The sequence below is a fragment of the Salvia hispanica genome, chromosome 6 (genome assembly GCF_029641045.1).
Source record: "Salvia hispanica isolate PSC_SH4W2 chromosome 6, Shi_PSC_v1, whole genome shotgun sequence".
NCBI lineage: Eukaryota > Viridiplantae > Streptophyta > Magnoliopsida > Lamiales > Lamiaceae > Salvia > Salvia hispanica.
The window spans coordinates 35,274,902-35,534,081 of record NC_142697.1 but is presented as its reverse complement, the minus strand read 5'-3'; the positions used below and the strand labels follow the sequence as shown (position 1 = coordinate 35,534,081).

Sequence of the window (259,180 nt, the reverse complement as noted above, 5' to 3'; positions counted from 1 at the left end):
GTAATGATTACATATGATTTTTAATTTCAATTCAATCACCTTCCGTTGACCAAAATTTGAGAGAATCACGTTTTGATTCAATTTGAATCATTCCGGCGTGAATTTGGACTAATCAACGTCCAGTAAATCGAAGCTTCCCATCGCGAGGTGATCTCCGGCAGGCTGGACTCTACAGTTTGGGAAGTCCGATCAGATGGGTTGTTCAGCGATGATGGGTGTCTCCGTGCAGCAGCAGCGACAGCAGGCTGTTGTGACAGCAGCTGCGGTGAACATGCAGCGCCGGCGGAGCAGTGGGAGCTCCGCGCGCAGCGATTTGCTGCGCTGCGAAGGCGACGTCGCAGTAGCGAAGTCGACGCAGCAGCAGCTGGCGCCGGCGGAGAGGATGCTGCAGCGCCGGAGTTCCGGGCAGCAGCGGCTGCGATGCCCAGCAGGCTGTCGGAGGTGACGCAGGAGCAGCGTCGGAAACGAAGCAGCAGCGTCCCTCCGTGAGCAGCCGCGCGACGTCGCGATGTCTTGTCCCGTGACTTCGGTTTCCAAATTTGATTAGGGTTTCCAAATCCTTGGATTCAATTTTGAAAATAAGTCAAGATTAATTGGAAATTAGATTTGAATATATCTTGTGGATTTTATATGTTATATAAGATTTGATTTTGTATTAAATCATGGATTAATTATTGATTTTATCCTTATTTTATGGATTTGTAGGGATTTAATTCCTAGACAAAAATCCTAGTTAAATTTGGATAATGACAATCTAATATTTATCTATATCCTATGGATTAATGTGGATTTATCCCTAGACAAATCCTAGTTGGATTTAGATAAATATAATATTATTTTATTCTTATCCTATGAGTTTATATGAATTTATTCATGGATAAATTCTAGATGGATTTGAATAGTGATAATGTAATATTTTATTCTTATCTTATAGATTTATATGGGTTTGTTCCTAGATAAATCTTGGATAGATTTAAATAATTATAATATAATATTATTTAATTCTATGGATTTATATGGATTTACTCCAAGTTAAATCCTAGATGGATTAGGATTAATATTTATATTGATTTATTTTATCCTATGGATTTGAATAGATTTAATTCTATTAAGACAAATCTTAGATGGATTAAAATAAGTATTAATCCAAGTTATCCTTATCTTTTGGATGTATGTCCTAGATAGATTAGGATGTTAATGATATATAAGAAAATCCTTATTTAATTGGATTTAAATGAATTTATTTATCTAAGAAATCCTAAGAAATGTTTGATATATTCTAGATGTCTATTCTAAATAGAATTAAGATTTGTATAAATCTTGGTTGATAGGATTTTATTTTTATCTTATGGATGATGGTGGAATTGTTTCTGTCTAGTAATATCCTAGTACGATTTAAATAATGATAATCCTAGATCAACGTTATCTTGAATTGTAGGATTTGATTTTATCGAAATAAAATCTAGAATAATCCTAAATAGATTTAGATAGTTAACTCTATCTTGATAAATCCTATCAGTAATTGGATAATTATGATCCAATATAAAACTTAATTATTTAATTGATTCTCCCTTGACTAGATTAAATAATTGTCGATAATTATCCTGTGTTTAAATGCCATGCATTAAATGGATTTATCTGTTTATTTGGTGTTTATCTATTCTAAGTGGATTATCTGTTTTATCTGCTTATGTGATAATTATGCAAAAACCATATAAAAATATCTAAGTGATGATTACAACAAGTGCGTTGTATATGGTCTCCATCGGTTGGACTGCCAAATTTTGTGAAGCTGATTTTCTAATATTATCGCCACCTACAGAGTAGGGACAATAATCCTACGAAAACAGTAAGTTCATAAGGGCGGACTTCTCACATAATAAATAGAATGAACTAGAAAGTGGTTCCCAATATTATTGCCACCAGCAGAGTGGGGACAATAATCCTAAGGAACTGCGAGTTTCAGGGTTCAATCAGAATTTATGAGATAGCTTGATTTTGTTATCAACACATGAACATTGTTATGGGAGTGTGTTGTAGAAATAAAATTCTGTAATGCTAAATCTGATGGTCGTGCTTAGGCAGCATTAGGCGTGTCAACCTCCAGAGGAGGAAGCTATTGATGCGTCGCTGTTGTGACCAGTAAAATTGTCAAAATTTTAATGCGTATTAACCTCCAGAGGAGGATACAATTTATTAATTTTGCAGTTGTAAGATACATAATTATTTTGTGGTTATTTGTGATTATGTATTGAGCATGAGTATGTGATAATAAGTTTATTTGCCAAATCTTCATTATGTCATTTAATATTTGTTGCGATCCTTAAAGAAAGTAAACTCGAATGCCTAAATTATGTAGACAGGAAACGAAAATGGATAATATTCTCATCGCTGAAAGCTTGGAATTTATACTCAAATGATTTATGTCCTCCATTTCCTCGACATAATTCCACGAAGAATGTTCGAGAATGCATTATGCATGTACTTGACAAGCTCTTTGAGGAATAAGGTCAAGCTATTTTCCTTTAAGTAACTCGACAAGTCTTGGTTAATGACGATGAAAGATGGATATCAATAGAATCTATCAAGATGATTCGATTGGAATATCCTAGAGTGACAGAATGTTACAAGAAATGACTATAAGAAGGTTTAACTGAAAATTAGAAAATCTTCAGAATAATAGTCGTTGTGTTACTATTAGAGGAAAGTAACATGGTAGATGACGAATTCATAAAGGCTACATTTTTCTTAAGTCCTAGTTCATTTGAACAAAAGACTAGATATGGAAATGGGAGAGCCTGGATTGTCATCGAAGTTTGTTTAAAGCGAGAAAAGATGCTTTGTGAGTTGGATTGACCTATTTTATAGAAGGACAATGACTTACATGACAATGCAACTTCTAAGTAAGAGATCTTGGTCCAGTTAGGTTTTTGTTGCAGTGGGAGCTATTAATGCTCAACTATTGTTTTATGGTTGATGCTTAAGGCATCATAGTGTTAAAATAATATAAGTGCGACAAGGTTGAGTATTCAACAACACATCAACTTCTTAATCATTGAATGATAAAGTATTTATGGCTCTTAACCTTAAGGCCAAGAAAATACTTAGAAATTGTTCGAACTGATCTAGACTATCAAGATTTTAACATTTCGTTAAATAGCTTGACAGTTGAGAAAGTCTGTCTAATGCACTATGAGTTAGAATCATTTGAGTTTTCAAGAGATTCAGAATACTTATAGAAGTGCAACATAGAAAGACTAGCAAGTCTTAATGGTTTACACCATAAGGAGACGAGCAAAGGGTTATGATCAGTAGTGGGAGTCTAATCTCCATTAACGAATCCAAGCATTCATCTAATGAATGGGATAGTTATGTAAGAAGGAATCTAAGTCTTTCTAAGACAAGTTTGATTAAGTGATGAGTTGTACTCATTAAAATCTTATCATTGATGGGATAAACATTAAAGAAACTACCAACATCAGTACCTTCCACAAAACACGAGTTGTGGACTAGAGTGTCTCTAGTCTAGCACATCTCAAGGTGTAATATTGTTCCAACACCTGTTGGAAAAGTGTCCAAGAAATTGGAGTTGAGTACTGAGGCATGTTTTAAGATTTTGTCCCAAATGATGTAAGGTTATAAGTTCTGTAATCTTCAAAGATATAATTCTTGTATGAAGATCAAGATATGAACTACAAGCCTAACAACGTGATAACTCTCAAAATAAAGAGAGAGATATCAGATTTTCCACATTACCAAGAAGTCATACCAATCAACTTCAGTACCTAAGATTGTAAGAACCATATCGTAGTGGGAGCGTTCCACTGGAACACAACAAGTTCTTGGGTCTAAGAGTGTCGTAAGACTCGGTCTTAGATTAACTTGAACATAATCCCTTTAACTACAATGTAGTATTGGTTAATTTGGATAATCATCTTTGAACAGGTGATAGATTTCATATTACAATCTAAGATAGACAACATGTTTTACAAGACTCGCAAAACTACCTATAGGTTGTGTCAGTCAGTGGGAGCTAGTATATTTGCAAGTGTAAATATGGATCTTAAAAGGCTAGACAATGACAATGGGTTATGCCCAAAGAGAATCATCTTCTCGCTATCGTTGTGCCAGGATTTATTCGATCCTATTGTCTATTAGAACTTACATAAATTAGAATGTATGTATTATGATTGTTAAGACAGCCTTCTATAAATAGAAGTCTTGAGGAAATCATCTACTAGAACATTCTAATGGATATGTAATTAAGGGCAAGAAACGCATGATTGGAAGCTTATATAGACCTTCGTGGTCTTAGGCAAGCATCTAAATCAGAGTATATGTGTTTTATCAAAATTGTCAAATATTTGGTATTTGACTTGTGTCCTTAATAGTGCTATAAGCACAAGGAAGTTGAGAGTGCATTACATATGGTATTATTGGTACTTTACGATGATGAAATCTACAAAAGTTGCAAACAACTAAGATTGACATCTAGCGTAGGAAACTGGTTGTCTACCCAGTTTAAGATAAATGATTTAAGAGAAACTAATTACATTCTTAGCATCTAAGTCCTTTTAAGATGCTAGAAAGAATGTTGACATTCTCTAAGGAATCTTATATCTACACATTGCTTGGAACATTTAAGCATTAGAAATTCCATGAAAAGGTTTTACCTTTCAAGATGGAATTGTCTTGTCTCTAGTCAAGTGTCGTTTGACGCTTAGTGAGATTAAGAATTATGAGACTAGTTTTGGAGATAGATGTCTCATGTATGCTATAATGTGTACTAAGTTTGATATTAGTTGTGCTTATGCATAGCAAGTATATATCATATTAACCATGGCAAAGGATTTTGATTGAGGTAATGAATATATCCTAGTACTTGAGAAAGACTAGTAACTATATTCTAGTTTACCAGTCATTCATGTAATGTCCTTGGGGTTACACTGTCTTAGTTTTATGACTAATCAGTGATCGAGTAAGTCATCCTCTGAATATGTGTTTACCTTAGGAATATCTTCCTAATAGCTTTAATCGTAAGTTTGAGTATGCCTATGAGTATTATTTTTTGATTACTCTAGTGAAGGCTAACTCAAGGGACACACGAGTTTATTAAGCTAAGCAATCACATATGGGGATGAAATTAATTAAAGATCAAGTATGCAGCAAAGACATTATGGTGAAAAAGATATTATCAGAGAACAACCAAGCAGATTTTTCTTTCACATGGTGAAATGAATGGTAGTTCGATATATCTAAAATCAATACCTGCTTTGTGTATAAGTGGGAGAGTTTTTGGCAGTGGGTATACTCGAAAGCATGTTTTGAGTATAAGTGGGAGATTGTTAGGTTTGGTATACTGAAAAGCATGTTTCGAGCAAGTTTCGCGCGAATAGAATCTTGCTTGTATACGTAAAACTCTACAATCCACTTTTAACCCGATTTAGTATTATTCGAGCAGTTCCGCACGAATAGAATCACTATTATTATTACATTGTGTTTGCTTGTGCATTTATAAGATGTTTTACAAACATTTAAATGCATAAGAAGTAAACAAAGTCTAAGTCTTTTGCTTTGTAGACCGGTTGTGGGCGTCGTCCACTTTAAGGTAACACGGTCAGATCTATGCAATGCTTTGCAAAAGAAAAAGAAGAATTTCACAACCTAGATAGGCTTTGGCTACCTATCGTGAAAGGTTGCAATGTCAGTCCGATTATTTCTAAGCCTTACTGAAATAAGATGACATTGGTGTGGTATAGCACTGAACGGATCTAACAGCAAGACGTGTCTTTATGCTATCTACTAAAAGACTAGGTCTTGATAAAATACTACTCCCTCCGTTCCACAGTAGTAGAGTCATTTTTCCATTTTGGTACGTTCCATAGTAGTAGAGTCATTTCCTTTTTTGGTAAAAGTCAACACATTTCTTCTCACCTACTTTACTCTCTCTTACTTTATTCTCTCTACATCTCTCTACCTTTTTCATTTCTTACTTTATCTTCATTTATTTAACTCACCCAACACAACTTTTTCTTAATCTCCGTGCCGAAAAGAAATGCCTCCACTACTATGGAACGGGGGGAGTATTTCTTAATCTACATATGTTAGCATTGAGCATACGGTATTGATCATGCACTACTTTGACTTATCAAATGGTGTGGGTTTTTCGCAACCCAATAATCCTGATATATTGGGTAGTGGTGATTAATATCTAGCAGTGCTAGGATTTCTATTATGTTGAAACGTGCGCGAGGTGAGTCTCGTTTGATAATGTCCTCAAGAGGAGCTCGAACAAGGTTTTATTATTCGGAAAACTGGCCAGTTGGAGTTTTATTACTCTATGAATAATAAATAAATGTTTCTTGCTAAGTCCACTCTTGGAATTAATAAGATATTAATTAATTAAGTCCATAGCAGACATTAATTAATTAATGGACATTTATATCTTAAGCGCGGGAAATAAATAATAAAAGTGGAAACCCGGATTACTTGTAATTTCGGATTTGGATGGGGAGAGTTCAATATTACTTCTGTAGTGGCTGCTCGTAATATTCCAATATAAGCTTGTATTAAATTGTGGGTTCAATTTAATTAGTAAAAACCTAATTGGGCGAGCCCATATCCAAAACCTTCCATAGATCCCTGTCTGGGCCCATAAGGAACTTAATATAAATAGGAGAATAAAGGAGACAGAAGAATCACAATTTCATTATTTGTAATTTTCGAAAATTTCAGCTTCCCCAGCTGTAGGAATTTTCGAATTCCACTCCTTTTCCCAAAAGGATTTCTTCTGTCTTCTTTATTCAAGTCCTAGTATTTTGATGAGATCAGCCCACCCTGATATCGAGATACAGTTCGGGAACCAGAGAGAAGATCCGTGGTCTAGTATTGAAGATCATCACGTGGAGAAGGCGCGAGCAATCGTCGATTCTTTGGAGAATCAAATCGGTAACTCTAAACCGTAGTATTCATGTTTAGGATTTATATTCTTTGAGCATGAATTATTTGCGTTCTAGCATGCATTTATCTGTTTAACATGTGAATTGATTAATCGCATAATCGGTCAAATAGATCCTTGTCTGATTTATTTGTTTTGCACAAGTCTTCCGCTGTGCAAGGGGCACTAAACCCCATCAATCCGTGCACTTGTTCGTGAAGACGGAGCAGAAACTGACAATCTGCGGTAGTTGGCTTCTTCAGTAATTCGGCGGTGAAGGCTGCCCGGACGCCTTTGCAGAAGTTCAACAAACAAAGTCGCCCAATGGATTCTCCGACGTGCAGGTATTCGTCGAACGCATCCGCCGTTTGTGCAGTAGCAAGCTGACGGATCACCGCAGTACATTTCTGGAGCGTCGTGTGGCTAGGACGGCCAACAGCGTCGAACCCTTTTCTGAAGAACTCTTCCCGTGCCGCCAATGTATTCGCGATATGCAAAAATAGCGGGCGTGACATACGGAAACGCGACGGAAGTAGATATCTCCCCACACCGGGTTCGGACTGAAGTAATCACGTTCCAACCTTGCGGCGGCTTCCTCCTCCCTACGTCGATCTTCTTCTAGCGATTCTTCCATTATTTGACGCATTTGCTCAAATGGATCCATAATTGATTAAATTTGGGAGAAGTAAAAATAAAGGAATGATTTTATAGAAGTGATTGGAGAGGAAAGAAAGAGAGATGAGAGAATAGATGTGTGTTTGTGTGTAAAATGGAGAATGGAGAAGAGTATATATAGAATATAAAAAAAATATAAAAATAAAAATATGACCGTTCAACGGTCGTATTACCGTTTTTTATTTTAAATTATTTTTTTTTTTTTTGAAAAATCTGATTTTTTTTTTAAAAAAATTGAATTATGACGTCATAAATCCGACGCCCACTCGCGGTCATGCCAGCAGCCCCCGCGCGCCACGTGGCGCCGAGCGCGTGTCTCGCCAGCTCGAGGCTTGCCTCGCCGGGACGCGTCGGGCGTCGAGACGAGACGGGAGCCGCAACGCTGTCTCGATGCTGTCTCGTCTCGTCGAGACAAGACCGGCCGCAACGAGGCAGCGTTGCGGATGCTCTTCGAAATGAGCCCATATCTGGCTATAACTTGAAAGATGAACATGCTATTTATTACTATTAAACTAATATATAAAAGTACCAGGATTTATTCTTCACTAACTTTTTTATTCATTTTCTTTAAAAAAAATTAAATTCATAACAAGTTAAAACAGTACTTTAAATATGGGCATTTCTAAAATATGGACAGAGGATATATTTAATCTAAAATATGGGCATTTCTATAAGATTTTTGTTGGTTCGAGTATAATTGTGCAGTTGAATTTTGTTTACAATTAACTTTTTGATTGTAAAAGAACTCTTTAAAATAGTTGAACTACCTTTTTAAAAAGTTTTGAAAGAGTGATTAATAGTACGATAATTATTGTCAATTTAACTGTACTTTTATTTAGTTGTTCTTTTTAGAATTTTTTTCATTATTCTCTCGTCCCCAAACTTATTGAAAAGATATGAAATGAAGAAAGAGAGAAAGAGTCCACGTCATTCCGAATCATATTGACTTAATTATTTTTGTTGGAGGCTCATGAAATGCACGATGGCCTAACGATTTTATTGTCCATATTGGCTTAAAATTTTGTTGGAGCCCTACGAAATGCACGATAGTTTGTTGATGATTTTATATAAATACAGAAAAGTTTAGTCTAGGGCTGGCAATTTTTGACACGACACGATAACACGACACGAACCGGCACGAAATTAATGGGTTTGGGTCAGAGGTTATCGTGTTCGTGTCCTTATCGGGTCGACCCATTAAGGACACGGACACGAAAATTTCGTGTCATGTTCGTGTCGGGTTCATGTTATCCGTTAACAATGCATGTTCGTGACGTGTTCGTGTTTTCCGTTAACACATAATATTTTAATATTATTATTCTTATTAACACATAATATTTTAATATTATTATTCTTATAATTTTCATTTTTCAATACTTATTTTCGTGTCATTAATGGGTTCGTGTCGTGTTGACCCGAAACGGTTCGTGTCGTTAATGGGTTCGTGTCGGGTTCGTGTCTGAGGGTAGCGGGTCGTGTTCGTGTTCGGGTTTGCGGTTTTCGTAACGGGTCGTGTTCGTGTTTGTTGTTATCGTGTTCGTGTCGTTATCGTGTCGACACGATAACGACCCGACCCGCACGATTTGCCACCCCTAGTCTAGTCTTCTTGTTAATTATGTTGAAAATTTTGTTAAGAATAATAGACCCGTTACAACAGAAATAAAAAGTTCCCATAAAAGTAGCAATTACAAGATTATAATCTTAAATCATTCATGCTACCACTAGTGGCAAAATGGGTAGCGGGTAATGGGTAATTCTCATCTCGACCTGCTACCCGCCAGATATTGGGTACCCGCTACCCGATGATAACGAGAAACGGGGCGGGATCGGGTAGTGTATTTTAGAGTTTTGCGGGTAGCGAGTATACCCATTACCCGTGCGGATATACCCGTTAGTCGCGTAATACCCGTTATTATTAGTATTAGTCATATTCCATCTTTTAATACTCCCTCTGTTACATATAAATAGAGGTGTTTCAAATAGTTAAAGTGGAGAAAAAAAAAAGTAAATAGTTAAATAATAATAGCCAAATATGCACTCATTTTAAAAAATAAAAAATAAATAGTTAGAATGGAGAAAAAATAAAGTAAGAGATAATAATAATAATAATAATAATAATAATAATAATAATAATAATAATAATAATAATAATAATAATAATATTAATAATAATAATAATAATAATAATAATAATAATAATGTAGAAAAGAGTATTTATATTATTATATTTCTAAAATGATTGAAGAAAATGAAATGTCTCTATAAAGGCAGAACAATGCGAGTACTTTATATAATCTAAGAGATCTTTTAAAACATTTTTATATTCCAATGAACATACAATTGAAAACTCACCGAACTAGCTATGGAGTGTCCCCTTACTTTTATTCTCAATATATTCAACGTTTACCATCGATATGAATTAAGTAAATTAGGGAACATTGACGGTTATTATTATGGTTTTCAAATTTTTTATTAGTATTTCGGGTCGGGTACGGGATACCCGTCACGGGTATCGGTTAATCCCGGTATGTCGCGGGGCGGATATTGGGACAATAAATTTTGCTAAAATCGGGTACGGGTACCCGACTTATCGGGTGCGGGTACCCGCGGATAACCCGTTTCGCCACCCCTACATGCTACAATAAAATATTTGTGGAATGAAATGAACGTAGAAAAAGGAATGACATTAGTCTTGTTTCATTCATTTTTATATGGCTGGTAACAACAAATAAAGTACTTCCTTCGCCTTTCCAATTACGTTTGTCCTACAAAAATATATGTATTTCATTTTAAACAAAGTTATATCAATTTAATAATATAGATCTTATTATACACTAACACTGTTTTAACTACCCTTTCTCTCTTTCTTACTTTACCATACTCTTCTCCTCCTCTCTCTTAATTTACCAATTTTGTTTTAATTCTCGTGCAATACACATTGCCCATATTTTTATGGGACTGAGGGAGTAATATTGTACTCCCTCCGTTCCATAGTAATAGAGTCATTTTGCCATTTTGGTACGTTCCATAGTAATAGAGTCATTTTTCTTTTTAGTAAAAATCAACACATTTTTCCACACCTACTTTACTCTCTCTAACTTTTTTCTCTTTTCATCTCTCTACCTTTCATTTTCCACTTTATTCTCATTTACTTAACTCACCTAACACAATTTTTCTTAATTTTCGTGCCGAAAAGTTTCGCCTCCATTATTATAGAATGGAGAGAGTACTATTTTTGTTTCATAGATATGGGCTATATTTTCTTTTTTATTTATATCATGAAAATTGTATATATTCATTTATGAAAAAATTTCCATATAAAAAAACATTACTAATTATATTGTCAAAACAATTGAATGACACCTTGATGTTTAGCAATACTTTAAAACCGATGGAAATTCCATGAACTAAATACTCCCTCCGTCCCACGTTACTTAAGCCTTTTTTTTCGACACGAGATTTAAGAAAGTTGTATTTAGTGAGTTAAATAAAGTATGTGAGCGAATAAAGTGAGTGAGAGTAAAGTAAAAGAAATAGTAATAAAATAGATGTGATTAGATGTTTTGTTTTTAGCCGAAAAGAGAAATGACTTAAGTAACTTGGGACAACAAAAAATGGAATACGACTCAACTTAGAACGAAGGGAGTATCATGGAGCAGAACAAGATAGTAAATATTTAAATTAATTATTTTTATAAACATATATTTTATTTAAATAAAATATACTTCACTTTCTTCGTCCCACCATAGACGGAACGTTTCTTTTGGATAGAGAATTTAAGACTAGGAAGTTAACTGGAAAAAAGAATAAATTAGCATGTGAGATAATGTATTTTGATTGTGTTTTTTCAAAAGCTAGTTCTTTATTAATCATCTATTATGATTAGATTGTATCTTAGGATTAGATTGTTCTTTCAAAAGCTAGATTGTATCTTATGATTAATCATCTCACATTGATCCTTAAGAGTAGACAGATTTTAGGAAATATTAGTAATTAATAAAAAATAGTTGAATTTGAGTCTTATTTTTACTAACTAGTTTAATTTTAGTTGTACTTTTTAGAATATAATGTGGAGATTTTGGGCTCAACTTTCATTATTCTCTCGTGTCCAAACTTATTGAAAAGATATGTGAATAGAAGAAAGAAAGAGTCCAGTTATTCCGAGGCATACTGGCTTACACTATTTTGTCGGAGGCTAATGTTGCACGATGACTTGTTGATTTTATGGTCATATTGTCTTGAATTTTTTTTGTGGGAGACTCACGAAATGCACGGTAGCTTGTTGGACTAGTATTTATAATTAAGTTGAAAATTTTGTATAAGGAAAATAGACCTGTTGGAACACAAAATAAAGATCCTAGCAATTAGTATAAGATTATTTAATCTTAAATCATTCATGTTATAATAAAAATATTTTGTAGAATGAAATGAATGTAGAAAAGGAATGACATAAGTCTTGATTGATTTTTTTTATATGATTGGTATCAAATATGGACTATATTTTCGTTTCATTTGTACCATAGAAAAAATATTATGGAAATTTATTTTTCATAAATGAACGGTACTAGTTATGTTGCTCCGCTATCAACTAATTAACACTATTTCAATTAGTTTTTTATCTTTTTCTGTTACTCTACCAATGTATAAAATTCATAGTCCTAAAATGACTTAATTCTATAAGACGAGATAATATAAAAATGAAATAAAATTATTTTATTTTAGTACCACTTAGATTTTAATCAATTGAAATAGTATGTTACATCTCTCTCCCTGATTCATACACACGACAATTTACTACTCCCTCCGTCCCCTATTAAAGTCACATTTTTCCATTTCGGTCCGTTCCCAATTAAGAGTCACACTTCATTTTTACCATAAATAGTAAGTAGGTCTCACATTCCACTAACTCAATTCACTCACATTTTATTATAAAACTAATATAAAAAAATGGGTCCCACATTCCACTAACTTTTTCAACTAACGTTTCTTTACATTTTTTAAAACCCGTACCCGGTCAAAGAGTGACTCCTAATAGGGGACGGAGGGAGTATAATACTAATACTCCCTCCGTTCCATATTAATTGAGTCATTTTTTTCATTTTTGAAATTTTCAAAATAATTGAGTCATTTCTATTTTTGACAAAAAGTAAAATCCATATTCCCTTAACTTTTTCTGTCCACTTTTACTAATATAGTCAAACAATTTTTTAAAATTCACATCGATCAAATATGAGTCATAAACAATTTTTTAAAATTCACATCGATCAAATATGAGTCATTTAATTAGAGGAGGGAGTACTATTTTTACAGTAATCTGACGTACTAAGAAAATAATGTGAAAGGCTGATAGACCGTGGACCCAAATACATATCACCATGTCTATTTCACCCATTCTAAAGTAGACTATTGAGCAAAATTAAGTCCATTAAACATGAACACAAGTTTTGGTTTCCGAAAATTGAGTAAACGAATTTTCTATTAAAGGAAGGATGCTAGCAAAAGTATTCTACTACTTGAAGACACCAAAAAACCATGGCAAAATCTTTCATCTCAACTCCCTTCCTTATACTCTACATCCTCTTGACCACCATTCCCTCTTCACATTCAAACAACCACACTGATCTCGAAGCTCTTCTGGCGTTCAAGAATTCCATACACAACGATCCATTGCATGTGCTGAGCTCATGGAACGGAACAACGCATTTCTGCAGATGGAATGGCGTCTAGTGCAGCAAAAGGCATCCAAACAGAGTCGTCTCTCTTTTTCTGTCGTCTCAAGGCCTTGTGGGATCGCTCTCGCCTCACATAGGTAACCTCTCTTTCCTCAGAATCATCGACTTGCAAAACAACACCTTCAGCGGCCCAATCCCTCAGGAGATTGGTCGTCTTAGAAGGCTTCAAGTGATTGAGTTTAGTAATAATTCTTTTGGAGGCGGGATTCCAACAAACCTATCACAATGCACAAATCTTTATTATCTAAATTTTATTGACAATGAGCTCACCGGTGCCATAGTTCCCGAGATAGCTTCTCTTGTCAACCTCCAAGTTTTAGGCTTGAAGAAAAACATGCTTTCAGGGACTATCCCGCCATTCCTAGGAAACCTCACAGATCTATTCCAACTTTCTCTAAAAAAATGCGGCTTGCAAGGAGAGATTCCCGAGTCCCTAGGTCAGCTTCGAAGATTGCAGCGGCTAAATGTGGGTGACAATAATCTAACTGGTACTATACCATTAGGCCTTTATAATGTTTCAAGTATGGAATATTTCATAGTTTCTAACAATCACTTGCAAGGAAACATACATTCTGATATAGGCTCTACACTTCCTAGGTTGAGGTTCCTTTTTTCGCATCACAATCATTTCAGTGGAGCGCTTCCACCTTCTCTATTGAATTGTTCCCTGATTGAATGCATAGAAGTATCTTCGAACAATTTCACTGGCAATATGATCGATTTAACGTTTGGTTGACCAGAACCGTTTGAATGGAGATATAGGTACTATTTTATCATCTCTGACAAACTGCACCAAACTAGAACTGTTGGAGTTGTCTGATAACCATTTCACTGGTTTGTTGCCAGATTCCATTGGCAATCTTTCTAATCACTTGTGGTTCTTAGGACTCCATAATTTTCAGTTAAGTGGAAGCATTCCATCTAGTATAGGAAACCTTGTTGGTCTCAATACTTTATATGCTGATACCAATGGTCTAAAAGGTCCAATTCCTTACTCCATTGGAAAACTTCATAAGTTGCAAGAAATCAATTTCTCTAGAAATAGACTAACAGGTGGGGTGCCATTTTCATTAGGCAACTTGACTTTGTTGAACTATTTATCCTTGGGAAAAAACAATCTTTCTGGGAATATACCTCAAAGTCTTGGCAATTGTACCAACTTGTTATTTTTAGATCTTTCAAATAACAGTCTCAATGGTTCAATACCTCCCGAAATTATGACGCTTTCCTCCATTGCCATTTTACTCGACCTATCTGGCAACGTCTTGACGGGTAGTATTCCATCAGAAGTTGGAACTTTGAGAAATCTTGGGCTCTTGGACTTGTCCGATAATAGGTTGTCTGGAACCATTCCAATTGCCCTGGGCAGCTGTGTGATGCTCTGGGTGCTTTACCTGGATAGAAATTCTCTTCAAGGTAAGGTAACTGATTGTCTGAGGTCTTTGAGAGGTCTAGAATATTTGGATATTTCGCAGAATAATCTTTCGGGGATGATTCCAAGATTTCTAGTCGAGTTTCAATTGTTGTATCTCAACATTTCTTTTAATGAGCTGCAAGGTGAAGTCCCAACTCTTGGAGTTTTCCAGAATGAAAGTGCAATCTCACTTCAAGGAAACCAAGACTTGTGTGGAGGTATTGCAACTCTGAACCTACCTTCTTGTCCATCCTCACTAAAATCCAACAAGAAAAGTTTTGGGAAAATCTTGATCCCAACTATGGTTGGAGCCATATGTCTAGCGCTTGCAGTCTGCTTATGTGTGATCATTATCTACAAGCGACGAACATTGCAAAATATTGGAACTCTAATATTCCAACTGCCAGACATTTTGAGGCTGTCTTATGGAGATCTCTTGAATGCCACAAATGGATTCTCAGAGATGAATCTAGTTAGTGCAGGTGGATTTGGATCTGTGTATAAAGGAACTATCAATGATGATGATGAGCATACAGACGTGGCAGTGAAGGTTCTTAATCTGAACGTAAGAGGAGCATGTAAGAGTTTGGCATCAGAATGCAATGCATTGAGAGGCATACGACACAGAAACTTGCTCAAGATTGTTAGTGTTTGTGACAGCATTGATTTTCAAGGGAATGATTTTTAAGGCATTGGTGTATGAATTTGTGGCCAACGGTAGCCTCGAGAAGTGGCTGCATTCTGAGAATGAAGGGAGGGGAGCTCTCAGTGCTATTCAGAGACTGAATATTGCAATTGATATTGCATTTGCAGTTGAGTACTTGCATTGTGGTACTGACTCCATAGTTATTCATGGAGATTTGAAGCCGAGTAACATTCTCTTGGATCAAGACATGGTCGCCAAAGTTGGTGATTTTGGTTTAGCCAAAATTGTTTCAAGCATTTCTCAGAACTTGTCATCCACAGAAGGAAGCAGTTCATCAGCAATCAAGGGCACTATAGACTACATTGCTCCAGGTTTAGTTCAAACTTCAAACTGTTTAATTGACGTGTTTTTTATATGCATATAGCTAAGTCCGTCGTCCATGTATGTATTTTATTCAGAGTATGGCATGAGCTATGTTGCATCAACTCATGGGGATGTATATAGTTACGGAGTTCTTGTGCTTGAGATGTTCACAAACAGAAGACCAACAAGTGATGCATTCGAAGGGTGCCTAAATCTCCAAGACTTTGTTAGCACAGCCTTGACAGGCCATGTAATGGAAGTAGTGGATCCAATTATGCATCAAGAACTTAATGTGGATGAAAAGTATTGGGATTGCATCGTTTCAATTCTGAGGATTGGAGTGAGATGTTCGAAGGAGCTTCCAAGAGATCGCATGTCGATGGCAGATGTAGTTACTGACTTGAAGAAGATTAGAAATGTGTTTCCAGTTTAAAGAAATGGCAAATTTGTTGCTTCGCAACCAACATTGAAATAGATGTTAGTTTCTATATATGCCAATATTTTCAGTTGCAACTGTTGGGCAGTTTTTCCTTGTTTGTTGTAACGGTAGTTTCTTTATGTTGTGTCCAATTTTTAAATTCTGATTTTATGTCTCATTCATGTATTCTTCAAGATTTGGTTATGATACAAATGGGTATTCATTGAGGTAAATGAGATAAGTAATACTCCCTCCGTCCATCATTAGGAGTCCCATTACTCAATGACACGGGTTTTAAGAAATGTTAAAAAAAGTAGATGGAAAATAGTTAGTGGAATAGGTGTCCCACTTAGTTTTAAATGAAATGTGAGTGGAATGAGTTAGTGGAAGGTGGGACCTTATTACCATTTATGGTAAAAGTGAACCGCGACTCTTATTCGCGGACGGACTAAAATGGAAAAACGGGACTCCTATTCGTGGACGGAGGGAATAGACATGAACACAATAATGTATGAGAATAGTATACCCCCTGAATAATGATGTATGGATCAAACACAAGAATAACTATTCTATAATCTGACATTAGAAATTTGAGTTGAATAAATATATATACATACAGCAACATCATGTGTTGCTTCATGTCTCAATGTAAAATCTCACAATTTCTGCTGTGTTATCTTCTAACAAAAAATGAATAGCCTTCAATACTCACCCAAATGAAGGAATCCTTGTGTTCCCAGGACTCCTCTGTGACGGGAGGAAATACACGACCCGATCCATTCATACACTCGCTTTTCTCTTCCGGAGGGTTGGAAATAATAAAACAGACCCAATAAGGAAGAGCACAGCCAAGGTCTTGTAATCGTATAGATCTTTCACCGACTTTAGATCTCCAAGCGCAAGACCAGCCTAAACAATGAAAACGACGCATGCTTATCTAATCAATTCCAATGGCCATAATAAACTCAGAAAGAGATATGTACTGTATGATTGAGGAAAGTGAAAAGGCTTACACTGACAGTAATATAGGAGGCTGGTATGAGACCGATGACAGTTGCAAGAAAGAAGATATAAAATGGGATATCTACAATTGGTGAAGCCAAATTGATGAAAAGATTGGGCAATGTTGGGGTAACTCTCAGGAAGAGCATGTAGTTGAGCAACTTGTCTCTATGCCTCCCTATCTGATATCAATAAAAGACGAATATCAGCAGCATGTCAAAGTCAAAAGTTCTGGATAGTGGGACTAGCTAACATATCCAGAATCATTGATGCACATACTTAAAAAGTAAGCAAAATCCAAGGTGTCTACATTTAACCTATACATAAGCCATTTTTAACTCACACACACACACATAGTAGACTAACTAGTTTTCTCTGCCGTTCGTCCATTTTAACACGATAGCCAAACAACACAGCACCACACCACATTGATCAAATGAATCGTGGGGATATTACATACAATACTTGCTACTTGAGATTAAAAGGGGAGAGAGAAGCACACCTCTGTCTGAAAGTATCGCAGCTTTTCAGGCCACAACCAGAGAACAATGGGTTTGCCAATTAGTTTAGACAGAAAATAGCAAGACGATGCACCAGCAGTGGCATTAAAGACAACCAAAAATAGGCCTCGGCCAACTCCAAAAAGAGCTCCAGCTAGCAAGGACATGAAAATTGTCCCTGGTATCATAAATGTCTGCATGAATATGTATGTCGAACAGTAACCAAGAATGAACTTTGCTGGGTAGTGTCGGGCATAACTTCCAAGATGATCTCTGGAACACGATATAAATGTCACAATGCTACCATTACAAAAATCCAACCAGAATTGAGTAGAACTAATGATATCTACACAACATAGCTTATGCAAGTTGAGTTTCTTACATTTCTCATTAATGTTAATCTGTTTTTGGCAGGAGATGAACTTGAAATATCATTCTTTAACTTAACATGTTCCGATGTGAAACTCTGAAAAATGATTTAAATCAAAGCTAATCAAAGTGCATTGCCATGATCATAATCTCGAACTCTCAGTGACATATATTGTGTTGCTCTTACATTCTAACTCTATCAAACAATAAACGAAATATCAAGTATGCATTATGCAATTCTTCAAAGCAGAAATAAGAAACGCGTTCCAATGCAAATTGAGCTAAAGCTATCAATCATCGATCTAATTTCCAATGCTAAAAGAGATCAATAAACCCTATATTCTATACATTTTAATCTTAATTTCTCCTTTACTATTCTTGTCACCTTATTCCAAATATGTTGTAGAACTCCAAAAAATGGTTTAAAACAGCACAATCAAGGTGCATTGACATGATCAAACTCGGATTCTTGGCCACTACATTCTGCTAACTATATCTCATCAATAAACCAAATTCCAATTCTGCAAAACAAAATTCTCTTAAAAGCAAATTGAGCAGAGTCTCGGTATTTCGATCACATATAGTCTGTTTCTTTCACTTTTAGCTAACTGTCTAACTCTATCTCATGAATAGACACAGACAATACTGCACAATACAATCCTCAGAATCCAAATCGAAACACATTCAAAAGCAAATTGAGCTAAATCTACCTATCATCGATCAATATTCAGCCTAAAAATATCAATCGAGCAACCAAATTCATGAAATATAACCAATTTAAAACTATAAACCTAGCTCTTACTTGAGCAAGCGAAGATCTGCAAGAGTGCGAGGTAGCTTGAGGATATCGTAATCCGCTGCGGGCATCGTAAGGTAAATAAACAACAAAGCCGACGAAAATGACAGAAATACCCCCAACGCCGCCACGAATTCCCACCTCGAGGGCGGCGATTTCTCCGCCCTGTATTTCTTGTCCGTCGGCGAATCCGCATTCCTCTCCCTGTCCTCATCCAACGCCCTCCCGCTCTCCGCGTACAAGCCCCGCGGCGCCGCCATGGAAATCGAAGGCGCAGACGACGTTGAAAACGACTCGAACAAAGCGTTGGGAGCCGACGAACTGCGCAGGATTTCAGTAGCCTTCATTATGATCAAAACACGAATTCGAAAAATTGCCTTGGGAATCGATCATTCCTGCTGATCCTGCGATTAGCAGATCGAAACCGCCCCCGCACAGAAACGCGCTCAGAAATTGGGGGAGATTCGTTGATGCAATTGGAATTGGGGGAATTTCATCAAATTGAGCTGGAATTGAGGGGCGGATAACGGAATTGCGTGAATGTGTTTATAGATCATCAATATTGAAGCAACAAAAATGAGGGGTTGATATTGTTGATACAAAAAACAAACCCTAGGATCAAAATTGAGAGAGAGGAGTAAACGATTGTTCAATAATTGTTTGAATTTGAAAAAAGAAACGCAAATTTAGGGAGTTGGAGTTGCTGGATCATATCTCCAGCTATTTGAGCTAATCTAATACATGTAGCATATGCCTTTTGGATTCTATTATTCTAATTTATACATGCATTTATAAATAACAAATTTAATATTAATATGGTACTATTTTATTTGCTTTATTATAAATGTGCTTTTATATGACTGTTGACTATTGACATAAAATTATGTAGTGTAGATAAACCATGATAATTGGTTCAAATCGGAAGGGATCAGCTAAGTCATTTTATCAAACATTTGTTGCTATACCAATACTAAATTGACACGTGTACAATCTTTAAAAAATAAAAAATAAATTAATTCTTGCGTGGCATCTCTTCCTCGGTCACTCACGCTTAATTCAACTTTTATTTCATCTTCCCTTGCAACTCTACGCATCTTCCTCACAAATCTCTTGCTAAATTCAACTTCATTTTGACATCTTCCCCACAAATCTCTCTAAACCCGGCGGTGCACCTGCGGCGGGGAGGGAAGTTGCAGTCCAAGCGTCAACTTCTAGAGAGCAGACCAAAACTTAGGGGTTGTGATAGATCGGGGATCGGAGGAAGTCGTCGTTGGTGGAGGCGAGGAGGGCGAGCCTCTCCGGTGATGACGGAGGATTCCACGGGGATTCTCGGTGTGATGAAGGGTGCCGGAGGAAAAATCTGAGCAACCAATCCAGGCGGGCGGTGGGGCGAGCTACTGCTATTTGGTGGAGATCGAATCGGCGAGACGAATTGTAGGTGATTCGAGAGGTGGTGGTGGACTGGAGGAGGTTATCGGCGGGGAGAAGTAGGGGAGAACGTAGTTTGGAAGGGGGGCGAGAGAGAGGCAGAGACGTGGTGGTGCTTTGGCTTTTTACCGGCGGCAATATGATGTTCAAAAGGTGGAGAGTTGTGGGGAAGTTGAAATGAATGTTGAATTCAGCTAAGTGTATGAGAGGAGGAAGAGAAGAATTCAGCGCAATAGTGTGAGAGGAGGAAGAGATTATTTTTTTAAAGATTGTACACATGTCAATTTAATATTGGTGTAGCAGCAAATGTTTGATAAAATGGCTTAGCTGATCCCTTCCGGGTTCCAATGATATCCACGTTTTGTATCTCGAATCATGCAATTTTATGACCTAAATTCGTAAAAATAGTTTAGTTTATCAATAATTATTGAAAAAAATAATAATATTTTCTAGTTCAGAATTAATAATTTTATTTTACTATTTTTGATATTCTACAAATTTAGTCCTTTTCTACTCCATTATTGATGAATTCGGATACTTCTTTACTCCATCCGTCCCCGATTAAGAGTTACATTTTTTTCATTTCGGTTCATCCCCAATTAAGAATCACACTTTATTTTTACCATAAATAGTAAGTAGGTCTCACATTCCACTAACTCAATTCACTCACATTTTATTATAAAACCAATATAGAAAAATGGGTTACACATTTCACTAACTTTTTCAATTCCTAACTTTTTTTTACATTTCTTAAAACTCGTGCCCGGTTAAAGTGTGACTTTTAATCGGGGACGGAGGGAGTATATTTTATCACTTTTGTACTCCTTCCGTCCACCATTAAATATCTCATATTCGATCGGTGCTGGTTTTAAAAAATTATTTGACTTTATAAGTAAAGTGGGAAAAAAAAATTAAGTGGAATGTGGAGCCTATTTTTATATATTAATTCTATAATAAGCTGTTAGTGGGATGTAGGGTCCATTTACCAAATATGATAAAAGTGATATAGTACATTAAATAGCGAAGTGATGAAAAAGGAAAAATTGGACAATTAATAGCGGACGAGGGAGTATTAATAGATAATTTAAAATTTAGTAAAGGACTGTAAAATTAACGTGGAAAAAATTTAATTTGACCCGTATGATTTTTACCCTTGGGCTAGATTGCCCAGCCCGCGTTGGCCCGACCCAGCCCAATTCATTTTCTACTGTAAATGAAAGAAAAACTTTACAGTTTTTTTGGTAGGTAAGATTGTGAAGTTCATAATTTCTTTTAAATGCATATAATCACTAATTTGGTTGATGTTACTTCATCAATTTTGATAGCTAAGAGAAATATATCTCGATATATTGCTATAAAATAAAGTGCACACTTCTCTTACATTTTTTCTCATTTAACATTTACTTTAGTAGAGCTGTGTGAGGAATACAATCAAGCGAAATTAAAATACAATCAAGCGAAATTAAAATACAATCAAGCCAAATTAAATTCTCGTATTTAATATGAACAAGCTATAGCTAATTAAAGTTGTACAAATAATTTCAAGAGCGACCAATTAATTGCCTTAAAAACGGTACAAAATTTAATTTATAATGAGTTTTGCAAGTGTGTATAAATATGCATGAAATAAAAATATTGTATAATATGAGCTTTTGGATTAAAAACGATACAAAATTTAACTTATAAAAATAGTTATTAATACTATAGCACATATTTATTCATGTTTATCTTTGTTTCCCTTTAAATATACTTTTAGCAGATTTTATTTAAATTTAATCTAATTTACTAAATAAGATTAGGAGTCGTCTATAATAAAACAAGTGTGAGACCTCATTCCTTTCTAGGTTAGGGAGTTGTTCCTTTCATTTTTTTTTTTCAATTTATGGTCTTCCTTTTATTTTCCCTCCATAGCTATCTCATTAATATTTCTCTCAAGCAATTCACCAAATAAACTCAGCAAGATATATCATATATAGATCATCACAGCCATCACTGCAAAGCTGGTCTCTCAAAGCTAGCCACCAGTAAACCTATAATGTTGTTAGAAATATCCATTTCACTAAGTATTCCCCATCTTCATCTCTAACATGCAACATCTATGACAGCAGTCGTCGCCCTCGCCCCGTTGAAGGCCACCCCTGGCAAGTCTACAGGCACGGAGATCATCCCATTTGTGATCACCAGTATCATGGGCTACTCAACTATTTATCTATTAGTTTAAGATAATACCCATGGATTTCAATCATGGTATACGAACAGATCCCCGATTATAGGTTGAAACTTTAATCGGGACATATTGTCCCCAGATATGTAGAAAGGCTTTGAAGAAGGATCAATTTGTTGAAACAATAAATTTTTTTAAGGATATATTACTAGTAATTTTTAAAAATATGGGGCACAATATCTCTTTATTAATAAAATCATTTATTTTTAAGGATATAATTTTTTAAGATATGGGGCATAATATTATCTCTTTATTAATAAAACCATTTGTTAAGGATGTACTTAATTTTTTCTTGTTTTATGCTTGTTGATTTCTCTATGTTATATGATACTGAAAATGACCAGATGATCATCAAAAAACAAAAAGAAAACAGTATTCGTAATAAAAAAAATATTCTTGATAAATTAAATTCACATATGAACATGCATATCATAGACTCATAGTTAATTCCAATATTACATAGTTCAAAAAAAGGTACGAAAAGAAGACCAACAAAAACCATGAAAAAAAGATGCACTAATTTTTCACTATGAGGCAATCAATAACAACACATATATAATATTTATATATAATAAAATTCACAATTGCTTACAAACAAAAAAGCAGTCAAGAATCATCAAAATCAACAATAATCAGCCTACGTCGCAAGATCAAAGGCAGAGCTACCTTCGATCAAATTTCCCAACGAAAGTCTTGTTATTTTTTACAACTTCCTCCCTTTCCCTTTCCCTTTCCCTTTCCCTTTCCCTTCCCTCTAAATAAAAACCTAAATAAAATTGCAACCATCTATAAGTCAGGAAAGCATTCAAGTACATGGCTCAAATGGCTTTGATCATCCAGCTCATCACCGTGTGGGACCAACGGCGCCATGTTGGCATAGTCAAACGACGCCGTTCCCATCATTTGATGCTTGTAATCGAAGCTGCTGAAATGGCTTCCAAAGCCGCTCTTGATGTCCTCGTGAGCCTCCTCGTTGGCGAAGCTCGTGGACATGGAGGGGCTGTCGAGCTTTGGTATCTCCACGATCTGGCCGAGAGATTCGGCCGAGAAAGGTGGCTGGTGGTGGAGGTTTAGGTTCGGGTCGAAATTAGGTATGTTAGGATATGATGGAGGTCTGTAGCAATAGTTGTTGTTGTTGTTGTTACTGCTGCTGGCGTTGCTCATGTTTGATCTCATGTAGCTCCAAGCGTCATAGCCTTGCTTGTGGCTCGGGTTTGGCTTCTTGAATGCGCGACAGACGACCCATCCCTCTTCCTGTAAAACGAGATACGATATTTAACATTAAAATGATGCACGAATTGAATTCTCTATTTTAGGGTTTATATGTTCGCTAGAATATGTAGAGAAAACGATGCTCCCTCTATCACAGTAAAATGAAACGTTTTACCTTTTTGGGTTGTCCCATTAAAAATGAAACGTTTCCTAAAATGAAAATAATATCATCTCTTTTACTTTATTCTCTCCTCATTAATTTACAAAACAATACTGTATAAAATCTCGTGCCGAAAAGCAAACGTTCCATTAGGGATGGATGAAGTAATAAATAGATTTTTTTTCATTAGCGTTGCAAAGACGCGAGGTGTAACATTAAAATGTAGCAAAAGTAGAGAATGTGAAAATAATAAAGAGAAATTGAGTTTTTTTGTGCCATTAGTTTTTGAACCTTAGAAAGTGCTCCAAGAAAGAAAGAATGGGAGACTTGAAATCATTACACACCAAAAGAAAGTGGCTCTTCACATGAAATTCAAGTAACATCGCATGCCACTATATTCAAAAGGACCATTTTCAAACTAAAGAAAGTTAAAAAACTACCAAATTCTGAAATTGATCCTATTATATAGGATTAAGTACATGTTTATGAACCCAACTGTAGATAATTTTTAAAATGATTTGATTACAAGAAGTTTTAATTACCTGAGGAGGTCCGTGCTCGGAGGTTTGAAGGCGATACTCGTGCATGATCCAATCCGTTTTCCGGCCATTTGGCGCGCGCCCTTTGTAGAACACAAGCGTCTTCCTCATGCCGATGATCTTGTCCTTAGACAGCACCGCCTTATCCCTTCCAGTCGCCTTCCAGAATCCAGCTGTCGTAGCCCTATTGGTCCGTGTCCCAGTCGGATACTTCCTATCCTTATGGCTGAAGAAGTACCACTCATTTTGCTCTTCATATCCAAATTTGCACCTATCTATTAATCACACACAATAACATCATGTAATGAGGCAATGACAATATATTTATATATAATTTGGAAATCTTTTTTTTTTCTTAGGTATAAAACTGCGCCACAGTGGACTCGAACTTGAAATTAAAATTAAAATTGTTACTTACCATGAATGTCCCATGGCTCAATATTATAGAGATCGACCTCGATGATAACATCAAGGTCGATTTTAAGGTCATCAATCTTCCTCTTGAGGTAGTAGCCAACGAGTTCTTCCTCGGTGGGGTGGAATCGGAAGCCGGGAGGGACGCAAGACTCCATGTCCATCTTCTTCTTCGATCTAGAGAGAGAGAGAGAGATGTTTTTAGATAAGTGTTTGAAGAGTTTCCATTGATTTAGAGATCATGAAAAGCACTAGAATGGTGTGGGGGCGATATATTTGTCAATGTGTGCAAAGGCACTTTAGTGAAATTCACACAACTCTTTGATCCAAGAAATGAAATGATTCATTGCATATCCATTCGTGAGCCAAATGGAATGATGGTCCCAGCAATGTTTGATAACATGTGTTGACACAGTGGTTTATGAGGGAAATTTGGGGGTGGGGGTGGGTGGTGGGGTGGGGTACCCCACCCCCACCTATCTAGTAACATAGGCCAATCACTTAGTTGCATGTATAGTGATTAAGAGAAAGTATATTGAACACAAAAGTATAGATAGTATTGGCCGAAAACATTGACTTTTAGAGAGAGAAAGGAGAGAGAGAGAGACATGAGCATGTTGTTTTCTTTGAGTACATTCCACTCCATGCTTCCTGGTGTAGAAGGTGTTTTCAGTACCCACCCCCCCTCCCCCTATACTCTTTGTTAAATAATTTATGACCTTATACATATAATTAGTAAGCTAGCATATAGTATATGTTTTTTTATGATAATATACTATATTTTCTCCGTTTCACTCTACCCGGGATTTCTTTTGGGCACTGAGATTAAGAAATGTGTATTTACTGAGTGAAGAGAGAATAAATTGACAAATAAAAAGAGAATAAAGTAAAAATAAAAAGAGAATAAAGTAAAAATGAGTGTGACTCAACTATTGTAAAACAAAAGTAGGAGTATTTTCTATGTTTTCTTCAAACACAAATATTGAAGATAAGTATATGCAGAACTTAATCTAAAGAACCCTAATTAAGATGAAATTGTCACATTGATCATATAGTGTGTTTTTTCCCTTTTCTCGAAACGAGCAAGCAATTTGCTCGTTTCGAGCAAAGCTACGAGCACGAGAAAGAAAATTGTATTACTAACCAGGAAGCTTGGGTCTTGAGATCGTTCCGTTCTTGAGAGAGGGAGGGAAACTAAGAGAGAGAGTGGTCTGTCGATATATATTGGTGTATATATAGAGAGAGAAGGTGATGAGTATGCAATGCTAATGAATGATAACAAGTTATCAAATGTAGGTTAATTTGGTGGGGAGAGTGATATGTATGCATATTTATATGATCAGAAATTCATGAGGAGAAGCAAAACCGCACTAACACATTAGTACTAATATTTAAATTTACTTAATACATTACCTCAAAAAAACAAAATATTTATAGATAGAGAGATGTAAAAATAGTTATTGATTGCGCGTGGGGTGGCTGATATTGGCTCAAAGGTTTGTTTGGACGGCGTGACAACAAGAATTCACGCCGCCACCACCACCCCACCACCCGCCGGACCCCACCACCCCACGGTTTATTTTCTTCATTAACAGATGCTTTCAATATCCTATCACAATCCCAAGACAATTATACTTAATTAACCACTAAATATTTGCTATAAATTATTATGGTATAATTGTCACTAAAATTTTGAATTTTGGATTAAATTTCGTTTGTCATAAAATAGTTTTACTAAATTTGAATGAGAATTTATTAAAGTTTCAAATTTTCTAATATTTTCAGTGATAAACAACTATACAGTGAAATCGAAGCTGAGCCAAAAATGTCAATATGGACGAAATGTTCGACAAACTAAATTAAACGATATTGTGGCGTGTGCATTTGGCACCAGAATTTGTACATCTAGGGCACTTAATTACATGTTTGAACCGCCCATCTGATTTTTACACGTCGACAACTCATTCATTATGTCATCAATATTAACACATGTAAGAGTTACCTCAACTTCGATTTAACTAACTAAATCTACGTATCTAGTGCACCGGAACTGGAACTGGAACTCGAATTTGGGCACCTACACACATCAAACTGATACTTGGATATGTGCATTTGATGTAAACACAATTTTTAACATGCTGACAACTCTTTCATAGTCCCTCCATCCAATCCACATGCTCCGTTTTATCTCAAGCTACTTGCATCATTTCATTTTTATTGGCGAAAACGTTATTTTCCTCTCATATTTTATTTTTTCTTTTACTTCTCTTACCTCCTACTTTATTTAAATATTAATTTTCTTAAACCACTACATGCCTAAAATACATGCATCAACTAAAATGGAACAAAAGGAGTATTAATTATCCACATCGTTAATATTGATACTTGTAAAAGTAACTTGATTATTGATTTACCTTGAAATCTTTAATATAGAAAAATCAACATAATAAAACAAATCATATGCAAAATTATTCACAAACATTTTTTTTGGTACAGCAATGTTATGTCTGTTTGGTGCGCCGCCCTTGGACATTTGGCACTAATGGATGCCTGACACGTGGATAGGGCAGAGCTGTCTACTTTGGGAAGGTCATCATTTCTATGGGGTTTGAGCATATGTTCTTATAGGGGATGAGTCTGAGGAAAGATAACTGCGTATATAGAAACCTTTTTTATCTACATTTTTCTTCTATTTTCTTTTGAATTTACTCTAATTTCTTATGTTATTTCATAATACTTGTATAGGATTACATTCATAATGAATGTTATGAGTTATGACTATGCAGAAAAATAGATTGCAAAAACAAATGGCGTAGTATTGTTTTTGCAAAGGTTTTAACTATGGAAGTTAATAATTTGCTCTCTAATAAGCCGTGGACGGAAATAATATCGTTGCTAATAAGTTTGGTGGAAGAAAACTGTCGAAAATCTGGTGTAGAGGCCTTCGGGGAACAATGTATTGAAAAATAATCACCATCCACCGATTAAAGATTGGATAGTACGTAGATTTAGATGCTACTTCTCCTTTGTATTTTATGATGCTTGTTGTGTTTGTTCTTTTGACAGACTTCTAGCTCGCTAGCAATCTGATTTGAGCATTTTCTTATTTAAAAAAAAAGGATTGAATCGATATTTTTATTTTTATTTTTAATTTTTTTAGTAGGAACTAAATTAGAGAAATTTGAATTCTTCACTTACCCTTGTATTTCAAGAATGTGTAAGATCAAAACTTTATCAATTTTATTATGTAAAATGTCAAGTAATTTATGGTTTGGTATAAATAGAGTTCCATCTGTTCTAGATGAGTTCTTTTCATCTTTTGTGATTAGAATAGAAAGATCCCAAATCATTCTTAAATTCTTTTAAGAAAAAAACAAAAGAGAAAAGTAAGTTTTGTACATATATTCTTAGTCCAACCAGACAATATAAAGCCAAAAATACATTTTGGGTTTCAACATTTATACATAATTTTCATCAGGTTGGACTTTTGGTCCCAAACTTCAAGAACTTTCATATCATCATAAGATAGAAAGAAAATGTATAAAATTTGCACTTTTTTGCGTAAGGGAGTACTTTTCGATTATAAAAATGAATTGTCCGATTTTTTTAATTGAACTTTGAGTATTTTGCAAGAGTAGAGCTAAAAAGGAATAATATTTAAATCCATCCTGTCAGTAGAAATTAATTGAAAATTTTGGACCATACACGAAAGACTAGAGACAAAAAGAACATCAATTTAAATATTATCTTAGCTAAACCCCATCCACAACTTTTTTCTCAGGGAAGTAATATTTTAGTAGCCTTACGTTTCTTGTACATCTTTTGATTTGTCACAACACCTAATCAATCGAATATAGTAATGTGCTTGCTTATATATGTAGATGCTTTTTTGGGGTTGAATCCCTTGTTCTAATACTATTTTTTACATTAATAAAATTTAATACAATTATGCCACGTTAATATTTACATTATTTTAATAAAACTTAATACAACCAATTCTAACTATTAATGAAAAAATTAAACTCAAAACCAATGCCTCGACTCTCGAGGGTATTTAGATTAAAAATAAAATTAATGAAATTTATTTATAAATTAACTCAATAAATTATTTTTCATGTATTACAACAAAAAAATTGTGTGAAGGACATCTTTTAATGCATTTAATTAAAAACATTTATTTGTGTTTTCAAATAATCACCAATGCTTCAAAAAGTGTCTTTATTGATGACGTGTCAACTAAAATTAGAAGATGATAATGGAAGCGTCCTAAAAAACAAAAAACTAAGTTAATTTGTCCTTACTTTAGAAAGGATTTCTTTTACATCCTAAATGTTTGTTATTTTTAAAATTTTCTAACACAAGTAATTGCATATTGATTTTTATGTTTTTAAAAATTAAGTTTTTGTAGTGATAGCAAGAATTGGCAGCCGTTCCTACCTTCAGCATGCACCAGGTAAATCTTCGCACTTATTCAATAACTTGCAAACCACATAAAAGATGTAAATAAAATTTGAAAAAAAAACACTAATGTGACGAACCCATAGATTAGACAAAGAATATTTCTTTGATAATGAATATCTAGTATGACATTAATACAATATTATTCCAACATATATTTAATTAAATCGAAACCTTTAATGAAGAGTACTAGTACTAGTTTTTTAAGGGAGTTAATGGAATAGTAAGAGATTGCATTAGTAGATATGACTTCACAAATTCAACTTTGATCATGAATATCTAGTAGGACATTGGTAAAAAATTTCAACAAGTTGGTAATATATAGTTGAGTGTATAACTACACAAATTCTACTTGAAGTATGGACCTTCTCATATATGAACTTAAGCTATACTTAATGTTCGTCAGAACACTATTAAGATTATGTCATAGTATTTCAGAAGTGATCTAATTAATATGCTTAAAATTGCATAAATTTATACCCCTAATATATAAAGGAAAAATGTAACGCGCGTGGAGAAGCACTTTGCGGCTCCTTATATGACAAGGTTGAAGGATTGGAGACATAAAATCCAATGAGGGCTCTGATTATTGATTAGGGCTACATTGGTAATTCTTAACACAAAATATTGGACACAATTGGTGTAATATGTTATGATAATATGGACTATGATAATGGTCAATGATTCAATATTGTTGAACGTCTAAATTAGGAAGAGACCAATTAAGTACTACTACTCTATTCATCTCAAGTTATTTGAGATGATTTTTTTTACACTGAATTTAAGAATACTCTCTCCATTCCTCGGCGGTGGGGGTGTTTCAATTTGACATGCAATTTAACAAAAATTATGTTAAATGGATTATGTAATAAAGTAGGAAATAAAAAAAAATATAAAGATGTAGAAAAAATAATTAAAGTAAGTGAAAAAAAATGTGTTGATTTTTAATAAAAAAAAAAAAAGAAATATTCTACTGCTATGGAACATACCAACATACCAAATTGGCAAAATGACCCTATGACTATGGACGGAGGGAGTAGTATTTAGTGGATTGGAGTTTAAAGAGTTGATTTTTGCTTAAAAAGATGAAATTATTCATTTAATTTAGACAATTTAAAAAAAATATATGAATCAATTATTTTGGAACGGAAATAGAATAGAGATCAATTGATCTTTGTATATATCTATGATTATTACAAAAAATATTTATATATAAATCAACAGTGTTATAAAAAGTTAATTTGTTGTACATATAAACAAGTAATACAATGTTCACATTTTATAATTAAGGTTATTTTATTTACTACATCGCACCAAGTATTTAAAAAATCATATACTCCATAACCATGTGTTGTGAAAATAATAATAAAAAATTACAAAAGGATTTCATGATTGAAATGATTCACGCTACATATTGATATAGAAAGAGTATTTTTCATAATTATCACGAGTAATTGGGGCCGATTCCTCAAGGTTAATTATGTCACACTAATTGTCAAAATGACAATGTAGATATTTTCTTCCTTTTTGTTTTATTTTATTATTTGGCCAAAGTTTGTTGATGTGGAGTTTTGAGATGGTCGGAAAGTTGCTTTTTCTTTAATAATATCTATACTTATGTGGGGAAATTTAAGCTACCACTAACAACATCGATAAATCTAAGAATCTGTACGGATCTATCCATTCTATTACAAATAAATATTGGTGGAAATTGTTTGTTTTATGTAGTTGGACATTATGTAGTTTGGATCGGTAATCAAATTTTACAAATCTTCACAACTCCTAAGTGGATTGATTCGTAAGCTATTTTGGAATACTTCAAGTCCCGAGTGAAAATAAGATGCTATAACATGAGGTCGATTACCAAAATAATTAAAATAAATGAGACATTTAATAATGGAACCTCTAAAAATGAAAAAGTAAGATATATAATTAAAAATTAAGCAAAATGAAAATAAATGAAAATAAAACGTTAGTCTAATGTCAGTTACAACATTTATATTAAAATGTGAGTATGCAAATTTAGTGGAGCCAGTGTATTTTTCAAAATAAAAAAAGTAAATAAAACTTTTAATTGTGAATGTATCGAAATGACAAAATGAGAAATGTTATCTCATTTTATCGTATGCAGTTGGAGCAATATTTTAAAAATTGACATGCTAACGGTTGTTTCATTGTATTATTCTTGAACTTAATGAACTCATAATTCACTTAATCCATACAAAAAATAATCATCATTTGTACTTAAAATTACAATTTGATAATTCACTAATATTCACTAAAAAAATATTTAGTTGTGGACCTATACCATGACTCCAACAGATGAATGCTTTCCCAATCTGAGAAAATGATATCAAATCTTGAGTAAGCTACCGACCTCTCCTTTTCATATCACTAGATTTGATTAGTTAAATTAATTAATTGAGATGGATTAGATATATTATCATTCCATTTGGAATACGACATTTTAACAATAAAAGAAACCAATTCTGAATACCTGTAATTATTGCTTTGCAAGACAAAGAATTAAAAAATGCATAAATTACACTCACAAACACCAACATAATTTCATGCGTGTCGATGGAAGATTCATCGGATCTAGGGCAATTAAATTATTAAAGCATGAGCGATATAGAGTCTCAAACCTAGCTTTAAAAAAAAGTTCCTAACAAAATGTTGGAATACTAGAATTTTACTTTTTTTTGGATTGTGCTTATTTTTATTTATTTTGCCCATAAAACTTTAAAATGTGATGGAGAATAACTAGAAACTGATTCTAAAATTTTTCATACTCCCTCCGTCTAAAAAAAATTGGTCCATTGTTAACATTACAAGTTTCACGGAGAAATTGGTAAAGTAGGAGAAAAAAGAAGAAAAAATTGGATAAAGTATAAATTAAAAGAGATATTAATAAATGTAAAGAGATTTTAATATGAAAAAATGGTTGTATTTTTATTAAAATATAGTAGTAGGAAATATCCTCTTTTGGTCTCTATAGTTTTATTCTTTAGTTTTCTATAAAGTGTAGTACTCCTTCCGTTCCAACTAAGTTGAGTCAAAATTTTTAGACATGGATATTAAGATATTATGTTGAAAAGTAGGAGAGATGAATAAAGAAGGAGAGCTAAAGGGAGAGTGAAGTAGGTTATAGAATAAAGTAAGAGTGATTGGATGAAATAACTCAATTTAGTTGGGACATCCCTAAAAGGAATACAATTCAGTTTAGTTGGAACAAATGGAGTAATTTTTTCCACTCTTGAATTATAATTTGAATCTGCTTAAAAGGAATACGATTCAGTTTAGTTGGAACAAATGAAGTACTCTCTCCGTCCCAGAGAAGTTGACATACTTTGAAAATGGCACGGGATTTTAGGAGGTTTTGTTTTGTGTGTTAAATGGAGAGAGAAAATATAATTTTTATATTCATGTGAGAGAGAACTTTTTCTAAAAAGGGAAATGTGACATCTTTTGTGGGACAAACTAAAAAGGAAAGCATGTCATCTTTGTGGGACGGAGGGAGTAATTTTTTCCACTCTTGAATTATAATTTGAATCTGCTTTAGTTCACAAGCATTTAAACTTTTTAGAACAACTTTCAAAAGGTTTGGAATTCAAATTTCACCTCGACATTCGAGATTCAAAAGGTTAAAGAGTTGCATAACTAAAAGATGATCTTTTTGGGGTGACATTTCACCAATTGCGCATGGCGTCAATGCTCTCTTCTTAGTTACAATTTCTAATGTCAAAGACACCAAAAATAGTTTATAAAAGTATAATTTATATTATTATTTTCACACTTTTTTTTGTAGTTGTACAAATATTAGACCATGTGAAACTCATATTTTACATAGTAATTGTTTTGATAATTCTACAAACCGGAAACTCAGTATTTCAAAAATTGAATGATATGATAAATTCCTTTATGAAGTTATGGTAATATTGTTAATAATAATGATAAATATATGTATTACACTTACAATTTAAAATTTGTTATGTGCATGCATTAATTGCTAAAAAGAATGTGTTCAAATGTGGATCAGTATATAAAATGAAAGCAGCCTAATGAAAAATATTTTGGACATAAATTCACCAACCTTTGTCAAGAATCCACCCTCACCATGAATAACCTTAAAACCTGCTACCTAGAACTATTAATCTGACCCACAAAAATAAATTAAATACTACTAATACATTAAGAAAAACAAATCTGTGGGCCTATTTGTTAATTTATTGTTCAGCAACCTCCATATTGTGCAAGTTTAGCATCTTTTGGCCCTTCTCATTTCCAAAGGCTCTCTTAAACAACACTTCCCTTGCTTCACTAATATTAAAATTTCAACTCTTTCACAGAAAATATGGATCTTGCACCTTAAGATTTTCAACACTATACCTTTTCTTTCTATCTTTTTAAATTATTTTTAAAAAATTAAAAGATTATTGATATTCCTTTTGAAATATTGAGCAAAAACCCCCATCCCCAAATTTGAATTACACAAAAATTTGCTTGATAAAGTCTCAACTCGAAATTTAGTAAATCAAGCCCTAATCACCATTTTTTTGCCTTGAGCTATTAAGTAAGCAACAAAGATAAATATGAGATCTTGTAGAAGATTAGTTATTTGTTATCCCTAAAGTAACTTTTTTATCCGTTCAGTGGTTGCCCTTCCACTTGGTACCATCAGATCACTAAGGCCGACTTTCGTCCCTACTCAAAAGATGGATCTTGCAGTCAAGCTCCCTCATTTTTTCGTACTTGAGCACATGCTATATATAGCATTTGTAATATTTTTAGATTCAAACTAAAATATTCTCTTAATTAAGATCAAATTCGAATTAAAATTTAGGAATAACTAATTACAACATTAGACATAAAAATTCAAGGAAGCTCGTGATGTCTGATTTAGTGCATGAAGCATGCAAAGTTTTGTATGTTTTGGCCAAATGTGTTTAACATGTCAAAAATTCAATCATTTTTCTTGGGAATTGAAATTGATAGAGATCTTTTATGGGACACTGTAGTCCCAACAGCTTAACAAAGCGTGACGAAATTCGAGTATGACCAAAGACAGCATTCATACCTGTAATGTGAACACAGCCGCCAAAACAAAACAAAATCTATGACATGAGTGCAAGTATCATATTTGGTGTAACTATGTTTTCCACACTTCACAAGCCTAGGAATAGCTACTACTCGAGTCGAGTCGACTCGAGCTAGTTGAATTATTAAAAGATGCTGAATTGAATCAAGTCGAATCGTGTTAATTGAGTTGAGTCTAGTCTAGTCTCTAATAAATCAACATTTGAGTATAATTCGACTTGAATTGAGTTGAGTCGAGTCTAATAAATCAACATTTGAGCACTCCCTCCGTCCGCCATTAAATGTCTCATTTTTCCTTTTTCGTCCGCTTGCCATTAAATGCCCTATTTCACTTTTACTCTATTTGGTAAGTGGACCATACATTCCACTAGCTTATTTCACTCACATTTTATTATAAAATCAAAATATAAAAGTAGGAACTACATTTCACTAACTTTTCTACCCGTTTTTCTACATAAAGTCAAACAATTTCTTAAAACTCGTGTTGGTCAAATATGAGACATTTAATCACGGATGGAGAGAGTATATTCCGTGTGAGATTCTCAGCATTTGGCCAAATTGCACTTTTGCAAAGTTCAAAGTTTAAAATATATAGAAATTTTGAATCATAAACTATATAAACTTAACTCATAGTGATAAATTTACAACCCCATTAGCATTTAAGTAAGAGTAACACTTGATATATACATATACATTGTAAACCAAGCAAAAGTGGCTGGTTATATTTTGGGCGGTTTGTGGGACAAAAGGAATGTTGTGCTAAGACAACATTTTCAAGCATGTCATCCACATATCAACATTAAAATAATGTCATGTTGTTGTTGGATAGGGGGGTGTTTTTTAACTAAACTTGAAAATGACTTAACAAAGCTTCTAGAGAAGGGGTGGAGACTATTGGGGCCCTTAACTAAGGATGATAATGACATGTCTCCACACAAAAACAAAAAATATCTCTCCCTTTTCCATTTTTCCTTAGATATCAGACAGAGGGTGGCTTTGTTGATTACTTCATCACAATCTTAATTTATTCTACTTGGGTTTCTTCATGTTCTGTTTTAAACATTATCTTCATTAATTTTTTATCTTGTTAATGTAGCTCTAAGTACTCTTTTAGTTCCTTCAAATACATTTATTGCTATTATTTTAAAAAAAAATTCTAATTATTATTGTTTTTGGTAGGAGTATTATTTTTGCAACCCAAGTTAGCAACTTGAAGTCCAGTCCAATTTTGTGGTTCCCCAGTTACTTTTTCAGTGCAAACATAGGATATAGTAACAGAAATTATGTGTATGATATGATTTTCATTTTTTTCAAGATTTTGAAAAATCAATGGTCTCTCTCTCTCGTCCTTTGTATATACAAGAATTTTGGAAAGCAGTGTTATCTCTCTCATAAGGAATGTGCTGTGGGGGCATTTAAGGGACGTGCGATACTGTTAGAGGTGTAGGACGCACCGAGACGATGAAATGAAAATTCACCCGGGGCGATGGGACGACGTGGCACGCAGGAATTGGGGCACTCTAACGTTATTAGCTATAAATGAGAGAGACGAAGAATAAAAGAAACTAAATTGGTATAAAAGAATAAGTGCAAAGAAATAAATGAGCAAAGAGTGTCCCTATGACACATTACTGGCAAAAACTCTCTTTGTCCAAGAAAAATAGTGTCATTTTTCCATTTCGCGGTGTCCAAAAAAAATAGTCTTATTCTTTCTCTATTTTCCACTCTACTAATTTCTAAACTCACGTCATCCCAAATGAGTAAATTTTTTCACGGACGGAGAGAGTAACAACTTTAATAATGAGCCAAAATGTTGTTGCTAGTGATAAGAGAGAAAGATTAAGAGGATTAAGGAACATGAGAATTAAATGAACTAACGAACGATTGCAAGGATTTTAAAGAGGTGTAAACATACAGCCTCGCCCCACATGCGCCCTAACCGCTCCCCATGCTCGCCCCAAACACCTCGGCTGATGGCAAGCGCGCTAAGGTGCAACTTTAACAACAATATGGGACATGTAACTTAATTAAACAAAATGTTAAAGGTTTTCAAGAAATTTTTTTAGCCGATTTCATCACACATAACAATTTCGCTTATTTTCGATTTATTTTGTTATTTTGTCTTCTTTGCTTTATTTTTTCTTCCAAAAAATATTAAATTTGAATACTTATTAGTGTATGAATTCAAAAATACTAGTATGTGCATACATAGTTAAAAATACTGTGTACTTTGGAAAGGAATACTCTCTCTTACACACACACACACACACACACTATTGGCCATTGCTTGGATTGCAAGTGGGACAATGAAGGCCACTATAATAATATAGCCGAAAAGTTAAATCAATTGATGATTGCTTCACTTCAAGCCCTAATCAATTTGGTTTTGTTTCGGCAATCATTTCTCGAATCTGCAATGGATTAGCTCATAGATTCCCACTCTTTCCACTGGACTGCTTCTCTTACATCACTTCACAAATTTCCTCAAAAATCAACTACATTTACCAGTTCAACAGCCATTTAACTTCACTGAATCTTTCTTTTTTATCGTTTGTAATCTTTACCTTGTGTTTTCTTTTATTAGTGCATGTCAGTTTTCATCATCACTTTCTTTGCTAAACATGTACTGGTGGGAGACATGATAAGGATCCTGTGTTTGGGCAGGCCAGCCAGCTTTGTCTCAGCAGAAAGGAGTATTGGAATAAATTTGTCCCATCATTTTCGTGTTTAACAAAAACAAATCGGTTTTCGGACAGTTGCAAACAATGCAAATTTCCGAAAAAAAATATCCTGCGAAAAATTGGAGATATCTGAAGAGCATGGATCCAATTAGATGTACATGTGATGTAAAATTAGATGTATTTTGGAATGTGGAGATACAACAGATATGAGTGTAATTATGATTATAACACTATCAAGATAGAGAAAGCAACAGATCACAAATCGAGATTCACACGAAACACAGCATATAACGATGCAAGCGAGTGGTTCAAAGAAAGTTTCTTTGGAAGGATCCAGAAGAAAACCTGGAAGTAAGACCCTTAGCCATGTTATCCGCGTCCAAGTTTACGCTCTGCCTTCCAGCAGTCAGATCCTTCTCCCGGTCCCAAGGTTTCCATGGGTGATTCCCTTCCCATTCTTCATTTCTTGGCTCCTGCTTGCCCTGCTTGGTCTTTTTCTTTGAACGACTCTTGGCTGACTCCATGTGCTTTTCTACCAAGGATTTGGATCGTTTGGCTTTGTTGTACTGATCTACCAGTTCTGCATCAGCACTATTTTTTGTGTTTTCTTGTTCATTTGAAGCAAGTGCTGCAGCTTCGTTGTAAGCTTCCAGATAACTGATCACCGGAATCTCATGTCAGAAGGCCGAACGTTAAAAACTTCTTGGGTGTCCTAAACCTGTTAAAAATAAGAGTGACTTACTTCATTTTTGCCTTTTGAGCTCGTTCTGAAGGTGTATCTGTCCAAACACTTGTATCGCCACGTCCTTCTTTGCCGGTCTTGCTAAACCTCGTTGAATGCATGCTCGCGCCGGTGGCATGCTGAATAAGAGTACCAAGTTAAAAACAACAATAAAGTGAACATTGACCATCATGAGGACGCTCTATGATTATTTTTCTCTCTTAATCAAAGAATCACACGTTGGTTCAGACAGGGCTTCAAAATGGAATTACAGATGTAAACATAACATGTTAACTCAGATAACCAAAAACTTCACGTATGTTAATAGGCCATAAACTATTACAGCAGATGCTAGTGGAAACGATGCCATTCTTAATTCACAGCTCACAGTTTCATGAAGATAAGAATTCAGAGACACAGATTTTTTTTAAGGGAAAGAAGGTCATTCTTTTACCTTTCTTTCGGGAGGTAATGTAGTCATCCATTCGTCTCTCTTTGGGGGAGCTTTTGCATCCATCTCTGCCAGAAGTAGGTCATCACCCTCCATTGCTATACCTGCCAGCACATACATACATACAACGTTTTCATATCAAGCATGAAGTAAAATGGATATGCCGCCTAAGAAGCTTGATGCAGACCCTGACCCTCCTTCCCTACTCCTGCCCTTTGTTCCCTTCTAATGGAGTTCTGATATTATAAATGACTTCGAGTTCTTAAAGGAGTGGCAATGACCATGTATAAAGAGGAGAGAGGGAGCTGATGCATTTATAAACTATTGGGTTAAAACGATGAGAGCACAGACCAATGGAACAAATTGCTAAGGAAACAGAAGTTATCAAAGTCGGGTTAAGTCTGCAATAGTAAATTACTTGCCTATTGTTGGTTGCAGTTATTGATTGTTATCTAGAAGCCCACATTACATAGATTAGACAATTATGCTGACTTCAAGAATCACAAACAAAGTTTTACTGAGAAAGAATGAAACACATTGAACGCTTTCTAGCCTTTTGGTTCACATCTAATACTATACTACCCATTGATGCATTTCAGTTTCAATTGCCCGCATGAGATTTGCAAGGAATTTAGCAGAACATGTCATACCTTGCAGACGTCTCCATTGAGCAGCTTCACGCATCGCTTTCAGCTCTATCTGCAAATATAGAACATTTTCTGTATGTAAATCTGCTACATGGTGTCTAACAGACTATATGATCATGGAGATAATGGTACCTGAAATGCTTCTCGTTCCTCCTTTTCCTTTAACTTGTCATCTAGTACTTTTCGCTACAAGAAATGTTAATACATTATTAAATAAAAATAAATAAATAATAATATACTTCAAAATACAAAGAAACATGCAAAGCTGAATAAACATCCACTTTCTACAGAGTTTTAGGCATGTAAAAAAGAATAAGAAGCATTTCATTTCTGAATCAATTTCAATAAATTTCCAGCAGATCACATGTTCCAAACTATTGATAAGCATAGAAAAGGAGCATGATAAAATATTTAAAATGTTATTACAAAGCTATGACGTTTAACAATCCTTACCTTTGCAGGATCCTGTAAATCCTTAAATGCCTTGTTCAACTTAACAAACGCTTGGTGAGCTTGGGGATGAGAAGATTTGTCAGGATGAACCATCAGTGACAACTTCCAATACCTAAACAATAAAATATCAGCAAACAGCTTCATCCAGGGAAAAGATAATGTATACAAGTCAATAGAGTGAGAAAAAGATGCAAGAATGGCAAAAGTGAAGTGAAAGCTGTAATTAAGCAGTTCTGCCTTTAATACCCTGCATAAGAGTTTAAGCCATTCCCAAAACATAAATACATGCACACCTTTTCTTTATGTTTCCAGCTGCCATATCTTTGTTCACCCCAACAATATCATATGGACTATCTGCATCGGCAGCAATTATTCTTGTGATCTAAGCATATAACAAAGCTGTCAGACTATGCAATAATTTACAATAACTTATAACTACATAAAAGACAGCTTAAAGGATAATAGAAAGCAACCTCCTCAAAACGCTCAGCTTCATTTGCAGACTCAGCTTCTTTAACAACAGCAGGAGGTGGAGGTCCTATAAATAGGTCATCGTCTCCATCCAACTCAGCCTCCCTGTTGATCATTCCCATATATTAATACAACATTACAATGGTGGGGACTGATGATTAACCTTTTTTATATATAAACTACGAAAATGAATATACACATTCAACTATATAGCTATGAGGTATGAGCTAGACCTTAGTTCTGCTTCAGCTTCTGTTAGTTTGGCTGCTGCAGCAAGTAAGTCAGCGGATGGCATTTCAGGCCCAATGACCCTGTAGGAACCAGCAGCAAGGTCATCGATCAATACAGATACCAGCAAGCTCGATGTAGAAGGTATAACCAAATACACGAATGATCTTGTTCTGAGCACTTCTCCATTTGATAATTGAAGAAGCAAAAATATGATAACTATTTAAACGGTTTCTACTAAATCTACATGGCCTTAATGTTTGTCTTTAAGACTCTATCCACATTCATAAGAAATTATACATGAGGAAAATTAAATTTAAATGTTAAGCTGCATAATAGAGATCAGCTCAAATAACATAACCAAATTAGATACCTCCTTCTTGGCCCAACATGATCTTCCTTCTTATCATCCACATTGTTAGTCACAGGCTCCATTTCTGGTACTGGTGGCACTGATTTTGCCTCTTTATGTGACTCTAGATGTTCATCCACTTTATGAGGTTGATTATAAGATAGGATAACTGGACCAACAATATCTAGCGTAGGGCTCGCCTTATCTGGCAGTAGAAAAACTTTATCACCATTTTCTTTGAGGTTTAAGGAGATGAACAGCCTCCGAAGATGCTTGACCAATGACTTTTCTGATAATCCCCTTATATCAACGGCTTGTCCTTCGTCAATCATTCGCAAAAGCTAGACAAAAGCACCATGTATAATAAGGAAACTTCACAGAATACTTATATAAACTTTGTTAAAGAAAATATGATTGTGGATACAAAATGAAGTCAAAAGCAGGCGAGAAAAGAAATCATAAAGCAAAAATTCAATCTAACTGACTTTGGCACGAGTAGAATCATAAGTTCAAGGGTTTTTTCTTTAATTTTCAACTTCCCATTACAAGTTCATATAAGAGATTCCCCACAATCATCTTGTAGCTTAATATTATCCCTTAGACTCGAACCAAAAGGATAAAAACTAATTCTAAAACCTCCACAAAGCAAAACCTCTAAAATCCAACAGTGTCGATATCAAAGAAAGTATCTTGATTAAGTTGCAAGACTCAAGGTGGCAAAGATCATAAGGACGACATCTAATACTTAACACTATTACAATTAAAGAGTACAACTGAAGCTAATGATGATCTTTTACCTCTGTCAATCCCAGTTTCGAGGCAATTCACACTACTCTAAGAATGAAAGAAAACTGTCAAACCATTAAGCATCACAAAATTAAACCTAAAATATTATGAAACCTACTTTGATCTAAATTCCAACACTTGCTCAAAACGAATTCAATGCGATGCTGAAAACATTATTCAAAAACCGAATAATTCAATCAACGAATCATAAAACCTAATTAGCAGCACCGAAATGGTAATTTCCTCGTATCAATTTCCAAAATTCGCTCAGAAATACCTGCTCCAAATCCCCAGCAACGCCAGGAAATTCCTTTAGTATAAACCTAACAACGCTCTCCGGACTTTCCAGCTCGGAATCCGACTCGGAGCCGCTCTCATCCTCCGAATCATACCTCCGCTTTCTCCTATCCCTTCGTTTATGCCTCTCTCTATCTCTCCTGCTGTGTTTTTTCCTCTTCTTACTCTTCTCCTCATCTCTTCGCGATTTCTTACTCCTCCGCTTCTCCTCTCGGTGACGGTCCTTGCCACGACGTCGTTTCCGTGATTTCGACGAAGAATCGAGCTCATCCTCGGAAGACGATGCGGCGGATGAGGATGAAGTATCGGCGGAGGAGGTCGACAGCTCCGGGGAGGAATTACGGTGGCGTGATTTTCTTGAACGGCTTCCCATGGAACTTTTTTGTTGCGAAGATTTGTGTTCTTCCCAAATTCGATTGATAGCAGATTAGCAGAAGCTGCAAAATTTGTCGGGTTCGGGTTAGATCCGAAATGAGCAGGTTTGCCCATGAAAGGATCCGGATTATTCTAGGCTATTTGGGTATTGGGCCGATCCGCAAAGTACTGGGCCGAATTATTAATTGCAGCTTAATATGGTTTGTGATAAGATCATAAGATCATGAACCCTATAATTTTGTTTATAATTTAAATTAATAAATACTACTTCCTCCTCCGTCCCATAAAAATGAGGACACCTTTTTTTCGTCTGTCATATAAAACTATTTCATTTCCATTTATATTGATTTATTTACCACTTATACCACTAGAATCCACCATTAAACACTAATAATAATGTAGGTCTCATTAATACTACTCCCTCCGTCCCGCTTAAGATGACACGTTTTCCTTTTTAGTTTGTCCCAACTAAGATGACACATTTCCTTTTTTGATAACTTTCTCTCTCCAATTAATACACTCAACCACTTTTCTCACTCCTATTAAAATATACATCTTTCTTTATCTCTCTACTTTAATACTTACACTCACCTTCTCTCTCTTCAATTAAACACTTTAACCAATAACTCCTAAAACCCCGTGCCGGCTAAGCAATGTGTCATCTTAGCCGGGACGGAGGGAGTACTATTTTAACTACCTTTCTTCTCATCTAATTATGCATTAATTTCTGTGTCATCCTAAATATGCTTTTTTTTAATGGAGGGAGTATATAATAGAATAGGAAGAGGTGAATATGGGATGGAGGAAATACTCCGTCCCACAATAGAAGTCACATTTTGTGTGAGCACGAGTTATAAGAAATGTAAAAAAATAGTGGGTTGAAAAAATTAGTAGAATATGATGTCCACTTTTTTATACTGATTTTACAATAGAATGTGAGTGAAGTGAGTTAGTGAAATTTGAGACTTACTTCCCATTTATGGTAAAAGTAAAATGTGATTCTTATTATGGGACGAACCGAAATGGCAAAATCTGATTCTTATTGTGGGACGGAGAGAGTTAATAAATATGACAGATTAGGATTAGATGGAAGCATATCAAATTAATTTAGTGAAATGTTAATGACCTATATATTTACTCTGTTCAAAAAAAATTATCTCATTATGTTGCTGGGGATTTGGAGCAGGTATTTCTGAGCGAATTTTGGAAATTGATACGAGGAAATTACCATTTCGGTGCTGCTAATTAGGTTTTATGATTCGTTGATTGAATTATTCGGTTTTTGAATAATGTTTTCAGCATCGCATTGAATTCGTTTTGAGCAAGTGTTGGAATTTAGATCAAAGTAGGTTTCATAATATTTTAGGTTTAATTTTGTGATGCTTAATGGTTTGACAGTTTTCTTTCATTCTTAGAGTAGTGTGAATTGCCTCGAAACTGGGATTGACAGAGGTAAAAGATCATCATTAGCTTCAGTTGTACTCTTTAATTGTAATAGTGTTAAGTATTAGATGTCGTCCTTATGATCTTTGCCACCTTGAGTCTTGCAACTTAATCAAGATACTTTCTTTGATATCGACACTGTTGGATTTTAGAGGTTTTGCTTTGTGGAGGTTTTAGAATTAGTTTTTATCCTTTTGGTTCGAGTCTAAGGGATAATATTAAGCTACAAGATGATTGTGGGGAATCTCTTATATGAACTTGTAATGGGAAGTTGAAAATTAAAGAAAAAACCCTTGAACTTATGATTCTACTCGTGCCAAAGTCAGTTAGATTGAATTTTTGCTTTATGATTTCTTTTCTCGCCTGCTTTTGACTTCATTTTGTATCCACAATCATATTTTCTTTAACAAAGTTTATATAAGTATTCTGTGAAGTTTCCTTATTATACATGGTGCTTTTGTCTAGCTTTTGCGAATGATTGACGAAGGACAAGCCGTTGATATAAGGGGATTATCAGAAAAGTCATTGGTCAAGCATCTTCGGAGGCTGTTCATCTCCTTAAACCTCAAAGAAAATGGTGATAAAGTTTTTCTACTGCCAGATAAGGCGAGCCCTACGCTAGATATTGTTGGTCCAGTTATCCTATCTTATAATCAACCTCATAAAGTGGATGAACATCTAGAGTCACATAAAGAGGCAAAATCAGTGCCACCAGTACCAGAAATGGAGCCTGTGACTAACAATGTGGATGATAAGAAGGAAGATCATGTTGGGCCAAGAAGGAGGTATCTAATTTGGTTATGTTATTTGAGCTGATCTCTATTATGCAGCTTAACATTTATTGATTGGTGAATTAGCAACCCGTCTATATGCATACAGATTCTGCACAGGCTGAACTGGTGGTCTCGCGTTCTGCTCATCCAACTGCCTCTGCATGTTCGCCATCTGCTCACGGAGTTGACGAATAACAGGATCCTGGATCCTCATTGTTGTTATTCTCCTCGTTGTCCTCATTGTTGTTTTCAAAATTGTTGTTTTCCTCGTCCGCCATTAGGATTGGAGACCGCGGCTCGTACTGTATGAGAGATGGAAGTGGAGATGGACTAAGTGACGGAGTTCTCTGGATAGGAGAAGGTAGACGCCTATGACCGGATGAAGATACCCGAATCCTTTGGTTTAACCTCCTCTGTGCGTTCCTCTTCCTGTTGGATGTTTCGATCTCAAGATCGATTGGCTCTAAAGGTGGACCTTTAGAACGCGTGTGCATACAACCTGCCAAAGGAAACACAAAGATTAGAGAACTAAAAAAATAAAAATAAAAATAAAGCAAATAAAATCCAGATTAGTAATCTCTATTGTTATCACGATATTAAGCTATATTGACACAAAATTGTCCCCGGCAACGGCGCCAAAAACTTGACTCAACTTATTTTAACACAAATGATACCCGCAAGTGTACGGGGCTAGTGTAGCAATTAGCAAGCAAGAGTATCGTATCCCACAGAAACAAATTTGTATCAACTTAACTACCACGAACAAATGTTGACTACTATCTAGAGAATCAGGAAAAGTTTAGTTTTTTTCTAACACTAATAAAAGCATATAGTAAGCAAATAAACAAGTAAAAGCAAATAAACACGGAATGAAAAGATAATATGGAGAAAATTGTAGAACTCAAAGATCCGATGCACAATTCCAAGCTCTTATCCAATCAAATTGCCTTACCTTTTGGTGTCTCTAGAATTACTAAGTCGACCACAATTATAAATTAAACCCCCTCCCGAGGTGAGAAACCTGTAGATTAAGTGCTAGGATTGAAGTCCCCTTCTAATCCTAAAACCCCTAACTCCCAAAAGCTCGATTAGGTCAAAGACCTCACTCAAAACCTCAACTCTCCCGAGTTTTATTGCATTAAGGTGTGAATTATTCCTATTTCCAGATTAATTATTTCATCTCCCGATAAATTTAATTATTCCTACACAATCAAGTGGTGATCAGACAATTGATAGGAATAAACCCAAGAATAATCAAATAACTACAAGAGCAAGGCAAGAACAAAATTAATTGGATAAAAACTATGAAATTAATGCATCTTCACCAAGAATTCTACAAAAAGGTGTTTAGCTACTCATGTTCATGGAGAAAACTAAGTTTAACACAAAGAATCCGAACAAAAACATGAAAGATAGATACTAAGAACTCATGTGGAACGAATCTATGGAATGAAGTCTTCAATCTTCCGATTTGGAGTCTTCAATCTTCAATTCTCTCTCTAGAAGTGTTCTTGGAGGTGTGTGTGAGTGTTGGAGGCGGTAAGTGTAGAATGATTCTCGTCCCATCCAACCCTATCCTTTTCTTCTCGTTTTTCCACTTCAAAAATCGCGTTTTCAGCTTTCAGACGCGTCAAACAGACGTACCCGGCTGGGTAGAATTTATGAACTGTAAATTCACCCGGCCGGGTGACCATTTCAGACCCCTTTCTGAACTCGACACGCTGTCTTTAGGATACCCGGCCGGGTGGAATATTTGTGCTGTAAATTCACCCTGCCGGGTGTCGTTTTTCGGCTCCTCTCAAGTCCTACCCGGCCGGGTAGAGTTTATAAGAGTAAAACTCACCCGGCCGGGTGTAGCCTTTAAAGGCCCTGCTGCCTCCTATGCACAATCGGCTGGATTTTTGCCTCTTCTTTATCTACTTATCCTAGAACACTCAACAAACACATGAAACTCCAAAAGATAGGTTAATTGCCTGGAAATAGACAATTCAAGCATCAAAACTCAACATTAAGCACCTCAACATACCAATTAAACCGACTAAAACATGAGTTTATCACCGCCCCCGCTTTGGCTCCCTTTGTGCCTCTTCCACCCCCGAACAACACGTTGTGGACCCTCTTGGGTCAACTCTATTTGAACGATACGTCTAAGATGACTCCGGAGCAACTTGCAACACATGAGCAAATGATCCGGGGTCTCAAGAGGCAATCCGGGGTCTTCCACGTGTGTAATTTTTATTTTATAGGATTTTAATTATGTATTTTTATTTTTAGTATTTTAATTATGTAATTTTTAATTTTTTAGGATTTTAATTATGTAATTTTTATTTTTAATGTATTTTTATTATGTAGAAATGTTTTTAATAATTGGAGTATTTAAATTGAATAATAGAATGGTGAGACCCTTGAGCTTGTCTTTAGCTAAGAGCACGAATGTGAGTGTTGTGCTCTTAACTAAGGACAAGGAGTAAAAGTGGATCCGGGCCCACTTCCGTGCTCTTAGCTTTTTCTCTCTACTTTATTAACTCTTTTACTTTATTCACTTTCCGCTTTACTAACAAAACCTCATTTCCTTAAATCCCGTGCCGAAAAGTTTGTGGTAACTTATCTTGGGACGGAGGGAGTAGTACTTTGTTGAATGAGAAATTTACTTATATAATAGTAATAAAGTTTGTTGAATATCAATTTTAGTAATTGCTCCCACCGTTTTATGTTAATAAAGTTATTTTTCTATTTCGAAAAATTCCAATATAACTGAATTATTTCTATTTTTGGCAAAAAATAATCTTCTCTCTCACTTTATTCACCTTTCAGCTCTCTTACTTTATTTCAGTTCCATCTATCTTACTTTATTCACCATACACTTAATATACTATTCTTAATTTCTATGTCCCGAAAAAATATCTCAATTAACAAGGAACGGGGAGGAATTACAATTTACTCCTATCATTTAAAATTATTTTAACTAACAGTGTTATTATAAAGTAATGGGAGTATTTTATTATTTTAAAATTATAATTAGAGCTTATTTGTTGAATAATATATAAATTAATGTAATATTTCAGTTCTAATTATTTTCTACTAAAATTTAACAAATTTGAAAATACATTATACAAATTAGCATGACATGAAACGATAAGTTCATAACGAATAGAACATGATATTATACAATTAAAATTTGATATCAGTATAAAATATGATATCACAATTTAAATCTATATAATACTCCATCCGTCCCCAAAGAATATGCAATTTGGGGTTGGCACGAGTTTTAATGTTAAATTGGTAAAGCAAGAAAAATGTAGAGAGACCAAGTAATTAAAATATTGTTAGTGGAGAATGTGTTCACCTCATTAGAGAGAAAAGCCTTTCCAAAATTAGAAAGTGCATATTCTTGTGGGACGAACTAAAAAGGAAATAGTGCATATTCTTGTGGGACAGAGGGAGTAATATTAATATAATAATTTTTAAAAATTAAATAATTATTTAAATTTTGTTATAACAAGCTTTAACGCTACAATATCAAGTTTTAATCGTATATGCTCAGGTCAATATCAACTTCTCGTGTCATGTCAATCTAATTTGTATAATGTGTTTTCAAATTTGATAAATTTTTCAAAAATAAATTAGAACTGAAACATGATCACATTAATATATAGTCCCTTCGTCTCTTAAAAATAGACCATTTGTCATTTTGGGATGTCTCTAAAAAATAGACCAATTCTATTTGAGGAATTTTTTTTATCCTTATAGAGGCGAGAGGCGAGTCTTCAATCACTTTTTTTATATTATTTTTATAAAATGACTGAATTGTTGTTGACATGGCTTGAAAGTATAGTTGACATTTGGTTATAATTGTTGTTGACATGATTTGTATGTGTTGTTGACATGACTTATAATTGTTGTTTACATGGTTTCAATGTATAGTTGACATGGTTTTATGTGTAGTTGACATGGCTTATAATTGTTGTTGACATGACTCATAATTGTTGTTAACATGGTTCTATGTGTAGTTGACATAGTATGTAACATAGTTGACATGGCTTGTACGTGTAGTTGACACGATATATACCATAGTTGACATGACTTATATGTGCCGTTGACACGATATGCACCATAGTTGACATAATTATATTAGTTGTTGATATGACTAGTATATATAGTTGACATGATTTTTAATTGTAACTAACCTTAAAAACATGAATTATAATTGAGCATAATTAAATTATATGTATAAGTAATCTTAAATTATATGACTACATCTCTATGTGTAAGTAATATTAAATTATATAGTTGGATGGGTTTTAAAACTATTATTGTGGATTCTGAATTTTGAACTTAGCAGTTATATCAAATTTTAATCAGTTCAACAAATTGTATTGAAATGTCAACAACCTATAACCAAATGTCAACAATTTATAACCAAATGTCAACAGCTTGTATAAAGTGTCAACAACTCAGAAAACAAATATTATAATTAATAAAGAAAATTATAAGATAGATGTCATTAGAGAGCAAAATCAAATATCAACAACTAATAAGAAAATGTCAATAACTTTTAGTATATGTTAACAACTAAAAAACAACTCTGATTGTTGTTGACATGGCTTGTACGTGTAGATGACATGACTTATAATTGTTGTTGACATGGTTTCTATGTATAGTTGACATGGCTTGTACGTGTAGTTGACATAGTGTGTAACATAGTTGACATGGTTTGTACGTGTAGTTGACACGATATGTACCGTAGTTGACATGACTTGTATGTAACGTTGACACGATATGCACCATAGTTGACATAATTATATTAATTGTTGACGTGGCTAGTATATATAGTTGATATGATTTTTAATTGTAATTAACCTTAAAAATATGAATTGTAATTGTAATTACCCCTCCAGGCAGGATTGGGGCAGCCTGGATGCCCTCATCAGCGAGTAGCACGAAGGCAAGTCTGACTCCAACTTGTATTGAAATGTCAACAACTTATAACCAAATGTCAACATCTTGTATAAAGTGTGTACAACTCAGAAAACAAATCTTAAAATTAAAAAAAAAATCATACATTAGATGTCAATAGAGAGCAAAATCAAATATCAACGAGTCTTGTTAGGTTGAGATTTTTTAGTTTAATTGAGAATTGAGATGCATTTTCAGCCACTCATTCACAATTTTCGCGCAATGTCAACTACTCAAACATTATGTCAACTAGGGGGTATAATTGTCATTTTCGCGATGTCAACTACAGAGACATTATGTCAACTACGATGTCAACAACGAACATTATTTATGTCAACTACGATATCAACAACAAACGTTATTTATGGCAACCACGATGTCAACAACAACCGTTATTTATGTCAACTATTATGTCAATAATAACATTTTACAAATAATTAATGTCAACAACGAATATTTTCATGTCAACGACCTATATTATTTATGTCAACAACAATGTTATACATATAATTCATGTCGTTGAAGTCGGATTTGACTGCAGAACAATACGACAACGATCCAAGGGCCTTTGCTGCGAAGTCCACTATACGCTCCCTCACAACTGTTTTATACTTGTTAAATGTCACCATCCCATAAAATAGTTCCTGTTTTAATTTCCAATCAATCAATCAATCTCAAGTGCAGTTAGCATGTTATGCAGCATTGCAATCTTCAACTAAGTAATTCGAGCTTTATACTACACAACCGTGCTTGAAAAAAAAGAACCACACACAAGAATTCATGAATTATAAGATCAAGAACTGATGTAGGAGATTCACAATGTACCTGATGGTGGAAAAAAGGCTTCCAATACATGGAATGTTGATAAAGAGTTGATCTTATTAGCTATATGCAGAGCCTTAGAAGTTGCAAATGGATTATCATGGTAACTGCAATCCAATCAGATTCATCTCTCAAATTATGCAAATTGCATAAGCAAGCAATCATAAATTAGAATAACAAATTCTACAACATAATGGGAAAATATGTAAACAAATTGAAACAGATAATGTCAACTAACATAACTTAATTGACCCACACCAGCACCAACATCTCAGACATCATATCATGGACTCTCAACCCTATCCATAACACCTTCATCCACCAACAAACACCAGAGCAGAGGCTGTTCAGATAGGGGAGGTTGCATTTTGCATACAACTATTTTGTATATCAACAAAATGTCAACAAAGGGTATAGCTACATAGAATATTTAACAGGTAACATACATCATGCATCCTATCATGGACTCTCAACACTATCCATAACCCCTTCCTCCACCAACAAACACCACAGCAGGGGCTGTTCAGACAGGGGAGGGTGCATTTTGCATAAAACTATTTTGTATATCAACAAAATGTCAACAAAGAGTATAGCTACATATAATATTTAACAGATAACATACATCATGCCAACAGATTTGCATTTATGTCAACAAAACATCAATTTAAATATCAATAGTGCATTTATGTCAACATAGTATAATTCACCAACATAACACAAAAAAATCATGTTAATGAAACAAAATATCAACAAAGAGTATAGCTACAGAGTATAATTCACCAACATAACACAAAATTTGACAGGTAACATACATCATGTCAACATATTTGCATTTATGTCAATAAAGTATAATTCACCAACACAACACAAAAAAATCATGTTAATGAAAATCAAACCAAATTACCTCCACCATCGTCGACGTCGACTCGGAATAAGATGAAGAATCCATCATATAACACTTAGGTGTTGATTATGAAGTGAAATCGAAGCTAAAGATGAAAAAGCAAAAAAAAATAAAAATTGATTAGGAAGAAATTTGACTGGGCATCAACAAATAAAACATAAAAACAGAATCAAAGTCGATAAAATCGACCTAAAAACTCCATATTCAACACCAAAATCCTTCGATTTGTCTTCTGCTTTTCGAAAATTGATATTCTGAGGAATCGTCGAATCAGATATCGTTCAAATAATTGAAATCGTCTGCATTCTAATTTTTGAGTCAATTGAATCAGAAATCGTTGCAATCAATTGAATCAGAGATCTCACGAAATCGAATTCTCACCAAAATCGCAATTAAAAGCTGAAGAACCCTAAATTAAAACACGAAATGACCATTATACCCTTTCATATTAAATTAATCTAAAAATATTTACTGTGTGGCAAAATCTAGACCACTCATTTAATAAAAATGAGTGGCTGATATTGCATCTCATTTCTCAATTAGCCTAAATAATCTCAATTGATCACAATCCTATATAGTATATCTATAATATCTATAATAATATTCCAATATAAGAGAAAATTGAAATCCCTATTTAAGTTTAATTGGTTATTCCTCTTACAACCAGTTGGTTTTAGAATAGAAACCTATGTATATCTATCATGGTATAGCAGAGTGTCGCCGATAGTCACCCAACTTTAATTGAACCAACAGTATATCCACTAAAACTGAAAAAAAATGACTGAACCAACAATATATCTGAACTTTAAACTAAGGCCAATTTCATAGATGTTTGGTCCAACCAATATAGAAAAACAAGTCCAACCTATCTAGAAAAACAAGTCCAATCCCTTCAAGGTTTAACTTGGAGATTCAAGAATAACTATACCAATATCCACATCAAAGAGAACTAAAATCCCTATATAAGTCTAATGAATCACTCCTCGTATCACCAATCGGTTTTAGAATCGACCACTATGGATTTATACCAATTTATGCATATCTCTCTCTAGCTTCTTCTATATCTATACTAGATTAGCCTGCACCTTCTTTGGCAAAAGTTTCATAACCATATCAAATAGAACACTTTCATTACCTTCCCTTCGCAGAGGTTCACTCAACATCGAAATAGTGGTGGCGCCAAGTGTGCATCCTCCTCTAGCAATCATCTCTTTCAATACAAGAATCGCATCGTCCATCTTGTTCGATTTGGGCAAACAACCATTGGGCAAACAACCATTGTTCACCATTTGCATCATCAAATCCTTAGCCTCTTCTATCCTCCCTTCTTCACAAATTGCACCAACAAGAATTGTACATGTTACAACATGCAAATTTTTGGAAGGAAGCTCGTCAAACACATCCTTTGCCCGTCTGAATTTACCATCGCACGTTCTATACAATGAGCACTGCACAAGCCACATAACAAGATAGCGTAAGTCAATACAGTTGGATACACTTGTAGAGCTTCCATCTCTTCCAGCAACTTCAAGCCCTCTTCACACCGGCCTTCACAAAATAAGGCCTCTAGCATTATGTTATAAGAATCCACATTGCACTCTAACCCTTTCCTGCGAAGCAAGGTAAATAGGCGATAAACTTCATTAACTTGTCCCAGTTTGCAGTACCCGTTCATCAAACTAGTGTAGCTTCTAACATTATGCTTGATGCCCGATTTCACTGTAGTTGGAAAATGTTTCTAGCTTTTGCCATTTTTCCTAGCAAACAATATCCATTCATCAATGCAGTGTATGTTGAAATGTTAGGTTGGACATCAATTTGCTTCATACTAGTTACCAACATATGCTCAGCCTCTTCCATCCTTCCCTCTCGGCATAGAGCATCTATAAAAATAGTACAAATGACCACATCGGGGAAGACCTTATTCGATATCATCTTCCTCAACGAGCCTCATTATCTCTTCTATGATTGCATAACCCCTCAATTACAGTATTATATGTCACAACATCCGGTGAAATCCCCTTATCACCCGAGGAGGAGAAAAGTCGAAGAGCTTCGTCCACCTTACTGTCTTTGCACAAAGCATCAATAACTATGGTGTAAGCATAAACATTCCAATCGATGAAGCAATTCAAGCGCCTCAAGAGTACCACCGGCTTTGCATAACCCGTTAATCATAGTACTTTCACCCAAAAATGTCCTCTAAACAAATACTTTTTTTCTTTTTTGTCATAGAGGATAATTTAGGCATACACAAAATTAGTACCAATAGTGATATTATAATATCTTCTCTCATTCTCCTCACTCTTTATACTATTATTATTAATCAATATTAATATTATTATTTTGATGTTATAAATTAATAATTAATTTATTTTTTAATATCATTCAAATATACTTAATTATAATTATAATCATAATTATATTTAATTATTATAATAATAATATTACTATTATAAATTAATAAATAATTATAGTATGATTACTTAAATTATGAATCATATAATAATAATTATAATTATAATTATTTGTTTTATTATTTTATATTAAATTAATAACTAATCAATATAGTGTTGATAAAAATTTAAAATTGTGAATTATATTCATATGAAATAAAAAGTTGAATATTTTTAGTTAGGTGTTTCAACCCTAGAATGAGTATAAAATAATTTAATAAAAAATTTTCAATTGATTTAATTACTTTATATAATTATTTTAATTAGGTGTTTTATTCTTGATTTATATTATGGTGCAATTAGATGTATGTATAAAACACTAAAAATAAAGAAGAAAAAGAAGAGAAAAGAAAAAAAGAGGAAACATAAATTAAGGAGAAAAAAGAAATAAGAAAGGAAGATAAAATACTAAAAAGAAAGAAGAAAATGAAGAAAAAAGAAAGAAGAAAAAACTAAAGAAGAAAAAAAAGAAATAAGAGGAACATGTTTGGTACCTATTTAATTGAAATTTCCTAAAATATCCGGCATAATATAAATATTACATGTTTGGTACCTAGAGTTATTTTTGTCATAGGGTACCAAAAACGATACTCCTCCGTCCGCGAATAGAAGTCCCGTTTTTCCATTTTAGTCCGTCCGCGAATAAGAGTCCCGGTTCACTTTTACCATAAATGGCAATAGGGTCCCACCTTCCACTAACTCATTCCACTCAAATTTCATTTAAAACTAATATATATAAGTGGGACCATTATTCCACTAACTTTTTTCAACCACTTTTCTTAACATTTCTTAAAACTCGCGCCGTCCATAAATAGGACTCCTAATGGCAGACGGAGGGACTATAAAATAAAGATCAGGTACTATTTATGTGCGAAAGTGAAAGATCAGGTACCATTTATGTAGTTCACTCAATTAAAAATATAGAGATCATTTTTAGATACGGATTAATTCATTTTAAGATTGTTTTAATTCATATGAAAAGTATGAACTCATACGAACTAAAATGATTTAAAAATGACATCTATGTCATGAACTAAATCGATTAAAAATTGACCTGGTTAATATCTGAAAATTATCTTCATTTAGTTATTTGGTTAGTTACTATTTTTTTAACTACCCTATTTAATGTTCTTGAGTTATCTAATGCATCTAAGTATTGAGTAAGTAACATTTTAATAAAACAAATATGGAAATATTTGGAAATAGTAAAACTAAATTTGACTTATACTTCTTATTAGATAAAACATGAAAAAAATACATTTAATTGAAATATCAAAATAGTCATTTAGACTAGCTCTAAATTACGAGTTCGTGAAAATTAAGAGTAAAATTGTTTGAGTGACTATTTTTTTTTAATCTTTACATCTATTTTTTGTAAATAAAACATAAATTTGATTATTTTAAAGTAAATGTCAATTAATGTAGCAATAATGATAGTTCTGTTACAGGATAATATAGTTACTTGCATGTACTACAATATTTTTATCCATATTATATTTTGTAATACTCTTAAAAATAGGCCTAATAATGGGTGATAGTACATGTTTTAATAAAAATATACTTTTTCCATCCCATAAAAATATGTGCACTTTCCATTTTCGTCGGTCCACAAAAATATGTGCATTCTATTTTTGGATAGTTATATCAATTTAATAATATATGTCCCATTATCCACTAACACTACTTTAACAGTACAATTCACCTCCTCCCTCTTACTTTACCATACCATTCTTCTTCTCTCTCTTACTTTACCAATTTTATTATAGTTCTCGTGCCATACCCATTATTCATATTTTTATGTGACGGAGTTATTAGCGTAATATGTGTCGAAACGGTTTAAAATTTTAAAGTAGTTTAATTAATGATAACGATTTTAAAAGGTATTGCTAGTGGAAAGAGTTGTATAGTACTACTCCCTCCGTCTCTCTGTAGTAGAGACATTTCTTTTCGGTACGAGATTTAAGAAAATTTGTTTTAAATGAGTTAAGAGTTAAGTATAAGGTGAATAAAGTAGAAAGGAAAAAGGTAGAGAGATGAAGAGAGAGTAAAGTACTTTTTGTCAAAAAAAGAAATGACTCAGCTACAGTGGGACAACCCAAAAAGAAATACGACTCAGCTATAGAGGGACGGAGAGAGTATTATTTTTAAAACAATAGTAAACTAATTAAATGTTAGAGTTTGTATACTAAAAATCACGTTTCGAGTGATTGAATACTGTAAAACTTTTATTTTATTTTCCAATGAATAAAACATATTATTTTTGTCATAATGTTGTTATGTTTTACATTTAATGGATGTTAATGCATGTTTAAATGTATAAGTTAACTTAACAAAGTCTAAGTCTTTGTTTTAGTAGACCGGTTGTGGGCGTCGTCCACTTTAAGGTAACACGGTCAGTTCTAAACAAAGAAAAAGATGAATTTCACAACCTAGTTGGAATTTGACTATCCATCGAGAAAGGTTGCAATGTCAGTCCGCATATTTTTAAGCCTTACTGAAATAAGATGACATTAGTGTGGTATAGCACTGAACGGATCTAACAGCAAGACTTGTCCTTATGCTATCTACTGAAAGGCGAGGTCTTGATAAATATTTGTTTCTTAATCAATGTAGGTTAGCATTGAGCATACGGTATTGATTATGCATTACTTTAACTTATCAAATGGTGCGGGTTTTTCGTAACCCAATGATCCTGATATATTGGGTAGTGGTGATCAATATCTAGCGGTGCTAGGATTGCTATTATATTGAATCGTGCGTGAGCTGAGTCTCGTTTGTTAATGTCCCCAAGAGGAGCGCGAAATAAGGTTTTATTATTCGGAACCTAGCTAGTTGGAGTTTGATTACTCTATGAATAATAAATAAGCGTTTCATGCTAAGTCCATTCTTGGAATTAATAAGAAGTTAATTAATTAAGTCCATAGCAGACATTAATTAATTAATGGACATTTTTATCTTAAGCGCGGGAAATGAAAGTTAAACGGAAACCCGGATTACGTGTAATTTCGGATTTGGATGGGGAGAGTTCAATATTACTTCTGTAGTGGCTGCTCGTAATATTCCAATTATAACTTATATTAAATTGTGGGTTCAATTTAATTAGTAAAAAGTAAATTGGATGAGCCCATATCCAAAACCTTCCATAGATCTCTGTCTTGGCTCAAAAGGAACTTAATATAAATAGGTGAATAAAGGAGACAGAAACAACACAATTTTTATACTGAAAAATTCAAAATTTTCGTCCCCCCCCCAGCTGAAGGAGATTTCGAAATTCATTCGTATTCCCAAAAGGATTTCTTCTGTCTTCTTTATTTAAGTCCTAGTATTCTGGTGAGATCAGCCCACACTGATCGGAGTACAGTTCGGGAACCAGAGAGAAGATTTGTGGTCTAGTATTCAAAGCGTCACGTGGAGAAGCAGCTAGCCATCTTCAATTCTTTGGAGAATCAAGGAGAAATATAAAACGATTTAAAGGACGTAACCAAATTTCAGGACGAAATTTTTATTAAGGTGGGTAGAATGTAACACCCCAACTTTTGGACATCTTTTAAGCTCTTCTAAAAGGGACGCCGAATGGCTAGACAAATTTTTTTTTTAAGATGATCGTTAAGACGATCAAAGGAGAATTGGACATTTAAGATTGATCAAGAGTATTTTCAAATTTCGTTTAGTACAAGAGAACTTAAGCCCAAAATAAATAATGGATTAAGAACCTAGAACAATCATACAAAAATGTGCACATAGATTTTGGGCCTCTTCTTAGCAAGCTAAAATATCCTTTTCTGCCCACCCTTCTTCAACCTCGGCCCATGTTGAATCCAGCCTTTGGGCCCAATTCAGCCAGCTCAACTTTTTCCCTACAACATCTGCAAAGAGAATACAAAGTCATTTAATACCAAGACCTGCAGCATTCAGTTAAGGAAAAGCAAGTGAGGAGTTATTAAAGATGAGTACACCTACACAAAATGTCAAAAGTAGTTAACAAAGAGCCAAGCAAGACCTAGCTGTCCCTAATCAAAATCTTGACCAAATCCCAATAGGTTGCAGGAGCTGCAACAAGGAAACAATCTCCATTTGAAGCCATGGAGTGCAAGACTCCGTCTTAGCTCAAAGCAATAAATGAAAAGGAGAAACTAGCTACAATGAAACAAATAGGATTATAGGACAAATCTCTTACCTGCCAAAAGCTTTTTCAGCTTGAACCTCAGCCCCTCTTGCACCGAGAGCTCCAGTGTATCCTACACATCAAACAAAATCGGTTAGGGACAGCCACTTAATGTTATGCAGTACTTACCAAAATGAGCTTGATATGCCTAAAGAAGGCTTGAAAAGGGGAGTCAACTCCTAGCTCAAAATAGTTGATCCCCACCTGCACAAAATCTGCTCCCAACAAACTTAGCAAGAAGCCAATAAAGCAGATTTACTCTCTGCACACACCCCTTGACCAAATCCCAACCAACTCCAGATTTTAGTATATATATATATATATAGGTGCACAGCTCTAATCGTTTCCAGAGTTACACAAATCCTTCTCACCACCTTTAAACACCAAGAATTTCGAAGGAGCAAGGAGAGTGAAGGGAGTGGCAGTGAGCCTAGAAGTATCTCAACAAACAAGAGGAATCCACAAGCAAGGTAATCAAAATACTCCCCTCTGCATCATATTAGAACCTCATGCTCAAGAACTTAGAGCTTTAGAATTTCCACATCACACAATTTAGTACAAGAAATATCATAAGCTACTGCCTAAGGAGGATCAAAGCTTTAGCACCCCATAGTCAAGAACTTCTTTACCACAAGCTATTGCCAGAAATGAACTCAACATAATGAACTAGATAATGAGAGTTAGAAAGCTTAGCTTTAGGCAGACAACCGAAGGGCTGTCCGGCGACGAACCGGCGGCGACGGAGGCTGTGGCCGACCGCGAGCAAAGGAGCTCCGGAAATCCGTCAGGACGACGCGAATTCGACGGAGAAGAGGAGGATGGGAGAGGCGGCAGTAGCGCTGGTCTGAGAAGCGGACCGAGCAGCGCCGGCTGCAGTTGGAGACGTCGGCGATGGCGACGGGAGACAGCGACGAGCAGCTTCCAAGCTCTCGGACAGCAGCTACCCCGAGCGCTACACGAGGACGAGCAGCCTGGAGCGATGCGTCGCGGCAAGAAGGAGGGAGGCGATGCCTTTCGGCTCTCCGGTCTAGGAATTTCAGATTGGAAAGGGAGTTCGCCGGAGAAGAGCAGTCGACGGCGGAGAGAAAGGGAAGAGAAGAGGGATGGGATGTTTAGGGATTTTTGTTTTGATTTAGGGGATGAATTTGTGGGGGAAAGGAGACGGCGAGGAGGCACTGCGACTCCGGCGATGGAGCGCCGGCGATTCGAAGAGGCAGACGCAATTCCGGAGAAAGGAGAGAGGAGTTAGGGATTTCAGTGATTTTGGGGGAGGATGACCGATGAAGTGAGTATAAGTGGGTTGCTCATATTGTTGATTTAATTGGGCTAGTTGTTTAATTGAGATTTGGGCCAGGGAGGATTTAATTTAGTTGAGGATTGGGGCAAGAATGGTGAGGGAAATTAAAATGGACCCAAACAAAATTGTAAGTGGGCTGCTCCTTTTAATTTGATTGGAATTTTGGGTCAGATTAAATTATTTATGATTGGGCTGAAATTTATGGAATTTATTTGGGAGCACGGTTAAATGCGCAATTGTTTGCAAGTTTCGAAGACAAAAAATGTTGAAGGGTCTGCTGTTAAGGAAATAGAAAGAAAGAGGGAGACGACGTTCTCAGGTCACAGAAATAATTAAACCTAATAAAGAAGTTCTATTAATTAAATTTCTCAATTTAATTAATATGCAAGTTCTAGAATTTTCCAAGTAGTAAGCAAAGAATAAAAGAAATTAATTAGGGCATGCATTCCTAAGTATGAGATTTTGTCTCGAGTCTAATTAGTATGTTGTTATGTTATGTTTTTCACAAAGGACTATCTCCGCAAGTTAAGATCAGAGCGAGAAATTCAAGTTAAGGAAATTAAGCTAATGAGGTGGGCTTTCTAGTAAAAGTTACAGTTTTTGCGCAAAGTATTTTACGAGCTTCTATTGTGATATTGTGGGCTTTCTACTTACTATACAGATTTTACGAAAAGTATTTTATGAGCTTTCTATAGTGATATATGTTTTGTGGGCTTTCCTATCCTACATATAATTGTGGGCTTTCTATTTACAGTACAGTTCTTTACAAGAAGTATTTTACGTGGGCTTTTTGTTAATGTTACAGTTTTTACGAGAAATATATTTTTAGTGAGCTTTCAGTTTAAAGTATGTTACAGTTTTTATGAGAAGTATTATGTTTAAAGTACAGTTTTTATGAAAAGTGCTATTGTGATATGATATTACGTGAGCCTTATACGAATGTGCTTTCGGTTATTTATGTTCCCAGTATGTTTTGCAGTTTGAATACAGTACAGTTATTTACGTTCCCAGTACGAATTCTTTCAGTTATTTTAGTTATCAGTATGTTTTGTCTTGCCAAGTTTTGTTTTGAACTTTGCCTATCTGTTTGTCTAGCAAGGGCGACGTCCCTACTAGACCAAGAGTTCGTGAATTTCGGTTCACCAGGAATTAGTGAATGCGGGTTTGTAAGTGGGGTCAGCCCATACATACCCGGTTCACTCAGTTTCAGATATGGTATTTGTTCCAGGAAAAATAGACTACAGTCACAGTTTTTATATAGAAATGCTTTTAGTGTCCTCGGGCCTTTTAAGATAAAACCCCGAGCTCACTTAGTAGTGGCTTGACAAAACCAGTTTTCTTTTCAGTAAAATATATTTCGGCACGTGTCCACTGAGTACACCAAGTACTCAGCCCTGCATATGTTTTAAAAATGTGCAGGTTGAGCAGTGATGACGGCGGGCGGTGTTGAGCACAGACAAATGAAGATCCTTCGATAGAATAGCACTTGGATGCGTCGTGTCTCCATACACGATGTCATCTGCTCTTGACTCTTCCGCTGCAGATTAAAAGTCGAGTTCACATTCTCTGTATTATGCACTTTGATACATATTTTTCCAAGTTATTTCAGTTCAAGTTCAGTTGTGCCACCGTTTTCCCCCTTTCTTCCCCGCTTCTTTCATCCTCCCCTAGTCGCGATCAACCGAGCTTTCTATCCTTAGAAAGTGCGGTCGTGACAAGGTTGCTATAATGCGTCAGCCGCCAACCCTGAAAACATGTGGAGTTTCTAAAACTCATATCAACCAAAACTTCAACGATATATTTGCCTGAAAAATATTAGTGGTTTATATAAGCCACAACTCAGTGTATATAAATTTCATCTTTAATTTCACTTCACAGAAATATCAAGCATATTCTTTAACTATTATATGTATAACTAGAAACAATAAATATCATAAATAATTTCATATTCTTATGCATATTCCTTTATGATCCTTTTCAATATTATGTGACTAATCAAGCTTGGTATCTACCCGGTATTTCCATTGTATACGACCCGTACGTCCCTTATATTTATTTGACATTTCCACGAATGCCCCTCTTTGTATTGACCTTTCCACGAATGCTCCTCTTTGCTCTTTGTATTGATCTTTCCACGAAGGTCCCTCTTTGCTCTTTTGCTTTGACCCATAAGTCTATTGCTATTGTATATGACCCGTAAGTCCATTGTCATCGTATATTAGATTCAGAGCAAGACCGTCACATATCCTCTTTAAACCCATGACTCGAATAATTCCAATACCATACATCAAACATGTCCATTGCACCAATTACATATTCATATATTCCATCAATTATCTCCAATACTATAGATAAACATATCCATTGCACAAATCACATACCCAAATCATATTACACCATCAATATCAAATAACACATAACCATTTCAGGTTCACATCATATAATTCAAATATTCACTCTAATGTAACACATCACAATCAATCATATAAAATAGGTAAAATTAAAATTGTGATTCTAATGTAACACATCACATCAAATATTCACTCTAATGTAACACATCACATCAAATATTCACACACCTGATTACGTCGATAATATAACTGCACTTCTGATTCCGTTTCGTAATATATAATTATTGATCCTATTAAATTATTAATTAGAAAATTAAACTTAAGGAAATATATGTTATATAGTACATAAATAGACGTATATTTTGAACTAACACAAACTTTTTCGACCAATTAACTCTTTTTCTTTCTTGACGTTGGTTCCAAAATGATAAAAAAAATTATTCTCTCCGTCAGTACTATAAGTGAAACACTCTATGCACAATATTTAAGAAAATGACAGTACTTTGGTAAGCTAGGTGGAAAAAGAATAAAGGATACAAAGAGTAAATATATTATTTAAAAAAAAAAAAAAAGAAACTCGGTTATATTAGGACACCCTAAAAATAAATGTGACTTACATATAGTGTTACGAGAGAAGTACTTTAAAATAAATGACTAATGGTGTATGATTAATAAATTTTGGGAATATTTTTTGTGACCAACTTAAATATGCTTTCAAGTTTCAAGTATTTCAAACTATTGGATCTCAAAATAGGCCACTTTTATACATTGAGGCCCAATTATGGGCTAATTAAGAAATAAGGTTAAATGTTATTTTCTAAGCGATATTTTATTTTGTTTGTATAATTCTTCATATTATCGATTTTAGTATTTGCATAACCCGATTATATTATCACAACAGTATTGTATATATACATTTACTAGAAATATTTCTTCCGCCTCATAAAAATACATGCATTCCATTTTTGGATAGTTATATTAATTTAATAATGTAGGTCCCACTATCCACTAACACTACGTTAACTATCATTCTCTTCTTCTCTCTTCCTCTCTCTTACTTTACCAATTTTTTTATAATTCACGTGCCATACCCATTGCCCATATTTTTATGGGATGGAGGGAATATGAAAGAAAAACTTTTATTTTTAGCAATGAAACTGTTTTTTATGAACATATCAAAATGACTAAATTGGACTATTTTTTGTGGAGGGAGGGAGTATATTATATTAACTTCATTGCTAATCAACTACTCCATATTCCCTCCATTCCACAAGAATATACACTTTCTAATTTTGGAAAGTCTTTTCTTTCTAATGAGGTGTGACCTATTCTACACTAACAATACTTTAATTACTTTTTCTCTCTACCTCTCTTTTACTTCACTAATCTTACATTAAAACTCATGCTGAACCCAAAATGCATATTCTTTGGGGTCGGAATGAGTATTACACTGTCAATGCAAAGATTGAAATACAATTTGTAGGTTATAAAAAAATAGAATAGAATTGCTACTAAAAATTGCGATAAAATTTCAAAATTTAAGGAAAGATCTTAGTAAATTATTCCACTGTTAACCCTTCAAAAATAATTATAAGAAAATCGATACATATTCAATTAATGAAACCTAATTAACCATCGCCGCCCTTTCCCATCTCAATTGCTCCCATCCCTTATGGTGTAAGTATTAACCCAATTTCATAAAAAATCAACGATGAAAAAAACTCACAAGAATCGATTCCATCTCAACAACGACGTCGTAATAGATATCCTCCTGTGCTCGCCCTTCGCATCCCTCTTGCGACTGCGAAGTGTCTGCAAATCATGGCGCGATCTGATCGATTCCCAACCCTTCAGAAAATCACACATCCACCACCATGCCGCCGCCGCCGCCGCCGCCAACGACGACGAAAAAGGGCTACATGTGCTGTTCAATTTCCAAGAAGAAGGGGTTTCCAAACTGTCGATGTTTTCCTATAAATACGGCATTGTGTACAACAACTTCGCTCCAGCTTCCCAGGAACTGTTAGACAACCACATGAAGCTCGCCCCGGAAAGGCCGGGCGCAGAAGGCGCGCGTCGCCCTTACATCACGGGGCCCGCCAACGGCCTCGTCTGCATCTACGAAAGGGACTCCGCCGTGCCCGCTGCCGTTTGCAACCCTAGTTTAGGTCTCATCACTATCTTGCCAAATCCTTTCGGTCAGGTTGATGCTATTCCAACTTGGTGGCCTGCACCGGAGCAGCATCAGACGCTGTGTCGCGACGTCGGGATTTGGTTCAACAGGGCTGCACAGGACTACGTGGTGGTGCAGTTTTTGTCGTGCTCCTATGAAAATAGCCCTGATAACGTTCATCACTTGCATGCGTCGGTATACGCCAACGCGATGAGCTCGTGGAGGGCGCTGGCCTGCGGTGGTGAGGGAATTAGTATTCTTGATCCGATAAAGTCGTCCGGCAAGAACAACGGCTCGTCCTCGCATTGGCTGGCGCTTGACAAGGAGGGAAAGGCGGTGATCTTGTCATTTGACTTCAGGAACGAGGGTTTTCGTGTCTTGGAGATGGCGGATTCGGGGATTTTGAGGCGTCGTAAATTCGATATGGAGATTTTTGAAGAGGGAGATGACTCTTTTCTTGTGTTTGTTCCGGATGCTAAGGGGAAAGAGTAATGTGGTTCGATTTATGTTGGATGAGAGTTGAAGAGAATAGGTTGGAATGGGGTATTTTGGTGAGTTTTGGACCATTTGATTGTGTCACACCCATGGCTTTATGTGAGAGGGGTTGTGTTGTTTTGCATTCTAAAAATGATTATTTGATTGTTTATGATTATCGTTGCAATGAATATTATACGGAATATTTCGAGATGGGGAGGGATGTCGTAACATCTCGGAATTTAGAACCCTAATTTTAGAGCCCTAAAATTAATTGTTGATGACGTGGAGTCGTGAATGCATTTATTGCATGTGATGCTATGGCCGAGTTGAGTCTAGGGTTTGCGTTGAAAGTTTGAAAAATCAAACTTATTGATTTTATGATGTGGCATGTGATTTATTAAATTATGAGATTATGTGGTAAATTAATTGTCTAAGGATGAGTGAGAATATTAGAGAAAATTTCCATAAATACTTGTCACCCTAATTCTTGAGATTTTCGACCCCTTGAAATTTTGAAGAAGAAATTCTATTTTTTTTCCGGATTTAATTTAATTCTTGGGATATTTATCCAAATTAAATCCAAGACCCAAATATTTCCTTTTAACGAGAGAAAAATCGAGGCCCTTTGTTTCTTGGTGATTTTCGAAAATCACCTATTGTGGGAAGGAAGGAATTATTTTGTTTTAGTTAATCCCTTACTTGATTTCCTTCCATATCTAGAATTTAATTATTCTACCAAATTTTTCCATACTTCAAGAGATCTTGCCTTACCTTATTCTAGGCAATATTAAAAATCCATGCCTTATTTAAATAGGCATGGGGACGCCTATTTCCATTCAAAGTTGGGAGAATCCTTATTTTTATTTTGTTCCGTGATATTTTATTCTACTCCGTAATATATACCAAAACAAAGTCTTGGCAATTTGAGAGGCCTAATTTTCGAAAACTAGGGAGATTTGCCCTAGGATCTATTTTTGTTAACTCTTCTTCCCTACTTCACAATATTTATTTATTTAATTGTGGAAGAATAAGATCTTACCAAATATTCTATTCTAATTACCTAAAGATCTTGTTGAGCACTATAAATAAGAGAAGACCCCAACCCTAGACCCCAAATTTTCGGCCCCCACCATTCCTCACTCTCTCCAATTTTCTTCTTCCACACACCAATATTTTTTCATCCTTTGAAAAGAATTTAGAGTTTGAACGCCAAGATTCTTGAAGAACCAAGTCTCTACTTTGTTTCTACCGATTGTTTTTCTCTAAAAAGGTATTTTGATTATGAGTTCTCCTTATTCTTCTTCTTCTCCTTCTTTTTCTTCTTCTAACCGATTAATCGGTCTTCTTGAACCCTCATGCATCTTGGTTGAGTGAAAGAGGGATAAAAAGGGGATGTGGGAATGTGTATGTGTGTGTGTGTCGTGTATGTGTGTGTGGCATGTGTGTGTGTGTGTGCGACGTGTGTGTGTGTAGTGTTTGTGTGGTGTGTGTTTGATGGCTAAATAATCTTGTGAGATAAACATGATCTTGATTAATTAGTAATGATAAGATAAATCGATGGGAAGAGGGAAAAGTATTGAGACATGCATGGGTAAGAGTAGTATTGAACCTAATTTGTGATATGTGCCTATGTGATTAAAAGGTGAAACTTTGGTTACGAAGTGATACGCCCGGATTTTGCACTGTTTCAAGGCCATTATTTGGTCCGTTTTGTTATAAAAATCACTCTACATGTCCATTATTTGCATATTCTATACATTTTGGTATTTTGACGTGTTTTGTGAGAAATGTGCATATTTGAGCCGAAAAGGGGAGTAAAAACGCATAGTCTGGAAATCTGGAGTCAGACAGCGACCAGCGACCGCTGCGAAGATGTACGGCGACCGCCGGCGCCCGGCGGGCAGAGCTATGTGGCGGCCCGCCTCGGAAATTTACGCTAGGAGAAGAGTCTCGCCCGGCGACTGCCGGAGGACAGGTGGCGGTCCGCCACCGAAGGGTCAAAATCTCTGGACTCCAACGCGGCGACCGCCGGCCAAGGTGCGGCGGCCGCCGGAGAAAGGCGGCGAATCCGACCAACCCTAGATTTGCTCCAAGATTTACCAAATTTTGAAGATCTTTTCCTTCTATGATGAGGAATAATCTTCCCCTATAAATAGGACCTCAAGCTTCATCAAAAAGAGTTTTTTTTCACGCAACAAGAACACATTCATAGAGATCAAAAGCTAGAGTACTTCAATTGTGCAAGGAGTTGAAGAAGGATTTCAAGAACATCAAGAACGACAAGGATTCAACCTACGGGTTTTATTTGCTTTAGTTTTATGTTCAAATTGCTTTCCCTTCAATCTATGTTTTTAGTTTATTCAGTCATGTGTAACTAAACTCATAGGATTCTAGGGATGTGTTAGTAGCAACTTTGGTTATACAATTCCGTTTTCTATTTAATATCCGTTTTGTTTTTACTTTGTTTCTTCCCTAAGTTAATCTTGATGCTTCATAATTGAGTGACACAATTATGTATGATTCAATACAACTTGCTTCATAACTGTGACAGAGTTCTAGCGAGTTAGATCCACTTAGTAGACACTACAGTTAGCTTCCTTTAAAACGGCACTGTTAATTGAGAGTGAGGACTTTTCAAGGGTCTTAGGAGCTTTTTGGAGTTACGTGTTAGGATTGACAACCCTAATGTTAGTAATCAATGTTTGTATCGCATGAGCATAAGCTAGGTGACTCGTCCTTTCAAAGTATTAACTGTGCTAGGGTATTGTAGTTTGGAATTTGTATAACCATAAAAGTGAACGCACATCCATGGAATTCCCCTTATCTCTATACTTTTCTCTCCGTGATTTGCTTGTTTTTAGTTGTTTACTGTTTTTAATATTTACTGTTTTCAAAAAGTTTCCAATAATTCTTGCTTCTCCAAATAGTAATTGAGTTCTAGTAGAAGATAGATACTTTGTGTACATCTTCCCCGTGTTCGATACCCGGTACTAACCTTTTGCTATACTATACCTACTCTGTATACTTGCAGGTATTTATAGTGCAAATAAAAAGTGCATCACGAAGCCGGATAACGGAAAAGCGAAACTACTTGAAAACTAAGCAGTCGAGGTGGGCTTTACTCTAAAAACTCTCTTTTATTTTATCAAAATGTTGTTTGGTGTTATAAGGGTGGTTTAACTGTTATGCCATGCCTATGTTTGTTTTAATGTGATGTTGGATATGCTTATACGAATTCGGGTCTGAGTATGGGCCGCAAGCCCTACCAGGCTGTGTACACGATGGGATCGGGAGCCGTCCTTGCTAGTCGGCCGGTCTCGTGGGCGAAAAGTGTGGCCACACTTTCGTCGCACCATGGAATATTGTGATTGTTATTCTGATGAGAAAATGGGGGATTATTTTGACTGGCCAGTCTATGAAAATATATATTTTGTGATACTCGTGATATTTCTTTTATAACTGCTAAAAACTCGAGTTCACTTGGTAAGGGTGGCATAACTTATAAAACGTTTTGGCAATGAGCTCACTGAGTATTTCAAAATACTCAGCCCTGCATGTGTTTTCCTTATGTGCAGGTTGAACGATGACGAGTGGTGGTGGGTGTTGAGCTTGTTAATTAATTAAGAATGGTGGTTATGAACTTCAAGTATAGTTGTCTCTTCATACATAGCTATTCTTTCTCTTGGTCGTCTTCCGCTGAATTTTGATACACTTTGGAATTTGTTTTGAAACCTTTGCATCTTGCCTTCGGTTTGAGGCCTTAGCCTTTTCCTTGTGATTTCGCCTTGGATATTTCGTTGTACTCTTAAGATATTTTGATCGTCATTTATGATACCTCTCTTTTCTTTAAACTTCTAGGAAGTTATGGTTTTAAATACTCTGATAATTCTTTCGATTCTTTTGGTCAATACTCTTATGTTTACTTCTTTGGAGTCTGTTTGGGTAGCAGCCGCCGCATTTATTGTACCCTAGGAGGGCGGGCTGTTACAGTTCGTATCAGAGCGTCAGTTTCTTTCCGCTCTGAACCCAAGAGTCTTTTCGAAAATCTAAGTTGTCTTTGTAATCTTTTGTTAATAAACCGAATACGGAAGGCTCAACACCGTGACTCGTCTCGTTCAACCACGAAGAAGGAGGTACAAATATTTCTATGATTGAAACTTTATGCTCTTGGAAATTTTGGTTGAAAGTGTCATTTTTGTGAGAAGCATGCCATAAGTGTCGAGAATATTGTTGTGCTTGTGAAGCGATGCTTCTTAAATGATGATCCCTAGGAGCTTGGAGATATTATGAATGTGAAGCGATGCTTCTTGAATTGTTGAATTGTTGAATGTTGTATGAGAACTTGTGAGAATTTTGAAATGCGAATGCGATTACATGAGATTATGTTGAAATGTTGCGATGCTTAGACTTGGACTTTTGAACCTAGCATGCTTTAGCTATACGATCACAGCGCTTGTACCAACAATAGAAACGTGGAATGACTAGTATAAGGCCGTTAGTGTATATGGGGATTTGACGAAACGCGAATGGAGAACGCACGAATAGTTATCTTAAGGACGAGAACCTTGGACGCGGCGTTTTGAACCATCACCTTTTGACTTTTATACACCTTTCGCAGCACTATTTAAGATACACACACTTTCCATTCTTTTCCACCTTTTGTGACGGTGCTGACTTGTTCCTTTTCCCCTTTTTGTAGATGGTTCAATCCTATCACGCTCTTATGCGTCACCGCTACGCCAAGAATAGGAACTTTCCGGTAGAACGCTATAGGGAGCTGGAATGGGACGGAAACCAGTTCCTCTTGAACTTCGTCACCGATTTCTACGGTCTTTGGCTGGACGCTTATGCGTACGGAACTACCCATCACGAGGGAATCATGCGACTTATCCATATACAACCTTCCCCTTGGAGCGAGTGGACCGCTCAAGCCTCAGTATCCTACACTTGGTTTAGCCCGCCCAAATACACGCCTCGAGGAGACTTCGTCGGCCTAATAGGAGTCTTACTTCCGGCCATGTCTGCCGCCGTTGACGGACCTCCACTCCATCCGCCAACACAAAGGTACTCGCCAGGAGCAGCACGTCAGATGAAGTATCGCGATGATGAGGAGCCGCACGTTGCTCGCGTTCCCCGTAGAAGGACCCTTAGGATGCGCGTTTCGCCCCCTCGAAGGATCATAAGAGAGGCCGAAGAGATGCTTACTTCGATTCCTTCGCCCTAAGCGACGAGAAGAAGGACGAGGAGATGAGATCGTTCGAGAGAGGAGAGAGTTCGAACGAGGAGAATGTCGGAGAGTCGGGAGAACCCGAAGAGGACGAGGTCGGAGATGTCTAGTGCCCGTAGAAATTTCGTTTTTCCCCTTTCCCCATGTTTTTGAATTCTAGAATTTCTATTTATGTTGTTATTTTTCTTCCGCGATTGTATCGCTCTTTTTCATTCGTTGTACCAAGACCTTTGGAGATCATTTCTTTTCGGAAATTTAATGGGGAATTCGTACCTTTCATTTTATTATCTGGCAATGAAGCCGTTTTCACTATGTTCCATCCTTATTGCGTGAATATACTTGCTCATTCTATTTTCTCCCAAGAGTTTTCCACCTTATGGTGCAACCATATTATGTTCTCTCTTGCCCAACTGTTTTTCTTTGCAACGCTATTGTGTGGTCTTTCCTTGGACCCTAAGTTCTTGTCGGGACGTTTTGAATAACCGTGAGCCCTTGTCTATTTAAACGCCTTGGTTGACTCACAATTTGCGAGTGATGTTCCTTATTTCTTTTCCTATATCGAGTCATGACTCACTTGGCTTGAAATTTGTGTTTGCCCTCGTAACTTTGGACCTCTTGCTTGAGTAGTATTCTTCAAATTCATAAGAACGATATTTGATTTTATGAGCTTCCGTCATTGAACTTCATTCCTAAAGTTGTTTGTAGTTATGACCTTCAGTATGATCACATCTCCAGACCTGTTTTTCTTCAAAGGATGGAATATTCTTCTTGGAACTTTGGTTCACCCATTTATTTTGTAACCATGTTTGTGGCAAGCTCTTTCTGGCAGAAGTGAAATTCTTTTTAGCTCGGTTTCACTACATATATTGTTTCACACCCAATGATTTTCTTCCTTCAGCACCAAGTTAAGGCTATCATGTTCTCTTCTTCCTTAACGGTTCTGAAAATTTCCAATCACTTTGAGTTGCCCTCAACAAACCCGTTGAACCATTACTAGTGCAACTTTATGACATTTGTCTATATTTCTAAAATCTGACGCGACTGATTGTTTTAGGCCTTGACATGTTTGATCAATAACCGCTGTCTGAATTTTTTGCAAATTTTGATCGGGCAGTCTGGTATGGGATTTGAGATTTAGCTTTTATTCACCTTACCATTTTATTTTCGCATTTGCGTACTCCTTTTCGTTCGTTGTACTGAGACCACCCCTTTGAGACCACATTTTGAGATTTCTATGGGAAATTCACACCTTTTATTTTTTTATCTTGCACTGAGCCACTTCTACTCTTTTCTACCTTATTGCGTGAACCTACTTGTCCGTTCTATTTTCTTCCAAGTACCTTTCATCTTGTTGTGCAACTGCCCTATGTCTTTTCTTGCGCAACTGCCTTCCTCACAATGCACTGTGTGATCGTTCCTCAATACCCCTATTGTTGTTTTGTTTGACACGGGCGCATCTCATTCTTTCGTCTCTGAGTTGTGTGTGCATACCTTAAGCTTGCCTACTAGGAAGTCTGAACATAGGATGATGGTGTCCTCACCAGTAGGAGGGATAGTAGATATTTCCCGTTTTTGCACGAACATAGAAATCACGCTAGGAGAGCTTAAACTAGTTGCCTACGATCTGCGAGTTATAGCAATGAGGGACGTTGACGTAATCTTAGGAATGGATTGGTTAACCGCGAACTTTACAACGATTCACTGTAAGGAGAGGCTAATAACCCTACAAGTCCCGGATATGGAACCCGCCATGTACCACAGAATCTCGATGAACCGACGAATCGCTATAGTCTCCGCGTTACAAGCCACCGCCATGTTAAAGAAAGGACGTCCGGCCTACCTTGTCTATCTCCACGAAGAAGAGAAGGAGGAAGCGAGGCTTGAAGACGTTGCTGTCGTACGAGATTTTTCGGACGTTTTTCCCGAGGAGTTACCTGGACCGCCACCAGATAGGCAGTTAGAGTTTACAATCGATCTCGAACCTGGAGCCGCACCCGTATGGAAGGCACCATACCGCATGGCGACTAAGGAGTTAGAGGAATTAAAGATTCAGCTACAAGAGCTCATGGACTTAGGTTTCGTTAGGCCCAGTGTTTCGCCATGGGGCGCACCGGTGCTCTTCGTTAAGAAGAAAGATGGGTCAATGAGAATGTGTATCGACTATAGAGAGTTGAACAAATTGACCCTTAAGAACAAGTACCCTTTGCCGAGGATAGATGACCTGTTCGACCAACTCCGAGGAGCCGGAGTGTTTTCTAAGATGGATTTGAAGTCCGGATACCACCAGCTGAAAGTGCGAAAGGAGGATATCCCCAAAACCGCATTCCGAACCAGATATGGTCACTATGAGTTCGTTGTGATGCCGTTCGGTCTGACGAATGCCCCAGCCGTGTTTATGGACTTGATGAACCGAGTTTTCCACCCGTACCTAGATACTTTCGTCTTAGTATTCATAGACGATATCTTAGTCTACTCGAAGGACGAGAAGGAGCACGCGGAGCACCTGCGAATCGCGCTGGAGACGTTGAGGAAGGAGAAGCTGTACGCCAAATTCAGCAAGTGTGAATTCTGGCTGAAGGAAGTCAACTTTTTAGGGCACATCGTGTCAGCAGAGGGAATCCGAGTGGACCCCGCCAAGGTCGAGGCGGTGCAACAGTGGAAGTCGCCATCGACGCCGAACGAGATTCGGAGTTTCCTGGGTTTGGCAGGATACTACCGAAGGTTCATAGAAGGGTTCTCTAAGATAGCGAGACCAATGACCCAACAACTCAAGAAAGGAATCAAGGTGAACTGGACGCCGGAGTGTGAAGCGAGCTTTCAACTCTTGAAGGAGAAATTGACCACCGCACCAGTGCTAGCTGTTCCAGAGCTTGGAGTGAATTACGTAGTTTACACCGACGCTTCGAAAGTCGGATTAGGATGCGTGTTGATGCAGAACAACAAGGTGATCGCTTACGCGTCGCGACAGTTGAAACCGCACGAGTTGAACTACCCTACCCACGATTTAGAGTTAGCCGCTGTAGTGCACCCCCTAAAGATTTGGAGACACCATCTCTACGGAGTTAGGTGTGAAATCTTTACGGACCATAAGAGTTTGAAGTACTTTTTCGAGCAGAAAGACCTGAACATGCGACAACGGAGATGGCTCGAGCTAGTGAAGGATTACGATTATGGCATCAACTACCACCCTGGCAAGGCAAACGTAGTAGCAGACGCTCTAAGCCGTAGAGACCATTCGCAACTCGCTGTCTTTCTGACAGCAGAGGAAAGCCTAGTGCGAGAGTTGAGTAAGCTGCGGATAGAAGTAGTTAGAACACCCGATACCGTCGAAGGTCGAATCGCCGCGTTAGTAGTAGAACCTGATCTAAGAATGAGGATCGTTGCAGCACAACGACTAGATGTGAGATTAGAGGAGATTCGAGTCGAAGTGAGAACCGGTGAATCCGAAAACTTTAGCGAGGCTTCCGACAAAGCTCTCACCTTTGAAGGGAGACTGTGCGTGCCGAACGACGAGGGACTTAGGAGCGAGATCATGAGCGAAGCCCACGAAACCCCAAACACTGCTAACCCCGGGAGCACAAAGATGTACCAGGATCTGAAGAAGTCCTTTTGGTGGAACGGCATGAAGAGAGATGTCGCAACTTTCGTGGAGCGCTGCTTAGCCTGCCAACAGGTGAAAGCCTTACACCAACGACCGTACGGGAAGCTACAACCGCTTGCGATATCCGAGTGGAAATGGGAGCACGTCGCTATGGATTTCGTGACGGCATTGCCGAAGACCCTCAAAGGGAACACCGCGATCTGGGTGATCATAGATCGACTTACCAAGAGTGCGCATTTCATACCAATCCCCGTAACCCATGGATCGGATAGGCTAGCTCGGATCTACGTTCAAGAGATCGTGCGATTACATGGAGTCCCGGTAACGATTACGTCTGATCGTGACACGAAGTTTACCTCGAAATTTTGCATTTGTTTACAGCGCGAGCTTGGAACACGCTTAAACTTTAGCACCGCTTTTCACCCCCAGTCCGATGGACAATCCGAAAGAACGATACAAACTCTCGAGGATATGCTAAGAGCCGTGGTGCTCGACCGAGGCGGAAGTTGGGAGACCGCACTCCCTTTGATCGAGTTCGCCGACAACAACAGCTTTCAAGCAACGATCGGCATGGCGCCATATGAAGCACTTTATGGGAGAAAGTGTATATCTCCGCTCTACTGGGATGAAGTTGGCGAACGAAGAGCGCTTGGACTCGATGCAGTCGAAGAGACGGTCGAAATCGTTCGATAAATCCGCGCGCGAATGAAGGAAGCCCAGGACAGACAGAAGTCGTACACCGACGTTCGACAGACGGACTTACAGTTCCACGCTGGTGATAAAGTTTTCCTCAAAGTATCCCCGTCGAAAGGGATAACGCGTTTTGTAGTCAAAGGCAAACTGAAACCGCGTTTTATCGGGCCGTACGAAATTCTAGAAGGAGTAGGACCCGTAGCTTATCGTTTAGCACTGCCGCCCAACCTTGGGAATGTGCACAACGTTTTTCATGTGTCGCAATTGCAAAAATACGTGTTCGATCCGAAGCATGTGATTCGTTACGTGGATATTGCTGTAAGCCCGGATCTGAGCTACGAGGAGCAACCCCAGTTAATCTTAGATCGAAAGGTCCAAACCTTGAGAAATAAAACCACTGCCTTTGTGAAAATTCAATGGAGAAACCACGGGCCTGAGGAAGCCACGTGGGAGCTTGAGGATAAGATGATAGAACTATACCCGGAACTCTTTCCATAAAGGTACCAAATTTCGGGACGAATTTTTTTTCAAGTGTGGTAGGATGTAACATCTCGGAATTTAGAACACTAATTTTAGAGCCCTAGAATTAATTGTTGATGACGTGGAGTCGTGAATGCATTTATTGCATGTGATGCTATGGCCGAGTTGAGTCTAGGGTTTGCGTTGAAAGTTTGAAAAGTCAAACTTATTGATTTTATGATGTGGCATGTGATTTATTAAATTATGAGATTATGTGGTAAATTAATTGTCTAAGGGTGAGTGAGAATATTAGAGAAAATTTCCATAAATACTTGTCACCCTAATTCTTGAGATTTTCGACCCCTTGAAATTTTGAAGAAGAAATTCTATTTTTTTTCCGGATTTAATTTAATTCTTGGGATATTTATCCAAATTAAATCCAAGGCCCAAATATTTCCTTTTGACGAGAGAAAAATTGAGCCCCTTTGTTTCTTGGTGATTTTCGAAAATCACCTATTGTGGGAAGGAAGGAATTATTTTGTTTTAGTTAATCCGTTACTTGATTTCCTTCCATACCTAGAATTTAATTATTCTACCAAATCTTTCCATACTTCAAGAGATCTTGCCTTACCTTATTCTAGGCAATATTAAAAATCCATGCCTTATTTAAATAGGCATGGGGACGCCTATTTCCATTCAAAGTTGGGAGAATCCTTATTTTTATTTTGTTCCGTGATATTTTATTCTACTCCGTAATATATACCAAAACAAAGTCTTGGCAATTTGAGAGGCCTAATTTTCGAAAACTAGGGAGATTTGCCCTAGGATCTATTTTTGTTAACTCTTCTTCCCTACTTCACAATATTTATTTATTTAATTGTGGAAGAATAAGATCTTACCAAATATTCTATTCTAATTACCTAAAGATCTTGTTGAGCACTATAAATAAGAGAAGACCCCAACCCTAGACCCCAAATTTTCGGCCCCCACCATTCCTCACTCTCTCAAATTTTCTTCTTCCACACACCAATATTTTGTCATCCTTTGAGAAGAATTTAGAGTTTGAACGCCAAGATTCTTGAAGAACCAAGTCTCTACTTTGTTTCTACCGATTGTTTTTCTCTAAAAAGGTATTTTGATTATGAGTTCTCCTTATTCTTCTTCTTCTCCTTCTTTTTCTTCTTCTAACCGATTAATCGGTCTTCTTGAACCCTCATGCATCTTGGTTGAGTGAAAGAGGGATAAAAAGGGGATGTGGGAATGTGTATGTGTGTGTGTTTCGTGTATGTGTGTGTGGCATGTGTGTGTGTGTGTGCGACGTGTGTGTGTGTAGTGTTTGTGTGGTGTGTGTTTGATGGCTAAATAATCTTGTGAGATAAACATGATCTTGATTAATTAGTAATGATAAGATAAATCGATGGGAAGAGGGAAAAGTATTGAGACATGCATGGGTAAGAGTAGTATTGAACCTAATTTGTGATATGTGCCTATGTGATTAAAAGGTGAAACTTTGGTTACGAAGTGATACGCCCGGATTTTGCACTGTTTCAAGGCCATTATTTGGTCCGTTTTGTTATAAAAATCACTCTACATGTCCATTATTTGCATATTCTATACATTTTGGTATTTTGACGTGTTTTGTGAGAAATGTGCATATTTGAGCCGAAAAGGGGAGTAAAAACGCATAGTCTGGAAATCTGGAGTCAGACAGCGACTAGCGACCGCTGCGAAGATGTACGGCGACCGCCGGCGCCCGGCGGGCAGAGCTATGTGGCGGCCCGCCTCGGAAATTTACGCTAGGAGAAGAGTCTCGCCCGGCGACCGCCGGAGGACAGGTGGCGGTCCGCCACCGAAGGGTCAGAATCTCTGGACTCCAACGCGGCGACCGCCGGCCAAGGTGCGGCGGCCGCCGGAGAAAGGCGGCGAATCCGACCAACCCTAGATTTGCTCCAAGATTTACCAAATTTTGAAGATCTTTTCCTTCTATGATGAGGAATAATCTTCCCCTATAAATAGGACCTCAAGCTTCATCAAAAAGAGTTTTTTTTCACGCAACAAGAACACATTCATAGAGATCAAAAGCTAGAGTACTTCAATTGTGCAAAGAGTTGAAGAAGGATTTCAAGAACATCAAGAACGACAAGGATTCAACCTACGGGTTTTATTTGCTTTAGTTTTATGTTCAAATTGCTTTCCCTTCAATCTATGTTTTTAGTTTATTCAGTCATGTGTAACTAAACTCATAGGATTCTAGGGATGTGTTAGTAGCAACTTTGGTTATACAATTCCGTTTTCTATTTAATATCCGTTTTGTTTTTACTTTGTTTCTTCCCTAAGTTAATCTTGATGCTTCATAATTGAGTGACACAATTATGTATGATTCAATACAACTTGCTTCATAACTGTGACAGAGTTCTAGCGAGTTAGATCCACTTAGTAGACACTACAGTTAGCTTCCTTTAAAACGGCCCTGTTAATTGAGAGTGAGGACTTTTCAAGGGTCTTAGGAGCTTTTTGGAGTTACGTGTTAGGATTGACAACCCTAATGTTAGTAATCAACGTTTATATCGCATGAGCATAAGCTAGGTGACTCGTCCTTTCAAAGTATTAACTGTGCTAGGGTATTGTAGTTTGGAATTTGTATAACCATAAAAGTGAACGCACATCCCTGGAATTCCCCTTATCTCTATACTTTTCTCTCCGTGATTTGCTTGTTTTTAGTTGTTTACTGTTTTTAATATTTACTGTTTTCAAAAAGTTTCCAATAATTCTTGCTTCTCCAGATAGTAATTGAGTTCTAGTAGAAGATAGATACTTTGTGTACATCTTCCCCGTGTTCGATACCCGGTACTAACCTTTTGCTATACTATACCTACTCTGTATACTTGCAGGTATTTATAGTGCAAATAAAAAGTGCATCACGAAGCCGGATAACGGAAAAGCGAAACTACTTGAAAACTAAGCAGTCGAGGTGGGCTTTACTCTAAAAACTCTCTTTTATTTTATCAAAATGTTGTTTGGTGTTATAAGGGTGGTTTAACTGTTATGCCATGCCTATGTTTGTTTTAATGTGATGTTGGATATGCTTATACGAATTCGGGTCTGAGTATGGGCCGCAAGCCCTACCAGGCTGTGTACACGATGGGATCGGGAGCCGTCCTTGCTAGTCGGCCGGTCTCGTGGGCGAAAAGTGTGGCCACACTTTCGTCGCACCATGGAATATTGTGATTGTTATTCTGATGAGAAAATGGGGGATTATTTTGACTGGCCAGTCTATGAAAATATATATTTTGTGATACTTGTGATATTTCTTTTATAACTGCTTAAAACTCGAGTTCACTTGGTAAGGGTGGCATAACTTATAAAACTTTTTGGCAATGAGCTCACTGAGTATTTCAAAATACTCAGCCCTGCATGTGTTTTCCTTATGTGCAGTTTGAACGATGGCGAGTGGTGGTGGGTGTTGAGCTTGTTAATTAATTAAGAATGGTGGTTATGAACTTCAAGTATAGTTGTGTCTTCATACATATCTATTCTTTCTCTTGGTCGTTTTCCGCTGAATTTCGATACACTTTGGAATTTGTTTTGAAACCTTTGCATCTTGCCTTCGGTTTGAGGCCTTAGCCTTTTCCTTGTGATTTCGCCTTGGATATTTCGTCGTACTCTTAAGATATTTTGATCGTCATTTATGATACCTCTCTTTTCTTTAAACTTTTAGGAAGTTATGGTTTTAAATACTCTGATAATTCTTTCGATTCTTTTGGTCAAGCCTATGTTTACTTCTTTGGAGTCTGTTTGGGTAGCAGCCGCCGTATTTATTGTACCCTAGGAGGGCGGGCTGTTACAGATGTGCTCGAGATTATTGAGTATAGAGGAAGCTTTGTTTTGCCTTAGGAGTAGAGCACTAGTGTTTGATTTTATTTCTTAACTTATGTCAACATTGAATTAGTGGCTCATGTTATATCTTTTGGTTTTGGTTTATGCAATGAATGACTGATGAGATTTTGCGAACTTATATCATAAGCTGATTTCATGCTAAAAAAGAGAGTATAAAATTATTTCTCTAGTGGTTCAAAAGCTGAAAATTCCCGTGTGATTATATTTCCAATCAATCAAGATGTAACACTAAGAAGAACCACAAGTTGTACGATATAAAAAACACGATTGGCACGTGTTCACGCAACAATTGTTACCGATTGCACTAATATGAGTTACTCCCTCCGTCCGCGAATAGGAGTTCTGTATTTCCATTTTGGTCCGTTCGCAAATAAGAGTCATAGTTCATAATTACCATAAATGGTAAAAAGACCCCACATTTCAGTACACTAGGGGTGCTTCAACAGTTCTCAGGTTCTCGGTTCGTCCGGTTCGGAACCGGAACCGACCGGTCCTAACCGGGAACCGGATTGTAATTCAATTTTATTTTTTTATAATTTAATATACTAATAAATCTAGTTTAGTTGAATTAATTTTGAATTAAAGTAAAATAATTTGAAACATTGAGTGATTTTCAGATTTAAACTAATCCATTTTTTATGAACTAACTGCAAAGAGTAGGACGTCATAAGTTTGTTTTTAATTTTCAAAAGAACTTATACAAATACAATATCATTTCATATGATAGAAATTTAAATTTATAACAAACTTATGTAACAATTCATTTAACATACGATTTTAACTTGTTTGTTAATAATTTATTAACTGTTCTGTTATAAATCAAAAAGTCACAACAAGATCAATTAGTATTGGAAATTCCAATGAATATTTGGTTAGCCAAAAAAAGGAAAATGAAATTCAATTTTAAAACTAATTTTTTTTTTAAAAATTGCTAAGTTTAGAACTCCTATTTTTGTATTAGAAAATTGCTAACATAAACTAGTGTGACCTACTACACTTGGCATCACTGTTATCCATATATGAATATTATTGTATTGTCGGTTTGTATTTTTTGTGTATTTATTTTGAATTTTTATGTATTATTTGTTATATTTCTAGATATTGGATTATTATTTTTTTAGTATTGAACTATTTAAAATTATAAATAAATTCGGATTAAAATTACACATCGGTTCAGGTTCGGAACCGGAATCGACCGGTTCTGCGATTCCGAACCAGAACAAATCGGTTCCAGTTCCGGTTCCGATTATAGGATTTATGAAAATTTAAAACCGATTAATCGGTCCGGTTAGAACCGGAACATGCCGAATAAGCATCTAAGTACCACTATTCGCGGATGGAAGGAGTAATAGTTTAAATCTCAGGCATTCTAACCGGAACCGGCCGAATAAGCATGCCTAAGTACCACTGCTCGCGGATGGAAGGAGTAACAGTTCAAAAATCTCAGGCACTTGTGTCGGTGGTAGGATTCAACTGCGGCGTGCTATCATAGGAGGAATCTCTCTCACATAAACAACCATATTTTCTATTAAATGAGTAATTCATTAGTTTGACCTACTAAAGTTTTTAAATGTATTAACTAATTATTCAATAATATGAATCCCAGCTGGCTGGCTGGAAATTTGCAACATTTAAAAATATACCATGATAGCTGTACTTTCTTGAAAACAAACATGGAGATTTGGGCAATTTTAGCATATTTTCTCCCTCTTTTCCTTCTTCTTTTCTCGATCATCTGGAGAAACGCCTCCGATGATCGAAAAAAACTCCCTCCCGGCTCCCAGGGCTGGCCGGTTCTAGGGGAGAACCTCAGGTTCTCCCCCAGCCCAGAGAAATTCGTCGCAGAAAGAATGTCGAAACACTCCCCGGAGATTTTCCAAACCTCGTTGCTCGGAGAGAAAATGGCAACTTTCTGCGGCGCAAAAGGCAACAAGTTCCTCTTCTCGAACGAGAACAAACTCGTAACCTCGTGGCTGCCTCAATCCTTGATGAAAGTGCTGACGTTCGCCGAGACAGCCAAGAGCAACGCGGACGGGCATTCCGCCTTCACGCGCATCCTCCACCGCGACATCTTCTCGCCGGAAACCCTCAAGAAATACGTGCCCGAGATGGACGCGCTGGCGCGTGAGCACATGGCGCGTGACTGGAAGCCTAACTCCGTCGTGACGGTTCTCCCGGCGTCGAAGAAGTACACCTTCGAGCTAGCGTGCCGGATATTCCTGTGCGAGGCCGACCCCGAGCGTGTGAGGAAGCTCTCGGAGCCGTTTGCCGTGGCGATGAAGGGGCTTTTTTCGGTGCCCGTGGATCTGCCCGGGACGGCCTACAGACGCGCGATTCGAGCGGGCGAGGCTTTGAGGGAGGAGCTGATGAGGATGGTCGGGAAGCGTAAGAAGGCGAGGGACGAGGGCGAGGCACGGGACATTCTGTCGAAGATGTTGATGGAGAGGAATGGAGATGGGGAGTTTCTGAGTGAGAAGGAGATTTGTAACCGTGTAGTTGGTATGCTGGTGGCTAGCTATGATACAACAAGCTATGCGGTTACTAGTGTCATGGATCATCTTGCTCAATTTCCCCATATTTACAATGAGGTCTTCAAAGGTAATGTTTACTTTGTAAAATACTCCCTCTACCTCTGTCCATGATTAAATGTCCATATCTGATCGACATAGGTTTTAAGAAATTGCTTAACTTCATAAAGTAAAATAGGTAGGAAAAGTTACTAGATTAATGTGGGCCCTACTTTCGTTGGCAGACAGGACGAAAAAGGAAAAATGGAATAATTAATGGTGGACTTAGGGAGTAGTTGATAGACTAATTTTTGTAGATGGACCAAAATGTTAGTATCTGTTTCAAATGAAACAGAGCAAATGGCTATAGCAGAGACGAAAGGCCCTAGTGAGCTGCTGACATGGGATGATATCGAGAAGATGAAGTACTCATGGAACGTCGTCCGTGAATCCCTCAGGGTTACGCCTCCTGCAGCCGGAGCATTCAGGGAAGCCGCAACTGAATTCACCTATGCAGGTTTCACCATTCCTAAAGGATGGAAGGTATCTACATATTTTATATTTTTCTTCTTTAATTTGTTTGTATATATACTCAAAATTCAGTATTAGAAAAATCATAAATTTGCAGACGTTCTGGACGGTGTACTCAACCCACAAGAATCCTGAATACTTCCCAGAGCCGGAGAGGTTTGATCCATCACGGTTTGAGGGGAGTGGGCCAGCGCCTTTTACATTCGTTCCATTTGGAGGAGGACCAAAAATGTGCGCAGGGAAAGAGTATGCCAGGCTTGAATTGTTGGTTATGATTCATAATGTGGTGACAAGGTTCAAACTGGAGAAGACCATTCCTGATGAGAAGATTGTTTACTATGCTACACCTACACCGGTTCACGGCCTTCCACTTCGTCTTCATCCTCATCAACAGTAGGTCTTTTTTGGAAAGTAAAACACAAACCTAATGTTTAGACTTGTGCAAAGAATCTTATACACTAGTACAACTTACATCAAAATGTAGTTTGATACATTGCATTATTTGTTATATTAAAGTTATACTTCCTCCGTCCAGCAATAGAAGTCCCATTTCTAATGGGCACGGGTTTTAAGAAACTATTTGCATATAATAATAGTTGTGTGATAGTTGAATTTGGAACCAACTTATTTAATTTATATATTCAGCTTTTATACCACAATTTTCTGATTGTAGTATTCTTATTTTTTTTGTATTACTTTAATTACAATTGCATCGCTGAATCAAAGAATTCAACTAAATTGCAGGCATAATAGGGAGAAAAAACCGAGAACAAAACCCATTTCTAATCAAATTCACAAGAAATCCACACTCCAATTCAAATCCGCTGGGAATCAATTTTGAAAGACAAGATTGAATCAAAACGTTACAGAATTCAAATAAAAAAGTAAAACCCGTAGAGAGGCCATAAGAACAGATTTCTCAAGAGAAAATTTTGCAAAATTAACAGCCACTAACAATTACACTCAATGCAACAATTAATTTCACAACGGAAGATTAATGAATCAAAGGGCAGGAAGAAGAGGAAGAGAGTGTGAGGCGGCGGCGGGTGAAGGAGGCGGTGGGGACAACAAGCGAGAAGGAGGCGGTGGTGGCGACGGAGCGAGAAGCAGCGGTGGAGGCGATGGTGGCGACGGAGAGAGAAGGAGGCGGTGGGTGAGAAGGAGCAATGGAGGCGGCGGTGAATTAGGGTTTCGCGTAGGAAGAAGAGGGCGAGAGAGTGAGACCGACAGTGAGAGAGAAAGAGGGGGTTGAGAGAGTGAGAGTGAAATTAGACGGAGGGTGGGGGGTGTTTTTTTATGGCAATTGTGTAAATTAGTGAGAAGGGGGAGGGTAATTAAATTGTCCAAATATGGTAAGTAGAACCGGGACTTCTATTCCGGACGTCCCAAAACGGAAAAACGGGACACCTATTGTTGGACGGAGGGAGTATTATATTACTACAGTTTGGCATTAAAAATATACTTGGCATGTACTATCCAGCTAGAAATATACTGCATTAAAAAAATACACCATGTTAAACAATTATACTTCCTCAGGTCCCCATTAAATATCTCATATTTTATCGGTTTGAGGTTTAAAAAATTGTTTGATTTTGTGAAGGAAGGTGAGTAGAAAAAGTTAATGCAGTGTGAGTCATGCTTTTATAAATTAAGTTTATCATAATTGTGAGTAAAATAAGTTAGTGGATCGTGACATTTAATGGAGACAGGAGGAAATATGTCACGACCACAACTCCCTAGTGCTAGTGAGCGTAGCTATTTCGTGACTAAACAAATCTCAAACATCAAGGGACAACATAAAAAGGATGAAATCACTCAAACCAAAAATATCAAAGGCATATGGGTACATAATCAAAACGTGATCAGAGTATCAAGACTAGGTTCAAAGCTTGCTAGTACATAATTCTAGGTTTTGCAGCGGAAGAGTCTAAGACAAAATAGCACGTATGAAGACATACTACTTTGGGCTACCTAACTACTTATTTAATATGCTTGTCCCAACACCTTCGCCTGCTCGTCCACGTTCAACCTGCACATTTGAAAATAACATGCAGGGCTGAGTATTTGATATACTCAGTGAGCACATTGCCAAAATAGTTTTATCTTTTAATTGTCAATGCCACAGTTGAGTGATCACGGGGTTTTACTTAAAAGACCCGAGTCACTAAAATACTTTTCCTTTAGTAAAGATTTGATTGCGCAATCACGTAACATAGATATACCATATCTGAACCTTGTGTGAACCGGGAATGTGGCCACATTCCACGACGGTCACTGGACCGGCCAACCCCTTTTGTTAGCTCACGGTCCCCTCATGTGTACACTAGTCCGAGTAGGGTTTGCGGCCCTACTGGGACCCGAATTCGATTTAACTAAATTGGCATAGCCAAGCAGATAGGTAATCATAAAAAAAAACATGGCATGACAATATACTTGAGCAAAGATTCACATTTTCATACTGAAATCACATTTTGAAAGAAATGCCCACCTCAAAAGCTAACGCTCCTTCCGGAATTTCCTTAACTCGGTCTTAGATGACGTTCGAAGACGTCCCTTTAGGAAATAAAAGATACTTAATTAGATTTTTGAGGTATCCCTTAAGCTTAGACATGAATGCATCCTAAGTGCGATGATCATTTTATTCTTCCTTTAAAATTTCTAGAAGAGTTCTAGAATTCTTGATTATTAAATAAATCAGCAGATTTAATTAAATTTGAGAAATTTATTCGCTTTACTAGAGGGTGCTACCTCCTAAGCCATTTATTTAAGTACTAAAAATTAGGCTCGAGGTCTATCCATCGTTAGCGTATTATAATTTCTTAAAATTAATCATCCGAGCACTTAAGCTAAGGTCCGGAAAAATTAGACTTGTCTTCGTGGAAATAATTAGCGGACTATTAATTAATCCATAACATATAAAGGCCCATGATTTAAATAAATTCTTAGTCCATACTTTAATTAATTGGTGGCCCAATCTATTACTAGAGAGGCCCAACCAAATAAAAATAAGGGAGGCCCAATTACTCCCTACCCTATCCATCGGCCTCTCTCTCTCTTTCTCCCTCATTTCCCCCAAATCAACAAAAACCCTAAACTCTCCTCCCTCTCCTCTCTCGGCTATGTCGCCGCCTCATCCGTCGCCGCCACCTCGCGGCCGTCCGGCGAGCAGGGCTGTCGCCTGTGGTGACGCTCGGCGCCGCTCCACCCCTCTCTGTTCCTTTCTATCTCTTTTTCTTTCTCCATCGGCGGAAATCGCCGCCTCTCTGCCACCGGGGCTCCTCAGTCGCCGCCGCGACTCCGCCTTCCTCTCTGTCTTTCTCTCTCCGCCCCGCTCATGCCACCGCTGTAGCAGCGAGCGCGGCGGCGCACCGCCGCCATGCCCGACCGATCTCCTTCCTCCCTTGCTCGGTCGCCACTGCCGCGGAATCCACCGGCACTCTTCCCTTTTCGGGTATGTCGCCGCCGCCGCCGTTATTCCGTCAGATAAGGTAGGGCAATTTATTTACAGTATTTAAGTATTCATCATCTTTCCCTCTTTTTGTTTAAAGGTTGGTGCTTTTAACTTGTAGCTTGTAATTGCTAGGTTGTAGTGGCGGTTCGGAGTGTGGGGTTGTCCAACGGAGAGCCGAAGCTTGCTGCCGGAAGTCCGGCAGATTCACCTCCTCCAGATAAGTTCTCCAGTTGGCTCAGTCATTAGAGTGTCTACTTACTTCAGTTACTTCATGAATTCAGTGGTTTTTTGGAGCATTTGTCTTTTTGTTAAGGATGGCTTAGTGGTGGAAGGAGATGTTAATTTGTTGTGTATTTATTGGTGTTACTTGGGCAGATTCTACTAACAATTATATATACACATGCTTGAAAAAAAAACAAAAAGGAAGAAAAGGGAGGTTTGGGGGGGGTTTACTGATCTTACTTATGTTGATTGAGGCTTCTAAGTTATAGAGCTCCTATATGATGACATGAAACTTGATTTGAAGGAGAGAAAAGGGGTGGAGGTGCATTACCTCTGGAGAAGTCGAAGGAGTGGCTGTCTTTGTTGTTACTCTCGGCTATGTGCCACTCTTTACTCTCTATCTTGCTGAAAATTTGAAGTGTGGGTGAAAGGAGGTTGAATGTGTTGTGGAGGGGGTTTTATAGGCAGATTGTGGTGTACTCTTGAGCCTTAAATGGCTGCTGTACCATTTGTTGCTATGCTGCAGAAATCTCACTTTTAGTGATCTCCTTGTCTCTCCTTCATGGCTGCAAAACTTGCATTTTTATGGGTACCTAGTACTAGTTATTAATTGGGGTTGTTTGATTTGTAGAGAGGCAGGGGATGTGGTGCCAAGGGCTGCATTATGAAGGGTGTGCAGGCTGGAATCCCCCCTTTTTTTTGGCAAGTTTTTGGTCTTCAAGGAAAAAGAAGGGTTTGTTTTCTATCCCTTCCTAAGTGTTCTATTAATTGCTCTTGTCTCATGGTCATTAAGGCTTGTTTTTATTTCGCAGGTGAGAGTGAGGTCTCGGCTACTTCCTGACTGCACCGCGAGCGGGCCTGGGTTCATGGCCTGGGCCGACGGGTCTGCTCGAACGGGCCCTAATTTGGGCCTGGAGAAAGAGGCCCGAAGCGCACCCCAAAGTTTTACATTTTCTTTTCCTTGTTTTCTTTCATTGAGGACTTTGATCCATGTAATCTACTTTATTAGTTGTTCATTTTATTGGACACGAAAATACTATTCGAAACACTTTATTTTTCTGAAGTGTATCTTTAGTCTGTTTTTAACTCGCCCACTTACTTCTTTAGCTTTTACTTTGTAACTAAAAAGATTAAGTTCATCCAAGGCTCGAGTTTCCACAAAAAAAAAACTTCACGAAAAGAGAGAACGTTACATATCTAGTTCCATATTAAAATATCGAAAGCAAACTAATGGTGCGAGTATTACATTCTACCCTCCTTAACGAAAATTTCGTCCCGAAATTTGCTTATGTCACTTGAAAAGTTCTGGGTACTTTTCCCTCATCTTGTCTTCCAATTCCCACGTAGCTTCCTCGTAACCGTGATGCTTCCATAAAACTTTCACTGTTACAATAGACTTATTCCTCAATTCCTTGACCTTCCTATCCAAGATTGCCTATGGCTTCTCTTCATAGCTTAAGTCTGGTTCCAAAACCATCTCCTCTCGATGGATTATATGTTTTGGGTCGAACACATATTTCCTCAATTGAGACACGTGAAAAACATTGTGCACGTTCCCGAAACTCGGTGGAAGTGCCAATCTGTACGCCACAGGACCCACTTCTTCTAAAATTTTGTAGGGTCCGATGAAACGTGGTCTTAGCTTGCCCTTGACGTCGAATCTTGTAATCCCTTTAGACGGAGACACTTTTAGAAAAACTTTATCTCCCGCCTCGAACTGCAGGTCGGTTCGGCGAGCATCCGTGTAAGACTTCTGCCTGTCTTGAGCTTCCTTGATTCTCTCACGGATTTGGCGGACGATCTCTATCATTTCCTCCACTGAATCTGGTCCAAGAGTCTTTCTCTCACCGACCTCATCCCAGTAAAGCGGTGATCTACATTTTCTCCCATACAGTGCTTCATATGGGGCCATGTTTATGGTTGCCTGATAATTGTTGTTGTAAGCAAACTCTATAAGTGGCAATACTGGCTCCCATTTTCCTCCGTGGTCGAGCACTACGGCCCTCAACATATCTTCTAAGGTTTGGATTGTCCTCTCAGACTGCCCATCAGTCTGTGGATGGAATGCAGTACTGAAATTCAATCTAGTGCCCAGCTCTTGTTGCAGGCTTATCCAAAATCTGGAAGTAAATTTTGGATCCCTGTCTGATGTGATCGTCACCGGTATTCCATGTAACCGTATGATCTCTTGCACATAGATCTGAGCTAACTTGTCCGATCCGTAAGTGATACGAACTGGTACAAAGTGGGCGCTCTTGGTGAGGCGATCTATAATCACCCAAATAGCAGTATTCCCTCGTTGTGACTTTGGCAATCCTGTCACGAAATCCATTGCGATGTGCTCCCATTTCCACTCGGGAATTTCCAGGGGTTGCAATTTCCCATAGGGTCGTTGATTTAGAGCCTTCACTTGTTGACATGCCAGGCACCTTTCTACAAACGACGCTATGCTCCTCTTCATGCCATCCCACCAAAAATGCTTCTTCATATCTCGATACATTTTCGTACCTCCTGGGTGGGCGTTGTAGGGTGTCTCATGCGCTTCGCTCATGATCTCACTTCTGAGAGCCTCGTCATTGGGCACGCATAATCTCCCTTCAAAAGTGAGGGCGTTATCCGCTTCTTCGCGGTAACTCACCTCTTTTCCCGTCCTCACTTTAAGTCGAATTTTCTCTAATGCTTCATCACTCCTCTGAGCCTCAACAATTCTGGCTCTTAAGTCTGGCTCAATCACTAGAGTGGCGATTCTACTTTCCACCGTCTCTGGTGCTCTCACTACCTCCAATCGCATCTTAGCGAATTCCCGTATGAGTTCCTCACTTTGTGTAAGGAAGGTGGACACTTGGGGTGTAGTTTTCCTGCTCAAGGCATCTGCCACTACATTCGCCTTGCCTGGGTGGTAATTTATACCACAGTCATAATCCTTGACTAATTCGAGCCATCTACGTTGTCGCATATTTAAATCCTTCTGCTCGAAAAAGTACTTAAGGCTCTTGTGGTCCGTGAAGATCTCACATCGAACTCCGTAGAGGTGATGTCTCCAAATCTTCAGGGCATGTACCACTGCTGCTAATTCCAGATCATGAGTGGGGTAGTTTAACTCGTGTGGCCTGAGTTGGCGTGACGCGTATGCGATCACCTTGCCATTCTGCATCAATACGCATCCAAGTCCGACTTTTGAAGCATCGGTGTACACTACATAGCCTGCTTCTGGTGCTGGCACGGCTAGGACTGGTGCGGTGGTCAACTTTTCTTTTAATAGTTGGAAGCTCGCTTCGCACTTCGGCGTCCAATTGACCTTAGCTCCTTTCTTGAGCTGTTGAGTCAGTGGTCGAGCTAATTTTGAAAATCCTTCAATAAACCTCCGATAATAACCAGCCAAACCTAAGAAACTTCGAATCTCATTAGGTGTTGTTGGTGACTGCCAACGTTGTACTGCTTCCACTTTTGCAGGGTCCACTCGGATCCCTTCTGCCGTTACTATGTGCCCGAGGAAATTCACCTCGTTGAGCCAGAACTCACACTTGCTAAACTTAGCATAGAGCTTTTCGGCTCTCAACGTCTCTAAGGTGGTTCTCAGATGTTCCTCATGTTCCTTCTCGTTCTTCGAGTAGATGAGTACATCATCTATAAAGACTAGGACGAACTTATCCAAGTATGGGTGGAACACGCGGTTCATTAAGTCCATGAACACTGCCGGGGCATTTGTGAGCCCGAAAGGCATTACTGTGAATTCGTAATGGCCATATCTGGTGCGGAATGCTGTCTTGGGTACATCGTCATGTCGGACCTTCAGTTGGTGATAGCCTGATCTCAAGTCCATTTTTGAGAATACACCGGCCCCTCGAAGTTGGTCAAACAGGTCGTCAATCCTCGGTAGAGGGTACTTGTTCTTGAGTGTCAGCTTGTTCAACTCTCGGTAGTCGATACACATTCTCAATGTTCCGTCCTTCTTCTTCACGAAGAGCACTGGTGCGCCCCATGGTGACACACTAGGTCGGATGAAACCAAGGTCTAATAATTCCTGTAGCTGTATTTTGAGTTCTTCTAACTCTTTAGGCGCCATTCTGTATGGTGCCTTCGATACTGGGGCCGATCCTGGTTCGAGATCAATTGTGAATTCTAATTGCCTGTCTGGCGGCAATCCAGGTAGTGCGTCTGGGAAGACATCTGGAAATTCTCGTACCACTGCTACATCTTCAATCTTACGGTCCTCTTTCTCCTCTCCATTCAGGTAAACGAGGTATGCAGGGTATCCTTTCCTTATCATAGTGGTTGCTTGTAGTGCAGAAATTATGGACTTTCGTCGCCTCATGGAGATTCCGTGGAAGATTGTGGGTTCCTTTCCTGGGTATTGCAGCGAGATCTGTCTTTCCTTACAAAGAATGGTAGCGTAGTTTTCGGCTAACCAATCCATTCCCAATATGATGTCGACGCTCCACATCAACATCACATGCAAATTGTGAGCCACTAACTTAAGGTTTCCCATAGTGAATTCTACGTTTGAGCAAGTTCGTGTGATGTCTATAAGGCCTCCTACGGGTGAGGACACCCTCATCTTATGTTTTACTTCATCAGTAGGCAGTTCTAAGGTATCCACACAAGGTGCTGATATGAACGAGTGTGATGCACCAGTATCAAACAAAATGGCAATAGGTATGTTGAGGAGAGTTCCCATACCTGCCAGATTGCCCTGCTCCTGGTTCCCTGGCTCCGTCTTAGGCTGCCTCTGTCCCAGTGCAAAAGCCCTGGCCTGAGTGGGAAGCCTCTGCCGTAACTGCCGCTGGTGTTGTGGAGCTTGGGGTAGGGCCGCTTTTCCTTTCGGTTCAGCTTGAAGTGCCCGTAGTTGTGGACGCTGCCCTTGATAGTTCTGTCTCCCTCTGACTCCAGCGTTCCTATCCGGGCATTCCCTGGAGAAATGTCCACCCTTGCCACAGTAGAAGCACCTATCAGTCCCAGCCTTGCACTCCCCATGATGATTCTTCGAGCACTTAGCACAGGGAGGGGTTCTAGGTCGGTACTCCATCATCTGATTTGGAGCAGTTTGCCTTCCACCATTCTGCGGTGGCTTCAGAGCAAGTTGTGGTCTCTTAATTTCATTTGGAGCACGATCTCCATCCCACCTCCTTTTCTCTCGGAAGTTTTGCTGTTGCTGAGGTGGTGCTGCGGCAACAAGTACAGTTGGCTTCTCTTTGGGCATGGCTGCCTCGATGTCCAAGGCTCGACTCAGTGATTCGGGGTACGACAACCCTCCAAGGCTTGCCAAGGCCATCTTTATTTCGTACCTCAGACCGGCACAAAACTTCTCAGCCATCCTCTCATCAGTATCAACTTGATCAGGTGCATAGCGAGACATGTCACAGAACATTCGGTCATACTCAGTAACGGACATCCGCCCTTGTTTCAGATTATAGAATTCCACTTCCATAGCCTTACGGTAACTCTTCGGGATGTACTTGTCATACATTCCAGTTTTGAACTCCTCCCAAGTCATCTGAGCCAGTTGTTCCGGGGTCAAAATTTTCTTTCGTGCCTCCCACCAGAAATCAGCTGATCCTGTCAGTTGGAAGGTCACACAAGTCAAGCGTTCCTGATCGTTGCAGTGCAGGAAGTTGAAGATACGTTCCATGGCGCGTATCCCGTTTTCAGCCACAACTGGGTCCCCTAAACCATTGAAAACCGGGGGGTTCTGTCTTAGGAAGAGTTCTTCCACTCGCCGCTCCTGTGGAGGTGGAGGCGGCGGAGGAGGTGGTGGGGTCATCCCTCTTACTGCTCCATTTCCTCGTGGTACATTTTGTGGCACCTCGTCATTCCTTCTTGGCCGTCCGGCACGTCTCCTTGGTGGCATTCTGTTCTAAAGATAACAAGGTTAACATGGATTTATACTCGTCGAATGTCATGATCGCAAGCATTAGGTTCATTAAATGCACCATTCTTTTGAACATAAGGAGTAAAATAACAAATATCGAATAACATAGCCAAGAATCATCACATGTCATAAGTTAAGGGAAAAATTGCCTCTAGCAAGGACTTAAAATCTGATACATGTGAGGACAATAAGGAAAATAAGGAAGCTCCTAAAAAGGTTCGATACATGGAAAGAGAAAACATGATGCTAAGCTACTACAATAAACACGCCTGAGGCCTGCCCAATCAGTCCTGCTCAGAGTCGCTGCTGATCCACATCCGGTCGCCATGACTAGTCCCCTGATGGGATGTCTCGATCGGAGGCACTGGCTCCTCGGGGTGCTCCGGCACTGCCACAGGCCCTGGTGGCCCTGGGGCTGCCACTGGTGCAAAGGGAATGTCGGTCCCGGCGGCCAACTCCCTGCGCATACGCCATATGCGGTGGTACAGCTCGCTGAAAGAGGTCAAATCTATCGGGTGGTGGGACAGCTGTAGTGTCTCCGGGTGGGGCTCCACTGGAGGTGGAGGTATCTCTGGTGGTGGTCCGGCCGGTGGTGGGGGAATGAACCCCATCCCCAAGACAGCGAGGCCGCCAATCTGTGGCTCCTCCTTAGCGGGACCATCCTCCCTCATCTCGCTCCACTCCAAAACCTCCTCGGGCTCCTCGTCCGTGTCCTCTCCCTCGGAGTCCTCCTCACTAACCTCATCGTCGTCTACGCCCTCCTCCTCTGAGTTCTTGTCGTCATCCTCATCCGCCGCGCTGCTCCCCATAGACCCGGTCTCATCACTCGAGTCGGGCGTAACCTCAACTCGGCCCCTCTCGCGGGCGGGAGCTCGAGACGACTGCCCTTCCTCGAATACTCTGCCTGCACCCCGCATGAGGGCCAAGGGTGGCATCCTGCGGAATCCCTCGCTTCCGGGCGCCTGCGTCTCTGGTGGGGGCTCATCACCGAAGTGGAAGCACCCTGCTGAGACCGCGCTCAGAAAACCGGGCATATCCCCGATAGGCTCATACGTGGGAGGCGGGGACGACGTGTACAACTCGGCAGTGGCCGTCATCCAGCTCTGCCACTCCTCAGGAAACAAACCGACGAGCCTCATGATACCCTCGTAGGGCTTCACCCCATGACAGTTGGCCTCGTCCCATAACTTTGCGTAATGTGCCACGAACTCCGCCAACGTATCCCCATGGCAGCGGCGGTAGGACCGGAAATAGCGAACCACTGCCTCAGAATCCGCGCCAGCTCGGAGCGGCCTACGATGGGTGTAGCGCTGTCGTGCCATCTGTACGAAAGAATGGCTCTCAAGAACGCGAAAAGAGAGAATAAGGTATAGAAGTAATATGCATAGTGAAATATATAGTACTAGCCGTCGTATCGATAAACCGTTAGGGTTTTCCCTGGTAGGGGTAGATCGTATTAGTATTCGTTTTGAGTGACACGTGGGCCCTCATAATTTTGGACGTTCTTCCTCCTTTTTAAACGTAAAGGTCGTAATACAGTACGCCGTAGTTCGCATTTAAAGTTCTATTTTCAAGACAAGTTAGGGGTTCGCCCTATCTTGCATCTTTCCGTTGATTTCATCGCTCTTGGAAGCGGTGTAAGAGTTGTCATTCACGACTATTCGTTCATAGATACTCTAGCCTAATGTACCTCCTTAGGCGCTCTAGGTTTGCATGCATAGTCCCAGATGTGAGTTATCAACACTATCACCATAAGTCCAAGATCACATAGCTGGTCATGCATAGCACATTACACTTAGTGTTCAAAAGCACTCACAATGTTTCATGAAAGACACATTTTCTTCAAAGAGATTGCATAGTTTTTCTATGACTTAAAACATTATTATCCCCTTTTTGAAAAAGACTTTTTTTCAAGAAACAAAAGGTATTTACCTCTTTTGCTGCGGTTGAACGTGACGAGTCGAGGTGTTGGGTCCTTTAACTTTCCATTTAAGTCACATTCTATCCTAGTACTATCATTCTAGACTAAGGCTTGAAAGAAGGTTCTTGGGTCCAAAGCGAAAGAAGTTGCTCTGATACCACTCTGTCACGACCACAACTCCCTAGTGCTAGTGAGCGTAGCTATTTCGTGACTAAACAAATCTCAAACATCAAGGGACAACATAAAAAGGATGAAATCACTCAAACCAAAAGTATCAAAGGCATATGGGTACATAATCAAAACGTGATCAGAGTATCAAGACTAGGTTCAAAGCTTGCTAGTACATAATTCTAGGTTTTGCAGCGGAAGAGTCCAAGACAAAATAGCACGTATGAAGACATACTACTTTGGGCTACCTAACTACTTATTTAATATGCTTGTCCCAACACCTTCGCCTGCTCGTCCACGTTCAACCTGCACATTTGAAAATAACATGCAGGGCTGAGTATTTGATATACTCAGTGGGCACATTGCCAAAATAGTTTTATATTTTAATTGTCAATGCCACAGTTGAGTGATCACGGGGTTTTACTTAAAAGACCCGAGTCACTAAAATACTTTTCCTTTAGTAAAGATTTGATTGCGCAATCACGTAACATAGATATACCATATCTGAATCTGAACCTTGTGTGAACCGGGAATGTGGCCACATTCCACGACGGTCACTGGACCGGCCAACCCCTTTTGTTAGCTCACGGTCCCCTCATGTGTACACTAGTCCGAGTAGGGTTTGCGGCCCTATTGGGACCCGAATTCGATTTAACTAAATTGGCATAGCCAAGCAGATAGGTAATCATAAAACAAAACATGGCATGACAATATACTTGAGCAAAGATTCACATTTTCATACTGAAATCACATTTTGAAAGAAATGCCCACCTCAAAAGCTAACGCTCCTTCCGGAATTTCCTTAACTCGGTCTTAGATGACGTTCGAAGACGTCCCTTTAGGAAATAAAAGATACTTAATTAGATTTTTGAGGTATCCCTTAAGCTTAGACATGAATGCATCCTAAGTGCGATGATCATTTTATTCTTCCTTTAAAATTTCTAGAAGAGTTCTAGAATTCTTGATTATTAATTAAATCAGCAGATTTAATTAAATTTGAGAAATTTATTCGCTTTACTAGAGGGTGCTACCTCCTAAGCCATTTATTTAAGTACTAAAAATTAGGCTCGAGGTCTATTCATCGTTAGCGTATTATAATTTCTTAAAATTAATCATCCGAGCACTTAAGCTAAGGTCCGGAAAAATTAGACTTATCTTCGTGGAAATAATTAGCGGACTATTAATTAATCCATAACATATAAAGGCCCATGATTTAAATAAATTCTTAGTCCATACTTTAATTAATTGGTGGCCCAATCTATTACTAGAGACGCCTAACCAAATAAAAATAAGGGAGGCCCAATTACTCCCTACCCTATCCATCGGCCTCTCTCTCTCTTTCTCCCTCATTTCCCCCAAATCAACAAAAACCCTAAACTCTCCTCCCTCTCCTCTCTCGGCTATGTCGCCGCCTCATCCGTCGCCGCCACCTCGCGGCCGTCCGGCGAGCAGGGCTGTCGCCTGTGGTGACGCTCGGCGCCGCTCCACCCCTCTCTGTTCCTTTCTATCTCTTTTTCTTTCTCCATCGGCGGAAATCGCCGCCTCTCTGCGACCGGGGCTCCTCAGTCGCCGCCGCGACTCCGCCTTCCTCTCTGTCTTTCTCTCTCCGCCCCGCTCATGCCACCGCTGTAGCAGCGAGCGCGGCGGTGCACCGCCGCCATGCCCGACCGATCTCCTTCCTCCCTTCCTCGGTCGCCACTGCCGCGGAATCCACCGGCACTCTTCCCTTTTCGGGTATGTCGCCGCCGCCGCCGTTATTCCGTCAGATAAGGTAGGGCAATTTATTTACAGTATTTAATTATTCATCATCTTTCCCTCTTTTTGTTTAAAGGTTGGTGCTTTTAACTTGTAGCTTGTAATTGCTAGGTTGTAGTGGCGGTTCGGAGTGTGGGGTTGTCCAACGGAGAGCCGAAGCTTGCTGCCGGAAGTCCGGCAGATTCACCTCCTCCAGATAAGTTCTCCAGTTGGCTCAGTCATTAGAGTGTCTACTTACTTCAGTTACTTCATGAATTCAGTGGTTTTTTGGAGCATTTGTCTTTTTGTTAAGGATGGCTTAGTGGTGGAAGGAGATGTTAATTTGTTGTGTATTTATTGGTGTTACTTGGGCAGATTCTACTAACAATTATATATACACATGCTTGAAAAAAAAACAAAAAGGAAGAAAAGGGAGGTTTGGGGGGGGTTTACTGATCTTACTTATGTTGATTGAGGCTTCTAAGTTATAGAGCTCCTATATGATGACATGAAACTTGATTTGAAGGAGAGAAAAGGGGTGGAGGTGCATTACCTCTGGAGAAGTCGAAGGAGTGGCTGTCTTTGTTGTTACTCTCGGCTATGTGCCACTCTTTACTCTCTATCTTGCTGAAAATTTGAAGTGTGGGTGAAAGGAGGTTGAATGTGTTGTGGAGGGGGTTTTATAGGCAGATTGTGGTGTACTCTTGAGCCTTAAATGGCTGCTGTACCATTTGTAGCTATGCTGCAGAAATCTCACTTTTAGTGATCTCCTTGTCTCTCCTTCATGGCTGCAAAACTTGCATTTTTATGGGTACCTAGTACTAGTTATTAATTGGGGTTGTTTGATTTGTAGAGAGGCAGGGGATGTGGTGCCAAGGGCTGCATTATGAAGGGTGTGCAGGCTGGAATCCCCCCTTTTTTTGGCAAGTTTTTGGTCTTCAAGGAAAAAGAAGGGTTTGTTTTCTATCCCTTCCTAAGTGTTCTATTAATTGCTCTTGTCTCATGGTCATTAAGGCTTGTTTTTATTTCGTAGGTGAGAGTGAGGTCTCGGCTACTTCCTGACTGCACCGCGAGCGGGCCTGGGTTCGTGGCCTGGGCCGACGGGTCTGCTCGAACGGGCCCTAATTTGGGCCTGGAGAAAGAGGCCCGAAGCGCACCCCAAAGTTTTACATTTTCTTTTCCTTGTTTTCTTTCATTGAGGACTTTGATCCATGTAATCTACTTTATTAGTTGTTCATTTTATTGGACACGAAAATACTATTCGAAACACTTTATTTTTCTGAAGTGTATCTTTAGTCTATTTTTAACTCGCCCACTTACTTCTTTAGCTTTTACTTTGTAACTAAAAAGATTAAGTTCATCCAAGGCTCGAGTTTCCACAAAAAAAAACTTCACGAAAAGAGAGAACGTTACATATCTAGTTCCATATTAAAATATCGAAAGCAAACTAATGGTGCGGGTATTACATTCTACCCTCCTTAACGAAAATTTCGTCCCGAAATTTGCTTATGTCACTTGAAAAGTTCTGGGTACTTTTCCCTCATCTTGTCTTCCAATTCCCACGTAGCTTCCTCGTAACCGTGATGCTTCCATAAAACTTTCACTGTTACAATAGACTTATTCCTCAATTCCTTGACCTTCCTATCCAAGATTGCCTATGGCTTCTCTTCATAGCGTTAGTCTGGTTCCAAAACCATCTCCTCTCGGTGGATTATATGTTTTGGGTCGAACACATATTTCCTCAATTGAGACACGTGAAAAACATTGTGCACGTTCCCGAAACTCGGTGGAAGTGTCAATCTGTACGCCACAGGACCCACTTCTTCTAAAATTTTGTAGGGTCCGATGAAACGTGGTCTTAGCTTGCCCTTGACGTCGAATCTTGTAATCCCTTTAGACGGAGACACTTTTAGAAAAACTTTATCTCCCGCCTCGAACTGCAGGTCGGTTCGGCGAGCATCCGTGTAAGACTTCTGCCTGTCTTGAGCTTCCTTGATTCTCTCACGGATTTGGCGGACGATCTCTATCATTTCCTCCACTGAATCTGGTCCAAGAGTCTTTCTCTCACCGACCTCATCCCAGTAAAGCGGTGATCTACATTTTCTCCCATACAGTGCTTCATATGGGGCCATGTTTATGGTTGCCTGATAACTGTTGTTGTAAGCAAACTCTATAAGTGGCAATACTGGCTCCCATTTTCCTCCGTGGTCGAGCACTACGGCCCTCAACATATCTTCTAAGGTTTGGATTGTCCTCTCAGACTGCCCATCAGTCTGTGGATGGAATGCAGTACTGAAATTCAATCTAGTGCCCAGCTCTTGCTGCAGGCTTATCCAAAATCTGGAAGTAAATTTTGGATCCCTGTCTGATGTGATCGTCACCGGTATTCCATGTAACCGTATAATCTCTTGCACATAGATCTGAGCTAACTTGTCCGATCCGTAAGTGATACGAACTGGTACAAAGTGGGCGCTCTTGGTGAGGCGATCTATAATCACCCAAATAGCAGTATTCCCTCGTTGTGACTTTGGCAATCCTGTCACGAAATCCATTGCGATGTGCTCCCATTTCCACTCGGGAATTTCCAGGGGTTGCAATTTCCCATAGGGTCGTTGATGTAGAGCCTTCACTTGTTGACATGCCAGGCACCTTTCTACAAACGACGCTATGCTCCTCTTCATGCCATCCCACCAAAAATGCTTCTTCATATCTCGACACATTTTCGTACCTCCTGGGTGGGCGGTGTAGGGTGTCTCATGCGCTTCGCTCATGATCTCACTTCTGAGAGCCTCGTCATTGGGCACGCATAATCTCCCTTCAAAAGTGAGGGCGTTATCCGCTTCTTCGCGGTAACTCACCTCTTTTCCCGTCCTCACTTTAAGTCGAATTTTCTCTAATGCTTCATCACTCCTCTGAGCCTCAACAATTCTGGCTCTTAAGTCTGGCTCAATCACTAGAGTGGCGATTCTACTTTCCACCGTCTCTGGTGCTCTCACTACCTCCAATCGCATCTTAGCGAATTCCCGTATGAGTTCCTCACTTTGTGTAAGGAAGGTGGACACTTGGGGTGTAGTTTTCCTGCTCAAGGCATCTGCCACTACATTCGCCTTGCCTGGGTGGTAATTTATACCACAGTCATAATCCTTGACTAATTCGAGCCATCTACGTTGTCGCATATTTAAATCCTTCTGCTCGAAAAAGTACTTAAGGCTCTTGTGGTCCGTGAAGATCTCACATCGAACTCCGTAGAGGTGATGTCTCCAAATCTTCAGGGCATGTACCACTGCTGCTAATTCCAGATCATGAGTGGGGTAGTTTAACTCGTGTGGCCTGAGTTGGCGTGACGCGTATGCGATCACCTTGCCATTCTGCATCAATACGCATCCAAGTCCGACTTTTGAAGCATCGGTGTACACTACATAGCCTGCTTCTGGTGCTGGCACGGCTAGGACTGGTGCGGTGGTCAACTTTTCTTTTAATAGTTGGAAGCTCGCTTCGCACTTCGGCGTCCAATTGACCTTAGCTCCTTTCTTGAGCTGTTGAGTCAGTGGTCGAGCTATTTTTGAAAATCCTTCAATAAACCTCCGATAATAACCAGCCAAACCTAAGAAACTTCGAATCTCATTAGGTGTTGTTGGTGACTGCCAACGTTGTACTGCTTCCACTTTTGCAGGGTCCACTCGGATCCCTTCTGCCGTTACTATGTGCCCGAGGAAATTCACCTCGTTGAGCCAGAACTCACACTTGCTAAACTTAGCATAGAGCTTTTCGGCTCTCAACGTCTCTAAGGTGGTTCTCAGATGTTCCTCATGTTCCTTCTCGTTCTTCGAGTAGATGAGTACATCATCTATAAAGACTAGGACGAACTTATCCAAGTATGGGTGGAACACGCGGTTCATTAAGTCCATGAACACTGCCGGGGCATTTGTGAGCCCGAAAGGCATTACTGTGAATTCGTAATGGCCATATCTGGTGCGGAATGCTGTCTTGGGTACATCGTCATGTCGGACCTTCAGTTGGTGATAGCCTGATCTCAAGTCCATTTTTGAGAATACACCGGCCCCTCGAAGTTGGTCAAACAGGTCGTCAATCCTCGGTAGAGGGTACTTGTTCTTGAGTGTCAGCTTGTTCAACTCTCGGTAGTCGATACACATTCTCAATGTTCCGTCCTTCTTCTTCACGAAGAGCACTGGTGCGCCCCATGGTGACACACTAGGTCGGATGAAACCAAGGTCTAATAATTCCTGTAGCTGTATTTTGAGTTCTTCTAACTCTTTAGGCGCCATTCTGTATGGTGCCTTCGATACTGGGGCCGATTCTGGTTCGAGATCAATTGTGAATTCTAATTGCCTGTCTGGCGGCAATCCAGGTAGTGCGTCTGGGAAGACATCTGGAAATTCTCGTACCACTGCTACATCTTCAATCTTACGGTCCTCTTTCTCCTCTCCATTCAGGTAAACGAGGTATGCAGGGTATCCTTTCCTTATCATAGTGGTTGCTTGTAGTGCAGAAATTATGGACTTTCGTCGCCTCATGGAGATTCCGTGGAAGATTGTGGGTTCCTTTCCTGGGTATTGCAGCGAGATCTGTCTTTCCTTACAAAGAATGGTAGCGTAGTTTTCGGCTAACCAATCCATTCCCAATATGATGTCGACGCTCCACATCAACATCACATGCAAATTGTGAGCCACTAACTTAAGGTTTCCCATAGTGAATTCTACGTTTGAGCAAGTTCGTGTGATGTCTATAAGGCCTCCTACGGGTGAGGACACCCTCATCTTATGTTTTACTTCATCAGTAGGCAGTTCTAAGGTATCCACACAAGGTGCTGATATGAACGAGTGTGATGCACCTGTATCAAACAAAATGGCAATAGGTATGTTGAGGAGAGTTCCCATACCTGCCAGATTGCCCTGCTCCTGGTTCCCTGGCTCCGTCTTAGGCTGCCTCTGTCCCAGTGCAAAAGCCCTGGCCTGAGTGGGAAGCCTCTGCCGTAACTGCCGCTGGTGTTGTGGAGCTTGGGGTAGGGCCGCTTTTCCTTTCGGTTCAGCTTGAAGTGCCCGTAGTTGTGGACGCTGCCCTTGATAGTTCTGTCTCCCTCTGACTCCAGCGTTCCTATCCGGGCATTCCCTGGAGAAATGTCCACCCTTGCCACAGTAGAAGCACCTATCAGTCCCAGCCTTGCACTCCCCATGATGATTCTTCGAGCACTTAGCACAGGGAGGGGTTCTAGGTCGGTACTCCATCATCTGATTTGGAGCAGTTTGCCTTCCACCATTCTGCGGTGGCTTCAGAGCAAGTTGTGGTCTCTTAATTTCATTTGGAGCACGATCTCCATCCCACCTCCTTTTCTCTCGGAAGTTTTGCTGTTGCTGAGGTGGTGCTGCGGCAACAAGTACAGTTGGCTTCTCTTTGGGCATGGCTGCCTCGATGTCCAAGGCTCGACTCAGTGATTCGGGGTACGACAACCCTCCAAGGCTTGCCAAGGCCATCTTTATTTCGTACCTCAGACCGGCACAAAACTTCTCAGCCATCCTCTCATCAGTATCAACTTGATCAGGTGCATAGCGAGACATGTCACAGAACATTCGGTCATACTCAGTAACGGACATCCGCCCTTGTTTCAGATTATAGAATTCCACTTCCATAGCCTTACGGTAACTCTTCGGGATGTACTTGTCATACATTCCAGTTTTGAACTCCTCCCAAGTCATCTGAGCCAGTTGTTCCGGGGTCAAAATTTTCTTTCGTGCCTCCCACCAGAAATCAGCTGATCCTGTCAGTTGGAAGGTCACACAAGTCAAGCGTTCCTGATCGTTGCAGTGCAGGAAGTTGAAGATACGTTCCATGGCGCGTATCCCGTTTTCAGCCACAACTGGGTCCCCTAAACCATTGAAAACCGGGGGGTTCTGTCTTAGGAAGAGTTCTTCCACTCGCCGCTCCTGTGGAGGTGGAGGCGGCGGAGGAGGTGGTGGGGTCATCCCTCTTACTGCTCCATTTCCTCGTGGTACATTTTGTGGCACCTCGTCATTCCTTCTTGGCCGTCCGGCACGTCTCCTTGGTGGCATTCTGTTCTAAAGATAACAAGGTTAACATGGATTTATACTCGTCGAATGTCATGATCGCAAGCATTAGGTTCATTAAATGCACCATTCTTTTGAACATAAGGAGTAAAATAACAAATATCGAATAACATAGCCAAGAATCATCACATGTCATAAGTTAAGGGAAAAATTGCCTCTAGCAAGGACTTAAAATCTGATACATGTGAGGACAATAAGGAAAATAAGGAAGCTCCTAAAAAGGTTCGATACATGGAAAGAGAAAACATGATGCTAAGCTACTACAATAAACACGCCTGAGGCCTGCCCAATCAGTCCTGCTCAGAGTCGCTGCTGATCCACATCCGGTCGCCATGACTAGTCCCCTGATGGGATGTCTCGATCGGAGGCACTGGCTCCTCGGGGTGCTCCGGCACTGCCACAGGCCCTGGTGGCCCTGGGGCTGCCACTGGTGCAAAGGGAATGTCGGTCCCGGCGGCCAACTCCCTGCGCATACGCCATATGCGGTGGTACAGCTCGCTGAAAGAGGTCAAATCTATCGGGTGGTGGGACAGCTGTAGTGTCTCCGGGTGGGGCTCCACTGGAGGTGGAGGTATCTCTGGTGGTGGTCCGGCCGGTGGTGGGGGAATGAACCCCATCCCCAAGACAGCGAGGCCGCCAATCTGTGGCTCCTCCTTAGCGGGACCATCCTCCCTCATCTCGCTCCACTCCAAAACCTCCTCGGGCTCCTCGTCCGTGTCCTCTCCCTCGGAGTCCTCCTCACTAACCTCATCGTCGTCTACGCCCTCCTCCTCTGAGTTCTTGTCGTCATCCTCATCCGCCGCGCTGCTCCCCATAGACCCGGTCTCATCACTCGAGTCGGGCGTAACCTCAACTCGGCCCCTCTCGCGGGCGGGAGCTCGAGACGACTGCCCTTCCTCGAATACTCTGCCTGCACCCCGCATGAGGGCCAAGGGTGGCATCCTGCGGAATCCCTCGCTTCCGGGCGCCTGCGTCTCTGGTGGGGGCTCATCACCGAAGTGGAAGCACCCTGCTGAGACCGCGCTCAGAAAACCGGGCATATCCCCGATAGGCTCATACGTGGGAGGCGGGGACGACGTGTACAACTCGGCAGTGGCCGTCATCCAGCTCTGCCACTCCTCAGGAAACAAACCGACGAGCCTCATGATACCCTCGTAGGGCTTCACCCCATGACAGTTGGCCTCGTCCCATAACTTTGCGTAATGTGCCACGAACTCCGCCAACGTATCCCCATGGCAGCGGCGGTAGGACCGGAAATAGCGAACCACTGCCTCAGAATCCGCGCCAGCTCGGAGCGGCCTACGATGGGTGTAGCGCTGTCGTGCCATCTGTACGAAAGAATGGCTCTCAAGAACGCGAAAAGAGAGAATAAGGTATAGAAGTAATATGCATAGTGAAATATATAGTACTAGCCGTCGTATCGATAAACCGTTAGGGTTTTCCCTGGTAGGGGTAGATCGTATTAGTATTCGTTTTGAGTGACACGTGGGCCCTCATAATTTTGGACGTTCTTCCTCCTTTTTAAACGTAAAGGTCGTAATACAGTACGCCGTAGTTCGCATTTAAAGTTCTATTTTCAAGACAAGTTAGGGGTTCGCCCTATCTTGCATCTTTCCGTTGATTTCATCGCTCTTGGAAGCGGTGTAAGAGTTGTCATTCACGACTATTCGTTCATAGATACTCTAGCCTAATGTACCTCCTTAGGCGCTCTAGGTTTGCATGCATAGTCCCAGATGTGAGTTATCAACACTATCACCATAAGTCCAAGATCACATAGCTGGTCATGCATAGCACATTACACTTAGTGTTCAAAAGCACTCACAATGTTTCATGAAAGACACATTTTCTTCAAAGAGATTGCATAGTTTTTCTATGACTTAAAACATTATTATCCCCTTTTTGAAAAAGACTTTTTTTCAAGAAACAAAAGGTATTTACCTCTTTTGCTGCGGTTGAACGTGACGAGTCGAGGTGTTGGGTCCTTTAACTTTCCATTTAAGTCACATTCTATCCTAGTACTATCATTCTAGACTAAGGCTTGAAAGAAGGTTCTTGGGTCCAAAGCGAAAGAAGTTGCTCTGATACCACTCTGTCACGACCACAACTCCCTAGTGCTAGTGAGCGTAGCTATTTCGTGACTAAACAAATCTCAAACATCAAGGGACAACATAAAAAGGATGAAATCACTCAAACCAAAAGTATCAAAGGCATATGGGTACATAATCAAAACCTGATCAGAGTATCAAGACTAGGTTCAAAGCTTGCTAGTACATAATTCTAGGTTTTGCAGCGGAAGAGTCCAAGACAAAATAGCACGTATGAAGACATACTACTTTGGGCTACCTAACTACTTATTTAATATGCTTGTCCCAACACCTTCGCCTGCTCGTCCACGTTCAACCTGCACATTTGAAAATAACATGCAGGGCTGAGTATTTGATATACTCAGTGGGCACATTGCCAAAATAGTTTTATATTTTAATTGTCAATGCCACAGTTGAGTGATCACGGGGTTTTACTTAAAAGACCCGAGTCACTAAAATACTTTTCCTTTAGTAAAGATTTGATTGCGCAATCACGTAACATAGATATACCATATCTGAATCTGAACCTTGTGTGAACCGGGAATGTGGCCACATTCCACGACGGTCACTGGACCGGCCAACCCCTTTTGTTAGCTCACGGTCCCCTCATGTGTACACTAGTCCGAGTAGGGTTTGCGGCCCTATTGGGACCCGAATTCGATTTAACTAAATTGGCATAGCCAAGCAGATAGGTAATCATAAAACAAAACATGGCATGACAATATACTTGAGCAAAGATTCACATTTTCATACTGAAATCACATTTTGAAAGAAATGCCCACCTCAAAAGCTAACGCTCCTTCCGGAATTTCCTTAACTCGGTCTTAGATGACGTTCGAAGACGTCCCTTTAGGAAATAAAAGATACTTAATTAGATTTTTGAGGTATCCCTTAAGCTTAGACATGAATGCATCCTAAGTGCGATGATCATTTTATTCTTCCTTTAAAATTTCTAGAAGAGTTCTAGAATTCTTGATTATTAATTAAATCAGCAGATTTAATTAAATTTGAGAAATTTATTCGCTTTACTAGAGGGTGCTACCTCCTAAGCCATTTATTTAAGTACTAAAAATTAGGCTCGAGGTCTATTCATCGTTAGCGTATTATAATTTCTTAAAATTAATCATCCGAGCACTTAAGCTAAGGTCCGGAAAAATTAGACTTATCTTCGTGGAAATAATTAGCGGACTATTAATTAATCCATAACATATAAAGGCCCATGATTTAAATAAATTCTTAGTCCATACTTTAATTAATTGGTGGCCCAATCTATTACTAGAGACGCCTAACCAAATAAAAATAAGGGAGGCCCAATTACTCCCTACCCTATCCATCGGCCTCTCTCTCTCTTTCTCCCTCATTTCCCCCAAATCAACAAAAACCCTAAACTCTCCTCCCTCTCCTCTCTCGGCTATGTCGCCGCCTCATCCGTCGCCGCCACCTCGCGGCCGTCCGGCGAGCAGGGCTGTCGCCTGTGGTGACGCTCGGCGCCGCTCCACCCCTCTCTGTTCCTTTCTATCTCTTTTTCTTTCTCCATCGGCGGAAATCGCCGCCTCTCTGCGACCGGGGCTCCTCAGTCGCCGCCGCGACTCCGCCTTCCTCTCTGTCTTTCTCTCTCCGCCCCGCTCATGCCACCGCTGTAGCAGCGAGCGCGGCGGTGCACCGCCGCCATGCCCGACCGATCTCCTTCCTCCCTTCCTCGGTCGCCACTGCCGCGGAATCCACCGGCACTCTTCCCTTTTCGGGTATGTCGCCGCCGCCGCCGTTATTCCGTCAGATAAGGTAGGGCAATTTATTTACAGTATTTAATTATTCATCATCTTTCCCTCTTTTTGTTTAAAGGTTGGTGCTTTTAACTTGTAGCTTGTAATTGCTAGGTTGTAGTGGCGGTTCGGAGTGTGGGGTTGTCCAACGGAGAGCCGAAGCTTGCTGCCGGAAGTCCGGCAGATTCACCTCCTCCAGATAAGTTCTCCAGTTGGCTCAGTCATTAGAGTGTCTACTTACTTCAGTTACTTCATGAATTCAGTGGTTTTTTGGAGCATTTGTCTTTTTGTTAAGGATGGCTTAGTGGTGGAAGGAGATGTTAATTTGTTGTGTATTTATTGGTGTTACTTGGGCAGATTCTACTAACAATTATATATACACATGCTTGAAAAAAAAACAAAAAGGAAGAAAAGGGAGGTTTGGGGGGGGTTTACTGATCTTACTTATGTTGATTGAGGCTTCTAAGTTATAGAGCTCCTATATGATGACATGAAACTTGATTTGAAGGAGAGAAAAGGGGTGGAGGTGCATTACCTCTGGAGAAGTCGAAGGAGTGGCTGTCTTTGTTGTTACTCTCGGCTATGTGCCACTCTTTACTCTCTATCTTGCTGAAAATTTGAAGTGTGGGTGAAAGGAGGTTGAATGTGTTGTGGAGGGGGTTTTATAGGCAGATTGTGGTGTACTCTTGAGCCTTAAATGGCTGCTGTACCATTTGTAGCTATGCTGCAGAAATCTCACTTTTAGTGATCTCCTTGTCTCTCCTTCATGGCTGCAAAACTTGCATTTTTATGGGTACCTAGTACTAGTTATTAATTGGGGTTGTTTGATTTGTAGAGAGGCAGGGGATGTGGTGCCAAGGGCTGCATTATGAAGGGTGTGCAGGCTGGAATCCCCCCTTTTTTTGGCAAGTTTTTGGTCTTCAAGGAAAAAGAAGGGTTTGTTTTCTATCCCTTCCTAAGTGTTCTATTAATTGCTCTTGTCTCATGGTCATTAAGGCTTGTTTTTATTTCGTAGGTGAGAGTGAGGTCTCGGCTACTTCCTGACTGCACCGCGAGCGGGCCTGGGTTCGTGGCCTGGGCCGACGGGTCTGCTCGAACGGGCCCTAATTTGGGCCTGGAGAAAGAGGCCCGAAGCGCACCCCAAAGTTTTACATTTTCTTTTCCTTGTTTTCTTTCATTGAGGACTTTGATCCATGTAATCTACTTTATTAGTTGTTCATTTTATTGGACACGAAAATACTATTCGAAACACTTTATTTTTCTGAAGTGTATCTTTAGTCTATTTTTAACTCGCCCACTTACTTCTTTAGCTTTTACTTTGTAACTAAAAAGATTAAGTTCATCCAAGGCTCGAGTTTCCACAAAAAAAAACTTCACGAAAAGAGAGAACGTTACATATCTAGTTCCATATTAAAATATCGAAAGCAAACTAATGGTGCGGGTATTACATTCTACCCTCCTTAACGAAAATTTCGTCCCGAAATTTGCTTATGTCACTTGAAAAGTTCTGGGTACTTTTCCCTCATCTTGTCTTCCAATTCCCACGTAGCTTCCTCGTAACCGTGATGCTTCCATAAAACTTTCACTGTTACAATAGACTTATTCCTCAATTCCTTGACCTTCCTATCCAAGATTGCCTATGGCTTCTCTTCATAGCGTTAGTCTGGTTCCAAAACCATCTCCTCTCGGTGGATTATATGTTTTGGGTCGAACACATATTTCCTCAATTGAGACACGTGAAAAACATTGTGCACGTTCCCGAAACTCGGTGGAAGTGTCAATCTGTACGCCACAGGACCCACTTCTTCTAAAATTTTGTAGGGTCCGATGAAACGTGGTCTTAGCTTGCCCTTGACGTCGAATCTTGTAATCCCTTTAGACGGAGACACTTTTAGAAAAACTTTATCTCCCGCCTCGAACTGCAGGTCGGTTCGGCGAGCATCCGTGTAAGACTTCTGCCTGTCTTGAGCTTCCTTGATTCTCTCACGGATTTGGCGGACGATCTCTATCATTTCCTCCACTGAATCTGGTCCAAGAGTCTTTCTCTCACCGACCTCATCCCAGTAAAGCGGTGATCTACATTTTCTCCCATACAGTGCTTCATATGGGGCCATGTTTATGGTTGCCTGATAACTGTTGTTGTAAGCAAACTCTATAAGTGGCAATACTGGCTCCCATTTTCCTCCGTGGTCGAGCACTACGGCCCTCAACATATCTTCTAAGGTTTGGATTGTCCTCTCAGACTGCCCATCAGTCTGTGGATGGAATGCAGTACTGAAATTCAATCTAGTGCCCAGCTCTTGCTGCAGGCTTATCCAAAATCTGGAAGTAAATTTTGGATCCCTGTCTGATGTGATCGTCACCGGTATTCCATGTAACCGTATAATCTCTTGCACATAGATCTGAGCTAACTTGTCCGATCCGTAAGTGATACGAACTGGTACAAAGTGGGCGCTCTTGGTGAGGCGATCTATAATCACCCAAATAGCAGTATTCCCTCGTTGTGACTTTGGCAATCCTGTCACGAAATCCATTGCGATGTGCTCCCATTTCCACTCGGGAATTTCCAGGGGTTGCAATTTCCCATAGGGTCGTTGATGTAGAGCCTTCACTTGTTGACATGCCAGGCACCTTTCTACAAACGACGCTATGCTCCTCTTCATGCCATCCCACCAAAAATGCTTCTTCATATCTCGACACATTTTCGTACCTCCTGGGTGGGCGGTGTAGGGTGTCTCATGCGCTTCGCTCATGATCTCACTTCTGAGAGCCTCGTCATTGGGCACGCATAATCTCCCTTCAAAAGTGAGGGCGTTATCCGCTTCTTCGCGGTAACTCACCTCTTTTCCCGTCCTCACTTTAAGTCGAATTTTCTCTAATGCTTCATCACTCCTCTGAGCCTCAACAATTCTGGCTCTTAAGTCTGGCTCAATCACTAGAGTGGCGATTCTACTTTCCACCGTCTCTGGTGCTCTCACTACCTCCAATCGCATCTTAGCGAATTCCCGTATGAGTTCCTCACTTTGTGTAAGGAAGGTGGACACTTGGGGTGTAGTTTTCCTGCTCAAGGCATCTGCCACTACATTCGCCTTGCCTGGGTGGTAATTTATACCACAGTCATAATCCTTGACTAATTCGAGCCATCTACGTTGTCGCATATTTAAATCCTTCTGCTCGAAAAAGTACTTAAGGCTCTTGTGGTCCGTGAAGATCTCACATCGAACTCCGTAGAGGTGATGTCTCCAAATCTTCAGGGCATGTACCACTGCTGCTAATTCCAGATCATGAGTGGGGTAGTTTAACTCGTGTGGCCTGAGTTGGCGTGACGCGTATGCGATCACCTTGCCATTCTGCATCAATACGCATCCAAGTCCGACTTTTGAAGCATCGGTGTACACTACATAGCCTGCTTCTGGTGCTGGCACGGCTAGGACTGGTGCGGTGGTCAACTTTTCTTTTAATAGTTGGAAGCTCGCTTCGCACTTCGGCGTCCAATTGACCTTAGCTCCTTTCTTGAGCTGTTGAGTCAGTGGTCGAGCTATTTTTGAAAATCCTTCAATAAACCTCCGATAATAACCAGCCAAACCTAAGAAACTTCGAATCTCATTAGGTGTTGTTGGTGACTGCCAACGTTGTACTGCTTCCACTTTTGCAGGGTCCACTCGGATCCCTTCTGCCGTTACTATGTGCCCGAGGAAATTCACCTCGTTGAGCCAGAACTCACACTTGCTAAACTTAGCATAGAGCTTTTCGGCTCTCAACGTCTCTAAGGTGGTTCTCAGATGTTCCTCATGTTCCTTCTCGTTCTTCGAGTAGATGAGTACATCATCTATAAAGACTAGGACGAACTTATCCAAGTATGGGTGGAACACGCGGTTCATTAAGTCCATGAACACTGCCGGGGCATTTGTGAGCCCGAAAGGCATTACTGTGAATTCGTAATGGCCATATCTGGTGCGGAATGCTGTCTTGGGTACATCGTCATGTCGGACCTTCAGTTGGTGATAGCCTGATCTCAAGTCCATTTTTGAGAATACACCGGCCCCTCGAAGTTGGTCAAACAGGTCGTCAATCCTCGGTAGAGGGTACTTGTTCTTGAGTGTCAGCTTGTTCAACTCTCGGTAGTCGATACACATTCTCAATGTTCCGTCCTTCTTCTTCACGAAGAGCACTGGTGCGCCCCATGGTGACACACTAGGTCGGATGAAACCAAGGTCTAATAATTCCTGTAGCTGTATTTTGAGTTCTTCTAACTCTTTAGGCGCCATTCTGTATGGTGCCTTCGATACTGGGGCCGATTCTGGTTCGAGATCAATTGTGAATTCTAATTGCCTGTCTGGCGGCAATCCAGGTAGTGCGTCTGGGAAGACATCTGGAAATTCTCGTACCACTGCTACATCTTCAATCTTACGGTCCTCTTTCTCCTCTCCATTCAGGTAAACGAGGTATGCAGGGTATCCTTTCCTTATCATAGTGGTTGCTTGTAGTGCAGAAATTATGGACTTTCGTCGCCTCATGGAGATTCCGTGGAAGATTGTGGGTTCCTTTCCTGGGTATTGCAGCGAGATCTGTCTTTCCTTACAAAGAATGGTAGCGTAGTTTTCGGCTAACCAATCCATTCCCAATATGATGTCGACGCTCCACATCAACATCACATGCAAATTGTGAGCCACTAACTTAAGGTTTCCCATAGTGAATTCTACGTTTGAGCAAGTTCGTGTGATGTCTATAAGGCCTCCTACGGGTGAGGACACCCTCATCTTATGTTTTACTTCATCAGTAGGCAGTTCTAAGGTATCCACACAAGGTGCTGATATGAACGAGTGTGATGCACCTGTATCAAACAAAATGGCAATAGGTATGTTGAGGAGAGTTCCCATACCTGCCAGATTGCCCTGCTCCTGGTTCCCTGGCTCCGTCTTAGGCTGCCTCTGTCCCAGTGCAAAAGCCCTGGCCTGAGTGGGAAGCCTCTGCCGTAACTGCCGCTGGTGTTGTGGAGCTTGGGGTAGGGCCGCTTTTCCTTTCGGTTCAGCTTGAAGTGCCCGTAGTTGTGGACGCTGCCCTTGATAGTTCTGTCTCCCTCTGACTCCAGCGTTCCTATCCGGGCATTCCCTGGAGAAATGTCCACCCTTGCCACAGTAGAAGCACCTATCAGTCCCAGCCTTGCACTCCCCATGATGATTCTTCGAGCACTTAGCACAGGGAGGGGTTCTAGGTCGGTACTCCATCATCTGATTTGGAGCAGTTTGCCTTCCACCATTCTGCGGTGGCTTCAGAGCAAGTTGTGGTCTCTTAATTTCATTTGGAGCACGATCTCCATCCCACCTCCTTTTCTCTCGGAAGTTTTGCTGTTGCTGAGGTGGTGCTGCGGCAACAAGTACAGTTGGCTTCTCTTTGGGCATGGCTGCCTCGATGTCCAAGGCTCGACTCAGTGATTCGGGGTACGACAACCCTCCAAGGCTTGCCAAGGCCATCTTTATTTCGTACCTCAGACCGGCACAAAACTTCTCAGCCATCCTCTCATCAGTATCAACTTGATCAGGTGCATAGCGAGACATGTCACAGAACATTCGGTCATACTCAGTAACGGACATCCGCCCTTGTTTCAGATTATAGAATTCCACTTCCATAGCCTTACGGTAACTCTTCGGGATGTACTTGTCATACATTCCAGTTTTGAACTCCTCCCAAGTCATCTGAGCCAGTTGTTCCGGGGTCAAAATTTTCTTTCGTGCCTCCCACCAGAAATCAGCTGATCCTGTCAGTTGGAAGGTCACACAAGTCAAGCGTTCCTGATCGTTGCAGTGCAGGAAGTTGAAGATACGTTCCATGGCGCGTATCCCGTTTTCAGCCACAACTGGGTCCCCTAAACCATTGAAAACCGGGGGGTTCTGTCTTAGGAAGAGTTCTTCCACTCGCCGCTCCTGTGGAGGTGGAGGCGGCGGAGGAGGTGGTGGGGTCATCCCTCTTACTGCTCCATTTCCTCGTGGTACATTTTGTGGCACCTCGTCATTCCTTCTTGGCCGTCCGGCACGTCTCCTTGGTGGCATTCTGTTCTAAAGATAACAAGGTTAACATGGATTTATACTCGTCGAATGTCATGATCGCAAGCATTAGGTTCATTAAATGCACCATTCTTTTGAACATAAGGAGTAAAATAACAAATATCGAATAACATAGCCAAGAATCATCACATGTCATAAGTTAAGGGAAAAATTGCCTCTAGCAAGGACTTAAAATCTGATACATGTGAGGACAATAAGGAAAATAAGGAAGCTCCTAAAAAGGTTCGATACATGGAAAGAGAAAACATGATGCTAAGCTACTACAATAAACACGCCTGAGGCCTGCCCAATCAGTCCTGCTCAGAGTCGCTGCTGATCCACATCCGGTCGCCATGACTAGTCCCCTGATGGGATGTCTCGATCGGAGGCACTGGCTCCTCGGGGTGCTCCGGCACTGCCACAGGCCCTGGTGGCCCTGGGGCTGCCACTGGTGCAAAGGGAATGTCGGTCCCGGCGGCCAACTCCCTGCGCATACGCCATATGCGGTGGTACAGCTCGCTGAAAGAGGTCAAATCTATCGGGTGGTGGGACAGCTGTAGTGTCTCCGGGTGGGGCTCCACTGGAGGTGGAGGTATCTCTGGTGGTGGTCCGGCCGGTGGTGGGGGAATGAACCCCATCCCCAAGACAGCGAGGCCGCCAATCTGTGGCTCCTCCTTAGCGGGACCATCCTCCCTCATCTCGCTCCACTCCAAAACCTCCTCGGGCTCCTCGTCCGTGTCCTCTCCCTCGGAGTCCTCCTCACTAACCTCATCGTCGTCTACGCCCTCCTCCTCTGAGTTCTTGTCGTCATCCTCATCCGCCGCGCTGCTCCCCATAGACCCGGTCTCATCACTCGAGTCGGGCGTAACCTCAACTCGGCCCCTCTCGCGGGCGGGAGCTCGAGACGACTGCCCTTCCTCGAATACTCTGCCTGCACCCCGCATGAGGGCCAAGGGTGGCATCCTGCGGAATCCCTCGCTTCCGGGCGCCTGCGTCTCTGGTGGGGGCTCATCACCGAAGTGGAAGCACCCTGCTGAGACCGCGCTCAGAAAACCGGGCATATCCCCGATAGGCTCATACGTGGGAGGCGGGGACGACGTGTACAACTCGGCAGTGGCCGTCATCCAGCTCTGCCACTCCTCAGGAAACAAACCGACGAGCCTCATGATACCCTCGTAGGGCTTCACCCCATGACAGTTGGCCTCGTCCCATAACTTTGCGTAATGTGCCACGAACTCCGCCAACGTATCCCCATGGCAGCGGCGGTAGGACCGGAAATAGCGAACCACTGCCTCAGAATCCGCGCCAGCTCGGAGCGGCCTACGATGGGTGTAGCGCTGTCGTGCCATCTGTACGAAAGAATGGCTCTCAAGAACGCGAAAAGAGAGAATAAGGTATAGAAGTAATATGCATAGTGAAATATATAGTACTAGCCGTCGTATCGATAAACCGTTAGGGTTTTCCCTGGTAGGGGTAGATCGTATTAGTATTCGTTTTGAGTGACACGTGGGCCCTCATAATTTTGGACGTTCTTCCTCCTTTTTAAACGTAAAGGTCGTAATACAGTACGCCGTAGTTCGCATTTAAAGTTCTATTTTCAAGACAAGTTAGGGGTTCGCCCTATCTTGCATCTTTCCGTTGATTTCATCGCTCTTGGAAGCGGTGTAAGAGTTGTCATTCACGACTATTCGTTCATAGATACTCTAGCCTAATGTACCTCCTTAGGCGCTCTAGGTTTGCATGCATAGTCCCAGATGTGAGTTATCAACACTATCACCATAAGTCCAAGATCACATAGCTGGTCATGCATAGCACATTACACTTAGTGTTCAAAAGCACTCACAATGTTTCATGAAAGACACATTTTCTTCAAAGAGATTGCATAGTTTTTCTATGACTTAAAACATTATTATCCCCTTTTTGAAAAAGACTTTTTTTCAAGAAACAAAAGGTATTTACCTCTTTTGCTGCGGTTGAACGTGACGAGTCGAGGTGTTGGGTCCTTTAACTTTCCATTTAAGTCACATTCTATCCTAGTACTATCATTCTAGACTAAGGCTTGAAAGAAGGTTCTTGGGTCCAGAGCGAAAGAAGTTGCTCTGATACCACTCTGTCACGACCACAACTCCCTAGTGCTAGTGAGCGTAGCTATTTCGTGACTAAACAAATCTCAAACATCAAGGGACAACATAAAAAGGATGAAATCACTCACACCAAAAGTATCAAAGGCATATGGGTACATAATCAAAACGTGATCAGAGTATCAAGACTAGGTTCAAAGCTTGCTAGTACATAATTCTAGGTTTTGCAGCGGAAGAGTCCAAGACAAAATAGCATGTATGAAGACATACTACTTTGGGCTACCTAACTACTTATTTAATATGCTTGTCCCAACACCTTCGCCTGCTCGTCCACGTTCAACCTGCACATTTGAAAATAACATGCAGGGCTGAGTATTTGATATACTCAGTGGGCACATTGCCAAAATAGTTTTATATTTTAATTGTCAATGCCACAGTTGAGTGATCACGGGGTTTTACTTAAAAGACCCGAGTCACTAAAATACTTTTCCTTTAGTAAAGATTTGATTGCGCAATCACGTAACATAGATATACCATATCTGAACCTTGTGTGAACCGGGAATGTGGCCACATTCCACGACGGTCACTGGACCGGCCAACCCCTTTTGTTAGCTCACGGTCCCCTCATGTGTACACTAGTCCGAGTAGGGTTTGCGGCCCTATTGGGACCCGAATTCGATTTAACTAAATTGGCATAGCCAAGCAGATAGGTAATCATAAAACAAAACATGGCATGACAATATACTTGAGCAAAGATTCACATTTTCATACTGAAATCACATTTTGAAAGAAATGCCCACCTCAAAAGCTAACGCTCCTTCCGGAATTTCCTTATCTCGGTCTTAGATGACGTTCGAAGACGTCCCTTTAGGAAATAAAAGATACTTAATTAGATTTTTGAGGTATCCCTTAAGCTTAGACATGAATGCATCCTAAGTGCGATGATCATTTTATTCTTCCTTTAAAATTTCTAGAAGAGTTCTAGAATTCTTGATTATTAATTAAATCAGCAGATTTAATTAAATTTGAGAAATTTATTCGCTTTACTAGAGGGTGCTACCTCCTAAGCCATTTATTTAAGTACTAAAAATTAGGCTCGAGGTCTATTCATCGTTAGCGTATTATAATTTCTTAAAATTAATCATCCGAGCACTTAAGCTAAGGTCCGGAAAAATTAGACTTATCTTCGTGGAAATAATTAGCGGACTATTAATTAATCCATAACATATAAAGGCCCATGATTTAAATAAATTCTTAGTCCATACTTTAATTAATTGGTGGCCCAATCTATTACTAGAGAGGCCCAACCAAATAAAAATAAGGGAGGCCCAATTACTCCCTACCCTATCCATCGGCCTCTCTCTCTCTTTCTCCCTCATTTCCCCCAAATCAACAAAAACCCTAAACTCTCCTCCCTCTCCTCTCTCGGCTATGTCGCCGCCTCATCCGTCGCCGCCACCTCGCGGCCGTCCGGCGAGCAGGGCTGTCGCCTGTGGTGACGCTCGGCGCCGCTCCACCCCTCTCTGTTCCTTTCTATCTCTTTTTCTTTCTCCATCGGCGGAAATCGCCGCCTCTCTGCCACCGGGGCTCCTTAGTCGCCGCCGCGACTCCGTCTTCCTCTCTGTCTTTCTCTCTCCGCCCCGCTCATGCCACCGCTGTAGCAGCGAGCGCGGCGGCGCACCGCCGCCATGCCCGACCGATCTCCTTCCTCCCTTGCTCGGTCGCCACTGCCGCGGAATCCACCGGCACTCTTCCCTTTTCGGGTATGTCGCCGCCGCCGCCGTTATTCCGTCAGATAAGGTAGGGCAATTTATTTACAGTATTTAATTATTCATCATCTTTCCCTCTTTTTGTTTAAAGGTTGGTGCTTTTAACTTGTAGCTTGTAATTGCTAGGTTGTAGTGGCGGTTCGGAGTGTGGGGTTGTCCAACGGAGAGCCGAAGCTTGCTGCCTGAAGTCCGGCAGATTCACCTCCTCCAGATAAGTTCTCCAGTTGGCTCAGTCATTAGAGTGTCTACTTACTTCTGTTACTTCATGAATTCAGTGGTTTTTTGGAGCATTTGTCTTTTTGTTAAGGATGGCTTAGTGGTGGAAGGAGATGTTAATTTGTTGTGTATTTATTGGTGTTACTTGGGCAGATTCTACTAACAATTATATATACACATGCTTGAAAAAAAAACAAAAAGGAAGAAAAGGGAGGTTTGGGGGGGGTTTACTGATCTTACTTATGTTGATTGAGGCTTCTAAGTTATAGAGCTCCTATATGATGACATGAAACTTGATTTGAAGGAGAGAAAAGGGGTGGAGGTGCATTACCTCTGGAGAAGTCGAAGGAGTGGCTGTCTTTGTTGTTACTCTCGGCTATGTGCCACTCTTTACTCTCTATCTTGCTGAAAATTTAAAGTGTGGGTGAAAGGAGGTTGAATGTGTTGTGGAGGGGGTTTTATAGGCAGATTGTGGTGTACTCTTGAGCCTTAAATGGCTGCTGTACCATTTGTTGCTATGCTGCAGAAATCTCACTTTTAGTGATCTCCTTGTCTCTCCTTCATGGCTGCAAAACTTGCATTTTTATGGGTACCTAGTACTAGTTATTAATTGGGGTTGTTTGATTTGTAGAGAGGCAGGGGATGTGGTGCCAAGGGCTGCATTATGAAGGGTGTGCAGGCTGGAATCCCCCCTTTTTTTGGCAAGTTTTTGGTCTTCAAGGAAAAAGAAGGGTTTGTTTTCTATCCCTTCCTAAGTGTTCTATTAATTGCTCTTGTCTCATGGTCATTAAGGCTTGTTTTTATTTCGCAGGTGAGAGTGAGGTCTCGGCTACTTCCTGACTGCACCGCGAGCGGGCCTGGGTTCGTGGCCTGGGCCGACGGGTCTGCTCGAATGGGCCCTAATTTGGGCCTGGAGAAAGAGGCCCGAAGCGCACCCCAAAGTTTTACATTTTCTTTTCCTTGTTTTCTTTCATTGAGGACTTTGATCCATGTAATCTACTTTATTAGTTGTTCATTTTATTGGACACGAAAATACTATTCGAAACACTTTATTTTTATCTCGCCCACTTACTTCTTTAGCTTTTACTTTGTAACTAAAAAGATTAAGTTCATCCAAGGCTCGAGTTTCCACAAAAAAAAACTTCACGAAAAGAGAGAACGTTACATATCTAGTTCCATATTAAAATATCGAAAGCAAACTAATGGTGCGGGTATTACAAAATATGTATAACAAACAATATTCTGCAACATATCCTTCATGATAGCTGTAGATTCATGAAAACAAACATGGAGGCCATTGTGGCATATTTTGTCCCTCATTTCCTTCTTCCCTTCCCTATCTGTCTCTTCTCGATCATCTTGAGAAGAAGCTCTGATGATCGAAAAAAACTCCCTCCCGGCTCCCGGGGCTGGCCGGTCCTGGGGGAGAATCTCAAGTTCGCCCACAGCCCGGAGAAATTTGTCTCAGTCGAAACACTCCCCCGAGATCTTCCAAAACTCTTTGCTCGGAGAGAAAATGACAACATTTTGTGGCGCGAAAGGCAACAAGTTCCTCTTCACGAATGAGAACAAACTCCTTGCCTCCTGGTGGCCTCAATCACTCCAGAAAGTCTTGTGGTTTCCCCAAAAAATCGACGATAGCAATTCCACCTACAACCGCACCCTCCACCGCGACGTCCTGTCTCCCGAGGCGCTCAAGAAATTTGTGCCCGTGATGGACGTGTTGGCGTGTGAGCACATGGCGCGTCACTGGAAGCCTAATACCATCGTGAAGGTTCTCCCGTTGTCGAAGATTTACACGTTCGAGCTGGCGTGCAGGCTGTTTATGAGCGTGGTGGATCCGGGGCACGTGAGGAAGATCTACGACCCATTTTCCGAGGTGACCGTGCCCGTGGATCTGCCTGGGACGGCCTACAGACGCGCGATCCGGGCAGGAGAGTTTATTAGGGGGGAGCTGATGAGGATAGTTGAGCAGCGGAGGGAGGAGATGCACGAGGAACGAGACTTTCTTTCGAAGATGGTGGAGCTGAGGGATGAAGATGGGGAGTTTTTGAGCGCGAAGAAGATTTGTAACGAATTAATTGTTATGTTGATTGCTAGCTATGATACAACTAGATCTGCAATTACTGGTGTCATCAATCATCTTGCTCTATTTCCCCATATTTACAGTGAGATCTTCAAAGGTAATGTTCACTTTGTAATGTACTCGCTCCGTCCCGGCTAAGATAGACACATTTCTTAGTCGGTACGGGATTTTTGGAGTTGCTGGTTAATGTGGTTAATTGGAGAGAGAATGAGTGTGTGGAAGTATTTAATTGGAAAAAGAAAAAAAGTACTTTGAGTGTATTATTTGGAGAGAGAAAGTTACCAAAAATAGAAATGTGACATCTTAGGCCTTGACAAACTAAAAAGGAAAGTGTGTTGTTAGTATGCCTTGAATTTGTATAGGATTAGGTTTTCTAATTGGGATAGGATTATGTTTCCTAGGTCCAGTCTGTCTAATGTGTGCCTATATATATGGGAGTAGAGCACATAATCTGTATCTGAAAACCACAGTCATAATACAATTTGTTCTTCGTTCTTGCCTGTGGACGTAGCCAACACAACATTGGTGAACCACGTAAATTCTGTGTCTATTTACGTTCTTTTGTTCCTCGATTCACAATTTCCCTATTTGTCATAACAAACTGGTATCAGAGCCTTGGTTTTCGAACTAGGGTTTTGAATTCCGCTGCGAGGGTTTTGTCTGGTAAATCGAGATGTCTACTCTGAACGTGAAGGTTGACAAATTCACCGGGAGAAATAGTTTTGGTTTATGGTAGATCAAGATGCGATCTCTGCTGAAGCAGCATGGTTTGTGGGAGCCGCTCAAAACAAAGAAGGCTACAGAGGATGATAAGGAGTGGGCAACCTTAGACGAAAAGGCCCACTCGACCATCATATTGAGCCTGTCTGACGATGTTATCATCGAAGTTGCGGATCAGGAGACGGCTGCTACTCTTTGGGAAAAGTTGGAGAGTCTATGCATGACGAAGTCTCTAACAAACAAGTTGCTCTTGAAGCAACGTTTGTTTCGGTTACGCATGCAGGAAGGTACGCCCCTTCGGGATCATCTGCAAAATTTGAATAAAATTTTGCTAGATTTGCGTAATGTTAAAGTTAAAGTAGAAGACGAGGATGCTGCTTTAATTTTGCTTGTGTCTCTGCCTGAATCTTACGATAATTTTGTTGAGTCTTTTATGACTAGCAAAGAAACTCTTTCGTTGGAGGATGTTCGATCCGCTCTCCATATCAGAGAGGATCGTCAACAGGAAACGAGTTCAGCCACAAAAGATCTGCCATCGGGATTATCTGTTACGGGTAAAGGAAAAGAAATTCGGACAGAAGAAGCAGAACTCAAAAGGTTCAAAAGGTCCTAAAGGCCCTAAGCCAGATGATATCTGCAGATATTGTAAAGAACCAGGGCATTGGAAGGCTGATTGTCCAAGGATAAAGAAGAAATTGGGCAAGAAGGAAGATGCTAACGGTTCTGCGACTGTGGCAGAAGCTGATGACACAAATTCGGAAGAAGAATTGGCCTTGGTTGCGGATGAACAACCACACTGTAATGATGTGTGGATTTTGGATTATGGAGCGTCATATCATCTCTGTCCTCACAGGGAGTATTTCCACACTTATGAGTAGATAGATGGAGGCAATGTTACCATGACCAACAGTATTGTCTGCAAGGTGGTTGGCATCGGCTCAAATAGGATTAGGACTCATGATGGGGTCTTCTGCACCTTGAACGATGTTAGGCATGTTACACAGATAACGAAGAATCTGATATCCCTGCGTACTTAAGGGGTTCAGTTTCAAAGGTGAAGGTGGAGTAATGCGTATTTTGAAAGGTTCGAAGATGGTTCTGAAAGCTTTGAAACGGGGTACCTTGTATGTTCTGAGAGGTTCCATCGTAGCAAATTCTGCTGATATTGCATCATCCGAGGGTTGCAACCAAGGATATGACCAAGCTGTGGCATATGAGGCTCGGTCATATGGGAGAACGTGGTATGAGAATCATGTCGAATTGTGATTTTCTTTCGGGCCATAAGGTGCAGAAACTTGATTTCTGCGAACACTGTGTGTTGGGGAAGCTTCATCACAACAAGTTTCCAAAGAAGGGTGTTCATCGAACGAAGGGGTCACTTGACTACATTCATATGGATTGTTGGAGTACCTCACGTGTTGAGTCTATTGGAGGACACAAGTATTTTGTGTCGATGATTGATGACTACTCGAGAATGACTTGGGTGTTTATGATGAAACATAAATGAGAGGCATTCAAGAAGTTCAAAGAGTGGAAGACTCTAATTGAAAACCAGACTGGGAAGAAGATCAAGCGATTGAGAACAGATAACGGTCTGGAATTTTGTTCGTCTGAGTTCGATGAGTTCTGTAGGAGTGAAGGGATCGTTCGCCATCACACCATTAGACATACACCACAGCAGAATGGTGTGGCAGAACGCATGAATCAGACGTTGTTGGAGAGAGCAAGATGCATGCTCTTCCAAGCCGGTTTGACTAGGAAGGTTTGGGCGGAGGCAGTAAACACGGCTTGTTATTTGATCAACTGTGGACCTCACACTGACATTGACTGCAAGACACCGTACGAGGTATGGTCTGATTCACCTGCAGATTACTCTGTGTTGAGAGTTTTTGGGAGTACTGTTTACTATCATGTGAGTGAAGGTAAATTGGAACCAAGAGCTAAGAAGGGAGTATTTGTTGGTTATGGAGATGGAGTTAAGGGGTACAAAATTTGGTCATCTTCAGAGGGTAGAATTATTCTCATTCGGAATGTGGTGTTTGATGAAAATTCTATGCTTAACTCTACGGTGAAGTCTATTGCTACAAAGGATCTGGATAGTGTTGCTGAACAGATGGACCTGCAAGTCACTCACGATGTGAGTGAATCACAACTCCAAGGTGGAGAAGATCAACACACTACTGCTGAAGCCGCTGATACTTCTTGTTCGGATATTCATCCACAAGCTCGTCAGAGAAGCATTGCTATTGACAGAGCTAGGAGGACAAATGTGAAGCCTCCGTTGATGTATGGTTTTGAGGATATGATGGCATATGCATTGCAAGTTGCCAATAAGGTCGAAAATGAGCCTTCAGCAGATGAACCACCTACCTACAAGGAAGCTGTTTCGGACACTGAGCGTGCCAAGTGGCTCGCTGCAATGGAAGAAGAGATAAAATCAATTTTCAAGAACCTGACTTAGGAATTGGTTCCACGGCCTAAGGGGAGAAAGATTGTCATTTGCAAATGGATTTTCAAGAAGAAGGATGACACTACACCAGATGAGGGTATTAGATACAAGGCTCGTTTAGTTGCAAGAGGGTTCACGCAGAAGGAGGGGGTTGACTATAATGAGATTTTCTCACCAGTGGTCAGACACACTTCCATCAGAGTGTTTCTTGCGATAGTTGCACATTATGATTTGGAGCTTGAGCAACTAGATGTGAAGACGACTTTCCTACACGGATTGGTTGAGGAGGATATCTACATGATTCAGCCAGATGGATTTGTGGTTCTGGGCAAGGAGGATTATGTGTGCAAGTTGAAGAAGTCCTTGTATTGGACTAAAGCAGTCTCCGAGGCAGTGGTATAAGAGATTTGACAGTTACATGGTCAAGCTGGGATTCAGCAGGAGTCCGTATGAATGTTGTGTCTATCACAACAAAGCTGATGATGGTTCTATGGTCTATCTTGTTCTATATGTGGATGATATGCTCATAGCTGCAAAGTCGAAGTCTGAAGTACAGAAGTTGAAAGCTCAACTTAGTGCTGAGTTTGATATAAAAGATTTGGGTGTTGCGAAGAAAATTCTGGGTATGGAGATTTCGAGAGATAGAGAAAAGAAGAAGCTTTCTCTGTCACAGAAGAGCTACATTGAGAAGATTTTGTCAAGATTTGACATGTCTGCATCTAAGGCTATTGATACTCCAAGTGCCACAAACATTCATTTGTCATCTGATCTTGCACCGAAATCCGAAGTTGAGGAGGAGTACATGTCTCGAGTCCCGTACTCTAATGCAGTAGGGAGTTTGATGTACGTCATGGTCTGTACTAGGCCAGATAATGCATGTTGTCAGCGTTGTTAGCAGGTTCATGGGAAATCCTGGAAAGGAGCACTGGCAGGCTGTGAAGAGGATCTTTCGTTACTTGAGAGGTACTGTAACGCCCCGCTTTTTCGAACCCTAATTTTTGGGACGTGAAAATTTTTGCATTAAATGCTTTTAATGCTATGATGAGTGAATTAATTGCAATATTCTATGTGAATTAATTGCGATATGGAGTTGAGTTTGAATTGAATAGTCAAACTTGTTGAATATGTGACGTGGCTATTGAATAGTCAATATTGTGGAAAATATGACATGGCCGGGGAATGGTCAAAGTCGTTGGAAAATGTGAAGTGGAGGTGAAATCCGAATATGTGGATATTTTAATGTGGGGAGAAATAATAATTGTGGTGAATTATTTTCCTAAGGGATGAGTGAGAATTAAATAGGAGCATTATTTAATCATGTGGAATTTTCGACCCCCTCCTATTTATTGGAAAGAAATCCTATTTTTCTTGGATTTAATTATTGCTTGGGATAATTATCCGAATTAAATCCAAAGTCCGAATATTCCTTATTTATTGATGATATTTTCGAAACCCTATATTGTCTCAAGGGTGATTTTTTCGAAAATCCCTATTTTATGGGAGAAGGGATTTTAATATTATATTATTTGATCCCTTGTTTATTCTCTTTCATAAATAAATTCAAATATCCTAGCATATCTTGCCATATCTTGTTTAAATAATATTTAATAATTGATTCCTTATGAAGAATCAAATCCAACGCCTTTTCCTTTTTAATTGGAGAGATTTTTATTATTTTCTTGCTCCGTGATATTTTATTCTACTCCGTGAAATATCTAAATTAAATCATAGGCTAATTAATATAGCCTAAATTTCGAATCCCCCTTATTTCTCACTAGAATTAACGCCCCTTCTCCCTAAAATCTCTCCAAATCTTTAATTTATTTAATTAAGATATTATATTTTGCACTCTATAAATAAGAGTGAGAGACCTAACCCTAGCACACCAAAATAACGCCTCCCACTCTTGGAAAAACCGTCTCCCACTCTTGGATAAACCGTCTCCCACTTCTCCAATCTCTCTCATATTTTTCTCCTACTTTCTCCATTAATTCTTCATCTTTTGGAGAAGAATTGAAGCTGAAATTCAAGATTTTGTTGAAAAATCAAGATCCTACTTGTTTCCTACCGATTGTTCTATTGAAAAGGTGATAGTTCGCGTTCCCGGTATGATAACAAGAAGAAGTGCGTTTTTGAACTCGAAGGAAATCGAGGTGGGCTTTATTCTTAAACTCTTCTATGTGCAAATTTATGATGTTGGAGAAATAAGGGTGGATTAAACTGTTATGCCATGCCTATGAATTATTTTGGATATTGTGTGTGCCTGATGCCTAGATTGTGAGTACGCTCCATTAGGCTAAAGGGCTATATAAACGAATTCGGGTCTGAGTAGGGCCGAAAACCCTATCAGGCTAGTGTACACTGCAGATCGGGAGCCGTCCTTGCTAGTCGGCCGGTCTCGTGGGCGAAAGTGTGGCCACACTTCGTCGCACCATATGAAATGATAATTGATGAGAAAATGGGAGGTATTGTTTGACTGGCCAGTCCATGAAATATTTTGTGATACTCGATACTTATCTTTAAATAAATGCAAAACCTCGAGTTCACTATGGTAAGGGTGGCATAACTATTAAAATGTTTTGGCATGAGTCCACTGAGTATGTTTAAAATACTCAGCCCTGCATGTGTTTTCCCTATGTGCAGGTTGAGCGGCGACGGGCGGTCGGTGGTGTTGAGATGGTTGAATCGAATAATATGGATGGTTGGGATTTTGAGTGTAGTCGTGTCTTCATACATGGCTTCGCTTTCTCTTGAAATGCTTCCGCTGAATGTTTTGAAACTTATTATCTTTGGTTGGTTTGAACCTATTGGAATATTGGGAAATTATTGCGTTTTGTTGGAGCTACAATAAACCTTTGATTTTTGAGCTTAACCTATGCTATCTATTAAATCTTGATCTTCGTATTTAAAGCCGTTGACTTGTTGCGTTGATCTTCATTAAACACTTTGTCAAATCTCTTTAAATGAAACCCTAGTCTACATTTCTTGTTGCCTTAAGTTTGCCTAGTTAACAGTCGCCGTATTTATTATACCCTAGAAATCCGGGCTGTTACAAGTACGTCTGATGTTGGTCTCATTTATGGAGGTGATACTCACTGTTTAGTGACTGGTTATTCTGATTCTGACTACGCTAGAGATGTCGATAGTAGAAGATCTATGACCGGTTATGTTTTCACTCTTAGTGGTTCTGTTGTTAGTTGGAAAACAACTTTGTCTACCACTGAAGCAGAGTATATGGCGTTGACAGAAGCTGCTAAAGAGGGAATATGGTTGCAAGGGCTAGTTGGTGATCTTGGTTTACATCAAATCAAGCTGTTGTGTTCTGTGACAGTAAGAGCACTATTTGTTTAGCCAAGGATCAAGTCCATCATGAGAGGACTAAGCATATTGATGTGAGCTATCATTTTCTAAGAGATGAGAAGAGAATTGAGGTGAAGAAAGTAGGTATTGCTGATAATCTTGCAGAGCAAATTCCAACATTGTTTGGACTTGCTTAATGTCATGAGATGTTAGTTGCCCATGGAGAAGTTTGTTTGTCTGGTGTTATGATGATGCGTCTGCAAGAGAGAATTCAAGTCAAGGTGGAGATTTGTTAGTATGCCTTGAATTTGTATAGGATTAGGTTTCCTAATTGGGATAGGATTATGTTTCCTTGGCCAAGTCTGTCTAATGTGTGCCTATATATATGGGAGTAGAGCACATAATCTGTATCTGAAAACCGCAGTCATAATACAATATGTTCTCCGTTTTTTCCCGTGGACGTAGCCAACACAACGTTGGTGAACCACGTAAATTCTGTGTCTTTACATTCTTTTGTTTCTCGATTCACAATTGCCCTATTTGTCATAACATGTGTCATAATAGATAGACTAATTTTTGTGGACGGACCAAAATGGTATTGTCTGTTTTCAAATGAAACAGAACAAATGGCGATAGCAGAGTCAAAAGGCCCCGGTGAGCTGCTGGGATGGGACGAAATCGAGAAGATGAAGTACTCATGGGAGTAGTTAGTTATAGTGTGCTTTGTAAGTTCAGCAAGAGTCTTCTTTTTTCCTTAAACTTGTTTAACTGTTTGATCAATATGTTGCATTAGTTTAAGTAGAATGGATCATGATTTGTCAATAAGATGATAAAGTTGATATAGTATGTTGTTTTTAAGCTTTTTTCTAACACATTTTAGTAGGTCTTGATTTCCCATCATCTAAATGGGCTCTTGATCTTAGTGCCTTCGTCTTCGGGCCATCCCATTCGCCTACTGTTTCTCCAACGAGCTCCCCTGCAATGAGCAACGTGAAGTCTCTGCCACCATTATCAAGTATGGCACCCCCACCTCCTCCTCCAAGAAAGGTACCTGTTTTTCTTGATCAAATCTTCTCTTTCTCGACAAAACAAGCGAAAAAGAGAGTTATACTTGTTATCGATCTTGTAGGATGTGCATCTGTCACGTGCACTGAGCTGCTGACATTCACACCACTCGGAGAAATGTGTGCCTGTGTTTTGGCCTAATCAAGTCAGGCTCCAATTCAGCCTCTCTCTGTATGCATTTTTTGTCAAGACATAATAAAAGGAGAGAAGATTACAGAATTAATGGTGAAGAATATTTGATTGACTAGGATTGATACCATTACATATTTTCCTAGAATAGATTGATTGTATTTACCATAGATAGAAAATTCTCACACCTATATAATAAGGTGATGAAGTCTATTGTAATACAACACAGAAATATACAAAACCGATCTTCTACTCCCAAACGCTTTCTCAATTACCATCTTTGAGATGGTATCAGAGCATGTTAATTCGGGCTTGAGACTCAGAAAATTATCATCATAGTCTCGAGTACCCTTCCCGGCCTTTTTCAAACCTGCAAAACACAGCCAACAAAATGTCAGATTCCGAACCTGAAACACCTCCGAAAAACAACTAGCCAATAACCCTTTCAGCCGAACAATTCGCTGAGTTCATGAGACTAAGTATGTCTCAGAAAAATCCAAACCAACCGCCTTCATCTATTGAATCACTAGGCGAGGTGCGCCTAGCAGAAAAGCTCAACGGGGATAACTACCCCCTATGGGCGAAACTGACGAGGAGGGGGATCCGGGGGAAAGGTCTGGCATCTCACATAACTGGAGTTACAGATCCTCTCCCACCGACAGATCCAAACTACAATCGATGGCAACAGCGGGATGATTGTTGTTTCAACTGGATTATAAACAATATTGATGCCAGCCTAGTCAATGAGGTTTCCCAATACGAAATGACATACGACTTGTGGGATAGTCTAGCCACGACGTATGGAAGCGGCGCCGACCAATTCCAGATTTCAGACCTGCACCGACAAGCATATAGCATCAAACAAGGAAACTTATCACTGGAGGGTTTATGGCAGAAACTCCAAGATCTCTGGATTTCAATCGATACCAGAGATCCAAACCCGATGGACACTCCGTCCAGTATTGAAAAGTACAACCAGAACACCCAGCGACACCGATTGTACCAGTTCTTGTGGGCATTAGACGACCACAGATACGGCAAAGTCAAGAGGGAGATCCTCAATATGGAGCCGATTCCAACAGCAAGGAAGGCTTACGGATTAGTCAGACGGGAGTCCGTCAACGAGAAACTACTCAACCCAGAATCAAAGAAGTTCGAAATCGGAGCGGGCCTCGCCGTATTCGACAGAAATCGGGCGCCCACATCGCAACACCACCAACCACCGAGAAACGCTAACTACCGGAAGGAAGAGGATAGGAGCAAATTGGTATGCAACCACTGTGGTGGAAAGAAACACACCAGGGATACATGTTTCCACATCCACGGATTCCCGGAGTGGTGGGAAGAGATGAAGAAGGCGAGGCAGGCCCGATATGTAAGCCGAAACGGCGGAGGCAACGGAGGCGGAAGAGCATCAGCAGCCGTCGCTCTCGACCACCCCACCTACACCGAGAATCCGGCCGGGCGGCAGCGGCGGCAGCGGCAGCAATAGCGGCGGAGAAGTCAGGACCACGGAGGAGAAGCCCAAAATTGGATCCGTCTCCATAGCACGGACATGGTCAGAAGGTAATTCATCGCCCATTGGCGGCGAAATCACCGGCGAAATCATCGGCGACAGTAGCGGCGAAATCGCCGGCTAATTGGGGGAGAAATTGGGGGAGGCGGCTAGGGCTTCTATCGAGAAATTGGGGGAGGCGGCTAGGTTTACAAAAATTAAACACCCCCAACTTTCGGAAATTGCAATCCCGGCCCCCAGAAACCCCGAAATACCACTTGATACCCCACCCTAAAATATCCTCTCAGAAACCACCCCTAAACTCCCAGAAACCCCATACTAACCCCCACCGCACCAAATTCTCTCATATTGACCCCCACAAAAACTCTAAATCTCAGATTGAACCCCAAATTGCAAAAACCTTGCACATTACACCCCAACAATCAGTCCCAGTTGAATATCAGCCCTCCATACCTTGTTGGAACTCATTTGATGCCTTAGCCTGTTCCTCTACATCCGTGTCGGGCCTGAAGGATCCTCACTGGATCTTTGACTGTGGGGTGACGGATACAATCTCCTTTGAGGCCTCAGATTTTATATCTATCTCCACGGCAAAAAAAACCTTTGTCCAAACCGCCAGTGGGGACCTAGCACGAGTTATGGGGGCTGGCACAATTAATATTTCGCCCACTCTATGCCTCTCTAATTGCCTCTATGTCCCGTCGTTATCACATAAATTGTTGTCTATTAGGCATGTGACAAAAGAACTGAACTGTAAATTACTAATGCAACCTCAATTTTGCATGTTGCGGGATATCAAGACGGGGACGATAGTTGGGCGTGGCACTGAGCGAGGCGGACTGTACTATGTGGACGAGATAGCCCAACAGAGTACTGCAATGATACTGACTCCCGGACCGACAGAAAGACAGGCTTGGCTTTGGCATCGTCGGTTAGGACACCCGTCTTTAGGATATTTACGACTTATTTTTCCTAAATTAGCTACTTCTTTGAACTCCTTTCATTGTGATACTTGTGTACTAGCTAAAAACCATAGACATTCCTTTAAGTTGAACAATACGAGAGTACAATCTCCTTTTGCTTTAGTACATTCTGATGTTTGGGGTCCTGCTCCCGTCACTGGGGGGCACATCTTTCGTTATTGTGTGCTGTTTATTGATGATTACTCCCGTATGACCTGGATCTATTTTTTGAAAAATAAACATGAGGTGTTTGATAAGTTTGTAGAGTTCTATAATCTTATTCAAACTCAGTATAACCACACTATCCAGATCCTTAGATCAGACAATGGGGGGGAATTTGTCAACAATAAAATGCAGGAATTTTTTAAACTAAAGGGATTGGTCCGCCAAACCTCGTGTGCGTACACCCAGAACAGAATGGAGTGGCTGAAAGAAAAAATCGTTACATCCTGGAAATTACCCGAGCCCTCTTAATTGAATCCAAAATTCCAAAATCCTTTTGGCCCGAAGCTATCGCTACCGCTGTCTACCTCATAAATCGTCTACCTACCGGGATTCTTCACTTCAAAACACCCTTAGACATTTTTTCACAACACTTTGAAATCCCATCCTCCTTATCCCAGAGTTTTTGGTTGCTCCGTCTTTGTCCATACCCCTAAGCACGAACGTTCAAAATTTGATCCCTGCGCCCTCAAATGTGTTTTCCTTGGCTATGGAAAAAACCAAAAAGGCTACCGATGTTATGACCCACACACTCGTCGGATGCACACCACCATGAACTGTGACTTTGTAGAGGGGGAATACTTCTACAGCCAATCCAGTAGTCAGGGGGAGACACAACCTTCGGACAATAGTCCAAACAATGACCTCCTAGATTGGCTACCAGATATTGAAAACCACCACTTAGGGGGAGAGCCACATCCAGGGGAACACCAGACAGGGGGAGAGTCACAGCCAAGCCCTGTCACAGACGTTGGTCCACCTGAGGAAGTGAGCAGCACCGCCGGGCCGTCAAGTCCTATAATACAGAACGAAGAACAAAGTGACATTGTCCAGCTGTCAACCCTGCCTTCAATTCCTGAGGTAAACAGTTCAGATTTGAATAATATACCTTCGGAACACACTAATCTTGATAGGGGCAGTACTGAGGAATGTGGAGCTAGTGGAAGAAATGGAGATACAGGAGATCCATATGAACTACCTCGGAGAATTACAAGAGGAATCCCTCCTCGACGGTACTCACCGGACTGGAAGGGGAGAATGCAAAATACACAGTATCCAATATTGCTCAAAGTCACCTATCAGAAATGGCTCGGGCCTTCGAAGCTGCCTTATATGAGGAAGAAGACATTCCACAGTCATTTGTTGAGGCAAACAAACATAAGCATTGGAGAGAAGCCATGAAGAGGGAGATAGATGCCCTAGTAAAGAATGGCACATGGGAGAAATGCACATTGCCAGAGGGAAAGAAGCCAGTTGGATGTCGGTGGATATTCACCATAAAAAGAAGAGCACATGGTTCAATCGAGAGATATAAGGCGAGACTTGTGGCAAAAGGGTACACCCAAGTGTATGGAGTAGATTATGAGGAGACATTCTCCCCAGTCGCAAAGATGGATACTGTGCGAGCACTATTATCTGTAGCAGTGTGCAAAGACTGGTCACTACACCAGTTCGACGTGACTAACGCCTTCCTCCATGGAGAGCTAGAAAAGAACAAGGAAGTTTACATGGAAGTCCCACCAGGATTTTCTGAAGAATTTGGACGAGGAGAAGTCTGCCAACTACGAAAAACCTTGTATGGGTTGAAACAGTCTCCACGGATCTGGTTCGGGAGATTCTGCCAAGTAATGTTCAAACATGGATTCCAGCAAAGTCACTCAGACCACACGCTCTTCACAAAAATGAGAGATAACAAGGTAACATGTCTGATTATTTATGTTGATGACATGATTATTACTGGAGACGATGTAGAAGAAATCCAGAGGTTGAAGGAAAATCTGTTCAGAGAATTCGAGATAAAAGACCTAGGAGCACTCAAATACTTCTTGGGGATTGAAGTGTTACGATCCAGACACGGAATATTCCTAAGGCAAAAGAAGTACGTCCTAGACCTATTGGCAGAAACAGGTCTCCGCGAGTGCAAGCCCGCTGGCACTCCAATGGTTCCCAACCATGGCTTGAAAATAGAGGAAGGAGCAGAGCTGGCAGACAAGGAAAGGTATCAACGACTGGTCGGAAAGCTGATCTATCTCTCACATACTAGACCGGACATCACATACGCTGTGGGTATAGTGAGTCAGTTCATGCACCAACCACAAGCCAATCATATGGAGGCCGCATTGAGGATAGTACGGTACTTAAAAGGTACCGTAGGTTATGGAGTATTCCTAGCAAAGAGAGAAGACTTGGACATTGATGGATACACCGATGCTGATTGGGCAAGCAATCCGGTGGACAGAAAATCTACAGGAGGTTATTTCACCTTCATCGGGGGGAATCTAGTCACTTGGAGAAGCAAAAAACAAAAAGTTGTAGCTCTGTGAAGTGCTGAAGCTGAGTTCCGAGGAATGAAGAGTGGACTCATGGAGATTCTGTGGTTGAGGAGATTATTGACAGAAATTGGTTTTCCACCTACACGGAAAAGTCAATTATTCTGCGATAATAAGGCGGCCATTAGTATCTCAGAAAATCCAGTACAACATGACAGAACGAAGCATGTGGAAGTTGATCGCCACTTTATCAAAGAAAAATTGGAAGGAGGCATCATTGAATTTCCCTTTGTTCGCTCAGAGGAACAGCTTGCGGACATACTCACCAAAGCTGTCCATCCAAAGGTCTTCAACGAAATATTGGGCAAGTTAAGCATCGGAGATACCATTGCTCAACTTGAGGGGGAGTGTCAAGACATAATAAAAGGAGAGAAGATTACAGAATTAATGGTGAAGAATATTTGATTGACTAGGATTGATACCATTACATATTTTCCTAGAATAGATTGATTGTATTTACCATGGATAGAAAATTCTCACACCTATATAATAAGGTGATGAAGTCTATTGTAATACAACACAGAAATATACAAAACCGATCTTCTACTCCCAAACGCTTTCTCAATATGAGTTACCCTAACCTCGCCTCTCTCGATTACCATCTTTGAGATCCCAATAGTGTCCGAGCTTAGTGAGCAAATCGCTGAGGCTGTCGCGTTAAATCAATCCCAAGTTCATATAATGGGAGCAGACGCAGCAGATCCAGAGCTACAGAAAACCACTGTACACATCAATTTAGTACCTCTGTCTGAGGCATTCTGTTAAAGATGAAAAGGCGATGAGTAGGATAGTTAGCCCACTTGGACTGAATGAACAATACTCCTTCAAAGAAGGCCATGGATTTGCTCCCGTAAAAGCCAAAATTCATATATATTGATAATCTGCCCTTTCCTTCCATACCTCAAGTGTTTATATAGGGCCTAACATCAGTTACTGATTAACTAATAATTAAAAGCAATAAAATTGGTAACCACTGAAATAAAATTGTCTATTTTTATACTAGATTAGCCTACACCTTCTTTGGCAAAAGTTTCATAACCATATCAAATAGAACACTTTCATTACCTTCCATTCGCAGAGGTTCACTCAACATCGAAATAGTGGTGGTGCCAAGTGTGCATCCCCCTCTTGCAATCATCTCTTTCAATACAAGAATCACATCGTCCATCTTGTTCCATTTGATAAGACCTTGAACGAAAACATTGTACGTCACACTATTGGGCAAACAACCATTGTTCACCATTTGCATCATCAAATCCTTAGCCTCTTCTATCCGCCCTTCTTCACAAATTGCACCAACAAGAATTGTACATGTTACAACTTCAGGCTGCAAATTTTTGGAAGGAAGCTCGTCAAACACATCCTTTGCCCGTCCGAGTTTACCATCTTTACACAATCCATCAATGAGGATATTATAAGTTACTATGTCTGGGATGACGCCTTTGTTTTCCATGGTGTGCAACATGGAAAATGCTTCATCAATACGATGAGCACTGCACGTAACAAGATAGCGTAGGTCAATATAGTTGGATACACTTGTAGAGCTTCCATCTCTTTCAGCAACTTGAAGCCCTCTTCACATCGGCCTTCACAAATTAAGGCCTCTAGCATTATGTTATAAGAAATTACATTGCACTCTAACCCTTTCCTGCGAATCAAGGGAAATAGGCGATAAACTTCATTAACTTGTCCCAGTTTGCAGTATCCGTTCATCAAACTAGTGTAGCTTCTAACATTATGCTTGATGCCCGATTTTACTGCTAGTTGGAAAATGTTTCTAGCTTTTGCCATTTCTCTTAGCAAACAATATCCATTCATCAATGCAGTGTATGTTGAAATGTTAGGTTGGACATCAATTTGCTTCATACTAGTTACCAACATATGCTCAGCCTCTTCCATCCTTCCCTCTCGGCATAGAGCATTTATAAAAATATTACAAGTGACCACATCGGGGAAGACCTTATTCGATATCATCTTCCTCAAGATGTCTTCAGCCTCATTACCTCTTCTATGATTGCATAACCCCTCAATTACAGTATTATATGTCACAACATCCGGTGAAATCCCCTTATCACCCAAGGAGGAGAAAAGTCGAAGAGCTTCGTCCACCTTACTGCCTTTGCACAGAGCATTAATAACTATGGTGTACGCATAAACATTAAGTTTGCACCTATCCTTTTCCAATCGATGAAGCAATTCAAGCGCTTCAAGAGTACCACCGGCTTTGCATAACCCGTTAATCATAGTACTATATGCAATTGCGGAGCCAATGTAGAACAAGGGGGTACAACTGTACCCCCAAAGATTGGCTCATTGGTACTCATAAATCACATTTTTGGTACCTGGTGCAATTTTCACCCCAAAATGTCCCCTAAACAAATACATTTTCTCATTTTTGTCTTAGAGGATAATTTGGGCATACACAAAATTAGTACCAATAGTGATATTATAATATCTTTTCTCATTCTCCTCACTCTTTATACTATTATTAATAATCAATAGTAATATTATTATTTTAATATTATAAATTAATAATTAATTTAGTTTTTCATATCATTCAAATATACTAATTATAATTATAATCATAATTATATTTAAATATTATAATTATAGTATTACAATTATAAATTACTAAATAATTATAGTATGATTACTTAAATTATGAATCATATAATAATAATTATAATTACAATTATTTTTATTATTATTTTATATTGAATTAATAACTAATCAATATAGTGTTAATAAAAATTTAAAATTGTGAATTATATTCATAATGATATAAAAAGTTGAATATTTTTAGTGAGATGTGTCAACCCTAGTTCTGTTACTGGATAATATAGTTACTTGCATGTACTACAATATTTTTATCCATATTATAGTTTGTAATACTCTTAAAAATATGCCTAATAATGGGTGATAGTACATATTTTAATAAAAATATACTCTTTCCGTCCCATAAAAATATGTGCACTTTCCATTTTCGTCGGTCCCACAAAAATATTTGCATTCCATTTTTGGGTAGTTAAATCAATTTAATTATAATATGTGTCCCATTATCCACTAACACTATTTTAACTACAATTCTCCTCCTCTTTCTTACTTTACCATACCATTCTTCTTGTCTCTCTTACTTTACCAATTTTATTATAGTTCTCGTGTCATCCCATTATCCACATTTTTACGTGACGGAGTTATTAGCGTAATAAGTATCGAAATGGTTTAAAATTTTAAAGTAGTTTAATTAATGATAACGATTTAAAAAGGTATTGCTAGTGGAAAGAGTTGTATAGTACTACTCCCTCCGTCTCTTTGTAGTAGAGACATTTCTTTTCGGTACGAGATTTAAGAAAAATTGTTATAAATGAGTTAAGAGATAAGTATAAGGTGAATAAAGTAGAAAGGAAAAAGGTAGAGAGATGAAGAGAGAGTAAAGGACTTATTGCCAAAAAAAGAAATGACTCAGCTACAGGGGGATAACCCAAAAAGAAATACGACTCAGCTACAGAGGGACGGAGAGAGTATTATTTTTAAAACAATAGTAAACTAATTAAATATTATGGAAAACTTGTTGTAGGATGATATCTATATATGTTATACATGCAAAATGACGAGGAGGAGAAGGTTGCTATAATGCGTCAGCCGCCAACCCTGAAAACACGTGGAGTTTCTAAAACTCATATCAACCGAAACATCAATGATATATTTGCATGAAAAATATTAGTGGTTCATATAAGACACAACTCAGTGTATATAAATTTCACCTTTAATTTCACTTCACAGAAATATCAAGCATATTCTTTAACTATTATATATATAACTAGAAACAATAAATCTCATAAAAATTTCATATTCTTATGCATATGCCTTCAAGATCCTTTTTAATATTATGTGACTAATCAAGCTTGGTATCTTCCCAGGATTTCCATTGTATACGACCCGTATGTCCCTTATATTTATTTGACATTTCCACGAATGCCCCTCTTTGTATTGACCTTTCCACGAATGCTCCTCTTTGCTCTTTGTATTGATCTTTCCACGAAGGTCCCTCTTTGCTCTTTTGCTTTGACCCATAAGTCTATTGCCATTGTATATGACCCGTAAGTCCATTGTCATTGTATATTAGATCCAGAGCAAGACCGTCACATATCCTCTTTAATCCCATGACTCGAATAATTCCAATATCATACATCAAACATGTCCATTGCACCAATTACATATTCATATATTCCATCAATTATCTCCAATACTATAGATAAACATATCCATTGCACAAATCACATACCCACATCATATTACACCATCAATATCAAATAACACATAACCATTTCAGGTTCACATCATATAATTCAAATATTCACTCTAATTTAACGCATCACAATCAATCACATAAAATATGTAAAATTAAAAGTGTGATTTACACACACCTGATTACGTCGATAATATAACTGCACTTCTGATTCCGTTTCGTTATATATAATTATTGATCCTTTTAAATTATTAATTAGAAAACTAAACTTAAGGAAATATATATATATACATATATAAGGGCATGTTAGGGTGCCACTAGCCCTTAAAATAACACCATACCACCATTTCTAGCCAATCATTTGTACACGTGGACGAATAAAAAGCTGTCACGTAGAAAAAAAAAATCTGGAAAAAGACGGGCAACAATATGCTGGTCTTTGTACAACAATTTTTCTTGAACAGCAATATCCGACCACTGTACAGCAATCTATAGATTGCTGTGTAGTGTTTGTAATATTGCTGTGTAGCGTTTATAATATTGTTGTATAAGCATTGTCACGTTGTCATTTTAAGAGGGGTTGACCCCTCTTAAAATGACAACGTGACAATGCTTATACAGCAATATTATAAACGCTACACAACAATATCCAACACGTTAGACAGCAATCTATAGATTGCTGTCTAACGTGTTGGATATTGTTGTTCAAGAAAAATTGTTGTTTAGAGGCTACAAAATTGCTGCCCATCTTTTTTGGGTTTTTTTTTTTTTGCCACGTGGCAGCTTATTGTTCGTCCACGTGTACAAATGATTGGCTAGAAATGGTGGTATGGTGTTATTTTAAGGGGTGGTGGCACCCTAACATGCCCCTATATATATATATATATATAGGGTCTTGTTAGGTTGAGATTATTTAGCTAAATTGAGAAATGAGATGCAATATGGGCCACTAATCCACAAGCTAAACAAAATGTCAACAAATACAACATTATGTCAACAAGGGGGTAAAATTGTAATTTCATAAATAGAAAAAGCGTGAAACATCCAAACTGATTTCAAACTCTAAAATCTCTCGTCAAAAATCTCTCTCGCTGAGCTTCATACACTTCGAATCCTTCAAAATCTGCAACAACTCGGTGATTTTCAAAATTCAAACCAAAAACATTGAAAATCTCGCTGATCTAAATGACGAACGAAGAGGAAAATCGGAAAGAATCGGTTGAAAAATCGATTGAAGCTGAGGAACAGCAGTCAAAATCGGCGACGCATGAAGCTACTTCTTCAGGTTAAGAAATTGATTCATATTTTAAGTATATTGCTTTGATTTTGGTGTTTTAATAAACATCTCGATTTCGTTTTTTATGAATTCGATACTTGCTGAATTTTTTTATTGATTTGCGATTGTAGAATCGGAAAAGATGGCAACGAAAAATGCTGCTGTAAAAAAAGGAAGAGAAGAATCTTCACCTTCCAGTTAAGGATTTGTATAAATTTTTAAGATTATTGACATTTTATATACTAGCTATTGACATAGCTATAATAATATACTGTTTACAGTAATGAAAATAGTGTATGCTTGTTTGAATAGGTATTGACATAATAATATTGACATATTGTATGCTTGTTAGAGTGGCTGTAGAAAACATACAAATGTATAGCTGTAGTAGTATGTCAACAACTATTGACATAGGGTATGCTTGTTTCAATGGCTGTTAGGATGGCTGTAGAAAACATATGTATGGTTGTAGTAGTATGTCAATAGCTATTGACATATTCTAAGCTTGTTTAAATAATAGTTGACATAGTCATATTTATATAAACAGAGTATACTTGCCATAAACTTTATAAGATAATCAACAGGTTATGTCAACTTTAACTGTTGACATAATAGTAATAATATAATTGTTCAAACTATATTTGGAAAATACCTTTTAATGATATAGCATACTTAATGCCTGAAATTCTGTTATTTTTGATTGGTATATCTAATGAAATAATTTTAGTAATATACACACACTTGATGTCAACAGAGTACACTTGTTATTGTCATAATACTTTGTATAATTGATATAGATTTATTATGTTTGATTTTAAACCAGAAAACAGAAGAACATCCAAGCGAAAAAGGAGTACCTCAGTATCTCAGAAAGAGTTAATTATTGTTAAGAAAAAGCAAAAGAAAAGTGTAGAAGATGGAAAATAGATTGTTATTGCTGAAAATCTATCTCAAAGGCTTCTAGTGAAAAGAAAGCCGATGTATTTTGTTGATGCAATAAGCAGACTAAATGAGAACAGATTAATTCTGTGAAGGAGTTGGGTTTCGAGAGTGTCCTACATTTCAAGATTGATTACATTCCTAGCAGATTAGCATTAGTATTATTAAAAAATTTTGAAGAGAATAAGTGCAAGATAAAGCTTAACAATGGTAAACAAATTCATATCACTGAAGAGGATGTGGAGCTTGTATATGGATTCCCAAGAGGTGACATTACTTATTCTAGAGATAAGTGTAAAAGTAATGCAGCTTTCATGAGGAAGATAGCAAAGAAATGTGGTACGAAAAAAGAAAGTGTGAACCATAATGATGTTTTAAAGGTTATGTTGAATGATCTTCAAGGAGGAAGGCAGTTTAAGACAATGTTTTTGTTATTGCTAGAATCAACATTGATTGAGCAATCAACATGTGGAATGGTAAAATCTAAGATTGGAGAGATAATTGATGATCTGGATAACGTGAGAAATGTAAATTGGTGTTCGTATGTAATATCTGTTCTCAAATTTGCAAAACAAAATTGGTCAATCACAGAGAAGAATGCATTTGCTGGACCACTTCCCTTCCTTATGGTATGTTTTACATTTTGCATTGTTGATTATTAACATAATTACATTAGGTTGTGTGTGTAGTTGATATAGCTCGTGCTATAATTAATATAAGCTGTATTAGTTATTTTAAGTGGCTTTTGTACTTAGTTGACACGACACAATAGTAATTGACATGCATTTTTTAACATATTCAGCTCTGCTACTTAGACAGAGTTATACAAGACAAGCGTCCTGTTCCTCGGACATTTCCATTAATGAAAGGATGGAAAAGTGAGCATCTTCAGGCTAGAGAAGATAGAGAGATAAGTGCAGGAGTTTTTGGTTTAGGAAATGTAAAGAAGAGATACATTCGAAATGAAGAGCAGCAGCAAGAGAATGAAGAACAAAGAGTTGATGTAGATGACAGTGGAGTGGGGTCTTCTTTTCAGAACATACTCCCATCAGATATGGTGAAAAATGTTTTAAAATACATCAATCAGATAAATGATGGAAGGACCAATCTTGTTAGAGTCCTCAAAGAAGCTTCTTCACAGATCAAGAATAATGATTTATTTGGATTTGTTTGTGACATTGCTAGAAGCGCAATTGGAAGCCAGAAATCTCCGGTTGTATCTGTGAGTGACACTTTCCTGCATTTGTCCCAGTCATTTCATATAGACGACAATGTTGTTGTTGATAACTAGAAAGCGATATTTGACTCAATATGGAATGCTGAAAAAGAAAACGAAACACTTGAAGATTTGAATGAATTTCCAACTTTCAGATTGGGAGATTTCTTCGATAAAGTAAGCACATAATCAACCTATTTTTAAATTAATACATCATTTTGTTGATACATTGTTGAACTAATTTTTGAACAGGCTGTAGAAGAAAGAAATAGAGAAAATTTACCTACATCACCAGTTGATAATCCTGAAGAGGTCAGACAAACTGTTGAAGGAGATAAACAAAGCAAGGAGAACATGATGTGTGATGGTGATAATGAATCAAACTCTCCTATCTTGACAGCCGTATTAGGATCTCCACACACAGCATCCCCACCTCTCCAACAACAAGAAGCCAATGCTTTAGAGCATGTTAACAAGCAAGCATCAGTTTTAGGATCTGAGAACAGAGGAAGTGAGATGGAAATTCAAGTACAAGTTCAAGCTGATAGGTCATCACCAACTACTGAATATGCTGGACATGTCAATACTCAATAATCAATTATGGAATCTGAGAACAGTGGAACTGAGTTGGAAATGCAAGAAGAAGTTGAAGCTGATAGGGCATCACCAACAACTGAATCTCCTGGACAAGTCAATAATCAATCATCACTTATAGAATTTGAAAACAGGAGTAGTGAGTTGGAAATTCAAGCAGAAGATGAAGCTGATAGGACATAACCAACAAATGAATCTCCTGCACATGTCAATATTGAAGCATCAATTATAGGATTTGAGAACAGGAAAAGTGAGTTTGAAATTCAAGCAGAAGATGAAGCTGATATAGACTTAAGAACACAAAATGCCTTGCATCTATTATCAAAAGTATGTACTGACTTTGAAATCAGCAACAATGAAGAAGCAATCAAGGCAACAGATGTTATTGTTGATATCATAAATGAACAGGTACAGTTTATAATGATTATATTAAACTCTTGAATATTTTTATATAATTTTATGTTAGTTATTGACATTGTGGATATCATAGTTGACATAGATAAAAATATAATTGACATGGTATAGCATGGAGTTTCAGGAAGACAGAGAGGATGCAGCTGCATGCTCAAATTGTTGAGTATATGATGAGAGAGGGTATTGAAACACTGGATGACACTCCTCCTGAATCCAACATACAAATTCAAGAACATAAAGGGAAAGAGAAGATGCATGAGGAAAAAGAAAAAACTCCTGAAAACACGGAAAGAAGAATGATTGTTTACAAGGTAAAAAAATGAATGAATTATTGTTTACATTGCTTGTAATAGTTGTTAAAATATAATTGACACGGTTATTGACACGATATGTAGTGCAGTTGACATGATATGTAGTGTAGTTGACATAATCATATTAGTTATTGAAACAGTTAGTGTAATATAGTTGACAAGATTTGTAATTGCAACTAACATTAAATTCACTGACAACAGCATCTGAACCCTGTTCCGATCTCTGAGATTCCACTGGTTGAAGCTAGAGAGAAACGGACTCGTGCTGAAATACGTCCTAGCCCAGTGCTACGCTCACCATTTGAAATACGAGCCGTGCATATGAAAACAACCCTGAACCCAGACGAAAGAGATATGTACTACTACATAGTAGAAACTGAAGGAACAAAAGAGTATGCATAATTTAATTCTTTGAATAATCTCTACAATCCTTTTATATTTACATACAGTTGACATAATTTATGAATGATATTTAAATGTTGTCTGCACGCTTTCATTTAAGTGATTTATGTGTCTACACTAATGGCTTTGTTTGGGCAAGCAAAGGAGTGTTTTCATCTCTGAAACCCCATTCAGAAATTAGTACAGGTGTAATTGATGTATGGGAAGCACACCTGAACTACAAGGAAAGAGAAAGGGCAAAATCGTCACCTCCGCGCCTGTTTCTGACAACATCCCCATGCGTGAGTAATCTAAATTTTTGTGTCAACTATTTGAATGACAAATTTCACTAACAAAAAAATGTTAAATGCAGTATTTGAATATAACAAATTGGCAGCCTCATTGGGATCCATTACAATCCCAGAACAACTTTGTGTCGCGAATTCAACAGGAGATTAGAACAATAGAAGATTTCGATTGGAGAAAGATTGATTTGGTAACAAATTTATTTTTGTGCAAAGATCTCACAGTTTCACCTACATAGTTTTTTACAGGAGTTGTCAAATTCTTTTCTCTAATTTTATCTGACATACAATACAGGTATTCTTCCCTGTTTTTAAAAGTGGCTTTTACTATCTTGTGGTATTCTGGATGAGGATGAACAAAATTGAGATAATTGATAGTGTTACTAGAGACAATAATCCCTTGGAAAAGTATAGCTTTGATGTTGCAATACTGGTATGCTTTTTTAAATATAGCTAACATTATGTTTAGATTTTTGTTGACATAATTTACGTATCTTGCTAAAATGCTTTGTATGCAAATTTTAATTTAGTTGTTTATATATTTGCAGAAAGATATGTTTGAGGCATACTTTATAGAGAATAACATGACAGATCTATCACAAAATATAAAGAAGTCTCCTTACAAGGTTATTCCTTTAGATTGGGCCACAAGCACCAATAAAGAAGACAGCGGTGTTTATACGATGAGACATATGGATTGGGATATTGTCTTTACTCCACGCGGCTTGAAGATTCTACAGGTACTCAGAGGAAGATATTGCGAAGCAATGCTTACATCAGAGAGCAACAAGAAGTGTATGGATATGATATGTCATGCTAACATCTGGATGAATGCAAACAGGCAAAGATTATCTGCGTTACAGAACAAGTACAAGGAATGGTTTAGCCGTAGAACCAATAAGCAAACAACTGTTTTATTTTGATTTGAACAAAGACTCGTTTGAATATTTGATATTATCATGTTTTTTAGATGGATGTGTAAAACAATTATTATATATCGATTTGAACTACGCAGCCTGTAATAATATATCAACTATGAAATGAGTAAAGCAACTTCAATAGTAATGTCAACAACTTGAATTTTATGTCAACAGCTCAAAAACAATTGTTTTAACTAAAAAAAATGTACAGTTATTTTTCTTCATTTTTTAATTTTAAATATGTACTGGCATCATTATCATAAAAAACATGTTAATAGTTTCCATATAAAAACTCAACAAATGTGAACAGCTTGTCAATAGGCTTCATATAAAATTTCAGATAACTCAATATTTTGAAGATATTGATGAATTATGGTCATACAATACATTTCAGTATAAAGCAAATTAAACGTGAAAAACAAAAAAGAAAATATAAATAAACTCTATGTAATGCCAATAACTAAATAATTGTCATGTCAACTGCCTTTTTTTCAAATATTAACAATGTCAACTGCCTTTTTTTCTAATAAAACGGATGAAAAAAAATATAATTCAAAACCATCTACTCTACAAACTATTCCGCTAAGTCATAAAAAAGCAGAATAATAAATATTTCTCTAACACCTACTCTCCCACACATAGATTACTGCTCAAAGAAATTTCTGCTTCTCTCTAATATTCAAACCCTTCGTCTATCCGATTTCATCTCTTTTCTAGGTTTCTAAATTGATGTAGAGTATTAGGAATGTCAACAGAAGAAAGAAACACAAGTGATTCAGTGTCGTCGATCGTTCCTGGTAAAACGATGTCAGAAATGGAGGTCAACAGCAAATCAACAGATAGTACTGAAATGACTCATTCAGGTTAAAGATTTCTTTGGTTTATTAATTGTATGACTTCAATTTCACTTTTGAAAAACACAGTTTGATTATTCAAAAGATTTTATTTTTTGGTTTCATTATTTAATTATCTGATGAGTTCGAGTTTTGCTTTTTTGAAACAGCAGCAGAATATTTCTGAGGTTAAGTAGTATGTATTTAAATTTTTATGATTATTGACATTAAAAGATTTCTGTTGACATAGTAGTATTGACATTTTATAAAATAAATCTTAACATAATGTATGCTTGTTTGAATTGTTGTTGACATAGTCATATGGTTCCTATAAAATAGATATGTTCTGTAAAAACAAACGTGAATTCATATGTGAAGTGTCAGAGGATAACAAAGTATATCAATAGGTTATGATGGCAATTGTCATATGTATGATTGTAGTTGCTATAAATTTTGAAATGATAATACTGTATTGTTGACATTTTGTTGAAATAGTGATATTGACATTTTATACAATAATTATTGACATAATGTGAGGTTGTTTGAATGGTTGTCAAGATAGTTATATGGTTAACATTATATTACTGTATTTTTAACATTTTTATTATACTTGCTTTTAAACCAGAAAAAAAGAACACAACAAAAAGAAAAAGAAGTACATCAACTGATGGGGATGAGTTGACTAGATCTGAGATTAGAAGTAAAAGAAAAAATGACAAGAGACCATTAATTGCTTCTGAGATTAGAAGTAAAAAACAGAGTAAAATGTATACAGAGGCTAAGGAATAGAAAAAGAAAAGTAATTTCTTTTCTAAAAGGCTTCTAGTCAAAAGGAAGACATGGTATTTTATTGAAACACTGAGAAAATTGAATGAGGCCCAGATTAATGCTGTCAAGGACGTGGGTTTTGGGAATGTTTTTCATTTCAAAATCGATTACATTCCTACCTATTTGGCATTTGAATTGGTGAAATATTTTGATGAAAAAGAGTGCAAGATAAAGCTAAATAATAGGAGGAGTGTTAGTATAACAGAGGACGATGTGGAGCTGGTATACGGATTTCCGAGAGGTAGGATAAATTACTCCAGAGATAACTGTAAAAGTAATGCGTCTTTCATGAGAGATATAGCCAAACATTGTGAAATAAAAGAAGGAGGAAATGTTAGCCATAAAGTTGTGGAAGAACTTATGTTAGAAGATAGTGAAGGAGGGCCATGGTTCAAAAGATTGTTCTTGTTACTATTAGAATCAGGATTGATTGAGCCATCAACATGTGGAACAATAAAGTCTAAGATTGGGGAAATAGTTGACGATCTGGACAATATTCGAAATGTCAACTGGTGTTCGTATACGTTGTCTGTTCTGAAGTTTGCAAAGGAAAATTGGTCAAAGAAAAAGATGAATGCTTTTGCAGGACCACTTCCTTTGTTCATGGTATGTTTTACGTTTCACATTAAAGATTATTAATAGTGAATATAATGCTGACATAATGTTGTATATGTAGTTGATATAGCTTATAATTGTTATTGATATGTATTTTATATGCAGCTCTGCTATATGGATAGAGTTTTACAAGCCAAACGTTCAGTTCCTCGCACATTCCCATTAATGAAAGGCTAGACAAGCACACATCTCCAGGCTAGGGAAGATCGGGAGATAGATGTGGGAATATTTGGTAATGGAGTTATGTTCAGAAGATATATCCATGAACAGGAGCGGGAGCCGGAGCAGGAGCCTCAACAACAGATACCCCATGTAGTTGATAGTGAGGTTGGGTGTTCCCAAAGTGTTGTCCCAAAAGATATCATGCAGAATGTAATGAAATACATTCTACTCATAAATTATGGGAAGACAAATCTAGTAAAAATCCTTGAAGAAGTTCCTACACACGTCCAAACTAATCATCTATTTGGATTAGTATGTGATATTGCTAGATCTGCAATTGGAAGCCCAACAACTTCTGTTCAATCTCTGGAAGACAAGTGTGTAAAATTGGAAGAGTCATTTCTTCAAGACAAAAATGAGGCATTTGACAACTGTAAAACAATCTGTGAAGCACTAGTTACTGTTGAAAAGAAAAAGGAAGCACTTGAAGATTTGACTAAATTTCCAACTTTCAAATGGAGAGATTGCTATAACAAAGTAAGTACATTATTTTGTTTACATACCTTTTCTCTAAGTTGAAATTAATTTAATATTAATTATAAATAACCTTTTCAATAGACTGCTGAAGAAGAAGTACGTGAAAAACAACAAAGTGAAGGACAAGAAGAACAAGAAGGATCAAAAGAGGACAACACATGTGGCATCAATAATGAATCAGCGTCTCCTATATCATCTCCTGTACTAGAGTCTGATAACAAGGAGAGTGAGACAGAAAACCAGAAAGACCTTGAACAGATACAATTTACAATTACTATCTTAAACTATAAAGATATTCTGCATTTTATAGAAAAAAATATAATTAACATAACATAATGTGTTTCAATGAAATAACAGGAAGATAAGGAGAACCAAGATGACACACATGGTGAACCGGACAGAGAAAATCCACTAGATAAAGGAGATAATATTGTTGAGGTAACTAAAACTGAGATTAAACTGTATATTATTTTTATAAAATAAGTGAAGTGTTGTTGACATAACTTGATAGTGTAGTTGATATAAGTTATAATAATTATTGACATGGCTTCTACGTGTAGTTGACATGGACCATTTTATTTACATACATTTCTCAAAGTTGAAATTAATTTAATATTAATTATAAATTACTATTTCAATAGACTACTAATGAAGAAGTACATGAAGAACAAGATAATGAAGAACAAGAAGAAGGAGAAGCATCAAAAGAGGAAACAACATGTGGTGTCAATAATGAATCAGAGTCTCCTATGTCAACACTTGTACTAGAATCTGGTAATAAGAGGAGTGAGATAGAAAATCAGAAAGATCTTGTACAAGTACAATTTACAATAATTATCTTAAACTCTAAAGATATTCTGCATATTATAGATAAAAATATAATTGACATAACGTAATATATTTCAGTTGAAACAACTTGAAGATAAGGAGAATGAAGATGACACACATGTTGAAACGGACAGAGAAAATCAAATGGATAAAGAAGATAATATTGTTAAGGTAAGTATAACTAAAATCCATTATATTATTTTTATAAAATAAAAGAAATGTTGTTGACATGACTTGATAATGTAGTTGATATGATTTATAATAATTATTGACATGGCTTTTACGTGTAGTTGACATAACTTATAAGTGTTGTTGACATAGCCTCTATGAGTAGTTAACATATAATGTACTGTAGTTGACAAGAGAAAGAAACAGAATCCATATCCCTACATTGCCAGTTTCTGATCCTAAAGGGATGAGCCAAATCTCGTCTTTTGTTATTTAGAATTCTTATAAATTACTAATTTAATAGGCTGTTGAAGAAAAAGAAGAAGAAGGAACAAAAGAAGACACAGTGGGTGATAACAATAGTGAATCAGCCTCTACTATTTCACCTCCAGCTGCAAGTTCAATGGATGACGCACATGTTGAAATGAACAAAGCAAAGCAACAGGAGAAAGGAAAAGAGAAAGAAGAGAATATTGTTAAAGTAAAGTAACTGAAACTAAAATTAGATATTGTATTGTTTTTATGAAATGGCTTGCAAGTGTAGTTGACAGTTGGTTATAATTGTTATTGACATGATTTGTATGTGTAGTTGACATGTCTTATAATAGTTGTTGATGTGAATTTTTTTGCTGTTAACATGTATCTGTGTGTAGCAGAGATGGTATGTACTGTAATTTATATAACTCGTATGTGCGGTTGACATAATATGCACCATACTTGACATAATTATACTAGTTGTTGACATGATTTTTAATTGAAACTAACATGAATTTTATTTGCACTGACAGAAGACTGTTGTTCCATGCTCTGAGATTCCACTGACAGAAGCTAGTGTGAAAGAGTCTGATGATAAAACGCATTCCGACCCATTCCTAGGCTCTCCAGTTGACATAAGAGCTGTAGATACAAAAACATATCTGGAATCTTATGAAAGAACAGTCTACTACTACATACTAGAAACAGAAGGAACAGATGAGTATGCATTATTTAATTATTTCATTGAGCCGAAAAGTATTTTTAGTTTTCTATGTAGTAAACATAATTTATAAATATTGTTCATATGTCATTTGTATAACTTCATTTCAGAAATGCATGCGTTTATGAAGATGATTTTACTTGGGCGACCAAGGAATTGTTTTTATTACTGAAATTAATGTTGAAATTAATGTGGGTGTAATAAACGCGTGGGCTTCACACCTAAACAACAGAGAAAATGAAAGGCCAACAACATCACTTTCACGCTTTTTTATGAATACATCTCCATGTGTAAGTAATCTTAAATTATATGTAAACTGTTTGAGTCAGATGTCTCCCTAACCAAATATGTTAATTGCAGAACTTCAATGTAACAAATCGGCAGGAAAATTGGGATGCTTTGACAGCAAAGAGAAATTTTATTTCTCAGATAGATAATGAGGTTGAAAGAAGACCAAATTTCAACTGGAGAAAAATTGATTTGGTAATAAGATCTAAAAATGATATCTAATATGAACAAGTATTCTATGTATATAATTATATATTTCATGTCATACAGGTCTTCTTCCCAGTTTGTGCAGATAACCATTACTACCTTGTAGTACATTGGATGAAGAAAAACATCATTGACATCATAGATAATATAAAGCCACTTAAAGATACAGATCCGTTGAAGAATTATGACATTGATATTGGCTTACTGGTATGCTTTTATCTATGTTATAGACATATTCTCTACATTGTGTTGAAATGCTTTATACATGTAGTTTAATTTAATTATTTATATATTTTGTTGAAAGATATGTTCGAAGGATACTTCATAGAGAAGAAATTGCTAGATCTTTCAGAAAATATAAACAAGTCTTCATTCAACTTTGTGAATTTAGAATGGGCAACAACCACAAACATAAAGGACTGCGGTGTCTATTTGATGAGGCACATGGAGACCTATGTTGGGAAAAAGGGCAGTGATTAGGATATCGGCTTCTCTGCGTAGTCTGAAGATTATCCAAATACTTAGGGGAAGATATTGTTGCACGATGATTGCATCAATTTACAATAACCAGAGATCTACAATGTTACAACTAGCTCGTGATTGGATGGAAGCAAACATGGACAAATTGCATAAGCTAGACAACAAATACAAGAAGTTGTTTAGTTGTAGAAAGAGGAAGTGAACAAAAACAGATTTTAATGTATGATGTTAACTTATTTTCTGGATTGGTTTTAAAATGATTATTATGCATTCTGACTTTTGTTGACATGGCTAGTATTTGTAGTTGACATGACTTAAAATTGTTATCAACATGTTTTCTATGTATTATTCACATGGATACGTAAAACAGTTATCACAATATATTATTTTTATAAAATGAGTGAAGTGTTGTTGACATGACTTGATAGTGTAGTTGATATGAGCTATAATAATTAGTGATATGGCTTCTACGTGTAGTTGACATAATTTATAAGTGTAGTTGACATGGACTCTATGTAGGGCTGGCAATTTTTGATCCGACACGATAATCCAACACGAATCCGCACGAAATTAACCCGACACGAACACGCACGTTTAAGATTTGGGTCCTTATAGGGTCGACCCAATAAGAACCCGGAAATTTTGGGTTGGGTTGGGTCGGATGCGGGTCGGATTGGGTTAATCCGTTAAGAAAAAAAAATTATTTTGATTATTTTTATTAATTTATTAAATTTTAATTTTAATTATTCTTATTAATTTAAAAATATTATAATTTTAATTTTATTAGTAAAAATATGATTAATACTATTATTAATTATTTTTTATTATAAAAAAATACTACTGCATACTTAGTTTTTATTAAAAAATAATTATTTTAATTATTTTAACTCTATTTATTAGATTTAATTTTAATATACTTTAATTTTATTATTTGGATTTGAATATTATTTAAATTAATTATTTTAATTTTGTAATATCTTATTTTATCGTGTAATATCAAATTTTAATTATACAATATCATATGTCGGTCGTTATCGTATAGCGTTAAAAGATGACCAATATTTTTTTGGATGACACGAAATCCGCACGAATACGACACGACCGGTATTTTTTTGGATGACACGAAACCCGCACGAATCCGACACGAATCTGTTTGGGTTGAACCCGATAAGAACACGATGATTTGGGTTGGGTTGGGTTGGGACCCGATAAGATTGGGTCGATATTGGGTTGACCCGATAGCGACCCAATCCGCACGATTTGCCAGCCCTAACTCTATGAGTAGTTGACATAACTTAGAAGTGTAGTTGACATGGCCTCTATGAGTAGTTGACATATTATGTACCGTAGTTGACATTACTTTTATGACAACATATGAACCGTAGTTGACATGGCAAGAATTTGTAGTTGACATGAATTTTATGTCCATTGAAAAAGAAAAGCCAACAACTTCAACATTTGAACAACATTGAAAAAAACCCTATGCAATCTTTAATAATATGTCAACTATGAAATCAGTACAACAACTTAAATAGAAATGTCAACAACTTGAATTGAATATCAACAGCTCAAAAACAATTCTTGTAACTAAAAAATATTTACACCTATTTTTCTTAATTTTTAAATTTTAAATATGTACCGGTAAGATTATCATAAAAAACATGTTAATAGTTTCCATATAAAAATTCAACATTTTGTCCATACCTTAATTATCAAATCTCAATAACTTATAGGAAAAATTTGAACATCTTATCAATAGGCTTCATATAAAATTTCAGAAAACTCAATATTTGGAACAAATTTATAAATTATGGTAAATACAACACATGTCAATATAAAGCAAATTAAATGTCAAAAACAAAAAAGAAAATATAAATCATGTCAACTGCCTTTTTTTAATTCAAAAGTTAACGATGTCATTGTCTTTTTTTCTAATAAAATGCCGGAAAAAAAATTTAATTCATAGTAATAAATGCCAACAAGAGAGAGATAAGCTACACTCTATTCTATCTTCTTCTCTCTCACAAATACATTACCGCTCAAAAAATTTCGACTACTATCTCATATACAAACCCTACATCTACTCGACTTCATCTCTTTTCTAGATTTCTAAATCGATTAAGAGTATTAGGAATGTCAACCGGACAAAAACACACAAGTGATTCAACTGGATCGTCGGGCTTTCCTGTAAAAACGACATCAGAAACGGAGGTCAACACCAAATCAACAAATAGTACTGAAACGACTCATTCAGGTTAAAGATTTCTTTCGTTTATAATTGTATGACTTCAATTTTAGTTTTTTAAAACAAAGTTTTATTATCTAAAATATTTTATTTTTAGGTTTCATTATTTAATAATTTGATGAGTTCGACTTTTGCTTTTTTAAAATAAATGTTAACATGATGTATATCTCTGCAAATAGATATGTTCTGTAGAAACAAACGTGAATTCATATGTGAAGTGTCAGAGGATTACAAAATATATCAACAGGGTATGATGGCAATTGTCATATGTATGATTGCAGTTGCTATAAATTTTGAAATGATAATAATGTATTGTTGACATTTTATACAATAATTATTGACATAATGTGAGCTTGTTTAAATAGCTGTGAAGATAGTTATGTGGTTGATATAAACTAGATTTGTTGTATTTAGAAAGGATTGTTTATGTTAAACAACATATGACTGCACTTGTCATATATAGGGTTGTAGTTTCTATTAATTTTGATATTATATTACTGTATTGTTGACATCATTATTGTACTTGTTTTTTAAACTAGAAAAAAAGAACACAACAAAAAGAAAAAGAAGTACATCAATTGATGAGGATGAGTTGATTACATCAGAGATTAGAAGTAAAAGAAAAAATGACAAGAGAAAATTAATTGCTTTTGAGACTAGTAGCAAAAAACAGAATGAAATGTATACAGAAGCTAAGGAACAGAAAAAGAAAAGTAATTTCTTTTCTAAAAGGCTTCTAGTCAAAAGGAAGACGTGGTATTTTATTGAAACACTGAGAAAATTGAATGAGGCCCAGATTAATGCTGTCAACGATAAGGGTTTTGGGAATGTTTTTCATTTCAACATCGATTACATTCCTACCTATTTGGCATTTGAATTGGTGAAATGTTTTGATGAAAAAGAGTGCAAGATAAAGCTAAATAATAAGAGGAGTGTTAGTATAACAGAGGACGATGTGAAGCTGGTATATGGATTTCCGAGAGGTAGGATAAATTACTCCAGAGATAACTGTAAAAGTAATGCGTCTTTCATGAGAGATATAGCCAAACATTGTGAAATAAAAGAAGGACGAAATGTTAGCCATAAAGCTGTGGAAGAGCTTATGTTAGAAGATAGTGAAGGAGGGCCATGGTTCAAAAGATTGTTCTTGTTACTATTAGAATCAGGATTGATTGAGCCATCAACATGTGGAACAACAAAGTCTAAGATTGGGGAAATAGTTGACGATCTGGACAATATTCGAAATGTCAACTGGTGTTCATATACATTGTCTGTTCTGAAGTTTGCAAAGGAAAATTGGTCAAAGAAAAAGATGAAAGCTTTTGTAGGACCACTTCCTTTGCTCATGGTATGTTTTATGTTTCACATTAAAGATTATTAATAGTGAATATAATGTAAACATATATCAACATATGTCGTAACATATGTCACTGATTTAGCATTTGTTGATATATGTTTCTCTTAATTGACACTGGATTACTCATACAGTTTACAAAGTAAGCGCATAATGTTGTATATGTAGTTCATATAGCTTATAATTGTATGTATCTTATATGCAGCTCTGCTACATGGATAGAGTTTTACAAGCCAAACGTTCAGTTTCTCGCACATTCCCATTAATGAAAGGCTGGACAAGCACACATCTCCAGGCTAGGGAAGATCGGGAGATAGATGTGGGAATATTTGGTAATGGAGTTATGTTCAGAAGATATATCCATGAACAGGAGCAGGAGCCGGAGCAGGAGCCTCAACAACAGATTCCTCATGTAGTTGACAGTGAGGTTGGGTGTTCCCAAAGTGTTGTCCCAAAAGATATCATGCAGAATGTAATGAAATACATTCAAATGATGAACTATGGGAAGACCAATCTAGTAAAAACCCTTGAAGAAGTTCCTACACATGTCAAAACTAATCATCTATTTGGATTAGTGTGTGATATTGCTAGATCTGCAATTGGAAGCCCAACAACTTCTGTTCAATCTGTGGAAGACAAGTGTGTAAAATTGGCAAAGTCATTTGTTCAAGATAAAGATGAGGCATTCGACAACTGTAAAACAATATGTGAATCACTAGTTACTGTCGAAAAGAAAAAGGAAGCACTTGAAGATTTGACAGAATTTCCAACTTTCAAATAGAGAGATTGCTATAACAAAGTAAGTACATTATTTTGATTACATACATTTTCTCTAAGTTGAAATTAATTTAATATTAATTATAAATTACTATTTCAATAGACTACTGAAGAAGAAGTACATGAAGAACAACAAAGTGAAGAACAAGAAAATGAAGAACGACAAGGATCAAAAGAGTACAACACATGTGGCGTCAACAATGAATCAGCGTCTCCTATATCACCACCTGTAATAGAATCTGATAACAAAGGGAGTGAGACAGAAAATCAGAAAGATCTTAAACAGATACAATTTACAATAACTATATTAAACTATAAAGATATTCTGCATATTGTAGGTAAAAATATAATTGACATAACGTAATATGTTTCAATTGAAACAACAGGAAGATAAGGAGAATCAAGATGACACAAACGTTGAAACAGAGAGAGAAAACCCACTGGATAAAGAAGATAGTATTGTTGAGGTAACTAAAACTAAAATTAAACAGTATATTATTTTTATAAAATGAGTGAAGTGTTGTTGACATGACTTGATAGTGTAGTTGATATGAGTTATAATAATTATTGGTATGGCTTCTACGTGTAGTTGACATAACTTATAAGTGTAGTTGACATGGCCTCTATGAGTAGTTGACTTATTATGTACCGTAGTTGACATAATTTATAAGTGTAGTTAACATGGACTCTATGAGAAGTTGAAATATTATGTACCGTAGTTGACATTACTTTTATGACAAGATATGAACCGTAGTTGACATGGCAAGAATTTGTAGTTGACATTGTCCACTGAAAACAAAATATTGCTTCATTATATGAGATTGCACTTCCAGAAGATATGGATAAAGAAGATAATATTGTTTAGGTAACTACAACTAAAATTAAACAGTATATTATTTTTATAAAATGAGTGAAGTGTTGTTGACATGACTTGATAGTGTAGTTGATATGAGTTATAATAATTATTGATATGGCTTCTACGTGTAGTTGACATAACTTATAAGTGTAGTTGACATGGCCTCTATGAGTAGTTGACGTATTATGTACCGTAGTTGACATAACTTATAAGTGTAGTTAACATGCCCTCTATGAGAAGTTGGCATATTATGTACCGTAGTTGACATTGCTTTTATGACAAGATATGAACCGTTGTTGACATGACAAGAATTTATAGTTGACATGAATTTTATGTTCACTGAAAACAGAATATTGCTTCATTATCTAAGATTGCACTTCCAAAAGATAAAAACAAATCAGAACTCAACAAAGCAGAAGTAAATGATGTTGATATACTGCCATACCTCGAAGTTCATGAAAGAGATCTCTACTACTATATAGTAGAAACTGGAAGAATAGATGAGTATGTATAATTTAGTTTTCTAAACAGTTGACAAGATTTATGATTGTTGTTCATATATTATTTTTATAAATTTATTTCAGGAATACATGTGTGTATGATGATGATTTTACTTGGGCATCCAAGGAATTGTTCAACTCACTGAAGCCCCATGAAGAAATCAAATCTGGTGTTATTGACTCATGGGCTTCACATTTGAACAACATTGAAAAAGAAAAGCCAACAACTTCACCTGCACGCTTTTTCATGACAACATCTCCAACCGTGAGTAATCTAAAAATTTATATAAAATATTTGAATTACAAATCTCCTTAACCAAATATGTTAATTGCAGAATTTCAATGTTACAAATCGGCCAGAAAGTTGGAATACTATGATGGCTACGAACAAATTCATTGATGAAATAGAGAATGAGATTAAAAAAAGACTAGAATTTGATTGGAGAAACATTGATTTGGTAATTAGATCTAACAATTAAATTTTTGAGAAAATATTAGGATGTGTTCTTTGAATGTAATTTTATCTTCAATGTCATATAGGTCTTCTTTCCAATCTGGGAACACCGACGTTACTACCTGGTAGTATTTTGGCTGAAACAAAGTAAGATTGAGATCATAGACAACAAAAAAGTTAATGGCATGGAAGCATTAGAGGAGTATGGACATGAAATTGGTTTACTGGTATAATTTTTTTTATATTATTGAAACAGTCTCTACATTCTGTTGATATAATTTATGCACAATGTTACAATGTTTTTTATTTGTAGTTTTATTTATTTATTAATATATTTGCAGAAAGATATGTTGGAGGTATACTACAAAAAGAAGAACTTGTTAGACATATTCGAAAATATTAACAAGTCTTACATCGATATTCTTTCCTTGAAGTGGGCCAGAAGCAGTAACATAAAGGACTGTGGTGTCTATTTAATGAGACACATGGAAATTTATGTTGGAAAAAAAGATAGTGAATGGAATGTTGGCTTCTCTGCACACAACATAAAGATACTCCAGGTACTGCGTGGAAGATATTGCTACAACTTGATTGCATCAAGTTAAAACAACCAGAGAGTGCCTATTTTAGAAGTAGCTGATGCATGGATGGAAGAAAACAAGCACAGATTGAATAGTTTAAACAACAAATACAAAAATTGGTTTGTTAATAGAAAATAGTGAAACAAAATTTGGGATGTATTTAACGTTTAATGTTGTTAGCTTTATTGTTTTGGGATGGATTTCAAAACAGCTACTACTGTGGTTTCTAACTTTTGAACTTATGAAAATGTATATTTTCTGTTAATTTTGTTATAATTCACATGACTTATTATTATTGTTGATATGGCTTATAATTGTTATTGACATGACTCATAATTGTTGTTGACATAATTCTATAGATACTTAAAATAGTAAATAATATAGTTGACACAGCTTTAACGTGTAATTGACATGACATTTATGTATCTTTGACACTATATGCACCATAGTTGATATAATTGTTATTAACATGACTTATAATTGGTGTTGACATGGCTTATACTTATTATTGACACAGTTCTGTGCATAGTTGACATGACTTATAATTGTTGTTAAAATGATTCTGTGCGTAATTGACATAGTATGTAACGTAATTGAAATGGGTCTATACGTAGTTGACATGACTGACATGATTCAATTTATAGTTAAAATACTATGTATGTGTAGTTGACACGGCTCTACGTGTAGTCGACATGAATTTTATGTACGGTTGAAACGATATGCACAAAAGTTGATATAATTGTAAAACTAATATAGTTGACATGGATTGTACGTGTAGTTGACATGGCTTAAAACATAGTTGACATGACTAGTATATGCCGTTAACACGAAGTTCACCATAGTTGACATAATTATATTAGTTGTTGACATGGCTAGTACGTATAGCTAACATGGTTTATAACATAATTGACATTACTTGTACGTGTAGTTGACACGATATGTAGCGTTGTTGACATGACTGGTATGTGTCGTTGACACGATGTGCATCATAGTTGACATAATTATATTACTTGTTGACATGGCCAGTATATATAGTTGACTTAATTTTTAAGTGGTTGACATGTGCACATTAAAAACATGAAGGAGCATGAAAGCAAGGCATGTCCAACTTGTATTGAAATGTCAACAACTTATAACCAAATGTCAACACTTTGTATAAAGGTGTACAACTCAGAAAACAAATCTTATAATTAAAAAAATAGAATCATAAATAGATGTCAATAGAGATTAAAATCAGATATAAACAACAAATGAGAAAATGTCAATAATTTGTAGTCTATGTCAACAAAAAAAAAAAAAAACCCTGACTATTAAAAAAAAAAACAATCATGTCTCCTTTCTGCCACAACTTCTAGCATTATGATCAGTAACTTTGTGACACTTTCCACAATGCCTATGAGGTTTATTTGCTTTTTCAATTGTTTTCTCTATGCTTGACTTAATCCTGCTCTTCTTGTCACTTGCACCTCCTTTTGTACTAACCACATCTGGAGCATGGACAGTTATTTCTTCAGGAACAGCAATACCATATATGTTCATGATTGAATCATTTTTATCAAGAGAAGACGATCCAGCACAGTCATCTTTAAAGATTTGAGGACCAATACCCGCAAGCAAATTATCCAAAGCAATCAAATGATCTTTATTTCTAAAAGCACGCTGATATAGACCAAAGTAACGACCATGACATCTGTTAGCAATCTTTAGTTTGTCATCTTTGTTAGAACCTGCGCACATATAAAATGTCAACAGCATATATAAGATGTCAACTGTCTATATAAGATATGTCAACAGCTTAAACAATACATGCTAAAACTTAAACTGAAATATGTATAGAAAACAGTTTGCATACCTCTGTCAGACGCACTTTCATCAATTGTGAGACCATGAACTGCCTTTAGTAATTCACTTTTAAGCCAACGGTTACCAACATATTTCTCTGGAATATTGTTGACATCTTTGTTTCTGAGGATGAAAAAAGGTGGCTGCATAGATAACCACACCTTAAAAATAGTTTACACTCACATTCATATGACTCAGTCTCTATCTTATGTCTAACTGTAAAGATCTTCTTTCTAGCATCAGAAACTTTGAAGACCTCGATTTTCTCCAATGTGGACATGCTAAATCATCCAACAACTCTTATCAGCCTCAACAATCAAATCTTGTACCACTCTAAACATCTTATCTGTGTAAACAGATCCCAATTGCTTCTCAAATGCTAAATCAGTGACATATTTTGGAGTGATTACAGAATCATAATAGTCAAGCCTTTCAGTTTGATTCCTTTGAGCATCAATGGCATTGTTATACTGAAGAGTGAAGTCAGCAAAATTGAACAACGGTTTCGAGTACCTCTTAAAAAAACTGGTTTCAGATTCTGAAAAAAATGTTGTTCTCATTAAAGAACCCATAGGAACATCTCTAAAGAAGGCTGGGATCCACATCTGTCTGATCAAAAACATATCATTAAACCACTTATGATCTTCTACACTATATTTTTCAACAATACTAGTACATAATATATCAAACTCATCCGGATCTAACAACTCTGACCAAACACAAGACTTAAACTCCTTACTAAACTTTTCTCTATCAGAAATTGATTTAGGTATCTTCTCAAATAACTTGCTCATAATATGTCACATACACAAACGATGCCTTGTACCAGGTAATACCTTCTCAATGGCAAGCCTCATTCCCTAATCTTGGTCAGTGATTATGATTCTTGGAGCAACACCCATGCATTCAACAAATACAGTGAAAAGCCATGAAAATGCATCACAATTCTCACCGGATACGAAACCAGCTCCAAACGCAATAGGACACCCATGATTGTCTTTCCCGGTAAATGGACCAAACACCATACGATACCTATTGAACAAATACATCAACACAAAACATCAATAATGTCAATTATAGGTATATGTTATGTCAACTATTAAATCAGAAATGATGCAAAGTACAAATGTATCATTTGTCAACTACCATATCAACTACTATCTATGTCAATTAATAAGTATAATAAATAAACTACCTGTTTGTTGAATATGTTGTATCAAATACTACAACATCTCCAAACATGTGGTAATGCTTCCGAGACTCAGCATCAGACCAGAATAAGCTCACTAACTTATTATCTTCAGGTGATAATTGATATTTGTAAAAAAAGCCTTCACAAATTCTCTTCTTCTCTTGCATCTGATTTAGGATCATTTGCACATCCACTTCTTTTAATTTCTCTTTAATATCACGTGAACAATTCCTAACATCAGTCAACGTACACCTAACAACATCATAACCACCGAAAAACTCTTTTAATAAGTTAAAAGTAGAGGTAGGACCGATGTTAGCTTTGGTGCAATCTTCAACAAACTTGTGATGAACATCATTCAAACTCCGATTACCTTTCATAAATCTCTTATGATCTTTGTCAACCATAGTATGATTGTGTTCCTCAACAAACTGATGCACAAGGTAATACTTATCACCAAAATCAGAAAAAAACTTAAAACTAATTCTCGCTCCACATCCACACCTTTTCGTGCCACGTCTACGTCTCTTATTTGAAGATACTTCATCATCATCAGACACATTACCATCCTCAGATACATTAACATCAACATCCAATGAATCTACTGTATGAGATCCTTGTCTATTGCAAACAATATACTGAAAAATAATAACACCACCACTAGATCTATTCCCAAATCTTCGACAATCAAAACAACACTGCTGAGCATACTTTTCATAAAATGAAATTCCTTCCTCAAGAAAATAAAATTTTTGACCTTCATAAGGCCTCAACTCAGGCTTGCAAATTGGAATAACAGACCCTACAACATAGAATATTTACCAAGGAACATAAATCATGTCAACAGAGAATGAATCAACAACATAACAGCTTTAGTTATCTCTAAAAAGGTGGCTGCACTCTTGTAAAATTCTTAGACAATTGTTATAAGTTATGTAAGCCAAAATATCAGAATAAGCTTCAAATTACAAGGATCAAAATGTCCAGTTTAATTAGAATACACCGATTAAAACACATGATGTCAATAGAATAATTAACATGTACACATAAATCATGTCAACAGAGCATAAATCACCAACATAACACAACAAAATAATATTAATGAAACAGAAAGTGAACAAAGAGCATGACAACAACACAGAATATTTACCAAGGAACATAAATCATGTCAACGGATTTTCAAGTCATGTCAACAGAGCATAAATCAGCAACATAACACAAAAAAATCATCTTAATGAAAATCAAACCAAACTACCTCCACCATTCATAAATCATGTCATCAGATTTTCAAGTCACGTCAATGCAAATCAAAAGACTTACGTAAATTACCCCTATAGTTATCTCTAAAGAAGTGGCTGCACTCTTGTAAAATTCTTAGACAATTGTTATAAGTTATGTAAGCCAAAATATCAGAACAAGCTTCAAATTACAAGGATCAAAATGTCCAGTTTAATTAGAATACACTTATTGAAACACACGATGTCAACAGAATAATTAACAAATACACATAAATCATGTCAACAGAGCATAAATCACCAACATAACACAACAAAATAATGTTAATGAAACATAGTGTACAAAGAGCATGGCAACAACACAAAATATTTACCAAGGAACATAAATCATGTCAACAGATTTTCAAGTCATGTCAACAGAGCATAAATAAACAACATAACACAACAAAATAATGTTAACGAAACTGAATGTCAACAAAGAGCTCATAACCCATACTTTTCCCTTGAAAGCTCACAACTGATTAAGAAAAAAGGGTTAAACAGTCTACACCTAAAGTATCCATAGATTCCAAACTCAACCATGTTTCTCAACCTTCTAAGTATTTATGGTCTTTTGCTTAGCCAATAACTAACTGATTTTTTTAAGTCAAGTTAAGGACTCTGATTATGGTCATATCATATGTACTTTTACATTCAAGAAAATCCAACAAAACATTGATCCACTAAGACTAACATTTATTTCCTCAGTCAAGAATTATTGAGCTGATTTCTCAAGTAGCTTCAGATAAATCAGAAAATTACCCCTACATTTATATCTAAAGACGTGGCTGCACTCTTGTAAAATTCTTAGACAATTGATATAAGTTATGTAAACCAAAATATCAGAACATGCTTCAAAATACCAGGATCAAAATGTCCAATTTAATTAGAATACACCAATTCAAACACACTATGCCAACAGAATATTTAACAAGTACACATAAACCATGTCAACAGAGCATAAATCACCAACATAACACAACAAAATAATGTTAATGAAACAGAATGTCCACAAAGAGCATAACAACAACACAGAATATTTACCAAGTAACATAAATCATGTCAACAGATTTTCAAATCATGTCAACAGAGGATAAATCACCAACATAACACAAAAAATTCATGTTAATGAAAATCAAACCAAACTACCTCCACCATTCGTCGACGTAGACTCGGAATAAGATGAAGAATCCATCAAATAACACTTAGCTGTTGATTATGAACTGAAATCGAACCTGAAGATGAGAAAATAAAAAAAAAAACTAATTAGGAACAAATTTCAATGGGCATCAACAAATAAAGGATAAAAACAGAATAAAAGTGGGTATAATCAACCGAAAAACGTCAAAATCAACAGAGAAATCCGTCGAAAATCCGTCGAACTGGTCGTCTGTTTTTCGAAATTGAAGTGCAAATCAGATATCGTTGAAATCATCTGAGTCTAATTTTGTGAATCAATTGAATCATAAATCGTTAAAATAGATTCAATCAGTGATAGTATTGAATCGTTAAATTCTCAGCAGAATCGCCACTGTAACTTGAATATGATGAAGAACCCTAAATTAAAACGCGAAAAGACCATTATACCCTTTCATATTAAACTAATCTAATAATATTTATTGTGTGGCAAAATCTGGACCACTCATTTAATAAAAATGAGTGGCTGATATTGCATCTCATTTCTCAATTAGCCTAAATAATCTCAATTGATCATGATCCTATATATATATATATATATGTTTATAAGTACATAAATAGACGTATATATTGAACTAACACAAACTTTTTCGACCAATTACCTCTTTTATTCTTTCTTGACGTTGGTTCCAAAATGATAAAAAGAAATTATTCCATCGTATTATAAGTGAAACACTCTTTTATGCACAATATTTAAGAAAATGATAGTACTTTGGTAAGCTAGGTGAAAAAAGAATAAAGTATACAAGAATAAATATATTATTTTTTTTTTAAAAAAGCAACTCAGTTATATTAAGACAGCCTAAAAATAAATATGACTTACTCGTAGTGTTACGAGAGAAGTACTTTAAAATAAATGACTAATTGTGTATGATTAATAAATTTTGGGAATATTTTTTGTGACCAACTTAAATATGCTTTCAAGTTTCAAGTATTTCAAACTATTGGACCTCAAAATAGGCCACTTTTATACATTGAGGCCTAATTATGGGCTAATTAAGAAATAAGGTTTAATGTTATTTTCTGGGCGATCTATTTTGTTTGTATAATTCTCCATATTATGGATCCATTTTAGTATTCGCATAACCCGATTATATTATCACAACAATATTGTAAATATATTTATATAAAAAACATTTACTAGAAATACTCCTTCCGTCCCATAAAAATATGTGCATTGCATTCTTGGATAGTTATATTAATTTAATAATGTAGTTCCCACTATCCACTAACACTACTTTAACTATCATTCTCTTCTTCTCTCTTACTTTACCATACCATTCTCTTCCTCTCTCTTACTTTACCAATTTTTTTATAATTCACGTGCCATATCCATTGCCCATATTTTTATGGGATGGAGGGAGTATGAAAGAAAAACTTCTATTTTTAGCAATGAAACTATTTTTTATAAACATATCAAAATGACTAAATTGGACTATTTTTTGTGGAAGGAGGGAGTATATTATATTAACTTCATTGCTAATCAACTACTCCATACTCCCTCCATTCCACAAGAATATGCACTTTTTCCTCTTTAGTCCGTCCCACAAGAATATAAACTTCCTAATTTTGGAAAATCTTTTCTCTCTAATGAGGTGTGACCTATTCTCCATTAACAAATCTTTAATTATTTTTTCTCTCTACTCCTCTTTTACTTTACTAGTTTTACATTAAAATTCGTGTCGAACCCAAAGTACATATTCTTTGGGGACGGAATGAGTATTACACGGTCAATGCAAAGATTGAAATACAATTTGTAGGTTATAAAAAAATAGAATAGAATTGCTACTAAAAATTGCGATAAAATTTCAAAATTTAAGGAAAGATCTTAGTAAATTCCACCGTTAACCCTTCAAAAAATAATTATAAGAAAATCGATACATATTCAATTAATGAAACCTAATTAACCCTCGCCGCCCTTTCCCACCATCTCAATTGCTCCCATCCCTTATGGTGTAAGTATTAACCCAATTTCATCAAAAATCAACGATGAAAAAATCTCACAAGAATCGATTCCATCTCAACAACGACGTCGTAACAGAAATCCTCCTGTGCTCGCCCTTCGCATCCCTCTTGCGATTGCGAAGTGTATGCAAATCATGGCTCGATTTGATCGATTCCCAACCCTTCAGAAAATCACACATTCACCACCATGCCTGTAACACCTCGGAATTTAGAACCCTAATTTTGAGCCCTAAAATTTATTTTTGATGACGTGGAGTCGTGAATGCATTTATTGCATGTGATGCTATGGCCGAGTTGAGTCTAGGGTTTTCGTTGAAAGTTTGAAAAGTCAAACTTGTTGACTATGTGATGTGGCATGTGATTTTATTAATTTACTAAGTGAATTATTTGTTAAGGGTGAGTGGGAATATTAGAGAAAATTTTCATAAATACTAGTCACCTAATTGTTGAATTTTTCGAACCCTAGACCCTTTGGTGAGGGAATTCTATTTTTTTCGGATTTAAGTTAATTCTTGGGATATTTATCCAAATTAAATCTAAGACCCAATTATTTCCTTTTGAAGAGAGAAAAATCGAGCTCCTTTGTTTCTTGGTGATTTTCGAAAATCACCTATTGTGGGAAGGAATTATTTTATTTTAGTTAATCCCTTATTTGATTTCCTTCCATACCTAGAATTTAAATATTCTACCAAATCTTTCCATACTTCAAGAGATCTTGCCTTATCTCATTCTAGTCAATATTAAAAATCCATGCCTTATTTAAAAGGCATAGGGGACGCCTCTTTTAACTCCAAGTTAGGAGAATTCTTATTTTTATTTTGCTCCGTGATATTTTATTCTACTCCGTGAAATATTCAAAACGAAATCTTGACTAATTAGTGGCCTAATTTTCGAAACCTAGAGGATTTTTTCCCTAGGATCTATTTTTGTTAATTCTTCTTCCCTACTCCATAATATTGTTTTATTTAATTTTGGAGAATAAAATCTTACCAAATATTCTAAAGATCTTATTGGACTCTATAAATAAGAGCCAAAACCCCTAACCCTAGCCCCCATATTCTCGCCCCCTCACCATACTACACGCCCCCTCCCTCTTCTCTTTACTCTCTCAATTTTCTTCTACTTTACTCCATTAATCCTTCATCCTTTGAGAAGAAATCGAAGTTTGATCCAAGATTTTCGAAGAAACCAAGTCTTTACTTACTTTCTACCAATCGTTTTTCTTAGAAAGATATTCTTATATTAATCTTCTTCTTTCTAACCGATTAAACGGTCTTCTTAAACCCTCATGCATCTTATTTGAGTGAAAGTGGAATAAAAGGGATGGAAAATATGTATGCATGTTGTGTGTGTGTGAGTGCGTGTTGTGCGTGTGTGTGTGTACGTGTCGTGTGTGTGTGTGCATTGTGTCTTGGCAAAATACTCATGTGCGATATATGTTGATGTTAGATCTAGAGTTGAGATGCGAATGGATTATATATTTTGAGAGCATGATTTTGATTGGTCATACTAAGTTAAGTCGATGAGAAAAGGGAAAGCGTCGAGACATGCATGTATTAGGAGTTGAGTTAAGAATCTGATTTGTGATATGTGCCTATGTGATTAAAAAGGTGAAACCTCGGTTGCGAAGCCGGATAACGGAAAAGCGAAACTACTTGAAACCTAAGCAGTCGAGGTGGGCTTTACTCTTAAAACTCTCTTTTATTTTGTCAAAAATATTGATTGGTGTTATAAGGGTGGTTTAACTGTTATGCCATGCCTATGTCTGTTTTATTGTGATATTGTGCGCCTGATGCCTAGTTTGTGAGTTCGCTCCATTGGGCCATCGGGTTATGGTTATGTTTATACGAATTCAGGTCTGAGTATGGGCCGCAAACCCTACCAGGCCGTGTACACGAGGGGATCGGGAGCCGTCCTTGCTAGTCGGCCGGTCTCGTGGGCGAAAAGTGTGGCCACACTTTCGTCGCACCATGGAATGATTGTGATTGTTGATTTTGTTGAGGAAAATGGGGAGTTATTTTGACGGCCAGTCTGCCCGGAGAAATTGATCGCAGAAAGAATGTTTTGCGGAGATCTTCCAAACCTCGTTGGTCGGAGAGAAAATGGCAACGTTCTGCGGCGCAAAGGGCAACAAGTTTATCTTCTCAAACGAGAAAGACCTCTTCGCCTCCTTGTACCCTAAATCACTGAAGAAAGTCCTGTCGTTTCCCGGGAGCAAAGAGGAGGTGAATCCAACCACGAAAAGCATCCTCCACCACGACCTCTTCTCCCCCGCGGCCCTCGAGAAGCACGTGCCGGCCATGGACGCGCTGGTGCGTGAGCACATGGCACGCCACTGGAGGCCTGACTTGGTCGTGAAGGTTCTTCCGTTGGCGAAGAAGTACACGTTCGAGTTGGCGTGCAAGCTGGTTCTGAACGACGTCGACCCTGGGCGCGTGAAGAGGATCCTGGAGGCGTTCACTGTGGCGACCGAGGGGATGTTTACGGTGCCTGTGGATCTGCCCGGAACGGCCTACAGGCGCGCGATCAGGGGAGGCAAGGCGTTGAGGGAGGAGCTGATGAGGATCGTCCGGGAGCGGAAGGAGGAGTTGGAAGGGAGAAACGAGGGCGAGACGAGCGATTTTCTGTAGAATATGGTGATGGCGAGGGATGAAGATGGGAAGTTTATTGGGGAGAAGGAGATTTGTACACAAGTAGTTGCTATACTTCTGGCTAGCTACGAAACAACCAGCTCTGCGCTTACTACTGTCATCAATTATCTTGCTCAACTTCCCCATATTTACAATCAGGTCTTCACGGGTAGGAGTCCGGTTTTCCATTTTCGTGTGTTCAGGTCTGATTCAATTTTGGTCCAAAACATTCACTTTAACAGGTCCATAATAAATGAAAATGTCGACAAAGTAGTCACTTTTTTGACGGAACCATCTTCGACAAGGATTTCATTTGTTATGGACCTGTTTTACAAAAAGTAATGTTTTTGACCAAATTTGTATTTTAGTCATATGTTTAGGACTAAAACTGACCTTTACTTCATATTTTTTGAAATCCGAATGCTCGTCTATGTATATTGTAATGTTTTCGACAGAGCAAATGGCGATAGCAAAGTTGAAAGGCCCTGGTGAGCTGCTGACATGGGACGACATTGAGAAAATGAAGTACTCATGGAACGTTGTGCGTGAAACTTTCAGGCTTATGCCTCCTTCGGTAGGACCTTACAGGGAAGCCGCAAAGGATTTCACCTATGCAGGCTTCACCATTCCCAAAGGATGGAAGGTATCCTATCCACATATATTTCCTTTTTCGTCCGTCTCATAGAAAAGTCAATATCCATTTATGGCATACTTTTTCTCATTCTCTTTTACTTTATCATTTATGTACCTCAGCATCCACTACATAATTTCAACTACTTTTTCTTATTATCTCTTAATACTAATTACACATTAAAACCTTAAATAGCCTATTTATATGAGAAGGGAGTATATAAACTTTTTTTTTTTTGAACTGAAACTCAACATGAGAAAACATAAACTTGCAGTTGTTTTGGACGATGTACACAACGCACAAGAATCCTGACTGCTTCCCAGAGCCGGAGAGGTTTGATCCATCGCGGTTTGAGGGGAGTGGGCCGGCGCCTTACACGTTCGTTCCATTTGGAGGAGGGCCGAAAATGTGCCCCGGGAAAGAGTATGCTAGGCTTGAATTGTTGGTCATGATGCATAATGTGAGAAGATAGTTTACCATGCTACGTCTACACCGGTTCATGGCCTTACACTTCGTCTTCATCCTCATCAAAAATAGATTATTCATCCTGAATTTGATCTTAATATTGTATGAGGGTTTAGTAATTTAATGATCTTATAAAGAAATAAAACAAAATTATAAGGAAGTAAGATAACACGATATAATGATGAAGCCCGAAAATCAATGCTATTACAAATAATTATTGGTTCCACTATCAAATCAAAATAAAAACTAAAGAACGTATTAATTGGAAAAAAAAACAACGCATTAGTTGGAAAGAAACTCCTATTGTCATTACACGATTTAGTATTGCAAAGTGATGAAACAATCATTTTCGCTTTAATTTATAATAAATGACAATAACACTCACTAAAAATCGTTCATTTGAGAATAATGCCAAACACTATCAAATTTACTATAAATATCAATCCCAAAATATCATTCGCTAAAAAGGTGCGGATCTATAAATTCCTAAAGAAAGAAAAGAAATATTTGATCAGATAGAGCAAGCGACGTTGGGTGGCAAAGAGAGCGTTGATTGCTAGAATCAGTTTTTATGTATTTTGAATGGGTTTTAAATGGATTGATGATAAGCCATTTATTGTGATTGGCCTTTTGGGTAACTACAGGTTGAGCCAATTTTGGTTGTAATTATTTTTATTTTTTATTTTTACAATTAATATTGCATCTCGGGTGAATGTGTTTCGTAGGTTTTTATTTTATTTGTCACTTTCTTCTTCTATTTTCCAGTGAAGCTATTTTATTTTGTTGTTTTTAGGCACATTTATATCCAATAGATTTTATTCACCTAAAAATATTAAACCATATCATTAACTAATTGATGGATTAAAAATTACTCTAATTAACCAATCTAATTTCAAGCATTTGAGGACCAAGATGACAATTTCGCTTTCACTATAATATGATCACGAAAATATAATTATATATGATTCTCTAACAAGAAGAACAATTTAAATGTATGGAAAAACATTTTTCCTAAAAAATGAATAATTCACTTTTTATATGCTATTATTATAGCAAAATTTAAATTAACTTCACTGATAAAATATTTCCTTTTATTCAGTTTGTTTTGTGTTTTACCATCGGAAAAAGGGAAACCATTATCGATTTTCCTAAAACAAAAAAATAACATAAAATAAAGTAAATTTAACCAAATTTATTATTATTTTGTTGTATATTAGTGTTGTTGCATATATATTTAATCATTGTGTGGCGTTGTTTACTAATGTAGTTGCCGAATCATTTTTAAGTAGACTTGTCAGTAAGACTAATTTTTAATTTAGCTATTAGTTAATAAAATAGTTTAATATTTTTAAGTGAATAAAACATATTGGATATAAATGTACTTGAAAACAACAAAAAAATAGCTTCACTGGAAAATAGAAGAAGAAAGTTACAAATAAAATAAAAACCTACAAAACACAATACACCCATCCGAGATGCAATATTAATTGTAAAAACACAAATAAAAAATTATTTCTTTTACTTGCAAGGTTCTAACTTTTATATATTTTCTAGAATTGCATTTTATTATTAGATATCCAACAACTTTAAATCAGTACAAATTCTAATAAATAATTTTTTTCTGTATTATTTTATATATTTAAAAATTATTTTTGTGCCGTGCATACCACGGGTAAGATACTCGTTAGGATTAAAACTTAAGTTTGATATATAACTTAACTTTAAATTCCAATTGAAAATGACTTTAAAAAATTCAATCCCTTATGATTACATTTGACACAAATAAAATAATTATAATATATCAAAATTAGTGATAATCGAAAGACACATCTCACCTAAACGCGTGCATCAGTTTAGCTAATTTGTATTGCCTAGCCATTTTAAAATTTTATTCAGAACAGTTGCATCGTACAAGTTTTATTTGTGAAATACTATGAGATAGGAAGAATTAGGGTTTGGATCAGAAAGGAAGGACCTTTGGAAGCTCCCCTAGATGTGTATATTATGAATTATATTATATGGTATATATAGGCTTGAAAAATATTTAAACATAGTAAAATTAAATCCTACAAGGAATAAAAGTGATTTGGCATCACAAGACAAGAGTTTCTTTCCTTCCTGAATTTCCGCCTAATTTTCGTAGAATGATGATAAGATTCATAACATTATTCACAGAACTCCGGTTGAGACATGCAATATACCCACGTGAAGCTCTTTCGAAGAAGAAAATAATGGAATGCATTAAGTATTGATTGAACTTCAATATTTCCTAGAAAGCTGGCTCGAACTAAGGCTTTTGCACATCCTAATAAACTCTGTAGACCGCTGACTTGGCCTCGGCGGGACCGCTGGGCGCTCTCTGGAGTATCTGTGTCAGTCTCGGTGATCGATTTCTCTTCTTCGGCGCCCGCTAATGCGTTCTCTAGATTATCTGTGTCAATCTCGTTGATCGATGTCTCTTCTTCGGCGCCCGCTCATGCGCTTAGTGGCCGCTGACTTGATGTCGGCGGATCGCTGAGATCCTCCGTTGGGTCAAGACTTTAGTTTTGACTATTTTGTAATACCTTTTTCTAAGTTATTTTCAATCATTTTCTAACAACCACGTTAAAATACCAAAATATACTCCCCCGTCTAAGATGACATATTTCTTGGTCGGTACTCGGTACAAGATGTTGGCTATTGTGTTTAATTGGAGAGAAAAAGATGGATGTAGGTATTAAATAGAGAAAGAAAGAGAGTTGAATATTTAATTGTAGAGGGAAAAAGTGGTTTAGTGTATTAATGGAGAGATAAATTTTTAATATATAGAAATGTATCATCTCACAAACTAAAAAGTAAATGGTGTCAAATTAATTTAGACAGAACAAAAATATAAAATATGCAATTTAAGAAATTTAAGAACATAGTTTGCTTGAATGACATTTAAAACAAGCTAAATATAGGCCTTAAACACATGGAAAATCCGTGTTTATCAACGACAGAAACAAAATATAGTAACTCAAGACAATTGACCGAGAAGAAATTGATCTATTTTTTATGAGGATGGAGGCGAAGGGGAAGGCCGTGAGCTGGTGCAGGAGAAACATTGAACACCATCTTCTCATTTGGAATGACCTTTTCAAGTCTAAACCTTGTCACCAAATTGTGGGTGAACACCAATACTACAAGCCTAACATAGCTTCTCCCGGGGCACATACGAGGTCCTCCTCCAAACGGAACGTACGTGTAAGGTTCCGGACCACTCCCCTCAAACCGCAATGGATCAAACTTCTCCGGCTCCGGGAAGTAATCAGGGTTCATGTGGGATGAATGAGGCGTCCACAATACCTACATAGTTCATGTGATTGTTCTTGATAAGTAAAGTACTTGCTTCATCTAATGTAAATGAGATGTGAAGTGGAGGCCGTGAGTTTTAACAAATCATTGGCTATGATTTGAGTGAATAATGCCCAAAGAAAAGGATATTGTGTAATTAGATAATTAGGCGCTAGGTTTTGGGTGAATAATGAGCGTGAATGGAATTTAAAATATTTAATCACTCAAAAAAATTATTCATGAAGGGAGTGTATGGCAATGAGTTTTTGAAATACTCTCTTCGTCCACGAAAAATATGGCAGATTTGTTATTTTTGGTTGTCCACAAAACATTAGGCACGTTCAAAAAAGGAAAATTTTCAATAACTTCTCTCTTACTTTTTTTCCCTTCTCTCTTACTAATAATATTGATCCTACATTCCACTTACACTACTTCTCTTTTACTCTTTTCATTCTCTCTTATATTTTTTCCTTCTTTCTTACTTTATCAATTCTACATTAAAATCCGTGTCATTCACAAAGTGCTCTATTTTTCGTTGACGGATGGAGTATTTTGAAAGTTGGACATATAAGCAAACATAAAAAAGCTATGGTGGTTCATGGTTTAATAAGTCGGACAGATTTGACTATTAATTGATCCGATATGTTGTATACTATAGGGATGTAATCAATTGCTAACTAATTACCAATCCAAAATTGAGACCAATTTTCAACCATTAGATTAGAAGATCTTGTAGTTAATATAATGCCAAGTGTAATATATTTTAAATTTAAATAATTATTAATTAAATTAAAAGGGTATTAATGTCAAATTAAAGATAATTTGATAAGGATTCCAACGAGATCTCAATTGCATATGTTCCGACGATGTTCGGGTGATGAAATTTGATAAATTATATTTCAATTTTCGTACATGTTGATAAGCAGTTTTTATCAACAAATGCAACAAAATATCTCAATATAGTAGGCAAAATCTCAATATTATGCATGTCCAATCTCAATAAAAATGTGTTGATATTTTCTTGTCCTTGTATTGATATTCTAATATCATATTGTTGATATTTGTAATACACAATGTTGATATAAAAAAACACCCACGAAAATTATCATATGATAACATAATGACGATATTACCCTTTTGTTGATATTTTGTCTACTATTTATTGAGATTTGTGAGCTTTAATCTCATCTACTCATTTTAAAATCCAAGGATGGAGATTTAGTCTTGATTTTGGATTAGGGTGCTATAAGCATTAGAATAGGACCCGTATACTATATATGCAATTAATTTTATATCATACAGAAATATTAAATTAAAGAATACTCCTACATAAAACATTGAAATTAATTAATTACCGCATACATAAATTAGATATATATCCTACTCCCTCCGTCCCGGAGTATTAGACTCATTTCTTTTGGGCACATGATTTAAGGAATTGATATTTAAATAGTTAAAGTGGAGAGAGTAAAGTATGAGAGAGGGAAAAAGTAGGAGAGATAAGAGAGAAAAAAGTAGGTGGAGAATAAAATAAGATAAATGCTTTTTGCTAAAAAAGGAAACGAGTCTTATATGTTGGGACATCCCAAAAAGGAAAGTTGGTCTAATACCTTGGGACGGAGGGAGTATTATTTCTATAATTTTTATTAGTATGTAATTTTTAGCATGCTTCGTTTTGTACTTGATTACATATACAATTTTCTCATTATTTACTAATGAAGTTGACCTAAACAAGTACTCCTTTCGTCTTCAAAAAATTGCAAATTTATAAGAAATTATGGCAAAAAGTCAAACTTATCATAGACGAAGGAAATAATACATACTCCACATAAATAAATCTCACCTTCCATCCTTTAGGAATGGTGAAACCTGCATAGGTGAATTCAACAGTGCTCTCACAAATACCTCCTATGGAAGGGGGTGTTACCCTCATACATTCGCGCACGACGTTCCACGTATACTTCATCTTCTCCAAATCCTCCATCGCCAGCAACCCATTAGGGCCTTTCGATTTCGCAATCTCCCTTTGCTCTGTACCAATATTATTTTTCTTCCATTACTACAAAAATTATAGAGGGAACTTTTGTACCATGGTCATCTTTCATCATTGTTTGCTAGTCCAAATCAATATTTTAGGTCACATCTAAAATTGGATATCTACATTTGCTCAAATATGTTAGTTTCTGATCCTATATAGTACGTTTTGTTTTATAATTAACAATTACATTAAATATTGACAGTCAACCATGTTTTGACTCAAATATTAATGAGTTAATTATCATTCTAATTAACCATTTTAAACCACAATTTTATTCATTAGTCAACCTAACTAAAACATACCTTCCAAAACCCGATCGGTAATGTGGGGAAGCTCGGCAAGATAATAAATGACATTAGTGATCAATGAAGAGAGTTCATACTCGGCGCCAATAAGCAAACCAATAAAGACATTAACAATCATGCTATCACTCATATATTCCCCATCTGCATTTGTTGCCGCCACCATCTTCGACAGAAGTTCCTCTCCCTCGCTCTCGGCCGCCCTAATCTCCCTTCTCCTCTCCTGCACGATCCTCAGCAGCTCGTGGCGCACAATTCTTCCTCCCCCCACAGCGCGGTTTAGGGTCGTCCCAGGCAAGTTTACCGGCAAAGACAAGATCCCTTTAGTCAGAAGAGATAAAGATTTCAAGAATTCGCCCGACCCAAACCCCCACGGTTCATAAAATTCATGCACGCCAACGAGAGGGCGTACTTCTTTGTCGATGGAAGAGCCTCCACCACTGAGCTACCTGACGGCAAGTAAAAACGAAAAGTAACATATAACTATCCCACATCAGTGTCAAGAGAAAACTGAAACCACTATATAAGTCTCATAGGCCTCTCTCTCCTCCTATCACCAACTATCCCACGTCAGTGTCAACAAACAGAAAACTGAAAGCACTATATTAGTCTCATAGGCATGTACCTCTCCATTCGGTTTCAAGATGCTCACGAGCTAACGAGTCCATCACTGGCACGTACTTCTTCAAGGCGTCCGGCTTGAGGATGTCGTATTGGAAGTTGTCGAAGGAGGCCTTTGGTTCTTGACACCTGGTTTTTTCGAGATCCGGGTATATAGCCTTTGCCAGTGAAGGAAGCGACCACCGGGTGAAGAGTTCGTTTTGGTTCTTGAAGATGAACTTGTTGCCTTGTGCACCGCATAGCACAGCTATTTTCTCTCCAAACAAGGAGGTTTTGAATGCATCTTGAGAGTATTTCTGCATTCTCTCTTTCACTAGCTTCTCTGAGCCTAAACGGTCGAGCTCCATGTTTTCTCCGAGAAACGGCCAACCCATGGAGCCCGGAGGAGGGTTTTTCAGTTTCCCCGAGGCCCGTTTGCGAATGGAAAAGATGAGGTATATAGAGAGAGGAAGAAGAAGGAGAGCAAGAAGATATGGGCTTAAGGTATCCATTGATATGCAGCTAGCTAGGTTAAGATGAGAGAGGTACGTATGGACGGCCAAGAATGTACATATATATAAACGAAATCCTTCAAGATTTAATGTTAAATTTTATGTCATAGATTATGTAAATGGCCTGAAAATGGTGTTGAGAGAAATTCGAATCTTTTTTTTGGATAGGCAAATGCATAGAAATTTAAATGTTACTCCCTCCTCCGTCCCTTGTTAATTGAGGCGTTTTTTTTCGACATGTAGATTAATAATAGTATATTAAGTGGCTGGTGAATAAGTGAGAGAGAATAAATTAAGAGAGATGTTGAGAGAATAAAGTATGAGATGATTAATTTTTGTCAAAAATTGTAATGACGATCGGTTAATTTGGAATTTTCCAAAATAGTAAAATAACTCTATTAACATAGATCGGAGGGAGTATATCCTGATGGACTCAAACCCGAGATCTGTAGCCTCGAACTTAACCACTCACATCTAACTCACAAGTTGACATTATATAAGGTGCAGTTTTGTTTTATATGCTGCGTATTGATTTGCTAGGTAGCTGGCATATGACATTATCTAACTAGCTAGTTGACATTTTTAAACGTTGTCTTTACTATTTATTTTAATGTAAAGTTGAAGCGAGGTTAACATAAGTGATTCTTGAATAATGGAACACATGGAATTGTTTGTTTCAAGATTTAAACTCCTATATATTGCTGAACCTAATGCCTTAAGCCACGGTTTAATTTTGTCTAATACTTTGCATTGGATAAACTCAACTTGTGAAGAGGACCTAGTTATATACTCCTTCCGTCTGTCATTTATAGTCTCATTTTAATTTGACGTGATTTTTAAGAAATTGTTTGACTTTATTAATAATAATAAGTTTATAGAATGTGGACTCCACTTATATATTTTATAATTTAGTTGAATGATGTGGTCCACTTACCAGAAAATAATAATAATAAATGGAACTTTAAATCACAACATCCTGAATGACAAAATGAAATATTCTTTCACAGACAATAGAAGAAACAATTTGGTACAGTGAACATGGATCAAAGTTAAACATGTAACAGAGGACTTATTAAAATCCTTAATCTACATAATTTGAAATGGTAAGCCCGAAATGAGTGTAATGAGTTAGTCAGGTATGGAGTTTATTTGCAATAAATGGGAAAAAGTTAAACGTGTCTATAAACGGCGGACCACCTGAAACGGCAAAACATGTCTAGTTTTGGCTGACAAAGTACAAATTAGCTAAACTAAGGCTCAAGTACTGCAGTGCGCACGTGAAGGATGTGTCTTTAACTGGCAGATAACTCGAAATTACAAAACATGTCATGTTTTGGCGGATGAAGGAAGTACTCCCTCCGTGTGCGAATAGGAGTTATATTTCTTTCCAGCACGCGTTTTAAGAAATGTTAAGAAAGTGGTTGGAAGAATAGATGAGTTAACCAGCCGGTGGTGTCTCGTCGGCAACGATGAGAGACAAGGATGTTATAAAAATTTAAATTGAATTGTCACGTCCAGTAGAAGTGTCATGTCAAATTCAATTTCATCAGGAATTAATATGTGATAGTGATGCACTATTTATTAGCACTAAAAATACCTGCAAGCATATATGGTAGATCTAGTATAGCTAAAGGTCAGTACCGGGATATCGAACACAGAGAATAAGATTGCAACTGACTACCATATACTAAGCGTCATATACTATCTAGAGACACAGAGATTTTTAGGTTTGGTTTATTAAACTAGACAGAAAATAAACAAACAAATAACAAGAAGCATAAAAACATATGATACAAAGCAGACTAATGATGTAGAATTTTGGGATCCAAAACAAAATCGACCTCCTTGAATTACGGTCTCTAGAGTTATTAAGTCGGTCACTTAACTAGATAAACCCCCTCCCGAGGTGAGAAATCCGTAGATTAGGTGTAATAATTAAAGTCCCCTTCTAATTCTTAAACCTAACTCCTAAAAGATTATAAGACCAATGACCTCACATGAAACCTCAACTCTCCCGAGTTCTATTGAATTAAAGTGTGAATTATCCCTCGTCCAAGTATTCAATAGAAGATGGATGGTTATCAATTGAATATAGAAGGCACAAGGATAAATCAAATAACAGCAAGAGCTAGCACGGAAAATCAATTGAATATCTTCACTAAAAAATTCATAAAAGATGTTCTACTCATAGACAAGTAAAAGCTACAAATAAAGCACGAGACATGAAAGAAATAGATAAAACCCATGGTTGAATCTTCAATCTCCTCTTGCGTGGATCTGCTCTTGCGTGGATCTGCACAGCTCCGCTGCAATGGAAGATGGATGGTTATGTGTGGAATATGGGATGGATGGATGAATGTGTAGAAGGGAAGGATTGGAGGCTCTGAGATGAATTATGAATTAGGTTAAAGAGGTATTTATAGATTGGAAAAAGGTTTAGAATGGTAAATAATATCCTCCAATTAATTGAAAATATGATATTTTCGGATCCTTCAAATAAAAGGAGAGATTTGGGCAATAATATATTCCTTCCTTGAATTTCTGCCTAATTTCCGCCCGCTTTGACTGCACTGCGCAACGTTCGTAGAATAGACATAACTTTCTCCACAGAACTCCGATTGAGACGTGCGAGATATCCAAGCGAAGCTCTTTCGAAGACGAAGAGAATGACATGTAATAAGCACTGATTGGACTTCAAAATCGCTGGCAGAGTGAGCTCGAACAGAGGCTTCTGCACTTTGGCCTTTTTTCACCTTTTTATATCTTTTTCTATCATTTATCAACAAATACGTCAAAAATACCAAATATATAGAATACGCAATTTAAGAACATAATTTACATGATTGACATTTAAAACAAGTCAAATCTGGCCCTTAGAAACATGCAAAATCCGTGTTTGTCAGATAGGTCTTGAGAGCACCGATGCTCACCTACAAAAGAAAAGAAGTGAATCCATAGTTGGAGTGCTAAGGGGATACGTTTTCACATATAAAGTGAACTACAAAAATGGTCCTTAGACTATAGGTTTATCTTGCCCATAGTTCCTGGACTTTAAAAATATCGCCAAACATTCCCGAATTAAGGTTTTATCTCGAAAATGATCATTTTTCACTGTTTTTGGTCGAAAATATCCTTTTGGGGGGTTTTGGGGGGTTTGGGCAATTTGGTCTTTTTACACTTTTAACATTTTAAATCTGATATTATTTCAGTTATGTACTAATCTGATATTATTTCAAAATTACCATTCTTCTTCCCTTTTGTCATCCTTCACTTTGTTTCTTTATTTCAATATTAGATATAATTTTATAACATTAAATTTGAATTTCAATTTTTAAATATCAGTAATTTTTTTTAATGAAAACTATTAATTTATGGCCACTATAAATATTGATTAAAACTATTAATTTTTGTTATTTGATATAATATTCAGCGGAATTGAAGAAGTACAGAAATAATATTAATCATGATGGAAAAATAATAGTTAAATAATTTAGCCTTTGCACGATTGTTATAATTGCTTGTGATTGAATATTACGAAGTTGACTAAAAATTTGATCCTACTAAAAATTTTATATAGGAGTATTTTTGTTGAAATTTTCTAGTAAATTTTGATTGTTTTCAAATTAATAAACGAAAATTATATTAGTCTTATATTAGATGAAACATCTTATAAATGCACAAGCAAACATAATGTAATAATATAATGATACTATTCGTGCGAAACTGCTCGAATAATACTGAATCGGGTTAAAAGTGGATTGTAGAGTTTTTTCGTATACAAGCAAGATTTTATTCGCTCGAAACTGCTCGAAACATGCTTTTCAGTATACCAAACCTAACAATCTCCCACTTATACTAAAAACATGCTTTCGAGTATATACACTGCCTAAAACTCTCCCACTTATACTCAAAGTAGGTCTTTGTACTAGATATATCGAACTACCATTCATTTCACTAAGTGAGAGAAATATTTGCTTGGTTGTTCTCTGATTATATCTTTTCCACCATAATGTCTTTGCTGCGTACTTAATTTTTAATTAATTTCATCTCTCTATGTGATTGCTTAGCTTTATTAGCTCGTGTGTCCCTTGAGTTAGCCTTCACTTGAGTAATCATAACTAAATGTAATACTCATAGGCATACTCAAACTTACGATTAAAGCTATTAGGATGATACTCCTAAGGTACACACTTGTTCAGACGATGACTCACTCGATCACTGATTAGTCATAAAACTAAGACAGTGTAATCCCAAGGACATTACATGAATGACTGGTAAACTATAATATAGTTACTAGCCTTTCTCAAGCACCAGCATATATTATTTACCTCAATCAAAATCCTTTGTCATAGTTAATATGATATATACTTGCTATGCAAAAGAACAACTAATATCAAACTTAATACACACAATAGCATACATGAGACAACTATCTCCAAAACTAGTCTCATAATTCTTGTTCTCACTAAGCGTCAAACGACACCTGACCAGAGACAAGACAATTCCATCTTTAAGGGTAAAAACCTTTGCATGGAAATTTTAATGCTAAAATGTTCCAAACAATGTATAGACATAAGATTCTTAAGAGAAACTCATAATTCTTTCTAGCAATCTTAAAAGGACTTAGATGCTCAGAACGTAATTAGTTTCTCTTTGATCCTTTATCTTAAACTGGGTAGACAACAAGTTTCCTACGCCAGATGTCAATCTTAGTTGTTTGCAACTTTTGTAGATTTCATCATCGTAGAGTACCATTAATGCCGTATTTAATGCACTTTCAATTTCCATGTGCTTAGATGCATGCCTAAGACCACGAAAGTCTTTATAAGCTTCCAATCATGTGTTTCTTGCCCTATATTACATACCCATTAGGATGTTCCATGTAGAGGATTTCTTCAAGACTTCTATTAATAGAAAGCTATCATGACAATCATAATACATTCATTCTAATATATGTAAGTTCTCGCACAACGACAGACGAGAAGATGTTTCTCTTTGGGCATAAACTATTGTCATTGTCTAGCCTTTTGAGATCCAAATATACTAGCTCCCACTGACTGACACAACCTATAGGTAGTTTTGCAAGTCTTGTAAAACATGTTGTCTATCTTAGATTGTAGTTTGGAATCTATCACTTTTTCAAGGATGAATATCCAAATGAACCAATACTATATTGTAGTTAAAGGGATTATGTCCAAGTTAATATAAGACTGAGTCTTACGGAGATTAGACTCCCACTACTGATCATAACCCTTTGCTCGTCTTCTTATGGTGTAAACCATTAAGACTCGCTAGTCTTTCTATGTTGCACTTCTATAATTATTCTGAATCAAACGATTCTAACTCATAGTGCATCAAACAGACATTCTCGACTTTCAAGCTATTTAATTAACAAATTGTTAAAATCTTGATAGTCAAGATCAGTTTGAACAATAGCTAAGTATTTTCTTGGCCTTAAGATTAAGAGCCATAAATACTTTATCATTCATAGTTTAAGAAGTTGATGTGTTGTTTAATACTCAATCTTGTTGCATTTATATTGTTTCAATACTATAATGCCTTAAACATCAACCATAAAATAATAATTTAGCAAAATAGCTCCCACTGCAACAAATGCCTAACTGGATCATGATCTCTTACTTAGGAGATGCATTTTCATGTATGTCATTGTCCTTCTTTAAAAGTGGTTAATCCAACTTACAAAGCATCCCTTTAAACAAACTTTAATGACAATTCAGGCTCTCCTATTTCCATATCTAGTCTTTTGTTCAAATGAACTAGGACTTAGGAAAAATGCAGCCTTTATGAATTCGTCATCGATCATGTTACTTTCCTCTTACAGTAATATAACGACTAATATTCTGAAACTTTTCTACTTTTCAGTTAAACCTTTCTAGTAGTCATTTCTTATTACTTTAGGCGATGACTTGAGTCGGAAAACTATTTGAGTGATTAAAAGATTCCTCAAAACATTCTGTCCCTTTAGGATATTCCAATTGAATCATCTAGACAAATTCTATTGATATCCATCTTTCATCGTCACTAACCAAGACTTGTCGTGCTACTTAAAAGAAAATAGCTTGACCTTATTTCTCAAAGAGCTTGTCAAGTACATGCATAATGCATTCTCGAACATTCTTCGTGGAATTATGTCGAGGAAATGGAGGACATGAATCGGTGAGTATAAACTCTAGGTTTTCAGCGATGAGAATCTTATCCATTTTCGTTTCCGGTCTACATAATTTTGGCATTCGAGTTTACTTTCTTTAAGTATCGCAGACAAAAAATTGAATGACATCATGAAGATTTGGCAAATAAACTTATTATCACATACTTATGCTCAATACATAATCACAAATAACCACAAAACAATTATGTATCTTGCAACTGTAAAATCAAAAACAGGGTACCATAAGAGGTCAATACTCATTCACAACTTTAACATTTTTACTGGTCACAATACCGACGAATAGTCCAGAGACCACATAATGGCATGGCCGCCTAATGTTGCCTAAGCACGACTATCAGATTTCGCATTACAGAATTTTGTTTCTACAACACACTCTCGTAACAATGCTCATGTGTTGATAACAAAATCAAGCTATCTCATAAATTCTGTTTGAACTTCTGAAAAACTATAATTTCTTAGGATTATTGTCCCCACATAATGGGCGGCGATAATATTAGAAACTACTTTCTAGTTCACACTATCTATATTTGAGAAGTTTGCCCATATGAACTTGCTATTTCGTAGGATTATTATCCCCACATAATGAGTGGCGATAATATTAGAAACTAGCTTCATAAAATTTGCAAACCAACCGATGGAGACCGTATACAACGCACTTGTTGTAATCATCACTTAGATATTTTGTATGGTTTTTGTATAATTATCACATAAGCATATAAAGCAGATAATCCACTTAAAATAGATAAACACCAAATAAACAGATAAATCCATTTAACGCATGACATTTAAACACACAGGATAATTATCGAAAATTATTTAATCTAGTCAAAGGAGAAACAATTAAATAATTAAGTTTTATCTTGGATAATAATTATTTAAATTCATTTAGGATTTATCAAGATAGAATTAACTATCTAAATTCACTTAGGATTGTTCTAGATTTTATTTCGATAAATTCAAATCCTACAATTCAAGATACCGTTGATCTAGGATTATCATTATCTACGATAAATCGTACTAGGATATTACTAGATAGAATCAATTCCATCATAATCCATAAGATAAAAATAAAATCCTATCAACCAAGATTCACATAAATCTTAATTCTATTTAGAATAGACATCCAAAATATATCAAACTTTACTTAAGATTTCTTAGATAAATAAATTTATCTAAATCCATTTAAATAAGGATTTTCTTATATATCAATAGCATCCTAATCTATCTAGGGCATAAATCCAAAAGATAAGGATAACTTGGATTAATACTTATTTTAATCTATCAAGGATTTGTCTTAATAGAATTAAATCTACTCAAATCCATCGGATAAAATAAATTAATATAAATGTTTATCCTAATTCATCTAGGATTTATCTTGGAATAAATCCATAGAATAAGATAATATTATATTATAATTATTTAAATCTATCCAAGATTTATCTAGGAAAAAATCCATATAAATCTATAAGATAAGAATAAAATATTATATTATATTATCGCTATCCAAATCCATCTAGAATTTATCAATGAATAAATTCATATAAACTCATAGGATAAGAATAAAATAATATTATCATTATCTAAATCAAACTAGGATTTGTCTAGGAATTAAATCCTTGCAAATCCATAAAATAAGGATAAAATCTACAATTAATCCCTGATTTAATACAAATCAAATCTTATATAATATATAAAATCCACAAGATATATTCAAATGTTAATTCTAAATTAATCTTGAATTATTTCCAAAATTAATTCCAAGAGTTAGGAAACCCTAATTTAATTTTGGAAAACGAAGTCACGGGATGAGGTGTTGCGACGTCACCGCATAGGGAAAACCTAATCTTGCGTCGTCGGACTCCCAACGAAATGCAGCCGCTGCTTTTCGTCTGCTAGCGAGGACGCACTTGGCGCTACGTCGTCTGAACTTTGACAACGTGACTCAACTTTATTTTACCCAAATAATACCCGCAAGTGTATGGGGTTATCGTAGCAAACAGCAAGCAAGAGTATATCGTATCCCACAGAGACAATTAAGTGTAAACCTAAGTACCACGAACAAATTTCAACTACTATCCAGACGATCAAGAGTTTTGGGTTTTTTTTCTAACAACTACGAAAAGCATATAAATTCAGAGATTAAAATAAACACTTAAACAAGAGAATAAAGAAGCAAGTTGTAGAAATGATAGAGAAATATGCAGAATTCAAGGATCCGATGCACAACTCATAGCCTAACCCAATTGAAACCGATTTACCATTTAAAGTCTCCAGAATTGTTGAATCAATCACAAATACAGATTAAACCCCCTCCCGAGGTGAGAAATCGGTAGATTAGGTGTAATAATTGAAGTCCCATTCTAATTCTTAGACCTAACTCCTAATAGTTCGATTAGATTAAAGATCCCACTCAAAACCTCAACTCTCCCGAGTTTTATTGAATTAAGGTGTGAATAATTCTTCTTTCAAGGTTAAATATTTCATCTCCTGATTATTCTAAGAAACCCTACACTCCCAATTGGTGATCAAGCAATTATTAGGAAAAAGCACAAGAATAATTCAAACAATTGCAAGAGCAAGATAAAAACAAATTCAATTGGATTAAAACTATAAATCAATGCATCTTCACCAAGAATTCTACATAAAAGATGTTTAGCTACTCATGTTCATGGTAAAAAACAAATAGAAAAGAGCAAAACAATGGAAATCATGATCCGAATTGCAATTGGTGGAAGAATTGAAGCTTGAATCTTCAATCATCTTCCAAGAGTTCTTCACAAAGAGAGAGATGTGTTTTGTCGCTTGTAGAGAATGAATAGAATTGACCTAATTCTTCCTCTTTATTTTTTTCTTCAAAAAATTGCGTTTCAGCTCTAAAAAACACCAAACTGACGGACCCGGCCGGTTAATCCACTGGAAATTCACCCGACCGGGTGGGACTTCTTTGGTACTCTCTGGAATCTCGCAGGCATAATTACGCCTCCCGGCCGGGTGGAATTATAGGGTAATTACTCACCCGGCCAGGTGGGAATTTCTGGACAGCGCAGTGTTTGTATAACGACCATAACTTCTACTACCGAACTCCGATTGAGGCGTGCGAGATACCCACGCGAAGCTCTTTCGAACCAAGGCTGCTGCACATTAGGGGCTGATTAGACTTCAAAATATCCAGTAAATATTGTCTCAAACCAAGGCTGCTGCACATCCACATATTTTGTACCTTTTTCTACACATTCTTAACAAAATGGTCAACATACCAACATAATAGAGAAGTAGATATAAACATGTCCAATAATAGACTAAATATGATCAAATTCATACATAACCACCCTCTAAAACCATGTAAAATCCAAGTATGTCACAACGCTGTTGTGCCATCGCCCCCGAGCCGGATCACCGCTGCTGCCCGTAACTCCACCGGCATTGCGCTGTGGGATGCGGTCGCTGCTGTCGCAGCGTCGCCGCACCCACCGCTGCCCGCTGCTGCAACGTCGTCTCCACGGCTGCTGCTGGAACACCTTCACCGCAGCCTGCTTGATTCCCGAAACTCCGACGTCGCGAAAAAGAATACATGGAGACCGATTTGTTTATAACATTTAATCATTACATCATGAATTCTTACGGCAATTAAATAATATTTGTATCACCACATTCACGTAAATGAGAATTGATTACATAACTGAGAATTGATTACAGATTCTCCAAATTTCATCAGATTGGGCAGATCGTGCATCTTCCTATCGACGTCGAGACTTGCGCATTCGGTGATGTGCAGCTCTGGTGCAAGCGCCGGCTGCACGTCTGATAAGTCATATTCTAAGCCTTGGTTACTGGTCAGTATGTCGTCAAATGCATGTATTATCTGCAAAACAGTTGCTTAAGTGTGCAGGATTAAAGGATCCAAGTCAGTAGGAGACGATTCAGGTGACGCAAGTGAAAAGGGCGCCAGAAGGGTGCGATACTGACCAGGATGCATGCCAGAGAAATGGCTCGAAATGGAGAAGGAGGATAGCTGGGATGATCATTGACAAGGGCAAAAAGGTCAAAACGCGGGAGAAGTACCCTAAAAGCAAGGTCAAGCCTCCCTATAAAAGAAGCCACTTGGAGAGAGAAAAAGCGGACAATCACACATAGAGTTGGTTCCTTAGAGTTCGGTTAGAAGTTCTCGGTTCTCAACACACTTAGTAGAATTCTCTCTAGAATATCAGTCCTTCAGCATTATCCTACCTCTCATTCCTCGCCACAGCCATGGTCACTTGACATCCAAGAGTTTGCCGGAGAAGTCATCAGTCCGCCGTTCCAGCCAGTTATCGTAGCAGTGTAGTAGTATCATCGCCCGGAGTGGCACAAATAATCTTAATCGCTTTCTTAGTTTAAAGTTTACTTGTTTTCGTCGTTAGTTATTTGCAAACACTCATCGATGTTGCTCTTTTGAAGTACTTTGTTTTTTTCCAATATTTACATTATGAAGTTTCTATTTCGCATGTCACTTTGGTTCGAGTTTGCTTCATTCTGCCTAGGAAAGTTAGATTTAGTTATTGCTTTCAATTTCTAAGTGTTTTCTTATCGGGAGTTTTTGATTCAAAGTGGTAGCTATGTTTAGTCAAGTTTTCGTGCATGAGTTTCTTTTCTGCGCCGTGATTACCACCTTGCATGTCAGTCAGTAGAAGTAAAGTTGCAGTTTCACTGTTTAATTTAAGTTTGAGCATTTAAATCGATGGATCTTGAGTTTGAATTCGTGAATCTGAAGTTCAGTCATGGTGTTTGTGTTTATCTGAATTCTGTTAATACTTGGTGAAGAAGAAAACGTCAAAATCAACTTTAGTTTGAACCACTTTACTTTTAAGTTACTTTTGCTTTTGTTCCCTACTTTTCAGATGTACTGCACAGACCTGTCAGAGAACCACCCAGCCACCAAATATGCCTTGTAGTCTAAATTTCCCCTTTTAGTAACTGTCTACTTTTCATATGCCTCTGAGACACATTGTCCCCTTTTAGTAACTGTCTACTTTTCATATGCCTCTGAGACACATTGTCCCCTATTTTCACGAACACTCCCACATGTCTGTTATTTTCACGCCTACTAGTCAGTAGAGTACCACCTTTATTTCCTGTCTAGCTAACCAAAACACCCAGGAAAGTCACCGCAGTTATCAAAACGTGTCCATCCTCGTGGGAATCGACCCTTACCTCCATTATACTAATCAGTAGAAGTGGGTTGAGGAAACTTGTTTGAAGCCAGGTCCCGGTTATCGTACCAACGACTCAGCTGGGTCGGGAATCTCTTCCTGATCAGTTGGATACACTCCAAATTACATACGAAAACCATCACAGCACTCGAGAGAGTGGGGGAGACCTCCGGGCTGTCAAAATGGCGCCGTTGCCGGGGATGGATGGCGTTCATACCTGTTATTGTGTGTGATCTTTTTGGTGTACATAATGTTTATAATTTTTCTTTTCTTTTTATTTTCAGTTTATGAGAAGTGGCTCAGCTCCTGGCCAGTGGAGACCAAGGATACTTCCCCAAGGAACAATACTCGTTAACACTCGTTCGGGCCTGTCGACAGCACTGTCCGACCTAGGGACGAGTAGCGACGAAGAAAATGAGGAGCTAGAGTACCAACTTCCGGAGCTTCCACCCCAACCAGTAAGAACCCTAGTGAGAATGGCTGACCAGGGTGGGGACGATCCCGAGCTCGCAACACTTACCGCGCACGCCGACGGAGATCCTCCACAAGCCATTGTGGTCACCCCAGGCCAGACCGCCTGTGATGTGAAACCCCACGTTATCGCAATCTTACCGAGGTACTGTGGGAAGAGCTACGAGGGACCATACGAATTCTTAAATGAGTTCTGCAAAATCTGTAAGGCATAGAAGCGGCCAGCAGGAGCGAGCGAGGACGATTACAGACTGAAAGCCCTACCTTTTGTCCTGAAGGGAGAGGCCAACACTTGGTTCATGCGCCTGCCAGCCGACTCTATCAATACATGGGCTGATTTCAAGTCAGTTTTCCTAGCCGAGTTTTTCCCGTCTTCAAAGACAAGTGCATTGAAGAGGAAAATATCGTGCATAAGGCAAGAACATGATGAAACTTTGAGTGAGTACTGGGAGAAGTACATGAGCCTTTTGGAGTCATGCCCCAACCATCGCATGAAGGAGATAGAGGTGCACCACACCTTCTATGAAGGAATGAACAAGGAAACCAAGGATCTGGCGAATTTATCATCTGGAGGCGATTTCACCCAGTTGAGAGTAAGTGAAGCCAAGAAGGTGTTACGTAAGCTGTTGAATGCAAAGAAGACGTACGACAACGCTAGAGATGGGTACAGCAGAGAAAGGGTAGCAAGTGCTTCGGCTACTGACCAGGAGGAACGGATGGATTTGAAGATGGAGGAATTAAAGAAGGAGTTGCTGACTGCAATCAAGCAGAACACTCCACCACCTTCTCCAACTGGAGGCCAAGAAGCCCCAGCACTACCATATGATCAGCCAGACAACTCGCTGGATGTGGAGCAAGCAAATGACGCAGGATACTACAATTCCAACGGCAATTGGATTCCGGGGAAACAAAGAGATGCACCATGGAGGGACCACCAAAATTTCCGATGGGGAGATGGAAATCAGAATCAGAACCATAATCAGGCTCCAAATCAACCCAACCCCCAACCGAACCAATATCCCAACTGTGGCCCAACAAACCCTGACTACTAGTCTAACTTGGTAGGAAGAAACCAGCATCCTCAGAACCAAAACTCTCAAAACCAGAACCCGAACCATACCTATGTGCCACCCCATCGGTGAAACTCTCAAAACCAAATCCAAAACCAAAACCAAAACCAAAACCAAAACCAATTTAACCCAGGGCCTCAACATAACACCCACCACCAAAACCAAAGTCAGTACCAGCACAACCACGACCAGTATAACCCTCCTGCCCAGTATAGCCAGTACCCACAAAACCAAAACCAACAAAATTTCTCAGGCTGCTAGTCAAACCCGCCACCTCAGTATAACCAACACCAGGGCTCGAACCAATTCCATTACCCAAACAGGTCAAGGAGGTCTATGGAGGACATGATGGGGGAGGGAATAGCGTCAGCCATTGTACAGGAGAAGCTACCACCCAAGAGAGCCGACCCAGGTATGTTTACCCTACCCATAACAATTGGAGATGTGAAAATCGAGCATGCAATGTGTGATCTAGGAGCATCTATCAATGTTATGCCATTATCCATTTATAATCGGTTAAAAGGGGTAAAATTGTCGAATACTAGGGTGTTGATCCAACTGGCTGATAGGTCATGTATCAATCCTGAGGGTGTGTTAGAAAATGTATTGGTCAGGATACAGAACTTTACTTATCCAGCTGATTTTTATGTCATTAAAATGAGTGAACCGGAAGCTAGGGAGTCTAGCGGGATAATGTTAGGAAGACCATTTTTAAGAACGGCTAAAACAATTGTGGATATGGCCGAGGGGAAAATATGCATTGACTTTAATGGTGAGAAATTTGTCTTTGACATCAATGAAGCCATGAAAAAACCAATAGATTCTGAAAATCTATGTTATGTTGATGTAATTGACCCCTTAGTCCAATAATTTCTAGAGACCGAATTATTGCAGGAAAAGCTCCAAGCCTTGGATGTGTATGCCCAGGTTGATGTGGAAGCAGCTGCATGGTGTGATCTGATCAGTAGCCGAGGGTTGACTGACGAAGAGATCGAAGAAGCAATTACGGAATTCTGTCAGAAGTCAGAACTAGCAGGATCCGTAGGGGCCGTTGTACCGGCCAGTATGGAGGAAAAATCAGATGCTGAACAAGAGCAAGAGGAGGATTCAAAGAAGAACCCTTTACCTACAGACACACTGCCCCCGCAAGTGGAGTTGAAAAAGTTGCCAGCGAATCTTAAGTATGCCTACCTAGGGGAGGGAGACTCATTCCCTATAATCATCAATAGCGGGCTGACTGAAGAGCAAGAGGCAAGACTACTAACCGTGCTGGGCAAAAACAAGAAGGCTATTGGATGGAGCCTTACGGACCTAGTAGGTATAAGCCCGGATGTCTGCATTCACCACATTAGGCTGGAGGATGGAGCCAAGGCGCATAGAGATTCTCAAAGGAAGGTGAACCCAAACATGCGAGAAGAGATACTGAAGGAAATCTTGAAGTTGCTCTCACTGGGCATTATATATTCAGTACCAGATAGTGAATGGGTTAGCCCAATCCATATGGTCCCCAAGAAGTCAGGGATCCAAGTGATTAAGAATGAGAGAAATGAGCTAGTGCCCACCAGACTAGTTACCGGGTGGCGAATGTGCATATGTTACCGAAAGCTGAACAATGCAACCAGGAAGGACCATTTTCCCTTGCCATTCATCGATCAAATGCTGGAGCGACTGGCTGGGAGGAAGTACTTCTGCTTTTTGGATGGGTACAGTGGTTACTTTCAAATATATGAGGACCCAGAGGACCAGGATAAGACCACGTTCACTTGTTCGTTTGGAACCTATGCGTATAGGCGTATGCCATTTGGTCTATGCAACCCCCCCGGTACTTTCCAACGGTGTATGATGACCATATTCTCGGATTTGATTGAAGATTGTATAGAGATCTTTATGGATGATTTCACTGTCTATGGAGACTCTTTCGACTCGTGCTTGCAACATTTGGATGTGGTACTAGAAAGGTGTCAAGCAAAGAGTCTGGTTTTAAATTTTGAGAAATGCCACTTCATGGTTACAGAAGGAATTGTTTTAGGACACGTGGTGTCAGAAAAGGGGATCCAGGTGGATCAAGCTAAAGTGGATGTCATATCCAAACTACCCTTCCCTACTGATCAGAAAGGAATAAGAGGTTTCCTTGGCCATGCTGGATTTTATCGAAGATTTATCAAGGATTTCGCCAAGATTTCCCAACCTCTTACCAAGCTTCTACAGAACGAGGTGGAGTTCGTCTTCGATGAGCATTGCAAGGCTGCCTTCAACCTCCTTAAGGAAAAATTGATTTCTGCACCGATCATTCAGGCTCCTGACTGGGATCACCCCTTCGAGGTGATGTGCGATGCTAGTGACTATGCAGTGGGGGCCGTACTGGGTCAGAAGATCGATGGGAAAAGGTACGTGATATTCTATGCATCAAAAACCTTGAATCAAGCCCAACGGAATTATGACACCACCGAGAAGGAGATGTTGGCGGTTGTCTATTCATTCGAGAAGTTCAGGCAGTACCTACTGGGATCCAGAGTCATCGTCTATACTGATCATGCGGCGATCAAATATCTCATTGCAAAGAAGGAGTCTAAGCCCCGACTGATCAGATGGGTGCTGCTCTTACAAGAATTCGACTGGGAGGTAGAAGACAAAAAGGGAGTTGAAAACAAGGTAACGGACCACTTGAGCAGAATAATACAAGAAGGGAACAGTGAAGATGTAAGAGATCGATTCCCGGAAGAGAATTTATGTGAAGTGATTTTCTCCGCAAGGAAGATCGATTGGGAAGAAGTGATGAGACTCAATGGTCAGGACGCAACAACCAAGGGCAAGGAGAAAGTGGGACAGGAACCCTGGTATGCGGACTTGGCAAACTACCTAGTAACAGGAGAGCTGCCAATGGTGCCAAACGTGACAAAGGCTCAGAGGATGAAGATCAAGAGCGAAGCAAAGTATTATTTCTGGGACGACCCATACTTGTGGAAGGCAGGAACTGACCAGGTCATTAGAAGATGTGTTCCTGACTGGGAGCAACGGGATGTACTGACGCACTGTCACTCGTTGGCATGTGGAGGACATTTCGGCCAAGAAAGACTGCCAGGAAAGTGCTAGATAGCGGATTCTACTGGCCGACCCCGAATAGAGATGCATACGAGTTCTGCAAGGGCTGTGACCGTTGCCAACTGACCGGTGGGATCTCCGCGAGGGATGAAATGCCGCAAGTTGCAGTAATAGTTTGTGAGGTGTTCGACATATGGGGTATGGACTTCATGGGTCCTTTTCCCTCATCTTATGGGAACTCCTACATCCTGGTGCCAGTTGACTACGTATCAAAATGGATAGAAGCCAAGGCCACAAGCACTTGTGAATCTAAGGAAGTCACCAAGTTCCTCAAGAGTCATATATTCAGCCGATTTGGGATACCAAGGGCAATCATCTCCGATCAAGGGACTCACTTCTGCAACCGAACGGTCGAAGCATTGATGAAGAAGTACGGAGTTCATCACCGCCTATCCAGTCCTTACCACCCTCAAGCCAACGGGCAAGCAGAGATCTCAAACAGGGAAATAAAGAGCATTTTAGAGAAGACCGTCAACCCCTCCAGGAAAGAAGGTTGGAAGATGCTCTGTAGGCATATCGGACAGCCTACAAAACTCCTATAGGGATGTCCCCCTATCGCATCGTCTTTGGGAAGATGTGTCACTTGCCAGTGGGAATTGAACACCGAGCATACTGGGCAGTACAACAGGTTAATGTGGATGCTAAGGCCTGTGAAGAGGAAAGGAAGCTACAACTACAAGAGCTGGAAGAACTCAGATTGGAGTCGTTCGACTCAGCCATGTGGTACAAGGAGAAAACAAAGATGTGGCACGACAAAAATCTGAGAACCAAGGATCTCCAAGTTGGTCAGAAAGTACTACTCTTCCAGTCAAGATTGAAGCTAATGCCTGGGAAGCTCAAGTCCAAATGGGCAGGACCTTACATTATCACTGCACTACGTGCTAATGGAGCGGTCGAGATTTCAGGGAGTATCCCTAACTCTGAACCTTTTGTCGTTAATGGACATAGATTGAAAATATATAGGGAAAATGAAGAGGTGTGTGTAGTGGAAGAAATTCCACTACACTTTAATAGCGTCTAAATGACCAGTAGGAAAGGGAGTTGAAGTTCCACTTGGTCAACGTCATATGATTTGTACTTACTGACCGGGTGAAACTTCAATTACCCTTAGTAATGATGTAAATATTGTAAATATTTAGTAATTTAATTTAAGTTAAGAAGAAAAAAAAAAAAAAAAAACAACAAAAAGATTTTTCGGATCTTAAATATTAATTTGGAGTTCGTACTGACCACGAGGATACCACTTGTGTGAAACTCTGAATTATATTAAAGAGCCATTTATTTGCTTTATTTCTATTTCTAGCTAATTGAGAAGAGGGAGATGAGTAAAGTTTGAATTTTGGGGTGTTGTAGCTTTGCAGGCGAGTGCAGAGACTGGGAGGGCGCGTGGAGCAGGGACGTGACAGGCAACGTCCAATCAGCTGCGAGAACTCGCAACCGCCTTCCACACGAAGCGTCTCGACCGGGCGACCGTTTACCACCTGTCAAAACCCTCAACTACCCACCCCTCAATAAAATACCAAACCGCCTACTCCCCTTCACTTTACAAACCCTTACCTGCATTCTCTCACCCACAACCACCACCCCACTCCGAAAACCACCACCCACTACAGAAACCACCGTGAAACACCACCAGCACAGCCATGGCAAAGAGAAAGGCAACCAACAACCCAGCATCTACCACCGGCGAAGCCCCGTCAGAAGTCCAGCAAACAGCCGAGTCGCGGCCACCAAGCCCACAACGATCACAACCACCGCCGACGACACAAATTCCGGCGATGGTTCCGTTAGACGCACTGGCGGCGTTTCTAAGGCAACAAGACCCCAACAGAGACTGGACAACAACCCTAGCCGGATTTAGCCTAACCGGAGGAATGCCGACGACATCAAACCCTACCGCAACTGCAACAATAGAAAACCCACCCACCACCACCCCACGAACCTCAATTCCGACATCCGAACAGATTTCCACAACACTAAACGCACAATCAGAACCTTCCCACCCTTCTCTCACACACCAACAAACAGAGCCGCTAGACGTCAGTCCTCTTTCCGCCTATCAAGATCCCAACTGGGTAGAAACAGAAGAAAATGAGAGTGGAGGGAGAGCAAGCGAGAGCGAGAAAGGTGAAGCAGAGGAGATAATGGCCACTGAGGCCAAAATCGATGAAGCAGAGAGGGAGGAGATAGATCTGAACGCAATGGCCAGGAAGCAGGGGTTAATGACGGAAGATGAATTCCAAGCGGTTTTGGGCAAGGGGGATAGGATCGTGGTAAGCCCTGAAGGGGTGGCTGAGGTACTGGAACTCGCATCCCAGGCAGTAGGGAAGGGGGAAGCAACAAAGGAAGCAGAAAGGTCGGAAGGGGTAGTCCACCAATCAGTAGAGGAGAAGACAGCCGAACAACTTGAGGAGGAGAGGCAAGAGCCATAAACACATCAAGAGGAAGCCTCCCTGGTAACTAAACCGAAACCAGTAAAGAGGAGGCTAGTGTTGAAAAACGACCCCAAGGCAGAAAGGCAGAAACCCCAAAGAGTGTCACAGCGATGGTTAGGAAAGTGGACGTCCAACAAGGCAGGAGCAAACACAGCAGCAGATGCAGTGGAGGTTTCGAGTGAAGACGAGAAGACTACTCCTACAAAACCTGGGGAGGAGCCCTCGAATGCTAGCCAGGAGGATACCCAAATGGCAACAGGGACAGTATCAGCAACGCCGACTGACCAGGAGGAGAATACTGACAAGGTGGCTGAGGGTCTGGACCTCGCATCAGAGTCAGTAGGTCGGGAGGAGGCAGCAAGAAGTGATACTAGTACCCGCGTGGTGACCAAGCCTACCACCCAGGAGGACGTTTCAACACAAGCCGACGGAGACACAGAGGCAATGGAAACCGAAGACACCAAGTACATTCAAGAAAGAAAGAGAAAGGGGAAGGCCCCTGTCAAGAAGAAACAAGTCATGAAGAAACAGCGCACTGCCAATGCAAGCATAGTGATCAGAGAGCCGGAAGAGAAAGAGAGATCAAGCGACACTGACTACACTTCCAGCGAGGAGTCTGACTCAGAGAGTGATCTCTCTGGAAGGAGAAGACTATCATGAGCAGCAGCTCCCCGACAACCACCTTGAACTAGTCCATCCTCCGGTAGAGAGGATCGTGTACCGGCGGTGGAGGGTAACGCTCACTGATGAGCTTATGGAGGACATGAAGCACTACGACACCAAAAAGCTTCAAGATGCATTTGACCACAAGGATGACAGTAGCAAGCAAGTCAAATGCGGAAAGGTACTCCATATACCCTCTTTGGATGAGTTGTCTGTTCGTGATTCCTTCCTGGCCTGTATGGAAGCATTGGGTTTTGAATGGCTGTTAGAGAATAGGGACCCAGAGATATCTGTGAGATTAGCAAAGGAGTTCTTCACCATGTTTAGGTTCCAACTCACTACGGACCTAGACGAGGTGTCAATTTCCTTTAGGATATTCGGTGGAGAACTGTCCATGAGTCTGATAGAGTGGACTGTGCGACTGGGTATGTGTAGCCTGGAGGAGGCTATAGGACCAGACTGGAGAAGCCGTGAGAGGGGGGTACCGAGGCGACATATAGAATTTGAGCCCCAGGAAGCCTGGGAGGAGCTAACCCACCCGGATGCTGGCCAGTTTGCCTCCACTAAATCCAGATCCACCCACTTCAACAACTCCATGCTAAGATTAGTGCAGCTCTACTTAGGCTATAACCTACTGGGGCAGAGCAACTCCGCTGCAAGAACGTCCATGACCGAATTGTACTTGGTATGGTGCGCTAAGCGTGGAAGGAAACTGCACTTGAGATTTTGGACAGCCTACCAATGCCACCTGATAGCCACCTACCCAGCCAGAAACTTATCGCTCTGCCACATACTAGGAGCCTTCGTGCGCAACAACATCATCATAACAGAGGCAGAATACTTGTCTCTAATGTACATGGTCGACGCTCCTGGCTTGTTTGATATACCCTTCTTCGTCCGCACCAACTTGGTATACTACAGAGAAGGAGTACCCCAATTCTACCAAATGGGAGAAGCCCCTGGATGAAGGGCACAACAAGGCCAGGAGGTGCAGGCTGTCTAGATCGACCAAGCGCAGAGGCTGAGGCAAGAAAATTTGGAGCGGGCAGTGACTGAGCTGGCTGAGGAGAATAGACAATCGCGGGCAGAGATGGCGAAGCTGACAACCCTAATGGAGAGCATCCTAAAGGAGTTGGCAAGAGGGAAAGCAAGCAGTGGAGCTGGAACAAGCGGACGTGGAGGACAGGAGGAAGAACCCACCGGACCTGAGAAAGAAGAAGGCGATGGACAACAGGAGAATGATGACAACCAACCCGGACCTACTGAAGAAGAACCAACGGACCCACCTGCACAGAACCCTGCACCAAGAAGGAGCAGGAGGAACATCTGACCGAACCACCCCCAACTGACCAGTTAGTTTTCTTTTTAATTTTTAAGTTTTTTTTTCTTTTGTTTATGTTTTCGTACTTTTATTAAATAGTTAGAATTATATGTTTTAATTGTGAGTAAACCCCTTTCATAACACTTAGCCTATTTAATAGTCTAAGTGTGAGAAGTAAAGGGTTTGCTCCTTTGGTGCATGTATGTTTATTATGTTTTTCTTTGTGTTTTGTCGTGGGCATGTTACCTCACACTTAGCCTACTGCGTAGTCTAAGTGTGAGGAGTTTATATGTTTATATTTCATGTTTGTAAATATTTTTCTCTGCTTTGTTTATAAATCTAGGTATATATCTGAAACTCTCCCACTTAGCCTATTGCATAGTCTAAGTGTGAGAAGTTTTTAGATATAATATGTGTTTGTTATAAGTGTGTGTCTGTCATACTAGCCATTCCCAATTTTCACTTCACAGCCCGTATCTGGGGCAAACACTTGTGAAGTGAGAGGGGAGAGCAAATGGCCAGTATGACATGTATATATGTGTTATTTGAGTCAGTGCATGTTAGTTTTTTTTTAGGTTTGTTTAGGTCTAGGAATTATGTGTTATGTTTTATGAATGGGCTTAAAACTCAACTGCCTCGAACTGACGGTGAGGGGAATTGAGGGAGATAAGGCATGCCGAAAAACAGAAACCACCCCCTCCAGTAACCCCTAGTCAGTATAGATGATGCAAGTATAAAGGAAAAACCCATCCCTTAGGTCAGACACGAAAGTCCTCTTAAAAGGTGAGTTAGAAACCCCAAAGTGGAACTACTTTCCACTAAATACTGAAAAAAAAAAAGAGAAGAGAGGCTACCACATGATGTCTAGGGCAAGGTGACCGCGTGTAGCAAACCCTGAAGGCAGTAGGAAACCCCCTTGAAAAAAAAAAGAGATAAAAAAGAAAAGAAAAACCTACCCTTAGAACCCCATTTTCTAGCCTAACTTATACCCCGAAATAACCCGTCAGCCACTGGAACTGTGTGCGTGCAAGGCATGAGGCAAGGAAGCAACTGCCTAGGAGGACATACAAAAGGAACCAGCTGAAGAAAAGAAAAACAAAGAAAAAACAAGAAAATCGATCTGAAGTTTCCACAGAAAGCCACAGATAGGAAAATTGAAGAAAATGGTCGCAGATACTTGACCACAAAAAGAGAAAGGAGGAAGAAGGAATAAGGGTGGCGAAGCCACAAAGAAGCTACTGACCAGTTGGAAGCCAATGTCAGAAATTGTCCAGCCGAAGAAGAAGCCCTAGCCAAAAGCCCGAATGCACACAGTTCTCCCTCATCAAATAAGTAGTTAGTTTTTGAACCCTAGAGCCTTAGGGACAACTACCCCAAACACTACAAACCACTAGCCCATTACAAGCCTTAAAGACCTTCAGGAGCTGCATGTGAGATCTGAGTCCGAAACATCTGTCGTTTAGCATTGAAAGAAAACAGTCCTAACATCCCCTGTAAGGAATGAGTGACTGAGTGAACCCAGTGTTTGGCCTAGGATTGGGTGATCCTGACAAGCAGATATACTGACTGGGGAAGAAAAGGGGGGCGGCAGAAGTTCAAGGCTGACTAAGGCCGGATTGCACCTGATCTCGAGGGGAAGGGTGGTTGAAAATATAGCATGTTCTATGTGTTTAAGTTAACTATATGTGTTATGTGTTTGTGTCGTTATTTTGTTTTCTTTTCTTTTTCGTCAGAGTCTTGAGTCTAGCTAGGTAGAGTCGGTCAGGGGAGTAACCAGGCTCGAATTCGACTTATTTCTTTTTGTTTGTCTTCACGCTTGAGGACAAGCATGTGGTAAGTGTGAGCAATTTGATAAGTCGTATTCTAAGCCTTGGTTACTGGTCAGTATGTCATGAAATGCATGTATTATCTGCAAAACAGTTGCTTAAGTGTGCAGGATTAAAGGATCCAAGTCAGTAGGAGACGATTCAGGTGACGCAAGTGAAAAGGGCACCAGAAGGGTGCGATACTGACCAGGATGCATGCCAGAGAAAAGGCTCGAGATGGAGAAGGAGGATAGCTGGGATGATCATTGACAAGGGCAAAAAGGTTAAAACGCGAGAGAAGTATACCCTAAAAGCAAGGGCAAGCCTCCCTATAAAAGAAGCCACTTGGAGAGAGAAAAGGCGGACAATCACACTTAGAGTTGGTTCCTTAGAGTTCGGTTAGAAGTTCTCGGTTCTCAACACACTTAGTAGAATTCTCTCTAGAAGATCAGTCCTTCAGCATTATCCTACCTTTCGTTACTCGCCACAGCCATGGTCACTTGACGTCCAAGAGTTTGCCGGAGAAGTCATCAGTCCGCCGTTCCAGCCAGTTATCGTAGCAGTGTAGTAGTATCATCGCCCGGAGTGGCACAAACAATCTTAATCGCTTTCTTAGTTTAAAGTTTACTTGTTTTCATCGTTAGTTATTTGCAAACACACATCGTTGTTGCTCTTTTGAAGTACTTTGTTTTTTTCCAATTATGAAGTTTCTATTTCGCATGTCACTTTGGTTCGAGTTTGCTTCATTCTGCCTAGGAAAGTTAGATTTAATTATTGCTTTCAATTTCTAAGTGTTTTCTTAGCGGGAGTTGTTGATTCAAAGTGGTAGCTATGTTTAGTCAAGTTTTCGTGCATGAGTTTCTTTTCTTCGCCGTGATTACCACCTTGCATGTCAGTCAGTAGAAGTAAAGTTGCAGTTTCACTGTTTAATTTAAGTTTGAGCATTTAAATCGATGGATCTTGAGTTTGAATTCGTGAATCTGAAGTTCAGCCATGGTGTTTGTGTTTATCTGAATTCTGTTAATACTTGGTGAAGAAGAAAACGTCAAAATCAACTTTAGTTTGAACCACTTTACTTTTAAGTTACTTTTGCTTTTGTTCCCTACTTTTCAGATGTACTGCGCAGACCTGTCAGAGAACCACCCAGCCACCAAATATGCCTTGTAGTCTAAATTTCCCCTTTTAGTAACTGTCTACTTTTCATATGCCTCTGAGACACATTGTCCCCTATTTTCACGAACATTCCCACATGTCTGTTATTTTCACGCCTACTAGTCTGTAGAGTACCACCTTTATTTCCTGTCTAGGTAAAATCTCAACCCAAGCGTGGTAGCTAACCAAAACACCCAGGAAAGTCACCGCAGTTATCAAAACGTGTCCATCCTCGTGGGAATCGACCCTTACCTCCATTATACTAATCAGTAGAAGTGGGTTGAGGAAACTTGTTTGAAGCCAGGTCCCGATTATCGTACCAACGACTCAGCTGGGTCGGGAATCTCTTCCTGATCAGTTGGATACACTCCAAATTACATACGAAAACCATCACAACACTCGAGAGAGTGGGGGGGACCTCCGGGCTGTCAACGTCCTTACCGATGGTGCTCTCGTCGTTGATGATTCACGACTCATGCATTCAAGCAATTCACATGACATGAAATTAATCCACATAATCGCAAAAATTTGGCTCTGATACCAATTGCTAGGGTTTGGTGCCCCTTGCACAACAGAAAACTTGTACAAAACAAATAAATCAGATACGGATCTATTTGACCGATTATGCGATTAATCAATTCACATGTTAAACAAATAATTGCATGCTAGAACGCAAATAATTCATGCTTAGAAAAATATAAATCCTAAACATGATTTCTACAGTTTAGAGTTATCGATTTTGATTCTCCAAAGAATCGACGATTGCTCGCGCCTTCTGCACGATGATGATCTTGAGTACTAGACCACGGATCTTCTCTCTGGTTCCCGAACTGTATTCCGATATCAGTTTGGGCTGATATTATCAAAATACTAGGACTCAAATAAAGAAAACAGAAAATTCCTCATCGCTTAGGAGCTGAAAAACTCACGGAGACGTGATTTTCGTAATGAAAATTATAATATTTATGTCTCATTTATTCCTATTTATATTAAGTTCTTATTTGGGCCCAGACAGGGATATATGGAAGGTTTTGGATATGGGCTCCCACAATTAGCTATTTACTAATTAAATTGAACCCACAATTTAATACAAGCTTATATTGAAATATTACGAGCAGCCACTACAGAAGTAATATTGAACACTCCCCATCCAAATCCGAAATTACAAGTAATCCGGGCTTCCATTTTTGTTTATTATTTATTCTCGCGCTTAAGATATAAATGTCCATTAATTAATTAATTAATGTCTGCTATGGACTTAATTAATAACATCTTATTAATTCCAAGAGTGGACTTAGCAAGAAACACTTATTTATTATTCATAGAGTAATAAAACTCCAACTGGCCAGTTTTCCGAATAATAAAACCTTGTTCGAGCTCCTCTTAAGGACATTATCAAACGAGACTCACCTTGCGAACGATTCAACATAATAGCAATCCTAGAACCGCTAGATATTAATCACCACTACCCAATATATCAGGATTATTGGGTTGCGAAAAACCCGCACTATTTGATAAGTCAAAGTAGTGAATAATCAATACCGTATGCCCAATGCTAACATCTGTAGATTAAGAAATATTCTCTCTACCTTTTCAGAAAGTTTCTTCATAGTTGAGTCATTTCCATATATGGTAACTTTTTTCTCTTTCTTTCTTTACTCTCTCTTACTTTATTCTCTCTACTTTATTGATCACTTTATACTTTATTCTCTCTACCTTTTTCTTCTCTCTTACTTTTTTATCTATTTATTTAACACACCCAACATTCATTTCTAAAAATCCGTGCCCAAAAGTTCCGCCTCAACTATGGCGAAACGGAGGGAGTAGTATTTTATCAATAGTCTTTCAGTAGATAGCATAAAGACATGTCTTGCAGTTTGATCCGTTCAGTGCTATACCACACCAATGTCATCTTATTTCAGTAAGGCTTAGAAATATGTGGACTGACATTGCAACCTTTCACGATAGATAGCCAAAGCCTATATAGGTTGTGAAATTCTTCTTTTTCTTTTGCAAAGCATTGCATAGATCTGACCGTGTTACCTTAAAGTGGACGACGCCCACAACCGGTCTACTAAGCAAAAGACTTAGACTTTGTTTGCTTCTTATACATTTAAATGTTTATAAAACATCTTATAAATGCACAAGCAAATACAATGTAATAATATACTGATTCTATTCGTGCGAAACTGCTCGAATAATACTGAATCGGGTTAAAAGTGGATTGTAGAGTTTTTCGTATACAATCAAGATTCTATTCTCTCGAAACTGCTCGAAAATGAAATGGGACAAATTATGTGGGACGGACCGAAATGAAAAAATGGGACAAATTATCCGGGACGGTGGAAATATTTTTCTTTTTTCGCTCTACAAAGTTAGGAAATAATGGTAGTATAAGAGACAACTAACTGAAATACCAATGTGTATGATATCTTCTCCCGTCTTCTATCTCTCAATCTATACTTCATATGGTATTGGAGCAAGATTTGCTCTAGAATTAAAAAACAAACGAGCTTAGAACAAATTCATCATAGCCATGAAATACCTTTCCCAACCAAGTAGCTAAATTAGATATAGATTGGGTTTACGAATGTTGTTTAATCAAGGATAATTGATTTACGTACGAATCTCTTGATATTCCCTTTGTAACAACATTAATTTTGAGTTATCTCATGTCAATATAATCTAATGCAATCCCAAAACAAGTTAATTTTGAGCAAACAAACAACCCTAGACAAAAAATGTAATTTAATACAATACTTAAAAGAATCTTTAATTAGTATTAATCCAGTTTTTAAATATAGATGAATTGCTAGAAAAATCATGAATTTTGGTGAAATCCTGGTCTATTCCGTTAATGAAAATCAGCTGTAAAAGTGACGACTGACGATTTTAACTTTTTTCTCAATTTCCCCACATGGTCTAATTTGAGATTGTATATAGTACGACATCCGAAAAATTTAACCAGAGCAACACCATTTGTAAACTTTATCATTTTTTTAAACAGACTTATTAAGAAATAAATTTGAAAAATGTGGGCACCAAATCAACATCATGTTACGAATTGAAAATATTGATCATAATGGAAATAGTCTATCTCACGTTCTAGTTGCTCCACTTTATTTAAATAATAATCATTCATTCCCATTATCATTGGAACGTGAAATTAACTATATCTTGATCAGTCAATAATCCCATGCGCGCCATTATGAACCAGTTATGCTAATCTCATAAAAATGTAGATAGGGATGTATTCATATCAATGTGTAAAAAACTGTTAGTAAAATTAATTTCATCTATTGATTAGGTGTGATCTAATGGTCGACATGGAAGTCACTTGGAATTTAAAAAAATAAAATAATTGAAAAGGGTAATAGTAAAGCACAATTATACATGATTTCACTACATGATATAGTTATATTTGTACATCATGTTCTATTAGTACATGATGTTAATATATGAAAATTGTATTTTTATGTACAAGTTGCACGCATTAATGTACGATATACCAATGATAATGTAGCAGCGTATGAATTCATGGATGGAAGCTATACTATATAGTATCCACAAATTCACAAATTCATACACTGACAGAAAGTAATGTACGAAATACCCATGATAATGTAGTAGTGTATGAATTTGTGGATGAAAGCTATATTATATAACATCCACAAATTCACAAATTCATACACTGACGGAAAGTAATGTACGAAATACCCATGATAATATACGATATACCCATGATAATGTAGTATCGTGTTACCCATTGGGCCGAAAGTTAACATCATTCACCAATGATTTAGTAGTCCATGGAGCTAAGGTGTAGTACCATCATATTAACATAACGTTCACTAACAGGAGGAAGTTAGATCCAGTCCCCTAGGGTTAACTTATCCATAGGACTAGGGTGTAGTATCCACAAGATTACCCTAGTGAATGTTGTGTTACTGAGTCGGTACTACACCCTAGCCTCATGGATTGCTAAACCCTTGGGGAATGGATATAACTTTCATCACTTAGTAAAAAAATTATAATCTACATTACGTAGAAGGGGCATATACATTAAAATACATTAATATTACATTATTAATACGTTAATGTATACATAAAGTTAATGTACTAATCCATATAAATAATGTAACATTAGTATATTTAAATTGCCCTTTAATGTACGAAAATTGCATAATAATGTACGGCGATGCTTTTAATCAAAACCATTAGATTAATAAATCCAAGGGATAAGGAGGGTAATGCACCCCTAGGTAGATATTCAGCATATATAAATACACCATGTTAAACATATTGATTGCATATAGGGATTTGATATGATTTAGAATGACATACTAATATGATAAAATACACATGTTAAACATATTATATATATAGTGATTTGATATGATTTGGTATGATATACTAATATTATAAAATAGACCATGTTAAACATATTTTATATATATAGTGATTTGATATGATTTGGTATGATATATTAATATTATAAAATAGACCATGTTAAACATATTTTATATATATAGTGATTTGATATGATTTGGTACGATATACTAATATGATATGCCAACGCTCATTTTGAGCAGCAACGTGAGCGCTTCTCTTTATGTCACCACCCCTATTTACATTTACTTGCTTTGGTCTTCATCAAGAGTCTCGTTTAACCATTTTTAAAAGTAACAACTCTCTCCATACCTGTCTTTTAAAAATAAAAATATTTAAACTTTCTATTTTAGGAAATCTTTAAATCCCTATACACCACTAATAAAGTGGACCAAACAATTCACTAATATTAATTCAATTACTTTTTCTCTTTCGCTCTCTTACTTTATCATTTTTTCTCTTTCTTCTCTATTAAAAATCGTACCATTTCAAAAGTTTATATTTTTGAAATAGGGATGTATTATTAGATTTTAGGTTATGTTAATGTGTATAGTGTTGTTACAACCATGCACATTTGAAGTGACTCATGTACTAAAATAAAAACATCACATAATTTATTGTCTTTTCCCCCTACACTGTAGAAATTATTGTGTCCAAAAGGTGATGGATGTTTCACATTATTTGGGATATAAAGAGCATTATTTACTTATTATTCATAAAATTTAGCTTAGGTTAATGTATTGTACTCGTATTAAAATTTACATTGTAGTATAAAGTATATTTGTTACGATTTTTACGCATAATATGTTCAACTTAGCTCTAATCAACATTTTGTTATACTCCCTCCGTCCCCCAAAGATTGTCCCGTTTTATCATTTTCGTTCGTCCTAAAAAGTTTGTCCCATTTGAGATCTTACCAAAAACAGACATTAAATACATCTTCAATCTCCTCAATGTGGGACCCTTATTCCACTACACACCTTCACTTAATACAAAGTCAAATAATTTGTTAAAATCCGCGCCACGTCAAATTGGGACAAACTTTGGGGAATGGTGGGAGTAATGAAAAAGAAGTGCTCACGTTATCGCTCAAAACCATATCAAATCTCAATATAAAAATATAGCATGTTTACCGGTATATATATAATCAAGGATAGCTATAGTTTCCGAAACAAACATGGAGGCCATTGCATCATATTTTCTGCCTCTTTTCCTTCTTCCTTTCTCTCTCTATCTCTTCTTGATCATCCTTCGAAACGCCTCCAATGATCGTAAAAACCTCCCTCCCGGCTCCCGGGGCTGGCCAATACTGGGGGAGAACCTCAAGTTCTCCCGCAGCCCAGAGAAATTCGTCACAGAAAGAATGTCAAAACACTCCCCCGAGATCTTCCAAACCTCGTTGGTGGGAGCGAAAATGGCGACGTTTTGTGGTGCTAAAGGCAACAAGTTCCTCTTCTCGAACGAGAACAAACTCCTCACCTTCTGGTTCCCTCAATCAATGCGGAGAGTCCTTTCGTTTCCCCACGTCGCCGAGAACAATATGAAGGTGGGCCCCGCCACCAAGAGCATCCTCCACCACGACCTCTTGGCGCCCGGGGCCCTCAAGAGGCACGTGCCCGCGATGGACGTGCTGGCGCGTGAGCACATGGCGCGTCACTGGAGGCCTGACTCGGTCGCGAAGGTTCTTCCGCTGGCGAAGAAGTTCACGTTCGAGCTGGCGTGCAAGCTGGTTTTGAGCGAGGTCGACCCGGGGCGCGTGAAGAGGCTCTCGGATCCGTTCACTGTGGTGACGGAGGGGATGCTCTCTGTGCCCGTGGATTTTCCCGGGACGGCCTACAGGCGCGCAATCAGAGGGGGCGAGGCGATGAGGAAGGAGTTGATGAGGATAGTCCGGGAGCGAATGGAGGAGTTGGAAGGGAGGAACGAGGGCCAGGGCCAGGGCGAGACGGGTGATTTTCTGTCGAAGATGGTGATGGCGAGGGATGAAAATGGGAAGTGTATGGGGGAGAAGGAGATTTGTACACAAGTAATTGGTATGCTTGTGGCTAGCTATGATACAACAAGCTCTGCACTTACTAGTGTCATGAATAATCTTGCTCAACTTCCCCATGTCTACAATGAGGTTTTGAAAGGTAATGTTTTTTTACATCTATTTGCTTCGTGTTTGCTTGTCCAACGAAAATAGGCCTGATTGTTACGGTTCCGAACCGGAACTTTGAGAATTTATCCGAACCAAAACCGTCGATTTTAGAACCGTGGTTCGGTTCAGGTTTGAAAATTTCCGTACCGAGTTTGTGTCGGAACGACGAAAAACCGCCGTAAAACCGTGAAACCGAGTCGGAACTGCAAAAAAATGCTGAAAACTGGCGCTTCGGAACCGTGAAAAACTGTCTGTTAGGAACAGAAACTGAAACTGAAACCGGTAATTTTGGATCCAAAACCGAAACCGCGAAACATCCTCGTGGTTCGGGTCCGCCTCGACAATTTCCAAAATCGGGCACCTCTAGGCCTGATAGGGGAAAGAATGTCTCATTAGTAAAAGCATAGATAGTATTGTGAGTGGAGAAAGAATATCACTCCTTGTTAAAGATAACACTTCCCCCATCTGCTAATTACATATCACAAGTTTTTTTTTTGTCTATCCGCCAATACTTGTTCCATTTTGCCGTTTTCGTTCATCTGCCTATATATGTTTCATTTGTTTTTATACTATTTTTTGTAATGGCCCTTATACTCTACTAACTTTATTTTACTCACATTTCATTATAAAACCAATATATAAAAATAGGACTCACCTTCCACTAATCTTTGTCCACTCAGTTTCTACTACACTTCATAAAACATGTATTATGTCACAAAAATCCGATTTGAAATCCGAATGTTCTCACCTCTTATATAAATATTCTTATGTTCTGAATTCCATCTCTCAACTTTCAAAAACAGAGCAAATGGCGATAGCAAAGTCAAAAGGCCCAGGTGAGCTGCTGACATGGGACGATATCGAGAAGATGAAGTACTCATGGAACGTCGTGCGTGAATCGCTCAGACTTACGCCTCCTTCACTAGGATCATTCAGGGAAGTGGTGACTGAATTCACCTATGCAGGTTTCACCATTCCTAAAGGATGGAAGGTATCTACTATCATTTTACTTTCTCTTCTCACAAGAATATACATTATTTCCTTTTTAGTCACCCTAGAATATGCCCTTTTAAATTTTAGAAACTCTTTTTTTTTCTAATGAAGTGAGCTTCATTCTCCACTTACAATACTTTAATTACTTTTTTCTTTACCTCTCTTACTTACCAATTTTGCATTTTAACTCATGCTGAACCCAAAGTGAATATTCTTTTGGGACGGAAAAAGTGTATTTTTTTTTCTTCATTGTTTTGTGAACTCAAACTCAAAACTCAACAATAAAAAAAAGAAATCATATACTTGCAGACGTTCTGGACAGCACACACAACCCACAAGAGTCCAGATTGCTTCCCAGATCCGGAGAGGTTTGATCCATCGCGGTTTGAGGGGAGTGGGCCAGCGCCTTACACGTTCGTTCCATTTGGAGGAGGGCCAAGAATGTGCCCCGGGAAAGAGTATGCTAGGCTTGAATTGTTGGTTATGATGCATAATGTGGTGACAAGGTTTAGACTTGAGAAGACTATCCCAAATGAGAAGATAGTTTACCATGCTACGCCTACGCCGGTCTATGGCCTCCCGCTTCGTCTTCATCCTCATCAAGAATAGGCCTTTTGGTCCTATTTAAAGTGATTGTATTTTCTTTTTAAGATGTCTCACTATCACGTTTCTTAAAATGTAAACCTCAGTTTTTCTATTTTAATTTTTTTTTATATAACTCACAAAACAATATTGGGCGGAGCGAGTGTATGAAGATCTAGATGTTGTGAGCAAATTCGCAAAATTCAGTAATGTTATGGTTTTTTATACTTGCTTAGTGCTTATAAGTGTTAACATTGTATTTAAACATTTTATTTAATCGGTACTAAATATAGAAACGTTACTGGTCATAAAATAACAAACTTGAGAAAAATTTGCTATTTTTGTTAATTTTACATTGGTGATTAAAATGGACATACAAAAATATTAATGGGAGATATCCGGATTATAAATTAGGTTAAGAGGTATTTATAGGTTGGAAAAATGTATATTTTTTAGAATAGGAGAGATTTAGGAGAGATTTGGGCAACAATTTATTTTCTTCCCGGAATTTCCACCTTCATTTCCGTCAGCTTTGATTGCACTGTTCAATGTTCGTAGAATGGTTATAACTTTCTCTACAAAACTATGATTGAGACGTGCAAGGTACTCACGCGAAGCTCTTTGGAAGACGAAGAGAATAGTATGCAATAATCACTGATAGAACTTTGACAATGCTGGGAATATCAGTTTGAACTGAGGCGGCTGAACCTTGGCCTATTTTGCACCTTTTTATGTCTTTTTCTATCAGTTATCAACAAACACGTCAAAAATACTAAATGTATTACGTATGTAATTTAAGAACATAATTTGCATGATTGACATTTAAAACGTGTCAAATCTAGTCCTTAAAAACATGCAAAATCCATGTCTTGAACTGAGGAGGTTTGAATTGCTGGTTTAGACTTGAGAAGTCTATCCTAAATTAGAAGATAGTTTACCATGCTACGCCTACGCCGGTTTACGGCCTTCCACTTCGTCTTCATCCTCATCAAAAATAGAGTATTTATCCCAAGTTTTCTGTCAGTATTGTCAGAGTGTTAGTAATAAAACGATCTTATTATGATTGTTGAATTTATAAATGATTTGTAATATTCAATAGTGTCAGGCCTTTAGATATTCCATCTTTTATTTCTCCATTCACATCTGTATTGACTCAACACCCAATAAGTTGTGCATGTAATATTTTATTTGCGCATATATAACTAAAAATGTGTTATTAATATCGTTATAAAATTAATTTCATAATCAATCTTCTCAATAAATATGAAACATTTAGTTTTTGGCACGAAATTTTATACTGTATTATTTTGTGAGTTAATAAAAAGACAGTAAAGTAATAGAAAGAGAAAAGTAAAGATAATGTTATTTGTATTTTAGGAAATGTTCCATTTTTAATGGAATAGCTAAAAAATATTTCATTTTTAATAAAATAAAAGGAATATATATATTTTTCGAGAATGAATGTAAAATTAATAAAGTTATATGAAAATAAGTACGAGTATAGTTCTATCCAAATTTCAAACCTCAAATTTTAATCCCAATTGCAAAATGACTGCAAATGATTTCAATTACTTAACTAACAGATTTTTTTACTAGAACAAAATAATTGACACTAATCAAATTAGAAATAATCAAAAGACAAGTCGTTCAGGTAAGTTTTATGTTTCACACATGTTACATGTAATAGCATTATAAATATAATTGGATTTTTAATATAATACATTAACTTAGCACATTTTTCCCTAATTAATTAGCTATCAATTAAATAAATATACATTTAAATGAGATATTTCCAAATTAGTCATTAATTGTTGACTAATATATATGTTTCCTATTAATGTATTGCTATTAAGGAAATTGAGATACTTATTCTCCTTATATATAATAATGTCTTGATTAGCACTAATTTAGTAAGAGTATATATTGTTATGATGGCCATTAATTTATTATTAATCATGTTATTGACTAACAAAATCAAATCAAATTATTATGATCAATTATTTAATTTAATTTTGATATTACTTGATTAAAAGAAAAGTTTTAATTAAATAGACAATTGTAAATAAAGTATGGGATACCATCAAATCACATAAAACGCACAAATGAGGGAAAAGGAGAGAAACAAATCCTTGAGTTGCGCCACTACACCGAAGAAAGTTCAAGGAAATCTTCTACTCCTACAATAAATCGTCAAGGTATGTTTCGATCTTATTAAGTCATTGGATTATTAAGTCATTGGATGATTACGTGAAATACATGGTGTTGAAAGATCTTACTTTATTTATGTTTAATTGTGGATTCTTGAATATACGATTGATAAATAATTGCCAACATCTCCTTCACGTCTTTCTTTGTTGTTGGAGGGGTACACCTTGTAGCAGCTTGCTGGAAATGTGCGACATAGAATCTCACCGTTTGACTTGTATGATTAATGAAATAGTCTCATAATTGAAGTATTAAATTCATATAAAACTAGGGTGACTGGTGAGTGGCCGGATTTCCTTTTAAGGGATTTAATCCTATTTATTTATAATCATGTTTATTACGTATAAGTAACCGACACACAATCAGCCATATCTTTTACTCGGTCCATCCGCTATTAATTGTATTCCCTTCTAGGGATGTCAATAGGGGCCCACCGGCTTTTGGGCCAGCCCTATTCGGATCGCGGATCAATCGGGTGCGGGCTAGTCAAGTTGCGATTTCTTTTGGATTATAAAAACTCAATCTTAACCATAAAAGCTCGGGTTTCGGGATAGTCCAACGGGTTAATCGGATTGCTACCGATAATATTAATATGCAATTAATCCAATAAATAATGATTAAAATTAGTTATATTCATAAAATATAAAATATTTAATTATGATAAATTTGAAATACATGCTTAAACTCAATCATCAACATGATCAAATACTAATATTTGAGATATTTCGTGAAATTTTAATGCATGTTTTTTAAATTTAAATAATTTTTTTACTGAATTTGAAGTTTTTAAAATATTTATCAATTATTATATTAATAAAAATTAAATATATAATTTGTATATTTAACATTAAATTGAAAGTTATTTTTTTAGTTATCTATATTATAACATTAATCAATGAAGTGTCGAATTAGGAGTAAAAAATAGAATAATAGAAATTTTATCGGGTTTTCGAGTTTGGCCCTACGAGTTGCGGGTTAATCGGGTGCGGGCTAGTCGGATTTTAATTTTATCGGGCTATAAATTTCTAACCCTAACCCTATAAATTTGGCGGGCTACACTGACCTTTCCCTTCGTCCTGCTACAAGTGTGGCGCTCCAAATCGGACGTTATTTTGCAAAAATGATACTCCATCGTAGTAGATGTCACACTTTCCTTTTTAGTTTGTCCACAAAAGATATCACATTTTCTTTTTGGAAAAAATTTCCTCTCACATCAATTATAAAATTATTTTTTCTCTCACCACTTAACATACAAAATAACATCTCTTAAAATCTCGTGCCATCTTATGCCATCTTCTTTGGGACGAAGGAAGTAATAAATAGTTAGAATAGAGATAAAGTAAAGTAAGTAAGATAATAATGTGTATACGACTCTCTTCTATATTATTCTCTCTCTTACTTTACTTTCTCTCCACCGTAACTATTTAATATTAGCTTTGCAAAACAACGGCCAAAAATAAACGTCTCACTTGTAGTGGGACCGAGAGAGTACATTTTTCAGCATACTCTTTTAGTCAGTCCATCCGCTATTAATTACTCCCTCTGTGCTCCGTCCCAACATAATTGTCACTCTTTTCCATTTTGGTTCGTAGCTTAATTATCACACTTCATTTTTACCATAAATGGTAAGTAGTTTTCACATTCTACTAACTCACTATACTCACATTTTATTATAAACTAATATAAAAATATGGGTCTCACATTCGACTCACTTTTTCAACCAACTTTTCTTTAAATTTCTTAATACTCGTGCTTAAGTTGGGACGGAGGGAGTATATATTTTAAGAAATGTAAATAAAAAGTGGTTAAAAAATATAGTGAAATATGAGTCCTACTTTTATACTTTAAACATATGCTGTAATAAATTGTGTTTTTTAGAGTGAATAAAAACTCATGTCAATGAATTCGAATGAAACATGTGTTAAATCATTTCAAAACTAGGACATAAGTAAGAACATATTGTAGTTTCATGGTATTACGTACCGGAATGAAGTTATAAGCTTAATACAATGAAGTAAAATGAGCTTGTAATGAAGACCGAAATAATTTACAATCTCATAAAAAACTAAATCTAATAGCCATAATTTTGTCTCTAGTTCGATTCGACATTGATCACAACTCTACCATGATATCTACAGTAAATCAAATAATAATATTATTGTAAAAAGATGCTCCTCTGTCCGTGAATAGGAGTCTCATTTTCTTATTTTTTCATTTTAGTCTGTCAGCGAATAGGAGTCCCGGTTCATTTTACCATAAATGGTAATAAAGTCTCACCTTCCACTAATTCATTTCACTCACATTTTATTTAAAACTAATATACATAAGTGGGGACCTATTCCACTAACTTTTTTTCACTCACTTTTCTTTAATATTTTTTAATGGCGGACGAAGGGAGTATAATACATTTATAAACTATGGAAAAGATATGATAGTTGAATAGTAAATAAATAAAAAGATATTGGGGATATTGATATGCTCGTATCAGTAAAATTCAACGATAATAGTGATTCGATTTTCTTTTGGATTGGATCGGTTTGAACATTAAATTATACCACTTATAGATCGAAGTCTACGTAGTTTGAGAGTTGAAAACTAATTCGAATGTCTCCCATTTTCATCCAATTTAACATTAAATCTTGAAGCATTTCGTTTCTATACATTTTAATTTTGTCAGTCCATACTCATCTTGTCAACATATCAATGGATACCTTAATTCCATTTCTTCTTCCTCTCCTCCTTCTTCCTCTCTCTGTATACCTCATCTTTTCCATCCGGAAAAGGGATAAAAACCCTCCTCCAGGCTCCATGGGTTGGCCGGTTCTCGGAGAAAACATGGAGCTCGCCCGTATAGGCTCACAGAAGCTAGTGAAAGAGAGAATGCAAAAATACTCTCGAGATGCATTCAAAACCTCCTTGTTTGGAGAGAAAATAGCCGTGCTATGCGGCGCACAAGGCAACAAGTTCATCTTCAACAACCACTGCGAGCTCTTCGCTCCATGGTCGCCTCCTTCAATGGTCAAGGCCATGTTCCCGGATCTCGAAAGAACCAGGCATCTAGAGCCAAAGGCCACTTTCTACAACTTCCACTACGACATCCTCAAGCCGGACTCCTTGAAGAAGTATGTCCCCATGATGGACTTATTGTCTTATGAACATTTTGAAACCAAATGGAGAGGTGCCTCAGTGGTGGAGGCTCTTCCGTTGGCGAAGAAGTACGCCCTCTCGTTGGCGTGCAGGATATTCATGAACATGGAGGGTTGGGATCACACGGGCGATTTCTTGAAATCCTTTTCTCTTCTCACAAAAGGAATCCTTTCTTTGCCGATAAACTTGCCTGGGACGGCCCTGAACCGTGCGGTGAAAGGAGGGAGAGTGGTTCGTAATGAGCTGATGAGGATCACGGAGGAGAGGAGGAGGGAGATGAGGGAGGCCGAGAGCAAGGGAGAGGACTTGCTGTCGAAGATGGTGGTGGAAACGAATGAAGATGGGGAATACATGAGTGATAGCGCCATTGCTAATGTCTTTATTGGGTTGCTTGTTGGAGCTGAGTATGAAATCTCTTCATTGATCACTATTGTCATATATTATCTTGCTGAGCTTCCCCACATTTACAATCAGGTTTTGGAAGGTACGTTTTCAGAGTGTTTCGAATCAAATAGTTATACTAAGATAGAGAATTATATTTGAACATTTCAAATTGTTTGATATCATATTTAAGCTTAACTCAAAGCCTAAAATAAGACGAGGGCTCATCTCATCTTGCCAAAATTATAACTTTAACCATGTTTATTTAACTCACCAATTTGTCAAGTTAAGCCATTGTTATTTAATACTACTATACAAATTTAGATAATTTATTTTCTATCAAACAACTGTTGAAAAGTAAAATGCGGAAAATAAAATACTATTGCAGAAAGTAAAAGACGGGGAGAACTTTAAAGACTACATTGTGAATGACTTGGGTTAAATTCTCTCAATGGTTACACAACCTTTTATAGGCACTAATTCTAACTATACATGGAAAATATATTCTAATTATACTAATTTCCTTTTTATTGATTTTCCATAATCTTTAATTGATTTCCTCTTTATTCTAACCATAACTTTCTCTATTGCATTCTTGTTCTCCAATTAATTGATTTTCTTATTCCAACACTCCCCCTCAAGTTGAGTATCGAGTTTTTCGACACTTAACTTGCACGATCTTTAGTTTGATAAATAGTTTATACTCGTATTTAAGAGTTCTTCAATTTCCATTAACAGTTTATGCTCGTATCATAGAGCTTCTTCAATTTTTCTTCATTGAAAGTTTAGGCTCTTATCAAGGAGCTCTTCATTCATCATTAAAAGTTTACACTCGTTTTCAAGGAGTTCTTCAATTTTCTGATGACGGTTTTAACTCGTGTCAAGGAGCTCTTCAATTTTTTGTTGGCAGTTTTAAATCGTGTCAAGGAGTTTGTCTAAACAGTTTTAACTCATGTTCAGGAGTTTGTTTAAATAGTTTTTACTCATATTTAGGAGCTATTTTAGATAGTTTTAGCTCGTATCAAGGAGCCATCTTTGACAGTTTTAACTCATATCAAAGAGCTAACTTAGATAGTTTTAGCTCGTATCTAGGAGCCATCAGACAGTTTTGACTCTTGTCGAGGAGCTATCTTAGACAGTTTTGACTCTTGTCGAGGAGCTAATTCAGACAGTTTTTGCTCATATCTAGGAGCCATCTTAGACAGGGTTCCATTCCCACTAGCTCTTCCCAGCGGCTGTTTGGCGACGCTATCTCTCTCCCCCTCGCCGCGCAGACATTGGCGACGCTATATCCCTCCCCCTCGCCGAGCAGACGTTGGCTGGTCCGCCCTCGTCCTCGGAAATTCTCTCCTTCATTCTGAACCATTTCTATCTGAAGCTATCTTCTCTGGCATAGGCGCTGCTCCAATCATCTCGAATAATTATCCGGCTGGGGCTAACCTCTCCTCCTCGGCCTGATAATTCTTCGACTGCTTTGTCTCCTTACCCAAATGCCCTGCTGTTGGTCATAGCAAGCTTCTCACGGGTCATTCTGGCGGTACTTTCTCAAGCCAGATCTGATTGTTTGGTCGGATACTTTCTCTCTCCCTCGGCCAAACAAACTGTGAACTTCTTCTTATTATCTTCTTATCTTTACTGCTGTTGTTTTCTCTTTGGCTGTAGTCAGCCTTCTTCTCCGGGCGTGGTTGCTCAGGGTTGGCCACTAGCCTTTCATCTTCTCAGCTCGATGAATTTTCCAGCTGGGGTTGTTCACTCCCCCTCAGCCAGAGATTCAGCAGTTGAATTTGTGATGGTTTTTGTTGGATCAGATTTGTAATTGGGGCTGCTATTGCTCTCTCTCTTGCACTTTAGACGACGGCTCCCATTCATGCATCCGGCTCCTATCTCGTAAATGTTCTCTCTTCCTCCGTCACATGGATTTTAGCAGCATCTGTATATGTATTTTCTTTGGATATTTTCTCACTTGATTTTATTATCTCCTCCTTCATAGATGTTTTCATAGATGTTTTCACTTGCTCTGTCATACGAATTTGAGCGGCATATGCATATGTTTCTGCTTGGATATATTCTAAGCTATTCCAATTTCTTCCTCCTCTATAAATATTTTCTCTTCCTCCGTAATAGGACGTTCAGCATCTGTATATGTATTTTCTTTGGATATTTTCTCACTTGATTTTATTATCTCCTCCTTCATAGATGTTTTCACTTGCTCTGTCATACGAATTTGAGCGGCATATGCATATGTTTCTGCTTGGATATTTTCTAAGCTATTCCAATTTCTTCCTCCTCTATAAATATTTTCTACAACAACGAAAAAAATCTTATATCTGCATATCTTGACATGAAACCCGTATTTCTTAGCATGTTTTATATATCTTCTCACATCTCGCCTATTTTATCAAACGATTCCTTAATATGTAGGACTAAATTGTTTTTTTTAACTAATGTATTGGAGTGATTTTGGAGTTTAGTCTTTGTTTTAATGATGAACGCATGTTTGGTAGAGTAGATAACTCATTTTGATCATATAATTCCATCCTTAATGAGTTATCTACCCACCTGTGATTTTTATAGTAATGACCGAAATTTTGCTTTGGACAGAACAAATGGAGATTGCGAAATCGAAAGGCCCAAATGAGCATCTGACGATGAAGGATTTGGAGAAGATGAAGTACACGTGGGACGTGGTGCGCGAGTGCTTGAGGCTAACACCGCCTTCACTAGGAGCATTCAAAGAGAGCACTGCTGAATTCACTTTTGCCGGTTTCACCATTCCTAAAGGATGGAAGGTGAGATTTATTTATTTATTAGTATTTTAACAACACATCGGTCTAATCACTGGTCAAACTTGTCCGACCTATTGAACCATGACCTACAATAGCTCTTTTTGGTTTACTTATCTATCCAATTTTTAAAACATTTCATAAATCTCGTGTCATTGACCCCTTCTCGGACTAGATTTGTTGACTGATTAAATATCTTAAATTCCATTTGCACTCATTATTTAACCAAAACCTAGCGCTAATTACCCAATAAACACAACTACCAAGGATCCATTAAAATTCAATGCCTTCACTTCACATGATTACATCAAATTTATAGTAGATGGAGTACTTTACTTATCAAGAATAATCATGAACTATGTAGGTAATGTGGACGTCTCATTCATCCCACATGAACCCTGACTACTTCCAGGAGCCGGAGAAGTTTGATCCATTACGGTTTGAGGGGAGTGGGCCGGAACCTTACACGTACGTACCGTTTGGAGGAGGAGCGCGTATGTGCCCCGGGAGAAGCTATACTAAGCTTGTAACATTGGTGTTCACCCACAATTTGGTGACAAGGTTTAGACTTGAAAAGGTCATTCCAAATGAAAAGATGTTGTTCAGTGTTTCTCCTACACCAGCTCACGGCCTTCCCCTTCGCCTCCATCCTCATAAAAAATAGATCAATTTCTTCTTGGTCAATTGTCTTGAGTTACTATATCTTGTTTATGTTGTATTGTCTGATAATGATATGTGAACATTAAGAGTTGTCAATGAAATTCCAGTATATGATAATTATACTTCATTTGTCCCATAAAAAATATGGACATGATATCACGGGAATTAAGACAAAAATGGTAAAGGAAAATAGATGAGTGGAGGGTGGTTAAAGTAGTGTTAGTAGATATTGGGACAAACATTAGTTTTGGTGATTAAATGGAGGAATAAGTTGTAAATAAGTTGATGTACATGAGTAATAAACTGGGATAATTTTCCATAAATCGAAATGCCCGTAATTTTATAGGATGGACGAAATAAAAAATAAATATATTTTTATGGGACGGATGAAGTACTAGTTAACTGCTTCTAAAAATATTTTAATCAAATAAACAATTAAACATACTCACATTAAATATATGAATAATGAAAAGAAAGATCGAAAGCTAAATTTGACAACAAAAGGATAAAAAAAAAGAAAAAGAGTAATGATTACAACATTAAGAGTAAGTATATAAGAAAATGAAGTTCTTTTAAAAAAAAATGCTTATACTTAACAATAAGAATAGTATATTTAATACATATAATCGTAATTTTTTTAATTATTATACGGTTGTTAACATTTTAATATCTATTTCATTTTATTTGTTATTCTACACTGATGAGGCCAATTTCATGCATCGGTTATGGGGCTAAATTCAGTGATTTCCAGGGTCTAACACATGTTTTAAGTCAGGTGTGTAGAGAAATCCGCCAGGCCTAGGAAATGAAGGAGAACATCTGCCAGGCGGAGGAAAGAAGCAGAAAAGGGAGCAAAAGAGCATCAATTAACCAGGCGGAGGAAATTTCTAGGAGAAGGGAAAATAGGAGAATTCAAAGAAGAGTCTAGAAGCTAAAGTCCCCGTCTATAAATAGTGGAGCACGAATCTACAATCTGCATCATTCTCACGCTCTAGCTCTTAGCTCACGCTTTTCACACACTATTCTCCACACACTGCACTAGTATGGAGTAATTCAAGGGGGTTTCGTCTGTTTGTTCGTTTGATCGTGACGTAACACCGTCCTCAGGGAGGGCGAAGATACAATTGTTCTTAAAATTTCTGTGTTTGTAGGTTTTGTGCCGAGACTTCGACGTTTGAAGCTCCGCGTCCGTTGAATCTGTGTTGAATCTCTAAATATTTTAGCTATGAAAGTGTAACACCCCAACTTTTGATATCTTTTGTTATTCTCGAAAGAGCGTTAAACTTTAAATCGAACGCTGTCCATGTTATATTTTGAAAACTTATGGGGTTGTTATCCAAGAACTAAGTACTATTTTGTGATTTTGATTTATGAATCAAGGGCTGAAGTATTTTCACGTTTATTTCCATTTACGCGATCAAAGTGAAGAAAACTTCGATCAAACTAGACGATTAAAGGAGAATTGGACATTTAGGATTGGTCAAGAGTATTTTCAAATTTCGTTTAGTACAAGAGAACTTAAGCCCAAAATAAATAATGGATCAAGAACATGTTTCAGATTATACAAAAAAAATGTATATAGATTTCGGGCCTCTTCTTATCCAGCCAAATGTCTTTTCTTCGGCCCACTCAAAACTCGGCCCAATAGCTTGAAGATCAGCCACATAGGGCCTCAACCGATTGTCACCTGTTTAGCTAACAACACTCCTATGCCTGCATGATAAATCCAAATTCAGTTAAGGAAAAGCAAGTGAGGAGTTATTGAAGATGAGTACACCTACACAAAATGTCAAAAGTAGTTAACAAAGAGCCAAGGAAGAGCTGGGTTGTCCCTAATCAAAATCTGGGTTGTCCCTAATCAAAATATTGACCAAATCCCAAAAGGTCGCAGGAGCTGCAACAAGAAGACAAACTCCATTAAGGTCTAAGCAAGAAGAAGCCAAGAGAGCAGATTTCTCTCTGCACACATCCCTCTGCCAAAATCCCAACAACCAAGCAGATTTTCAGCCTATATATATACATGTATACATAGCCAGTTCCATCCTCTCCCCACCATTTTCGACCCCCAAAAATCCACAAGTGACGGAGGAGTAACGAGGGAGGAAGGCAGTGGCTGTGCGAGAGGGCAGCCCGGTAAACCAAGAGGAATCACCAAGCCAAGGTAATCTCCCAACACCACCCTTTGCATCACGTTAGAAATCCCACATCTTTAAAACTTAGAACCATAGATGCTCAAGAACACATAAATTTTAGAGTTCAATACCATAGCTTTCAAATGAAACAGAAAACCAAATAGTGCACCACTGTGAACTAGCCAAACCACCAAGTAATAACATCCCAAACATCGAACATAATTATGTTAAGTAGCAAACTGGATAGAAGGCTTAGCTTAGCATATGGGGCTATCCGGCGAGGGTCGAGTGACGACGGAGCTCCGGAGAGCCGACAGGGGCAGCAGCCGCAGCTGTTGCCGGCGCTCCGAGTGAAGATAGAGAAAAGGGCGATGACGACCCCCGAGTTCCACGCACGACGGAGAAAGAGACGGAGGGAGAAAGGCGATGCCTTTCCCCTCAATTGATGACTCTGCCGGAGCAGCAACGCGAACCGTCGGCGGCGATCGCCGGAGAGGAAAGGCGGCGATGGCTGGTCCACTGGAGCCGTCGCCGAGCGACGCAGCAGGCGGCAGCCCTGCTCGTCGAGCAGCCGAGGACTCCTCCGAACTCGACGGAGGGAGAGAACCCGATGGAGGAGGGAGTATCCGCTGACGGGACTCCGAGATCCCGTCGAGGTAGCGGCGATTTTCGCCGGAGAAGAGAGGCACTGCTGCTGTTCTGAAATTTAGGGATTTTGACTAAAATTGAGAAGAGAGAAGTCACGTTGGAAGGGAGTATATGTTTGGGTTGACTCCAATTTTAATTAATTGGTTTGGGCCGGAAGTGATAAATTAAGGAGTTTGGGCCATCATTTAATTAGTTAGTGACCTGGGCCAGAGGGCTAATTAATTTAAAGGGGCCAAGGAGGACTTAAATATTGAGCCAAGGTTGTTTAAGAAATGGGCTGACTTTTAATCGGTAGAAAATTTAGAGACGCCAGAAAAGGGAAACGACGTTCTCAAGTCATGAAAATAATCATGTTTATGAAAGAAATGCTATTAATTAAATTTCCCGATTTAATTAATATGCAAGTTTAGTGAACAAAGAATAAAAGAAATTAATTAGGGCATGCATTCCTATAAGTATGAGATTTTGTCTCGAGTCTAATTAGTATGTCGTTATGTTATGTTTTTCACAAAGGACTATCTCCGCGAGTTAAGATCAGAGCGAGAAATTCAAGTAAAGAACAAGGTGGGCTTTCGAACTAAAGTGTTTTTTTACGTGGGCTTTTCTAACCTACACTATGATTGTAGGCTTTCTATTTAAGATACGACGATGCCTTTATATTTAAAGTACAGTTTTTATGAAAAGTGCTATTGTGAAATGATATTACGTGAGCCTTATACGAATGTGCTTTCAGTTATTTACATTTTCAGTACGAATGCTTTCAGTTATTTTAGTTATCAGTATGTTTTGTCTTGCCAAGTTTTGTTTTGAACTTTGCCTATCTGTTTGTCTAGCAAGGGCGACGTCCCTACTAGACCAAGAGTTCGTGAATTTCGGTTCACCAGGAATTAGTGAATGCGGGTTTGTAAGTGGGGTCAGCCCATACATACCCGGTTCACTCAGTTTCAGATATGGTATTTGTTCCAGGAAAAATAGACTACAGTCACAGTTTTTATATAGAAATGCTTTTAGTGTCCTCGGGCCTTTTAAGATAAAACCCCGAGCTCACTCAGTAGTGGCTTGACAAAACCAGTTTTCTTTTCAGTAAAATATACTTCGGCACGTGTCCACTGAGTACACCAAGTACTCAGCCCTGCATATGTTTTAAAAATGTGCAGGTTGAGCAGTGATGACGGCGGGCGGTGTTGAGCACAGACAAATGAAGATCCTTCGATAGAATAGTACTTGGATGCGTCGTGTCTCCATACACGATGCCATCTGCTCTTGACTCTTCCGCTGCAATGTAAAAGTCGAGTTTACACTCCTTGTATTATGCATTCTGATATATATTATTCCAAGTTATTTCAGTTCAAGTTCAGTTGTGCCACCGTTTTCCCCCTTTCTTCCCCGCTTCTTTCATCCTCCCCTAGTCGCGATCAACCGAGCTTTCTATCCTTAGGAAGTGCGGTCGTGACAGAGTGGTATCAGAGCAATTTCTTCCTGCTCTGGACCCAAGAGTCTTATTTCAGTCTTAGTCTAGAATCGTACCTCTAGACTAATATGTTAAACGTCGAAGGCTCAACACCCCGACTCGTCACTCTCAACCAGGAAAGGAGGTAACTTTACATTTTCAAAAAGAAAAGAGAGATATGAAAATGTTTTATGCAGTATAGGAAGTAAATTCCCATTGTGGAACAGTTTTCAGTTTTCAGTTTAAAATGGAAAATAGTGAGTTTGAATTTTGAGAAATTATGATCAGTTTCTCCGGTTAAAATTTTTGAAATTTAAAGTGATAAAAATAGATTTGGTTTTCAAAGTGAAAGTAAATGGAAAATAGTGAGTTTGAATTTTGAGAAATTATGATTAGTTTCTCCGGTTAAATTTTTTGAAATTTAAAGTGATAAAAATAGATTTGGTTTTCAAAGTGAAAGTTAGAAAGTTTTTGTACAGTGATGTTTACTTTGCGTCAGAGAGTTTAAAAAGAACACGATATCTTTTATGAGTCGAGTTCTCAAAACAGCGAGACCTATAGAGTAGAGAACCTAGACGTTTCTCGCAGAACATAGAGTGCTTTACGATGCATGCCTTCCGGCTAAAACATAGTTCAACCTTGAACTTAAAGAAAATTTGACTAGTTTGAGCGAGAACCCTTTTTGGGACGCCATATAATGACAAATAGTATTTCACTCACCTATGCACGAAAGAAATTCGAATATTATACATTAATAATGTAGTAGCGAATGAGGAATGAAATACTGAACTAACTTTTCCAATAAATTAGAATGCCGCCCAGAAGAGTAGGACGAGCTAGGCGAAATGAGGGAATACCTGGAAATGTAACACGAGGAAATGGAGTAGAAGGAGGAATGCCTCCACCTCCACAAGAGCGGCGCGTTGAGGAGCTGTTTTTGAAGCAGAATCCTCCTACGTTTAATGGTTTTGGCGACCCTGCTATGGCCGAGACCTGGGTACGCGCCATGGAGCGCATCTTCAACTTTCTTCAATGCAATGACAGAGAGCGTCTTACCTGCGTGACCTTCCAGTTGGTGAAATCTGCCGACTTCTGGTGGGAGGCACGAAGGAAGACCATGACCCCCGAGCAGCTGGCTCGTATGACTTGGGAAGAGTTCAAGACTGGACTATATGACAAGTACATTCCGAAAAGTTACAGAAAGGCAAAGGAAGTGGAATTCTACAATCTGAAGCAAGGTCAAATGTCAGTGACTGAGTATGACAGAATGTTTTGTGACATGTCTCGCTATGCACCTGGCCAGGTCTATACTGATGACAAGATAGCAGAGAAGTTTTGTGCCGGTCTGAGGCACGAAATAAGGATGGCCTTGGCCAGTCACGGAGGACTGTCATATTCTGAATCGCTGAGCCGAGCGTTGGATATTGAGGCGGCTATGCCTAGGGAGAAGTCAACTGCACTTGTTGTCGCGGCACCACCACCGCAGCAACAGCAGAACTCCCGGGAGAAGAGGAAGAGGGATGAGGACCAGACCCCACACGAGGATAAGAAGCGACAGACTGCCAAGAATCACCCACAAAATGGTGGAGGAGAAGCCGCTCCCGATCAGAGGGGCGAAAATCGAACTAAGGCCCCTCTTTGCACTATGTGTTCCAGGAACCACTTCGGGAAGTGCAAGGCTGGGACTGATGGATGCTACCGCTGTGGCAGGAGTGGACACTTCTCAAAGGAGTGCCCAAACAAGAATGTTGGAGCAAGAATGGGAGCATGGCAGAACTACCAGGGGCAACGCCCGCAACTGCGAGCACTTCAGGCCGAGCCCAGAAGAGACCCAGCTCCGCCCCCACACCAACAGCAACAACACCTTGACTATGAGGAAACTGTTTGGGAATTTGAAGGCAAGGGGGAAGGGAATTAATCAGGAGAATTTTGATGCCATAAGCAAATTTCGGGACGAAATTTTTATTAAGGTGGGTAGAATGTAACACCCCAACTTTTGATATCTTTTGTTATTCTCGAAAGAGCGTTAAACTTTAAATCGAACGCTGTCCATGTTATATTTTGAAAACTTATGGGGTTGTTATCCAAGAACTAAGTACTATTTTGTGATTTTGATTTATGAATCAAGGGCTGAAGTATTTTCACGTTTATTTCCATTTACGCGATCAAAGTGAAGAAAACTTCGATCAAACTAGACGATTAAAGGAGAATTGGACATTTAGGATTGGTCAAGAGTATTTTCAAATTTCGTTTAGTACAAGAGAACTTAAGCCCAAAATAAATAATGGATCAAGAACATGTTTCAGATTATACAAAAAAAATGTATATAGATTTCGGGCCTCTTCTTATCCAGCCAAATGTCTTTTCTTCGGCCCACTCAAAACTCGGCCCAATAGCTTGAAGATCAGCCACATAGGGCCTCAACCGATTGTCACCTGTTTAGCTAACAACACTCCTATGCCTGCATGATAAATCCAAATTCAGTTAAGGAAAAGCAAGTGAGGAGTTATTGAAGATGAGTACACCTACACAAAATGTCAAAAGTAGTTAACAAAGAGCCAAGGAAGAGCTGGGTTGTCCCTAATCAAAATCTGGGTTGTCCCTAATCAAAATATTGACCAAATCCCAAAAGGTCGCAGGAGCTGCAACAAGAAGACAAACTCCATTAAGGTCTAAGCAAGAAGAAGCCAAGAGAGCAGATTTCTCTCTGCACACATCCCTCTGCCAAAATCCCAACAACCAAGCAGATTTTCAGCCTATATATATACATGTATACATAGCCAGTTCCATCCTCTCCCCACCATTTTCGACCCCCAAAAATCCACAAGTGACGGAGGAGTAACGAGGGAGGAAGGCAGTGGCTGTGCGAGAGGGCAGCCCGGTAAACCAAGAGGAATCACCAAGCCAAGGTAATCTCCCAACACCACCCTTTGCATCACGTTAGAAATCCCACATCTTTAAAACTTAGAACCATAGATGCTCAAGAACACATAAATTTTAGAGTTCAATACCATAGCTTTCAAATGAAACAGAAAACCAAATAGTGCACCACTGTGAACTAGCCAAACCACCAAGTAATAACATCCCAAACATCGAACATAATTATGTTAAGTAGCAAACTGGATAGAAGGCTTAGCTTAGCATATGGGGCTATCCGGCGAGGGTCGAGTGACGACGGAGCTCCGGAGAGCCGACAGGGGCAGCAGCCGCAGCTGTTGCCGGCGCTCCGAGTGAAGATAGAGAAAAGGGCGATGACGACCCCCGAGTTCCACGCACGACGGAGAAAGAGACGGAGGGAGAAAGGCGATGCCTTTCCCCTCAATTGATGACTCTGCCGGAGCAGCAACGCGAACCGTCGGCGGCGATCGCCGGAGAGGAAAGGCGGCGATGGCTGGTCCACTGGAGCCGTCGCCGAGCGACGCAGCAGGCGGCAGCCCTGCTCGTCGAGCAGCCGAGGACTCCTCCGAACTCGACGGAGGGAGAGAACCCGATGGAGGAGGGAGTATCCGCTGACGGGACTCCGAGATCCCGTCGAGGTAGCGGCGATTTTCGCCGGAGAAGAGAGGCACTGCTGCTGTTCTGAAATTTAGGGATTTTGACTAAAATTGAGAAGAGAGAAGTCACGTTGGAAGGGAGTATATGTTTGGGTTGACTCCAATTTTAATTAATTGGTTTGGGCCGGAAGTGATAAATTAAGGAGTTTGGGCCATCATTTAATTAGTTAGTGACCTGGGCCAGAGGGCTAATTAATTTAAAGGGGCCAAGGAGGACTTAAATATTGAGCCAAGGTTGTTTAAGAAATGGGCTGACTTTTAATCGGTAGAAAATTTAGAGACGCCAGAAAAGGGAAACGACGTTCTCAAGTCATGAAAATAATCATGTTTATGAAAGAAATGCTATTAATTAAATTTCCCGATTTAATTAATATGCAAGTTTAGTGAACAAAGAATAAAAGAAATTAATTAGGGCATGCATTCCTATAAGTATGAGATTTTGTCTCGAGTCTAATTAGTATGTCGTTATGTTATGTTTTTCACAAAGGACTATCTCCGCGAGTTAAGATCAGAGCGAGAAATTCAAGTAAAGAACAAGGTGGGCTTTCGAACTAAAGTGTTTTTTTACGTGGGCTTTTCTAACCTACACTATGATTGTAGGCTTTCTATTTAAGATACGACGATGCCTTTATATTTAAAGTACAGTTTTTATGAAAAGTGCTATTGTGAAATGATATTACGTGAGCCTTATACGAATGTGCTTTCAGTTATTTACATTTTCAGTACGAATGCTTTCAGTTATTTTAGTTATCAGTATGTTTTGTCTTGCCAAGTTTTGTTTTGAACTTTGCCTATCTGTTTGTCTAGCAAGGGCGACGTCCCTACTAGACCAAGAGTTCGTGAATTTCGGTTCACCAGGAATTAGTGAATGCGGGTTTGTAAGTGGGGTCAGCCCATACATACCCGGTTCACTCAGTTTCAGATATGGTATTTGTTCCAGGAAAAATAGACTACAGTCACAGTTTTTATATAGAAATGCTTTTAGTGTCCTCGGGCCTTTTAAGATAAAACCCCGAGCTCACTCAGTAGTGGCTTGACAAAACCAGTTTTCTTTTCAGTAAAATATACTTCGGCACGTGTCCACTGAGTACACCAAGTACTCAGCCCTGCATATGTTTTAAAAATGTGCAGGTTGAGCAGTGATGACGGCGGGCGGTGTTGAGCACAGACAAATGAAGATCCTTCGATAGAATAGTACTTGGATGCGTCGTGTCTCCATACACGATGCCATCTGCTCTTGACTCTTCCGCTGCAATGTAAAAGTCGAGTTTACACTCCTTGTATTATGCATTCTGATATATATTATTCCAAGTTATTTCAGTTCAAGTTCAGTTGTGCCACCGTTTTCCCCCTTTCTTCCCCGCTTCTTTCATCCTCCCCTAGTCGCGATCAACCGAGCTTTCTATCCTTAGGAAGTGCGGTCGTGACAGAAAGTTTACGTTTCGTTTTGGTTTCCGATTTATGTTGATCTTTGCTATATACTTGTTTTGGATGTTATTGTTGAGTTCAGACTGCTTGGATCCGGAGTGGATAAAGAGATCGACGTGTGGATCTGAAACAGGGTGGTGAAATTCTACATGGCTATGGCTGCTTAGTTTCTGTTCTTTTGTTTACTTCGTCTAGTTGTAAATCTGCTAAATTTCCGGTTAATCATAATTTCTGACGTCCGATTAAGTATGTTCTGTTCCGATCTGATTTGTTACTCTGTTTTCTACATGTTTATGCTTAAATTGTTGGAAGAGATGAAGATCGTTGTTAGTTAGAGTCAAAATTTCGTTGTTGCGGCTTTTCATCTATACCTTTCTGTTTTAGGAAAATGGTCCCCACTGCATGTTTTCGTTGTTTAGTTGTTTTTAGGAAGTCTATTTGCCAGGTCCATGATGCACTATTTATTAGCACTAAAAATACCTGCAAGTTTACAAGGTAGATCTAGTATAACTAAAAGTCAGTACCGGGATATCGAACACAGGGAATAAGATTGCAACTGTCTATCATATACTAAGCGTCATAAACTATCTAGAGACACATTATTTTTGGTTTTTGGTTTTATAAACTAGTCATAAATATAAAAAAATAAAATAAAATAAAATAATACAAAATAGGCTAAAGAATGTAGAGTTTTAGGATCCAACTAATATAACCTAGTGATGATTAATCTCATAGAACCTTTACCTTTACGTGTCTCCAGGATTATTAGGAAAGTCGCGATTATCAGATAAGCCCCCTCTCGAGTGTACCTATCCAGTAGATTAGACTCTAACTATCAAAGTCTCCTTCAAATAGATTAGATTCTAACTCCTTAAGTTCCTAAGACTCAAGCCCTCACAAAGGGTCCCCTCTCTCGAGTGCAGATAAACCTATGTGTTGTACCCGTTCCTTTTACCACGTAAAACTAGCTATCTCTCGATTAATCTAGTTAAACGGACATAGTTCTAAAGTTGGACAAAAGAACAATAAAAGCACAAGAACAAGCAAACCAATCACAAGAGCTAGGAAAAAGTTCAATTCAATAAATCAAAACATGTTCATAATAGTCTTCACCAAAAACCATACAAAAGATATTTAACTACTCATAGACAAGTAGTAAAAATCAATAAAAGTACTAGACATGAAAGAAATAGATAAAACCCAAGGTTGAATCTTCAATCTTCAGTCTCTCTTGCCTGGATCTGCAGAGCTCCGCTCCAATGGAAGATGGATGAATTGATGTGTGGAATATGGAATGGAAGAATGTGTAGAGGGGAAAGGATTGGAGGTTCTGAGATAGAGATTGTGAATTAGGTTTGGGTATTTATAGGCTAGAAAAAGGGTTTAGGAATGGTAAAAATTATCCTCCAAGAAATATAAAATATATTATTTTCGAATTCTTCAATTAATAGGAGAGATTTGAGCAATAATTTATTCCTCAAATTTCCGCCTAATTTCCGTCAGCTTTGACTGCACTGCGCATTGTTCGTAGAATAGTCATAACTTTCTCCATTGAGACGTGCGAGATGTCCACGTGAAGCTCTTTCGAAGACGAAGAGAATGATATGAATTAAGCACTGATTGGACTTCAAACTCGCTGGCAGAATGGGCTCGAACAGAGGCTGCTGCACCTTGGTCTTTTTGCACATTTTTCTATCTTTTTCTATCATTTATCAACAAACACATTAAAAATACCAAATGTATAACATATGCAATTTAAGAACATAATTTGCATGATTGACATTTAAAACGAGTCAAATCTAGCCCTTAAAAACATGAAAAATCCGTGTTTGTCAACTCCCCCAAACTCAATTATTTGTTTGTCCTTAAACAAAACAAGAGAAAAACAAATTAAGAAACACGAATGTTAAGAACTAGACTTCATAGTTGCCTCAAAAATTACAATAAAAATAAAGAGTTTGACAAAGAATACAAATCAAATCAAGCATAACTTATTAGTGCATTTTCATTACTAGCTCGTTGATCACCTTGAAATACATGCACTCACAAGTGTTTAGAAGTGTGTTTATCACTCACTCTCAAAGTGTTTATTGGAAAAAGTGTATGCTCTCAGATCATGCAACATGCAAAGTTTACCATAGGCTTGCTCGAAGTCTAATCCCTCCTCTACTTTATGTGATTAAAATAAAAAATCCGAAAGGTCTTTATTTTGGTTATAATGTAGGATATTTGGTAAGGTGAGGAAATATGGCTAAAAAGTGACTAAACCCAAACATAGCAAAAGTGATCAATTTCTACTGCATCAAACTTAGCATCCCACCAACAATTCGAATCTCAGTAAATTCTATACTTTGTCTAAATTTCTTCTCACTTCCCAAATTTCTTTGATTTTTCTTTTTCTTCTCTTTTAAATTTTTTTTTTCTTTTGTACACCCTTTCTTTCTTTTTTTTCTTTTGTGCACAACCGAATATCTCATTCAAACCACATATGTCTATGCACTTTTTACAAGTAAGCACACTACTTTTCTCTCTACCTTATCTCTCCAACTCTTTTCACAAAATATAAACTAAAACTCATCAAGAGTGTATGGGTATTCCCCTTTATTTAGCTTCCAAAGAAAAAGGCTTAAAAGGCTCAAAGTGGCTAGCTAGGGGAAAAAAATGTTGAGTAAGGTCAATAATTTGGATATAGAAAGTAGCTAAGAAGGATGGCCTAACGTCCTCTTTTATCATTTAAACACTATGTAGACTTAAGCAGACTAGGAGCAAGTTCTAGAAACAGATACATGAATGCAGGTAAATCACACAAGAAGGAAATTATAGCTCAAGTCTCACAAGGTATAAGCATGATTCAAAGTAAACAAGCAATTCATTAATTCTGCACCTTTTAACTAAACCTTCAAATCAATGCATCAAGTCAACTCAACCAACACATAAAAGAACTTTTTATCATAGGCAACTCGGTTTGATGTCCCTAAACATGAGTATTTCTAAGTTTTCTGTGTTATGTTCATGACAAGATTCACCTCGGGTTTATTAAAAAACTAAAACTAATAAAAAACGCAAAAACAACTAAACTCACGGTCCAACACTTCATCCCCCCAAACTTATTCAAAACTACGTTTAGAATAAGTTTGTAAAGTCGGTAGGGACGTGAGTAAACTAAGAAAACACATTAAAGTAAAACAAAATTAAATATGAAAAAAAAATGATACCAATGTTGGGTTGCCTCCCAACAAGCGCTTGGTTTACGTCTTTAGCTTGACGTTCTTTGATGCTCATAAGTTAGCCCCCATTCCCGGGACTTCCTTTGGGATGCCTTTTGTACCCATGCTATACGGAGTATATCAAATGTTGTAACAGATAATTGCATCTTCCATAGGAGCGGAGAGTAATCCATTGTTGTGCTTCGTGCTCCTTGCAAAATAAATAAAAATATAAAAAAAATTTCAAACAAAACTATACAAAATATTACACTCCAAATTAGTATTATCAACCGTTCTACAATATCAGCTTAAAGCAATAATACTCCCCGGCAACGGTGCCAAAAACTTGATTCACTATTTATTAGCACTAAAAATACCTGCAAGTTTACAGGGTAGATCTAGTATAGCTAAAGGTCAGTACCGGGATATCGAACAAAGGGAATAAGATTGCAACTGTCTATCATATACGAAGCGTCATATACTATCTAGAGAAACACATTATTTTTGGTTTTTGGTTATATAAACTAGACATAAATATAAAAAAATAAAATAAAATAAAATAATACAAAACAGGCTAAAGAATGTAGAGTTTTAGGATCCAACTAATATAACCTAGTGATGATTAATCTCATAGAACCTTTACCTTTATGTGTCTCCAGGATTATTAGGAAAGTCGCAATTATCAGATAAGCCCCCTCTCGAGTGTACCTATCCAGTAGATTAGACTCTAACTATCAAAGTCTCCTTCTAATAGATTAGATTCTAACTCCTTAAGTTCCTAAGACTCAAGCCCTCACAAAGGGTCTCCTCTCTCGAGTGCAGATAAACCTATGTGTCGGCGCGTTCCTTTTACCACATAAAACTAGCTATCTCTCGATTAATCTAGTTAAACGGACATAGTTCTATAGTTGGCCAGGCAAAAGAACAATAAAAGCACAAGAACAAGCAAAACAATCACAAGAGCTAGGAAAAAGTTCAATTCAATAAATCAAAACATGTTCATAATAGTCTTCACCAAAAACCATACAAAAGATATTTAACTACTCATAGACAAGTAGTAAAAATCAATAAAAGTACTAGACATGAAAGAAATAGATAAAACCCAAGGTTGAATCTTCAATGTTCAGTCTCTCTTGCCTGGATCTGCAGAGCTCCGCTCCAATGGAAGGTGGATGAATTGATGTGTGGAATATGGAATGGAAGAATGTGTAGAGGGGAAAGGATTGGAGGTTCTGAGATAGAGATTGTGAATTAGGTTTGGGTATTTATAGGCTAGAAAAAGGGTTTAGGAATGGTAAAAATTATCCTCCAAGAAATATAAAATATATTATTTTCGAATTCTTCAATTAATAGGAGAGATTTGAGCAATAATTTATTCCTTCCTTGAATTTCCGCCTAATTTCCGTCAGCTTTGACTGCACTGCGCAATGTTCGTAGAATAGTCATAACTTTTTCCACAGAACTCCGATTGAGATGTGCAAGATGTCCACGCGAAGCTCTTTCGAAGAAGAAGAGAATGATATGAATTAAGCACTGATTGGACTTCAAACTCGCTGGCAGAATGGGCTCGAACAGAGGCTGCTGCACCTTGGTCTTTTTGCACATTTTTCTATCTTTTTCTATCATTTATCAACAAACACATTAGAAATACCAAATGTATAACATATGCAATTTAAGAACATAATTTGCATGATTGACATTTAAAACGAGTCAAATCTAGCCCTTAAAAACATGCAAAATCTGTGTTTGTCAGTCCAGTAAATTTATAGTTGTTGAGTTCTAATTTCTACTTGATCTCTGCTCAATGATGCATGCGTACGTTGTCTTTTCCGTTCCCTAGGTCTAGCTGTTAGATTAGGCAATTCTTCATTTTCCCAAGTCTAGTAGTTAAAGCTGTCAACCCAAAATTGCGTGGCAGCAGCCAACCCCATTTTCCCAAGTCCTCTAGATTCTTACCCGCATCCTATCCTTCTCCTTCTCTGTGAGATCGATCCTTTGCTTACCTATACTAATTAATAGTGTAGTGTAGTGGGTTGAGGTTTTTGACAGTTGACCGGGAGCGAGTCCAACAACCCAAATCTTCCCGGTTTATGATCTCCTAGACCCTGTGATCTAGTGAATCCTCTTGACCTGAAGATTGTGAGATACCATATTATATGTACTATACTCTCAGCCTAACCATCATACACAAAATGAAAGATTGCCACAAATATTATTTTGTCATAATCTAATCCAATGAATTCCTTCACCCAAGTAACACTATCATTTTGTGTAACTAACTTTTTGAACATTTCTTGAAGTATACTCCGTATAATATATTGTGCAATGCAAGTTTAGTGATTTTTTTTTATTTTCTCTAAAACTATAAAATTGCAACAAATATTATAATCAGTACTAAATTGATATTCAATACTAGTATATGTTTTGATGAATTAGTACAACTTGTAATGCATGGGACTAAATACATAGATATTATTAACCAATACTCCCTAAAAATATATGAACTTTCCAATTTTGAAAAATTCAAACAACATTTTACCCATACACAACATCTTATTTACAACTTATACCATTACCAACTTATACCATTACAATAATGTGGACTCTGTTAAGAAAAGAAAAGATAGCAGAGAATAATCTCAATTATGCTCCACAATTATACTCCAAGAATAGGATGATTGATATTTGATTGATATTGTACCATATTTACACATGTATCAACCCTATATAAAGGGCCATTCTCTACAGACATAATACATCATCAAATTATCGATCTATCTGTTTCTCTCATTTCTTCCCTACTCCGAAATCATGCCTGATACACCATTCAAGAGACCCCACTCTCTACTAACATTATTTTCACTACCCTCTCTCTCTCTCTCACTTTTTCCTTATTTATTAAAACTCCTGCCGAACCCTCCGAACCCTGTTCATACTCTTTTGGGGACGGAGGGAGGGAGTAAGAAATTGTGATTGATTACAAGGGTGCATCACCTTGAGGGAGCTTCAACTTTTCAATTACGAGATCGACCCCATTTCCAGGCTTGATATGTACATTCATAATTGGCTCATGGACATATTTTGGGGAGAGGGAGAAAGAGAAGTTAGATAGTATCAGAGCACAAAGAAGCTTTAGTTCAACCATGGCTAGGTTTTGCCCTAAGCATATTCTTGTACCGTAGCCAAACGGGGTGAACAGATTTGGGAATTTGCACGCACCACTAATGCCATTAGCGAACCTCTCAGGTTTAAATTTGTAAGAATCCGGACCCTAGATGTTTGGATCCGTATGCAAAGTCGTTGTCATTGTCCATATAATAACACCCTTTGGAATACGAATATTGGCAAAGTCAAGGTCGTTTATTGCGTATCTTGCTCCTACATGCGCCCCAGTATAGAGCCTTAACGATTCATAGATCACCATCGTCAGCTGTTAAGAAAATTATCTGTGACGAGCATATTAATATACTAGATGAAAAATTATAGTTTAATTGATAAGACGTTTTCCTTCGTTCAACGAGTTGCAAGTTTGAATCAACAAAATCACGGATAAACAACTAGGTTAACATACTCTTAATAGGTATTTGGAACAATTTTAAAAGCTAATAGTTGTTTAATAAACATTAATTTTAATCTTATCAATTTTTACTAACAAATATATCCTCCATTTCCCGTAGTTGAGTCATACTCCTTTTCTGACAAATTCTCTTACGACAAAAATCAAAACCTTACTTTATTTATCTCATTCTTAACTTAGGGATGTCAATCGTCCTAACCCGTTTGGGTTCGGGCCAACCCACTCGGGTTGTCGGGCTATTTGGGTGCGAACTATTCGGGTTATGAATTTTTCAGGTCATAAATTTTCAACCCTAACCCTAACCCGACGGGTTTTGGGCTAACCCATTGGGCTATTCGGGCCTAAAACTTTCGAAAATAGTCTCTTATATTCAAATTATCCTCTATAAAATGATTTTAAATCTTAGATATTTTTCTCTTCTTAGTTTTATAATCATATAAAATCTTCAAATTTTCATAGTTTTCTTCAATTGGAGAGAAGCCTTTCATATCGATCAACTACAACATAAACAAAGATAAATCAAAATTAAATCAATCAATTTGAACTAAAGCTTGTGTTCGTATTATTATTTTGGCATTGTTCGGTATTAATTCTTTATGAAAATTAAAAAACATATCTTAGATGAATCATTATTAAAATGATAAATATATTGATATTTTGATGAGTTAGTTCTTAATTCTGTCTTGATTGAGTTTGGTGGTGGTAAGACAATAGGCCAGATGATGAGACGATGGAATAATAAGTCGGAGTGGAACTTGAAAGTTGATAGTGTGGGATCGAGTGGAAAAGTGTAGAATGAAGGAGACTAATGATTGTGCCACATGAAATTCAAAAATACAAAAGCCCCTAAAATTTAATATTTTTAATTAAAAGTTGCAACCCGTTGGGCCGACCCACAATCAGTTCGGGCCAACCCGTTTAACCCATCAACCCATTCGGGCCAATCCGTTTAGCTCATTTTGTATTCGGGTTACAAAATTATAGCCCTAGCCCACTAATTTTACAGGGCTATTCGGGCCGACCCACGGGTTTCGAATTGAATTGACATCCCTACTTAACTATCTCTTTAAGTATCTATTTTATTATCTCTTGTATTCTATTCTATGTTCATTTGTCTACTTTATTCTATCCATACTTAACTAACTAAACATCAATTCTTTAATTCACGTGACCAAAAAAAAACGCATCAAGTATCACATTATGCAAATTCGGTTGTAATGAACTTACTTGTTTCAAGTGTCTGATCGAATCAAAATCCGGAACCTGTCCTTTGCAAACTCCGAGAACCTCTTCTCTTACTCGATCTTGCCATTCTTTATTAGAAGCCAAGAGCATCAGAAGCCAAGAAGCTGCAACTGAAAGGGTCTCATATCCAGCTGTTAATATGCTCTTGCAATTATCAATAATAAAATCCTCAGTTTCATTTGGCCTCAGATTGCTATTTTTAGCTCCTTCAAGAATAAATTTCAGCATATTTTCCTCAATGTGAGCTTCATGTTTTTTTACAAGTATTTTGGTGATCAATTGTTTGATATCATTCCGGAGCTTCCACTCTCTCCTGTTTGCTTGGTCGGGACATATCTACATCATCATGAAATTATAAAAATATAGTAGTAATTAGATCTACTTGTATCAATTTAATTAATCAATAATTTTCCTATAATTATTTCCCAAAAAAAAATATTAACCCTCTAGGTCATTTTCTGACACAATGACAAGTCATGTCATCACTGTCGATAATTACGCGCAATTTAATTGGTAAAACATTTTCCCCAATCCAATAATTCAGGAGCTTCAAATCACCATATGTAAATAGTAAGAAACTTTGATTCATCCATAAATAAAACAAGTTATATTCAATATTAAACCCTAATAATAATAATAATCTGACCTCATTCCTGGAATGGCAAATAAGAAACCTTATTCCTGGAATGGTAGTATGTTGAAGCTTTTCCAAAATTTGTTCTCCTTCGACATAATTACTTCAAAAACAAACTCTTAAAATCGCATCACCGGAGAATTTAAAGAGATGATTATCAACTTTGATATCTACTTTACCACCTTCTTCATCAATCAATTTTTTCCATGAATCTATCAGCATTATTGCTGATTGTTGAATAGAGCTTTTCATTCCCTACAATTAAGAATAATGGCATATTGGTAAATAAGTTTATAATACAAACAAATATGCTAAAGACAATTGTAGCCACTATATAATTAAGTCTCATGGCCTACTCACCGCTTATCACTAATTGGTTCTATCATGGTCTGGTTCGAAACTGAAAAATGACTGATACGAAGTAAAACCTGGATTTTGTTCAAGTTTACACCGGGAGCCATAAGCTTCCTCTCGTAAGCCCATAATTTTCCGTTCGCAGCAGAAACGCCGTTTCCTAGCAATGATCCCAAATCTTTTGACAGATATAAAGGTATCCCCAAATCGATCGATTTGGAGGCAGTTAACTCTTTTATCACATCAGAGTCGAATACCACTAATACCGGTGTAGTACCAAGTGTAAAAGTATAAATATCACCTGTCGACGAATAAGACAAACAGTCATGACAATTATCCCACAGCGTTGTAAAAAGAGAACTGAAAATTGTATCATATGGACCTCAATATAATTCAGGCAACAATAACACTAGAAAGATGCTCCCTTTTGTTGAAAATATATCTTGAGGTGTCCCAAGTATGTTGGGAAGAGAATGTGTGGAGTCCCAACCTATTGGGAAGAGAATACCATTTATAATGTAGAGTTCCAATATTATAGTTCCTAGGTATATTTATATCTAGTGTCCTATAAATACCTATGTACTCCATGTATCAATAACAATTCAAACTAAATACAATGTAGTCGATAAAGCTTTGAGTGTTTTTATTTTCCGCATTTTAGTTTTCAACATGATATCAGAGCAGCTAACGATCCTTCGTTAGTTTGTTCAAAATCAAAAAAAAAAAAAGGTTTGGTTGAATCTGTGTTAATCCTAAACCCCAAAATCTCAAAAAAAAATATATATATTTGCACCAACATTCAAGTTTCTGCCTATCAAAGAAATCAACTTTTCAGCGCCAAACTAGATAATCTTTTGCCTTCAACCCACGCTCTACTCAGCTATACTCCAAAATCACACCATTAGCCAAATCTCCCTCAAACAAGATAGGAATCGTCCAACCAGAGAGGGGGAGAAAGTACACTCTATTGGACGTTTCCTCTCCAACCACAATAACCGGCCGGAGGAGATGAGAGGAGTGGCAGAACACTGAACACTGTCGGGAAAGGAGGAGCAAGGTTACCAGAAAGGGGTCTGAGAAGGCATCACTGTTGTTCACCCGGAGAAGAACAAATGAAGGTAAAGAGATTGGAAAAAGCTACGGATAAAATACCATAGCAAGACCCAACAGAAACGGCGTCACGACGGCAGCGGCAGCAACCGCGTCTGGAACTGGCGGTGCTGGCGCTTGGCTGAACCAAGACGATGACAGTGAGTTCTTGGCAGTTAAATTTCAAACGGGCATCAATGACGAAGCCTGACCATGGCGAGGCAACGGCTAGATCGAGCGACAACACCGCCGGAGAAGAAAACAGAGGAGTCCTCGGTTTGTCCGGCCGAGGGGGAGAGGAAGTATCCGACCAAACAATTCCTCCCAAATCTATGTTGGCCAATAAGGCCAAAGATCTGCCGGTGGGAGAAGAGCTAAAACACACGAGAGAGAGCAGAGAAGACCGATTTGATATCGGAGGAATGGTGGAGCAGCTAGTGTCAAACGATTCATCTCTGAATCAAGGAGAGAATTGCTGAGGAAGAGGCAGAGCAGCCAACATCTGCGTGGCGAGGGGGAGAGAGATAGCGTCGCCACACCGTTGTTATGAAGGCCTTGGTGGGAATGAAAACTGGAGAAGATCGATCGTGCTGCTACGACTGAGAAGAGTCTTGGAGAAATATTATGAATGGGCCACTCACCCCTTAAAAGGCCTCATAAGGGGAGGGTTATCCACACTTATATAGAGAAGCTAGGATCATCACCAAGCCGATGTGGGACAATGATTTGGAGAATTTAACAGAAACTATCACTGGCCATAATAGGCCTGTGAGGGAAAGCAGTGTTGCATTCTGAGCACGACCGGAGAAGGAGAAGCGTCGCATTGTTTCTGATGCAGAATTGAATGGGGAGCTATTGAACCTACATCCATAGCCATTAGCCAATAAAGTAAGCAGCAAAGAATCTTGAGGTGTAATCAAGAAAAGAATATTAGCCGGAGAAGAAGGATCTAAGGAGCAGAGGCCCCGCAGAGTTCGGCATAGGTGGTCTCCTATTTCAGGGTGAAGATTGCCACAGAAAAGACAACGAGTTATCCAGAGGGCGACAAACTGACCAAGTACTGGACCACTCGTCCTCAAAACAGGAGAACCACTAGTGGAGGGAATCCCACCAGGAATGAAGCCGGAGATAGGTGGAGTCGGATGCAAAGGGAGCCGTTGTTGGAAGTTCGAGAGAGAAGCGAAAGCAGCCCGTCGCCGTAGAGTATGGGCCATCAAAAATGGCGATGCAGTTGTGGAGCCGATGTCATTCAGAAAGCTGCGGTCGCCATCTATTGGCAGTATATAGGCCGCTGAGAAGAAGGCAGAGGCCATCGTGAAGAGCTCACGGTGGAAGGTGGTCCGGAGAGGTTGCTGCCTGCTTCCTAGTGACGGGTTGAAGGTGTGAGATTCAAATCTTTCCATGTTGGGATGCTACAATCCAAAAGCGTAACTCCTCGACATGAATCAAAACTGTCAGAATGGCTCCTAATGGCACGAGCTAAAACTGCCAAGATGGCTCCTAATGGCATGAGCTAAAACTGCCGAAGATGGCTCCTAATGGCATGAGCTAAAACTGCCGAATATGGCTCCTAATGGCACGAGCTAAAACTGCCAAGATGGCTCCTAATGGCACGAGCTAAAACTGTCGAAGATGGCTCCTATGGCATGAGCTAAAACTGCCAAAGATGGCTCTAGACACGAGCTAAACTGCCACCAGAAAAATTGAAGCACTCCTAAATACGAATATAAACTATTTATCAAAGTGAAGATCGTGTAAGTTAAGTGTCGAAAAACTCGATACTTAACTTGATGGGGAGTGTTGAAAATATATCTTGAGGTGTCCCAAGTATGTTGGGAAGAGAATGTGTGGAGTCCCAACCTATTGGGAAGAGAATACCATTTATAATGTAGAGTTCCAATGTTATAGTTCCTAGGTATATTTATATCTGATGTCCTATAAATACCTATGTACTCCATGTATCAACAACAATTCAAACTAAATACAATGTAGTCGATAAAGCTTTGAGTGTTTTTATTTTCCGCATTTTAGTTTTCAACACCTTTATCCTAAGTTACTTGAGTCGTATTCTATTTTGGGTTGTCCCAGATTACTCGGAGGGGATCAGCTAAGCCATAAGTTAATCCACCATATACTACACTAATGAAAATTAGACATGTGGAACCTATTTTTAATATTAAATAAAAGATTAAAAATATAAGTTCTCATAATGCATCATATGCTACACCAATATTAATTAGACACTTGGACGATCTTTAATAATGACTAAAAAGGATTAAAACTAAAACTAATACACCTTATGCTATTAATTAGACACAAAAGGATACGCTGACGGTCATTTTGTAGACATTTTGTTGAGCTTCTTGACATTGCTAATTGGGAAGAATTATCAGTGTGTTAGAAGCAGCAGTATGAAGAGGAGCTGTCTACCATTGGAATCTTAATCAGTTTGTATCCTAGCTTATCGAATCTCGATAGCTCCCATTTTGTGCTAAGCAGATTTTGCTCAATCCAGCCACTTCATTTGAAGAACAATATAAAAGGCTCAAACTTGATATCACCGATTTTCAGCCTGCTACATATTTCAATTGTGCAAACAAGTTTTGTCATTGTGGCAATTCATTTCAAAGTATAATATTAGCAGCTCAAACAAGAATTTTTATCAAGATCATGAGCAAATATTAGCAGTTCAAACAGATTTGCCAAACAACTAACTGAACTACTAACTCAACTCCATCCATTCAATAATAAAACCAAAATCATGCTATTTGATCTGTAGAAAGAAAGCAGGTCGAGATCAAGAAAAAATCATTTATCAGAAATCATTTTGACCAATGCTAACTAAAAGTACAAGGTCACGATTACCAAAATGTTCATATCAACACAATAACAATAGTTAAAACAATAGAATAAATGAGTCAAAACTCCCAGAATGCAACTCTTAAATTAAAAATGAAACTCCCACAAAAATCTTAATCAAAACTTAATACAAGTTAACCATGAATGACTGTCAAACAATCAATAACACCAAAATTATGATGGCAGGCTTGCAGCATTGCTTAGACTAAAATTATGATGTACTTTGAGGATCAAAAGCATTGTATGTCACGTTCCAGTAGTCATCATTAATGAGTGTAGTCTCTTCGGATTCCTGCATAGAAGAAGCATGTTGCGAACCACTCTTTGTTGCTTTTGGCTTTGGTTTTCGTTTTCTACTAATAGCCTGTTCCAAAGCATTTTTCGGCCTCTTACTCGAATGGTATGTAACTCTCCCTTTAGGTTTCAAGCCTTTAATTTGACTTTCATTGGTTTCATCATCAACTGCAACATCTCCGTCCTTTGCCTCAATTGGTACAGTATTTGCCTTCCCTATCATTCCATCCACACTATTTTCCATTTTCAAGAGACAATCTAAAGCAGAAGTATAGCTATCTTCACTCTCAGCTGCTTTTATTGCCACACGCATGAAAGAGTTACATAATTCTTTATACCGCTGCTTCTTTCTTGTTTTTTCATCAACAATGCCAACTCCTACATCACAAACTCTTGATGTTCCACCCTTAGCATGTTTGGTCCATCGCTTTAAGATATATTCATCGGGTATTTGAACAACATTCATAGATGTTAAGATTCTTAGAGTATGTGAGCATTAAATACCCGAGAATTCAAACTTCCTACAGCTGCAAAAAATGGAACCTTCGATGGAATCATATGTGACTATATATTCATTAGTCCGATGAATTGGCCTGACCTTATATATCACAGAAGTTCCAAGTTGACTCTCACCTTCAATCTTGCTTTCAATTGCCTTCCTCAACTCCTCACTAAACAATGCAAATATCTTATGTGTATATACGGCAGCCGCATGCTTCAAAATTTCCAATGGAAATGTAATAACAGGTGAACTTTGAGCATTCTTGAAATCTTCTGCCGACTCTTTCTCACGGCGATCATCTATCAACCTTTGAAAATGATGGAACACCTCGACAATATTGTTTTTATAATTTACATAATGCTTCACAACAGCATTCATGCACTCACTTCGTTGTGTAGAAACCATATCAGCACAAAATGTGTTTCTTCCGTAAACTAAAGCCCATTTTTCTCTTAGAGAAAACATTCTCTTCAACCATTGATTATCTTGCAGGTTGTATTTCTCCAACATTCCATTCCATGCATCAATGAATTCTGATTCTTCTTCGAAGTCGTACACACAACGACTAAAATCAGCTGCAAAGGTATTCTTGAAACTCGCAAAAACATTGGAAAGATGAATTGCTGCATTCTGAAAAATGTGCCAAACACACAAGCGATGGTAAGTTGATGGCCACTTGGAAGCTAAAGCAGCGCTCATTGCTTGATCTTGATCCGTTAAAATGGTTTTTGGTCTCTTTCCCATCATAGCATCTTCAAACGCATCAAACAACCATTCAAAGGTTTCAATTGTTTCGTCGTATAATAATGCTGCACCGAACACAGTTGTTTGTTTATGATGATTTACACCGACGAACAAAGCAATTGGTCTGCCATCTCGATGTTTACTGTATGTCGTATCGAAACAAACAACATCACCAAAATGACCAAAATCTTGTATCATTCTACCATCAGTCCAAAATATATTGGTAATTAGATCTTCCACATCCAATTGAATAGCATAGTAAAAATGTGGATCTTCACTTGTCATCCTTTGTAAATATTGCAAAACACCTCCACTATCTCCTTGTTTAATCTCCAAAGTCCTCTTAGTTCTCAAATAGTTCTTCAAATCAATATGATTAAAACCAAGATGTTGTATTCCGCCAGCTTCCTTTGCCATTACATCTATTATTTTCTTTGGAGCCAACCCACAACTTTGAGCAACATCAACTTGTGTTTGCTGAGTATTAGACATTTGTCTAAAACATCTAAACATGTAAGACTTTTCCGGATCACACAAATCATGGTTGTGTTCCTCAACAAACTTTACAATCTGAAACTTTCCACTGTACCTACAATTGATTTTCATCAAAGCCTTACATCCACATCTAATTTCAGGACGAGGATTCTTAATTGTAACACATCTATTGTTTGTTGCTCTAAAACCTTCCCTACAACAGCAGAAACTAATGTCCAAGATGTTGCCCGTAATTCGATCTCTATGAGCAGATAGTTTTCGAGTTCCGAAACCTGTTACCTTAGCATATTTCATATAGAAATCATATGCCTCAACTTCTGTTTCAAACTCCATCCCTATCTTAGGAATGTGGTCTTCTAATACATTGTCATCCATATCTGCAAAAGAAAAAAAGATCGTATATTCAATATCTATTTCTTTTACTCCATGCCAATCCTGTTACAACTCAAATAAAGTAAATAATTATTGTACTCTGTATTATATTACGAGTTGCTCCCCTGTGATAGTTTTATAAATTAACTTCAAAGATTTTTAGCAAAATCCATATATTAAGACAAAAGAACTAGTCTAAAATTGTTTTATTCAAAGTGATAAACATTACTTGAAAGTGATTACCTTTTGACATCGACATAAAGCAGCAGAAGATTGCAGCGGCAGATAAAAATTTTGTTTCTTGAGCGGAAAGATGAAAGGGTTTTCCTAATACGTAAATATATTCAATATGTAAAGGCTAGGTTTTAGTTTTAATCCTTTTTAGTCATTATTAAAGATCGTCCAAGTGTCTAATTAATATTGGTGTAGCATATGATGCATTATGAGAACTTATATTTTTAATCTTTTATTTAATATTAAAAATAGGTTCCACATGTCTAATTTTCATTAGTGTATTATATGGTGGATTAACTTATGGCTTAGCTGATACCCTCCGCAAATTACTTGGGTCATTTCTCTTTTTGGCTAAATACAAAACATCTAATCACACCTACTTTATTCTTTCTTTTACTTTGTTCTCTCTTCTCTTTTACTTTATTCTACCCTCTACTTTATTTTACTCACTAAACACAACTTTTTTAAATCTCATGCCGAAAAGAAACGCTTCAAGTAATGTACGTAGGACGGATAATCAAATACACAGCCTCGAAAGATTGAAAAAACATCTAAACCCTAGAATGAGAACGCATGGGTTTTATAAGCTCAAAACATAATTATAAAATCTATACAAAATCTTAACTTTTCAAGTCAAACAATTCATACGTGCCATTAATATAAAAGTCGTACCGAATTGCCTCCTCCATTTTGTGGAAAACAGACTGCAGCTGGGCCGCAAAGTTATGAGGATCTTCCGACGTCGTTTTCAGCGCCTGGGTCAGCTTATTGATCTCCAAGACATTTCCCGCAATGAATTAGCCGACGACGGCCCTCCGATGCCTTGCTCCCTCAGAAGCCGTCGCAGCCTCCGCGGCGTAGCCACCACCGAGTTATACAGCCTCACAAACAGGCTAAGGATCACAACTGCAGCCAAAGATGCCATAATTTGGAACATTATGTGTTTCTCCATCGAAGCTTATGCTAATGTGTCTTACAGTTTTAGCTTCTTCGTAAGCAATTTATTTATATCCGTCGACCTCGATATGTTGTACCTTAAAATATTATATTGTTCCATTAGTGTTGGCATATTTCTTTTTCACACTCTTTTGAAAAATTGATACTCCATCTGTTAATAGATTATAGAGTCACTTTTGTTGAGAAGTTCTAAAGATAATTGAGTTATTTTATTTTTGGCAAAAAAGTAACGCCCTTCTTTACTTTATTCTCTCTTCATCGCTCTTACTTTATTATTTCTTACGTTATTCACTATCCATTTAACAAAGAACGGAGGAATTAATAATAGATAGTTAAGTGGCGAGAGAGTAAAGTAAGAGAAAGACTCTACAATATTCTCTCTCTTACTTTACTCTCTTTGCACTTTAATTATTTATTACTCCATCCGTCCCTCTTTAGCTGAGTCATATTCTTTTTTGAGTTGTCCCATTACAGCTGAGTCATTAAATTTTTTGGCGAAAAGCAACACATTTATTCTCTCTTACTTTATTCGCTCTTCATCTCTTTTCCTTTTTCCTTTCCTACTTTATTTTCTTTTACTTAATTCACTTAATACAATTTTTTCTTGATTTTTATGTCAAAAAGAAATATTTCTATTACAAAGAGACGAAGAAAGTATAATTTTATTAAGTGTGAAAAAAGAAATTGTAACTATACTAATAGAACGGAGGGAGTAACATAAATTTTGTTACGTCTAATAAAAATAGTCTATTTGGCAGGCAATGCTTACCGGTGCCGTTAGTGGGGTTGACTCATGTACCAGCAAGTTGGTAATATGCAACACAGAAAAATGTAGGAGACCAGTTTAGTTAAATTGCAATGACTTGTATATATGATTAATCTAATATCTCATAGTTGAAGTGTACTAAATTGTGCAATGACTTTGTATATATGATTAATCTAACATCTCATAATTGAAGTGTATTAAACTGGGGGCCGGCTCTGGGGTTTCTATTTTCATATTTTTATGAATAATAATAGATAAATACTCCATCCTTTTTATAAATATATGTGCACTTTTAATTTTTATTCGTCCCATAAAAATGTGGGCATTTTCATTTATGGTGAGTTATCTCAATTTATTACGTTTATAAATCAAATTATTTACAACTTATATCAACATTAAAACATTAATAATGGGGTTTCATTATACACTAACACTACTTTAACTAGACTTCCTCTCCTCTCTCTTATTTTACCAATTTTATCTTAATTCTCGTCATATCATGCCTATATTTTTATGGGACGATGGGAATATATAATTTGAGTTTGAATTGGTACAAGGACAAATGATATACACCCACCGTCTCCCATTATATGTCTCAGTTTTCATTTTAAATCCGTCCCTTGTTAATTGTCTTATTTCACCTTTACTACTTTTAGTAATGGACCTGAAGGGATGTCCGGTTTTTTCCCCCTTTTCTGGTTTTCGTATGTGAATTGGAGTGTATCCAACTGATCAGGAAGAGATTCCCGACCTAGCTGAGTCGTTGGTACGATAACCGGGACTTGGCTTCAAACAAATTTCCTCAACCCACTTCTACTGGTTAGTATAATGGAGGTAAGGGTCGAATCCCACGAGGATGGACACGTTTTGATAACTGCGGTGACTTTCCTGGGTGTTTTGGTTAGCTACCACGCTTGGGTTGAGATTTTACCTAGACAGGAAATAGATGTGGTACTCTACTGACTAGTAGGCATGAAAATAACAGACATGTGGGATTGTTCGTGAAACTAGGGGACAATGTGTCTCAGATGCATAAGAAAAGTAGACAGTTACTAAAAGAGGAAATTTAGACAACAAGGTATATCTGATGGCTGGGGGCTTTCTGACAGGTCTGGATAGTACATCTGAAAAGTAGGGAACAAAAGCAAAAGTAACTTAAAAGTAAAAGTGGTCCAATAAAGTTGATTTTGACGTATTCTTCCTCACCAAGTATTGACAAAAATCATATGAACACAGACACCATAACTAGAACTTCAGATTCATAAATTCAAACTCAAGATCCATCGATTAAAATGCTTAAACTTAAATTAAACGGTAAAACTGTAACTTTACTTCTACTGACTGACATGCAAGGTGGTAATCACGGCGCAGAAAAGAAACTCATGCACGAAAACTTGTCTAAACATAGCTACAACTTCGAATCAACAACTCTCGATAAGAAAACACTTAGAAATTGAAAGCAATGACTAAATCTAACTTTCCTAGGCAGAATGAAGCGAACTCGAACCAAAGTGACATGCGAAATAGAAACTTCATAATGCAAATGTTGGAAAATGACAAAGTACTTCAAAAGTGCAACAACGATGAGTGTTTGCAAATAACCAACGATGAAAACAAGTAAACTTTAAACTAAGAAAGCGATTAAGATTGTTTGTGCCACTCCGGACGATGATACTACTACACTGCTACGATAACTGGCTGGAACGGCGGACTGATGACTTCTCCGACAGACTCTGGACGTCAAGTGACCATGGCTGTGGCGAGGAACGAGAGGTAGGATAATGCTGAAGGATGGATCTTCTAGAGAGAATTCTACTAAGTGTAATTTTTGAATTGCGAACTGAGAGCTTTTAACCGAACTCTGGGGCCTCCTTCTCTCTCTCCAAGTGGCTTCTTTTATAGGGAGGCTTGCCCTTGCTTTTAGGGTAGACTTCTCCCGCACTTTGACCTTTTTGCCCTTGTCAATGATCATCCCAGCTATCCTCCTTCTCCATCTCGAGCCTTTTATCTGGCATGCATCCTGGTCAGTATCGCACCCTTCTGGCGCCCTTTTCACTTGCGTCACCTGAATCGTTTTCTACTGACTTGGATCCTTCAATCCTGCACACTTAAGCAACTGTTTTGCAGATAATACATGAATTTCACGACATACTGACCAGTAACCAAGGCTTAGAATACGACTTATCAAACTGCACACACTTACCACATGCTTGTCCTCAAGCGTGAAGACAAACAAAAAGAAATAAGTCGAATTCGAGCCTAGTTACTCCCCTGACCGACTCTACCTAGCTAGACTCAAGACTCTGACGCAAAAGAAACAAAAACGACACAAACACATAAGACACATAGTTAACTTAAACACATAGAACAGGCTATATTTTCAACCACCCTTACCCTCGGGATCAGGTGCAATCCGGCCTTAGGCAGCCTTGAACTTCCGCCGCCCCCCTTTTCTTCCCCAGTCAGTATATCTGCTTGTAAGGATCACCCAATTCTAGGCCAAACACTGGGTTCACTCAGTCACTCATTCCTCACAGGGGATGTTAAGACTGTTTTCTCTCAATGCTAAACCACAGATGTTTCGGACTCAGATCTCACATGCAGCTCCCCAAGGTCTTTATGGCTTGTAATGGGGCTAGTGGCTTGTAATGTTTGGGGTAGTTGTCCCTAAGGCTCTAAGGTCCAACAATAACTACTTATTTGATGAGGGAAAACTGTGTGCATTCGGGCTTCTGGCTAGGGCTTCTTCTTTGGCTGGACAGTTTCTGACATTGGCTTCCAACTGGTCAGTAGCTTCTTCGTGGCTTCGCCACCCTTATTCCTTCTTCTCCTTTCTCTTTTTTTGGTCAAGTATTTGCGACCATTTTCTTCAATTTTCTTTTCTGTGGCTTTGCCACCCTTATTCCTTCTTCTATTTTTTTTTGGATCTGGAGATTTCAGATCGATTTTCTCCTTCTTTCTTTGCCTTTCTTTCCTTCAGTTGGTCTCTTTTGTATGTCCTCCTAGGCAGTTGCTTCCTTGCCTCATGCCTTACACGCACACAGTTCCAGTGGCTGATGGGTTATTTCGGGGTATAAGTTAGGCTAGAAAATGAGGTTCTAAGGTTTTGGGGTTTCTAACTCACCTTTTAAGAGGGCTTTCGTGTCTGACCTAAGGGATGGGTTTTCCCTTCATATTGCATCATCTATACTGACTAGGGGTTACTGGAGGGGGTGGTTTCTGTTTTCCGGCATGCCTTATCTCCCTCAATTCTCCTCACCGTCAGTTCGAGGCAATTGAGTTTTAAGCTCATTCATAAAACATAACACATAATTCCTAGACCTAAACAAACCTAAAAAAAAACTAACATGCACTGACTCAAATAACACATATATACGTGTCATACTGGCCATTTGCTCCCCCCTCTCACTTCACGAGTGTCTGCCCCAGATATGGCTGTGAAGTGAAAATTGGGAATGGCTAGTATGACAGACGCACACTTATAACAAACACATATTATATCTAAAAACTTCTCACACTTAGACTATGCAATAGGCTAAGTGGGAGAGTTTCAGATATATAACTAGATTTATAAACAAAACAGAGCAAAATATTTATAAACATGAAATATAAACATATAAACTCCTCACACTTAGACTACGCAGTGGGCTAAGTGTGAGGTAACATGCCCACGACAAAACACAAAGAAAAACATAATAACCATATGCACAAAAAGTAGCAAACCCTTTACTTCTCACACGTAGACTATTAAATAGGCTAAGTGTTATGAATGGGGTTTGCATACAATTAAAACACATAAATCTATCTATTTAAAAAAAGAAAAGTACGAAAACATAACAAAAGAAAAAACTTAAAAAAAATAAAAAGAAAACTAACTGGTCAGTTGGGGGTGGTTCGATCAGATGTTCCTCCTGCTCCTTCTTGGGGCAGGGTTCTGTGCAGGTGGGTCCGTTGGTTCTTCTTCAGTAGGTCCGGGTTGGTTGTCATCATCTTGCTGTTGTCCATCGCCGTCTTCTTCCTCATGTCCGGTGGGTTCTTCTTCCTGTTCTCCATGTCCGCTTGTTCCAGCTCCACTGCTTGCTTTTCCTCTTGCCAACTCCCTTAGGACGCTCTCCATTAGGGCTGTCAGTTTCGCCATCTCTGCCACTGCCCGCTCCAGATTTTCTTGCCTCAGCCTCTGCGCTTGGTCGATCTGGGCAGCTTGCACCTCCTGGCCTTGTTGTGCCATTCCTCCAGGGGCTTCTCCCATTGGGTAGAACTGGGGTACACCTTCTCTGTAGTATACCAAGTTGGTGCGTACGAAGAAGGGTATATCAAATAGGCCAGGAGCGTCGACCATGTACATTGGAGACAGGTCCTCTGCCTCTGTTATGATGATGTTGTTGCGCACGAAGGCTCCTAGTATGTGGCAGAGCGACAAGTTTCTGGCTGGGTAGGTGGCTATCAGGTGGCATTGGTAGGCTGTCCAAAACCCTAGATGCAGTTTCCTTCCATGCTTAGCGCACCATACCAAGTACAGTTCGGTCATGGACGTTCTTGCAGCGGAGTTGCTCTGCCCCAGTAGGTTATAGCCTAAGTAGAGCTGCACCAATCGTAGCATGGAATTGTTGAAGTGGGTGGATCTGGATTTTGTGGAGGCGAACTGGCCAGCATTGGGGTGGGTCAGCTCCTCCCAGGCTTCCTGGGGCTCAAATTCTATATGTCGCCTCGGTACCCCCCTCTCACGGCTTCTCCAGTCCGGACCTATAGCCTCCTCCAGGCTACACATTCCCAATCGCACAGTCCACTCTATCCGACTCATCGACAGTTCACCACCGAATATCCTAAAGGAGATTGACACCTCGTCTAGGTCCGTAGTGAGTTGGAACCTAAACGTGGTGAAGAACTCCTTCGCTAATCTCACAGATATCTCTGGGTCCCTATTCTCTAACAGCCATTCAAAACCCAATGCTTCCATACTGGCCAGGAAGGAATCACGAACAGACAACTCATCCAAAGAGGGTATATGGAGTACCTTTCCGCATTTGACTTGCTTGCTACTGTCATATTTGTCGTCAAATGCGTCCTGAAGCTTTTTGGTGTCGTAGTGCTTCATGTCCTCCATAAGCTCATCAGTGAGCGTTACCCTCCACCGCCGGTACACAATCCTCTCTACCGGAGGGTGGACTAGTTCAAGGTGGTTGTCGGGGAGCTGCTGCTCGTGATAGTCTTCTCCTTACAGAGAGATATCACTCTCTGAGTCAGAATCCTCGCTGGAAGTGTAGTCGGTGTCGCTTGATCTCTCTTTCTCTTCCGGTTCTCTGATCACTATGCTTGCATTGGCAGTGCGCTGTTTCTTCTTGACAGGGGCTTTCCCCTTCCTCTTCCTTGCTTGAATGTACTTTGTTTCTTCGACATCCATTGCCTCTGCTTCCTCTTCGGCTTGTGTTGAAGTGTCCACCTGGGCGGTAGGCTCGGCCACCATGCGGGCACTAGTATCACTTCTTGCTGCCTCCTCCCGACCTACTGACTCTGATGCGAGGTCAAGACCCTCAGCCACCTTGCCAGTATTTTCCTCCTGGTCAGTCGGCGTTGCTGATACTGTCCCTGTTGCCATTTGGGTGTCCTCCTGGCTAGCATTCGAGGGCTCCTCCCCAGGTTTTGTAGGAGTAGTCTTCTCGTCATCACTCGAAACCTCCACTGCATCTGCTGCGGTGTTTGCTCCTGCCTTGTTGGACGTCCACTTTCCTAAACATCTCTGTGACACTCTTTGGGGTTTCTGCCTTTCTGCCTTGGGGTCGTTTTTCAACACTAGCCTCCTCTTTACTGGCTTGGGTTTAGTTACCACTGAGGCTTCCCCTTGATGTGTGTCTGGCTCTTGCCCCTCCTCCTCAGGTTGTTCTGCCTTTTCCGGTTGTTCGTCTGTCCTCTCCTCCACTGATTGGTGGACTACCACTTCCGACTTCTCCGCTTCCTTTGTTGTTTCCCCCTTCCCTACTGCCTGTGATGCGAGGTCCAGTACCTCAGCCACCCCTTCAGGGTTTACCACGATCCTATCCCCTTTGCCCAAAACCGCTTGGAATTCTTCGTCCGTCATTAACCCTTGCTTCCTGGGCGTCTCGTTCAGATCTATCTCCTCCTTCTCCGCTTCATCGATTTTTGCTTCAGTGGCCCTAATCTCCTCTGCTTCATCTTTCTCGCTGTCGCTTGCTCTCCCTCCGCTCTCCTTGTCTTCTGTTTCTTCCCAGTTGGGATCTTGATAGGCGGAAAGAGGGCTGACGTCCAGCGGCTCCGTTTGTTGGTGTATGGGAGAAGGGTGGGAGGGTTCTGATTGTGCAGCAATTGTTGGGGAAATATTTTCGGACGTTGGAATTGAGGTTTTTGGGGTAGTGGTGGGTGGGTTTTCGGTGGTTGCAGTTGGGGTAGGGTTTGATGTCGCCGGCATTCCTCCGGTTAGGCTAAATTCGGCCAGGGTTGTGTTGGGACTACCGCAGCGGAAGACACGGAAACCAAACAGGTCCTAGAACGGATCTATTTAGTTGATTATGCATTCGACTACAATTTCATTCAATATTCATAGATCTATAGATATAACATCAAATAAACACATAATCATGCATATTCGATGTAGATTCGATTGTTACCTCATTTTGATCCATCATAGGATCGAAGTTGCTAGCTGCACCACCCGGAGATCCTAGGTTTATCGACCGTGAATCTTCCAACCTATTCCTAGTCCTTGATCATCCATCCGTGTGGGCGGATCTTGAATAATCAATAATAGTCTTGAAGAGATCTAGAGAAACCCAATCACAAACTCGATATTGTCTTGATCTAATCCTATGAATTAGGATAGAACAAGAACAAAACAAAACCCTAATTCTCCCACGTGCCAAGGCACGAAAACCCAGCCAAGGAGAGAGAGAGAGCCGGCGACGGCTTCTAGGGTTTAGGGAGGAGTGTTGTGAATGAATGGTGTGTTAGGGTTTCCACATCTCATCACTATTTATAATGGACTTGTTAGGCTAGGTTGGGGATCCATGGAATGACTTAAGTGTTGGGCTCACCCATTAGATAAATTACTAATTAAATCAAATGACCCATGATTTAATATATTATCAATGGAATATTATTTTATTCCACTAAAGAATAATATTGCACTCCCACTTAAATCACCAAATTACAAATAACTTGGGTCCATTTTATTTTATAATATTTCCCGCGTTTAAGATTATCTTGATCCATCAATTTAATTCTTTTGTCTACTATGTGACTAGAATTAAATTAATTCTCCAAAGAGTTTTTCTAGTTTGAAACTTTATTTATTATTCGTGGAATAAATTCCAACTGCGCAGTTTTCTGAATAATAAATTCCTCTTTCAAACACCTCTTGGGGATCACCCCTTAGGGATTTAATCATACCACACTGGGCACGCGAATTCTATGAAATAATATTCCAATACCTTCATGTTATTCAATTACTACCACCCAAGATATCATGAACTTGAGTTACGTACAAACTCTCACATATTGATAAGTCAAAGTGGCGTTTGATTGAATAAACAGTATTGATATTAATATCATAGACTAGAAAATACTAAACTTTCTTGAAATATATTATTTTTAGTAGATAGCAATAAAGAATACATTTCGGATTAGATCCTTTCAGTGCTTTACCACACCGGTGTTACTAATCTCATCTTAGGTAAAAGAGAATTATCACAAACACCACAACCGTTCCAATAGGTAGCCAAAGCCTATCTAGGTTGTGAATACGTTTTTCTTCTTACTAGATCTGGCCAAGTCCCCTACTGGAAAACTCATGAGGAGATTCATCGAATTTCCCTACTTGACCTTCTTAGTAAAAAGCCTTAGACTTGTTTATCATATTTCAATAATAAACCATTTATATTATATTATTTATGCTCATAAATAGGTAAACAAGTGGACGTGGCGTTTCTCGTATACATGCACAAGCTGACTGTACAAAGGCATGTACGCTCGAAGCATCTTTTAGTATACAAACCCCAACAGGTTGCTGTCCAGTCTCTGTTTGGGTCTTGTTGCCTTAGAAACGCCGTCAGTGCGTCTAGAGGAACCATCGCCGGAATTTGCGTCGTCGGCGGTGGCTGTGATCGTTGTGGGCTTGGCGGCCGCGACTCGGCTGCTGGCTGGAATTCTGACGAAGTTTCGCCGGTGGTAGATGTTGGGTTGTTGGTTGCCTTTCTCCTTGCCATGGCTGTACCGGTGGTGGTTCACGGTGGTTTCTGTAGTGGGTGGTAGTTTTCGGAGTGGGGTGGTGGTTGTGGGTGAGAGAGTGCAGGTAAGGGTTTGTAAAGTGAAAGGGAGTAGGCGGTTTGGTGTTTTATAGAGGGGTGGGTAGTTGAGGGTTTTGACCGGTGGTAGGCGGTTGCCCGGTCGAGACGCTTCGTGTGGAAGGCGGTTGCTATTTCTGGCAGCTGATTGGACGTTGCCTGTCACGTCCTTGCCCCACGCGCCTCCCAGCCTCTGCACTCGCCTGCAAAGCTGCAACACGCCCCAAAATTTCAAACTTTACTCATCCCCCCTTCTCAATTAGCTAGAAATAGAAATAAAGCAAATAAATGGCTCTTTAATATAATTCAGAGTTTCACCCAAGTGGTATTCTCGTGTTCAGTACGAACATCCGAATTAATATTTAAGAACCGAAAAAAAAAATTTGTTGTTTTTCTTTCTTGACTTAAATTAAATTACCAAATATTTACAATATTTACATCATTACTAAGGGTATTTGAAGTTTTACCCGGTCAGTAAGTACATTACATATGAGGTTGACCAGGTGGAACTTCAAATCCCTTTCCTACTGGTCATTTAGACGCTCTTAAAGTGTAGTGGAATTTCTTCCACTACACACACCTCTTCATTTTCCCTATATATTTTCAATCTAAGTCCATTAACGACAAAAGGTTCAGAGTTAGGGATACTCCCTGAAATCTCGACCGCTCCATTAGCACGTAGCGCAGTGATAATGTAGGGTCCTGCCCATTTGGACTTGAGCTTCCCAGGCATTAGCTTCAATCTTGACTGGAAGAGTAGTACTTTCTGACCAACTTGGACATCCTTGGTTCTTAGATTTTTGTCGTGCCACATCTTTGTTTTCTCCTTGTACCACATGGCTGAGTCGAACGACTACAATCTGAGTTCTTCCAGCTCTTGTAGTTGTAGCTTCCTTTCCTCTTCACAGGCCTTAGCATCCACATTAACCTGTTGTACTGCCCAGTATGCTCGGTGTTCAATTCCCACTGGCAAGTGACACATCTTCCCAAAGACGATGCGATAGGGGGACATCCCTATAGGAGTTTTGTAGGCTGTCCGATATGCCCACAAAGCATCTTCCAACCTTGTGCTCCAATCTTTTCTGGAGGGGCTGACTGTCTTCTCTAAAATGCTTTTTATTTCCCTGTTTGAGATCTCTGCTTGCCCGTTGGCTTGAGGGTGGTAAGGACTGCATAGACGGTGATGAACTCCGTACTTCTTCATCAATGCTTCGACCGTTCGGTTACAGAAGTGAGTCCCTTGATCGGAGATGATTGCCCTTGGTATCCCAAATCGGCTGAATATATGACTCTTGAGGAACTTGGTGACTTCCTTAGATTCACAAGTGCTTGTGGCCTTGGCTTCTATCCATTTTGATACGTAGTCAACTGGCACCAGGATGTAGGAGTTCCCATAAGATGAGGGAAAAGGACCCATGAAGTCCATACCCCATATGTCGAACACCTCACAAACTATTACTGCAACTTGCGGCATTTCATCTCTCGCGGAGATCCCACCGGTCAGTTGGCAACGGTCACAGCCCTTGCAGAACTCGTATACATCTCTATTCAGGGTCGGCCAGTAGAATCCGCTATCTAACACCTTTCTGGCAGTCTTCCTTGGCCCGAAATGTCCTCCACATGCCAAGGAGTGGCATTGCGTCAGTACATCCCGTTGCTCCCAGTCAGGAACACATCTTCTAATGACCTGGTCTGCTCCTGCCTTCCACAAGTATGGGTCGTCCCAGAAATAATACTTTGCTTCGCTCTTGATCTTCATCCTCTGAGCCTTTGTCACGTTTGGTACCATTGGTAGCTCTCCTGTTACTAGGTAGTTTGCCAAGTCCGCATACCAGGGTTCATGTCCCACTTTCTCCTTGCCCTTGGTTGTTGCGTCCTGACCAGTGAGTTTCATCACTTCTTCCCAATCGATCTTCCTTGCGGAGAAAATTACTTCACATAAATGTTCTTCCGGGAATCGATCCCTTACATCTTCACTGTTCCCTTCTTGTATTATTCTGCTCAAGTGGTCCGCTACCTTGTTCTCAACTCCCTTCTTGTCTTCTACCTCCTAGTCGAATTCTTGTAAAAGCAGCACCCATCTGATCAGTCGGGGCTTAGACTCCTTCTTCGCAATGAGATACTTGATCGCCGCATGATCAGTATAGACGATGACTCTGGATCCCAGTAGGTACTACCTGAACTTCTCGAATGAATAGACAACCGCCAGCATATCCTTCTCGGTGGTGTCATAATTCCGTTGGGCTTGATTCAAGGTTTTTTATGCATAGAATATCACGTACCTTTTCCCATCTATCTTCTGACCCAGTACGGCCCCCACTGCATAGTCACTAGCATCGCACATCACCTCGAAGGGGTGATCCCAGTCAGGAGCCTGAATGATCGGTGCAGAAATCAATTTTTCCTTAATGAGGTTGAAAGCAGCCTTACAATGCTTATCGAAGACGAACTCCACCTCGTTCTGGAGAAGCCTGGTAAGAGGTTGGGCAATCTTGGCGAAATCCTTGATAAATCATCGATAAAACCCAGCATAGCCAAGGAAACCTCTTATTCCTTTCTGATCAGTAGGGAAGGGTAGTTTGGATATGACATCCACTTTAGCTTGATCCACCTGGATTCCCTTTTCTGACACCACGTGTCCTTGAACAATTCCTTCTGTAACCATAAAGTGGCATTTCTCAAAGTTCAAGACCAGACTCTTTGCTTAACACCTTCCTAGCACCATATCCAAATGTTGCAAGCACGAGTCGAAAGAGTCTCCATAGACAGTGAAATCATCCATAAAGATCTCTATACAATCTTCAATCAAGTCCGAGAATATGCTCATCATGCACCGTTGGAAGGTACCGGGGCCGTTGCATAGGCCAAATGGCATACGCCTATACGCATAGGTTCCAAACGAGACGTTAACGTGGTCTTATCCTGGTCCTCCGGGTTCACATAAATTTGAAAGTATCCACTGTACCCATCCAAAAAGCAGAAGTACTTCCTCCCAGCCAGTCGCTCCAGCATTTGATCGATGAATGGCAGGGGGAAGTGGTCCTTCCTGGTTGCAGTGTTCAGCTTTCGGTAATCTATACACATGCGCCACCCAGTAACTAGTCTGGTGGGCACTAGTTCATTCCTCTCATTCTTAATCACCTGGATCCCTGACTTCTTGGGGACCATATGGATTGGGCTAACCCATTCACTGTCTGGCACTAAGTATATAATGCCCAGTGAGAGCAACTTCAAGATTTCCTTCAGTATCTCTTCTCGCATGTTTGGGTTCACCTTTCTTTGGGAGTCCCTATGCGCCTTGGCTCCATCCTCTAGCCTAATGTGGTGCATGCAGACGTCCGGGCTTATACCTACCAGGTCCGTAAGGCTCCATCCAATAGCCTTCTTGTTTTTACTCAGCACAGTTAGTAGTCTTGCCTCTTGCTCTTCAGTCAACCCGTTGTTGATGATTACAGGGAATGAGTCTTCCTCCCCTAGGTAGGCATACTTAAGGGTTGCTGGCAACTTTTTCAACTCCACTTGCGGGGGTAGTGTGTCCGTAGGTAGAGGGTTCTTCTTTGAATCCTCCTCTTGTTCCTGTTCATCATCTGATTTTTCCTCCGTACTGGCCGGTACCACGGCCCCTACGGATCCTGCTAGTTCTGACTTATGACAGAATTCCGTAATTGCTTCTTCGATCTCTTCGCCAGTCAACCCTCGGCTACTGATCAGATCACACCATGCGGCTGCTTCCACATCAGCCTGGGCATACACATCCAAGGCTTGGAGCTTTTCCTGCAATAATTTGGTCTCAAGAAATTCTTGGACTAAGGGGTCAATTACATCAACATAACATAGATTTTCAGAATCTATCGGTCTTTTCATGGCTTCATTGATGTCAAAGACAAATTTCTCACCATTAAAGTCAATACATATTGTCCCCTCGGCCATATCCACAATTGTCTTAGCCGTTCTTAAAAATGGTCTTCCTAATAATATCCCGCTAGACTCCCTAGCTTCTGGTTCACTCATTTTAATGACATAAAAATCAGCGGGATAAGTAAAGTTCTGTATCCTGACCAACACATTTTCTAACACACCCTCAGGATTGATACATGACCTATCAGCCAGTTGGATCAACACCCTAGTATTCGACAATTTTACCCCTTTTAACCGATTATAAATGGATAATGGCATAACATTGATAGATGCTCCTAGATCACACATTGCATGCTCGATTTTCACATCTCCAATTGTTATGGGTAGGGTAAACATACCTGGGTCGGCTCTCTTGGGTGGTAGCTTCTCCTGTACAATGGCTGACGCTATTCCCTCCACCATGATCTTTCCATCCTCCTAGGCTTTCCCAGCTATGAATTCCTTTATAAACTTCCCCAGAGGGGGCAGTCTCACGGCTTGGAGGAATGGTATGGTGACATCCAGCTTCCCAAAGATCGACATGAAATCCACAGGGTTTTCCTTCTTCCTCTTCGTCACAAACCGATATGGAAACGGGTTTTCTCCCTTAGCCTCTCCAGTTAGTCCTTGTGGAATTCCCTTTGGCTACTCCTGGGCTTGGGGTTCCGATGTGGGTATTACTCCTCCCGGTTGCTCCTTCCCAGGTTGTGTTGCTCCCTCCTTTTCTTCCACGGTAGGCTCCTTGTTTAGAAAAAATGGATCCTCCATCTGAGGTAGAGGCCTTTTGAGTTCTTCCGCTGAGATAGACTCCCCAACAGGGTTCTTGAGCTGAGGTCCATTATAGGCTGTCCCGGACTGCAGTGTAATTTTGCTCACATTTGCCTTTTCAGGTACATGGACTGTAGATGGGAGTTTCCCTGAGTTCCCTTTCATTTCACCCACCGAGTTAGCGAGCTGGCCCAACTTCCTGTTCATCATATCCATATTTGCCCTATGCTCCTTCTGGGCACTTTGCATCCCTTGCATTGTTTCATTACTGGACTGCAAGTCATTTTTAATGCTTTGCTGCGAGGCAAGCATCTCCCCCATCATGTCCTCCATAGACCTCCTCGACCTGTTTGGCTGATGGAATTGGTTTGAGCTCTGGTGCTGGTTATACTGAGGTGGTGGGTTTGACTGGTAGCCTGAGAAATTTTGTTGGTTTTGGTTCGGTGGGTACTGGTTATACTGGGCAGGGGGGTTATACTAGTCGTTGTTGTGCTGGTGCTGACTTTGGTTTTGGTGGTGGGTGTTATGTTGAGGCCCTGGGTTAAATTGGTTCTGGTTTTGGTTTTGGTTCTGGGTTTGGTTGTTTCGCTGATGGGGTGGCACATAGGTAGGGTTCGGGTTTTGAGAGTTTTGGTTCTGAGGATGCTGGTTTCTTCCTACCCAGTTAGACTGGTAGTCAGGGTTTGTTGGTCCGCGGTTGGGATGTTGGTTCGGTTGGGGGTTGGGTTGATTTGGAGCCTGATTTTGGTTCTGATTCTGATTTCCATCTCCCCATCGGAAATTTTGGTGGTCCCTCCACGGTGCATCTCTTTGTTTCCCCGGAATCCAATTGCCGTTGGAATTGTAGTATCCTGCGGCATTTGCTTGCTCCACATCCGGCGAGTTGTCCGACTGATCATATGGTAGTGCTGGGGCTTCTTGGCCTCCAGTTGGAGAAGGTGGTGGAGTGTTCTGCTTGATCGCAGTCAGCAATTCCTTCTTTAATTCCTCCATCTTCAAATCCATTCGTTCCTCCTGGTCAGTAGCCGAAGCACTTGCTACCCTTTCTCTGCTGTACCCATCTCTAGCATTGTCGTACGTCTTCTTTGCATTCAACAGCTTACGTAACACCTTCTTGGCTTCACTTACTCTCAACTGGGTGAAATCGCCTCCAGATGATGAATTCGTCAGATCCTTGGTTTCCTTGTTCATCCCCTCATAGAAGGTGTGGTGCACCTCTATCTCCTTCATGCGATGGTTGGGGCATGACTCCAGAAGGCTCATGTACTTCTCCCAGTACTCACTCAGAGTTTCATCATATTCTTGCCTTATGCACGATATTTTCCTCTTCAATGCACTTGTCTTCGAAGACAGGAAAAACTCGACTAGGAAAACTGACTTGAAATCGGCCCATGTATTGATAGAGTCGGCTGGCAGGCGCATGAACCAAGTGTTGGCCTCTCCCTTTAGGACAAAAAGTAGGGCCTTCAGTCTGTAATCATCCTCGCTCACTCCTGTTGGCCGCCTCTGCGCCTTACAGATCTTGCAGAACTCATTTAAGAACTCGAAGGGTCCTTCATAACTCTTCCCACAGTATGTCGGTAGGATTGCAATCACGTGGGGTTTCACATCACAGGCGGTCAGGCCTGGGGTGACCACTATGGCTTGTGGGGGATCTCCGTCGGCGTGTGCGGTAAGTGTTGCGAGCTCGGGATCGTCCTCACCTTGGTCAGCCATCCTTACTAGTGTTCTTACTGGTTGGGGTGGAAGCTCCGGGAGTTGGTACTCTAGCTCCTCTTTTTCTTCGTCGCTACTCGTGCCTAGGTCGGACAGTGCCGTCGACAGGCCAGAACGAGTGGTAACGAGTATTGTTCCTCGGGGAAGTATCCTTGGTCTCCACTGGCCAGGAGCCGAGCCACTTCTCATAAACTGAAAACAAAAAGAAAAGAAAAATTATAAACAGTATGTACACCAAAAAGATCACACACAATAACAGGTATGAACGCCATCCATCCCCGGCAACGGCGCCATTTTTGAAGGGACGTCCGGTTTTTCCCCCTTTTCTGGTTTTCGTATGTGAATTGGAGTGTATCCAACTGATAAGGAAGAGATTCCCGACCTAGCTGAGTCGTTGGTACGATAACCGGGACCTGGCTTCAAACAAATTTCCTCAACCCACTTCTATTGGTTAGTATAATGGAGGTAAGGGTCGAATCCAACGAGGATGGACACGTTTTGATAACTACGGTTACTTTCCTGGGTGTTTTGGTTAGCTACCACGCTTGGGTTGAGATTTTACCTAGACAGGAAATAGATGTGGTACTCTACTGACTAGTAGGCATGAAAATAACAGACATGTGGAAGTGTTCGTGAAAATAGGGGACAACGTATCTCAGATGCATATGAAAAGTAGACAGTTACTAAAAGAGGAAATTTAGACAACAAGGTATATCTGATGGCTGGGGGCTTTCTGACAGGTCTGGATAGTACATCTGAAAAGTAGGGAACAAAAGCAAAAGTAACTTAAAAGTAAAAGTGGTCCAATAAAGTTGATTTTGACGTTTTCTTCCTCACCAAGTATTGACAAAAATCATATGAACACAGACACCATAACTAGAACTTCAGATTCATAAATTCAAACTCAAGATCCATCGATTAAAATGCTTAAACTTAAATTAAACGGTAAAACTGTAACTTTACTTCTACTGACTGACATGCAAGGTGGTAATCACGGCGCAGAAAAGAAACTCATGCACGAAAACTTGTCTAAACATAGCTACAACTTTGAATCAACAACTCTCGATAAGAAAACACTTAGAAATTGAAAGCAATGACTAAATCTAACTTTCCTAGGCAGAATGAAGCGAACTCGAACCAAAGTGACATGCGAAATAGAAACTTCATAATGCAAATGTTGGAAAATGACAAAGTACTTCAAAAGTGCAACAGCTATGAGTGTTTGCAAATAACCAACGATGAAAACAAGTAAACTTTAAACTAAGAAAGCGATTAAGATTGTTTGTGCCACTCCGGGCGATGATACTACTACACTGCTACGATAACTGGCTGGAACGGCGGACTGATGACTTCTCCGACAGACTCTGGACGTCAAGTGACCATGGCTGCGGCGAGAAACGAGAGGTAGGATAATGCTGAAGGATGGATCTTCTAGAGAGAATTCTACTAAGTGTAATTGTTGAACTGCGAACTGAGAGCTTTTAACCGAACTCCGGGGCCTCCTTCTCTCTCTCCAAGTGGCTTCTTTTATAGGGAGGCTTGCCTTTGCTTTTAGAGTAGACTTCTCCCGCACTTTGACCTTTTTGCCCTTGTCAATGATCATCCCAGCTATCCTCCTTCTCCATCTCGAGCCTTTTATCTGGCATGCATCCTGGTCAGTATCGCACCCTTCTAGCGTCCTTTTCACTTGCGTCACCTGAATCGTTTCCTACTGACTTGGATCTTTCAATCCTGCACACTTAAGCAACTATTTTGCAGATAATACATGAATTTCACGACATACTGACCATTAACCAAGGCTTAGAATACGACTTATCAGGACCTTACACCACTAGTACATTTCCCCATATATTATTGTGAAAACACCATAAAAATAGACTCACGTGTCACTAACTTTTTCTAACTCATTTTTTCTTTTACGTTTCATAAAATCTTGTCGGTCAATGTGAGACATGTATTAAATGACTGATGGACTAATAAATTCATTAGATTCAATTAAAAGTGTCAAGTAGTAGTAATTCACATGTATTAAATGATAGAGGGAATAATAAATTCATTAGATTCAATTAAAAGTGTCAAGTAGTAGTAAGTTAGACATATATGTCATTTACTAACCGGCTAGCATAATGCAGCATATATACAGGTGCACCACGCTAAATGAAAAGGACAAAAATTCCTCTCTTTAGAGAAGGAAAATATACTTGTATGGATTCCAATTGCTCTCTTAAGCATCTTCTATTAGAAGAAATAAATGGCAAAATAAAGAGAAAATAACTATCATATATACTCCTTCTGTCATAAGAGAGTGCAATTTTGGTTATGTACGAATTTTAATGCTGAATAGGTCTCACCTTAATTGATAATAATAGTTTCTGAAATTAGAAAATACATATTCTTGTGGGACAAACTAAAAGAGAAAGAGTACATATTTTTGTCGGAAGAGAGAGTATATGTAACACCCCACTTTTTCGAACCCTAATTTTCGAGATATAAAATTTTTGCATTAAACTATGAAGTAAGTATGTGGATTTAATGATGAGTGATTTATTGCATGATTCTTGGTGACCTAATTGCGATTTGGAGTTAAGTTTGAGTTGAATAGTCAAACTTGTTGATTATATGACGTGGCTATTGAATAGTCAATATTGTGGAGAATGTGACGTGGAGGTGGAATAATAAAAATGTGTTGAATTTGTGATGTGACCGTGTGAATATTTGATGCGGGGTGAAATAATATTGTGGTGAATTATTCCTAAGGGATGAGTGAGATTAAATAGGAGCATCATTATTTAATTGGAATTTTCGACCACTTCTTTTTATTGGAGAGGAATTCTATATTTCTTGGATTTAATTATTGCTTGGGATAATTATCCAAATTAAATCCAAAGTCCGATTATTCCTTATTTTCTCCATAGAATTTTCGACCCCTATGCTTATTCCAAGGAGATTTTCGAAAATCTCTTATTTATGGGAGAATGGATTATTTTATTATATTATTTGGTCCCTTATTTATTCTCTTCCATGAATAAATATAAATATTCTAGCATATCTTACCATATCTAAGGAGATCTTGTCATATCCTATTTTAATTAGGAAATTAATTAAATTCCTTGTGGGAGAGGAATAAAAATCGCCACTTTTCCATATTCTTAGTGGGAGAATTATTATTTTTATTCTGCACCGTGATATTTTATTCTACTCCGTGAAATACCAAATTAAATCATAGGCTAATTAAATATCCTCAGATTTTGAAATCCCCTTATTTCTCCCATAATTCACGCCACCTTCCCCACCAAATCATCTTAAATCTATAATTTATTTAATTAAAGATATTATTTCTTGAACTCTATAAATAAGAGAGAAATCCTAACCCTAAAAATAAAAATACACACCTCCCACTCTTGAAATTCACGCCTCCCCTCTCTCCCACTCTCTTTCAATTTTTCTTCTACTTTTCTCCAATATTTCTTCATCTTTTGAGAAGAATTGGAGTTGAAACTCAAGAATCTTTGAAGAATCAAGGCTATTACTTTGTTTCTACCGTTCGTTCTATCAAGAAAAGGTATTTTTATATTAATCTTTCTTCAGCTAACCGATTAATCGGTGTTGTTGAACCCTCATGCATATAGATTGAGTGAAAGGGGAAACAATTGATGAATATGGGATGCATGTGTGTGTGTGCATGCCTCGGTGTGCGTGCGTGTGTGTTGTGTGTGTGCGTGTGATGTGTGTTGAAAAACACTCATGCGTAACATGTTTTGATGATGGATCGGGAGTTGTGGTGCGAATAAAATTGATATGATAATCATGCCTTGATTTTTGAACGATATTATAAAACTAATCGATGGGAAAAAGGGAATCGTTGGGAACATGCATGAATTTGAGTAGATGATTGAGACTTACTTGTGTCACGCATAAATTAAAGGTGATAACTCGCGCTCTTGGTGTGATAGCAAGAGGAAGAACGTACTTGTGATCTAAGGAGTCGAAGTGGGCTTTATTCACTAAACTCTTTTATTACCAAAATATTGATTATGGTGTTATAAGGGTGGATTAAAATGTTATGTCATGTCTATGATTGTTTTGATTATGTTGTGTGTCTGATGCCTAGTTTGTGAGTCCGCTCCATAAGGCTATAGGGCTATATAAACGAATTCGGGTCTGAGTAGGGTCGCAAACCCTATCAGGCTAGTGTACACATTTGGGATCGGGAGTCGTCCTTGCTAGTCGGCCGGTCTCGTGGGTGAATAGTGTGGCCACACTTTCGTCGCACTATAGAATTGTTAATTGTTGAGAAAATGAGAGGAATTTACGATATCTATTCATTTATTTTTCTTGATTAAGCCGTTGACTTATTGCTCTGATGGTTCATTAAATACCTTGGTCAAAACCCTTTAAATGAAACCTTGGCCTATGTTCTTGTTGCTTTTAAGTCCGCCTAGGTAGCGATCGTCGTGTTTATTATACCGTAAAATGTCGGGCTGTTACAGTATATATTTTTTCTGATAAAATTATACTATCCAACCAATTAAGATTTTATTGATAGCCTATAACTCCATAATAACATATACTCCCCCACTAACCATTCAAGATGTTCACATTTCTCATTTAGTTTGTCACACTAAAGATATTAATTTTTCTATATTTGAATATAAATCTTTTTTTCTTATTTAAATATTCAACTCTTTTTTCTCTGTATTTACTCCTCCTCAAATCTCGTACCACTCAAGAATGTGGACATCTTGATGGGATGGTAGGAGTATATTTGTAAAGTTATTTCAGATCTTATGTAGCTCTACTGTAACAGCCCGCCCTCCTAGGGTACAATAAATGCGGCGGCTGCTACCCAAACGGTCTCTAAAGAAGTAAACATAGGCTAGGGTTTCATTAATGAGTTTTGATCAAGAGTTTTAAAGAACTATCAGAGCATTTAACACAACAACTTAACCTAGAAGCTTGAATAAGAAAGAGAAAGGGGTGTCTCAAATAACGATCAAAGTCTCAAGAGTACGACATAATAATATCCAAGATAAAATCACAAGACTGCGCTTGAAGTTCAAAACATCGCTTGAAGTTCAAAACATCCATCTTAATTATTTATCATGCTCAACACCCGCCACCGCTCGTCGTCATTCAACTTGCACATAAGGAAAACACATGCAGGGCTGAGTATTTTGAAATACTCAGCGTGCTCATTGCCAAAACATTTTATAAGTTATGCCACCCTTACCAAGTGAACTCGAGTTTTAAGCAGTTATAAAAGATATATCACGAGTATCACAAAATATATTTTCCATAAACTGGCTAGTCAACATAACTCCCCATTTTCCTCAACAAAATCAACAATCACAATCATTCCATGGTGCGACGAAAGTGTGGCCACACTTTTCGCCCACGAGACCGACCGACTAGCAAGGACGGCTCCCGATCCCCTCGTGTACACAGCCTGGTAGGGTTTGCGGCCCATACTCAGACCCGAATTCGTATAAACATATCCATAACCAGATAGCCCAATGGAGCGAACTCACAAACGAGGCATCAGGCGCACAATATCACAATAAAACAGACATAGGCATGGCATAACAGTTAAACCACCCTTATAACACCAATCAATAATTTCGACAAAATAAAAGAGAGTTTTAAGAGTAAAGCCCACCTCGACTGCTTAGGTTTCAAGTAGTTTCGCTTTTCCGTTATCCGGCTTCACAACCGAGGTTTCACCTTTTTAATCACATAAGCACATATCACAAATCAGATTCTTAACTCAACTCCTAATACATGCATGTCTCGACGCTTCCCCTTTTCTCATCGACTTAACTTAGTATCACCAATCAAAATCATGCTCTCTAAATATATAATTCATTCGCATCTCAACTCTAGATCTAACATCAACATATATCCACATGAGTATTTTGCCAAGACACAACGCGCACACACACACACACTACATGTAACGACCCGCCATTTTAGGGTATAATAATAATGTCGATCGATATCTAGGAAGGCTTAAATGCAACAAAGATCATAGGCTAGGGTCTCATTTAAAGGTAATTTACCAGAGCATTTAATGAACAATTAAGTAGGGGAAGAATAATGCCTTAGCAATGAAATCCAACAAAAAGGCTATCACAATAAATGCTCCGAAATAACAAAGTTCCAAAATAATCTCATCTGTTTCATATCCAAAATATTCCCACGAAATAAAAGAATTCAACCCAACCAAAAGATCACAAGTTTTCATAATATAGCGGAAGCGACCAAGAGAGAAGTGAGGCTATGTATGGAGACACAACAACACTTAAAGTTCCAACAGATCATGATATTATTTCCTACTCAACACCGCCGCCCGCTCGTCACCGCTCAACCTGCACATAGGGAAAACACATGCAGGGCTGAGTACTATAATCATACTCAGTGGACTCATTGCCGAAAACAGTTTTATCATAAATATAGTTATCATGCCATTTTCAAGTGTCCATCGGGGTTTTATCTTTAGAAAGGCCCGAGGCACCACAATGTATATCATTTATCCAAAATCACGGTCGCGCAACCATTTTTGTCATCGACGTTTACCATATCCTCATTCTACATGACAAGGAATGCGGCCGCAATCCAGGTCACTAGACCGGCCAACCCGTACGCTGACACTCGGTCTAACATTGGTGTACACTAACCCAAGTAGAGTTTGCGGCTCTACAAGGATCCGAATTCGATTAAATCAATAGTGGCATAGTCACGAGGGATAGGCACGACAAAACAAATCAAGGCATGATAACACATATCTCATTCTCATCAATATCAGTTTAAGACAATGTCCTTATTTTAAAAGAAAGTCCACCTCGTCGGCTTAGCTCAAAAGTATTCTCTTCTCCTCGTTTATCACGCTGAGAGCGCGAAGTATCACCTTTAAATTAGGCGTATCACAAATCAGTTTCGAACATTGATTTCAAATCATGCATGTTCCCACGTTTCCCTTTTTTCCATCGATAAGTCTTTAATATCATTACCCCAAAATCAAAGTACGATTAGTATATCGTTTTTATTCAAATAACAACCCCAGATTCACCATCAATTCGTGTCACGCATGAGTGTTCTACACACACAACACGCGCACACGAACACAACACATGTGCACGCCATCCGAGGCGTGCACGCACACACACACACACTTATCACATGCATCCCAAGATCATCAATTTAATTCCCCTTCACTCAATCTGAATGCATGTGGACTCAAGAACACCGATTGATCGGTAGAAGAAGAA

The 259,180-nt window shown here is 38.5% G+C and overlaps 11 protein-coding genes, 7 long non-coding RNA genes and 7 pseudogenes across 20 annotated transcripts; 11 read left to right on the top strand and 14 right to left on the bottom strand.

Annotated features, from left to right (window-relative positions):
- Nucleotides 1–13,144: 13,144 nt before the first annotated feature.
- On the top strand, nt 13,145–16,318 carry LOC125206722 (uncharacterized; annotated as a pseudogene).
- A 364-nt stretch (nt 16,319–16,682) lies between these two features.
- Nucleotides 16,683–19,602, bottom strand: LOC125204116 (putative membrane protein At4g09580). 2 transcript variants are annotated; one of them, XM_048102675.2, is made up of 4 exons: nt 18,859–19,602; nt 17,690–17,960; nt 17,199–17,369; nt 16,683–17,094 (listed from the first exon to the last, which is right to left on the bottom strand). In XM_048102675.2, exons 1-4 carry the CDS (start codon nt 19,197–19,199, stop codon nt 16,966–16,968), a joined length of 912 nt encoding a protein of 303 aa, XP_047958632.1. In that variant the 5' UTR covers nt 19,200–19,602; the 3' UTR covers nt 16,683–16,965. The 2 variants fall into 2 exon arrangements, with proteins under 2 accessions (XP_047958632.1, XP_088916388.1); XM_089060262.1 differs by having other exon boundaries at nt 17,205–17,369.
- A 3,403-nt stretch (nt 19,603–23,005) lies between these two features.
- On the bottom strand, nt 23,006–26,113 carry LOC125208020 (NAC domain-containing protein 30-like). The gene is made up of 4 exons (XM_048107564.2): nt 25,974–26,113; nt 24,834–25,006; nt 24,419–24,690; nt 23,006–23,758 (listed from the first exon to the last, which is right to left on the bottom strand). The coding sequence occupies exons 2-4, from the start codon at nt 24,991–24,993 to the stop codon at nt 23,291–23,293; spliced, it is 900 nt and encodes a 299-aa protein (XP_047963521.1). The 5' UTR covers nt 24,994–25,006; nt 25,974–26,113; the 3' UTR covers nt 23,006–23,290.
- Nucleotides 26,114–37,213: 11,100 nt separating this feature from the next.
- On the bottom strand, nt 37,214–41,920 carry LOC125204051 (DNAJ heat shock N-terminal domain-containing protein). The gene is made up of 11 exons (XM_089059926.1): nt 41,452–41,920; nt 40,410–40,729; nt 40,042–40,119; nt 39,811–39,913; nt 39,631–39,719; nt 39,338–39,449; nt 39,017–39,070; nt 38,888–38,936; nt 38,241–38,341; nt 37,808–37,926; nt 37,214–37,722 (listed from the first exon to the last, which is right to left on the bottom strand). The coding sequence occupies exons 1-11, from the start codon at nt 41,842–41,844 to the stop codon at nt 37,374–37,376; spliced, it is 1,767 nt and encodes a 588-aa protein (XP_088916052.1). The 5' UTR covers nt 41,845–41,920; the 3' UTR covers nt 37,214–37,373.
- A 2,318-nt stretch (nt 41,921–44,238) lies between these two features.
- On the bottom strand, nt 44,239–131,876 carry LOC125206724 (uncharacterized; annotated as a pseudogene).
- On the bottom strand, nt 56,810–58,633 carry LOC125206065 (uncharacterized). 2 transcript variants are annotated; one of them, XR_016132834.1, is made up of 3 exons: nt 57,381–58,633; nt 57,164–57,271; nt 56,810–57,069 (listed from the first exon to the last, which is right to left on the bottom strand). It is a non-coding gene; the product is annotated as an uncharacterized LOC125206065 (long non-coding RNA). The 2 variants fall into 2 exon arrangements; XR_016132833.1 differs by having other exon boundaries at nt 57,164–57,253; nt 57,381–58,631.
- On the top strand, nt 79,211–81,213 carry LOC125193514 (beta-amyrin 6-beta-monooxygenase-like). The gene is made up of 3 exons (XM_048091327.2): nt 79,211–80,141; nt 80,406–80,593; nt 80,679–81,213. The coding sequence occupies exons 1-3, from the start codon at nt 79,217–79,219 to the stop codon at nt 80,976–80,978; spliced, it is 1,413 nt and encodes a 470-aa protein (XP_047947284.1). The 5' UTR covers nt 79,211–79,216; the 3' UTR covers nt 80,979–81,213.
- On the top strand, nt 83,643–85,317 carry LOC125223815 (uncharacterized). Its single transcript, XR_016132838.1, has 3 exons — nt 83,643–84,069; nt 84,165–84,987; nt 85,067–85,317. It is a non-coding gene; the product is annotated as an uncharacterized LOC125223815 (long non-coding RNA).
- LOC148923720 (uncharacterized) lies at nt 85,546–90,015 on the bottom strand. Its single transcript, XM_089060778.1, has 2 exons — nt 87,947–90,015; nt 85,546–85,675 (listed from the first exon to the last, which is right to left on the bottom strand). The coding sequence occupies exons 1-2, from the start codon at nt 90,013–90,015 to the stop codon at nt 85,546–85,548; spliced, it is 2,199 nt and encodes a 732-aa protein (XP_088916904.1).
- LOC148923719 (uncharacterized) lies at nt 93,884–95,230 on the top strand. The gene is made up of 3 exons (XR_016132835.1): nt 93,884–93,983; nt 94,079–94,900; nt 94,980–95,230. It is a non-coding gene; the product is annotated as an uncharacterized LOC148923719 (long non-coding RNA).
- Nucleotides 95,458–99,927, bottom strand: LOC148923718 (uncharacterized). The gene is made up of 2 exons (XM_089060777.1): nt 97,894–99,927; nt 95,458–95,532 (listed from the first exon to the last, which is right to left on the bottom strand). Exons 1-2 carry the CDS (start codon nt 99,925–99,927, stop codon nt 95,458–95,460), a joined length of 2,109 nt encoding a protein of 702 aa, XP_088916903.1.
- Nucleotides 103,796–105,142, top strand: LOC148923717 (uncharacterized). Its single transcript, XR_016132836.1, has 3 exons — nt 103,796–103,895; nt 103,991–104,812; nt 104,892–105,142. It is a non-coding gene; the product is annotated as an uncharacterized LOC148923717 (long non-coding RNA).
- On the bottom strand, nt 105,370–109,839 carry LOC148923716 (uncharacterized). Its single transcript, XM_089060776.1, has 2 exons — nt 107,806–109,839; nt 105,370–105,444 (listed from the first exon to the last, which is right to left on the bottom strand). The coding sequence occupies exons 1-2, from the start codon at nt 109,837–109,839 to the stop codon at nt 105,370–105,372; spliced, it is 2,109 nt and encodes a 702-aa protein (XP_088916902.1).
- On the top strand, nt 113,368–115,042 carry LOC148923715 (uncharacterized). Its single transcript, XR_016132837.1, has 3 exons — nt 113,368–113,801; nt 113,897–114,718; nt 114,798–115,042. It is a non-coding gene; the product is annotated as an uncharacterized LOC148923715 (long non-coding RNA).
- On the top strand, nt 115,274–123,747 carry LOC125206725 (beta-amyrin 6-beta-monooxygenase-like; annotated as a pseudogene).
- A 4,923-nt stretch (nt 131,877–136,799) lies between the features above and the next one.
- LOC125204015 (beta-amyrin 6-beta-monooxygenase-like) lies at nt 136,800–163,327 on the top strand (annotated as a pseudogene).
- Nucleotides 163,328–166,282: 2,955 nt separating this feature from the next.
- LOC148923714 (Cytochrome P450 superfamily protein) lies at nt 166,283–168,551 on the bottom strand. Its single transcript, XM_089059938.1, has 2 exons — nt 168,414–168,551; nt 166,283–166,582 (listed from the first exon to the last, which is right to left on the bottom strand). Exons 1-2 carry the CDS (start codon nt 168,534–168,536, stop codon nt 166,283–166,285), a joined length of 423 nt encoding a protein of 140 aa, XP_088916064.1. The 5' UTR covers nt 168,537–168,551.
- Nucleotides 168,552–168,899: 348 nt separating this feature from the next.
- LOC125206063 (beta-amyrin 6-beta-monooxygenase pseudogene) lies at nt 168,900–170,022 on the bottom strand (annotated as a pseudogene).
- A 28,964-nt stretch (nt 170,023–198,986) lies between these two features.
- On the top strand, nt 198,987–201,633 carry LOC125206062 (beta-amyrin 6-beta-monooxygenase-like). Its single transcript, XM_048105347.2, has 3 exons — nt 198,987–199,941; nt 200,753–200,940; nt 201,252–201,633. The coding sequence occupies exons 1-3, from the start codon at nt 198,987–198,989 to the stop codon at nt 201,549–201,551; spliced, it is 1,443 nt and encodes a 480-aa protein (XP_047961304.1). The 3' UTR covers nt 201,552–201,633.
- A 4,799-nt stretch (nt 201,634–206,432) lies between these two features.
- Nucleotides 206,433–210,704, top strand: LOC125206064 (beta-amyrin 6-beta-monooxygenase-like). Its single transcript, XM_048105348.1, has 3 exons — nt 206,433–207,360; nt 209,859–210,046; nt 210,405–210,704. Exons 1-3 carry the CDS (start codon nt 206,433–206,435, stop codon nt 210,702–210,704), a joined length of 1,416 nt encoding a protein of 471 aa, XP_047961305.1.
- Nucleotides 210,705–212,189: 1,485 nt separating this feature from the next.
- Nucleotides 212,190–213,621, bottom strand: LOC148923713 (uncharacterized). The gene is made up of 2 exons (XR_016132569.1): nt 212,482–213,621; nt 212,190–212,413 (listed from the first exon to the last, which is right to left on the bottom strand). It is a non-coding gene; the product is annotated as an uncharacterized LOC148923713 (long non-coding RNA).
- A 2,120-nt stretch (nt 213,622–215,741) lies between these two features.
- LOC148923712 (uncharacterized) lies at nt 215,742–216,848 on the top strand. Its single transcript, XM_089061591.1, has one exon. It carries the CDS (start codon nt 215,742–215,744, stop codon nt 216,846–216,848), a length of 1,107 nt encoding a protein of 368 aa, XP_088917717.1.
- Nucleotides 216,849–217,167: 319 nt separating this feature from the next.
- Nucleotides 217,168–218,599, bottom strand: LOC148923711 (uncharacterized). Its single transcript, XR_016132570.1, has 2 exons — nt 217,460–218,599; nt 217,168–217,391 (listed from the first exon to the last, which is right to left on the bottom strand). It is a non-coding gene; the product is annotated as an uncharacterized LOC148923711 (long non-coding RNA).
- A 7,496-nt stretch (nt 218,600–226,095) lies between these two features.
- LOC148923710 (cytochrome P450 714C2-like) lies at nt 226,096–236,469 on the bottom strand (annotated as a pseudogene).
- On the bottom strand, nt 233,088–235,286 carry LOC125206719 (protein FAR1-RELATED SEQUENCE 5-like; annotated as a pseudogene).
- Nucleotides 236,470–259,180: the final 22,711 nt, after the last annotated feature.

Bases quoted from the DNA above. Each gene is read 5' to 3' on its own strand.
- LOC125204116 (XM_048102675.2), bottom strand. From the start codon at position 19,199: ATGAAGGCTACTGAAATCCTGCGCAGTTCGTCGGCTCCCAACGCTTTG. The intron at 17,961-18,858 runs GTAAGAGCTAGG...ATCGTGTTCCAG, and splicing joins GCAGATCTTCGCTTGCTCAA to AGATCATCTTGGAAGTTATG. The intron at 17,370-17,689 runs GTGTGCTTCTCT...TATTGATATCAG, and splicing joins TGCGATACTTTCAGACAGAG to ATAGGGAGGCATAGAGACAA.
- LOC125208020 (XM_048107564.2), bottom strand. From the start codon at position 24,993: ATGGACATGGAGTCTTGCGTCCCTCCCGGCTTCCGATTCCACCCCACC. The intron at 24,691-24,833 runs GTAAGTAACAAT...TGTGATTAATAG, and splicing joins TGAGCCATGGGACATTCATG to ATAGGTGCAAATTTGGATAT. The intron at 23,759-24,418 runs GTAATTAAAACT...CTCGTTTTACAG, and splicing joins CCGAGCACGGACCTCCTCAG to GAAGAGGGATGGGTCGTCTG.
- LOC125204051 (XM_089059926.1), bottom strand. From the start codon at position 41,844: ATGGGAAGCCGTTCAAGAAAATCACGCCACCGTAATTCCTCCCCGGAG. The intron at 40,120-40,409 runs GTATCTAATTTG...TGGTTCCTACAG, and splicing joins CATGTTGGGCCAAGAAGGAG to GGTCATTGGGCCTGAAATGC. The intron at 39,720-39,810 runs GTTGCTTTCTAT...TTATATGCTTAG, and splicing joins AAGCTGAGCGTTTTGAGGAG to ATCACAAGAATAATTGCTGC.
- LOC125193514 (XM_048091327.2), top strand. From the start codon at position 79,217: ATGGAGATTTGGGCAATTTTAGCATATTTTCTCCCTCTTTTCCTTCTT. The intron at 80,142-80,405 runs GTAATGTTTACT...CAAATGAAACAG, and splicing joins TTACAATGAGGTCTTCAAAG to AGCAAATGGCTATAGCAGAG. The intron at 80,594-80,678 runs GTATCTACATAT...ATAAATTTGCAG, and splicing joins CCATTCCTAAAGGATGGAAG to ACGTTCTGGACGGTGTACTC.
- LOC148923720 (XM_089060778.1), bottom strand. From the start codon at position 90,015: ATGACCCCACCACCTCCTCCGCCGCCTCCACCTCCACAGGAGCGGCGA. The intron at 85,676-87,946 runs GTTCATGGACTT...AATCTTGGATAG, and splicing joins CTCACAAATGCCCCGGCAGT to GAAGGTCAAGGAATTGAGGA.
- LOC148923718 (XM_089060777.1), bottom strand. From the start codon at position 99,927: ATGACCCCACCACCTCCTCCGCCGCCTCCACCTCCACAGGAGCGGCGA. The intron at 95,533-97,893 runs GTAATGCCTTTC...GTTTTATGGAAG, and splicing joins ATGGCCATTACGAATTCACA to CATCACGGTTACGAGGAAGC.
- LOC148923716 (XM_089060776.1), bottom strand. From the start codon at position 109,839: ATGACCCCACCACCTCCTCCGCCGCCTCCACCTCCACAGGAGCGGCGA. The intron at 105,445-107,805 runs GTAATGCCTTTC...GTTTTATGGAAG, and splicing joins ATGGCCATTACGAATTCACA to CATCACGGTTACGAGGAAGC.
- LOC148923714 (XM_089059938.1), bottom strand. From the start codon at position 168,536: ATGAAGTATACGTGGAACGTCGTGCGCGAATGTATGAGGGTAACACCC. The intron at 166,583-168,413 runs GTGAGATTTATT...TGAACTATGTAG, and splicing joins CCATTCCTAAAGGATGGAAG to GTATTGTGGACGCCTCATTC.
- LOC125206062 (XM_048105347.2), top strand. From the start codon at position 198,987: ATGGAGGCCATTGCATCATATTTTCTGCCTCTTTTCCTTCTTCCTTTC. The intron at 199,942-200,752 runs GTAATGTTTTTT...TTTCAAAAACAG, and splicing joins CTACAATGAGGTTTTGAAAG to AGCAAATGGCGATAGCAAAG. The intron at 200,941-201,251 runs GTATCTACTATC...ATATACTTGCAG, and splicing joins CCATTCCTAAAGGATGGAAG to ACGTTCTGGACAGCACACAC.
- LOC125206064 (XM_048105348.1), top strand. From the start codon at position 206,433: ATGGATACCTTAATTCCATTTCTTCTTCCTCTCCTCCTTCTTCCTCTC. The intron at 207,361-209,858 runs GTACGTTTTCAG...TGCTTTGGACAG, and splicing joins TTACAATCAGGTTTTGGAAG to AACAAATGGAGATTGCGAAA. The intron at 210,047-210,404 runs GTGAGATTTATT...TGAACTATGTAG, and splicing joins CCATTCCTAAAGGATGGAAG to GTAATGTGGACGTCTCATTC.
- LOC148923712 (XM_089061591.1), top strand. From the start codon at position 215,742: ATGCCGCCCAGAAGAGTAGGACGAGCTAGGCGAAATGAGGGAATACCT.